Source organism: Carcharodon carcharias, chromosome 33 (genome assembly GCF_017639515.1).
Source record: "Carcharodon carcharias isolate sCarCar2 chromosome 33, sCarCar2.pri, whole genome shotgun sequence".
Classification (NCBI taxonomy): domain Eukaryota; kingdom Metazoa; phylum Chordata; class Chondrichthyes; order Lamniformes; family Lamnidae; genus Carcharodon; species Carcharodon carcharias.
The window spans coordinates 17,211,370-17,499,727 of NC_054499.1; the positions used below are offsets into that span (position 1 = coordinate 17,211,370).

At 51.2% G+C, this 288,358-nt stretch overlaps 3 protein-coding genes across 7 annotated transcripts; 2 read left to right on the plus strand and 1 right to left on the minus strand.

The window, feature by feature from the left end:
- Positions 1-32,315: 32,315 nt before the first annotated feature.
- LOC121272289 (BTB/POZ domain-containing protein KCTD21-like) lies at positions 32,316-35,529 on the plus strand. Its single transcript, XM_041178865.1, has 2 exons — positions 32,316-32,324; positions 34,774-35,529. Exons 1-2 carry the CDS (start codon positions 32,316-32,318, stop codon positions 35,527-35,529), a joined length of 765 nt encoding a protein of 254 aa, XP_041034799.1.
- Positions 35,530-49,793: 14,264 nt separating this feature from the next.
- On the plus strand, positions 49,794-128,667 carry tnk1 (tyrosine kinase, non-receptor, 1). Of its 5 annotated transcripts, none has more exons than XM_041178886.1 (16): positions 49,794-49,855; positions 51,368-51,535; positions 77,826-78,003; positions 85,191-85,261; positions 92,147-92,341; positions 93,324-93,476; positions 99,750-100,024; positions 103,075-103,201; positions 105,231-105,377; positions 106,125-106,219; positions 111,491-111,685; positions 114,879-114,937; positions 120,483-121,045; positions 125,910-126,005; positions 127,294-127,404; positions 128,087-128,667. In XM_041178886.1, the coding sequence occupies exons 3-16, from the start codon at positions 77,838-77,840 to the stop codon at positions 128,096-128,098; spliced, it is 2,265 nt and encodes a 754-aa protein (XP_041034820.1). In that variant the 5' UTR covers positions 49,794-49,855; positions 51,368-51,535; positions 77,826-77,837; the 3' UTR covers positions 128,099-128,667. The 5 variants fall into 5 exon arrangements, with proteins under 5 accessions (XP_041034820.1, XP_041034821.1, XP_041034819.1 ...); XM_041178887.1 differs by having other exon boundaries at positions 51,368-51,524; XM_041178885.1 differs by lacking the exons at positions 49,794-49,855; positions 51,368-51,535 and adding an exon at positions 73,641-73,691.
- Positions 128,668-136,630: 7,963 nt separating this feature from the next.
- LOC121272178 (phospholipid scramblase 1-like) lies at positions 136,631-163,653 on the minus strand. The gene is made up of 6 exons (XM_041178682.1): positions 163,324-163,653; positions 161,858-161,900; positions 159,541-159,761; positions 156,718-156,879; positions 141,169-141,330; positions 136,631-138,286 (listed from the first exon to the last, which is right to left on the minus strand). Exons 1-6 carry the CDS (start codon positions 163,366-163,368, stop codon positions 138,227-138,229), a joined length of 693 nt encoding a protein of 230 aa, XP_041034616.1. The 5' UTR covers positions 163,369-163,653; the 3' UTR covers positions 136,631-138,226.
- Positions 163,654-288,358: the final 124,705 nt, after the last annotated feature.

The window sequence follows — 288,358 nt, forward strand, 5'->3', positions numbered from 1 at the left end:
TATGTGAGAGAGACACTTGGTCTGTGAGAGAGACACTCGGAGTGAGAGAGACACTCGTGTGAGAGACACTCGGTGTGTGAGACACATACAGTGTGTGTGAGAGAGACACTTGGTGTGTGAGAGAGACACTCGGAGTGAGAGAGACACTCGTGTGAGAGACACTTGATCTGTGTGAGACACTCAGTGTGAGAGAGATGCACGGTGTGTGAGTTACTTGGTGTGTGAGAGACTCTCTGTGTGTGTGGGAGACTCTCGGTATGTTTGAGAGACACTCGGTATGTGAGAGAGAAACTCTGTGTGTGAGAGACCCTCGGTGTGTGAGAGAGACTTGGTGTGTGTGAGAGACACTCAGTCTGTGTGTGAGAGACATTTGGTGTGTTTGAGAGAGACTCTCAGTGTGAGAGAGAGACACTCGTTGTGTTATAGAGACACTCAATTTGTGTGAGAGATATTCGGTGCATGAGAGAGACACATGGTGTGTGAGAGAGACACTCGGTGTGTGAGAGAGACACTCGGTGTGTGAGAGAGACACTCGGTGTGTGAGAGAGACACTCGGTGTGTGAGATAGACACTCGGTGTATGAGAGACACTCGGTGGAGAGACACTCGTTGTTTGAGAGACACTCAGTGTATGTGAGACACCCGGTGTGTGAGAGACACTCGGTGTGTGTGAGAGAGACACTCGGTGTGTTACAGAGACAGTCAATTTGTGTGAGAGACATTCGGTGTATGAGAGAGACACTTGGAGTCTGAGAGACACTCGGTGTGTGAGAGAGACAAACTGTGTGTGAGAGGCACTTGGTGTGTGAGAGTGACACTCAGTCTGTATGAGAGAGACACTCAGTGTGTGAGAGACACTCAGTGTGTGAGAGAGACTCGGTGTTTGAGAGAGATACTCGATGTGTGTGAGAGACACTAGGTGTGTGAGAGAGACACTCGGTGTGAAGGAGACACTCGGTGTGTGAGGTAGACACTCGGTGTGTGTGAGAGAGACACTCGGTGTGTGAGATTGACACTTGGTGTGTGAGAGAGCCACCCTGTGTGTGAGAGACACTTGCTGTCTGAGAGCGACACTTGGTCTGTGTGAGAGAGACACTCTGTGTGTGAGAGATACACTCTGTGTGTGAGAGACACTCGGTGTGTGAGAGAGACACTCGGTGTGTGAAAGAGACACTCGGTGTGTGAAAGAGACACTCAATTTGTGTGAGAGACATTCGGTGTATGAGAGAGACACTTGGAGTCTGAGAGACACTCGGTGTGTGAGAGACACTCGGTCTGTGAGAGAGACACTAGGTGTTTGAAAGAGACACTCTGTGTTTGTGAGAGACACTTGATGTGTGAGAGCAACACTCAGTCTATGTGAGAGAGACACTCAGTGTGTGAGAGACACTCAGTGTGTGAGACACAGGCAGCGTGTGTGAGAGAGACACTTGGTGTGTGAGAGAGACACTCGGAGTGAGAGAGACACTCGTGTGAGAGACACCTGGTCTGTGTGAGACACTCAGTGTGAGAGAGATGCACAGTGTGTGAGGTACTTGGTGTGTGAGAGACTCTCTGTGTGTGTGGGAGACTCTCGGTATGTTTGAGAGACACTCGGTATGTGAGAGAGAAACTCTGTGTGTGAGAGACCCTTGGTGTGTGGGAGAGACTTGGTGTGTGTGAGAGACACTCGGTCTGTGTGTGAGAGACATTTGGTGGGTGAGAGACACTTGGTGTGTGAGAAAGACACGCGGTGTGTGAGAGAGACACTCGGTGTGTGAGAGAGACACTCGGTGTGAAAGAAACACGCGGTGTGTGAGGTAGACACTCAGTGTGTGTGAGAGAGACACTCGGTGTGAAGGAGACACTCGGTGTGTGAGGTAGACACTCGGTGTGTGTGAGAGAGACACTCGGTGTGTGAGATAGACACTCGGTGTGTGTGAGAGAGACACTCGGTGTGAAAGAGACACTCGGTGTGTGAGGGAGACACTCGGTGTGTGTGAGAGAGTCACTCGGTGTGTGAGAGAGACATTCGGTGTGTGAGAGAGACACTCGTTGTGAAAGAGGCATTCGTTGTGTGCGGTTGACACTCGGTGTGTGTGAGAGATACACTTGGTGTGTTACAGAGACACTGAATTTGTGTGAGAGACACTCAGTGTGTGAGAGAGACAAACTGTGTGTGTGAGACACTCGGTGTGTGAGAGACACTCGGTTTGTGAGAGAGACAAACTGTGTGAGAGCGACACTCGGTCTGTATGAGAGACAGTCAGTGTGTGAGAGAGACTTGGTGTTGGAAAGTGACACTCGGAGTGTGTGAGAGACACTCGGTGTGTGTGAGAGACACTAGGTGTGTGAATGAGACACTCGGTGTTTGTGAGAGACACTTGATGTGTGAGAACGACACTCAGTCTGTGTGTGAGAGACACTCAGTGTGTGAGAGACAGACAGTGTGTGTGAGAGAGACAATTGGTGTGTGAGAAAGACAATTGGCGTGTGAGAGAGACACTCGGAGTGAGAGAGACACTCGTGTGAGAGACACTTGGTCAGTGTGAGACACTCAGTGTGAGAGAGATGCATGGTTTGTGAGGTATTTGGTGTGTGAGAGACTCTCTGCGTGTGTGGGAGACACTCGGTACGTGATAGAGAAACTCTGTGTGTGAGAGACCTCGGTGTGTGAGAGACACTCGGTCTGTGTGTGAGAGACATTTGGTGGGTGAGAGACACTTGGTGTTTGTGATAGAGACACTCGGTGCGTGAGAGAGACACTCAGTTTGTGAGAGAGATACATTCTGTGTGTGAGAGACACTCGGTGTTTGAGAGAGACTCTCAGTGTGAGAGAGAGACACTCGTTGTGTTATAGAGACACTCAGTTTGTGTGAGAGATATTCGGTGCATGAGAGAGACACATGGTGTGTGAGAGAGACACTCGGTTTGTGAGAGAGCCACCCTGTGTGTGAGAGACACTTGCTGTATGAGAGTGACACTTGGTCTGTGTGAGAGAGACACTCTGTGTGTGAGAGATACACTCTGTGTGTGAGAGACACTCGGTGTGTGAAAGAGACACTCAATTTGTGTGAGAGACATTCGGTGTATGAGAGAGACACTTGGAGTCTGAGAGACACTCGGTGTGTGAGAGAGAAACTCGGTTTGTGAGAGAGACAAACTGTGTGTGAGAGACACTCAGTCTGTGAGAGAGACACTAGGTGTTTGAAAGAGACTCTCTGTGTTTGTGAGAGACACTTGATGTGTGAGAGCAACACTCAGTCTGTGTGAGAGAGACACTCAGTGTGTGAGAGACACTCAGTGTGTGAGACACAGGCAGCGTGTGTGAGAGAGACACTTGGTGTGTGAGAGAGACACTCGGAGTGAGAGAGACACTCGTGTGAGAGACACTTGGTCTGTGTGAGACACTCAGTGTGAGAGAGATGCACAGTGTGTGAGGTACTTGGTGTGTGAGAGACTCTCTGTGTGTGTGGGAGACTCTCGGTATGTTTGAGAGACACTCGGTATGTGAGAGAGAAACTCTGTGTGTGAGAGACCCTTGGTGTGTGAGAGAGACTTGGTGTGTGTGAGAGACACTCGGTCTGTGTGTGAGAGACATTTGGTGGGTGAGAGACACTTGGTGTGTGAGAGAGACACGCGGTGTGTGAGAGAGACACTCGGTGTGTGAGAGAGACACTCGGTGTGAAAGAGACATGCGGTGTGTGAGGTTGACACTCGGTGTGTGTGTGAGAAACACTTGGTGTGTTACAGAGACACTCAATTTGCGTGAGAGACACTCGGTGTATGAAAGAGCCACCCTGTGTGTGAGAGACACTTGGTGTGTGAGAGAGACACTCGGTTTGTGAGACAGACACTCGGTGTGAGAGCAACACTCGGTGTGTTACAGAGACACTCAATTTGCGTGAGAGACATTCGGTGTGTGAGAGAGACACTCGTTGTGTGACGTACACTTGCTCTACGTGAGACACTCAGTGTGAGAGAGACGCACGGTGTGTGAGGTACTTGGTGTGTGAGAGACTCTCCGTGTGTGTGGGAGACACTTGGTGTGTTTGAGAGACACTCGGTATGTGAGAGAGACACTCTGTGTGTGAGAGACCCTCAGTGTGTGAGAGAGACTTGGTGTGTCAGAGACACTTGGTGTGTGTGTGAGACACTCGGTGTGTGAGAGATACACTCGGTGTATGAGAGAGACACTCGGTATGTGAGAGAGACACTCAGTGTGTGAGAGACACTCGGTGTGTTACAGAGACACTCAATTTGTGTGAGAGACATTCGGTGTATGGGAGAGACACATGGAGTGTGAGAGACACTCGGTGGATGAGAGAGACACTCGGTGTGTGAGAGAGACACTCGGTTTTTGAGAGCGACCCTCGGTCTGTGTGAGAGATACACTCTGTGTGTGAGAGACACTCGGTGTGTGTGAGAGACACTCGGTGTGTGTGAGAGACACTTGGTGTGTGAGAGAGACACTAGGTGTGTGAAAGTGACACTCGGTGTTTGTGAGAGGCACTTGCTGTGTGAGAGCGACACTCAGTCTGGGTGTGAGAGACAGGCAGTGTGTGTGAGAGAGACACTTGGTGTGTGAGAGAGACACTTGGTGTGTGAGAGAGACACTCGGTGTGAGAGAGACACTCGTTGTGTGAGGTACACTTGCTCTATGTGAGACACTCAGTGTGAGAGAGACGCACGGTGTGTGAGGTACTTGGTGTGTGAGAGACTCTCCGTGTGTGTGGGAGACACTCGGTGTGTTTGAGAGACATTCGGTATGTGAGAGAGACACTCTGTGTGTGAGAGAGACTTGGTGTGTCAGAGACACTTGGTGTGTGTGTGAGACACTCAGTGTGTGAGAGATACACTCGGTGTATGAGAGAGACACTCGGTATGTGAGAGAGACACTCAGTGTGTGAGAGACACTCGGTCTGTTACAGAGACACTCAATTTGTGTGAGAGACATTCGGTGTATGGGAGAGACACATGGAGTGTGAGAGACACTCGGTGGATGAGAGAGACACTCGGTGTGTGAGAGAGACACTCGGTTTTTGAGAGCGACCCTCGGTCTGTGTGAGAGATACACTCTGTGTGTGAGAGACACTCGGTGTGTGTGAGAGACACTCGGTGTGTGTGAGAGACACTTGGTGTGTGAGAGAGACACTAGGTGTGTGAAAGTGACACTCGGTGTTTGTGAGAGGCACTTGCTGTGTGAGAGCGACACTCAGTCTGGGTGTGAGAGACAGGCAGTGTGTGTGAGAGAGACACTTGGTGTGTGAGAGAGACACTTGGTGTGTGAGAGAGACACTCGGTGTGAGAGAGACACTCGTTGTGTGAGGTACACTTGCTCTATGTGAGACACTCAGTGTGAGAGAGACGCACGGTGTGTGAGGTACTTGGTGTGTGAGAGACTCTCCGTGTGTGTGGGAGACACTCGGTGTGTTTGAGAGACATTCGGTATGTGAGAGAGACACTCTGTGTGTGAGAGAGACTTGGTGTGTCAGAGACACTTGGTGTGTGTGTGAGACACTCAGTGTGTGAGAGATACACTCGGTGTATGAGAGAGACACTCGGTATGTGAGAGAGGCACTCAGTGTGTGAGAGACACTCGGTGTGTTACAGAGACACTCAATTTGTGTGAGAGACATTCGGTGTATGGGAGAGACACATGGAGTGTGAGAGACACTCGGTGGATGAGAGAGACACACGGTGTGTGAGATAGACACTAGGTGTGTGAGAGAGACACTCGGTGTTTGTGAGAGACACTTGATGTGTGAGAGCAACACTTAGTCTGTGTGTGAGAGACACTCAGTGTGTGAGAGTCAGGCAGTGTGTGTGAGAGAGACACTCGGTGTGTTACAGAGACACTCAATTTGTGTGAGAGACATTCAGTGTGTGAGAGAGACACTCAGTGTGTGAGAGACACTCGTTGTGTTACAGAGACACTCAATTTGTGTGAGAGACATTCGGTGTATGAGAGAGACACACGGAGTGTGAGAGACACTCGGTTTGTGAGAGAGACACTCGGTGTGAGAGAGACATTCGGTGTGTTACAGAGACACTCAATTTGTCTGAGAGACATTCGGTGCATGAGAGAGATTCTTGGAGTCTGAGAGACACTCGGTGTGTGTGTGAGAAAGACTCGGTATGGGAGAGAGACACTAGGTGTGTGAGAGAGACACTCGGTGTGAAAGAGACACTCGGTGTGTGAGGTAGACACTCGGTGTGTGTGAGAGAGACACTCGGTGTGAAAGAGACACTCGGTGTGTGAGGGAGACACTCGGTGTGTGTGAGAGAGACACTCGGTGTGAAAGAGACACTCGGTGTGTGAGGTAGACACTCGGTGTGTGTGAGAGAGACACTCGGTGTGAAAGAGACACTCGGTGTGTGAGGTAGACACTCGGTGTGTGTGAGAGAGACACTCGGTGTGAAAGAGACACTCGGTGTGTGAGGGAGACACTCGGTGTGTGTGAGAGAGACACTCGGTGTGAAAGAGACACTCGGTGTGTGAGGTAGACACTCGGTGTGTGTGAGAGAGACACTCGGTGTGAAAGAGACACTCGGTGTGTGAGGTAGACACTCGGTGTGTGTGAGAGAGACACTCGGTGTGTTACAGAGACACTCAATTTGTGTGAGAGACACTCGGTGTATGAGAGAGACACTCAGTGTGTGAGATAGACACACGGTGTGTGATATAGACACTCGGTGTATGAGAGACATTCGGTGGAGAGACACTCGTTGTTTGAGAGACACTCAGTGTATGTGAGACACCCGGTGTGTGAGAGACAACTGGTGAGAGCGAGACACACTCTGTGTGTGAGAGACACTCGGTGTGTGAGAGAGACACTCGGTGTGTGAGAGAGACACTCGGTGTGTGAGATAGACACTCGGTGTGTGAGATAGACACTCGGTGTATGAGAGACACTCGGTGGAGAGACACTCGTTGTTTGAGAGACACTCAGTGTATGTGAGACACCCGGTGTGTGAGAGTCAATCGGTGAGTGCGAGACACACTCTGTGTGTGAGAGACGCTCGGTGTATGAGAGAGACACTAGGTGTTTGAGAGAGACACTAGGTGTTTGAGAGAGACACTAGGTGTGTGAGAGAGACACATGGTGTGTGTGAGAGACACTTGATGTGTGAGAGCAACACTTAGTCTGTGTGTGAGAGACACTCAGTGTGTGAGAGTCAGGCAGTGTGTGTGAGAGAGACACTCGGTGTGTGAGAGTCAGGCAGTGTGTGTGAGAGAGACACTCGTTGTGTTACAGAGACACTCAATTTGTGTGAGAGACATTCGGTGTATGAGAGAGACACACGGAGTGTGAGAGACATTCGGTTTGTGAGAGAGCCACCCTCTGAGTGAGAGACACTCGGTGTCTGAGAGCGATACTCGGTCTGTGTGAGAGAGACACTCAAAGTGTGAGAGACACTCGGTATGTTATAGAGACACTCAACTTGTCTGAGAGACATTCGGTTTATGAGAGAGACACTCGGTGTGTGAGGTAGACACTCGGTGTGTGTGAGAGATACACTTGGTGTGTTACAGACACACAATTTGTGTGAAAGACATTCGGTATATGAGAGAGACATACAGAGTGTGAGAGGCAATCTGTGTATGAGAGAGACACTCGGTGTGTTACAGAGACACTCAATTTGTGTGAGAGACACTCGGTGTATGAGAGAGACACTCAGTGTGTGAGATAGACACTCGGTGTGTGATATAGACACTCGGTGTATGAGAGACATTCGGTGGAGAGACACTCGTTGTTTGAGAGACACTCAGTGTATGCGAGACACCCGGTGTGTGAGAGACAACTGGTGAGAGCGAGACACACTCTGTGTGTGAGAGACACTCGGTGTGTGAGAGAGACACTCGGTGTGTGAGAGAGACACTCGGTGTGTGAGAGAGACACTCGGTGTGTGAGATAGACACTCGGTGTGTGAGATAGACACTCGGTGTATGAGAGACACTCGGTGGAGAGACACTCGTTGTTTGAGAGACACTCAGTGTATGTGAGACACCCGGTGTGTGAGAGTCAATCGGTGAGTGCGAGACACACTCTGTGTGTGAGAGACGCTCGGTGTATGAGAGAGACACTAGGTGTTTGAGAGAGACACTAGGTGTTTGAGAGAGACACTAGGTGTGTGAGAGAGACACACGGTGTGTGTGAGAGACACTTGATGTGTGAGAGCAACACTTAGTCTGTGTGTGAGAGACACTCAGTGTGTGAGAGTCAGGCAGTGTGTGTGAGAGAGACACTCGGTGTGTGAGAGTCAGGCAGTGTGTGTGAGAGAGACACTCGGTGTGTTACAGAGACACTCAATTTGTGTGAGAGACATTCGGTGTGTGAGAGAGACACTCAGTGTGTGAGAGACACTCGTTGTGTTACAGAGACACTCAATTTGTGTGAGAGACATTCGGTGTATGAGAGAGACACACGGAGTGTGAGAGACATTCGGTTTGTGAGAGAGCCACCCTCTGAGTGAGAGACACTCGGTGTCTGAGAGCGATACTCGGTCTGTGTGAGAGAGACACTCAAAGTGTGAGAGACACTCGGTATGTTATAGAGACACTCAACTTGTCTGAGAGACATTCGGTTTATGAGAGAGACACTCGGTGTGTGAGGTAGACACTCGGTGTGTGTGAGAGATACACTTGGTGTGTTACAGACACACAATTTGTGTGAAAGACATTCGGTATATGAGAGAGACATACAGAGTGTGAGAGGCAATCTGTGTATGAGAGAGACACTCGGTGTGTGAGAGAGACACTCGGTGTGAAAGAGACACTCGGTGTGTGAGGTAGACACTCGGTGTGTGAGAGAGACAATCGGTGTGAGAGAGAAACTCGGTGTGTTACAGAGACATTCAATTTGTGTGACAGACATTCGGTGCATGAGAGAGACTCTTGGAGTCTGAGAGACACTCGGTGTGTGAGAGACACTCGGTTTGTGAGAGAGACAAATTGTGTATGGGAGACACTTGGTGTGTGAGAGCGACACTCGGTCTGTATGAGAGAGACATTCAGTGTGTGAGAGACAATCAGTGTATGAGAGAGACACTCAGTGCCTGAGAGACACTCGGTGTGTTACAGAGACACTGAATTTGTGTGAGAGACACTCGGTGTGTGAGAGAGACAATCGGTGTGAGAGAAAAACTCGGTGTGTTACAGAGACATTCAATTTGTGTGACAGACATTCAGTGTTTGAGAGAGAGACTCTTGGAGTCTGAGAGACACTCGGTGTGTGAGAGAGACAAATTGTGTGTGGGAGACACTTGGTGTGTGAGAGCGACACTCGGTCTGTATGAGAGAGACACTCAGTGTGTGAGAGAGACTCGTTGTTTGAGAGAGACACTCGGTGTGTGAGAGAGACAAACTGTGTGTGTGAGACACTTGGTGTGTGTGAGACACTTGGTGGCTGAGAGACACTCGGTTTGTGAGAGAGACAAATTGTGTTAGAGCGACACTCGTTATATATGAAAGAGACACTCAGTGTGTGAGAGAGCCTCGGTGTTTGAGAGAGACACTCGGAGTGTATGAGAGACACTCGGTGTGTGTGAGAGACACTAGGTGTGTGAGAGAGACACTAGGTGTGTGAAAGAGACACTCAGTGTTTGTGAGAGATACTTGATGTGTGAGAGCGACACTCAGTCTGTGTGTGAGACACTCAGTGTGTGAGAGACAGGCAGTGTGTGTGAGAGAGACAATTGGTGTGTGAGAGAGACACTCGGAGTGAGAGATACACTCGTTGTGTGAGAGACACTTGGTCTGTGTGAGACACTCAGTGTGAGAGAGATGCACGGTGTGTGTGGTACTTGGTGTGTGAGAGACTCTCTGTGTGTGTGGGAGACTCTCGGTATGTTTGAGAGACACTCGGTATGTGAGAGAACTCTGTGTGTGAGAGACACTCGGTGTGTTACAGGGACACTCAATTTGTGTGAGAGACATTCGGAGTGTGAGAGTGACACATGGAGTGTGAGAGACAATCAGTGTATGAGAGAGACACTCAGTGTCTGAGAGACACTCGCTGTGTTACAGAGACACTCAATTTGTGTGAAAGACATTCGGTATATGAGAGAGACACACGGAATGTGAGAGACACTCTGTATGAGAGAGACACTCGGTGTGAAAGAGACACTCGGTGTGTGAAGTAGACACTCAGTCTGTGTGAGAGAGACACTCGGTGTGAAAGAGACACTCGGTGTGTTACAGAGAACTCAATTTGTGTGAGAGACATTCGGAGTATGAGAGAGACACATGCAGTGTGAGAGACAATCGGTGTATAAGAGAGACACTCAGTGTGTGAGAGGGACACTCGATGTGTGAGAGACACTCGGTGTGTGTGAGAGACACTCGGTGTGTGGGAGAGACACTCGGTGTGTGAGAGGGACACTCGGTGTGTGAGAGACACTCAGTGTGTGAGAGACACTCGGTGTGTTACAGAGACACTCAATTTGTGTGAGAGACATTCGGTGTATGAGAGTCTCTTGCAGTCTGAGAGACAGTCGGTGTGTGTATGTGAGACACTTGGTGTGTGTGTGTGTGAGAAAGACTCGGTATGTGAGAGAGACACTCAGTGTGTGAGAGAGACACTCGGTGTGAAAGAGAAACTCGGTGTGTGAGGTAGACACTCGGTGTGTGTGAGAGAGACACTCGGTGTGTTACAGAGACACTCAATTTGTGTGAGAGACATTCGGTGCATGAGAGAGACACATGGAGTGTGAGAGACACTCGGTGTATGAGAGAGACACTCGGTGTGTGAGAGAGACACTCGGTGTGAGAGAGACATTCGGTGTGTTACAGAGACACTCAATTTGTCTGAGAGACATTCGGTGCATGAGAGAGATTCTTGGAGTCTGAGAGACACTCGGTGTGTGTGTGAGAAAGACTCAGTATGTGAGAGAGACACTAGGTGTGTGAGAGAGATACTCGGTGTGAAAGAGACACTCGGTGTGTGAGGTAGACACTCGGTGTGTGTGAGAGAGACACTCGGTGCGTGAGGTAGACACTCGGTGTGTTACAGAGACACTCAATTTGTGTGAGAGACACTTGTTGTGTGAGAGCGACACTCGGTATGTGAGAGAGACACTCGGAGTATGTGAGAGACACTCGGTGTGTGTGAGAGACACTCGGTGTGAGAGAGACACTCGGTGTGTGAGAGAGACACTTGGTGTGTGAGAGAGACACTCGGTGTGTGAGAGAGACACTCAGTTTGTGAGAGAGATACACTCTGTGTGTGAGAGACACTCGGTGTTTGAGAGAGCCTCTTGGTGTGAGAGAGACACTCGGTGTGTTACAAAGACACTCAATTTGTGTGAGAGACATTCGGTGCATGAGAGAGACTCTTGGAGTCTGAGAGACACTCGGTGTGTGCGGTTGACACTCGGTGTGTGTGAGAGATACACTTGGTGTGTTACAGAGACACTGAATTTGTGTGAGAGACACTCGGTGTGTGAGAGAGACAAACTGTGTGTGTGAGACACTCGGTGTGTGAGAGACACTCGGTTTGTGAGAGAGACAAACTGTGTGAGAGCGACACTCGGTCTGTATGAGAGACAGTCAGTGTGTGAGAGAGACTTGGTGTTGGAAAGAGACACTCGGAGTGTGTGAGAGACACTCGGTGTGTGTGAGAGACACTAGGTGTGTGAATGAGACACTCGGTGTTTGTGAGAGACACTTGATGTGTGAGAACGACACTCAGTCTGTGTGTGAGAGACACTCAGTGTGTGAGAGACAGGCAGTGTGTGTGAGAGAGACAATTGGTGTGTGAGAGAGACAATTGGTGTGTGAGAGAGACAATTGGTGTGTGAGAGAGACACTCGGAGTGAGAGAGACACTCGTTGTGTGAGAGACACTTGGTCTGTGTGAGACACTCAGTGTGAGAGAGATGCATGGTTTGTAAGGTATTTGGTGTGTGAGAGACTCTCTGCGTGTGTGGGAGACACTCGGTACGTGAGAGAGAAACTCTGTGTGTGAGAGACCTCGGTGTGTGAGAGACACTCGGTCTGTTTGTGAGAGACATTTGGTGGGTGAGAGACACTTGGTGTTTGTGAGAGAGACACTCGGTGTGTGAGAGAGACACTCAGTTTGTGAGAGAGATACATTCTGTGTGTGAGAGACACTCGGTGTTTGAGAGAGACTCTCAGTGTGAGAGAGAGACACTCGTTGTGTTACAGAGACACTCAATTTGTGTGAGAGATATTCGGTGCATGAGAGAGACACATGGTGTGTGAGAGAGACACTCGGTTTGTGAGAGAGCCACCCTGTGTGTGAGAGACACTTGCTGTCTGAGAGCGACACTTGGTCTGTGTGAGAGAGACACTCTGTGTGTGAGAGATACACTCTGTGTGTGAGAGACACTCGGTGTGTGAGAGAGACACTCGGTGTGTGAAAGAGACACTCGGTGTGTGAAAGAGACACTCAATTTGTGTGAGAGACATTCGGTGTATGAGAGAGACACTTGGAGTCTGAGAGACACTCGGTGTGTGAGAGACACTCGGTCTGTGAGAGAGACACTAGGTGTTTGAAAGAGACACTCTGTGTTTGTGAGAGACACTTGATGTGTGAGAGCAACACTCAGTCTATGTGAGAGAGACACTCAGTGTGTGAGAGACACTCAGTGTGTGAGACACAGGCAGCGTGTGTGAGAGAGACACTTGGTGTGTGAGAGAGACACTCGGAGTGAGAGAGACACTCGTGTGAGAGACACCTGGTCTGTGTGAGACACTCAGTGTGAGAGAGATGCACAGTGTGTGAGGTACTTGGTGTGTGAGAGACTCTCTGTGTGTGTGGGAGACTCTCGGTATGTTTGAGAGACACTCGGTATGTGAGAGAGAAACTCTGTGTGTGAGAGACCCTTGGTGTGTGGGAGAGACTTGGTGTGTGTGAGAGACACTCGGTCTGTGTGTGAGAGACATTTGGTGGGTGAGAGACACTTGGTGTGTGAGAGAGACACGCGGTGTGTGAGAGAGACACTCGGTGTGTGAGAGAGACACTCGGTGTGAAAGAGACACTCGGTGTGTGAGGGAGACACTCGGTGTGTGTGAGAGAGACACTCGGTGTGAAAGAGACACTCGGTGTGTGAGGTAGACACTCGGTGTGTGTGAGAGAGACACTCGGTGTGTGAGATAGACACTCGGTGTGTGTGAGAGAGACACTCGGTGTGAAAGAGACACTCGGTGTGTGAGGGAGACACTCGGTGTGTGTGAGAGAGACACTCGGTGTGAAAGAGACACTCGGTGTGTGAGGTAGACACTCGGTGTGTGTGAGAGAGACACTCGGTGTGAAAGAGACACTCAGTGTGTGCGAGAGAGACACTCGGTGTGTTACAGAGACACTCAATTTGTGTGAGAGACACTCGGTGTATGAGAGAGACACTCAGTGTGTGAGATAGACACTCGGTGTGTGATATAGACACTCGGTGTATGAGAGACATTCGGTGGAGAGACACTCGTTGTTTGAGAGACACTCAGTGTTTGTGAGACACCCGGTGTGTGAGAGACAACTGGTGAGAGCGAGACACACTCTGTGTGTGAGAGACACTCGGTGTGTGAGAGAGACACTCGGTGTGTGAGAGAGACACTCGGTGTGTGAGAGTAACACTCAGTCTGTGTGAGAGAGACACTAGGTGTTTGAAAGAGACACTCTGTGTGTGTGAGAGACACTTGATGTGTGAGAGCGACACTCAGTCTGTGTGAGAGAGACACTCAGTGTGTGAGAGACAGGCAGTGTGTGTGAGAGAGACACTTGGTATGTGAGAGAGACACTTGGTCTGTGAGAGAGACACTCGGAGTGAGAGAGACACTCGTGTGAGAGACACTCGGTGTGTGAGACACATACAGTGTGTGTGAGAGAGACACTTGGTGTGTGAGAGAGACACTCGGAGTGAGAGAGACACTCGTGTGAGAGACACTTGATCTGTGTGAGACACTCAGTGTGAGAGAGATGCACGGTGTGTGAGTTACTTGGTGTGTGAGAGACTCTCTGTGTGTGTGGGAGACTCTCGGTATGTTTGAGAGACACTCGGTATGTGAGAGAGAAACTCTGTGTGTGAGAGACCCTCGGTGTGTGAGAGAGACTTGGTGTGTGTGAGAGACACTCAGTCTGTGTGTGAGAGACATTTGGTGTGTTTGAGAGAGACTCTCAGTGTGAGAGAGAGACACTCGTTGTGTTATAGAGACACTCAATTTGTGTGAGAGATATTCGGTGCATGAGAGAGACACATGGTGTGTGAGAGAGACACTCGGTGTGTGAGAGAGACACTCGGTGTGTGAGAGAGACACTCGGTGTGTGAGAGAGACACTCGGTGTGTGAGATAGACACTCGGTGTATGAGAGACACTCGGTGGAGAGACACTCGTTGTTTGAGAGACACTCAGTGTATGTGAGACACCCGGTGTGTGAGAGACACTCGGTGTGTGTGAGAGAGACACTCGGTGTGTTACAGAGACAGTCAATTTGTGTGAGAGACATTCGGTGTATGAGAGAGACACTTGGAGTCTGAGAGACACTCGGTGTGTGAGAGAGACAAACTGTGTGTGAGAGGCACTTGGTGTGTGAGAGTGACACTCAGTCTGTATGAGAGAGACACTCAGTGTGTGAGAGACACTCAGTGTGTGAGAGAGACTCGGTGTTTGAGAGAGATACTCGATGTGTGTGAGAGACACTAGGTGTGTGAGAGAGACACTCGGTGTGAAGGAGACACTCGGTGTGTGAGGTAGACACTCGGTGTGTGTGAGAGAGACACTCGGTGTGTGAGATTGACACTTGGTGTGTGAGAGAGCCACCCTGTGTGTGAGAGACACTTGCTGTCTGAGAGCGACACTTGGTCTGTGTGAGAGAGACACTCTGTGTGTGAGAGATACACTCTGTGTGTGAGAGACACTCGGTGTGTGAGAGAGACACTCGGTGTGTGAAAGAGACACTCGGTGTGTGAAAGAGACACTCAATTTGTGTGAGAGACATTCGGTGTATGAGAGAGACACTTGGAGTCTGAGAGACACTCGGTGTGTGAGAGACACTCGGTCTGTGAGAGAGACACTAGGTGTTTGAAAGAGACACTCTGTGTTTGTGAGAGACACTTGATGTGTGAGAGCAACACTCAGTCTATGTGAGAGAGACACTCAGTGTGTGAGAGACACTCAGTGTGTGAGACACAGGCAGCGTGTGTGAGAGAGACACTTGGTGTGTGAGAGAGACACTCGGAGTGAGAGAGACACTCGTGTGAGAGACACCTGGTCTGTGTGAGACACTCAGTGTGAGAGAGATGCACAGTGTGTGAGGTACTTGGTGTGTGAGAGACTCTCTGTGTGTGTGGGAGACTCTCGGTATGTTTGAGAGACACTCGGTATGTGAGAGAGAAACTCTGTGTGTGAGAGACCCTTGGTGTGTGGGAGAGACTTGGTGTGTGTGAGAGACACTCGGTCTGTGTGTGAGAGACATTTGGTGGGTGAGAGACACTTGGTGTGTGAGAAAGACACGCGGTGTGTGAGAGAGACACTCGGTGTGTGAGAGAGACACTCGGTGTGAAAGAAACACGCGGTGTGTGAGGTAGACACTCAGTGTGTGTGAGAGAGACACTCGGTGTGAAGGAGACACTCGGTGTGTGAGGTAGACACTCGGTGTGTGTGAGAGAGACACTCGGTGTGTGAGATAGACACTCGGTGTGTGTGAGAGAGACACTCGGTGTGAAAGAGACACTCGGTGTGTGAGGGAGACACTCGGTGTGTGTGAGAGAGTCACTCGGTGTGTGAGAGAGACATTCGGTGTGTGAGAGAGACACTCGTTGTGAAAGAGGCATTCGTTGTGTGCGGTTGACACTCGGTGTGTGTGAGAGATACACTTGGTGTGTTACAGAGACACTGAATTTGTGTGAGAGACACTCAGTGTGTGAGAGAGACAAACTGTGTGTGTGAGACACTCGGTGTGTGAGAGACACTCGGTTTGTGAGAGAGACAAACTGTGTGAGAGCGACACTCGGTCTGTATGAGAGACAGTCAGTGTGTGAGAGAGACTTGGTGTTGGAAAGTGACACTCGGAGTGTGTGAGAGACACTCGGTGTGTGTGAGAGACACTAGGTGTGTGAATGAGACACTCGGTGTTTGTGAGAGACACTTGATGTGTGAGAACGACACTCAGTCTGTGTGTGAGAGACACTCAGTGTGTGAGAGACAGACAGTGTGTGTGAGAGAGACAATTGGTGTGTGAGAAAGACAATTGGCGTGTGAGAGAGACACTCGGAGTGAGAGAGACACTCGTGTGAGAGACACTTGGTCAGTGTGAGACACTCAGTGTGAGAGAGATGCATGGTTTGTGAGGTATTTGGTGTGTGAGAGACTCTCTGCGTGTGTGGGAGACACTCGGTACGTGATAGAGAAACTCTGTGTGTGAGAGACCTCGGTGTGTGAGAGACACTCGGTCTGTGTGTGAGAGACATTTGGTGGGTGAGAGACACTTGGTGTTTGTGATAGAGACACTCGGTGCGTGAGAGAGACTCTCAGTTTGTGAGAGAGATACATTCTGTGTGTGAGAGACACTCGGTGTTTGAGAGAGACTCTCAGTGTGAGAGAGAGACACTCGTTGTGTTATAGAGACACTCAGTTTGTGTGAGAGATATTCGGTGCATGAGAGAGACACATGGTGTGTGAGAGAGACACTCGGTTTGTGAGAGAGCCACCCTGTGTGTGAGAGACACTTGCTGTATGAGAGTGACACTTGGTCTGTGTGAGAGAGACACTCTGTGTGTGAGAGATACACTCTGTGTGTGAGAGACACTCGGTGTGTGAAAGAGACACTCAATTTGTGTGAGAGACATTCGGTGTATGAGAGAGACACTTGGAGTCTGAGAGACACTCGGTGTGTGAGAGAGAAACTCGGTTTGTGAGAGAGACAAACTGTGTGTGAGAGACACTCAGTCTGTGAGAGAGACACTAGGTGTTTGAAAGAGACTCTCTGTGTTTGTGAGAGACACTTGATGTGTGAGAGCAACACTCAGTCTGTGTGAGAGAGACACTCAGTGTGTGAGAGACACTCAGTGTGTGAGACACAGGCAGCGTGTGTGAGAGAGACACTTGGTGTGTGAGAGAGACACTCGGAGTGAGAGAGACACTCGTGTGAGAGACACTTGGTCTGTGTGAGACACTCAGTGTGAGAGAGATGCACAGTGTGTGAGGTACTTGGTGTGTGAGAGACTCTCTGTGTGTGTGGGAGACTCTCGGTATGTTTGAGAGACACTCGGTATGTGAGAGAGAAACTCTGTGTGTGAGAGACCCTTGGTGTGTGAGAGAGACTTGGTGTGTGTGAGAGACACTCGGTCTGTGTGTGAGAGACATTTGGTGGGTGAGAGACACTTGGTGTGTGAGAGAGACACGCGGTGTGTGAGAGAGACACTCGGTGTGTGAGAGAGACACTCGGTGTGAAAGAGACATGCGGTGTGTGAGGTTGACACTCGGTGTGTGTGTGAGAAACACTTGGTGTGTTACAGAGACACTCAATTTGCGTGAGAGACACTCGGTGTATGAAAGAGCCACCCTGTGTGTGAGAGACACTTGGTGTGTGAGAGAGACACTCGGTTTGTGAGACAGACACTCGGTGTGAGAGCAACACTCGGTGTGTTACAGAGACACTCAATTTGCGTGAGAGACATTCGGTGTGTGAGAGAGACACTCGTTGTGTGACGTACACTTGCTCTACGTGAGACACTCAGTGTGAGAGAGACGCACGGTGTGTGAGGTACTTGGTGTGTGAGAGACTCTCCGTGTGTGTGGGAGACACTTGGTGTGTTTGAGAGACACTCGGTATGTGAGAGAGACACTCTGTGTGTGAGAGACCCTCAGTGTGTGAGAGAGACTTGGTGTGTCAGAGACACTTGGTGTGTGTGTGAGACACTCGGTGTGTGAGAGATACACTCGGTGTATGAGAGAGACACTCGGTATGTGAGAGAGACACTCAGTGTGTGAGAGACACTCGGTGTGTTACAGAGACACTCAATTTGTGTGAGAGACATTCGGTGTATGGGAGAGACACATGGAGTGTGAGAGACACTCGGTGGATGAGAGAGACACTCGGTGTGTGAGAGAGACACTCGGTTTTTGAGAGCGACCCTCGGTCTGTGTGAGAGATACACTCTGTGTGTGAGAGACACTCGGTGTGTGTGAGAGACACTCGGTGTGTGTGAGAGACACTTGGTGTGTGAGAGAGACACTAGGTGTGTGAAAGTGACACTCGGTGTTTGTGAGAGGCACTTGCTGTGTGAGAGCGACACTCAGTCTGGGTGTGAGAGACAGGCAGTGTGTGTGAGAGAGACACTTGGTGTGTGAGAGAGACACTTGGTGTGTGAGAGAGACACTCGGTGTGAGAGAGACACTCGTTGTGTGAGGTACACTTGCTCTATGTGAGACACTCAGTGTGAGAGAGACGCACGGTGTGTGAGGTACTTGGTGTGTGAGAGACTCTCCGTGTGTGTGGGAGACACTCGGTGTGTTTGAGAGACATTCGGTATGTGAGAGAGACACTCTGTGTGTGAGAGAGACTTGGTGTGTCAGAGACACTTGGTGTGTGTGTGAGACACTCAGTGTGTGAGAGATACACTCGGTGTATGAGAGAGACACTCGGTATGTGAGAGAGACACTCAGTGTGTGAGAGACACTCGGTCTGTTACAGAGACACTCAATTTGTGTGAGAGACATTCGGTGTATGGGAGAGACACATGGAGTGTGAGAGACACTCGGTGGATGAGAGAGACACTCGGTGTGTGAGAGAGACACTCGGTTTTTGAGAGCGACCCTCGGTCTGTGTGAGAGATACACTCTGTGTGTGAGAGACACTCGGTGTGTGTGAGAGACACTCGGTGTGTGTGAGAGACACTTGGTGTGTGAGAGAGACACTAGGTGTGTGAAAGTGACACTCGGTGTTTGTGAGAGGCACTTGCTGTGTGAGAGCGACACTCAGTCTGGGTGTGAGAGACAGGCAGTGTGTGTGAGAGAGACACTTGGTGTGTGAGAGAGACACTTGGTGTGTGAGAGAGACACTCGGTGTGAGAGAGACACTCGTTGTGTGAGGTACACTTGCTCTATGTGAGACACTCAGTGTGAGAGAGACGCACGGTGTGTGAGGTACTTGGTGTGTGAGAGACTCTCCGTGTGTGTGGGAGACACTCGGTGTGTTTGAGAGACATTCGGTATGTGAGAGAGACACTCTGTGTGTGAGAGAGACTTGGTGTGTCAGAGACACTTGGTGTGTGTGTGAGACACTCAGTGTGTGAGAGATACACTCGGTGTATGAGAGAGACACTCGGTATGTGAGAGAGGCACTCAGTGTGTGAGAGACACTCGGTGTGTTACAGAGACACTCAATTTGTGTGAGAGACATTCGGTGTATGGGAGAGACACATGGAGTGTGAGAGACACTCGGTGGATGAGAGAGACACTCGGTGTGTGAGAGAGACACTCGGTTTTTGAGAGCAACCCTCGGTCTGTGTGAGAGATACACTCTGTGTGTGAGAGACACTCGGTGTGTGAGAGAGACACTCGGTGTGTTACAGAGACACTCAATTTGTGTGAGAGACATTCGGTGCATGAGAGAGACTCTTGGAGTCTGAGAGACACTAGATGTGTGTGTGAGACACTCGGTGCGTGTGTGAGACACTCAGTGTGTGTGTGAGAAAGACTCGGTATGTGCGAGAGACACTCGGTGTGTGAGACAGACACACGGTGTGAAAGAGACACTCGGTATGAAAGAGACACTCGGTGTGTGAGGTAGACACTCGGTGTGTGTAAGAGAGACACTCGGTGTGTTACAGAGACACTCAATTTGTGTGGGAGACATTCGGTGTACGAGAGAGACACACGGAGTGTGAGAGACAATCGGTGTTTGAGAGAGACACTCTGTGTGTGAGAGACACACGGTGTGTGAGGTAGACACTCGGTGTGTGTAAGAGAGACACTCGGTGTGTTACAGAGACACTCAATTTGTGTGAGAGACATTCGGTGCATGAGAGAGACTCTTGGAGTCTGAGACGCACTTGGTGTGTGTGTGAGACACTTGGTGTGTGTGTGAGAAAGACTCGGTATGTGAGAGAGACATTCGGTGTGTGAGAGAGACACTCAGTGTGAAAGAGACACTTGGTGTGTGAGGTAGACACTCGGTGTGTGTGTGAGAAAGAAACGGTATTTGAGAGACACTCGGTGTGTGAGAGAGACACTCAGTGTGAAAGAGACACTCGGTGTGTGAGAGAGACACTCAGTGTGAGAGAGACACTCGGTGCGTTACAGAGACACTCAATTTGTGTGAGAGACATTCGGTGCAGAGAGAGACACATGGAGTGTCAGAGAGACACGCAGTTTGTGAGAGAGCCACCCTGTGTGTGAGAGACACTTGGTGTGTGAGAGTGACACTCGATCTGTGTGAGAGATACACTCTGTGTGTGAGAGACACTTGGTGTGTGAGAGAGACACTCGGTGTGAGACAGACACTCGGTGTGTTACAGCAACACTCAATTTGTGTGAGAGACATTCGGTGTATGAGAGAGACACATGGAGTGTGAGAGAGACACTCAGTTTGTGAGAGAGCCACCCTGTGTGTGAGAGACACTTGGAGTGTGAGAGTGACACTCGATCTGTGTGAGAGATACACTCTGTGTGTGAGAGACACTTGGTGTGTGAGAGCGACACTCGGTCTGTATGAGAGAGACACTCAGTGTGTGAGAGACACTCGGTGTGTTTCAGAGACACTCAATTTGTGTGAGAGACATTCGGTGTATGGGAGAGACACATGGAGTGTGAGAGAGACACTCAGTTTGTGAGAGAGCCACCCTGTGTGTGAGAGACACTTGGTGTGAGAGAGCGACACTCGGTCTGTGTGAGAGATACACTCTGTGTGTGAGAGACACTCGGTGTGTGAGAGAAACACTCGGTGTGTGAGAGACACTCGGTGTGTTACAGAGACACTCAATTTGTGTGAGAGACATTCGATGCATGAGAGAGACTCTTGGAGTCTGAGAGACACTCGGTTTGTGTGTGAGACACTCGGTGCGTGTGTGTGACACTCGGTATGTGTGTGAGAAAGACTCGGTATGTGAGAGAGACACTCGGTGTGTAAGACTGACACACGGTGTGAAATAGACACTCGGTGTGTGAGGTAGACACGCGGTGTGTGTGAAAGAGACACTCGGTGTGTGAGGTAGACACTCGGTGTGTGTGAGAGAGACACTCGGTGTGTGAGAGACACTCGTTGTGTTACAGAGACATTCAATTTGTGTGAGGGACACTCGGTGTATGAGAGGGACACACGGAGTGTGAGAGACACTCGGTGTGTGAGAGAGACACTCGGTTCGTGAGAGAGATACACTCTGTATATGAGAGACACTCGGTGTGTGAGAGAGACACTCGGTGTGAGAGAGACACTCGGTGTGTTACAGAGACACTCAATTTGTGTGAGAGACATTCGGTGCATGAGAGAGACTCTTGGAGTCTTAGACACACTCGGTGCCTGTGTGAGACACTCGGTGTGTGTGTGAGAAAGAAACGGTATTTGAGAGAGACACTCGGTGTGTGAAAGAGACACTCGGTGTGTGTGAGAGAGACACTCGGTGTGTTACAGAGACACTCAATTTGTATGAGAGACACTCGGTGTATGAGAGAGACACTCAGTGTGTGAGAGACACTCGATGTGTTACAGAGCCACTCAATTTGTGTTCGAGACATTCGGTGTATGAGAGAGACAATCGGTGTGTGAGAGAGCCACTCAGTTTGTTAGAGAGCCACCCTATGTGTCAGAGACACTTGATGTGTGAGAGCGACACTCGGTGTGTGAGAGAGACACTCGGAGTGTGAGAGACACTCGATGTGTTACAGAGACACTCAAATCGTGTGAGAGACACTCGGTGTATGAGAGAGACATTCAGTGTTTGAGAGACACTCGGTGTGTGAGAGAGATAATCGGTGTGAGAGAGACACTCGGTGTGTTACAGAGACACTCAATTTGTGTGAGATACACTCGGTGTATGATAGAGACACTCGGTGTGTGAGAGAGACACTCGGTTTGTGAGAGAGACAAACTGTGTGTGAGAGACACTTGGTGTGTGAGAGCGACACTCGGTCTGTATGAGAGAGACACTCAGTGTGTGAGAGAGACTCGGTGTTTGAGAGAAACACTCGGAGTGTGTGAGAGACACTCGGTGTGTGTGAGAGACACTCAGTGTGTGAGAGACACTCGGTGTGTGTGAGAGACACTCAGTGTGTGTGAGAGACACTCAGTGTGTGAGAGACACTCAGTGTGTGAGAGACACTCGGTGTGTGTGAGAGACACTCGATGTGTGTGAGAGACACTCAGTGTGTGAGAGACACTCAGTGTGTGAGAGAGACTCTGCGTATGAGAGAGACACTAGGTGTGTGAAAGAGACACTCGTTTGTGAGAGACACTTGATGTGTGAGAGCGACTCTCAGTCTGTGTGAGAGACACTCAGTGTGTGAGAGACACTCAGTGTGTGAGAGACAGGCAGTGTGTGTGAGAGAGACACTTGGTGTGAGAGAGACACTCGGTGTGTGAGAGAGACACTCGGTGTATGAGAGGGACACTCTGTATGAGAGAGACACTCGGTTTGTGAGAGAGACACTCGGGGTGTGAGAGAGACACTCGGTTTGTGAGAGAGACACTCGGTGTGTGAGAGAGACACTCGGTGTGAGAGAGACACTCGGTGCATGTAGAGACACTGAATTTGTGTGAGAGACATTCGGCGCATGAGAGAGACTTTTGGAGTCTGAGAGACACTCGGTGTGTGTGTGAGACACTCGGTGTGTGTGTGAGAAAGACTCGGTATTTGAGAGAGACACTCGGTATGTGAGAGAGACACACGGTGTGAAAGAGACACTCGGTGTGTGAGGTAGACACTCACTGTGTGTGTGTGAGACACTCGGTGTGTGAGGTAGACACGCAGTGTGTGTGTGAGAGACACTCGGTGTGTTACAGAGACACTCAATTTGTGTGGGAGACATTCAGTGTATGAGAGAGACACTCAGTGTGTGAGAGACACTCAGTGTGTGAGAGAGAAACTCAGTGTGTGAGAGACACTCGGTGTGTGAGAGAGACACTCAGTGTGTGAGAGACACTCGGTGTGTGTGAGAGAGACACTCGGTGTGTGAGAGAGACACTCAGTGTGTGAGAGACACTTGGTGTGTATGAGAGAGACACTCGGTGTGTGAGAGAGACACTCAGTGTGTGAGAGACACTTGGTGTGTATGAGAGAGACACTCGGTGTGTGAGAGAGACACTCAGTGTGTGAGACATTCGGTGTGTGCGAGAGACACTCGGTGTGAGAGAGACATTCGGTGTGTGTGAGATACTTGGTGTGAGAGAGACATTCAGTGTGTTACAGAGACAATCAATTTGTGTGAGAGACAATAGGAGTATGAGAGAGACACACGGATTGTGAGAGACACTCGGTGTGTTAGAGAGACATTCGGTGTGTGTGAGAGACACTCAGTGTGTGAGAGACACTCGATGTGTTACAGAGCCACTCAATTTGTGTTCGAGACATTCGGTGTATGAGAGAGACAATCGGTGTGTGAGAGAGCCACTCAGTTTGTTAGAGAGCCACCCTATGTGTCAGAGACACTTGATGTGTGAGAGCGACACTCGGTGTGTGAGAGAGACACTCGGAGTGTGAGAGACACTCGATGTGTTACAGAGACACTCAAATCGTGTGAGAGACACTCGGTGTATGAGAGAGACATTCAGTGTTTGAGAGACACTCGGTGTGTGAGAGAGATAATCGGTGTGAGAGAGACACTCGGTGTGTTACAGAGACACTCAATTTGTGTGAGATACACTCGGTGTATGATAGAGACACTCGGTGTGTGAGAGAGACACTCGGTTTGTGAGAGAGACAAACTGTGTGTGAGAGACACTTGGTGTGTGAGAGCGACACTCGGTCTGTATGAGAGAGACACTCAGTGTGTGAGAGAGACTCGGTGTTTGAGAGAAACACTCGGAGTGTGTGAGAGACACTCGGTGTGTGTGAGAGACATTCAGTGTGTGAGAGACACTCGGTGTGTGTGAGAGACACTCAGTGTGTGTGAGAGACACTCAGTGTGTGAGAGACACTCAGTGTGTGAGAGACACTCGGTGTGTGTGAGAGACACTCGATGTGTGTGAGAGACACTCAGTGTGTGAGAGACACTCAGTGTGTGAGAGAGACTCTGTGTATGAGAGAGACACTAGGTGTGTGAAAGAGACACTCGTTTGTGAGAGACACTTGATGTGTGAGAGCGACTCTCAGTCTGTGTGAGAGACACTCAGTGTGTGAGAGACACTCAGTGTGTGAGAGACAGGCAGTGTGTGTGAGAGAGACACTTGGTGTGAGAGAGACACTCGGTGTGTGAGAGAGACACTCGGTGTATGAGAGGGACACTCTGTATGAGAGAGACACTCGGTTTGTGAGAGAGACACTCGGGGTGTGAGAGAGACACTCGGTTTGTGAGAGAGACACTCGGTGTGTGAGAGAGACACTCGGTGTGAGAGAGACACTCGGTGCATGTAGAGACACTGAATTTGTGTGAGAGACATTCGGCGCATGAGAGAGACTTTTGGAGTCTGAGAGACACTCGGTGTGTGTGTGAGACACTCGGTGTGTGTGTGAGAAAGACTCGGTATTTGAGAGAGACACTCGGTATGTGAGAGAGACACACGGTGTGAAAGAGACACTCGGTGTGTGAGGTAGACACTCACTGTGTGTGTGTGAGACACTCGGTGTGTGAGGTAGACACGCAGTGTGTGTGTGAGAGACACTCGGTGTGTTACAGAGACACTCAATTTGTGTGGGAGACATTCAGTGTATGAGAGAGACACTCAGTGTGTGAGAGACACTCAGTGTGTGAGAGAGAAACTCAGTGTGTGAGAGACACTCGGTGTGTGAGAGAGACACTCAGTGTGTGAGAGACACTCGGTGTGTGTGAGAGAGACACTCGGTGTGTGAGAGAGACACTCAGTGTGTGAGAGACACTTGGTGTGTATGAGAGAGACACTCGGTGTGTGAGAGAGACACTCAGTGTGTGAGAGACACTTGGTGTGTATGAGAGAGACACTCGGTGTGTGAGAGAGACACTCAGTGTGTGAGACATTCGGTGTGTGCGAGAGACACTCGGTGTGAGAGAGACATTCGGTGTGTGTGAGATACTTGGTGTGAGAGAGACATTCAGTGTGTTACAGAGACAATCAATTTGTGTGAGAGACAATAGGAGTATGAGAGAGACACACGGATTGTGAGAGACACTCGGTGTATGAGAGAGACACTCGGTGTGTTAGAGAGACATTCGGTGTGTGTGAGAGACACTCAGTGTGTGAGAGACACTCAGTGTGTGAGAGAGACACTCAGTGTGTGAGAGACACTCGGTCTGTGCGAGAGAGAGACACTCAGTGTGTGAGAGACACTCGGTCTGTGTGTGAGAGACATTTGGTGGGTGAGAGACACTCGGTCTGTGTGAGAGAGACACTCGGTGTGTGAGAGACACTTGGTCCGTGTGAGAGAGACACTTGGTCTGTGTGAGACACTCAGTGTGAGTGAGACGCAGAGCGTGTGAGGCACTTGGTGTGTGAGAGACTCTCCATGTGTGTGAGAGAAACTCGATGTCCGGGAGACAACCATTGTTAGAGACTCTCAGTGTGTGGGAGACACTCGGTGTGTGAGAGACACTTGGTGTGTGTGTGTGAGAGACATGGTGTATGTGAGAGAGACATTCGGGGTGTGAGAGAGACACTCGGTGTGAGAGAGACACTCGTTGTGTGAGGTACACTTGCTCTATGTGAGACACTCAGTGTGAGAGAGACGCACGGTGTGTGAGGTACTTGGTGTGTGAGAGACTCTCCGTGTGTGTGGGAGACACTCGGTGTGTTTGAGAGACATTCGGTATGTGAGAGAGACACTCTGTGTGTGAGAGAGACTTGGTGTGTCAGAGACACTTGGTGTGTGTGTGAGACACTCAGTGTGTGAGAGATACACTCGGTGTATGAGAGAGACACTCGGTATGTGAGAGAGGCACTCAGTGTGTGAGAGACACTCGGTGTGTTACAGAGACACTCAATTTGTGTGAGAGACATTCGGTGTATGGGAGAGACACATGGAGTGTGAGAGACACTCGGTGGATGAGAGAGACACTCGGTTTGTGAGAGAGACAAACTGTGTGTGAGAGACACTTGGTGTGTGAGAGCGACACTCGGTCTGTATGAGAGAGACACTCAGTGTGTGAGAGAGACTCGGTGTTTGAGAGAAACACTCGGAGTGTGTGAGAGACACTCGGTGTGTGTGAGAGACACTCAGTGTGTGAGAGACACTCGGTGTGTGTGAGAGACACTCAGTGTGTGTGAGAGACACTCAGTGTGTGAGAGACACTCAGTGTGTGAGAGACACTCGGTGTGTGTGAGAGACACTCGATGTGTGTGAGAGACACTCAGTGTGTGAGAGACACTCAGTGTGTGAGAGAGACTCTGTGTATGAGAGAGACACTAGGTGTGTGAAAGAGACACTCGTTTGTGAGAGACACTTGATGTGTGAGAGCGACTCTCAGTCTGTGTGAGAGACACTCAGTGTGTGAGAGACACTCAGTGTGTGAGAGACAGGCAGTGTGTGTGAGAGAGACACTTGGTGTGAGAGAGACACTCGGTGTGTGAGAGAGACACTCGGTGTATGAGAGGGACACTCTGTATGAGAGAGACACTCGGTTTGTGAGAGAGACACTCGGGGTGTGAGAGAGACACTCGGTTTGTGAGAGAGACACTCGGTGTGTGAGAGAGACACTCGGTGTGAGAGAGACACTCGGTGCATGTAGAGACACTGAATTTGTGTGAGAGACATTCGGCGCATGAGAGAGACTTTTGGAGTCTGAGAGACACTCGGTGTGTGTGTGAGACACTCGGTGTGTGTGTGAGAAAGACTCGGTATTTGAGAGAGACACTCGGTATGTGAGAGAGACACACGGTGTGAAAGAGACACTCGGTGTGTGAGGTAGACACTCACTGTGTGTGTGTGAGACACTCGGTGTGTGAGGTAGACACGCAGTGTGTGTGTGAGAGACACTCGGTGTGTTACAGAGACACTCAATTTGTGTGGGAGACATTCAGTGTATGAGAGAGACACTCAGTGTGTGAGAGACACTCAGTGTGTGAGAGAGAAACTCAGTGTGTGAGAGACACTCGGTGTGTGAGAGAGACACTCAGTGTGTGAGAGACACTCGGTGTGTGTGAGAGAGACACTCGGTGTGTGAGAGAGACACTCAGTGTGTGAGAGACACTTGGTGTGTATGAGAGAGACACTCGGTGTGTGAGAGAGACACTCAGTGTGTGAGAGACACTTGGTGTGTATGAGAGAGACACTCGGTGTGTGAGAGAGACACTCAGTGTGTGAGACATTCGGTGTGTGCGAGAGACACTCGGTGTGAGAGAGACATTCGGTGTGTGTGAGATACTTGGTGTGAGAGAGACATTCAGTGTGTTACAGAGACAATCAATTTGTGTGAGAGACAATAGGAGTATGAGAGAGACACACGGATTGTGAGAGACACTCGGTGTATGAGAGAGACACTCGGTGTGTTAGAGAGACATTCGGTGTGTGTGAGAGACACTCAGTGTGTGAGAGACACTCAGTGTGTGAGAGAGACACTCAGTGTGTGAGAGACACTCGGTCTGTGCGAGAGAGAGACACTCAGTGTGTGAGAGACACTCGGTCTGTGTGTGAGAGACATTTGGTGGGTGAGAGACACTCGGTCTGTGTGAGAGAGACACTCGGTGTGTGAGAGACACTTGGTCCGTGTGAGAGAGACACTTGGTCTGTGTGAGACACTCAGTGTGAGTGAGACGCAGAGCGTGTGAGGCACTTGGTGTGTGAGAGACTCTCCATGTGTGTGAGAGAAACTCGATGTCCGGGAGACAACCATTGTTAGAGACTCTCAGTGTGTGGGAGACACTCGGTGTGTGAGAGACACTTGGTGTGTGTGTGTGAGAGACATGGTGTATGTGAGAGAGACACTCGGGGTGTGAGAGAGACACTCGGGGTGTGAGAGAGACACTTGGTGTGAGAGAGACACTCGGTGTGTGTGAGACACTCGGTGTGTGTGAAACACGGTGTGTGTGAGAGACACCCTGTGTGTGAGAGAGACACTTGGTGTGTGATAGAGACACTTGGTGTGTGTGAGAGACACTCGGTCTGTGTGAGAGACACTCAGTGTATGAGAGACACTCGGTGTGTGAGATAGACTCTTGGTGTGTCACAGAGACACTCAATTTGTGTGAGAGACATTCGGTGCATGAGAGAGATACTCGGTGTGTGAGAGACGTTCGATGTGAGATAGACACTCGGTGTGTGTGAGAGAGACACTCGGTGTGTTACAGAGACACTCAATTTGTGTGAGAGACATTCGGTGCATGAGAGAGACTCTTGGAGTCTGAGAGACACTCGGTGTGTGTGTGAGAAAGACTTGGTATGTGAGAGAGACACTCGGCGTGTGAGCGAGACACTCGGTGTATGATATACATGCTGTAGGTGAGAGAGGCACTCGGTGTGTGTGAGAGACACACAATGTGTGAGAGACATTCGGTGTGTGTGAGAGACACTCGGTGTGAGAGAGACACTCAGTATGTGTCAGACACTCGGTGTGAGAGAGACATTCGGTGTGTGTGAGATACTCGGTGTGAGAGAGACACGGGGTGTGTGTGAGATACTCGGTGTGAGAGAGACACGGGGTGTGTGTGAGATACTCGGTGTGAGAGAGACACGGGGTGTGTGTGAGATACTCGGTGTGAGAGAGACACGGGGTGTGATTGAGACACTCAGTGTGAGGGAAACGCACGGTGTGTGAGGCACTTGGTGTGTGAGAGACTCTGCATGTCTGGGAGAGACACTCGGTGTCTGGGAGACAACCAGCGTTAGAGACTCTAAGTGTGTGGGAGACACTCGGTGTATGTATGAGAAACAGTCGGTGTGTGAGAGACACTCGGTGTGTCTGGGATAGAGATTCGCGGTGTGTGTTAGAGACCCTTGGTGTGTGAGAGACACTCAGTGTGAGAGAGACACTGGGTCTGTGTGAGACACTCAGTGTGTGAGAGACACTTGGTGTGTGTGAGAGACACTTGGTGTGTGAGAGTGACAGTTGGTCTGTGTGAGAGAGACACTCAGTGTGTGAGAGACACTCGGCGTTTGAGAGAGACATTCGGAGTGTGTGAGAGACACTCAGTGTGTGTGAGAGACACTCGGTATGTGAGAGACACTCGGTGTGTGAGAGAGACACTTGGTGTGTGAGAGAGACACATGATGTGTGAGAGCGACACTCAGTCCGTGTGTGAGAGACACTCGGTGTGTGAGAGACAGGCAGTGTGTGTGAGAGAGACACTTGGTGTGTGAGAGAGACAATCGGTGTGAGAGAGACACTCGTTGTGTGACAGACACTTGGTCTGTGTGAGACACTCAGTGTGAGAGAGACGCACGGTGTGTGAGGTACTTGGTGTGTGAGAGACTCTCCGTGTGTGTGTGGGAGACACTCGGTGTGTTTGAGAGACACTCGGTGTGTTTGAGAGACACTCGGTATGTGAGAGAGACATTCTGTTTGTGAGAGACACTCAGTGTGTGAGAGACACTCGGTCTGTGTGTGAGAGACATTTGGTGGGTGAGAGACACTCAGTGTGAGTGAGACGCAGAGTGTGTGAGGCACTTGGTGTGTGAGAGACTCTCCATGTGTGTGAGAGAAACTCGGTGTCCGGGAGACAACCATTGTTAGAGACTCTCAGTGTGTGGGAGACACTTGGTGTGTGTGTGTGTGAGAGACATGGTGTATGTGAGAGAGACACTCGGGGTGTGAGAGAGACACTCGGTGTGTCAGAGACACTCGATGTGAGATAGACACTCGGTGTATGTGAGACACTCGGTGTGTGTGAAACACGGTGTGTGTGAGAGACGCTCTGTGTGTGAGAGAGACCCCCTGTGTGTGAGAGAGACACTTGGTGTGTGATAGAGACACTTGGTGTGTGTGAGAGACACTCAGTGTATGAGAGACACTCTGTGTGTGAGATAGACTCTTGGTGTGTTACAGAGACACTCAATTTGTGTTAGAGACACTCGGTGTGTGTGAGAGTCACTCGGTGTTTGAGAGAGACACTCGGTGTGTGAGAGAGACACTCGGTGTGTGAGAGAGATACTCAGTGTGTGAGAGACGTTCGATGTGAGATAGACACTCGGTGTATGTGAGACACTCGGTGTGTGTGAAACACGCGGTGTGTGAGAGACACTCTGTGTGTGAGAGAGACACCCTGTGTGTCAGAGACATACAGTGTATGAGAGACATTCGGTGTGCGAGAGAGACACTCAGTGTATGAGAGACACTCGGTGTGTGTGAGAGAGACACTCGGTGTGATAGAGACACTCGGTGTGTCAGATAGACTCTCGGTGTGTTACAGAGACACACAATTTGTGTGAGGGACACTCGTTGTGTGTGAGAGACACTCAGTCCGTGTGTGAGAGACACTCGGTGTGTGAGAGACAGGCAGTGTGTGTGAGAGAGACACTTGGTGTGTGAGAGAGACAATCGGTGTGAGAGAGACACTCGTTGTGTGAGAGACACTTGGTCTGTGTGAGACACACAGTGTGAGAGAGACACGGTGTGTGAGGTACTTGGTGTGTGAGAGACTCTCCGTGTGTGTGTGGGAGACACTCGGTGTGTTTGAGAGACACTCGGTATGTGAGAGAGACACTCTGTTTGTGAGAGACACTCAGTGTGTGAGAGACACTCGGTCTGTGTGTGAGAGACATTTGGTGGGTGAGAGACACTCAGTGTGAGTGAGACGCAGAGTGTGTGAGGCACTTGGTGTGTGAGAGACTCTCCATGTGTGTGAGAGAAACTCGGTGTCCGGGAGACAACCATTGTTAGAGACTCTCAGTGTGTGGGAGACACTCGGTGTGTGAGAGACACTTGGTGTGTGTGTGTGTGAGAGACATGGTGTATGTGAGAGAGACACTCGGGGTGTGAGAGAGACACTCGGGGTGTGAGAGAGACACTCGGTGTGTGAGAGACACTCGATGTGAGATAGACACTCGGCATATGTGAGATACTCGGTGTGTGTGAAACACGGTGTGTGAGAGAGACACCCTGTGTGTGATAGAGACACTTGGTGTGCGAGAGAGACACTTGGTGTGTGTGAGAGACACTCGGTCTGTGTGAGAGACACTCAGTGTATGAGAGACACTCGGTGTGTGAGGGAGACACTCGGTGTGTGAGAGAGACACTCGGTGTGTGAGAGTCACTCGATGTGTGAGAGAGACACTCGGTGTGTGAGAGAGACACTCGGTGTGTGAGAGTCACTCGATGTGTGAGAGAGACACTCGGTGTGTGAGAGAGAGATACTCGGTGTGTGAGAGAGACACTCAGTGTGTGAGTGACACTCGGTGTGTGAGAGAGACACTCGGTGTGTGAGAGTCACTCGATGTGTGAGAGAGACACTCGGTTTGTGAGAGAGACACTCAGTGTGTGAGAGATACTCGGTGTGTGAGAGACACTCAGTGTGTGAGTGACACTCGGTGTGTGAGAGAGACACTCGGTGTGTGAGAGTCACTCGATGTGTGAGGGAGACACTCGGTGTGTGATGGAGATACCCGGTGTGTGAGAGAGACACTCAATGTGTGAGAGAGACACTCTGTGTGTGAGAGAGACACTCGGTGTGTGAGAGTCACTCGATGTGTGAGAGAGACACTCGGTTTGTGAGAGAGACACTCAGTGTGTGAGAGATACTCGGTGTGTGAGAGACACTCAGTGTGTGAGTGACACTCGGTGTGTGAGAGAGACACTCGGTGTGTGAGAGTCACTCGATGTGTGAGGGAGACACTCGGTGTGTGATGGAGATACCCGGTGTGTGAGAGAGACACTCAATGTGTGAGAGAGACACTCTGTGTGTGAGAGAGACACTCGGTGTGTGAGAGAGACACTCAATGTGTGTGAGACATTCGGTGTGTGAGAGACACTCGGTGTGTGAGAGAGACACTCAGTTTGTGAGAGAGACACTTGGTGTGTAAGAGACACTCGGTGTGTGAGAGAGACACTCAATGTGTGAGGGAGACACTCGGTGTGTGTGAGAGAGATACCCGGTGTGTGAGAGAGACACTTGGTGTGTGAGAGAGACACTCAATGTGTGAGGGAGATACTCGGTGTGTGAGAGAGACACTCGGTGTGTGAGAGAGACACTCGGTGTGTGAGAGAGACACTTGGTGTGTGAGAGAGACACTCGGTGTGTGAGGGAGATAGTGTGCGAGAGAGACTCAGTCTGTGAGAGAGATACTCGGTGTGAGAGACACTTGGCTTGTGAGAGGCACTCGGTATGAGTGACGTGCTGTGTGTGAGAGACACACATGGCGTGTGAGACACATGATGTGTGAAAGTCACTCGGCCTGTGAGAGACACTCTGTGCATGAGAAACACGCTGTGTGAAGGAGATACATGGTGTGCGAGATACACTTGTGGTGTGTGATTCAGGCGGTGTGTGTGTGACATGTGTGATGTGTGACATGTGGTTTGTGTGAGAAACACACAGTGTGTGAAGGACACTCAGTGTGTGATAGACACACGGTGTGTGAGGGACACGCGGTGTTTGGAGAGACATGCAGTGTGTGAGACATGTGGTGTGTGGGAGAGACAGGTCAATGTGTGAGAGACACACAGCGTGCGTGAGAGAGACATGCGATGTGAAAGAATCATGTGGTGTCTGAGAGAGGCACTCGAGGTGAGACAGACGATACTCGATGTAGAGGGCCATTCGGAGGGGGCTGGCTGACGTTGTGTTCAGTGGAAGGCGTCTGTTTGGCACATTCCCAAAAAACAGCAGGCTGAGACCTGTGAGTGTTACTGAGCGGGACAATGCTGATACCTCACAGAGTGAATCAGAAGCCAGAAGATTATTCCATCTCCAGACGAACAATAATTGTTGCTGGCTCTCCCCCGGTTAATTACTCTTACTCTGGATCACTCCTTATCCTTTTCCATAAGGTACAACAATCACCGTCCCCTAAATGTTCCCCCATTGATACTTGATCCACTTGGGCCCACCTCATTCCCAAGAACCAGGTCTAGCAGTGCCTCCTTTCTTGCTGGACTGGAAACACACTGCTGTAGGAAATTCTCCTGAAACCACTTCTACACTGCTACTATCCCAGCCTATATTTGGATAATTAAATCCTCCATTATAACCACTCTATCATTTTTGCACCTCTCTGTAATTTCCTTGCATATTTGTTCCCCTGTTTACATCCTTCTCACCAGTTGGCAGTCTATAGGCTACACTGAGCAATGTATTTGCACCATTTTTGTTCCTTAGCTCTGGCCAAATAGATTCTGCTCTTGACCCCCTCTCTCTCTCGCTCCACTACTACAACACTCCCCTTAACCAATACTGCTCCACGCGCTCCCCCCCACCCCAGGCCCCTCCCCTCACCCCACTTCCTTCCTTTCCCACCTCTCTTTCCTCTTCTTCCCAGTGGAGCGAGTCAGACACTGGCCCTTCATTTTTGGGATTAGGCAATTAAAACCCAGTCCAAAACCCAAGGACCCTGTGTGAACACGAGGCTGATTCAGTCCCAGTCCCCCAGCCCTGCCTCCCTGATTGCCTGTTCTGTTCCCACAGTGTGACGGGTGTGGGAGATGGAGCTGTTGTCACAGTAGAGGGCAGTGATGTACTGTTAAAGCACTGAGTCTGGTCTATCACAGGCAGAGTCTTTATAAAATAAGGTTCGCAATGTCTCACTGCCTGGTAGCAAGGGGCTGTGAGCCACAGAGTTTACACTACAGGGCTTAGGTTTCACAGTACCAGGTTTAGGGTTTATTTAGCAGGCGGTTAGGGTTTATAACATAGAGATTAGCAGTTTATACAGGGATTCGAGGAATATTTTATAAGGATTTCAGTGTTTATTTAGCGGGGATTTAGGGTTTATAACATTGGGATTAGCATTTATACAGGGATTCAAGGAATATTTTACAGGGATTTCGGGGTTTGTTTAACAGGGGTTTAGGGTTCATACATAAGGATTAGCATTTATATAAGGATTTGAGGAATGTTTTACAGGGATTTCAGGGTTTATTTAGTATGAGTTTAGAGTTTATAATATAGGGATTAGCATTTATGTAGGGATTCGAGGAATATTTTACAGGGATTTCAGGGTTTATTTAGTAGGGTTTAGGGTTTATAACATAGGGCTTAGCATTTACATAGGGATTCGAGGAATATTTTACAGGGATTTCAGGGTTTATTTAGTAGGGTTTAGGGTTTATAACATAGGGCTTAGCATTTACATAGGGATTCGAGGAATATTTTACAGGGATTTCAGGGTTTATTTAGTAGGGTTTAGAGTTCATACATAAGGATTAGCATTTACATAGGGATTCGAGGATTTTTTACAGGGATTTCAGGACTTGTTTAACAGGGGTGTAGGGTTCATTTTACAGAGGCTCAGATTTTCTTTGACCACTTGGGTTTAATTTTAAAGGGATTAGCGATTTAATTGGCAAAATTTTGGGATTTATAATGACAGGAATTTGAGGCTTCACAGCATCTCTGCTGAATGTACAGTCCTCACTCGGTGATTTACAGAGGGTTAAGTCTCGGGTGATTTGCTGATGCTGGGATTGCTTTAGCCCTGCCTCCCTTCCTACCCTCCCTCCCAAGCACATCAGCAGCTGCCTGCACAGGCTCCAAGCTCCCGGGACACAGTTGCTCCCTCCCGACCCCCCCCGCCCTTCGCCGGCCTCTCCGACAGGCAACGATGTTGAGGACGCCGAGCCTGGAGCCCGTGTCCCTGAACGTGGGGGGTACCCTGTACACCACCAGCAGCGAGACCCTGACCAGGTACCCGGACTCGATGCTGGGGGCCATGTTCAAGGGCCGGCTGGGCAGCCGCAGGGACCAGTCGGGGAACCTCTTCATCGACAGGGATGGGAAGCCCTTCCGCCACATCCTGAACTACCTGCGGTCCAGCCACTTGGACCTGCCCGAGGCCTACAGGGAGCTCCGGCTGCTGAAGAGGGAGGCTGACTTCTACCAGATCGGGCCTTTGATGGAGGAGCTGGGGGCCCAGCAGCGAGACCAGGGCTACGCCCTGCTCCAGTGCAACATCCTGTCCCAGACGCAAACCCTTCACTTCAACCAGAAGCAAGGGCCCCTCAACTACGCCCTCGCCACCTGCTCCCTCACCGTCTACCGGGCCCGCCTCTTCTCCACCTGCTCGGGCTTCCTGGCCCTGCTCTCTGACAGGCTGGGCCTACCCTGGCCCCCGGAGCCTGGCCCCGCAGGCCCGGCCGCGAACCCCTGCCGCCTGGAGCTGGCCTGGTCTCCCCGGCCCCCCGAGCTGCCCGAAGGCGAGTACGCCAGGCTAGGCCTGGGCGGGCTAGGGGCCCCGGCCGGGCAGAGGGAGCTGGGCGACGCGCCGGCCTTCGTGGAAGAGCTGCTTCAGGCGGCGCTGGGCCAGCGGTACCGGGTGGACAGCCTCCTGCCCGACCCCGGCGACATCTTGAACTGCACGGCCCTGCGGTTCCTCAGGTACTGAGGTAATAAAAAAAGGGCGGGAAACGTAAAGGGTGGCGGGGGGGGGGGGGGGGGAGGGGAGGGGGTGCGAGGGGGGAGGGGGGGGGAGGGGGGGAGGGGGCGCGAGGGGGGAGGGGGGGGGGCGCGAGGGGGGGGGGAGGGGGGCGCGAGGGGGGGGGGGAGGGGGCGCGAGGGGGGAGGGGGGAGGGGGGCGCGAGGGGGGGAGGGGGGAGGGGGCGCGAGGGGGGAGGGGGGGAGGGGGCGCGAGGGGGGAGGGGGGAGGGGGCGCGAGGGGGGAGGGGGGGGAGGGGGCGCGAGGGGGGGAGGGGGGGGAGACGGCGCGAGGGGGGAGGGGGGGAGGGGGCGCGAGGGGGGGAGGGGGGGAGACGGCGCGAGGGGGGAGGGGGGGAGGGGGCGCGAGGGGGGAGGGGGGGAGACGCGCAAGGGGGGGAGGGGGGGGGGGAGGGGGGCCGCCGAGGGGGGAGGGGGGAGGGGGGGTGCGAGGGGCGGAGGGGGCGCGGAGGGGGGGGGAGGGGGCGCGAGGGGGGGGAGGGGGCGCGAGGGGGGGAGGGGGCGGCGAGGGGGGAAGGGGGAGGGGGGCGCGAGGGGGGGGAGGGGGGCGCGAGGGGGGGGAGGGGGCGCGAGGGGGGGGAGGGGGCGCGAGGGGGGGGGGGGAGGGGGGGGGGGGGGGGGGGGGGGGTGGGAGGAGGGGGGGGGGTGGCTGCGCGTGTGGGGGGGGGGTTGCGAGGGGGGGGGGGGGTGCGGAGGGGGGGGTGGGAGGGGGCGCGAGGGGGGTGGGAGGGGGCGCGAGGGGGGAGGGGGGGAGGGGGGCGCGAGGGGGGGGAGGGGTGTGCGAGGGGGGGGAGGGGGGTGCGAGGAGGGGGAGGGGGGCGCGAGGGGGGGGAGGGGGCGCGAGGGGGGGAGGGGGGGGGGGGGGCGGGGGGGGGGGGGGGGGGGAGGAGGGGGGGGGGAGGGGGGGGGGGCGAGGGGGGGGGGGGGGGGGGGGGGGGGGGGGGGGGGGGGGGGGGGGGGGGGGGGGGGGGGGGGGCGGGGAGTGGGGGGGGAGGGGGGGGGGGGCGAGGGGGGGGGGGGGGGGGAGGGGGGGGGGGGGGGGGGCGGGGGGGGGGGGGGGCGGGGAGGGGGGGGAGGGGGGGGGGGGGGGGGGGGGAGGGGGGGGGGGGGGGGGGGGGGGGGGGGGCGGGGGGGGGGGGGCGCGAGGGGGGGGGGGGGGGGGGGGGGGGGGGGGGCGCGAGGGGGGGGGGGGGGGGGGGGGCGAGGGGGAAGGGGGGGGGGGGGGGGGGGGGGGGGGAGGGGGGGTGGAGGGGGGGGGAGGGGGGGGGGGGGGGGGGGGGGGGGAGGGGGGGCGAGGGGGGAGGGGGGGGGGGGGGGGGGGGGGGGGGGGGGGGGGGGGGGAGGGGGCGCGAGGGGGGATGTACGTGTTCCCGTCCGTAACCCTTGTCTGTTTGTGTCGGAAGATATCCAACCTCCCCTCCCCCTCCTCCTTTGAAGCCCATCCCCCCTCCCCCTTCGGAGTCCAAACCTCCCCTCCCCCCTCCCCCTCCCCCACTACCCTCCCCCCTTTCAAAGCCCACCCCCCCACCCCCCGTCCCCCTTCGGAGCCCACACCCCTGCCCCCTTCCCCTTCAGAGTCCAACCCTCCCCTCCCCCTCCCCACCTTCAAAGCCCACCCCACCGTCCCCCTCCCCCTCCAAGCCCCCAACTTCAGATCTTCCCCTCCAACCACCCCCCTCCCCTTCAGATCCCCTCCCCGTCTAAACTGACCCCCCCTACAACCCTCACAGACCCCACAAACCCCCCCTCCCACCCTTGAGATTCATTCCCCCACTCTAGACACCCAACCCCTACCCCCCCCCCACCCCCCCACTCCAGACTGCTTTCACTTCAACCCACTCCCCCTCCCCCCACCCGTCTTCTGAGGACTCCAGAACAACCCTCTCCACCCCCCTCCTCCCCCACCACCAACCCCCACCTATTCACACCCACTTCTGGATTCCCCCTCGCTTTGCAACCCCCCCCCCACCACCCACCCCTCTAAATGGACAGCCATCTAATTCAGACCCACCTCTGGAGCCCCCCAGCTCTCCCCGGCTCCTCTCTCTCTGAACCTCCCCACCACCACATCCCCATTCCGCATCCTCCCCCGGACCCCCTCTCTTTAACACCCCGTCCGAATGCACACTGCCGGCAGGAGAGGGCCCTGCTACAAAGATGCTGGGACTCTGCATCCAAAAGCAGAAAGCCATTGTGGCTGAGGGTTATAAAGGGATAAAATTCGATTGAAACTTCAGTCTGATACTGAGTGTCAAAACTGAGAAAGTTAAACAGTCCCCTTCAGAGGGAATAAAGCTCCCTCTACACTGTCCCCATCAAACACTCCCAGGACAGATACAGCACAGGGTTAGATACAGAGTAAAGCCCCCTCTACCCTGTCCCCATCAAACACTCCCAGGACAGGTACAGCACGGGGTTAGATACAGAGTAAATCTCCCTCTACACTGTCCCCATCAAACACTCCCAGGACAGGTACAGCACGGGGTTAGATACAGAGTAAAGCTCCCTCTACACTGTCCCCATCAAACACTCCCAGGGCAGGTACAGCACGGGGTTAGATACAGAGTAAAGCCCCCTCTACCCTGTCCCCATCAAACACTCCCAGGACAGGTACAGCAGGGGTTAGATACAGAGTAAAGCCCCCTCTACCCTGTCCCCATCAAACACTCCCAGGACAGGTACAGCAGGGGTTAGATACAGAGTAAAGCCCCCTCTACCCTGTCCCCATCAAACACTCCCAGGACAGGTACAGCAGGGGTTAGATACAGAGTAAAGCCCCCTCTACCCTGTCCCCATCAAACACTCCCAGGACAGGTACAGCACGGGGCTAGATACAGAGTAAATCTGCCTCCACACTGTCCCCATCAAACACTCCCAGGTCAGACAGAGCATGGGGGAAAATACAGAGTAAATCTCCCTCTACACTGTCCCGATCAAACACTCCCAGGGCAGGTACAGCACGGGGTTAGATACAGAGTAAATCTCCCTCTCCACTGTCCCCATCAAACACTCCCAGGACAGGTACAGCACGGGGTTAGATACAGAGTAAATCTCCCTCTACACTGTCCCCATCAAACACTCCCAGGACAGGTACAGCACGGGGTTAGATACAGAGTAAATCTCCCTCTACACTGTCCCCATCAAACACTCCCAGGACAGGTACAGCACGGGGTTAGATATAGAGTAAAGCTGTGAAGTGGTAAACTCAGCCAGAGGAGTTCAGAATGCTTTCTTTACACAGGTACATGTGGAAAATTGTTCTGTCATAGCCTGTTTGATGAAGAGTGGTTCAGTTTATTCAGTACCAAACGGTGACATGGGACAAAGAGCTTTCCACATGTACATGTCAAAGGCAATTAAACCTGTCAAAGGCTCATGCTGCGTAAAACTACAGAACAGGAACAGGCCATTCAGCCCATCTGCTCCATTTCTGCTCTGCACAATCTTCTCTATCTCACCCCATCTCCAAATCCCCTCTCCCTCATGTGTTTATCCAGCTTCCCCTTTGAATGTATCTGTACTGTTCACCACAACCACTCCCTGTGGGAGTAAGTCCCACATTCCCCCCACTCCCTGTGGGAGCAAGTCCCACATTCCCCCCACTCCCTGTGGGAGTGAATCCCACAACCTCCCCACTCCCTACGGGAGTGAGTCCCACATCCTCCCCACTCTCTGTGGGAGCAAGTCCCACATTCCCCCCACTCCCTGTGGGACTGAGTCCCACATCCTCCCCGTGAGAGTGAGTCCCACATTCCCCCCTCTCCCCGTGGGAGTAAGTCCCACATTCCCCCCACTCCCCGTGGGACTGAGTCCCACATCCTCCCCGTGAGAGTGAGTCCCACATTCTCCCCTCTCCCCGTGGGAGTGAGTCCCACATTCCCCCCACTCCCCATGGGAGTGAGTCCCACATTCCCCCAACTCCCTGTGGGAGTGAGTCCCACATTCCCCCCACTCCCCATGGGAGTGAGTCCCACATTCCCCCAACTCCCTGTGGGACTGAGTCCCGCATCCTCCCCGTGAGAGTGAGTCCCACATTCCCCCCTCTCCCCGTGGGAGTAAGTCCCACATTCCCCCCACTCCCCGTGGGACTGAGTCCCACATCCTCCCCGTGAGAGTGAGTCCCACATTCTCCCCTCTCCCCGTGGGAGTGAGTCCCACATTCCCCCCACTCCCCATGGGAGTGAGTCCCACATTCCCCCCACTCCCCATGGGAGTGAGTCCCACATTCCCCCCACTCCCTGTGGGAGTGAGTCCCACATTCCCCCCACTCCCCATGGGAGTGAGTCCCACATTCCCCCAACTCCCTGTGGGAGTGAATCCCACAGCCTCCCCACTCCCTACGGGAGTGAGTCCCACATCCTCCCCACTCTCTGTGGGAGCAAGTCCCACATTCCCCCCACTCCCTGTGGGACTGAGTCCCACATCCTCCCCGTGAGAGTGAGTCCCACATTCCCCCCTCTCCCCGTGGGACTGAGTCCCACATCCTCCCCGTGAGAGTGAGTCCCACATTCTCCCCTCTCCCCGTGGGAGTGAGTCCCACATTCCCCCCACTCCCCATGGGAGTGAGTCCCACATTCCCCCAACTCCCTGTGGGAGTGAGTCCCACATTCCCCCCACTCCCCATGGGAGTGAGTCCCACATTCCCCCAACTCCCTGTGGGACTGAGTCCCGCATCCTCCCCGTGAGAGTGAGTCCCACATTCCCCCCTCTCCCCGTGGGAGTAAGTCCCACATTCCCCCCACTCCCCGTGGGACTGAGTCCCACATCCTCCCCGTGAGAGTGAGTCCCACATTCTCCCCTCTCCCCGTGGGAGTGAGTCCCACATTCCCCCCACTCCCCATGGGAGTGAGTCCCACATTCCCCCCACTCCCCATGGGAGTGAGTCCCACATTCCCCCCACTCCCTGTGGGAGTGAGTCCCACATTCCCCCCACTCCCCATGGGAGTGAGTCCCACATTCCCCCAACTCCCTGTGGGAGTGAATCCCACAGCCTCCCCACTCCCTACGGGAGTGAGTCCCACATCCTCCCCATTCCCCATGGGAGTGAGTCCCACATCCTCCCCACTCCCTATGGGAGTGAGTCCCACATCCTCCCCGCTCCCTGGGTATAGACGTCTCTCCTGAATCCCCTGATTGGGTTGATCGGTGACTGTCTTAATATCATTGACCCCTGACCCCTGGCCTCCCTCCACAAGCAGGATCATCGCCTCATTGCCAACACTACTGGGCCCCCTTTCAGAATTTTAAACACCTCTCACAGGTCACCCCTTCACCCTCTCACGGCCCCCCCCTCCCCCGAAACCCCTCAGCCTCCTCTTTTCTCGTGGGAAGAGCCGCAGCCCCTTCGGCTCTGCAAATTCAAATTTGGAAGAGGTTTTCCCGTTCCCGGGGGGATGCCTCGGGTACCGTCGGCTGGAAATACAGGGTGACCGGGCCTTTGTCTGCCTGTGCGCGCGTGTGTGTGTGTGGTACAGGCATCCCGGCAGGAACAGCTGGCGACGGGAACCCAGTGGGAAAACGAAAGCCCCTCACAACACCGAGAAAGAATTGTGTTTTTTTTTCTCTCCAGATCGGGGCCAGGATGAGCGACGGGTTTGCAGAGTGACAGAGTTCTCGGCCTGGGAGGCTCCTCCACTTTCCTCGACGATGGTCTTGTCTGCCCACCTACACACCACCACCTCCCCAACCCCCCCTCCACTTCCATCCCTTGCTGCCAAACTTCACCCACACCGGTCGCCATACGTTGCCGGCACCTGTTTCATCGTCCGTTCCAGAGGGATGGTTTTGGCAGATGACTTTGGCGGTTCTGATTTTCAGGCTCGTTTGTCCGTCCTGGCCGTTGCCATCTTGTGAAAGATTCTCTGCCGGGGCCGGAGCCGGGGCCTTGGACTGTGCCGCCGGTTTTAACCGTCAAAGGGCTTGGCACCCGCGGAGCCTTCAGTAGGCCTGACTGTGACCATGTTTATCCGGGTAATGGGAGGGGGGGGGGGGGGGAGGGAGTGGGGGGTGGGGGGGTGGGGTGGAAGGTGGGGGGAACGAGGAGAACCTTTTGCGTCGTTGTGATCTGGAACGCGCTCGGCTGAACGGGCGGTGGGAGTGGATTCGATTGGAGTTTTCAAAAGGGGGAGCCGGGTCAATGGAAACCCTCTGCAAGGCTTGGGGTGGGGGGGTGGGGGGAAACACGGGGGGAAATGGGGCAAATTGGGCCGCTCTTGCGAAGGGGCCAGCACGGAAGCAAACGGGCCGAGCGGCCTGCTCCTGCGTTGCGTGATTCTGGCACGGGTATGGCTGCGGTGCTTGATGATGTCATCCAGTTGGCTGAGTTCTCGGCGATGCGATTGGTTAAAGTCTGGAGGGCTCTGGGCAGGCCCAAGGGTTTCTTGGAACTCGAGTAGGTCGCTCGGTCTGCAAAGGCGGAAGGGGTGAAATTGGTTCCCTTGAGCCTCAAAAAGGTGGGGATCCGTGTGAAACACAATACCCCAAGGAAAGGACCGAGTAGGTTAAAAAGATTCAAGGGAGAGATTAACGAAGAGGAGGGGGTGACTCATTGACCCATTATTGTTTTATGAATTAGTGGGTTTTGCCCTTGTCTTCAAATTACCCCCTACCCACATCCCCCTCGGCCATGACCTCAGCCCCCTCGCCCTGCCCCTGGGCCCTCTTGCACCCTGTATCCCCCTAACTTGGTCTCCCTCCCCTCCCTCCACCCCCCCCCCCCCCCCGCCCCAAACCGGTTGGAGGTAGGGATGGACGACGCTGCTATCACTGACTCAGATGCTCTGAGGAAAGTCAGAGGCCCTAAGCGAAGCCTAAAGGACGAGGGAGGGAAGCCCCACCGAGTCCCCGAGTGGCAACGGGAACGTACGGATGGTAAGAGGGGAGGTAGGACGAGCAGGAGGCCATTCAGCCCCTCGAGCCTGCTCTGCCATTGGGTAAGATTAGGGTTGATCAGATTTTGGCCTTAACTCCATTTTCCTGTAGCACCTCCCCGCCCCCCCTCCCCCCCATAACCCTTGACCCCTTTGTCGACCGGGAACATGTCGAACTCAGCCTCAAATATGTTCAATGACCCAACCCCCACTGCTCTCCCGGGAAGAGAATTCCAAAGATTAACGCCCTCCGAGAGAATAAAATTCTCTTCCTCTCTGTCCCAAATGGGAGACTCATTATTTTGAAACTGTTCCTCCTCGTTCTAGGTTCCCCCATGAGGGGAAACATCCTCTCAGCATCTACCCCGTCGAACCCCCACTCAGAATTGTGCATGTTTCAATGAGGTTGCCTCTCATTCTTCCAAACTCCAGTGGGTCTCGGCCCAACCTTCTCAACCTCTCCTCACGAGGCCAACCTTTTCATCCCAGGAATCAGCCTGGTGAGCTTTCACAGGGTCACACGGTACAGAAGAGGCCCTTCGGCCCATCGAGTCTGCACTGACACATGAGAAACACCTGACCTACCTACCGAACCCCATAGCCTTGAATGTTATGAGGTGCCAAGTGCTCATCCAGGTACTTTCTAAAGGATGTGAGGCAACCTGCCTCCACCACCCTCCCAGGCAGCGCATTCCAGACCCTCACCACCCTCTGGGTAAAAAAGTTTTTCCTCACATCCCCCTTAAACCTCCTGCCCCTCACCTTGAACTTATGTCCCCTCGTGACTGACCCTTCAACTAAGGGGAACAGCTGCTCCCTATCCACCCTGTCCATGCCCCTCATAATCTTGTACACCTCGATCAGGTCACCCCTCAGTCTTCTCTGCTCCAACGAAAACAACCCAAGTCTATCCAACCTCTCTTCATAACTTAAATGTTTCATCCCAGGCAACATCCTGGTGAATCTCCTCTGCACCCCCTCCAGTGCAATCACATCCTTCCTATAATGTGGTGACCAGAACTGCACACCGTACTCCAGCTGTGGCCTCAACAAGGTTTTATACAACTCCAACATGACCTCCCGACTTTTGTAATCTATGCCTTGATTGATAAAGGCAAGTGTCCCATTTGCCTTTTTCACCACCCCCACTAACATGCCTCTCCGCCTTCAGAGATCTATGAACACACACGCCAAGGTCCCTTTGTTCCTCAGAACTTCCTAGTGTCATGCCGTTCATTGAATACTTCCTTGTCAAATGACTCCTTCCAAATTATATCACTTCACACTTTTCAGGGTTAAGTTCCATCTGCCACTTTATCTGTCAAGGTCTCCCAGTGAAAGGGGCCCTTCTCAAATAAGGAGGCCAGAACTATACACAGCACCTCAGGTGCGGTCTCACCTGCACGGTTGTCGCGAGATTTCCCAATTTTCAAATTATGCCCCCTTGTTCGGGACTCCTCCCCCCACCAGAGGGAGTAGTTTCTTCTCTGTCGATCCCGAGCAGATCTGGAGTTCCGACGAAGTGAGGCGTTGGACTCGACACGTTAACTCTGCTTCTCTCTCCACAGATGCTGCTAGGACATGCTGAGCTTTTCCAGCATTGTCTGATTTTTAATTATTTCTCAGGCTATTGGGTTACCCACCCTCCTGGCTGGGCCTTGGAGTCTCCAGGAGTTGATAATTGAGCTGCAATTCACTGCTATGAGAAAAGAAATCGTAATTTATTGAGGGAGGCGGGGGGGGGAATGAAATCATATTTTTTTTCGATTTCTCGAGCGCTTTTACTAATGATGAAAAATACTTGAGCGAGGGGAATAGGTGGATTAACTGGGCTAGATGGATAACGATGAGAGATCATGTGGCGAATCCTCCTGGTGTCCATCCAACTGGAGTTGTTAACCCTATTGACATGCCCACGTGTCTGTCCTTGTCTTGCTGCAATGTTCCAGTGAAGCTCAACGCAAACTGGAGGAACAGCACCTCACCTTCCGACTAGGCACTTTACAGCCTTCCGGACTGAATATTGAGTTCAACAACTTCAGATCATGAGCTCTCTCTTCTCCAACTTTACTCCTTTTAAATCCAATTATCTTTTTATGTATTTGTAAAAATAATTTTTCCCAGCCACACCTCTCCTCCACATCACAGCCACCCCACCCACCCCTACCAACCCAGTTACTTGTTTCTATTTTGTGCTTTCATGGAGCGCTGACAAGGTGCCGCACAGGAGGCTGCTCAGTAAGATAAGAGCCCAGGGTGTTAGAGGCAAGGTACTAGCATGGATAGAAGATTGGCTGTCTGGCAGGAGGCAGAGAGTGGGGATAAGGGGGTCCTTCTCAGGATGGCAACCGGTGACTAGTGGAGTTCCGCAGGGGTCAGTGTTGGGACCACAACTTTTCACTTTATTCATTAATGATCTAGATGAAGGAACTGAGGGCATCCTGGCTAAGTTTGCAGATGATACAAAGATAGGTGGAGGGACAGGTAGTATTGAGGAGGCGGGGAGGCTGCAGAAGGATTTGGACAGGTTAGGAGAATGGGCAAAGAAGAGGCAGATGGAATACAGTGTGGGGAAGTGTGAGGTCATGCACTTTGGTAGGAAGAATAGAGGCATAGACTATTTTCTAAATAGGGAGAGAATTCAGAAATCTGGAGTGCAAAGGGACTTGGGAGTCCTAGTCCAGGATTCTCTTAAGGTTAACTTGCAGGTTGAGTCGGTAGTTAGGAAGGCAAATGCAATGTTGGCATTTATTTTGAGAGGACTAGAATATAAAAGCAGGGATGTGCTGCTGAGGCTTTATAAGGCTCTGGTCAGACCACATTTAGAATATTGTGAGCAATTTTGGGCCCTGTATCTCAGGAAGGATGTTCTGGCCCTGGAGAGGGTCCAGAGGAGGTTCACGAGAACGATCTCAGGAGTGAAAGGCTTAACATATGAGGAACGGTTGAGGACTCTGGGTCTATACTCGATGGAGTTTAGAAGGATGAGGGGGGATCTGATTGAAACTTACAGAATACTGAAAGGCCTGGATAAAGTGGACGTGGGGGAGATGTTTCCATTAGTAGGAGAGACTAGGACCTGAGGGCACAGACTCAGAGTAAAGGGAAGACCTTTTAGAACAGAGATGAGGAGAAACTTCTTTAGCCAGAGAGTGGTGAATCAATGGAATTCATTGCCACAGAAGGCTGTGGAGGCCAGGTCATTGAGTGTATTTAAGACCGAGATAGATAGGTTCTTGATTGGTAAGGGGATCAAAGGTTATGGGGAGAAGGCGGGAGAATGGGGTCGAGAAACTTATCAGCCATGATTGAATGGTGGAGCAGACTCGATGGGCCGAATGGCCTAATTTCTGCTCTTATGTTCTTATGGACCCTTGTTCTGCTGTTAACACATTCTGCTATCTCACCTTTACGCCACTATCAGCACCTTCTTTAGTCTTTAACACCACCATTAACACTCCCTTTGTCATGTGTCCACAATCCCTTTGTCAATCCCTTCTGAGCTCGCACCCATCCCTGACCTGATCCACTCTGGCCTATTGATCCCTGATCTAGCACTGATCCACTCTGGTTGTTGATGCCTGATACCGCACTGATCCACTCTGGCCTATTGATCCCTGATCCTGCACTGATCCACTCTGGTTGTTGATGCCTGATACCGCACTGATCCACTCTGGCCTATTGATCCCTGATCCTGCACTGATCCACTCTGGCCTATTGATCTCTGATCTAGCACTGATCCACTCTGGGCTATTGATCTCTGATCTAGCACTGATCCACTCTGGCCTATTGATCCCTGATCCACTCTGGCCTATTGATCTCTGATCTAGCACTGATCCACTCTGGCCTATTGATCCCTGATCTAGCACTGATCCACTCTGGCCTATTGATCCCTGATCTAGCACTGATCCACTCTGGCCTATTGATCCATGATCTAGCACTGATCCACTCTGGCCTATTGATCCCTGATCTAGCACTGATCCAGTTTGGTTGTTGATGCCTGATCCCATGCTAATCCACTCTGGGCTATTGATCTCTGATCTAGCACTGATCCACTCTGGCCTATTGATCCCTGATCTAGCACTGATCCACTCTGGGCTATTGATCTCTGATCTAGCACCAATCCACTCTGGCCTATTGATCCCTGATCTAGCACTGATCTAGTCTGGTTGTTGATGCCTGATCCCATGCTAATCCACTCTGGGCTATTGATCTCTGATCTAGCACTGATCCACTCTGGCCTATTGATCCCTGATCTAGCACTGATCTAGTCTGGTTGTTGATGCCTGATCCCATGCTAATCCACTCTGGGCTATTGATCTCTGGTCTAGCACTGATCCACTCTGGCCTATTGATCCCTAATCTAGCACTGATCCACTCTGGGCTATTGATCTCTGATCTAGCACTGATCCACTCTGGGCTATTGATCTCTAATCTAGCACTGATCCACTCTGGCCTTTTGATTCCTGATCTAGCACTGATCCACTCTGGCCTATTGATCCCTGTTCCCGCACTGATCCACTCTGGGCTATTGACCCCTGATCTAGCACTGATCCACTCTGGGCTATTGACCCTTGATCTAGCACTGATCCACTCTGGCCTTTTGATCCCTGATCTAGCACTGATCCACTCTGGCCTATTGACTCCTGATCTAGCACTGATCCACTCTGGCCTATTGACCCCTGATCTAGCACTGATCCACTCTGGCCTATTGACCCCTGATCTAGCACTGAGCCACTCTGGCCTATTGACCCCTGATCTAGCACTGATCCACTCTGGCCTATTGATCCCTGACCCCACACTGATCCATCACATTTCTACTTCTCTTTAGCTCTGAAGAAGAGTCACACCGACTCAAAATGTTAACTCTGTTTCTCTCGCCACAGATACTGTCAGACTTGCTGAGTTCTTTCCAGCATTTTCTATTTTTATCAACCCTATTTTACAACCTGTCGTGGGATATGGGGAACTGTCCCAGGGTGTCAGTCACCAGCCCTGAGAGACAGTGGTGTAGTGGTAATATTACTAGACTAGTAATCCAGGGGCCCAGGATAACGCTTTGGGGACGTGGATTCGATTCCCATCATTGACGTTGGTAGGATTTGAATTAAATTAATAAAACCTGGAATATAAATCGTGTCTTAGTATGGTGACCATGAAACTATCATCATTTGTTATAAAGAATAAACCCATCTGGTTCACTAATGTCCTTTAGAGAAGGAAATCTGCTATCCTTACCCGGTCTGGCCTACATGTGACTCCAGACCCACACAGCAAGGTGGTTGACTCTTAGCTGCCCTTTGAAATGGCTGAGCAAGACATTCAGTTCAAGGCCAATTGCTGGCCTTGCCCACATCCTATGAAAGAATTTTTGAAAACTCTTCTATAAGAGATTAGTGAAAACCTTCCCCAGAAAGCAGTGGAGGCAGGGTCGTTATATAATTTGAAGGTGGAGGTAGCTAGATTCTTGACCTATCCCTGGCCTTCTTGGAGGGGGTGGGCGTGTAGTGTGGAGTTGAGGCCACAATCAGATCAGCCATGATCTTAATGGAATGGCAGAGCAGGCTCGAGGGGCCGAATGGCCTACTCCTGCTCCTGAATGGTATGTACATTCATATGCTTGGAGTGTCAGATCAGGACACAATGTGATATCTCCTTCTCAAAGAACGCAGCCTTGAGTTGTACCAGCAGTGGTTTTAATCAGTAACATTGCTCTGTCTTAGTAAAGTCTCCTGGTTTCCAAGGATCGCAGTCATGGTAACATTATCCTTGCCTCCAAAATTCTGATGAAATTCTAATAAAGCTTACATGAATGCTGATGTGTTTCGCGTGTTTTGTGTCTCCTCCTGTATCTCCAACATTTCGATGGTACCACTGGCTGTGAAGTGCTGGGGGACACCCTGGGGCCTCAGAAGGTGCTATACGAAGGCAAAGATCCCTCTTTGAACTGGAAGCAAAAATGCCATAGATGAGCCTGGCCAATGAATGCTGGTCGGAGTGTCAACTCGCCGCGGGGCAGATAGGGTTGGCGGGAATGACTCTAGACGGTGGGACAGGAAACCCCACTGTTAAAAATCCTGGCCACGGAGTTCAAGAATTTCAGGCTGTAACCGGACAGCAGTTGTCAGTCATGGTTCTGCCTTTATCTGCCTTTATCTCCTCTCGCCCCCATCTGCCATTTAACACGGGGCTGTTGTCAAGCTCAATTTGAGGGGCGATGGTGGAATAGGGGAGATGGCGGCCTAGTGGTGATGTCAATAGACTAGAAATCCAGAGGCCCAGGTTAGTTCTCTGGGGGACGCGGGTTCAAATTTACATTCAATGAATGAATCATGAATTGAAAGGCCAGTCTCGGTAATGGTGACCACAACAACTATCATCAGAATTTGCCGTCCTTACCTGCTCTTGACTACTTCGGGCCCACACACACACACACACACACACACACACACACAGTAATGTGGTTGACTCTTAACTGCACCCCCACCCCTCAAAGGGGTAATTAGGAATGAGCAACAGACGCTGGCCTTGCCAGTGATGCCCACATCACAGGGAAGAGTTGACGGGGAGAGAGAGAGAGAGAAAGAGAGGTCGTTTGGGGAGGGAATCCCAGCGCCCAGGCCCTCATGAGCTGAAGGCATGGTCGCCAATGGATGGGCGATTAAGGGACAAGGATGCTTAAGAGACAAGGGAGGAGGGAGGCAATGGGGGACCTTTGAAGACAAGGCTGAGAGGGTTACAATCGAGGCTTTGCTTAACCAGTGTAGATCAGCAAACACTGGAGCGGTGGGTGAATGAATGGGGCTCGTTGCGAGTTGGGACATGGGGCTGCAGAGTTACGCGTGATCTTATGGAGGGCAAAATGTGGGAGTGAGCCGCCTTCTTGAGCCGCTGCAGTCCGTGTGCTGTAGGGTCGCCCACGGCGCCATCAGGGAGGGATTTCCACCCAGTGGCAGTGAAGGGACGGCCGATTATATTTCCAAGTCGGGGTGGTGAGTGGCTCGGAGGGGGAACGCCCAGGCGGCGGGAGTTCCCATAGCCGAACGTTCATTCGAGTAGCCCCAGCCCGGAGGCAATGAGGGCAGGAGTGAGGGTTTCAGCAGCCGAAGAGCCGAGGCAGGGTGGAGGGGGGCAGCATTACTCCTGGCGAAACTCAACTGCAACGCCGGCACAGGTCAAATCTCCGAGGGGATTGAAATTGGTTCTTGACGGTGAAAAGTAAGAGTAGTGGAATTTGGACTTGCTCTTGGAATGGCCCTTGTGGCCACGCCCCCTCTGACAGCAAACCCCGCCCACCCTGCCTGTAGGGCCCCACCCCCCCCTCACCTGGCCCCTCCCACCATACCTGGCCCAACAGGCGTGTCCTCCTGAGGGCCAAGCCGCAGACCAGGTGCTGGGAGCTGGCAGGTAAGTGAGCAATGGAGAGAGGGAACAGGGCTGCTGCCTTCCAACCTTTCCCTTTAAACGTTCCCGTTCAAGAGCCTGGATTCCACCCCCCCCCCCACCCCAGCGCCTGCTGCCCTGCTAAAGGGCGAGAGTCTTAAAGGTGCATGGCTGCTTGGTGAGGGGTGGGGGGGGAGGGGTGTGCGGGGTGCAGGGGGGATGGGGGTGGGAGGAGAAACTTCCTTTATCTGTCGGCTCACTCCTAAACTTTGGCCCTGCAATGTTTTCCGCAGGTTTTGAGAAGAAATTCGTCTGGGGGTTGGGGGGGTGGGTGCTTGGTACAAGGTGTTTCTCTTTAACTCCAGTCCTGCCAGGGAGTTTGGAATGTGCAAAGTTTGCTCTGTCAGGTGTTAAACAAAGGGGTTTAAGATGAAGACTTTCTTTATATGTCAGTGGAGCGTGTGTGTGTGTGTGTGTGTGTGTCTGACTGTCGTCTCTTGCATTCCTGTCAGTCCTGCTCCAACACGTTTGGTTTTCACACAGGGCCTGTCTCTTAATCCCAAATTGGGAAATTAAAAATCATAATATTATTTTAATATTATATTATGTTCTGCTTCTAACTACCTTCCTCCAAAGGTGGGCCTCAGCAATGCGGAAGTCCCCTTTGTATCTTTCATACGTCACTCAGCAGCTCTGATGTGTCCCTCTTGTTAATACCTTCAGTGCACAGGCTGTCTAAGTTCTAGCTGAACCTTAGTTTTTAAGTGGGTCTTAGTTTCCAAGTTGATCTTAGAGACTATAAGATCCAGGTAGAAATGAAAAGACTCCAAGTGGATCTTAGTTCCCACTTGGATCTTAGTTTCTAAGTAGATCTTAGTTTCTAAGTGGATCTTTTGATTTTAGTTTTTAAGTGGATCTTTTTTCTAAATAGATCTTTGCTTCTAAGTGGATCCTTGGATCTTACTTTTCAAGCAGATCTTTGTTTATAAGTAGATCTTAGTTTATAAGTAGATCTTAGTTTATAAGCGAATATTTTGATCTTAGTTCTTAAGTGGGTCTTAGTCTTTAAGTGGACCTTAGTTTCTAAGTGGATTTCTGTTTCTAAGTAGATTTTAGTTTTTATGGGAATCTTAGTTTTTAAGTGGATCGCTGTTTCTAAGTGGATCTTAGTTTTTATGTGGATCGCTGTTTCTAAGTGGACCTTAGTTTCTAAGTGGATCCCTGTTTCTAAGTGGATCCCTGTTTCTAAGTGGATCCCTGTTTCTAAATAGATCTTAGTTTCTAAGTGGATCTTAGTTTCTGAGTGAATCTTAGCTCTTAAGTGAATCTTAGCTCTTAAGTGGATCTTAGCTCTTAAGTGGATCTTAGCTCTTAAGTGGATCTTAGTTTTTAAGTGGATCTTTGTTCTTAAGTGGATCTTTTGATCTGAGTTTTTAAGTGGATCCTAGTTTCTAAGTGGATCTTTGTTTCTAAGTGAACCTTTGGATGTCAGTTTTGAAGTGGGTCTTAGTTCCAACCTGGCTTCTTGTTTTGTAGCTTTGTTGATGCCCAGGAGCCTGTAATTAAGGCAGGATGAGCTGACAGCAAATCGGCAGGAGAGACTGGTTCCGAGGCTTGACTCACCAAAGCTGGATAGCGTCGTGTAATCTCTAAAACTGGAGACCGGGGGTGAGAGCAACACAAACTACTTCAGGTAAATGTAAGGTGAGTGGCTCATTACTGTGGGGACCCACCCAGAAACTGGCATGGTTCAGTGAGTAGCTCTCCCAAATCAGGTCATAGGGACAGCGAACATTTGCAGCACAGAGGCAGGCCATTCAACCCATCGTGTCCGTGCTGACTGTAAAAGAGCTACCCAGTCTAACTCACTTTACAGCTCTTGGTCCATCGCCCTGTAGATTACGGTAATCCTTCCAAGAATTATTTTAAATCTATGCCCCCTGGTTATTGACATCTCTACTAATGGAAATGAGTCCTTCCAACCCGCTCTACCTAGACACCCTCATAATTTCAAATACCTCAATAAAATCTCTCCTCAGCCTCCTCGGCTCAAAGGAAACCAACCCCCGACCTATCCAACCTTTCCTCATCGCTAAAGTTCTCCAGGCCCGGAAGCACCCTTGCGAATTCCCTCACTGTCACTGGGTCAAAATCCTGGAACTCCCTCCCTAACAGCACGGTGGGTGTACCTACACCACAGGGACTGCAGCGGCTCAAGAAGGCAGCTCACCACCATCTTCTCAAGGGGCAATTAGGGACGGGCAATAAACACTGGCCCAGCCAGTGACACCCACATCCCATTAAAGAATAGAAAATAAATCTCCTCTGCTCTGTTTGTTGTACGTTTTAATGATTTAGACTTAAATATGGGAGGTATGATTGGGAAGTTTGCAGATGACACACAAATTGGCCGTGTGGTTGACGGTGAAGAGGATAGCTGTCAACTCCAGCATGGTACCAATGGTTTGGTTGAGTGGGTGAAGAAGGGGCAAATGGGATTCAATCCGGAGAAGTGTGAGGTAATGCATTTGGGGGAGGGCAGGCAAAACAATGGAATTCTCAATAAATGGGAGGATATTGGGAGGGGTATAGGAGGTGAGAGACCTTGGAGTGCATGTCCACAGGTCCCTGAAGGTGTCAGGACAGGTGGATATGGTGGTAACTACAGCACATGGAACGCTTTCCTTTATTGGGTGAGGTATTAAATACAAAAGCAGGGGTGAAATGATGGAACTGTATAAAACGCTGGTTAGGCCACAGCTGGAATTTTGTGTACACTTCTGGTCACCACATTACAGGAAGGACAAAATCGCTCTGGAGAGAGAGCACAGAGGAGATTGACAAGAATGTTGCCAGGGCTGGAAAATTGCAGCTATGAGGAGAGATTGGATTAGGCTGGGGTTGACCTGAGGTGGCTGAGGGGTGACCTGATTGAGGCGGACAAGATTATGAGGGGCCTAGATAGGCTGGACAGGAAAGACCAGTTTTCCCCTAGCTGAGGGGTCAGTTACCAGGGGGGCATAGATTTAAGGTGATTGGTTGAGGATGAGAGAGGGATACGAGGAAAAACGTTTTACACCCAGAGGGATGTGGGTGTCTGGAATTCACGGCCTAAGTTGGTGGTTGAGGCTGAAACGCTCAACTCATTTACAAAGTACCTGGATCGGTATCTGAAGGGCTGTAACCTGCAAGGCTACGGACCAGGTGATGGAAAGTGGGGTTAAAATGAGCGGCTAGTTTCTTTTCCCTCTTTTGGGCTGGCACAGACACAATGGGCTGAATGGCCTCTTGCTGCCCCATAACCTTTCTATGGCACCCTCTCCAGTTCAATCACACCTTTCTCGTAATGTGGTGACCAGAACCGAGTGCAGTACTCTAGCTGCGCTGCGTACAATTCCACCATAACCTCCCTGCTCTTATATCCTGTGCCTTGGCTAGGAAAGGAAGGGTTCCGGCCTGCCTTCTTAACCACCCCTGTCTTGCTACCGTCATGGGTTTGTAGACGTGCGCTGCGAGGTCTCTCTGCGTTTCTCCGTGCCCGACCATTTGCTGGGTGCTCCCTTGCCTTGTTTACACTCCCCAGTCACCTCGCCCTTCCCCCGGACTGAGTTCGCCTCTTTCCCGCCTACCTGACTAGTCCATCGGTGTCTTCCCGAGGACTTTCCTTCCTCAACGCCAACCACCCGCGGCTACATTTTGTGTCGGCTGCTAACTTCTTAATCATGGCCTCCCCCGTCCCACGTCGATTCGACACAAACCACGAACAGCGAGGGAGCCAATCCTGAGGCCTGTGGTTTCCCAGTGGAAAACAGCCTTCCCTTCCCAAAAACACCCATCAACCATGACCCCAACCTCCGGCCACTGAGCCAATTTTGGATCCAACTTGCCGCTTTCCCTTGGATCCCATGGGCTTTTGCTTTTGTGGCTGGTCAGCCACTAGCGACCTCGCCAAAGCCCTGGCTAAAATCCATGGCGACCTGTATCAAATGCACTCCAGCCTCGTGGACCCCCTTTACCTGCTCAGAGATCCCAGTCAAGTTAGTCAGACGCTACCATTCGTCAACAAATCCACGCTGACTATCCTTGATTGGCCTGTGCCTTTCGAAATATTTATACCCTCCCTCAGAGGTTGTACCAATAATTTCGCTGTGGTTAGGCTAATGGGCCTGTACTGGTTCAGCCTTATTTAAGGAAGGATATAAATGCGTTGGAGGCGGTTCAGAGGAGGTTTACTAGGTTGATACCTGGAATGAGTGGGTTGTCTTATGAGGGAAGGTTGGACAGACTGGGCTTGTTTCCACTGGAGTTTAGAAGAGGGAGGGGTGATGTGATTGAAGTTTACAAGATCCTGAACGGCCTTGACAAGGTGGATGTTGAAAGGATGTTTCCTCTTGTGGGTGAGTCCAGAACGAGGGGGGCACTGGTTTAAAATTAGGGGTCAACCTTTTAGGACAGAGATGAGGAGAATTTTTTTCTCTCTGAGGGTTGTGCGAGTTTGGAACTCTCTGCCTCAGAAGGTGGTGGAGACAGGGGTCACTGAATATTTTTAAGACCGAGGTAGGTAGATTCTTGTTAGGCAAAGGGGATCAAAGATGGGAATGTGGAAATTGAAGCAAAAGAAAATCAGCCATGATCTTATTGAATGGCGGAGCAGGCTCGAAGGGCTAAATAGCCTGCTCCTGTTCCCAATTCTGATGTTCCTATGTCCACTTCTTTCTCCATTTTGGAACAATGGTACAGTGATACCTGTCCCCCACCACACCTGGAGCCAGAGAGGATTTGAAAATGCTGTTCAGAGCCTCCACTATGTCTTACACATCGTAGCAGCCGGCAATACATTTCAGCCCGGTCCCGGTGATTTATCCACTTTCAAAGATGGCAATCTCGCTCAGAATGCTCCAATATCTCACACCCCCTGCCCCAAAACGACAGTGCCTGCATTGTCCCCGCCTTTCATTCAGGCAGGCAAGGTGTATTCATTGAGAGCCAGCAACCTCCTGCTTCTGTTGCCTTATTTGGTCCAAGTCCCGTCGGAGGAATGACTTCAGGCTGCTCACGGCCGAAGGAGGGCTGCTCTGTCGGAGGTATCGTCTCTCGGACGAAAGCCTAAACCCAAGGCCCAATATGCTCTCTCCGGAAGGGTGCAAGAGATCCCGTTGCCCCTGGTTCCAGAAAGAAAGGATCCGAGACGTCCATCAGACCCTGGCCAACACCGCTCACGGGTGGAGATCGCTAGAAACTGATCAGCATTAAATTAGGTGGAATCTTGCTGTGCACAAACTGGCAGCAAAGCATTTGTTTGTGGGGTAACGCCTTGTACTGAGGGTGGAAATGTGCCTCTGATTGACTCTCCTCGTCATCTAATATGGTTTGAAATTTTCATCTGTTCACAATGTCCTCCTCCCTCCCTATCTCTGTAACCTCCCTCAGCCCCTACACCCCTCCCTATCTCTGTAACCTCCCTCAGCCCCTACACCCCTCCCTATCTCTGTAATCTTCCTCAGCCCCTATAACCCTCCCTATCTCTGTAGCCTCCTTCAGCCCCAACCCTCCCTATCTCTGTAACCTCCCTCAGCCCCTACAACCATCCCTATCTCTGTAGCCTCCCTCAGACCCTTCCTCCCTCCCTATCTCTGTAACCTCCCTCAGCCCCTACACCTCTCTCTATCTCTGTAACCTCCCTCAGCCCGTACAACTCTCCCTATCTCTGTAAACTCCTCCAGCCCCTACAACCCTCCCTATTTCTGTAACCTCCCTCAGCCCCTACGACACTCCCTATTTCTGTAACATCCTCCAGCTTTACAACCCTCCCTATCTCTGTAACCTCCTCCAGCCCCTACAAGCGTCCCTATCTCTGAAACCTCCTCCAGCCACTACAACCCTCCCTATCTCTGTAACCTCCTCCAGCCCCTACAACACTCCCTATCTCTGTAACATCCTCCAGCCCTACACCCCTCCCTATCTCTGAAACCTCTTCCAGCCCTACAACCCTCCCTATCTCTGTAACCTCCTCGTGCCCCCTACAACCCTCCCTATCTCTGAAACCTCCTCTAGCTCCTACACCCCTCCCTATCTCTGTAACCTCCTCTAGCTCCTACAGCTGTCTGAGATACCTGGCCTCTTCCAATCCTTTGTCTCCTGTACCCTCCAATCTGTTCACTCCACCATTGCCGGCCCCTCTCTGCCCCTCTCTTGCCCTCTAAGATGCTGCTTAAAACCCACCTCTTTGGCCAAGTTTCTGGTCAATTGTGCCGATATCTCTTCATGTAGCTCAGTGTCAATTTTTTGTTGGGTGAAGCTCCTGTTAAGCTCCTTGGGATGGTTTCACTGCAGGAAGGCGCTACGTAAATGCAAATTGTTGTTGCTTGGATGCCATGGTTTTGGGAAGCTGGGTAGAGGAGTTGGCATGAAGTGAGGGGAGATGCAACCAGGGTATAAGAGAGGAGATGTATTGGCTACGTTGAGATAGATATTGATGGCAGCAAGACATCGCTAGGTTACCACATAGGGGAGGCAGTGGCATAGTGGTACTGTTGCTGACCAGAGACCCAGGGTAATACTCTGGGGACCTGGGTTCAAACCCCACCATAGTAGATGGTGAAATTTGAATTAACTAAATTGTAATTAAAAAAAAACCCATCTGGTTCAGTGATACTCCTTAGAGAAGGAAATCAGACTGCATGTGACTATAGCAATGTGGTTAACCCCTGAATGTCTAAGACATGGACTCTTAACCCCCTGATATATGGGCAATAGACATTGATGCCCATGAATGAATTTTAAAAATGGTTCTAATGAAAGGACATCTTGACCTGAAATGTTAACTTGGTTTCTCTCCCCACAGACACTTGCACGAGTATTTCTAGCATCCACAGTATTTTGCATTAAGAAATAGCCTTGCAGTGTTTAAGCTCCTCTCCAAGTATACTAGCTTCACTAAAGGAAGGGGGGGTTGGGGGGGTCATTGCGGTTGTTCCTCCACCCTCCAAGGCCCTGGCTACGCAGATCATCACATCCTGGCCAGGATCCTTCTGCCCCTGAACTACGTAGCTTGCTGTGTCATTCTGTCCTGTCTGCATTTTCCACCCACTACTAATACAGGAAGTCAAGTGGTGAGAGTGAGATATTCTGTGACTGCCGGTCAGTGAAAGGCCTTCAGTCACCCTGGGCCCCAACAGAGGGGAGGCCCAAACTGAGGACATAGTCCAGGCTGACATGCCAGTGTGGTACTGAGGGGACTCTGCACTGTCAGTGGGTACTTAAGACTCAACCACATTGCTATGAGTCTGGAGTCACATGTGAGTCAGAACAGCTGATTTCCTTCCCCAGACAGGTTTCAACAACAATCGATGATAGTTTCATGGTCACCATTACTAAAGGCTAGCTTTATATTCCAGAGTTATTAACAGAAGTCAAACTGCCGTGGTGGGATTTGAACCTGGGTCCCCAGAGCCTTATCACTGGGTTAACCAGTGCAGGGGCATTACTAACTCCCCAAAGGCTGACTGTACTTAAAGTTGAGAAATCACCAGCACCATAATCAGATACATTCAAAGATGCTCAGGGAGGTAAGGGTTAAAATTGTGGACGCTCAGGTCTTAATCTTCCAATCCTCCTTTTAGGTACAGGGGTGGTTCCAGGGGACTGGAGAAATGCAAATTTCATTGCCACAGAAGGCTGTGGAGGCCAGGTCATTGAGTGTGTTTAAGACCGAGGTAGATAGGCTCTTGATTGGTAAGGGGATCAAAGGTTATGGGGAGAAGGCGGGAGAATGGGGTTGAGAAACTTATCAGCCATGATTGAATGGTGGAGCAGACTCGATGGGCCGAATGGCCTCATTTCTGCTCCTGTGTCTTATGGTCTTATGGTCTTATAAATGCAAACCCTTGTCAAAGAAGGAATGTAAGGATAAGCTCAGCAACGACAGGCCAGCCAGTTTCACCTCGGTGGTTTGGGGGGGGTGGGGGGCTTCTAGAAAGAAATTAAAAGCAAAATCCTGTGGATGCTGGAAATCTGAAATAAAAACAGAAAATGCTGGAAAAACTCAGCGGGTGCGACAGCATCTGTGGAGAGAGAAACAGAGTTAACGTTTCAAGTCCGTATGACTCTTCTTCAGAGTCTGAAGAGAAGTAGAGATGGGATAAAATTTATACTGATTAAGTGGGGGGCTGGTGGAGCAGGTGAAGCTGGATAGAAGGCCAGCGACAGGAAGAGGCAAAGGAGAGATTGGCAAAGGTGTCATAGATCAAAAGACAAAGGGAGTGTTAATGGTAGTGTTAAAGACTAAAGAAGGTGCTGATAGCGGAGTAAAGATAAGATAGCAGAATGTGTTAATAGCAGAACAAGGGTCAGTGCTCTGTGAAAGCACAACTTAGAAACAAGTAACAGATGGCCCTTTTGGCGGTAGCTGGGGAAAAAGGATAGATAAAGGGATAAAAAAGGGGATAAAATAATGAATAAAAATAACACTGAAAAGAAATGGATAAAAAATACATTTTTATTTAAAAGGGGTGAGGATGGAGGAGAGAGTTCATGGTCTGGTGTTGTTGAATTCAATATTCAGTCCGGAAGGCTGTAAAGTGCCTAGTCGGAAGATGAGGTGCTGTTCCTCCAGTTTGCGTTGAGCTTCACTGGAACAATGCAGCAAGCCAAGGACAGACATGTGGGCAAGAGAGCAGGGTGGTGTGTTGAAATGGCAAGCGACAGGGAGGTCTGGGTCATGCTTGCGGACAGACCAAAGCAGTCACCCAGTCTGCGTTTAGTCTCTCCAATGTAGAGGAGACCGCATTGGGAGCAAAGAATGCAGTAGACTAAATTGAGGGAGGTGCAAGTGAAATGCTGCTTCACCTGAAAGGAGTGTTTGGGCCCTTGGAGGAGGGAGGAGGCAAAGGGGCATGTGTTGCACTTTGTGCAATTGTATGGGAAGATGCTGTGAGAAGGGGATGAGGTACTGGGGGTGATGGAGGGAGTAGACCAGGGTGTCCTGGAGAGAGCTTCTAGAAACGATGACCTGGGATAAAATTACAAGTCACTTGGACAAGGATGGGTTAATTAAGGGAAGCCAGCACAGATTTATTAAAGGCAAATTGTATTTAACTAACCTGTTTGATTTATTTTTTCGGTGAGGTAACAGAGAGGATTGATGAGGGTAATACAGTTGATGCAGTATACATTGACATCCAAAAGACATTTAATAAAGTGCCACACAAAAGGCTTGTCAGCAATGTTGAAGCCCATGGGATAAAAGAGGCTGGAGCAGCCTGTATACAAAGTCGGCTCAGTGACCGGGAACAGAGAGTAGCGGTGAAGGGTTGTCTTTTTTGGACTTGGGGATGGTTTACAGCAGGTACCCCAAGGGTCAGTAGGAAGCCCCCTTGCTTTTGTTGGTCTATATTTTATGACATAGGCCTGGGTGTAGAGGGAACAATTTCAATATTTGCAGCTAACACCAAACTGGGAGGTGTCATGAACAGTGAGGAGGATGGTGACGGTCTTCAAGAGGACATGGACAGGCTGGTGGAATGGGCAGAAAAATGGCAGAGAGAAACCTAACGCGTAGCCGTGTGAGGTGGTTGATGTTGCTAAGGGGGATGCGGAGAGACAATGTAAAATAAAGGGGACAATTCTAAAGGGGACGCAGGAGCATAAGGGACCTGGGGATAAAGGTGCGTCAGTGCAAAGGTGTCAATAAGTGCGTTTTGGGGAGAGATGGTGCCTAGAACTAATGTCACTAGACTGGTACCGAGTAGTCCAGGTTAATGCTCTGGGGACATGGGTTCAAATCCCACCAACAGCAGCTGGTGGAATTTAAATTCAATTAATAAAATCTGGAATATGAAGCTAATCTCAGTAACGGTGACCATGAAACTATCATCGATTGGAGTAAAAACCCCATCTGGTTCACTAATGCCCCCTTTAGAGAAGGAAATCTGCTGTCCTTACCCGGTCTGGCCTACATGTGACTCCAGACCCACACAGCAAATGTGGTTGACTCTTAAATGCCCCTCTGAAATGGCCGAGCGAGCCCACTCAGTTCAAGGGGCAATTAGGGATGGGCAACAAATGCTGGCCTTGCCAGCAACACCCACATCCCATGAAGGAGTAAATAAAGTAATTGAAGGTGTCAGGACTGGTTAAGAAAGTGGTGGAAATGGCTTGTGGGATCCTGGACTTTATAAGTGGGGGAGTAATAGAGTTATAAAAGCTAGGGAGTTATGACAAAGCCAGCATAAAACACGGACTCACGGGTGACTGGTTCTGAGCGGCACTCTCTAAAGAAGGGTATGAAGGCTTTAGAGAGGGTGTGGGAAGGATTTACAGGAATGGCGGCAGAGACGAAGGGGTTTGGTTATGTGTGGGGCTGTTCCCCTCAGGGAAAGGGAAGGCAGAGAGGGGGTTTGATAGAGGCTTTACAAAATCACGAGGGGTCTGGGCGGAGTAGAGGTGAGGGGGGGGGTGGGGTGGGGGTGTGGGTGTTGGAAACTGGCGCAAGGGTGGAGAACAGAGGGCACCACGATGATTGACAAGTGATGGTGGCAAACCCAGCGATGTGGGTGAGCACTGCCTGAGGGGGGCCGAGGCTTTCGAGAGGAAACTGGTCAGGAACATGACGGTGAGGGGGTGGGGTGGGGGGGGGGGGGGGTAACTATTTGCCGGGCTCTGGAGGGGGTGGGGGAAGGGTACAGGAGCCAGATTGGCCAAGTTGCTCTTGTAGTGAGCCGCTGCAAGAATGGCTTCCTCCTGTGCGGTGATGATTGTGTGTGTGTGTGAGAGAGAGAGGGAGAGAGAGAGAGGTTACTCTGTGTCCATCGGGTCAGTGTCAGAGAGGGGGCGAGAGCGATCAGGAGATGGATCCCGTGTCTCGTGATCTCGCTGCTATTGTTCCCTCTGCCCGAGCACACTGCAGGGCCTGTCTGTCTCTTTCCAGGGACCGTAGGAGGCCTTATTTCATATGGGCTGCTGTGTTTCAGGAAATGCTGACTGCAGCTCACTGCCTGTCACAGAATCAGCCCTTTGACTCAGTTTGTTTGGCTGCAGGAACCAACAAGGGGGCCTTTATATTCCGCTCCTCCCCACCCGCCCCCCCCAACTTTGTCCTCCCTGATGTTCAGGCTGCCCTTTTCCAGAGGCCCCTCATAAGGTCAATGTCTTGGCCACCGTCTGCTGGGAGAGCAGCGACACCTGCAGGCGGGCATGGGGAAGCTGGCCCGCTGAGGCGAGGGGGGTCCTGGCCCCGTTGCTTTTCGAACTTTGCATTTAGGTAGCGCCTTTCACCGCCTCAGGAGCTTCCCAAAGGCCAGCGTCTCACGGCACAGTGGGGGTGGGTTGGTGGGGGGTGGGGGGTACCATTCTGGCCCACCGGGTCCATGCTGGCTCTCCGCGGAGTGGTCCAGCCAGTCCCATCCCCCCACTGCCCCCCCCAACCACCCCTCCCCCCACCCCCGCCACCGCTTACCCCCCTTGTAGCCCTGCTGGTGCTTCAAGTGCCCAAACCAATTTGCACATGGAATCATTCACCGTCCCTGTCTCCACCACCCTCGTGGCCAGCGAGTTCCAGGTCACATCACCACCAAGCAGCTCCCCCTCACATTACTTTCCCTCCTCCCCTCTCCCCCCACCGACTGGCCTTGGGTCTCTAGCCCGACGTGCGAACGAGGGAACAGTTTCCTCTTTTCCTACCTTCCCCGAACCTGTCAGGAGGATCAAGCCCCCTCTGCTTCAGGGAGACGATCCCGGCTCCTCCAACTCAACCACGTAACTGGAATCCAGCGGCCCCTTGGTAAACCTCGCTCCCTTCCGAAAACCGCGGGGACTGGACACTCTAGGATACTCTAGTCAGGGCGTAACCAGGGCTTCCTGAAGGTGCAGTGTCACTTCCCTGCTTTTGTGCTCAATCCTCTGTTATGAAAGCCAAAGACACCCCCCCACTCCCCGCAGATGCTTTGCTGGCCACTCCCTCGATATGTTCCCCCCCTTCCAAAACTCCGTCCCTGCCCACCCTATAGAACTGGGCCACTAAACCTGTATTGCCTCTCCCCCCTCCCCACACCATCCCTTCTGCCAAAACGCATCACCTCACACTTCTCTGTGTTAAACTCCACCTGTCCGTTCTGCTTGCCCACCCATGTCCTGGTGCAGACACCTCATGTCACCCTCGCTCTTTGCCGCCCCTTTCCAAGATTAGCTTTCGTCGCCAAGTCTTGAAATTTTATCCCGAGGTCCCAAGTCTTTCATATAGAGTGAGAAAAAGCAATGGTCCTAGCACTGAGACTTGGCAGGGTTTGGTGGGGGGGGAGGGGGGGGGCAGTGTGTGCCACTGTCTATCCCCCTCCAGTCTGAAGATAGCTATTTACGGCGACTCGCTATTTTCTGTCATGTAGCCGTTTTTTTTAAAATCCCTTCTATTCCGCGAGCCCTCCGTTTGGTTAACCAGCCTTTCATGTGGCATTTGGTCCCACGCCTTCTGAAAACCCACATGGAAAACATCCACCCCACTCCCTTCATCAACCTCCTTACTTCATCCAAAAGTTCAACGAGATGAGTCGAGCGCCAATGGGCTGTTTGTTTACCAATTTCTGGCTCTCCTCAATTAACGTAAACCTCCCCAAGTGCCCGGAGGGGGTTTTTTTATGCCTCTGATCGATTTTTTTTTTGTTAAAAGCCTGATATCCGCTATTAAATGAACTGGTCTGGTTGCTAGGATTGTCCTTGCATTCTGTCTCCATTGAGGGTGTCACTCTTGCTGCTCTCCAACCCTCCGTCAACCACCCCCCCCCCCACCACCGACCACCGCGTATCTAGGGAAGATTGGGAGTCCAGCCCTTCGTCCACTCTCTCCGCACCCCCCACCCCCCCACCAACCTGGGAGGCAAGCCACCCGGAGGTATAGGCCAGCCCTTCCAGCACCTCCCTACCACCCCCCCACCCTCTCAGATTTCACCTTATCCATGTCATTGTACCCATGAAACAATTAAGAAATCCGGTATGTAATGCTAGCCTCTATAATGGTGACCAAGGTGATTCGAGGGACATGTGACAAAGCAGGATGTCAAGTTACTAAATCTATTTTTGCCTCAAAATAAAAGAATAAGCCTAATTATCCAGCAACTTTATCTCTTAGTCTACGAATTAGGAGCAGGAGTAAACATACGGAGAAACATACATAGAAACTAGGAGCAGGAGGAGGCCATTCAGCCCTTCGAGACTGCTCCACCATTCATTACGATCATGGCTGATCATCCAACTCAATAGCCTGCTCCCGCTTTCTCCCCATATCCTTTGACCCCTTTCAGCCCCAAGAGCTATATCTAACTCCTTCTCGAAAACACACAATGTTTTGGCCTCAACTACTTTCTGTGGTAACGAGTTCCACAGGCTCACCACTCTCTGGGTGAAGACATTTCTCCTCACCTCAGTAGGCAGCATTGACCCCTCAAGCCTGCTCCGGCATTCCACAAGGCGCTGGGATTGTTCCCCTTAGAGCAGAGAAGGGGGAGACTTAATCGAGGCGTTGGAAAATCGTGAGGCGGTTTCGATAGAGTGAATAAGGGGAAACTGTTTCCAGCGGCAGGAGGGACACAGATTGAAGAGAATCAGCCAAGGAACCAGCTGGGGGGGGGGGGGGGGGGGAAGACGAGGAGGTATTTTGTTTTGCGCGGAGAGCCATTGCGATCTGGAAGGCGCTGCCCTAAAGGCCGGTGGAGGCCGATTCGACAATCGCCTTCGAAAAGGGAATCGGATAAATACTGGAAGGGACAGAAAGGTTTCAGGGCTGTGGGGTGGGAGCGATAGGAATTCCTTTCAAAGAGCCCGCACAGGCACGATGGATGGGCTGAATGGCCACCTCCTGTCCTGTATGATTCTGTTGCTCGGCCAGATCATAGAATCAACTTCAAACAAAAGCAAGCTCCAGGCATTGACCAGTCTATTCTTTTGAACTAGAGCATAAGAACATACGAAATAGGAACAGGAGTAGGCCATTCAGCCTCTCGACCCTGCTCCGCCAATCAATAAGATCATGGCTGATCTGTTTGTGTTTCAAATTCCACCTTCCCATCTACCCCCCGATAACCTATGATCCCCTTTGCCTAACAAGAATCTACCTACCTCGGTCTTAAAACGATTCAGTGACCCCATCTCCACCACCTTCTGAGGCAGAGAGTTCCAAACTCGCACAACCCTCAGAGAGAAAAAAATTCTCCTCATCTCTGTCCTAAAAGGGCGACCCCTCATTTTAAATCAGTGCCCCCCCCTAGTTCTGGACTCACCCACAAGAGGAAACATCCTTTCAACATCCACCTTGCCAAGGCCGTTCAGGATCTTGTAAACTTCAATCAAATCCCCCCTCACTCTTCTAAACTCCAGTGGAAACAAGCCCAGTCTGTCCAACCTTCCCTCATAAGACAACCCGCTCGTTCCAGGTATCGATCTAGTAAACCTCCTCTGAACCGCCTCCAATGCATTTACATCCTTCCTTAAATAAGGAGACCAAAACAGCACACTGTGTTCAAGGTGCGGTTCACCAATAACTGAAACATAACATCCTTATTTTCATGTTCAATTCTTCTCGTAATAAAGGATAGTATCCATCAGCCTTCTAGAGATTGTTTAACATCATCATGTTGATGTATAACCGGAAACCTCTCGAGAGATAATACCATTTGACAGAGGTGGACCGCGTTACACTAACTTCAAGTAACCTAGCTGCAAGTTCAGACCCAGGTTCCAAGGCCCCTTTTAATCGAACAGATAATGAAAGAAGTCCCTTTGATCTAAGCTTCATAAGTTTCCGTTTTCTCTTTAATGAAATGGGGGACAGTGCAGGTAGATCCACGTGTTTGTGGTGAAGAGAGACAGAATGTACGGAAAGGGTTAAACTGGGAGAAAGTGAGTCCATAACCGTCACACACAAGATTCAACAGGACTCATTTTAACACAAAGGCAGCTGGTTTCCTCAATAAATGCTCTTAATTCTAACCTGCCTGTGTTTACATGTTCTCCACCTCACTCCATTTAAAAAGTTCTTTCATGGGATGTGGGCGTCGCTGGCTGGGCCCAGCATTTATTGCCCATCCCTAGTTGCCCCCTTGAGGAGGTGTTGGTGAGCTGCCTTCTTGAACCGCTGCAGTCCATGTGGTGTAGGTACGCCCACCGTGCTGTTAGGGAGGGAGTTCCAGGATTTTGACCCAGTGACAGTGAAGGAACGGCCGATATATTTCCAAGTCAGGATGGTGAGTGACTTGGAGGGGAACTTCCAGGTGGTGGTGTTCTTGTGTATCTGCTGCCTTTGTCCTTCTAGATGGTAGTGGTCGTGGGTTTGGAAGGTGCTGTCTAAGGAACCTTGGTGAATTCCTGCAGTGCATCTTGTAGATGGTACACACACTGCTGCTACTGTGTGTCGGTGGTGGAGGGAGTGAATGTTGAAGGTGGTGGGTGGGATGCCAATCTCCTACCCCACCCTCTAACCCCCCACCTCCTCTCCCCCATTACCTTGCTCGCTCTCCCTTTCTCCACCACCTTCCCCAATTCTCTCTTCCTCCCTTGTAGTAACCATGGTTTTGTTAAGTCGGGCTGAACATTTAAGAATAAAGCTGTGATGTAAGATCACATGGTCTGTGTAAACCAATGTGTTAGCAGCACGGGCTACCTCCACAGTCAGTGCAGAGATAGAGTTGGAGTTGAAAGCACACATGTAGCTGCTGCCGAGTATATTGTAAATAGACCTAATGTTTCCGCTTAGAAAGTTGTCTGCAGGTCAACTCTATTACAAATAGGCGACCCAGCCATACTACAACCTCCCCACTCTCTTGCCCACTCTCTTTTGCCTCCCACTCTCCTCCCCCCACACTCTCCCCCTCACTCTCTCCCTCCACTCTCTCTCGCCTCCCACTCTCTCCCCCCCAAACTTCCTCTCTCTCCCTCTGCTCGCTCAGCCCCTCCCTCTCCCCCCCCATTCTCCCTCTCTCTCTTGTTCCCTCTCTCTCCCCTAAATTCCCCCCTCGCTCTCATCGCCCCATCTCTTCCTCCGACTCCCTCTCTCCCTTGCCCCCTCCCTGTAGGGGCCTTAAAGCCAATTCCTTGACCAAGCTTCCTTGTATCACCTCCTTCGGCCCAGGGCAGAGTTTTTTTCTCCGGGTGACTCTGTGAAATGCTGTAGGATGTTTAAAGGTGCTTTGTAAACAGAGCCTCCTCTATCCAGCCCAGAGTGCAGGTGGGGCCTCCTCAGATATGAGAACCGTACCTCACCCTTCAATTGACCAAGAACTGTTGAGGAGAGGCCAAATAATTTACCAGGAAAGAGGGGGTTGAACTGGAGGCAACTTTAGCAAGAGAGCAAATACTATTGGAAAGCAGTGACTCACGGCCACAATCTGACTCAGCGTGCTGCCTCTACCTATTTGTTGGTTCTGTCGCTTTGGTAACGGAGATAAATTAAGGAAGAATCAAACTCGTTTGGGCTGCCTTGTGTTCACTGGCCTAGTAGTGGAGGCTCCACCTGAAGGCCTGAGGCCTAGGTGGCTGAACGGACAGTGGGGGAGGGGGAGAGTGGGGGAGGGGGTCTGGGCTGAGAGTGAGCTACAAGACCCCACCCACACTCCAGCTCCCCTCCCCCACTCTCCATCCTCTCTCCATCCGCCCCCCCCTCACCACTCTCTGTCCCCTCCCCCCAACTCTTTGTCCGCCCTCCAACACTCTGACCCCCCCGCCCCACCAACCTCTGTCAACAACCCCCCCCCCCCAATCTTTGTCCCCCACTCTCCATCTCCTCTCCCCCACTCTCCATCCACCCACTGCCCAAACTGCATCCCTCCTCCTCCACTCTCTATCCAGCCCCTCACCCATTCTCTGCCCCTGTACCCCTTCCCAATCCATGCTCTCCCTCACAATCTGTCCACCCATCCCCCCCTCCCCATCCCTCCTCCCACCATTCCCCGTCCAGCCCCTCCCCCCCACTCTCCACCCCCCCCCAACTCTGCTCCGCCCCCACCCCCCTGCTCTCCATCCTTCCTCCCCCCATTCCCTGCAGCCCCTCCCCCATTTCCCATTCCCCCTCCCCCACTCTCCATCCCCCCCTCCCCATTCTGCTCTACCCCCACCCCTGCTCTCCATCCTTCCTCCCCCATTCCCTGTCCAGCCCCTCCCCCCATTTCCCATCCTCCCTCCCCAACTCTCCATCCCTCCTCCCCCCATTCCCCGTCCAGCCCCTCCCCCCAATTCCCATCCCCCCTCCCCTACTCTCCATCCCCCCTCCCCACTCGACTCCGCCCAAATCCGTGCTCTCCATCCCTCCTCCCCCCCATTCCCCGTCCAGCCACTACCCCCATTTCCCACCCCTCCTCCACTCCATTCCCCCCCCTCCACTCTCTATCCAGCCCCTCACCCATTCTCTGTCCCTCTTCCCTCTCCTATTCCATCCTTTTCCTCACAACCTCTCCACCCCTCCCTCCCTCTCCACCCCCACTCTCCCATCCCAGCTCCTCCACCCTCTATCCCGCCCCCTCCCACTGTTTTCCCCCAACAGCCCCCACACTCTCTGCACCCCGTCCCCCCAACCCCTCCCCGCTCACTATTTCACCCACAAATGCACGAATGTTTATACGCGGTGGGCGGGTGGACGTTGAGATGATGTGACCAGCAATATTTCCTGTGACTCATTGTTTATCTGCTAACCACAACTACAATGAGGCCCACCCGGGTCTCCATGCGGGGGCGCTATTAGTTCTTGTAGGGCATCACTGGTCCCGGGTGACATGAGAGCTATTGTCCGGGGAACTGTACCCCAGGGAAAGTCAGCGCCTCACGGAATAGCCAAGCCGTTTGGCAGTGCACAGTCTGAACCCTTGCCAAAAAGAGGGACGTGCTGTTGAAGCTTCTCCTCTTGGACTCATCAGGACAAACGCCGGGGTGCCAAGTCTCAAACAATCACAGCGGTTTGGCCAAGGCAACCAAAGTTACTCCGGGAGCCTGGGGGAGCCAATAGCTCCCCATCGCTCACTCCACGGCAATGGGCCTTGGCCAATCAGAGTCGACCCTTTTATCGTGCAGTGTGAATTGTTGTCACGGTTTGAAATTTGGAACTCGTGTTTGTCCCGGCGAGCGCAAGACCAGAAAGCTCCGGCAAACGCGTCTCTCCTTTCAACCATTTTCAGATGGGCCGAGCTGGTGTCCGATCCTCTTGGCGCTGCTTTTCTGGAATGTGCGTGTTCCTGGCGAGCTCAGAGCCCATTGCCCACCCCCCCCAACTTTTACCCCCAGTTTGCTTTGAAAGGAGGTAGCCCCGCTTGTGGGGCAGGAGGCAGGGTCTGCTCTTCGGTGGATCTGACTGGGTTTTGTGAGGGGGTGAGGGGAGTCACCTTAGAGGCCTGTTGGCGTGGGCCTGGAGTCTTGTGTGGGCCCAAGGCCGGGTAAGGATGGCAGCTATACCTCCCTAAAGGGGCACGAGTGAACCAGATGGGTTTTTTTTTCCACAACCGCTTCAAGCTCACTTTTCACTGATCCCGCTGTCTTCGTCCCCGGCTTTTTAAAAACCCAAATCTCTAAAGGCCTTGGCATAATTTGAAGACGGCCGGACACAACCCCGAGTCAGGCAGCTGCCTCCTGGTACCTGAGGCACATCCAGTTGGGCTGGACTGAGTCTCCCAACAAATCAGCCGCCCTCTTCCTCTCTCCGTCTCTCCCGGTCCGATTCCCTCGTTTGTCCCTACGTTACTGCGTTCTTGGGCTAGGCTGGCTCCTGAAGCCTGCTGTCTGCAAACGCTCGAGCTTTATCGTAACACTCTGCTCCACCCCCACCCCCTGCTCTCCATCCCTCCTCCCCCATTCCCTGTCCAGCCCCTCCCCTCCATTTCCCATCTCCCCTCCCCCACTCTCCATCCCCCCTCCCCACTCGACTCAGCCCCCACCCCTGCTCTCCATCCCTCCTCCCCCCCATTCCCCATCCAGCCACTACCCCCATTTAGTTTAATGTAAAACCTCAAGAACTGGTGGTCTGATTCCTGAATTTAGAGTCGCATCTCAAACATAACACTTAAAATTATAGGTTATGACAGTTGTTTCAATTGCTCTCTTGGATTTTTAAATAACTCCACTTAACCAACTGCTGTGTTATAATATGTATCTAAATTTAAAGTTTGTCTAGTGACCTTCTACCAGGACCTCTGCACTCCAATAGTTTTCACTTACCCATCTTAGGAGAGATTAAAGCAGTATTTCAATGTCTTGTGAACCTTCAACTTCCTGGATTCTGTTTCCTCTTAAAACTTTTTCTTTTTGAATGTTCTGTTTTTTTCTACTGTGACATGCTGCCTGTTTTTCCACCAATGGCATTACGCGTCTTTGGCAGGACAATTGTAAGTTCGAGGTACTATTTGAACTTAAATTCCAATAAGTTCTCACTTATCACCCCACCAGCCTCCGCATTCAAAGGATCATCCTCCGCCATTTCCGCCAACTCCAGCATGATGCCACCACCAAACACATCTTCCCTTCACCCCCCCTATCGGCATTCCGTAGGGATCGTTCCCTCCGGGACACCCTGGTCCACTCTTCCATCACCCCCTACTCCTCAACCCCCTCCAATGGCACCACCCCATGCCCACGCAAAAGATGCAACATCTGCCCCTTCACTTCCTCTCTCCTCACCGTCCAAGGGCCCAAACACTCCTTTCAAGTGAAGCAGCATTTCACTTGCATTTCCCCCAACTTAGTCTACTGCATTCGTTGCTCCCAATGTGGTTTCCTCTACATTGGAGAGACCAAACGTAAACTGGGTGACCGCTTTGCAGAACACCTTCGGTCTGTCCGCAAGCATTACCCAGACCTCCCTGCTCTCTTGCCCACATGTCTGTCCTTGGCTTGCTGCATTGTTCCAGTGAAGCCCAACGCAAACTGGAGGAACAGCACCTCATCTTCCGACTAGGCACTTTACAGCCTTCCGGACTGAATATTGAATTCAACAACTTTAGATCTTGAACTCCCTCCTCCGTCCCCATCCCCTTTCCGTTTCTTCCCCCTTCCTTTTGTTTTTTTCCATTAATTTATATAGATTTTTCTTTTCCCACCTGTTTCCATTATTTTTAAATGTATTCCACCCATCGTTTATTTAACCCCACCCCCACTAGAGCTGTACCTTGCTTGTCCTGCTCTCCGTTCTTAATTAGCACATTCTTTTAGATAATATCACCACCTTCAACACCTCTTTGTTCTTTTGTCTGTGACATTTTTTGATTATGTCCTCCTATCACTGCTTGCTTGTCCCTACAACAACCCCCACACCCCCACCTTCAACCAGCTTATATTTCACCCCTTTCCTATTTTTACTTAGTTCTGTTAAAGGGTCATGAGGACTCGAAATGTCAACTGTGCTCTCCTCCGCCGATGTTGCCAGACCTGCTGAGTTTTTCCAGGTGTTCCTGTTTCTATTTTCTAATTGGCTTAAGGGATGCGTGATCAATCTGTGACTGGCTCTTGAGGGTGATGGTCATCGGCTGATGTCACTTCCTGCTGTCCCCTGACTGGTTCCTTAAAATGCCAATTACTTAGGGGGCCAATCTTCTCTTTAAAGTTTATTTTTGTTACTTTTATGACTTCTTAGTGAAAGATAACGGGGTGCTTTATGATATCTTCCTCGCCTACTTGTTAAGGAGAGGCCAAGTATGCTGTCATGCCGTCATGAATGATATCTTGAATACAAGAGCAGGGAGATTATGATGGAGCTGTATAAAATGTTAGTGAAGCCACATCTGGAGTACTGTGTGCAATTCTATAGGAAGGACGTGATTGCACTAGAGAGGGTGCAGAGGAGATTCACCAGGATATTGCCTGGGCTGGAGCTCTGTTTCAGCTCTGAAGGGAGATTGGATAGGCTGGGGTTGCTTTCCTTAGCCTAGAGAAGGCTGAGGGGGGACCTGATTGAGGTGTACAAAATTATGAGGGGCATAGATAGGGTAGGTAGGGGGAAACCTTTCCCTTTAGTGAAGGGGTCAATAACCAGGGGGCATAGATTTAAGGTAAGGGGCAGGAGGTCTAGAGGGGATTTGAGGAAACATATTTTCACCCAGAGGGTGGTTGGAATCTGGAACTTACTGCCTGAGAGGGTGGTAGAGACAGGAACCCTCACAACATTTAAGAAGTATTTCGATGAGCACTTGAAACGCTATAGCACACAGGGCTATGGGCCAAGTGCCGGAAAATGGGATTAGAGTTGGATAGGGGCTTGATAACCAGCACAGACACGATGGGCCGAAGGGGCTGTTTCTGTTCTGTAAAACTCTATGACTCATCATCTCAGATTTTTCTAAAATTGGTACAAGTTCCTCATTAAATCACAGCCTTTATCAGTGACTGATTGTTTTTCGAAGCCATTTGCGAGGTGATGTTTCTCTTTCTGTGGTTGTTGGTATCTGGAATGAGTTGCTCTTTACTTTTAAACCAAGGGATAGGGTGAAAATATTGCTTATAACCTTAAAACTATCTCAGCCTATTACAGAAGATTGCAAAGTACTTAGGGAAGAGGTTACAAAATAGGTAGTACTTAAAAGTTATGCAGAGTGTGTATAAAATATAAGTGCATGGTGTTTAAAATGTCAGGTAGCAAAGTCTCCTTCTACATTCAGTTAGTACATAGTCTGGAGTGATAAAAATCTGAAAGGGTTATACAATTACAAAACTAGTCACACACTGTTACAAAAGTTAACTCTAACACAAAGAATACATTGAACCAAATGCGACTGCTGTTCTTCAGGAACACTACAAGTTAAAACTAATGTAATATAGAACACAGCTGTTGTTATTCTTCCTTCCCCCTCTGTACAATGTGTCCCTTTTGACTCCCCTGATGCTGATAACACTAAGTCTCCACAAGCTTTTTATGATGTGAGGCTGAAAGCTGAACGCTGCAAGTTTTCACAATATGCACTGTGATATGGAAATAAGTACGAACAGGGGGGTTCTCCAAGCAGTCGTTCTGTGGTTAACTCCCAACTATGTGGTCTCTGTGCTGTCTAAAACCTCATGGTGCCTTTCTCTGTCAAATGCAGCTAAGCGGAGTCACATGATATTAAATGCTGAAGTCCTCGGTCACAGCTTAAAAAGAATAATATACTATTAAGTTAATCGGTTAGTGTACTTTGATTGTGTGTAAACTAAGCCAAAGCTAATCATTAAACATCAATATCCCCGCACAATTCTCGTGCCTCTGCCTTTCTCTTCCTTACCAGCAGCAGCAAGTCTGAGCTGCTGCCATTCATTGCTTTTCATGCCATCCATGTCTCCTCCTCTCTATTTTCACTTGTTTATGTCTGACGAATTGAACTGTATCTGTTACTTTTGGGTTCAGGCCATCTCCTTCTCTCTCTGACTATCGATCAGTTCTGCCTCCCGATCTCGGCTTGTCTACTTAATTGAATCGCCTTCACCAATATCAAGTCTTCACAGGACTGCAAATTATCTGGTAATGCATCATCCACCAGTCCAACAATTATTCTGTCACGAATTAGCATCTTTTTCAGATTACTGAACTCAGTCTTCTGCTAATCGGCATTAATCATTAATAAATGCGTCAATGCTTTCCTCGTGCCTATAGGTATGTTTATTGAACTTTGCTCATCCCACCATGGTGCTCTTGTGGAGAATGATTCGTGTCTCCGATGAATCAGTGACTTCCGCACGTGTGGCTTTACCCTCATCGATCCCCAGGGTAACTAAAGTGTCATCCACACAGTCCCCCATTGCGTATAGAAGTGTACTGACCTGCTCACAGTCTGGCTCTGCTGCGAGACCTGACGTGATGCGAAATCGAACAAATCTCTTGTACCATTTTGGCTGCACTTCAGCCTGGTGGCCTGGAGCTTTCTCAATGTGCTCTGGTGGAGGTAGAGATTTTTCTATCACTATCTATTTCCTGCTTGTCAACATATATGAGAATCAGTCAAAAGTACTCCATTATACTACAGTTCCATAATTTTCTCCCTCATCCTCACCCTAACTTGCTTGTAATCGGTCCTGTTTTCTCATTGCCTCTCTCTCTCTCGTTCTCATGTGGTCTTGTTCATTCCCTCAGTTTCTCATTTTCTACCTTTTTCACTGTCTCTCATTATTCTCTCATTCTCTCTCTCTCACTCTCTACTATTTTTCTCCCTCTTTCTCTAACACTGTTTCCTTCTCTGTCTCTCTTTCTCTCTAAGACTCTTTCTCTGCTGCTATCTCTCTAACATTCTTTCCCTCTCTGTCTCATTTTCTCTAACACTCTTTCCCACTCTCTCTCCCTATTCTTTCCCTCTCTGTCTCGTTCTCTCAAACACTGTTTCCCTCTCTCACTCTCTCTCTCTGGCATTCTCTCTCTATCTCATTCTCTCACTCTTTCTCTCTGGCATTCTCTCTCTATCTCATTCTCTCACTCTCTCTCTCTCTGGCACTCTCTCTCTGCCTCACCCTCTCACTAACATTCTTTCCCTCTCTGTCTCATTTTCTCTAACAGTTTCCCTCTCTCTCTAACACTCTTTCCCTCCCTCTATTCATTCTCTCCTTATCTCTCTTTGCTGCAGGAGATAAGGTTAAAGGTTTGGCATGGGAAGGATAAAAGGAACGAGCTTACCTAGCAACGTAAACCGAGCAAACTGCATTCTCGAGATGTAATGAGGATTTAAAAAATTTTTATTTACAGGATGTGGGCGTCGCTGGCTGGGCCCAGTATTAATTGCCCATCCCTAATTGCCCCTTGAGAAGGTGGTGGTGAGCTGCCTTCTTGAGCCGCTGCAGTCCATGTGGTGTGGGTACACCCACCGTGCTGTTAGGGAGGGTGTTCCAGGATTTTGACCCAGCGACAGTGAAGGAACGGCCGATATATTTCCAAGTCAGGATGGTGAGTGTCTTGGAGGGGAACTTCCAGGTGGTGGTGTCCCCATGTGTCTGTTGCCCTTGTCCTCTAGATGGTGGTGGTCATGGGTTTGGAAGGTGCTGTCTAAGGAGCCTTGGTGAGTTCCTGCAGTGCATCTTGTAGATGGTACACAAACTGCTGCTACTGTGTGTTGGTGGTGGAGGGAGTGAACGGTGAAGGTGGTGGATGGGGTGACTATATGTGGATGGGGTGCTGATCAAGTGTCGAGCTTCTTGAGTGCTGTGGGAGCTGCACTCATCCAGGCAAGTGGGGAGTATTCCATCACACTCCTGAATTGTGCCTTGTAGATGGTGGACAGGCTTCGGGGAGTCAGGAGGTACCTTACTTGTCACAGAGGAGATGGTGGTGTAGTGGCGATCCAGGGGTTGCTTGGATCTGGGGGCATGGGTTCAAATCCCACCATGGCAGCTGGTGAAACTCTAATTCAATTTTTAATAAAAATTGGAATATAAAGTTAAACAGTAAAGATGAACATTGAAACTATCGCAATTGTCATAAAAACCCATCTGGTTCACTATTGCCCCCTTTAGGGAAGGAAATCTGCCCATCCTTACCCGGTCTGGCCTACATGTGACTCCAGACCCACACAGCAATGTGGGTGATTCTTAACTGTCCCTTGGAAATGGCCGAGCGAGCCCACTCAGTTCAGGGGGCAATTAGGGATGGGCATCAAATGCTGACTTCACCAGCGACGCCCACATCCCATGAAAGAATTTTTTAAAAATGCCCAGCCTCTGACCTGCTCTTGTAGCCTCGGTATTTATATGGCTGGTCCAGTTCAGTTTCTGGTCAATGGTAACCCCCAGGATGTTGATAGTGGGGGATTCAGTGATGGTAATGCCATTGAATGTCAAGGGGCGATGGTTAGGTTCTCTCTTGTTGGAGATGGTCATTGCCTGGCACTTGTGTGGTGCGAATATTACTTGCCACTTGTCAACCCAAACCTGGATGAAAAAGCAGACTCAAAAGCACCCCGATAGCATCCTTTAAAACTAGGAATGGATTAGACAGGGTAGATGTGGAAGGAATGTTTCCACTTGTGGAGGAAACCAGAACTCGAGGCGATCAATATAAGATCATCACCAATAAATCCAGTCGGGAATTCAGGAGAAACTTTTCCACCCAGAGAGGGGGGAGAATGTGCAACTCGCTCCCACAGGGAGTGGTCGAGGTGAATAGTGTAGATACATTTAAGGGGGAAGCTGGATAAACACACGAGGGAGAAAAAAATAGAGGGATATGGGGATAGGGTCAGATGAGGCAGCTTGAATAGGGGGAGTATAAACACCAGCACAGACTAAAAGGGCTGAATGGCCTGTTTCTGCTCCATACATTCCACCTAATTCCATCGGAAAGGTGGAGTAATTTTATTATACAGAGTGTTGTTAAGATAGCTTTGAAGGTGGCAGGACACGTTAGCAAAGCAGTTTTAAAAAAATGTGGCCCTTGGCTTTATAAAAAGAGTACAAAAGTGAGCAAGTTCTGCTAGAGCATTATGAACCACAGCTTAGGTGTCAGCTGGGGTATTCAGAGAATTGCATTTTAGGAAATGTGCTGTGGTTTTAAAGAGACCACCAAGGAGATTTACCGGAATGGGACCAGGAACGAGAGACTTCACTTATGCTGGAATCCCCAGCCTGAGCAATGGGGAAGCAGTGCCTGTAACAGATATTAGAAGAGAAACTGAGAAATCTTATGAATGTTCCTCAGTTTCTCTTTTAAACGCTGTTATGGACACTGCTTCCCCTACCGATCCAGGCCAGAGATTCAAGCATAATGTCTCTACCTAAGTGAAGCCCATCATTCCTGGCCCATTCTTTCATCGTCTGCCTCCTACCCATGCTGATATATCACCCCCAACTCCACGAGCCCTTATCTTGCCTACTAATCTTTGTGCGGCACCTACTCAATAGAATCAAGCAACAGGAGGAGGCCGTTCAGCCCACCATGCCCGTGCTGGCCCTTTGAAAGTGCTATCCAATCAGCCCCACTTCCACCCCCATTGCCTTGCAAATTCCTTTCCCTTCCATAAATTTATCCAAATCCCCTTCTGAAAGTTCCCATTGAATGTGCTTCCACTGCCCTTTCAGGAGGCGCGTTCCAAATCACAACAACTCGCTGTGAGGGGGAAAAACAAAACTCTCCTCATCTCCCCCCACCCCTCTGGTCCTTATGCTAATTCTCTTTAATTCCTGTCCCCTGGTTACTGACCCTCCTGCCACTGGAAATAGTTTCTCCTTATTTTCTTTGTTACGATCCTTGGCCAAACCCGTGATGGTTGGGGTGATGGTGGGCGAGGGGATGATCCGATTATGGACTAATAACGTTCTGTTTTCAGTAGATAAAGTTTGAGAGGCGAGATGCTTACTAAGTGGATAAAACCACAAGTTCCCATGGGTTTGCAATAAACAAATATTAATTTTACTAAACAGGTTCAGAGAGATAAAACAATTTAGAATATCCATTTTATACATTCAGGGCACGTACAATGTGAATTAACGGGTGAATTGTGGTCGGACACACCACACCGCACAATAGATGACATGTGACCAAAACGGATTCCATGGATCTCTCGATAACCCACCTAGGCACTTGTCTCACACCATGAGCCAACCAATCTCAATGAAACCTCGTCTCCCTCACAAGGGTTTCCAATCTTCACATTTGAAGATCCCGCCTTGGAATTCTCTCTAAAAGCCACTGCTACTCGGACGGCTTCAACCAAGACCCACCTCGCCTTCCGAGACTTCTTTTCCACAGATCTCCGAGTACATTCAAACTCCACCTTCCAAGTACAGTTTTAGATCTTTGACTGTGCCAAGCAGAACACCACTGCTCCAGAGGGTTATCTTTGCCCCAACCTTAGGCTGCCTCCTCAGATCTTCAGGGCTTCCCTCATGCCCATTTTGCTTAAAGTCCACTCCTTGCAGTTCTTTCTTGAACTGGGAGTCTGTTTCTCTGCTCCTTTCTTTAACTTTACTTATTTTCCGTTACCCCCATGCTCGGGACTACCTTTCGGGGGCCGCTCACTGTACCCCTCTCCGGATTAGGACCTTTCCCTGCCCTCCCCCCTTTCCCATGTCCCGCTCCCTGGGACGCCTGCAAGACCACAGTGCTCCATGTCAGGTCATTTGACCCGCATTTTCACACTGTTCTGTTTCTCCCCTTTCTGCGCAGAGGGGACAGGGGTTGGTCCCCGGCCTGAACAGTGCCCACAGGAGGCCATTTCCCAGCCGGCACACACTCAGGAGGCCTGAGGCTGATCGGGAACTGGAGCCCCCGATCTAATAACCAAAGGAGGCAAGTTTGGGTTCCAGCGCAGCTCTGGTCAAAAACCCTTCATGATTTCGAACGCCTCGATTAAATCCCTCCTTAACCTTTGCCGCTCAGAGGGGAGGCAGTGGTGGAGTGGGTATCGTCAGTGGAGTGGTGACCCCAGGGTAATACTCTGGGGACCTGGGTTCAAATCCTGTTATGGCAGCTGGTGGAATTTAAATTCAATTAAAAATCTGAAGTTAAAAGTCTAACGATGACCATGAAATTGTCACTAAAACCCATCTGGTTCACTAGCCTCCTTGAGGGAAGGAAATCTGCTGTCCTTACCCGGTCTGGCTGACATATGACTTCAAACCCACAGCAATGTGGTTGACTCTTAAATGCCCTCTGACTGAGGGCAATTAGGGATGGGCAATAAATGCTGGCCTAGCCAGCGGTGCCCACATACCATGGTCCCTTTTGTAAAAAAACAAGAGGAACAGTCTTACTCAAATGAAGTTCCTTATTCCTGTTATTGGTTGTGTAAATCTTCTCTGAACCCTCTCCAAGTCTTTCACATCCTATTTGTAAAGATGGATTGAAACACGCTGGGGATGAGTCAGTAGTTTTTCTCTCTGCCAAGTGGACACACATGAAATGGGGGAAGGTTGCGGAATGAGACTGAGTGGGGAGCTCTCTCTGAGAGCTAGCATTAGTCCAATGGGCCAAAGGGCCTCCTTCCATTGTGTCGAATTCTCTGATTCAGACCCCAGGCGATGGCCCTTTGCAGCCGCTGTTTATTCACAATCACAAACACTTTACAATTCCTCCTCCTTTCCACAGGCGGAGCTGGGAATGATGTCGCCTGATGAGGGGACAGAATGGCTTCTTCAGCTCCTCAGGGAGGTCCAGCTAGAACAGTTCTACCTGAGGATTCGCGATGATCTCAATGTCACCCGCCTCTCACACTTTGACTTTGTTAAGACTGTTGACCTGGAGCGAATTGGAATGGGACGGCCAGGTACAGGGTGCCTTCGATCTAACCTGGTGTTAACAGGAGAGAAGCTTCACCTCAAATCGTTCTCTTTCTCCATCCTTCCCTCTGCCCTGTGCCTCTCTCTCTCCTCCGCCCGGTGTCTCTCTCTCTCTCCCTCCACCCAGTGCCTCACTCTCTCCTCCGCCCGGTGTCTCTCTCTCTCTCCCTCCACCCAGTGCCTCTATCTCTCCCTCTGCCCTGTGCCTCTCTCTCTCCTCCGCCCGGTGTCTCTCTCTCTCTCCCTCCACCCGGTGCCTCCATCTCTCCCTCCGCCTGGTGCTTCTATCTCTCCCTCCACCCAGTGCCTCTCTCTCTCCTCCGCCCGGTGTCTCTCTCTCTCTCCCTCCACCCAGTGCCTCTATCTCTCCCTCCGCTCGGTGTCTCTCTCTCTCTCCCTCCACCCGGTGCCTCCATCTCTCCCTCTGCTCGGTGTCTCTCTCTCTCTCCCTCCACCCGGTGCCTCCATCTCTCCCTCCGCCTGGTGCCTCTCTCTCTCCCTCCACCCAGTGCCTCTCTCTCTCCCTCCACCCGGTGCCTCTATCTCTCCCTCTGCCTGGTGTCTCTATCTCTCTCCCTCCGCCCAGTGTCTCTATCTCTCCCTCCGCCTGGTGTCTCTATCTCTCCCTCCGCCTGGTGTCTCTCTCTCCCTCTCTCCCTCCGCCAGGTGTCTCTCTCTCTCCATCCACCCGGTGTCTCTATCTCTCCCTCCACGTGGTGTCTCTCTCTCTCTCTCCATCTGTCCGGTGTCTCTATCTCTCCCTCCACCCGGTGTCTATATCTCCCTCCACCCGGTGTCTATCTCTCCCTCCACCCGGTGTCTATCTCTCCCTCCACCCGGTCTCTCTATCTCTCCCTCCGCCCGGTGTCTCTATTTCTCCCTCCGCCCGGTGTCTCTATCTCTCCCTCTGTCTGGTGCCTCTATCTCTCCATCCGTCCGGTGTCTCTCTCTCTCCTCCGCCCAGCGTCTCTCTCTCTCCATCCACCCAGTGTCTCTATCTCTCCCTCCACCTGGTGTCTCTCTCTCTCTCTCCATCTGTCAGGTGTTTCTCTCTCTCCCTCCGCCTAGTGTCTCTATCTCTCCCTCCGCCCAGTGTCTCTATCTCTCCTTCCACCCGGTGTCTCTATCTCTCCCTCCACCTGGTGTGTCTCTCTCTCTCTCCATCTGTCCGGTGTCTCTCTCTCTCCCTCCACCCGGTGTCTCTATCTCTCCCTCCACCTGGTGTCTCTCTCTCTCTCCTCCGCCCAGCGTCTCTCTCTCTCCATCTGTCCGGTGTCTATCTCTCCCTCCACCAGGTGTCTATCTCTCCCTCCACTCGGTCTCTCTATCTCTCCCTCCGCCCAGTGTCTCTATCTCTCCCTCCGCCCGGTGTCTCTATTTCTCCCTCCGCCCGGTGTCTCTATCTCTCCCTCCGTCTGGTGCCTCTATCTCTCCATCCGTCCGGTGTCTCTCTCTCCTACGCCCAGCGTCTCTCTCTCTCTCCATCCGCCCAGTGTCTCTATCTCTCCCTCCACTTGGTGTCTCTCTCTCTCTCCATCTGTCCGGTGTTTCTCTCTCTCCCTCCGCCCAGTGTCTCTATCTCTCCCTCCGCCCAGTGTCTCTATCTCTCCTTCCGCCCGGTGTCTCTATCTCTCCCTCCGTCCGGTGTCTCTATCTCTCTATCCGCCCGGTGTCTCTCTCTCTCCCTCCACCCGGTGTCTCTATCTCTCCCTCAACGTGGTGTCTCTCTCTCTCTCTCCATCTGTCCGGTGTCTCTATCTCTCCCTCCACCCGGTGTCTATCTCTCCCTCCACCCGGTGTCTATCTCTCCCTCCACCCGGTCTCTCAATCTCTCCCTCCACCCGGTCTCCCTATCTCTCCCTCCGCCCGGTGTCTCTATCTCTCCCTCCACCTGGTGTCTCTCTCTCGCTCCATCTGACCGGTGTCTCTCTCTCTCCCTCCACCCGGTGTCTCTATCTCTCCCTCCACCTGGTGTCTCTCTCTCTCTCCCTCCACCCGGTGTCTCTATCTCTCCCTCCACCTGGTGTCTCTCTCTCTCTCCATCTGTCCGGTGTTTCTCTCTCTCCCTCCGCCCAGTGTCCCTATCTCTCCCTCCACCCAGTGCCTCTATCTCTCCCTCCGCCCGGTGTCTCTCTCTCTCTCCATCCACGCGGTGCCTCTATCTCTCCCTCCGCCCGGTGTCTCTCTCTCTCTCCATCCACGCGGTGCCTCTATCTCTCCCTCCGCCCGGTGTCTCTCTCTCTCTCCATCCACGTGGTGCCTCTATCTCTCCCTCCGCCTGGTGTCTCTATCTCTCTCCATCTGTCCGGTGTCTCTCTCTCCCCCTCCATCCGGTGTCTCTATCTCTCCCTCCACCTGGTGTCTCTATCTCTCTCCATCTGTCCAGTGTCTCTCTCTCCCCCTCCATCCGGTGTCTCTATCTCTCCCTCCACCTGGTGTCTCTATCTCTCTATCCTCCCGGTGTCTCTATCTCTCCTTCCGCCCGGTGTCTCTATCTCTCCTTCCGCCCGGCGTCTCTATCTCTCCTTCCACCCAGTGTCTCTATCTCTCCCTCTGTCTGGTGCCTCTATCTCTCCATCCGTCCGGTGTCTCTCTCTCCTACGCCCAGCGTCTCTCTCTCTCTCCATCCGCCCAGTGTCTCTATCTCTCCCTCCACTTGGTGTCTCTCTCTCTCTCCATCTGTCCGGTGTTTCTCTCTCTCCCTCCGCCCAGTGTCTCTATCTCTCCCTCCGCCCAGTGTCTCTATCTCTCCTTCCGCCCGGTGTCTCTATCTCTCCCTCCGTCCGGTGTCTCTATCTCTCTATCCGCCCGGTGTCTCTCTCTCTCCCTCCACCCGGTGTCTCTATCTCTCCCTCCACGTGGTGTCTCTCTCTCTCTCTCCATCTGTCCGGTGTCTCTATCTCTCCCTCCACCCGGTGTCTATCTCTCCCTCCACCCGGTGTCTATCTCTCCCTCCACCCGGTCTCTCAATCTCTCCCTTCACCCGGTCTCTCTATCTCTCCCTCCGCCCGGTGTCTCTATCTCTCCCTCCACCCGGTGTGTATCTCTCCCTCCACCCGGTGTCTCTATCTCTCCCTCCACCTGGTGTCTCTCTCTCTCTCCATCTGACCGGTGTCTCTCTCTCTCCCTCCACCCGGTGTCTCTATCTCTCCCTCCACCTGGTGTCTCTCTCTCTCTCCATCTGTCCGGTGTTTCTCTCTCTCCCTCCGCCCAGTGTCTCTATCTCTCCCTCCGCCCAGTGTCTCTATCTCTCCATCCACCTGGTGTCTCTCTCTCTCCCTCCGCCTGTTGTCTCTATCTCTCTCCCTCCACCCAGTGCCTCTATCTCTCCCTCCACCCAGTGCCTCTATCTCTCCCTCCGCCCGGTGTCTCTCTCTCTCTCCATCCACGCGGTGCCTCTATCTCTCCCTCCGCCTGGTGTCTCTATCTCTCTCCATCTGTCCGGTGTCTCTCTCTCCCCCTCCATCCGGTGTCTCTATCTCTCCCTCCACCTGGTGTCTCTATCTCTCTCCATCTGTCCGGTGTCTCTCTCTCCCCCTCCATCCGGTGTCTCTATCTCTCCCTCCACCTGGTGTCTCTATCTCTCTATCCTCCCGGTGTCTCTATCTCTCCTTCCGCCCGGTGTCTCTATCTCTCCTTCCGCCCGGCGTCTCTATCTCTCCTTCCACCCAGTGTCTCTATCTCTCCCTCTGCCTGGTGTCTCTCTCTCTCTCCCTCCACTCGGTGCCTCTATCTCTCCCTCCGCCTGTTGTCTCTATCTCTCTCCCTCCAACCGGTGCCTCTATCTCTCCATCCACCCAGTGCCTCTATCTCTCCCTCCGCTCAGTGTCTCTCTCTCTCTCCCTCCACCCAGTGCCTCTATCTCTCCGTCCGCCTGGTATCTCTATCTCTCTCCCTCCACCTGGTGCCTCGATCTCTCCCTCCACCCGGTGTCTATCTCTCCCTCCACCCGGTGTCTCTATCTCTCCCTCCGTCTGGTGCCTCTATCTCTCCATCCGTTCGGTGTCTCTCTCTCCTACGCCCAGCGTCTCTCTCTCTCTCCATCCGCCCAGTGTCTCTATCTCTCCCTCCACCTGGTGTCTCTCTCTCTCTCCATCTGTCCGGTGTTTCTCTCTCTCCCTCCGCCCAGTGTCTCTATCTCTCCCTCCGCCCAGTGTCTCTATCTCTCCATCCACCCGGTGTCTCTATCTCTCCTTCCACCTGGTGTCTCTCTCTCTCTCCATCTGTCCGATGTTTCTCTCACCCTCCGCCCAGTGTCTCTATCTCTCCCTCCGCCCAGTGTCTCTCTCTCTCTCCCTCCACCCGGTGTCTCTATCTCTCCCTCCACCTGGTGTCTCTCTCTCTCTCCATCCGTCCGGTGTCTCTATCTCTCTCTCCACCCGGTGTCTCTATCTCTCCATCCACCCGGTGTCTCTATCTCTCCCTCCACCCGGTGTCTCTATCTCTCCCTCCACCTGCTGTCTCTATCTCTCTATCCTCCCAGTGTCTCTATCTCTCCTTCCGCCCGGTGTCTCTATCTCTCCTTCCGCCTGGCGTCTCTATCTCTCCTTCCGCCCAGTGTCTCTATCTCTCCCTTTGCCTGGTGTCTCTCTCTCTCTCCCTCCACCCGGTGCCTCTATCTCTCCCTCCGCCTGTTGTCTCTATCTCTCTCCCTCCAACCGGTGCCTCTATCTCTCCATCCACCCAGTGCCTCTATCTCTCCCTCCGCTCAGTGTCTCTCTCTCTCTCCCTCCACCCAGTGCCTCTATCTCTCCCTCCGCCTGGTGTCTCTATCTCTCCCTCCACCCGGTGCCTCCAACTCTCCCTCCATCCGGTGTCTCTCTCTCCCTCTCTCCCTCTGCCCGGTGCCTCTATCTCTCCATCTGTCCGGTGTCTCTCTCTCTCCCCCGCCCAGCGTCTCTCTCTCTCCCTCCGCCCAGTGTCTCTATCTCTCCCTCCGCCCAGTGTCTCTATCTCTCCATCCACCCGGTGTCTCTATCTCTCCCTCCACCTGGTGTGTGTCTCTCTCTCTCCATCTGTCCGGTGTCTCTATCTCTCCCTCCACCTGGTGTCTCTATCTCTCTATCCGCCCGGTGTCTCTATCTCTCCTTCCGCCCGGTGTCTCTATCTCTCCCTCCACTCGGTGTCTCTATCTGTCCCTCCACGTGGTGTCTCTCTCTCTCTCCATCTGTCCGGTGTCTCTATCTCTCCTTCACTCCGGTGTCTCTATCTCTCTCTCTATCCGCCCAGTGTCTCTATCTCTCCTTCCGTCCGGTGTCTCTATCTCTCCTTCCGTACGGTGTCTCTATCTCTCTCTCTCTCCGCCCAGTGTCTCTATCTCTCTATCTTCCCTCGCGCCAAATCGCTCCCTCTCTCGCTCTCCACACTGCGGCCGGAATCACTCTAGATTTGCACCAAGTGCGATCCTGGGTGTGAGAAACGGTGTTTTACCCGCCGGGCACCATGGTGAGTTCTGGCGCCGTATCGCCCGCTCCCCGCCTCATTAATGATGCAGCCAGACACTGCCTCGCTGGTGGGCAGACACTGAATCACCCGCCGTACCATCACCTCACTGATTCCTCTGGGAGCCACACTAAACCGCAGCGGCCCACACCGTTCTCAATGCTCACAGCCCAGGGCTTCCCCAGTCAAGTCACGGCCCCGAAAGCCAAGGAGAGCTCAGTGACCCCCCGCCTCACTGGTACGCCTTCTGGGGACCCACAGTGATATCCTCCACCCCCAACCTCCCCACCCCCCCCCCCACCCCCACAACACCCTTGCTCTGTCCGCAGGAGGTCCAGCAATCTCACCGCTCCGGCTCGAGAGGCGGTGACAGTGGGGGTCAGCGCAGGAGCCGAAAACCACCACCCCCCCCACCCCGGCTTGTGTCTCTATTTCACTCCCTTTAGGGAAGGAACTCTGACCTATCGGCAGCTCCGGAGAGGGAGACGGTCACTGGACCAGCAATCCAGGGGTCCAGGCGGATGCTCTGGGGACCAGGGTTCAAATCCCACCACGGCAGCCGGTGGAAATTAAATTCAATTAATGAAATGCGGAATATAAGGCAACGGTGACCATGAAACTATCATCAATTGTTGTATAAACCCATCTGGTTCACTAATGCCCCCATTAGGGAAGGAAATCTGCCCTCCTTACCCGGTCGGGCCTACATGTGACTCCCAGACCCACACAGCAACATGGCTGACTCCGGCCTAGTGAGGCTCCCCTGTCCAAAATGCTGTCCAGCACCAGGGGGGAGCTGTGCACTGAAATTATTCTTCCCTGAGAGTCCCGTGCGCCAACATCTTCCTTCCCCCGGGCGGCCATGCGCTTCACCCCTTTCTCCTCTAGTCCAGACGTGACTTCTCCAGACGCGCTGCTCTCTGGCCTCTCGCGTTTCATTCTCCTTAAATTAACCTCCGCTGCCCACGTCCCAACCCGCACGTGGACCGGTTCACCCATCCTCCCACCCCAGCGCTTGCTGACACACACTCTCCATTTTACAACTCTCATTCTTGTTTTCAAATCCCTCCATGGGCCTCTTCCACATCGCCCCCGTCTCTCCCTCTATCTCGGTAACCACCTCCAGCCCTACAGCCCCCATCTCCGAGACTTCTTCCCTGCTCCCTTTCCCTCCCCACACCCCCCCCCCACTCGCTCCACCATTGGCGGCTGTGCCTTCAGCTACCTGGCGGCCCTAAGCTCCCAGCTTCTCTCCTCCCTCCCTTCAGACGCTCCTTAAGACCCACCTCTCTGGTCTCGCTTTCAGTTAACCTGCAGCTCGGTAACCAATATTTCGTTTGATAATTGCTCCAATGAAGCTCCTTAGACTGTTTCATTAAAGGCGCTATATGAATGTAAGTTGTTGGTGTGATTTTTCCCTGGGGTGGGGGCGGTGGGGGGGGTGGCTGTGTGCTGGTATTCCCCTTCCCCCCTGTAAGATGAGGGCTGGGATCTTCCCTTGAGGCTGTGTTACAGGACTCGCCTATCCCGAGCTCGCTGTGCGCTGAGCTGTCGCTTTCCCTGCGTCATATTTGTTACCAAGCTTCCCAAACGCAAACCCTCAGCTGATAGGACCCTGGTTCACCAAGTTAACCAGATTTAACCAGATTTACTGCGTGTGTCGCTCAGGTAGTGCTCCCTGATAACTTCTGCTGTTTGTGTCTCCCTCTCTCTCCCTCTCTCTCTCTCCCAGGACACAGACGTCTCTTTGAGGCTGTTAAAAGGAGGCGATTGGGAAGCCGCCCCAAATCCTGGATGTCAAAGGTACAGTGGGGGTCATTTCCAAGGAAGGCTGACCCTGCCTCTGAAGCAGGGGCAAACTCGCATCGGAGGCAGGTCCTTCACAGGGTGTGGGCTTCGCTGGCCGGGCCCAGCATTTATTGCCCATCCCTAATTGCCCCTTGAGAAGGTGGAGGTGAGCTGCCTTCTTGAGCTGCTGCAGTCCCTGTGGTGTAGGTACACCCACCGTGCTGTTAGGGAGGGAGTTCCAGGATTTTGACCCAGCGACAGTGAAGGAACAGCAGATATATTTCCAAGTCAGGATGGTGAGTGGCTCGGAGGGGAACTTCCAGGTGGTGGTGTTCCCGTGTGTCTGCTGCCCCTGTCCTTCTAGATGGTAGTGGTCATGGGTTGGAAGGTGCTGTCTAAGGAGTCTTGGTGAGTTGCTGCAGTACATCTTGTAGATGGTACACACGCTGCTGCTACTGTGTGTCGGTGGTGGAGGGAGTGAATGTTTGCGGATGGGGTCCCAATCAAGCGGGGCTGCTTTGTCCTGGATGGTGTTGAGCTTCTTGAGTGTTGTGGGAGCTGCACTCATCCAGGCAAGTGGAGAGTATCCCATCACACTCCTGACTTGTGCCTTGTAGATGGTGGACAGGCTTTGGGGAGTCAGGGGATGAGTTACTCACCGCAGGATTCCCAGCCTCTGACCTGCTCTTGTAGCCACAGTATTTATAGGGCTGGTCCAGTTCAGTTTCTGGTCAACGGTAACCCCCAGGATGTTGATAGTGGGGGATTCAGTGATGGTAATGCTATTGAATGTCAAGGGCGATGGTTGGATTCTCTCTGGTTGGAGATGGTCATTGCCTGACACTTGTGTGGTGTGAATGTTACTCTCCACTTTTCAGCCCAAGCCTGGATATTGTCCAGGTCTTGCTGCATTTGGACATGGACTTCGTTGGTCAGCTGATTCCTGGGATGAAGGGGTTCATCGTATGAGAAAAGGACCTGAACTCTTTGGAGTTTAGAAGGATGAGGGGTGATCCCATTGTGACTTATAAGATTCTGAGGGGGCTCGACAGGGAGTTTTGCCTGGCAGGGGGAGGTAAGGGGCATCTAGAACTGGGGGACACGGTTTAGAGGTAAGATAGACGAAGATTAGGAGTCTTTGTAATTCCCTTGCCCGGTGTCCGGAGGAGGCTGGATCATTGAGTACGTTCAAGGCTGGGGCTGATAGATTTTTGATTGACAAGGGAGGCGAGGGACAAACAGGAATGTGGAGATGAGGCCACGATCAGACCAGCCATAATCGTATAGGATAGCAGGGCAGGCTTGAGGGGCTGAATGGCCTACTTCTGCTCCTATTTCTTTTCTTATGAAAGACTTGCATTCCTCTCACACCGTGCACAACCACAGGGCCTTTCAAAGTCCCTCCCACCCGAGGGAGGACATTTTGAAGTATGAGACGCTGAAACCTGACACCGTGTCGCCTCGTGGCTCAGTTCTTGCCTCACGAGTCAGAAGGTTCCGGATTCGAGTCTCACTGCGGGGCTCACACTCCAGGGGGCAGTACTGAGGGAGCCCTGCACTGTTGGCGGTGCTGTTTTACAGATGCGGTGTTAAACCAAGGCCCCAGCTGCCCACTCGGGTGGATGTAAAAGATCCCACTATTTTGAAGAAGAGGGGGAGGAGTTCTCTCCCCCCCCCGCCCACCCCCACCCTCCCCGCCCCATGCCCTGGCCAATATTTACCCCTCAATCAACATCACAGAATGGTCATTATCACATTGCTGTTTGTGGGAGCTTGCTGTGCGCAAATTGGCTCCTGCGTTTCCTACATAACATAAGAACTAGGAGCAGGAGGAGGCAATTCAGCCCCTCGAGCCTGCCCGGCCATTCAATACGATCATGGCTGATCTCATTTCGGCCTCAACTCCAATTTCCCGCCCTCTCCCCATAACCTTTCAACCCGTTACTAATTAAAAATCTGTCTATCTCCCCCTTAAATTTATTCAGTGTCCCGGCATCCACTGCTCTGAGGTAGTGAATTCCACAGATTCACCACCCTTTGAGAAAAGTAATTGCTCCTCATCTCTGATTTAAATCTACCTCCCCTTAGCCTAAAACTATGGCCTCTCATTCTAGAATGTCCCACAAGGGGAAACATCTGCTCCACGTCTACTTTGTCTATCTCCTTTAGCATCTTATATACCTCAATTAGCTCTCCTCTCATCCTTCTAAACTCTAGCGAGTATAGACCTATAACAACAGGAACTACACTTCAAAAAATTGGCTCTGCAGTGTTTGGAGAGACATTCACTGGTCACGGAAAGTGCTATATAGATGTAATTTTTTTAACACAATTAACACACAGTAAGATCCCACAAACGGCAGTTATTGACCCACATAAGTTTTACATTGCATTCATGATTTTTTTAATTCATCCATGGGATGCAGGCAGCACTGGTTAGGCCAACATTTATTGCCCATCCCTAAATGCCCTTGTTAAGAGGACAATTGAGAGTCAGCCCCATTGCTGTGGGTCTGAAGTCGCATGCAGACCGGATAAGAGCAGCACTAGTGACCAGATGGGCTTTTCACAACAATCGTTAATGGTTTTGTGGTCACCAGAAACTTACAGAATACTGACAGGCCTGGATAGAGTGGACGTGGGGAAGATGTTTCCATTAGTAGGAGAGACTAGGACCCGAGGGCACAGCCTCAGAGTAAAGGGAAGACCTTTTAGAACAGAGACAAGGAGAAACTTCTTTAGCCAGAGAGTGGTGAATCTATGGAATTCATTGTCACAGAAGGCAGGGGAGGCCAGGTCATTGAGTGTATTTAAGACGGAGATAGATAAGTTCTTGATGGGTAAGGGGGATCAAAGGTTACGGGGAGAAGGCGGGAGAATGGGGTTGAGAAACTGATCAGCCATGATTGAATGGCGGAGCAGACTCGATGGGCCGAATGGCCTAATTTCTGCTCCTGTGTCTTATCAACAGACTTCTAGCTCCAGATTTTTATTGAATTCAAATTTCACCAGCTGTTGATGCAGAATTTGAACCCGGATCCCCAGAGAATTACCCTGGAACACTAATACCAGTGATGATACCATTAGGCCACTGCCTATTCCCCTCTCCTCCTCTGTGACACATCCCCACCCCACCCCACCCCACCCCACCCCGAACCCCCATCGCTTGCCCACCAGCCTTCCCATCCGAACCAAACCGATCTTGTCCCCGAGGGCAGCTCTCCGAGGCAGAGGGTTGTTCACCCCCAGAGGCTTGAGCGCCTAACCAAGGCCGACCTCCGCAGGGCGGTGCTGAGAGGGCCCAGCGCTGCCGGAGGTGCCGATTTTCAGACTAGACGCTAAACAGAAGATGCTATCGGCCCTCCCGCGGCCACTGTTTCGAAAAAGGAGAGCACGGTTGGCCGGTGGGGGGGGAGGTTTTACTAATGTTGACCCGTGACGCAGTTTGGTCGCTCATTGTCATAGTGCCGGCTACTGGGAACGCAGGGGAACAGGGTCCAAAAATACTGCGCCAGCGTCTGGGCCTAAGTGGCGGGGAACCAGTTAGGACACTTGTTGGTTAATTAAAGGAGGCCGACTGGAATTTTCGAGCAGGAGGGGGGGAGTCGAGGTGCCTGGAGGGGGGCACCCAACAGCAGGCAAGAGAGCTAGCACTCCAGGCAGGACTAGCAGCCCTCACTGCCTGTCCGCCCCCCCCCCCCCCCGGCATTTATATAGCACCTTTCACGACAACGCGCCTCACATCGAGCCCACGAGTTACCTTCGAAGTAAAGTCGCTGCTGTTAGTTGGGAAAAGTCCTGAGGACGCAAGCTCCCTGAATTCACACCTGAGCAGTCATAAATTTCGCTCCAAACGTTTTTAGGCCCCAAGCAACTATATCTCTGCTGTTGCATATTAATTCTTATTTTCAATGTTCATTTTATTCTCCTTATTGGGAGCCGCAGTGGGTGTTCCTCTCTTGGAAAGGCATCAAAACGTAGCAACAGGAGAGGGCCATTCAGCCCCTCAGGCCTGTTCTGCCAAACAGACCATGGCTGATTTCTGAATTACCCACCTTTGCCCCACATCCCTTGGCGAAGATCTCAGGCTCAGATTCAAGATTAATAAGCGACCTGGCCTCATTCGCTTGTTGCTGAAGAGAGTTCCCAATTCCTACCACCCTTTGTGTGTAGAAATGTTTCCTCGTTTCACTCCTGAACGCCCTGGCTCTGATTTTTAGAATAGGGGTAGGATCCCACCTTCCCACCCCCCCAGGTTTAGTGACATGTCCCTCGAGGGCCTTTTGGACACCGTGGATGCCCATTGGGATGTCCGGTACCCCACTCCCCCCAGCTCCGGCTTGCAGGAGGGGCAGTAACGTTACCGCTCCGGCTCGGGAGGCGATGGCAGAGGTGGTCAGTGCCAATGCTGCACAGAGGAGGTTGGCCATCCAGTGCGGGTCAAGGGTGAACGATCTCACCCGTGCCACCAGGGTAAGGCAACCATCTCATCCCTCTACACCCACACACCCACAAGCCCATCACACATTCACTGGCATCTCACTCACTGCCAACTCAAGGGACATCACCACCCATCCTCCCGCACATACCCTCACATCTCACATCCCCACCTGGCCTCATCTCCTCTGGAGGCTGCCCCCTCAGCCCTCACCATCTTGAGGCCACCTGCACAGGTCAACATGTGCCCCCCCCCACCACACACACACACACACACACACACACACACACACACACACACACACACGCCCTGGGATACGCCCCCCCCTTCCCCAGTACAACCCTCACCCTGTAGCCATTGAAAAGCCACCCCTGTCTTAAGGCTGGTCAGGTAGGTAGAGACCTGCCCGTGTGCCCCCTCCCCCCACCTAACAGTGATGTGGTGTCTGTGAAGCCTGGCGCTGTTGGCTGTCCGGAGCAAGGTGAGCAAACAAACCTCCAGTTCCCGAGTGAAGTGCAGCTCACCAGGTACACGTCTCTCACGTAGGGTTGTGAAACACGATGGCGTGTTTTCCCGCCAATGTGGACAGACGATCGAGCGGGGGGGCGGGTGGGGGGGTGGGGGGGGTGGGGGTGGGATTGATTCCGGCTGGCCGGCCTGTTAATGATGGATTACAATGAGGAGACTGATATCTGATGGTGGGGAAACGTGGGTTCGCTATCGACACGCTGAGCGGGCGGTCGCAAACTGGTTTCATGACATTATGGAACCGATATTGGCTTTCTCGCTACGCAGCCATTTTGTCAGTGTTATGTTGCTATGTTGACATTCTGTCAGTGTTATGTTGCTATGCTGTCATTTTGTCAGTGTTATGTTGCTATGTTGACATTCTGTCAGTGTTATGTTGCTATGCTGTCATTCTGTCAGTGTTATGTTGCTATGCTGCCATTTTGTCAGTGTAATGTTGCTATGCTGCCATTTTGTCAGTGTTATGTTGCTATGCTGTCATTCTGTCAGTGTTATGTTGCTATGCCGCCATTTTGTCAGTGTTATGTTGCTATGCCGCCATTCTGTCAGTGTTATGTTGCTATGCTGCCATTTTGTCAGTGTTATGTTGCTATGCTGTCATTCTGTCAGTGTTATGTTGCTATGCCGCCATTTTGTCAGTGTTATGTTGCTATGCTGTCATTCTGTCAGTGTTATGTTGCTATGCTGTCATTTTGTCAGTGTTATGTTGCTATGCTGTCATTCTGTCAGTGTTATGTTGCTATGCCGCCATTTTGTCAGTGTTATGTTGCTATGCCGCCATTCTGTCAGTGTTATGTTGCTATGCTGTCATTTTGTCAGTGTTATGTTGCTATGCCGTCATTTTGTCAGTGTTATGTTGCTATGCCGCCATTTTGTCAGTGTCATGTTGCTATGCTGCCATTTTGTCAGTGTTATGTTGCTATGCTGCCATTTTGTCAGTGTTATGTTGCTATGCTGTCATTCTGTCAGTGTTATGTTGCTATGCTGCCATTTTGTCAGTGTTATGTTGCTATGCTGCCATTTTGTCAGTGTTATGTTGCTATGCTGCCATTTTGTCAGTGTTATGTTGCTATGCCGCCATTTTGTCAGTGTTATGTTGCTATGCTGCCATTTTGTCAGTGTTATGTTGCTATGCCGCCATTTTGTCAGTGTTATGTTGCTATGCTGCCATTTTGTCAGTGTTATGTTGCTATGCCGCCATTTTGTCAGTGTTATGTTGCTATGCCGCCATTTTGTCAGTGTTATGTTGCTATGCTGCCATTTTGTCAGTGTTATGTTGCTATGCTGTCATTCTGTCAGTGTTATGTTGCTATGCTGTCATTCTGTCAGTGTTATGTTGCTATGCTGCCATTTTGTCAGTGTTATGTTGCTATGCTGTCATTCTGTCAGTGTTATGTTGCTATGCTGCCATTTTGTCAGTGTTATGTTGCTATGCTGCCATTTTGTCAGTGTTATGTTGCTATGCCGCCATTTTGTCAGTGTTATGTTGCTATGCTGCCATTTTGTCAGTGTTATGTTGCTATGCCGCCATTTTGTCAGTGTTATGTTGCTATGCTGTCATTCTGTCAGTGTTATGTTGCTATGCTGTCATTCTGTCAGTGTTATGTTGCTATGCTGTCATTCTGTCAGTGTTATGTTGCTATGCTGTCATTCTGTCAGTGTTATGTTGCTATGCTGCCATTTTGTCAGTGTTATGTTGCTATGCCGCCATTTTGTCAGTGTTATGTTGCTATGCTGTCATTCTGTCAGTGTTATGTTGCTATGCTGTCATTCTGTCAGTGTTATGTTGCTATGCTGCCATTTTGTCAGTGTTATGTTGCTATGCTGCCATTTTGTCAGTGTTATGTTGCTATGCTGTCATTTTGTCAGTGTTATGTTGCTATGCTGCCATTTTGTCAGTGTTATGTTGCTATGCTGTCATTTTGTCTCCCCAGATGTTCAGCGCAAGGGCTGGCGATTATGATCACCAGGCATCGTACGCGGGCGGCACCTCTTCGTCATCCCCGGAGTCTGAGATCGCCCCGAAGTGTCTGATTAACGACAAGGACTTGGCTTTGTATGAGCGGCTGGGGAATGGCTCCTTCGGAGTGGTGAGGCGTGGGGAATGGAGGCTGCCGAACGGCCGCATTGTGAGTAGCTGGCACGCAGCACGCACCCGGTTGAGCGGCCCATCCCGTTTTGCGCACCAAGTCGCGCGCGCCTGCCCTGCGCTTCCCCCAGCCCCACCCCACCCACCCCTGCCCAAACCCAGGCCACCCTGCTCCGATGCGTCAACTCAGCGGGCCGCACGCCTGCCCTTTCAGTCAGAAGGCCGCGGGTCCCAGGCCTGTTCCAGAGACTTGGGCAGAAGATCCAGGTTGACACTCCCGGTGCCCGCACTGAGGGGGTGCCGCACTGTCGGAGGTGCCATCTTTCAAATAAGGTGGATGTAAGAGGACCCACGGCCATTATTGGAAAACGAGGAGGTGTTTGGGGTGGGGGGGGGGGGCGAGTTCTCCCTGGTGTCCTGGAGGAGGGGGAGGGGGGGCAACATTTACCCCTCAGCCATCGCCGCTAAAAATACAGGTGCCCATTATCGCCCTTGGATTGCGGTGTGTGGGATCTTGCTGTGCTCTAACTGGCTGCCACATTTCCTACATTACAGCAGCGACCGAGTTCAAAAGCACCCCATTAGCTGTAAAGCCCTTTGGGGGGGGGCATCCTATCCTGAAAGGCGCTATACAAATGCAAGGCTTTATTTCGCCACCGCTGCCCGGTGCTTTCCAGTGGACACTGGCCGCTGGAGGTTTCGGGCAGGCGCAGGCCCATCTGTGTTGGACGCCTCTTTCACCCACTACCCCGCCTCACCGCACCACCCCCCCCCCACCCCCCACCACCGCCTTCGGCTGACACCTGACTGGGCAGGAGGGTTATTGAGGGGTGGCATTGAGGGCAAGGTTGGCAATGGGCTGGGCGGGGGGAATGGTCGGCAGGCCCTGGACGTGTGTCCTGACGAGTAATCGAACAACGCCCGGATGCCAGGGCCTAGCGACAGTGCCCTCATGTTGGCTCCTTGTCTTTGATGGTTCCTGTTCCTACCCCACCGCACCCCCCCCCAACTTTGCATTTCAGCTGAATGTGGCTGTGAAGTGTCTGAGGTCAGACATCTCGAATGAGACGGACGCCATGGCCGATTTCCTACAGGAAGTGAATGCGATGTACGCTATCAACCACCCACACCTCATCCAGCTGTACGGAGTCATCCTCAGTCACCCCATGAAAATGGTGAGTACCAGCTTGACCTCATTGCCAAAAGCCTCTCTGTTCAGCCTTACGCTGGATGGGGGGGTCTCATGTGGTATCTGCGGCTCCATCCACCAACGTCTCACCCTCTCTCTCTCTGTCTCTCTCTCTCTCTCTCTGTCTCAACCTTTCTTACCTCTACTTCCTGAGAAAGGGGCCTAGGTTCCGCCTTGGGGCTTGGATCAGTGTCAAATGTGCATCTTTTCTGGGTTTGAAGTCAATTTGGGGCCTAGACTCCGGCTTGGAGCTGGGATACGGGCCTAGGTTCTGGGTGGAGGCCTGGGTTATGGGTTGGGGGACCGAGGCCTCGTTTTTGGGTCAGAGTCTGGAGCCTAGGTTCTGGGTTGAGATCTGAGGCCTAGGTTCTGGGTTAGGGTCTGGGGCCTGAGGCCTAGGTTCTGGGTTAGGGTCTGGGGCCTGGAGCCTTGGTTCTGGGTTGGGGTCTGAGGCCTGGAGCCTAGGTTCTGGGTTGGGGTCTGGGGCCTAGGTTCTGGGTTGGGCTCTGGGGCCTGGGGCCTAGGTTCTGGGTTGGGGTCTGGGGCCTGAGGCCTAGGTTCTGGGTTAGGGTCTGGGGCCTAGGGCCTAGGTTCTGGGTTAGGGTCTGGGGCCTGGAGCCTTGGTTCTGGGTTGGGGTCTGAGGCCTGGAGCCTAGGTTCTGGGTTGGGGTCTGGGGCCTAGGTTCTGGGTTGGGGTCTGGTGCCTAGATTCTGGGTTGGGGTCTGGGGCCTATGTTCTGGGTTGGGGGCTGGGGCCTGGGGCCTAGGTTCTGGTTTGGGATCTGGGGCCTAGGTTCTGGGTTGGGGTTTGGGGTCAGGGGCCTAGGTTCTGGGTTGGGGTCTGGGACCTTGGATTTCGGTCCTGGGTTCTGGATCCTGGGTTCTGGGGCCTGGGTCCTAGGTTGGGTCCTGGGTCCTGGGGCCTGGGCCTGGGCCCTGGGTTGGGGCCTGTTTGCTGGATTGGGGTTTTGAACCTGCATCAAGGACTTGGGCTCGGATTGGAACCTAGATTCTGGCTTTGACCATTCATTTGGGCCTGGATTCTGGACTGAGGCTGACGTGCTCCTGTTGGCCTTGCTCCAGGATTCACACTGGTCACCTGTCAAACTTGCCACAGACCCTGGGCTCTGCACCAACAGGACAATGTTTTATTGGTGCTGCCTCAGATAGCAAAAAACCACTGGAGAAATTTAAACTAATAATAAGCCTATTGGAGTCTGAGATCAATCAATCAACATAAAATATATACCCCAATTGATTCACTAGTGGCAATAAATTATTTAACACAATTATATTTCTATCCAGCAAAAAAATCTTGTTATCACAGAACAATATGATGGAATATTCTGTGTGTGGAAGTTGTCTCCATGTCTACCTGGACGGGGTTGGGGGGGGTGGGGGATGCAGGGAACATTTCACTAATAACTCTGGGTCAATCAATGGTCAGATAAAGACGACAGATCCATCTTCACCGTCCCCATCAATCACTCCCAGGACAGGTACAGCACGGGGTTAGATACAGAGTAAAGCTCCCTCTACACTGTCCCCATCAAACACTCCCAGGACAGGTACAGCACGGGGTTAGATACAGAGTAAAGCTGCCTCTACACTGTCCCCATCAAACACTCCTAGGACAGATAGAGCATGGGGGGAGATACAGTGTAAAGCTCCCTCTACACTGTCCCTATCAAACACTCCCAGGACAGGTACAGCAAAGGGTTAGATACAGAGAAAAGGTGGCACTTCACTGTCCCCATCAAACACACCAAGGACAGGTACAGCACAGGGTTAGTTACAGAGAAAAGCTTCTTCTACATTGTCCCCATCAAACACTCCGAGAAAAGGTACAGCACGGGGTTAGATACAGAGCAAATCTCCCTCTACACTGTCCCCATCAAACACTCTCAGGACAGGTACAGCACGGGGTTAGATACAGAGCAAATCTCCCTCTACACTATCCCCATCAAACACTCCCAGGACAGGTACAGCACGGGGTTAGATACAGAGTAAATCTCCCTCTACACTGTCCCCATCAAACACTCCCAGGACAGGTACAGCACGGGGTTAGATACAGAGTAAATCTCCCTCCACACTGTCCCCATCAAACACTCCCAGGACAGGTACAGCACGGGGTTAGGTACAGAGTAAAGCTCCCTCTACACTGTCCCCATCAAACACTCCCAAGACAGGTACAGCACGGGGTTAGATACAGAGTAAAGCTCCCTCCACACTGTCCCCATCAAACACTCCCAGGACAGGTACAGCACGGGGTTAGGTACAGAGTAAAGCTCCCTCTACACTGTCCCCATCAAACACTCCCAGGACAGGTAGAGCAATGGGTTAGATACAGAGTAATACTGTCCAGTTGGAAGACTGGATCTGCTGGTATTATCTGGACATTCTCCTTCCCCGGACTAGCCTCCCTGGGCTTTGCGATTCTCCTCAATTACTGACCGCTTTGTGGTAGCAAATTCCTCGATTTAACCTCTCGTTTGGTAAGGGAGGTTATCCTGAGTTCCTTATTGGATTTTTTACTGACTCATCCTGTGTTATATTTATGGCTCCTTGTCCTGGTCTCCCCATAATTGGAAACGTTTCTATGTCCACCCTATAAAACCCCTTCGCAATCTTAAAGATCTCGTTTATTTTCAACGTTTCCCTGCTATTAACCTCAAATCCTCCTTCTGACAACATTGCTGCGCACTTCAACCACTCCTTGGATAAAGAAGTTAGTATGATCCGTTGGTAAAACTGTGGCTTCGCTTCCAAAAGTGGAGGTAGGGACATAATTCTCATACAGCCTTGCCCGATGATCCCTGGAATACTCTCCCTCCCTCCCTCCCTTTCCTTCTCTCCCTCCCTCCCTCCCTTTCCTTCTCTCTCTCCCTCCCTCCCTGTCTCCTTCGCTCTCTCTCTCTCACCCATTCTCTCTCAGCCCCTCTGTCTCTCTCCCTCTCCATCTCTCTCTCCATCTCTCTCTTTCTCGCTTCTTACTCTCTCTGTCTCTCACTCTTCCCTTTCTCTCTCTCTCTCTCTCTGTCTCTCACTCTGTCCCTTTCTCCCTCCCTCCCTTTCCCTCTCTCTCCCTCCCTGTCTCCTTCACTTTCTCTCTCTCTCTCATCCCCTCTGTCTCTCCCTCTCCATCTCTCTCTCTCTCTCTCTCACATTCTGCTTTTCTCTTACCTTCCGCTCTCTATCTTTTCCTCACATTTTCCAAGGATCGTACTGAATCATTGCACAGCCGGTGGCCATTCAGCCCATCATGTCTCTGCTGGCTCTAATTTCAAAAGGAAATTAGTTGGGCTCCAAAGGGGAATAAATGTTCAGAGATACAGGGGGAGAGTTGGGGAATGGGACTGACTGGATTGCTCTACAGAGAGCCAGCATAGGCTCAATAGGCTGAATGGCCTCCTTCCTTGCCATACTGGCTCCGTGACTATGGCTCTGTCACTGTGGCTGCTGTTGGTCAGATTGCCGATTTTCAAAGGAGCAAGATTGACCAAGTGTCCACGTCCCAGGAACAGGAGCTCTTCCTGCCATCCCTCTGGACCCAACCCCCCATCAGTGTGAATGGAGAGTGATTAACACACGGCAACTGCAGCTCTCTTTCTCTCTTTCTCCCTCTCTCTCTCTCTCTCTCCCTCTCTCTCTCCCTGTCTGTCTCTCTCTCTCTCTCCCTCTCTCTCTCTCTCTCCCTCTCTCTCTCCCTGTCTGTCTCTCTCTTTCTCTCCCTCTCTCTCTCTCCCTGTCTGTCTCTCTCTCTCTCTCCCTCTCTCTCTCTCTCTCCCTCTCTCTCTCCCTGTCTGTCTCTCTCTTTCTCTCCCTGTCTGTCTCTCTCTCTCTCTCCCTCTCTCTCTCTCTCTCCCTCTCTCTCTCCCTATCTGTCTCTCTCTTTCTCTCCCTCTCTCTCTCCCTGTCTGTCTCTCTCTCTCTCCCTCTCTCTCTCCCTGTCTGTCTCTCTCTCTCTCCCTCTCTCTCTCCCTGTCTGTCTCTCTCTTTCTCTCCCTCTCTCTCTCTCTCCCTCTCTCTCTCCCTGTCTGTCTCTCTCTTTCTCTCCCTCTTTCTCTCCCTCTCTCTCTCTCTCTCTCCCTCTCTCTCTCCCTGTCTGTCTCTCTCTTTCTCCCTCTCTCCCTCCCTCTCTCCCTCTCACCTCTCACTCTCTCTCTCACCCTTCCCTTTCTTCCTCTCTCTCTCTGTCTCTCACTCTCTCCCTTTCTTCCTCCCTCCCACTCTTTCCCTGTCTCTCTCCCTCCCTCCCTGTCTCCTTTGCTCTCTCCCTATCTCTCTCTCTCCCTATCTCTCTCTCAGCCCCTCTTTCTCCCTCTCCCTCTCCATCTCTCTCTCCATCTCTCTCTCTCTCTCACATTCTGCTTTTCTCTTACCTTCCGCTCTCTAGCTTTTCCTCACATTTTCCAAGGATCGTACTGAATCGTTGCACAGCCGGTGGCATTCAGCCCATCATGTCTCTGCTGGCTCCGAGCGATCCAGTTATAGTCCCGCTCTACCCCCGCCCTTACCCTATAGCCCAGCTACTTATTCCTTTTCAAATATTTGTGTATTTCCCGCCTTTGAAAGTTATTATTCGAGCTGGTTCCTTTCAGGCAAGTGTGTCCCAGATCCTCCCAACTACCTGTGTAATTGGGGAGGGGAGGGGAGGAGGAAGGGAGGGGAAGGGAAGGGAGGAGGAAGAGGAAGGGAGGGGAGGGGAGTGGAGTGGAGGGGAGGGGAGGAGGAAGGCAGGGGAGGGGAGCGGAGGGGAGGGGAGCAGGAAGGGAGGGGAAGGGAAGGGAGGAGGAAGAGGAAGGGAGTGGAGGGGAGGGGAGGAGGAAGGGAGGGGAGGGGAGTGGAGTGGAGGGGAGGGGAGGAGGAAGGCAGGGGAGGGGAGCGGAGGGGAGGGGAGCAGGAAGGGAGGGGAAGGGAAGGGAGGAGGAAGAGGAAGGGAGGGGGGGGGAGGGGAGTGGAGGGGAGGGGAGGAGGAAGGGAGGGGAAGGGAAGGGAGGAGGAAGAGGAAGGGAGGGAGGGGAGTGGAGTGGAGTGGAGGGGAGGAGGAAGGGAGGGGAGGGGAGCGGAGGGAAGGGGAGGGGAGGAGGAAGGGAGGGGAGGGGAGCGGAGGAGGAAGGGAGGGGAGGAGGAAGGGAGGGGAGGGGAGCGGAGGGAAGGGGAGGGGAGGAGGAAGGGAGGGGAGGGGAGCGGAGGAGGAAGGGAGGGGAGGAGGAAGGGAGGGGAGGAGGAAGGGAGGGGAGGGGAGCGGAGGGGAGGGGAGGGGAGGAGGAAGGGAGGGGAGGGGAGCGGAGTGGAGGGGAGGAGGAAGGGAGGGGAGTGGAGTGGAGTGGAGGGGAGGAGGAAGGGAGGGGAGTGGAGTGGAGGGGAGGGGAGGGGAGGAGGAAGGGAGGGGAGTGGAGTGGAGGGGAGGGGAGGGGAGGAGGAAGGGAGGGGAGGGGAGCGGAGGGGAGGGGAGGGGAGGAGGAAGGGAGGGGAGGGGAGTGGAGGGGAGGGGAGGGGAGGAGGAAGGGAGGGGAGGGGAGCGGAGGGAAGGGGAGGGGAGGAGGAAGGGAGGGGAGGGGAGCGGAGGGAAGGGGAGGGGAGAGTTCTCCCAAGTGCCAATATTTATCCCTCAATCGGGAGAGGTGGTGATATTTTTGACACGAGACTAGTGTTCCAGTCGACCCAATGTAATGGGCTGGTATCCCACCATGATCAGCTGGTGGAATCCGAATTCAGTATAAAACCTGGAATCTAAAGGCCTGATGATGATGACAAAACCATCGCCGACAGTCATAAAAACCCCATCTGGTTCACTAATGCCCCCTTTAGGGGAGGAAATCTTCTGTCCTTACCCGGTCTGGCCCTACACGTGACTCCAGACCCACACAGCAAATGTGGCTGACCCTGAACGAGGGCAATTAGGGACGGGCAATAAATGCCGGCCTGGCCCACATCTCATGAACGAATAAACAAAAAAACCCCATGTCACTGAAGCAGATTATTTGGTCATCGTCACGTTGCTAGGTGTGGAAGCTTGCTGTGCGCAAATTGTCTGTCACGTCCTGTATGACAACAGCGACTGAACCTGAAAAATGTTTGATTGGCTGTAAAGCGTTTGAGAACACAAATCAGTCATCAAAGGAGCTATAGAAATTCAAGTCTTCAGTTCTGTTCCGCTTTGATTCTTTGGCTGAATCCGTGTCCTAACCCGGGAACAGTTTCTCCTGATTCGCTCTACCGGATCCCCCTCACCACCCTCTCTCCCTCGCTTTAGGTGACGGAGCTGGCACCCTTAGGCTCTGTCTACGACCACCTGAGGGCCAGACACGGTGCGTTCCCCATCCACTGCCTGTGGCTCTACGCTGTGCAGGTGTGTGAGGGGATGGAGTACCTGGAGTCCAACCGCTTCATACACCGAGACCTCGCAGCCCGCAACATCCTTCTTGCCTCCGAGGAGCTGGTGAAGATCGCAGACTTCGGCCTGACACGCTCGGTGTCCAACTCCGATCATTACGTGATGCAGGCTCATCGCAAGATCCCCTTTGCCTGGTGAGGTCACAACGGCACTAAACGTATGTGTGTGTGTTCATCTGTGTGCACATGTACGTGTGTGTGTGTTCATGTGTGTGCACATGTACGTGTGTGTGTGTTCATGTGTGTGCAAATGTACGTGTGTGTGTGTTCATGTGTACGCACAAGTACGTGTGTGTGTTCATGTGTGTGCACATGTACGTGTGTTCATGTGTGTGTGCATGTACGTATGTGTGTGTGTTCATGTGTGTGCACATGTACGTGTGTGTGTTTTCATGTGCACACACATGTACGTGTGTGTGTTCATGTGTGTTCACTGTACGTGTGTGTGTGCGCACATGTACGTGTGTGTGTTCATGTGTGTGTACATGTACGTGTGTTCATGTGTGTGCGTATGTACGTGTGTGTGTGTGTGTTCATGTGTATGCACATGTACGTGTGTGTGTTCATGTGTGTGCACATGTACGTGTGTGTGTTCATGTGTATGCACATGTATGTGTGTGTGTGTTCATGTGTGTGCACATGTATGTGTGTGTGTGTTCATGTGTGCACATGTACGTGTGTGTTCATGTGTGTGCACATGTACGTGTGTGTGTTCATGTGTGTGCACATGTACGTGTGTGTGTTCATGTGTGTGCACATGTACGTATGTGCGTTCATGTGTGTGCACATGTACATGTGTGTGTGTTCATGTGTGTGCACATGTATGTGTGCGTGTGTTCATGTGTGTGCGCACATGTCTATATGTGTGTGCACTTGTGTGCATGCGTGTGTTTGTCTGCATGTACACATATATGTGTGTGCGTGTCCAGCTATGTTTTCTCATTCTTTCATGGGATGTGGGCACCACTGACATTTGTTGCCCATCCCTAATTGCCTTGGAACTGAGTGGGGCTCGCTGGGCCATTTCAGAGGGGCATTTAAGAGTCACCCACGTTGCTGGGTGGGTCTGGAGTCACGTGTAGGCCAGACCGGGTAAGGACAGCAGATTTCGTCCCCTAGAGGAGGCATTAGTGAACCAGATGGGTTTTTACAACAATCGATCGTTTCATGGTCACCGTTACTGAGACTAGCTTTATATTCCAGATTTTATTAATTGAATTTAAATTCCACTAGTCACTGTGGTGGGATTTGAACCTGTGTCCCCAAAGCCTTACCCTGGGCCCCTGGATTACTAGCTCAGTGAGAGTGTTTGTGTGAGTGAATGTGTGAAAGACTATCTCACAGAATCAGGGAATTGTTACAGCACAAAAGGAGGCCATTCAGCCCATCATGTCTGTACTGGGTCTCCGAATGAGCAATTTACCTAGTGCCACTCCCCTGCCTTCTCCCCCATAACCCTGCACATTCTTCCTCTTCAGTTAATAATCCAACTCCCTCCTGAAAGCCTCGAGTGAACCTGCCTCCCCCCACACTCTCAGACAGCGCATTCCAGATCCTAACCGCTCGCTGCGTGAAAAAGTTTCTCTTCGTGTCTCCATTGCTTCTTTTGCCAATTACCCTAAACCTGTGCCCTCTGGTTCTCGATCCTTCCACCAACGGGAACAGTTTCTCCCTGTCCGCTCCGTCCAGACCCCCTCATGATTTTGAACACCTCGATCAAATCTCCTCTCAACCTTCTCTTCTCCAAGGGAAACAGTCCCAGCTTCTCCAACCTGTCTACGTCACTGAAGTTCCTCATCCCTGGGACCATACCCGTGAATCTTTTCTGCATCCTCTCTAATGGCTTCACATCCTTCCTAAAGCGCAGTGTCCAGACCCAGCTGAGGCCGAACTAGTGTCTTAACCAAGTTCATCATAACCTCCCTGCTCTTGTCCCCTATGCCCCTATTAATAAAGCCCAAGATACTGCATTCTTTGTTAACCACTCTCTCAACCTGTCCTATACGCCCAGGTCCTTGTGTAGAGTAGAAAGGGTAAAGCTACAATGTGTACAGGTGTGGGTATACGTGCTCTATAATCCAATCCTGTGTGACTGTGCAGACTACAATCCTTGTGCATTTACCCTAGTGATTCGGTCTAATTGTTGCATAATCACACGTGTAAATGCTGTACAATATGGGGCTGTACAGTCACTGGGTGTGAGTGCCTGTACAAAAAGGGATTATACAGCTCTACACGTTTGTTACACAACAGGCAGTGTGTGTACATCGTCCCTGTGCAAGGCAAAGGGGGAAAACGCTCCCCACCAACTGTGCACCTCTTCATCCTTTGATGCCAAACGACTTGACCACTAGCCCGGTTTACAAGTCCAGTGGGAGAGAGATAGAAAGAGAGAGAGAGGGTGTGTGTTTGTGCATGTGTGTGTTTGCGCATGTGTGTATGTGTGCGTGTGTGTGTGTGCATATGCGTGTGCATGTGTGTGTGTGTCTGTGTGCATGTGTGTGTGTGTGTGCATATGTGCACGAGCGTGTGCGTATGTCTGTGTGTGTGTGTCTGTGTGTGCGTGTGTGTATGTCTGTGTGTGCGTGTGTGTATGTCTGTGTGTGCGTGTGTGTATGTCTGTGTGTGTGTGTGTATGTTTGTGTGTGTGTATGTCTGTGTGTGTGTGTGTGTGTCTGTGTGCGTGTGTGCATGTGTGTGCGTGTGTGTGTGTGCGCGTGTGTGTGTGTGTGTGTGTGTGTGTGTGTTTGTCTGTCTATCTGTCTGTCTGTCTGGTGTGTGTGTGTGTGTCTGTCTGGTGTGTGTGTGTGTGTCTGTCTATCTGTTTGTCTGTCTGGTGTGTGTGTGTGTGTGTGTGTGTGTGTGTGTGTGTGTGTGTGTGTGTGTGTGTGTGTGTGTGCACGTGTGTCTGTCTGTCTGGTGTGTGTGTGTGTGTGCACGTGTGTCTGTCTGGTGTGTGTGTGTGTTTGTGTGTGTGTGCGTGTGTCTGTCTGTCTTGTGTGTGTGTGTGTCTGTCTGTCTGGTGTGTGTGTGTGTGTGTGTGCACGTGTGTCTGTCTGTCTGGTGTGTGCGTTTACCAGCACGAAAGGGCTGAACCAGCAAAGGGACTCTGACCTCTCCTCCCCAGCCACTGAGCTGACTCACCGATAGCCTGTTTCTCCTGTGTGTGTTTTTCTGTGTTGCAGGTGTGCTCCGGAAAGCCTGAAATCCGGAACTTTCTCCCACGCGTCTGACGTCTGGATGTTCGGAGTCGTGTTGTGGGAGCTGTTCTCGTACTGCGAGGAGCCTTGGATGGGGCTGTACGGCCGAGAGGTGAAATGAGAGGCCGGTGCTTTTCGAGACAGAATCATTCTGGCACGGGAGGGGGGGGGGTGGGGGGGGGTGGGGGGGGGGGGGGGGGGGAGGCCATTCAGCCCATCGTGAACAAGCTGGCATAACGATGTGAGGTTCCTGAGAGGGTGGAGGGGGAGAAGTTATGTCCTCTGGTGAGTGGCGAACATCCAGAGGCTGGAGATTTGATATCTCACAGGAGAGATGGTGGTGTAGGAGTGATGTCCCTGGGCCGGTAACCCAGAGGCCCAGGCTAATTCTCCAGAGACACGGGTTCAAATCCCACCACGGGTGACTGGTGGAGTTAAAATTCAATTAATAAATTAGTATTGAAAGCCAGTTTCAGTCATGGGGACCATGAAACGATCATCGATTGTTGTAAAAACCCCATCTGGTTCACTAATGCCCCCTTTAGGGGAAGGAAATCTGCCCGGCCTTACCCGGTCTGGCCTACACGTGACTCCAGACCCCACACAGCTAATGTGGGTGACTCTTAACTGCCCCCCTCTGAAATGGCCGATGGTGCCCACTTAGTTCAAGGGGCAATTAGGGATGGGCAACAAATGTTGGCCTTGTTAGCGACCCCCACATCCTGTGAATAATTTTTAAAAACGAACTGAAAGGGGGATGAGGAGAGCATTCTACCCCTCAGAGGGGGTTGCCAAGATCTGGAACGCTCTCCCTGAGCAGAGGAGGTGGAGGCTGATTATATAAATCATTTTAAAAAGAGAGTCAGAGAGGTATTTAAGAACAAAAATCTGGGGGGGGGGGGGGGCATGGGATTAAACATGAATGGGCTCTCAAAGAGCCAGCACAAGCACAAGTGGGCCGAATGGCCTCCTGTTGTACTTTGGGTTCCTCTGATCTGAAGAGGTGGGGCAAATACCGTTGCCCGATTCCCCGCAGCAGTTCCCCTGTCGCGTTAGATGTTAGCTGCGACTCAGTGGCTAGCACTCACCACCCCCCCCACACCCACCTACCCCCCCCCCCCCCCCCCCCCCCCCCCCAACAACCCCCCCCCCCCACCCGACCTCCCCCACCGAATCAGAAGGTCAGGGGTTCGAGCCCCACCCCAGAGACGTGAGCCCATGAAGGAGACTGAGGCAGCACTGAGGGAGTGCAGCACTGTCGGGGGTGCCCACCTCAGGAGGAGACGACAAACGCAGGCGCTTTCGGGCGGATATGAAAGACCCTGAATGCCACGATTGGAAAAGCATGGGAACTCTGCCCTCGGGGCCAGTCGGGCGCTTATCTCACTGCTGTTTGTGGGAGCTTGCTGTGCGCAAATTGGCTGCCGTGCTCCCGACATCACAGCAGTGATTGCGCCGCAAAACGCCCTTCATCGGCTGTAAAGCACTTTGGGATGTCCTGGGAGGAGCTATAGCAATGTAAGTTCTTTCTGCCTCAAGAGTGCGCAAAACGCTTGTTGCAGTAGCTAACCTGTCCAGCAGGTGTCGCAAGATCGCAGAAGGGGGTGCCGTGCAGGAGGCCATTCAACCCGTCATGTCCCTGCTGGCTCCCTCTCTCTCTCTCTCTCTCTCTCTGCAAGAGAAACTCAACTTCTCTCACTGCCCCGACTTCTCCCCATAGACCTGCAAATTCTCTCTCTGCGGATAATGAACCAATTCTCTTTGGAAAAGCCTTGGGTTGAATCTCCCTGCGCCACACGCTCTCAGGCAGCACACCCCAAATCCGAGCCTGAGCGTGAGGTTGAAGAAAGGACGTTTTGTAGAAGTTTTTTGCCTTGCACTCATCAGGACAACTGAAAGAATGCCAAATGTCGGGGGGGGGGGGGGGGAGCAACAAGTTGATATTGTATGAGAGAGTGCTGATTGGTTGGCAAGCAGACACTGATTGGTGGAGGCGTTGCCATGGAGAACAGCCCTCCCTCCACACACTCTATTGGCCACACCCGCTCCCGGCCCCCCACCCCCACCCCACCTATCCAATTCTACAGTGATGGTCTGCGCAGTGACACTAAGTGTGTGTGTGTCTCTCTCTCTCCCTCCAGATTTTAATGATGATCGATCGGGAAAAGAAGAGACTGGAGAAACCAGTGGACTGTCCCGGGAATATTTACAGCCTGGCGCTGCAGTGTTGGTCTGCGGCTCCTGAAGATCGCCCGAGATTCAGCGCTCTCCAACCACTAATGAAAGAGGTACCATTCCATCAGCCTATTGCCTGCTTTCCATCCTCAATTTGTTGCCCCCTTCCCCCCCACTGCAGGAAGCCCCTCCTTTTTTTTCATGGGATGTGGGTGTCACTGGCTGGGCCCAGCATTTATTGCCCGACGCTAATTGCCCCCTTGAGAAGGTGGTGGTGAGCTGCCTTCTTGAACCGCTGCAGTCCCTGTGGTGTAGGTACACCCACGGCGCTGTTAGGGAGGGAGTTCCAGGATTTTGACCCAGCGACAGTGAAGGAACGACCGATATATTTCCAAGTCAGGATGGTGAGTGACTCGGAGGGGAACTTCCAGGTGGTGGTGTTCCCCATGTGTCTGCTGCCCTTGTCCTTCTAGGTGGTAGTGGTCGTGGGTTTGGAAGGTGCTGTCTCAGGAGCCTTGGTGAGTTGCTGCAGTGCATCTTGTAGATGGTACACACACTGTTGCTACTGTGCGTCGGTGGTGGAGGGAGTGAATGTTTGTGGATGGGGTGCCAATCAAGCGGGGCTGCTTTGTCCTGGATGGTGCCAAGCTTCTTGAGGGTTATGGGAGCTGCACTCATCCAGGCAAGTGGATGAGTGCAGATTAGGGAGAGGGGTGAGGGTTATCGAGAGTGAGTGAGGGGAAGCAGGTTACACAGAGTGGCTGAGGGGTACGGGTTATAGAGAGTGAGCGAAGGGTGTGGGTTATAGAGCAGACCGATGTGGGGAGAGATATTAAATCTGTGCTTGTTCCCTGTGTCAGGCCCGGCCTGTGGAAGTGAGGGCTGTTCAGGATTTCAGTGAGGCAGGGAAGCTGAAGATGCAGATTAACGATCACATCTCAGTTATTGACGGACGGTGAGTATACAGAGGCTGGGAGAGGGTGTGTGTGAGTATACAGGGGCTGGAGAGGGTGTGTGTGTGAGTATACAGGGGCTGGGAGGGGGTGTGTGTGAATATACAGGGGCTGGAGAGGGTGTGTGTGAATATACAGGGGCTGGAGAGGGTATGTGTGAATATACAGGGGCTGGAGAGGGTATGTGTGAATATACAGGGGCTGGAGAGGGTGTGTGTGAATATACAGGGGCTGGAGAGGGTGTGTGTGTGAGTATACAGGGGCTGGAGAGGGTGTGTGTGAATATACAGGGGCTGGAGAGGGTGTGTGTGAATATACAGGGGCTGGAGAGGGTGTGTGTGAATATACAGGGGCTGGAGAGGGTGTGTGTGAATATACAGGGGCTGGACAGGGTGTGTGTGAATATACAGGGGCTGGAGAGGGTGTGTGTGAATATACAGGGGCTGGAGAGGGTGTGTGTGAATATACAGGGGCTGGGAGAGGGAGTGTGTGAGTATACACGGGCATATCAGAGAGTGTTACAGTGAGGGGTGTGGGGTATATCAGAGAGTGTTACAGTGAGGGGTGTGGGGTATATCAGAGAGTGTTACATTGAGGAGTGTGGGGTATATCAGAGAGTGTTACAGTGAGGGGTGTGGGGTATATGAGAGAGTGTTACAGTGAGGGGTGTGGGGTATATCAGAGTGTTACAGTGAGGGGTGTGGAGTATATCAGAGTGTTACAGTGAGGGGTGTGGGGTATATCGGAGAGTGTTACATGAGGGGTGTGAGGTATAGTAGAAAATGTTACAGTGAGGTGTGTGAGGAATATCAGAGAGTGTTACAGTGAAGGGTGTGGGGTATATCAGAGTATTACAGTGAGGGGTGTGGGGTATATCAGAGAGTGTTACAGTGAGGGGTGTGGGGTATATCAGAGTGTTACAGTGAGGGGTGTGGGGTATATCAGTGTGTTACAGTGAGGGGTGTGGGGTATATCAAAGTGTTACAGTGAGGGTTGTGGGGTATATCAGAGTGTGACAGTGAGGGGTGTGGGGTATATCAGAGAGTGTTACAGTCAGGGGTGTGGGGTATATCAGAGAGTGCTACAGTGAGGTGTGTGGGGTATATCAGAGAGTGTTACAGTGAGGAGTGTGGGGTATATCAGAAAGTGTTACAGTGAGGGGTGTGGGGTATATCAGAGTGTTACAGTGAGGGGTGTGGGGTATATCAGAGCATTACAGTGAGGGTTGTGGGGTATATCAGAGAGTTTTACAGTGAGGGGTGTGGGGTATATCAGACAATGTTACAGTGAGGGATGTGGAGTATATCAGAGAGTGTTACAGTGAGGGGTGTGGGGTATATCAGAGAGTGTTACAGTGAGGGGTGTGGGGTATATCAGAGAGTGTTACAGTGAGGGGTGTGGGGTATAACTGACAATGTTACATTGAGGAGTGTGGGGTATATCAGAGAGTGTTACAGTGAGGGGTGTGGGATATATCAGAGAGTGTTACAGTGAGGGGTGTGGGGTATATCAGAGAGTGTTACAGTGAGGGGTGTGGGGTATATCAGAGCGTTACAGTGAGGGGTGTGGGATATATCAGAGAGTGTTACAGTGAGGGGTGTGGGGTATATCAGAGAGTGTTACAGTGAGGGGTGTGGGGTATAACTGACAATGTTACATTGAGGAGTGTGGGGTATATCAGAGAGTGTTACAGTGAGGGGTGTGGGGTATATCAGAGAGTGTTACAGTGAGGGGTGTGGGGTATAACAGACAATGTTACATTGAGGAGTGTGGGGTATATCAGAGAGTGTTATAGTGAGGTGTATGGGGTATATCAGAGAGTGTTACAGTGAGGGGTGTGGGGTATATCAGAGTGTTACAGTGAGGGGTGTGGTGTATATCAGAGTGTTACAGTGAGGGGTGTGGGGTATATCAGAGTGTTACAGTGAGGGGTGTGGGGTATATCAGAGAGTGTTACATGACGGGTGTGAGGTATAGTAGAAAATGTTACAGTGAGGGGTGTGGGGTATATCAGAATGTTACAGTGAGGGATGTGGGTTATATCAGAGTGTTACAGTGAGGCGTGTGGGGTATATCAGAGTGTTACAGTGAGGGGTGTGGGGTATATCAGAGTGTTACAGTGAGGGATGTGGGGTATATCAGAGAGTGTTACAATGAGGGGTGTGTGGTATATCAGAGAGTGTTAGAGTGAGGGGTGTGGGGTATATCAGAGAGTGTTACAGTGAGTGGTGTGGTGTATATCAGAGAGTGTTTCAGTGAGGGGTGTGGGGTATATCAGAGAGTGTTACAGTGAGGGGTGCGGGGTATATCAAAGTGTTACAGTGAGAGTTGTGGGGTATATCAGAGTGTGACAGTGTGGGGTGTGGGGTATATCAGAGAGTGTTACAGTGAGGGGTGTGGGGTATATCAGAGAGTGTTACAGTGAGGGGTGTGGGGTATATCAGAGAGTGTTACAGTGAGGGGTGTGGGGTATAACAGAGTGTAACAGTGAGGTGTGTGGGGTATATCAGAGTGTTACAGTGAGGGTTGTGGGGTATATCAGAGAGTTTTACAGTGAGGGGTGTGGGGTATATCAGAGTGTTACAGTGAGGTGTGTGGGGTATATCAGAGAGAGTTACAGTGAGGGGTGTGGGGTATATCAGAGTGTTACAGTGAGGAGTGTGGGGTGTATCAGAGTGTTACTGTGAGGTGTGTGGGGTATATCAGAGTGTTATAGTGAGGGGTGTGGGGTATATCAGTGTGTTACAGTGAGGGGTGTGAGGTATATCAGAGTGTTACAGTGAGGTGTGTGGGGTATATCAGAGTGTTACAGTGAGGGGTGTGGGGTATATCAGAGTGTTACAGTGAGGGGTGTGGGGTATATCAGAGAGTGTTACAGTGAGGGGTGTGGGGTATATCAGAGAGTGTTACAGTGAGGGGTGTGGGGTATATCAGAGTGTTACAGTGAGGGGTGGAGAGTATATCAGAGGGTTACAGTGAGGGGTGTGGGGTATATCAGGCTGTTACAGTGAGGGATGTGGGGTATATCAGAGTGTTACAGTGAGGGGTGTGGGGTATATCAGAGTGTTACAGTGAGGGGTGTGGGGTATATCAGAGAGTGTTACAGTGAGGGGTGTGGGGTATATCAGAGAGTGTTACAGTGAGGGGTGTGGGGTATATCAGAGTGTTACAGTGAGGGGTGGAGAGTATATCAGAGGGTTACAGTGAGGGGTGTGGGGTAAATCAGGCTGTTACAGTGAGGGATGTGGGGTATATCAGAGTGTTACAGTGAGGGGTGTGGGGTATATCAGAGTGTTACAGTGAGTGGTGTGGTGTATATCAGAGAGTGTTTCAGTGAGGGGTGTGGGGTATATCAGAGAGTGTTACAGTGAGGGGTGTGGGGTATATCAGAGAGTATTACAGTGAGGGGTGTGGGGTATATCAGAGAGTGTTACAGTGAGGAGTGAGGGGTATATCAGAGTGTTACATTGAGGGGTGTGGGATATATCAGTGTGTTACAGTGAGGGGTGCGGGGTATATCAAAGTGTTACAGTGAGAGTTGTGGGGTATATCAGAGTGTGACAGTGTGGGGTGTGGGGTATATCAGAGAGTGTTACAGTGAGGGGTGTGGGGTATATCAGAGAGTGTTACAGTGAGGGGTGTGGGGTATATCAGAGAGTGTTACAGTGAGGGGTGTGGGGTATAACAGAGTGTAACAGTGAGGTGTGTGGGGTATATCAGAGTGTTACAGTGAGGGTTGTGGGGTATATCAGAGAGTTTTACAGTGAGGGGTGTGGGGTATATCAGAGTGTTACAGTGAGGTGTGTGGGGTATATCAGAGAGAGTTACAGTGAGGGGTGTGGGGTATATCAGAGTGTTACAGTGAGGAGTGTGGGGTGTATCAGAGTGTTACTGTGAGGTGTGTGGGGTATATCAGAGTGTTATAGTGAGGGGTGTGGGGTATATCAGTGTGTTACAGTGAGGGGTGTGAGGTATATCAGAGTGTTACAGTGAGGTGTGTGGGGTATATCAGAGTGTTACAGTGAGGGGTGTGGGGTATATCAGAGTGTTACAGTGAGGGGTGTGGGGTATATCAGAGAGTGTTACAGTGAGGGGTGTGGGGTATATCAGAGAGTGTTACAGTGAGGGGTGTGGGGTATATCAGAGTGTTACAGTGAGGGGTGGAGAGTATATCAGAGGGTTACAGTGAGGGGTGTGGGGTATATCAGGCTGTTACAGTGAGGGATGTGGGGTATATCAGAGTGTTACAGTGAGGGGTGGAGAGTATATCAGAGGGTTACAGTGAGGGGTGTGGGGTAAATCAGGCTGTTACAGTGAGGGATGTGGGGTATATCAGAGTGTTACAGTGAGGGGTGTGGGGTATATCAGAGAGTGTAACAGTGAGGGGTGTGGGGTATATCAGAGAGTGTTACAGTGAGGGTTGTGGGGTATATCAGAGTGTTACAGTGAGCGGTGTGGGGTATATCAGAGAGTGTTACAGTGAGGGGTGTGGAGTATATCAGAGAATGTTACAGTGAGGGGTGGAGAGTATATCAGAGAGTGTTACAGTGACGGGTGTGGGGTATATCAGAGAGTGTTACAGTGAGGTGTGTGGGGTATATCAGAGTGTTACAGTGAGGGGTGTGGGGTATATCAGAGAGTGTTACAGTGAGCGGTGTGGGGTATATCAGAGAGTGTTACAGTGAGAGGTGTGGGGTATATCAGAGTGTTACAGTGAGGGGTGTGGGTTATATCAGAGAGTGTTACACTGAGGGGTGTGGGGTATATCAGAGTGTTACAGTGAGGGGTTTGGGGTATATCAGAGTGTTACAGTGAGGGGTGTGGGGTATATCAGAGAGTGTTACAGTGAGGGGTGTGGGGTATATCAGAGAGTGTTACAGTGAGGTGTGTGGGGTATATCAGAAAGTGTTACAGTGAGGGGTGTGGGGTATATCAGAGAGTGTTACAGTGAGGGGTGTGGGGTATATCAGAGAGTGTTACAGTGAGGGGTGTGGGGTATATCAGAGTGTTACAGTGAGGGGTGTGGGGTATATCAGAAAGTGTTACAGTGAGGGGTGTGGGGTATATCAGAGAGTGTTACAGTGAGGGGTGTGGGGTATATCTGTCCGTGTTATCCTAAAGTTTCTGGCTGGTTTGCTACAAGATTCACTGTTGTGCTTCTGCCGCTATCTCTTGTCTCGATGCTGTTGTGTGCCCGGAGAAATGACTCCCGGTTTCAGCTGTTTTTCTCTGTCACCCCCTCCCACCCCCCCACCCCCCCACCCCCCCTCCAGGCCTGAGCTGGTTTTCTGGCGAGGACAGAACAAGCGGACCCTGCAGGTGGGCCTTTTCCCCCCAGGCTGTGTGGCCGCCTGTCTGAACCGCACCGGCCCCCACATCAGTCCCCCGCTGCGGAGCAGCCTCATCCACATCGGACACGGAGACATCGACCCTCGCCGCTCTTGGGGCTTCCCGGATAAAATCAACGAGTACGTCTGCAGTCCAGCGCCTTTCCCGAAGCCCGGACCGTCGGCTCTAGTGACCTGGAGAACCTCAGGCTCCCACCCGGGCCTTGTGCTGGGCTCATTTTTAGAGCTACCCATTTCTTGGTCAGGTGTCCTTATTAGAGCGCCCGCGGGGTGTATCAGAAAGGATTAGAGTCGAGGAGGGGCCTGGTGTTACCTGGGTGGGGCTGGGGGTTTCTAGGGAAGAGGCCGCTCGTCCGTCTTCTTGGCATGCGCAGGCCTAAGGTCAAAGGTCGAAAGAATTGGTGGTTGTTTCATTCTTTCATGGGATGCGGGCGTCACTGGCAAGGCCAGCATTTGTTGCCCCATCCCTAATTACCCTTGACCGGAGGGGGCTCGCTGGGCCTTTTCAGAGGATAAAAACAAAAAAAACTGCGGATGCTGGAAATCCAAAACAAAAACAGAATTACCTGGAAAAACTCAGCAGGTCTGGCAGCATCGGCGGAGAAGAAAAGAGTTGACGTTTCGAGTCCTCACGACCCTTCGACAGAACTTGAGTTCGAGTCCAAGAAAGAGTTGAAATATAAGCTGGTTTAAGGTGTGTGGGGGGGGCGGAGAGAGAGAGAGAGAGAGGTGGAGGGGGTTGGTGTGGTTGTAGGGACAAACAAGCAGTGATAGAAGCAGATCATCAAAAGATGTCAACAACAATAGAACAAAAGAACACATAGGTGTTGAAGTTGGTGATATTATCTAAAGGAATGTGCTAATTAAGAATGGATGGTAGGGCACTCAAGGTATAGCTCTAGTGGGGGTGGGGAGAGCATAAAAGATATTAAAATATTTTAAAATAATGGAAATAGGTGGGAAAAGAAAAATCTATATAATTTATTGGAAAAAAAAGGAAGGGGGAAACAGAAAGGGGGTGGGGATGGAGGAGGGAGCTCACGACCTAAAATTGTTGAATTCAATATTCAGTCCGGAAGGCTGTAAAGTGCCTAGTCGGAAGATGATGTGTTGTTCCTCCAGTTTGTGTTGGGCTTCACTGGAACAATGCAGCAAGCCAAGGACAGACATGTGGGCAAAAGAACAGGGTGGAGTGTTAAAATGGCAAGCGACAGGGAGGTTTGGGTCATTCTTGCGGACAGACCGCAGGTGTTCTGCAAAGCGGTCGCCCAGTTTACGTTTGGTCTCTCCAATGTAGAGGAGATCGCATTGGGAGCAACGAATGCAGTAGACTAAGTTGGGGAAAATGCAAGTGAAATGCTGCTTCACTTGAAAGGAGTGTTTGGGCCCTTGGACGGTGAGGAGAGAGGAAGTGAAGGGGCAGGTGCTGCATCTTTTGCGTGGGCATGGGGTGGTGCCATAGGAGGGGGTTGAGGAGTAAGGGGTGATGGAGGAGTGGACCAGGGTGTCCCAGAGGGAGCGATCCCTACGGAATGCCGATAGTGGGGGGCGAAGGGAAGATGTGTTTGGTGCTGGCATCATGCTGGAGTTGGCAGAAATGGCGGAGGATGATCCTTTGAATGCGGAGGCTGGTGGGGTGATAAGTGAGGACAAGGGGGACCCTATCATGTTTCTGGGAGGGAGGAGAAGGCGTGAGGACGGATGCACGGGAGATGGGCCGGACACGGTTGAGGGCCCTGTCAACGACCGTGGGTGGAAAACCTCGGTTAAGAAAGAAGGAGGACATGTCAGAGGAACTGTTTTTGAAGGTATCATCATCGGAACAGATGCGATGGAGGCGAAGGAACTGAGAGAATGGGATGGACTCCTTACAGGAAGCGGGGTGTGAGGAGCTGTAGTCGAGGTAGCTGTGGGAGTCGGTGGGTTTGTAATGGGTATTGGTGGACAGTCTATCACCAGAGATTGAGACAGAGAGGTCAAGGAAGGGAAGGGAAGTGTCAGAGATGGACCACGTGAAAATGATGGAGGGGTGGAGATTGGAAGCAAAATTAATAAATTTTTCCAAGTCCCGACGAGAGCATGAAGCGGCACCGAAGTAATCATCGATGTACCAGAGAAAGAGTCGTGGAAGGGGGCCGGAGTAGGACTGGAACAAGGAATGTTCCACATACCCCATAAAGAGACAGGCATAGCTGGGGCCCATGCGGGTACCCATAGCCACACCTTTTATTGGGAGGAAGTGAGCGGAGTTGAAGGAGAAATTGTTCAGCATGAGAACAAGTTCAGCCAGACGGAGGAGAGTAGTGGTGGATAGGGATTGTTCGGGCCTCTGTTCGAGGAAGAAGCTAAGGGCCCTCAGACCATCCTGGTGGGGGACGGAGGTGTAGAGGGATTGGACGTCCATGGTGAAGAGGAAGCGGTTGGGGCCAGGGAACTGGAAATTGTTGATGTGACGTAAGGTGTCAGAGGAATCACGGATGTAGGTGGGAAGGGACTGGACAAGGGGAGAGAGAAGTGAGTCAAGATAACGAGAAATGAGTTCTGTGGGGCAGGAGCAAGCTTTTCAGAGGATGGTTGGGAGTCAACCACGTCGCTGTGGGTCTGGGAGTCACGTGTAGGCCAGACCGGGTAAGGAGGGCAGATTTCCTTCCCTGAAGGGGGCATTCGTGAACCAGATGGGGTTTTTTACAATCGTCGATGATAGTTTCATGGTCACCATGACTGAAACTGGCTTTATGCTCCACATTTATTTGTTGTTGACTGAATTGAAATTCCACCAGAGGCTGTGGTTGGATTTGAACCCATTACCCCGGAGCATTAGCCTGGGTCTATGGATCACTCGTCCACCGACGTTACTACCATAACACCGTCTCGGCCGAGTGTTGAGGGGTGTTCCATGGTTACCATGTGGTGGAACCCTGCCCGGCAACAACCCGGGCAGTCACTGGAGCGGAAGAGGGGCAATTGACCAGCCCCATCCTCCAGCCCCGATTCCATTGGCTCCCCTCCCTTCCCTTCCCCCAATCCCCCCTTCACGGGTCATTCAGGAGTAAGGCCACTCGGCCCATCTTTGCTGTCTGTCTGCTTGACTCGACAGCCCATCCCAATCGATCCGCGAGATGCTTTGCCGCTAGGATCTAGCCCTTCCGGCCTCCTATCTTTCCGTGTCCCAGCTAAACATTCGCCCTGTTTCCCAAACCTCTCCCCCCCGGCCCACCACAAAGCTACGCCTCCCACCCGCGGGCGTTCCACTGCCCACCCCCTTTGTGCCTTCACCCATTCCACTCACTGACCACCCTCTCTGATCTTGCAGGAAGATATGGGGTTCCTCACCAGAGACCCACAACCCAATCCAGCTGCTGAAGATGTCGGGTAAGTTGGCAGCACAAGGGGAGAGTTGGCCTCGCATGACACGGACTGGCGTGACACGGGCTGGCGTGACGTGGGCTGGCGTGACATAGACTAGCGTGACGTGGACTGGCGTGACACGGGCTGGCGTGACACGGGCTGGCGTGACATGGACTGGCGTGACACGGGCTGGCGTGACACGGACTGGCGTGACACGGTCTGGCGTGACACGGACTGGCGTGACACGGGCTGGCATGACACGGACTGGCGTGACACGGACTGGCGTGACACGGGCTGGCGTGACACGGGCTGGCGTGACATGGGCTGGCGTGACGTGGGCTGGCGTGACATAGACTAGCGTGACGTGGACTGGCGTGACGTGGGCTGGCGTGACGTGAGCTGGCGTGACGTGGACTGGCGTGACGTGGACTGGCTTGACGTGGACTGATGTGACGCGGGCTGGCGTGACATGGACTGGCGTGATGCGGGCTGGCGTGACCAGACCTAGTTTGACAAGACTGAATAAAGGGAGCAGCAGTGTTCCAGGAGCCTGGTGAATAATCAATGTGAGATTCAAACCAGTAAGAATGTTACACAATCCCCCAAACTGCATAGTCATCAAGTCACAGAGTCTACAGCACAGAACGAGGCCCTTCGGCCCATTGAGCCTGCGCCGGTCAAACAAGTTCCTAATTATCCTAATCCCATTTTCCAGCGCAGGGCCCATAGCCTTGTATACCACAGCATCGCAAGTGCACACCCAAAATAGAGAATAACTTAGCCTTGAATATATTCAGTGACCCAGTTCAACTCCAACAGGCTTAGGCCTCACCTGGTCAACCTTCATTTTGAACAACTTTAAAACAATTGACAATTTTTGAATTCAAATTCCACCACACTGGGATTTGAACTCAGGTTCACCAGATTATTACCCTGGGTCTCGTGGATTACCAGTCCAGCGCCTACACCACTGCACCATCGCCTCCCCCGTTGCCGTGGGACTGGAGTCACATATGGGCCCAGGCTGGGTAAAGACGCCAGGTTCCAATTCCCGAAAGGACGAATGAGCCTTTCCTCGTGGTTCGGCAATCGGACAGCTTCATAGCCCCTTCCACCAATCCCAACTGGACTCAGCTGCTCGGCCCCATCCCAGGTGCTAGACCAAAGAAGCAATGGAGAGACGAGGAGAAACTTTTTCACGCAGCAAGTGGTTAGGATCTGGATTGCGCTGCCTGAGAGAGTGGGGGGGGTGGGGGGGGCGGGTGCGTGGGGTATGTGGGGAGCGAGGTGGGGAGGCAGGGTCAATCGAGACATTCAAGAGGGAGTCGGGTTGTTATCCGGAAAGGGAGAATGTGCAGGGAGATTGGCAGGGGGTGGTGGTGGGTGGGGTAGTGACCCATTCAGAGAGCCGGCAGAGACACAATGGGCCGATTAGCCTCCTCCTGCGTTGTGAACAATCGGTGATTCTACCAACGACGGCGTTGGCCTTAAGATCCGAATGGAAAGGAGAGCTGCTGGAGTCACCCAGCAGGGTCAGGTAGCACCCCTGGAGAGGAGGAGCAGATTAACCCTTCCAGGTTAACCTTCCATTGGGACTGGGGACATTGGAGATGCCGGACGTTTTGAGCAAGCGGAGGAGGGGACGGTGGAAAAAGAGCCTAAGGAATAGGAGCAGCAGTAGGCCATTCGGCCCCTCAAGCCTGCACCACCAGTCCATACAATCATGGCTGATCTGCCCCAGTCCTCAACTCCCTCTTTTGTGCCAGCTCCTCACAGCCCCTCAACAAAAGGAATCAGGCAGAAGACGGGAGGGATTAAATGACGAGAGAGTAAATGACGAGAGAGTTGTTCGGTGAGGACCCAAAGGAGGAGTAATACGGCAAAGCAAGGAAACACAAGGTGAGTCTGGAGGAGGTGTGATTGACAGATTTATGAGCAAGCAGGTAACTGGAACAAAAGACATATGGGACACTTGCCTTTATCAATCGAGGCATAGATTACAAAAGTCGGGAGGTCATGTTGGAGTTGTATAGAACCTTGGTGAGGCCACAGCTGGAGTACTGTGTGCAGTTCTGGTCGCCACATTATAGGAAGGATGTGATTGCACTGGAGGGGGCGCAGAGGAGATTCACCAGGATGTTATCTGGGATGAAACATTTAAGTTATGAAGAGAGGTTGGATAGACTTGGGTTGTTTTCAGTGGAGCAGAGAAGACTGAGGGGCGACCTGATCGAGGTGTACAAGATTATGAGGGGCATGGACAGGATGGATAGGGAGCAGCTGTTCCCCTTAGTTGAAGGGTCAGTCATGAGGGGGCATAAGTTCAAGGTGAGGGGCAGGAGGTTTAGGGGGGATGTGAGGAACAGCTTTTTTACCCAGAGGGTGGTGAGGGTCTGGAATGCGCTGCCTGGGAGGTTGGTGGGGGAGGGTTGCCTCACATCCTTTAAAAAGTACCTGGATTAGTACTTGGCACATCATAACATTCAAGGCTGTGGGCCAAGTGCTGGTAAATGGGATTAGGTAGGTAGGTCAGGTGTTTCTCACGGTGTCGGTGCAGACTCGATGGGCCGAAGGGCCTCTCTTGCTCTGTGTGACCCTGTGATTGTATGAAGAGAAAAGCAACAGGGAGGTCCAAGCCTGTGAAGAGAAGGAAGCCCGCGATGGCTGTGCGCTTTTCCCTTTTTTTCATTACATTTCCCCCTTTTACATCTCTAACTTTCCCCAGTTCTGATGAAAGGTCACACAGAGGTGAAGCGTTTAAACCCCCCACCCACCACCCCCGCCCCCACCCGGCCCCCCGTCTCTCTGTCTCTCTCCCTCCACAGAGATCCCCCAGCCAACTGAGTATATACAGCGTTCCCGGATTTTATTTCACACTTGCGGCATCCTCAGCGTTTTGCTTTCGCCTCCCGTCTACCAAGAGCGAGCCCCCTCCCCCCTCTCCTGCGGGCGGGTGCCGTGGGTGCGCCTGCGCCGCAGGGAACGCAGCGGTTTCAAGAGGGCGGCTTGCCACCCACCTCCCTCGAGGGGCAATTAGGGACGGGGGGGGTGGGGTGGGGGGAGGACGCACACGCTCGGCTCGGCCAGCGACACCCACAACCCCGTGAAAGGATCCAAATGAAACCCCAAATGGTTCCACTCAAAGCCCTCGAGGGAAGTGAGCTTCACTTCCTTCGCTGCACGAGACAGGTCCTTCATCCCCCCACCGAGGGCAACTAGGGACGGGCAATAAATGCTGTCCCTCCCAGCCCAAGATGGGAAAGGTGCAATCGTTTGGATGTCAGTGGGTGGCGCTCTTGCCTTCCGAGCCAAGGAGGTGGTGGGTTCGAGGGCTGCCCCACAGCCTTGGTCACCAAACCCACGTCAACGCTCCCACCGAGGGGATGCTGCACTGTCGCACGAGGTGTTAAGCTGAAGCAGGCATAGCGGACCCCCGCTGTTTCAAAGAAGACCCCCCCTCAGCTGGGGCGGGTGGATTTACCCCTTGACGGGTATCACAGAAGACAGATGAACGTGGCCATTGTAGCCCGTGGAGTTAAGAGGGGACAGGAGCAATGTGCATGTGGAATTGGCTGAGTGATGGTGGGGGGTGGGCGGGGGGGGGGGTGGGGGGGGGAGGGGGTGGTGGGGGGTGGGGGTAGAATTTTCTCCCTGTCGGGCACACCGGGTGCAGAGCCAATTGGTTGCGCGTCGCCATCTTGTGTGGACAGGCCAATGAAGGCTCACCCAGCGCTACCTGTGCGGGCGTTGGGGGGGGGGTGGGTGGGGGGGAGTGGTGGAGGGAGAGTCGGGACTTGCTTATCGGGTGCATGGTGCATGTGACAGAGACTTCCGTGCGAGGGAGATTAATTTAAGAATCAAGCATTGTAAAGAAAAGAGAGAAGAGAAGTTATTCAGACACGTCCCCCTCATGTGACCGTGTCACTTGGGCTGGGACAGGTTTATGTATTTTAATAAGAAAAAGTTTTATTTAATTTACAAACCTTTCGCGAAACCTTGTCCCGCCCGTGAATGAGGTTTCGTGGAAAATACGAAGGCCGCCTGGGATCTCCGCCTGCCCTTAAGGTTGGGCGGACGTCCCAGACAGTCAGTTCCATGAGGTGATTATTGACCTGAACAGGCCTCTGACGGTCGGGTGGGAGCACAGCCAACTCTGGTGCGCACCCACCGATCTGAAGGTGGGAATGATCCACGCCCGATTTCACCGCCCATCCTTTTACCTGTCAGGGTGCGTCCCTCTCGCCGACCAGAACGTTCAGACTAGTGGCTAATGGATGGTATTCAGACTGGAGGAGGTTTGTCGTGGGCCCAGGGGTCAGCGCTGGGACCCCTGCTCTTCCAGACATGTATCAAGCCTCGGGGCGCAGGGGACAATTTCAAAGTTTGCGGATGGTACGAAACTTGGGAGCGTTGTGAACTGTGAGGAGGACGGTGTAGAACTTCAGAAGGACATGGATAAGTTGGTGGAGTGGGCAGAGAGGTGGCAAATAGAGTTTAATGCGGAGAAGTGTGAGATGATGCATTTTGGCGGGAAGAACATAAAGAGACCGTGTAAAGTAAAGAGCGCAACTTTAAAGAGGGTGCAGGAGCAGAGGGACATGGGTGTATATGTGCACAAGTCATTGAAGGTGGCAGGACAGGATGAGAGCACGGTTAATAAAGAATACAGCAAACTAGGCTTTATTAATAGGGGCATGGAGTACAAGAGCAAGGGGGTTATGTTGAACTTGTATAAAACACTAGTCCATCCTCAACTAAAGGATTGTGCCCAGTCTTGGGCGCTGCTCTTTAGGGAGGATATGAAAACATTAGAGAGGGTGCAGAAAGGATTCAACAGAATGACTCCAGGGATGAGGAACTTCAGTTATAAAGACAGATTGGAGAAGTTGGGATTGTTCTCTTTGGAGAAGAGAAGGCCGAGAGGAGATTTGATCGAGGTGTTCAAAATCATGAGGGGGTCTGGACAGAGCGGACAGGGAGAAACTGCTCCCATTGGTGGAAGGATCGAGAACCAGAGGGCACAGGTTTAGGGTAATTGGCAAAAGAGGCAATGGGGACAGGAGGAGAAACTTTCTCAAACAGCTAGTGGTTAGGATCTGGAATGCGCCGCCTGAGAGTGTGGGGGAGGCAGAGTCAATCGAGGGATTCAGGAGAGAATTGGATTATTACCTGAAAGGGAAGAATGTGCAGGGTTACGGGGAGGAGCCAGGGGGAGAGGCACTAGGTGCGTTGCTCATTCGGAGAGCTGGCAGAGACACGATGGGCTGAATGGCCTCCTTCTGTGCTGTAACAATCCTGTGATTATATGTCCTTGCTGTTTGTGGGGAGCTTGCTGTGCGCAAATTGGCATCACCATTCCTAAGTTATGACAACGGCTACACTTCAAAAGTGCTTCCATTGACCATAAAGCACGTCGGGACATTTTATGACCGTGACCGGGGCTATAGGAATGCAAGTCTGTCTTACTACCTACCTAAGGGGCTAGTGGTGTCACCAACAAGTTCTCTTCACTGTAGGCTACAATGTTCTGACTAGGCCCCGGCCTGTGTGTGTGTGTTTGGATCCTCAGGGCTCTCCCGAAGTCTGGACTCGAACGTTGACAAGGAGGAGGCATTGGCTGAGAACCCCCAAGGCCCCGAGCCTACCTCGAAGGCCGCCTCCAAGGAGCGCTCACGTCAGATCAGCGAGGAGGCCGTGGCTTTCCGGAACGCCAGGGGGCAGGGGAACGCCAGGCCGAGGAGAGGGCCCAGGGAGGGCAGGCGCTGGGCCGCCGAGGCGGAGGACGCCGTGGGCAAGCTGCGGCTGAAGCCCTCCCAGCCCAGGCCCAACTGCTGGTCCGTGGTCTGGCCCCAGCCGGACTTCCAGCCACCAGGCAGCACCCGGCAGGAGCAGGAGGCCGCCGGACGGCTCGGATTTGAGGCCCAGCCCAGGTCGGCCGCCCCTCAGCAGAGCCACGCCGAGCAGAAGAAGGACTCCAGGGCCTCGAGGCCTAGCGAGCCTCAAGGTAGACCCCGAGGGGCCAGGGGCAATTATCTCCACAAGAGCACGGCTGAGGAGACACGAGCAGCTCGGCCAGAGGCAGGGGTCAACCGGCAGGGCAGCGGCCCTAGCCTCCAGGACAAAATTAACCGTGTACGTTAATAACTGAGAGAACCCATTGACGCTAGCTGATCTCCATGGCAACCCTCACATATGTAGCCTCGGGGACAACAGGCGTGGTGTCCCTTTAAGGCAACTCCGAGGCACTAATGATGAGCGGACGGGAGTCGGTTGGTGGGGGCGGGTGGGGGGGGGCTAGTGGTCTTCCAAAGGGCTGGCACAGGCACCCGTGGGCCGAATTGCTTCCTTCTGCTGGAACGTTCTACGCTCAAGGCCCAGCGGCGACTTGGCAAGGGGGGATTTTTTGTAAAATTAGCGGCTGCTGGTGAAAAGGTCAGCCTCTGGAAATAGGCTGTGGTTCTGAAGGTCAGCAGTGGCCGGACGTTCAGATATGGGGCGAAGGAGGGGGACGTTTCATTCTCAATCCGGCCTACCCAGGCCTCCGGCTGGCCTGAGGCCTCATCGTCCAGTTCTAGCCCTTATGGTACCCAGAATGCTGGTGGAGCAGGGAAAGGGGCTGGAGATTGGGGGAGTGGGGCAGGGGCTGGAGATTGGGGGAGTGGGGCAGGGGCTGATATTGGGGGAGGGGCTGGATATTGGGGGAGTGGGGGAGGGGCTGGATATTGGGGGAGTGGGGGAGGGGCTGGATATTGGTAGACTGGGGGAGGGGCTGGATATTGGAGGAGGGGCTGGAGATTGGGGGAGTGTGGAGGGATGGATATTGGGAAGAACGGGGCAGGGGCAGGGGCTGGATTTTGGGAAAGTGCAGAAGGGGCTGGAAGGGAGAGTGGGGGAGGGACTGGATATTGGGGGAGTGGGCAGGAGCTGGATGTTGGGGGAGTGGGCAGGAGCTGGATGTTGGGGGAGTGGGCAGGAGCTGGAGATTGGGGGAGTGGGCAGGAGCTGGATGTTGGGGGAGTGGGCAGGAGCTGGATGTTGGGGGAGTGGGCAGGAGCTGGATATTGGGGGAGTGGGCAGGAGCTGGAGATTGGGGGAGTGGGCAGGAGCTGGAGATTGGGGGAGTGGGCAGGAGCTGGAGATTGGGGGAGTGGGCAGGAGCTGGAGATTGGGGGAGTGGGCAGGAGCTGGAGATTGGGGGAGTGGGCAGGAGCTGGAGATTGGGGGAGTGGGCAGGAGCTGGAGATTGGGGGAGTGGGCAGGAGCTGGAGATTGGGGGAGTGGGCAGGAGCTGGAGATTGGGGGAGTGGGCAGGAGCTGGAGATTGGGGGAGTGGGCAGGAGCTGGAGATTGGGGGAGTGGGCAGGAGCTGGAGATTGGGGGAGTGGGCAGGAGCTGGAGATTGGGGGAGGGTATGGATGGTAGGGGTACGGGGTAGGGGCTGGATGTTGGGGGGGCGGGGGAGGGGCTGGATGTTGGGGGTGTGGGGGGGGGGCTGGATGTTGGGGGGGCGGGGGAGGGGCTGGATGTTGGGGGTGTGGGGGAGGGGCTGGATGTTGGGGGGGCGGAGGAGGGGCTGGATGTTGGGGGGCGGGGGAGGGGCTGGATGTTGGGGGGCGGGGGAGGGGCTGGATGTTGGGGGGCGGGGAGGGGCTGGATGTTGGGGAGATTGGGGGAGGGGCTGGATATTGGGGCGGGGGAGGGGCTGGATGTTGGGGGGGCAGGGGGGCTGGATGTTGGGGGGGCGGGGGAGGGGCTGGATGTTGGGGGGCGGGGGAGGGGCTGGATGTTGGGGGGGCGGGGGAGGGGCTGGATGTTGGGGGGCGGGGGAGGGGCTGGATGTTGGGGGGGCGGGGGAGGGGCTGGATGTTGGGGGGGCGGGGGAGGGGCTGGATGTTGGGGGGGCGGGGGAGGGGCTGGATGTTGGGGGGGCGGGGGAGGGGCTGGATGTTGGGGGGCGGTGGAGGGGCTGGATGTTGGGGGGGCGGGGGAGGGGATGGATGTTGGGGGGCGGTGGAGGGGCTGGATGTTGGGGGGGCGGGGGAGGGGATGGATGTTGGGGCGGGGGAGGGGCTGGATGTTGGGGGGGGCAGGGGAGGGGCTGGATGTTGGGGGGGGCAGGGGAGGGGCTGGATGTTGGGGCGGGGGAGGGGCTGGATGTTGGGGCGGGGGAGGGGCTGGATGTTGGGGGGGGCAGGGGAGGGGCTGGATGTTGGGGCGGGGGAGGGGCTGGATGTTGGGGGGGGGGCAGGGGAGGGGCTGGATGTTGGGGGGGGCAGGGGAGGGGCTGGATGTTGGGGCGGGGGAGGGGATGGATGTTGGGGGGGGCAGGGGAGGGGCTGGATGTTGGGGGGGGGCAGGGGAGGGGCTGGATGTTGGGGGGGGCAGGGGAGGGGCTGGATGTTGGGGGGCGGGGGAGGGTCTGGATGTTGGGGGGGGGCAGGGGAGGGGCTGGATGTTGGGGGGGGCAGGGGAGGGGCTGGATGTTGGGGGGGGCAGGGGAGGGGCTGGATGTTGGGGGGGGCAGGGGAGGGGCTGGATGTTGGGGGGGGCAGGGGAGGGGATGGATGTTGGGGGGGCGGGGGAGGGGCTGGATGTTGGGGCGGGGGAGGGGCTGGATGTTGGGGGGCGGGGGAGGGTCTGGATGTTGGGGGGGGGCAGGGGAGGGGCTGGATGTTGGGGGGGGCAGGGGAGGGGCTGGATGTTGGGGGGGGCGGGGGAGGGGCTGGATGTTGGGGGGGGCAGGGGAGGGGATGGATGTTGAGGCGGGGGAGGGGATGGATGTTGGGGGGGCGGGGGAGGGGCTGGATGTTGGGGCGGGGGAGGGGCTGGATGTTGGGGAGATTGGGGGAGGGGCTGGATGTTGGGGAGATTGGGGGAGGGGCTGAATGGTGGGAATGAGGGAGGGGCTGTTTGAAGAGATTGGGGAAGGGCAAAATGGTGGGAGAGCAAGGGAGGGGCTGAATGGGGAGAGTGGGGGAGGGTCTATATAGTGGGAGAGTGATGGGGAGAGTGGATGGGGCATGGACTGGGGAGAGCTCTGGATGGGCTGAATGGTGGGAGATATCCCCCCCAGCAGTCAACACAAAACAAGTTCCATTCCCTCAGTACCCCACCTCCTCTCAGTTCTCCCCCTTCCCTCAGTTCTCCCCCTTCCCTCAGTTCTCTCCTTCCCTCAGTTCTCTCCTTCCCTCAGTTCTCTCCTTCCCTCAGTTCTCCCCCTTCCCCTCAGTTCTCCCCCTTCCCCTCAGTTCTCCCCCTTCCCTCAGTTCTGCCCCTTCCCCTCAGTTCTCCCCCTTCCCCTCAGTTCTCCCCCTTCCCCTCAGTTCTCCCCCTTCCCTCTGTAGTCCCCCTTCCCTCTGTAGTCCCCCTTCCCTCAGTACTCCCCTTCCCTCAGTTCTCCCCTTCCCTCAGTTCTCTTCTTCCCTCAGTTCTCTCCTTCCCTCAGTTCTCTCCTTCCCCTCAGTTCTCCCCCTTCCCCTCAGTTCTCCCCCTTCCCCTCAGTTCTCCCCTTCCCTCAGTTCTCCCCCTTCCCCTCAGTTCTCCCCCTTCCCCTCAGTTCTCCCCCTTCCCTTCAGTTCTCCCCCTTCCCTCAGTTCTCCCCCTTCCCTCAGTACTCCCCTTCCCTCAGTTCTCCCCTTCCCTCAGTTCTCCCCTTCCCTCAGTACTCCCCTTCCCTCAGTACTCCCCTTCCCTCAGTACTGCTGTGCTGTTGTTTGCTAATGGTGAGGGTTTTATGTGGTAAATAGTGTGGTCAATATTCCCAGCCCTGATAAACACACACAAACTGACTCTGTGAAACTCACACTCATACTCAGATACATACACTCCCACATGCTTGCACTCCCACTCGTACTGTCACACACACACTCATACTCTCACACACACACACAGTCACACGCACTCATACTCTTACACACACACACACACACATACTCACACACACACAGTCACTCATACTCTCACACATACTCATACACATACAGTCACACATACACACACACACACACACACACACACTCATACTCACAAACACAGTCACACATACTGTCTCACACAGACTCTCATGTGCTCACTCTCAAACACACACATGCACGCTCAGTCTCACACTCGCACCCACTCACACTCACTCTCACTCTCACTCACATTCACACACACACACATTCTCAATCTCACGCTCAGTCACAAACTCTAACACACTCATACTCTCTCACACAACTCACACTCTCAGACTCACACTCTCACTCTCACTCACTCGCGCTCTGACACTCAATCACACACTTTCATTCACTCTCGCTCATACACACTCACATGCGATCTCTCACAAACAATCTCACACATTCTCCCTCTAACACACACACTCTCTCTGTCACATACTCTCCCTCACACGCACTCTCTCTCTCACACACACGCACGCACACACTCTCTCCCACACACTCTCTCTCACACACTCTCTCACACAAACTCTCTCTCACACACTGTCTCAACACATTCTCTCTCTCTCCCTAACACACACTCTCTGTCACACACTCTTTCCCTCACATGCACTCTCTATCTCCCTCACACACTCTCTCCTGCACACTCTCTCCTGCACACTCTCTCCTGCACACTCTCTCTCACACACTCTCTCTCACATACACACACTCTCTCTCTCACACACTCTCTTTCTCACACAATCTCTCTCTGCCACCCACTCTTTCCCTCACACAGACTCCCTCCCCCTCACACACTCTCTCTCCACATATATTCTGTCACATACACACTGTCTCTCACATACACACACTCTCCCTCACACACTCTCTCTCACACTCTCTCTCACACACACATGCCACCTAAACACACTCTGTCACTCACACACACACACACACACACACACACACACAGTCTTACCCTCACACACACACACACACACACACACACAGTCTTACCCTCACACACACACACACACACACACACACTAATAGTAAATAACTCTGGAAATGTTAATGCTGCTTGTTAGGTACAAGAGGCGGTACATGGTGTTACCACAGAGGAATGTCGAGGAGCCTTACAAATCACCAACTTTGACGTACAGAAGGCGATCCAACATTTAAAGGTAGGAGCTGGAGAGGTGCCTTGGGTAGTTGAGGGAATATCAGGCTGGTGAGGGGGGCATTGGCGTGGGCATGGGGGTAGTAAGATAGGTAAGAGAGTGACCAGACAGGTGAGAGACTGTCAGGCATTCGAGGGAGTACAGGCCGGATTTGGGCGTACTTAGGAGAGTGACGGGATAGTGGGGAGCGGGAGAGGTGGTGGTGCAGGTGGGGGTTTAATAGGTGGGCGATGGGGGCACAGTGCAGGCAGGGAGGGTATGAGATGAGTTTAGAGGCAGCACGGGAGGCAAGGGGGTATTGGAGGGAGCGCTAGAAATCGCAGGGCAGAAATTACCATGAGTCAAGCATACAGAGGGAGCTGCTGTCTGGTACAAGGCTGGGTAGAGAGGAGGTGAAGTTTTGACTGTGTTAAAACGACCAATAAGACCAACTCTGAGGATGAACACATTTGGTCCCCCTGTCTAAGGAAAGATATCCAGGCATTGGAGGCAGGTTGATCCTGGGTATGGAGGGATTTTCTTATGAGGAGAGGTTGAGTAGGTTGGGCCTGTACTCATTGGAGTTTGGAAGAATGAGAGGCTAACTTATTGAAACATGTAAGATTCTTAGGGGGCTTGACAGGGTAGAGGCTGAGAGGTTGTTTCCCCTTGTGGGAGAGTCTAGGGCCAAAGGGCATAACCTCACAGTGAGGAGTCTCCCATTTAAAACAGAGATGAGGAGAAATTTCTTTCTCTCAGAGGGTAGTGAATCTGTGGAATTCTTTACCGCAGAGGGCTGCAGAGGCTGGGTCATTAAGTATATTCAAGGCTGAGGTAGGCAGATTTATAATCAGTCAGGGAATCGAGGGTTATGGGGGGGGAAAAGGCAGGAAAGTGGAGTTGAGGATTATCAGATCAGCCATGATCTCATTGAATGGCGGAGCAGACTCGATGGGCTGAATGGCCTACTCCTGCTCCTACGTCTGATAGGGGAGAGATTCATGGGGGAAAGAACCTTGAGGTACAGGACGCGAGTAACTTGGAGAGTGACTTGTGGTGAGGGCACTAGCCTGGGCTGAATGTCTCCCATTGGGGCCTCTGCTAGCCAAAGGCCTCCCCCACTGGGGTCTTGCCTCACCCGCCATTTGGCTCTGCTGGAGCAGTCCACATGGAGCAGCCACACTCCAGGACCATCGCGCCTGGAGGGGGATGTGCGCGAGATGGACCGAGGTCCTTACTATTGCCTCACAACTCCGAAGCCCCCTCTCCAGACACCGCTGACGCTACGCTCCTTTCACTTCACTGCCATTAGGTCCAACTACTTTACGACATGAGTCAGAAATCCCAAGAGGAATGCCAACATATCCTGCAGGATTTCAAATGGAGCCTGGAGAACGCCAGCCAGTACGTGCTGAGGAAGAAGGTGGGTACAGTGGTGGGATAACTCAGCCCCCCCCACCCCCCACCCCAATGTGGGATTGTGAGCCACACGCTATGTCCCACAGTTAGTTCTTGGGCTGCCCGGCGTTACCTCATCTACAGGGGGCCGCCGGAGGTGACCCTGGGTATTTGGGTAGGGGCTGTTTGCCAGGATCACCCGCTTCCAATCGCCACCCGGTAATCCCTGAGGCCAAGGGCGGGGTTGGGAGGTCAAGGGTCACGGGCAGCAGGGTGGAAGGCTGGGATTGGCAGACATGCCCTCATCAACAGGGATCACTGGAAGTGCCAGGGTGCAGATGGATGCCCCTTCCTGACACCATCGGGAGGACAGGACTCACCGGGGTGAGGGGGAGCTCTAATATACAGCTGAATATAACCCCGTGCGGTACCTGTCCTGGGAGTGTTTGATGGGGACAGTGTAGAGGGAGTTTTACTCTGTATCTAACCCCGTGCTGTACCTGCCCTGGGAGTGTTTGATGGGGACAGTTTAGAGGGAGCTTTACTCTGTATCTAACCCCGTGCTGTACCTGTCCTGGGAGTGTTTGATGGGGATAGTGTAGAGGGCGCTTTACTTTGTATCTAACCCCGTGCTGGATCTGGGACTAATGCAGTCATACAAACCAAACCTGTTTCTGTGAATAAAAGCCATTGTTTTCTCCTTTCAGTTGAAACCCTGACCATCCCGTAAGGAATCTAAGGAACTTGGCAGGAACCTGGATTCAGTGGGTGCAACGGAGACCAGAATTTTAAGGACATTTTATGGGGTGGATGGTTATCCAAGTTTGAGCAGCGATTGTACGGGCGAGCTGAGAGACGCAGTTTTCTTGTAGCAACCTACGTGCTGATTGGTTGGATCCTATGCAAAGACCTTCAGTGTTCGGTAGCGGACTCACGCCAGCTGCATAGGGGGTAAATGACCCCCCTCATCTCCTTTTACCCAACTCCACCAAACTGTTGGAAGTAAGCTTCAGTGGTTTTGGACTCAGTTCCTGTGATGTGATCGGTCTGGACTTATGCGGGGGTAAGATGAGACAGGATTGCTACTTGTTCGTATGACCCAGTCACGTGATCTAGGAAGTCACCTGATTCGAAGGGCAAGGCCGTGAACAGAACAGCTTCACTTCTCCATGGATTGGAGCATCTGGATGCACTGGGATGGGGAATATGAATTGGGAACGCCCCATGTCTGGGCCATGTGTCGAGAACCCTCATACCCAACTCTCAATAAAACATTCCTCCAGCCAAATCTCTAACTTTGAATCGAATTTACTGCACCGAAACAGACCATTCGGCCCATCTGCTCCATGCTCATGTTTATGCTCAATACCAGACCCATCCCACCCCACTTTTCATCTCACCCCATCACCATATCCTTCTATTTCTTTCTCCCTCATGTGTTTATCCAGCTTCCCCTTAACTGTATCCACCAGGGTCAAAACCTTGGAACTCCCTCCCTAACAGCACGGTGGGTGTACCTACACCACATGGACTGCAGCTGCTCAAGAAGGCAGCTCACCATCACCACCTTCCCAAGGGGCAATTAGGGATGGGCAATAAATGCTGGCCTAGCCCACATCCATAAATTAATTTAAAAAAACTATTGACCTTGTCCACTAGCAAGTTCCACATTCTCCCCACTCTCTGGATAAAGAAGTTTCTCCTGAATTCCCAACTGAATTTTTCATTGACTGCCTCAGGGAATCTTATACTCGACCAATACCTGGAATGGGTGGGTTGTCTTATGAGGAAAGGCTGGACAGACTAGACTTGTTTCCACTGGGATTTAGAAGAGTGAGAGGTAACTTGATTGAAACACATAAGATCCTGAAGGGTCTTGACAGGGTGGATGTGGAGAAGATGTTTGTGGGAGAATCTAGAACTAGGGGGGTCGCTGCTTAAAAGTAAGGGGTCACCCATTTAGGACAGAGATGAGGAGAAATGTTTTCTCTCCGAGGGTAGTCAATCTTCGGAACTCTCTTCCTCAAAAGGTGGTGGAAGCAGAGTCTTCGAATATTTTTAAGGCAGAGCTAGATAGATTCTTGATTAACGAGGGGAGGGTGAAAGGTTCTCAAGGGTCGGCAGGAATGTGGGGCTGATGTTACAATCAGATCGGCCTTGTTCTTATTGAATGGTGGAGCAGGCTTGAGGGGCCGAGTGGCCTAACTCCTCTAATTCATATTTTGGTACCAGGGTGAGTGGCCTAGTCCTGCTCTTAGTTCGTGTGTTCGAATTTATGGCCCCTAGGTTTAACCTCTTTCCACAAATGGAAAAAGGAACCTCTCTGCAACTACCCTATCCAACCCCCTTTCATAATCTTAAAGACCCCTCCATCAGGTCACCCCTCAGTCTTCTCTTCTCTAGAGAAAAGAGTCCCAGCCTGTTCAGCCTTACCTGGTGGAACTTCTCAGTTCTGGCCTCCTCCTTGTCAACCTATGTTGGAGCTTCTCCAAGTGTCTCCAGAGCCTCTTCGATTTGCTGATTGGGCCCCCAGGGTTTTCGCAAGTTCATTCCTGACATTCTCACACTCTGTGTAAACCAGTTCAATTCAAACTGAGCGTCTGAAGCTTGAAGCATCGCCCGCCCCCCACCCCCCACGTCTGTGAAAAACTTGCACTCCTATAACACCTTTCATGTCTACGAGCGCGTCCCAGAGCGCTCCGCAGCCAATGAAGTAGTTGAAGCGTTGTCACCGGTGGAAGGTAGGAAACACAGCTGTCAATTTGCGCACAGCAAGCTCCCACAATTTTTTTTTTTTACCTTACGTGGGATGTGGGCGTCGCTGGCAAGGCCAGCCTTTGTTGCCCGTCCCTAATTGCCCTCGATCTGAGTGGGCTCGCTCGGCCATTTCAGAGGGGCAGTTAAGACTCAGCCGCATTGCAGTCACACAGGGGAGGTGGTGGCGTAGTGCTATTGTTACTGGGTTACTAATCCAGAGGGCCAGGGGGTTGCCATGGGGACCCAGGTTTGAATCCCATCATGTTTGGTGGTGAAATTGGAGTTAAAAGTCTGATGAAACCATTGCCAATTGTGGTTCAAAACCCACCTGGTTCACTAACGCCCCTTTCGGGAAGGAAGCCCGGCCTACACGTGACCCCAGACCCACAGCAGGGGTGGTTTCTTAAATGCCCCTCTGAGCAAGGGCAATTAGGGATGGGCAATAAATGCTGGCCCAGCCAGTGGGGCCCACACAAATGAATAAAAATAAGGTAGGCCAGACCAGGTTAAGGATGGCAGATTGCCAGTCCAGTGGCATTACTCTGCCACCATCTCCCCACATAATCTGTGGTTTTTAAGAATTGGATTAAGTATTGGCTCAGAGCACGAGGGGAGAGCTCCTCTGCTGTCCGTCCAATAGTGCCTGTGGGTCTTTTCCAAGCAAGAGGCCTCAGTTTAGAAAGACAGCATCTCTGGCAGCTCAGAATTCCCTCAGTATTGCACTGGGAGAGGCAGCCTGCATTAGGATTACCCAATCAAGGTTTAGCATTGGGTCTTTAACTCACGACCAATGCTAGATGATCACTGTAAACCACAGCCACAACTAGAAAGGGACCTGTTACCCTGTTAACACCATTTCAGATCCTGGGTTCTTACACAATCTCAACTCAAGCCTTCCCTTTCTCAGTATCCTGCCCGTCCTCATAATAGGGGGTGGGCATTATTGGCATCCTTCCTAATTGCCCCTTGAGAAGGTGGTGGTGAGCCGCCTTCTTGAGCCGCTGCAGTCCATGTGGTGTAGGTACACGTACCGTGCTGTTAGGGAGGGGGTTCCAGGATTTTGACCCAGCGACAGTGAAGGAACGGCCGATATATTTCCAAGTCAGGATGGTGAGTGGCTTGGAGGGGAACTTCCAGGTGGTGGTGTTCCCCATGTGTCTGCTGCCCTTGTCCTTCTAGATGATAGTGGTCATGGGTTTGGAAGGTGCTGTCTAGGGAGCCTTGGTGAGTTGCTGCAGTGCATCTTGTAGATGGTACACACGCTGCTGCTACTGTGCGTCGGTGGTGGAGGGAGTGAATGTTTGTAGATGGGGTGCCAATCAAGCGGGGCTGCTTTGTCCTGGACGGTGTCGAGCTTCTCGAGCGTTGTGGGAGCTGCACTCGTCCAGGCAAGCGGTGGTGCTCCCATACGCCCACCGCCCTTGTCATTCCAGCTGGTAGAGGCTGGGGGTTTGGGTCACCCTCCTGAGATTTGCGTTCCATCCCTCTGACAGTATAACCTCCTTCTCCGACCTGCCACCATTGGGTTTATCCAGCCATTGTTTTATTTTGCTCTTCTTCAGTGTCCCCTGATCGCGGGCAGGTCCCACCCCCAGCGCCACACCACTTCCGCCACGAGGAGGCGGGCGCCAAATGTGCCCCCGCTGGAACAAGGGTCGAACCCCGTGCCGCTGGCGCCAAGCTGATCGATCGGAGGGGGGGGGGGGTCCGGGTTGCCGTGGCAACATGGGCTTTTACGTGCATGTTGCACCCTGGGCCGTGACAGCAGAGTCTCCGATTTCCTACCCCTGGCGAGTGCCAGAAGGATTTGCAAGTTGCCATTCAACCTGTTGGGGCCTCTTTAAGAACGCGCCCCCTCCCCAGGCCAACAAGCCCTGGAGCGAGACTCGAACCCTAGCTCAGAGACAGGGAGACAGCCCAGTGCCTCAAAAGCCCTCCCCCACTCCTCCATCCTGTCCGTTATATCTTTACTTTTATAATAAACAGAACTCAGTAATCGTTTGGCTGGAATTTCTGTGCTCGGCGCCTCGCCGTCCGCCATGTTTGTCGGCCATCTTCTTGCGCCACCTCTTCGCTTGGTGGGTCCAAAGCTTGCGCCAGGATTTGGTGCTGGTTTTTCACCAGGCTCGGAGGGGTTGCCGGCAATAAAAGGGGTGGCGTAGGCCACAGTCAAAAGGGGGCCAGAGGGAATAAGAGGAGACCATTCAGCCCCTCGAGCCTGCTCCGTCACTTAACGAGATCATGGTTGACCTGTATCTCTAGTTCCATTGACCCGCCTTGGTTCCCTAACCCATGATACCCTTATCGGTGGGGGCCAGTTAGTTCAGATAGCTAGCGTGTGATGCCAAAACCACGTGTCGTGACCCTTAATCTTCTATACTGGAGGGCCTAAGCCACCTCTTCCTCATGGTTTAACCCCTCCTGATCTCCCCCCACCCCCCCCAACCCCGCTGGCTCCACAAAGCCCATCAGGCGGCTGCCCCCTCTGAGGACCCTTTGGGTTGGGCCTGCCTAGCGCCCGAAGGAACTGACCGGCAGCGAGAGGTCGGGGTTGGGGGGAGGGGGTGGGTGGGCCGCTTGCCCAGGCTTCGGGCCTACCCCCTGCTCCTCACCCATCCAGGCCTTGCACACGGAGCAGGCCAGCGTAGCACCCCCCCCCCACCAACCAGGGAGCCAAGAGCAGCGTCGCCGGCGTTCTGCGCCGGCTGCCATTTTGGATCCCTCACACGCCCCCTGAAGAACGGGCGGCCATGAGATTCCTGACTTGAGGGGGTGGCGGGGGGGGGGGGGGGGGGTGGTGGCTGGGGGAACAGGGGAAGCGGGCGGTAGGGGAGCTGGGCTCCTGTGACTCCCCCGACGGAAACGTTTCCCCCAGTCGGGCCTTCATTAACTTACACAGAAAAGCACCGACCAGAAAGAAAATGGCTTCATTGACCACAGACAGGAAGCTCGCGAGTCCCCCCCACCCCCACCCCCACCCCCACCCTCCCACCAACATTCACCCTCCTCCAATCAGATCAAATGCAGGACAGAGAGAAGTAAAACTTTGAAGCCCATGGACGTGAAAGGCGCTATACAAACGCAAGTCATAATTTTATTTATGAGATCTGAACATGGCTGATAAGACCAGTATTTTTACCTCACCCCTAGTTGCCCTGGATACAGTTGAGTGCCTTGTTTGACCATCTCAGAGACAACCACATGCCCATAGGGTCTGGAGTCACATGCAGGCCAGACCAGGTAAGGTTGGCAGGCTCCCTTCTCCGAAGGGCAACACTGAACCAGATGGGTGTTTTATAACAACGCACTTGACACACTCACCATTGATTTAGATTTACCTTAACTAGGTTTCAATTCCCTCAGCAGCCATGGTGGGATTTGCATTCATGCTGTTGGGTCATGGATTGAGGCCTATGGGGTTACTTGTCCAGTCGCCTAACCACTACGCTACCATACCGCATGGAATCCTGCTGGCATGAATGTGCTCCATGTAAAGGATCTTTTAGTAATGCTTTTAAGACATTTTTTAATTGTGTGTGCATCTTTAAGAGGGCGCCGGCAGTCGGAGGGTTGCTGGAGACTAGGACGATGCTCAGTCAAAGGCAGATGATGGGCCTCTGGAGTCGTCCATCAGGCGGCAGGTGCTGGGTGTCCAGCAGGATGTGCAGGAAGATCTGGCGGAGATCCATGAGGGTCTGTGTGCCATGGTCCCCATGATGGAGGAGTCCATGTGGAGCGTGAACACTGTGTTGACCCTCATGGCCGAGCGCACTGCCTCCTCCATTGAGAGAGTGGCATCTCTCATTGAGAGGCAGCTCCAGGAACAGAATCAGGGGTTCCTGGGGTTGCACTCGGACCTGCAGCCCTCACACAGACACTGACCTCAGGTGGTCAGTGCCAGTGTGGGAGATGGATGAAGTACTCAGTATCCCAGCTGGGTGCCCGTCCATCAATGGTGAGCAGGGAGGTCCAGAGTGACCTCACGTTGGCGCACGAGCTGCTTGTCATCTCAGTGGGCTCCTCCCGGGGCATTATGGATGATGGCACAGGCTCCCCCACCCCTCTGCCAGTGACCTTGGCATCCAGTGAGGCTGCGATGACTGGGGAGGTGCCAGGCATTGCCTTGCACCTCCTCCTCCGATATAGTAGGTGGCAGTAATCCACCAAAGAGGTGTGAATTGGCCAGAAACCATTAAAAGAAAGGGAGCTTACAGGTTTTCAAGATGGTGTCGCTGTTGCCTCCGAGACAAAGCATTTTGGCGGGCTCCACAAAATGGTGCTGGTGCTGTTCTCTACCTCAGAAAGGATATACTGGCCATAGAGGGAGGGCGGCGAAGGTACACCAGGCTGATACTGGGGGTGGCAGGACTGTCGTATGTGGAGGGATTGGTTTGGACTGGGCCTGGATTCACTGGAGTTTAGAAGAACGAGAGGGGATCTGACTGAAACGTATAAAATTCTGACAGGGCCGGACAGACTGGCTGCAGGGAGAATGTTTCCCCTGGCTGGGGGGGAGGCGTCTAGAACCAGGGGCCACAGTCTCAGGATACAGGGAAGGGCATTTAGGATTGAGATTTGGAAAAATCTCTTCACTCGGAGGGTGGTCAACCTGTGGAATTCTCTCCCCCAGAAACCTTGTAGGCCAGGTCACTGGGTATAGTCAAGAAAAGAATTGATAAATTTTTGGACATTAGGGGCATGGAGGGCTATGGGGAGAGAGCGAGAGTTCGGCGTTGAGATAGAGGATCAGCCATGATCACATTGAATGGCGGAGCAGGCTCGAAGGGCTGAATGGTCTCCTCCTGCTCCTAGTTCCTCAGCTCCTCTGCAACTTTTCTGAATTCATTCACAGGCCTCTGGGTCTATACTCGATGGAGTTTAGAAGGATGAGGGGGGGGATCTGATTGAAACTTACAGAATACTGAAAGGCCTGGATAGAGTGGACGTGGAGAAGATGTTCCCCATTAGTAGGAGAGACTAGGACCCGAGAGCACAGCCTCAGAGTAAAGGGAAGACCTTTTAGAACAGAGATGAGGAGAAACTTCTTTAGCCAGAGAGTGGTGAATCTATGGAATTCATTGCCACAGAAGACTGTGGAGGCCAGGTCATTGAGTGTATTTAAGACCGAGATAGATAGGTTTAAAGTCCGACTTGCCGTTCCCTCGGCACGTGTCGGGGCTCCGACTGGGAGACGTTTCACTGACAGACCTTTCCCGCTGCTCCCTGCACCCCGGTTTGGGAAGGGTCGCCAAGGCCACGACCCAATCTCCAGGCCCCACCGGCGTCGAGCACAAAAAACCCATAAAGATGTCGTGCGTAAATGTTGTTCTTTGAACTCTTTGGTTTTATTAGTTGCAAAGGTATCGAAAACGGGGTTAGAAAGGCTGTTTAAAAGCGCGGTGAGTCACCCTGGACAGGCAGCGCAGAGTCGGCTGGTTTTCCAGTCACCCGTGAGGGGAGGCTGGGCAGCTGGAGGGGGGGTGGGGGGGGTCACCAATGGCGGGAGTGGGTGGGGGTTTGAGGTGGGCAGTCGTGGTGGGTGAAACCTCCAGGAACGCGCTGAGCCAGAGTTGGCAAACAACACCCCCCCCACTGACCCTCCAAAGTCCCGCTGACCGCTTCACGAAGCCTTTCCGAAGCCTCCTTCTCACTGGGTTCAGACAGATGTCTCGCTGGAGCTTAAAGTCATTGCAACCCCGCTTATTGTCCCACGTAGACTTTGGGGCCATATTCCCAAAGGTATGGTGCCCGAGATATTCCAGGAAAAGAACAATATATGCAAGCAAAAAATTATTAAAAAAAGACCTGGTAAACTTTGTTGTCCAATATCCTTGGCTGACCGAGCACAGTCACACAAGCGATTCCACAATGACGTTCCCTCACCCATCCCCCTTCCCTGGAGTTTGACAGAACCCAATTTTATCATCTTCAGGACTCACTCCCTCCGCAGGCCAAGCCAAAGAGGGTGTTGGAACATTGGAATTCCCAACCCCTGGCTCTTGTGAATCAGAACCGGGCCTTTCTCAGGAGATGATCGGCTTGGGAGATCGATCCGATCCCTTGGGAGCTGCAGCACCCATCGCCTCTCGAGCACAATCCAGAGTCACACAATATCGTCCCAGGGTCTTCCGATGGTTGATAAAATCTCCTTTTCTCTTGATTCTCTTTGTCCCTGTTCCCTAAACTTCCCCCTTCCCCCTCGCTCTCTTCTCATGCTTTTTCCTTCCCTCTCTCTCTCTCCACCAACCTTCTCTCCCTCTCCCCCACTCTTCTGCCTCCCTTTCATTTTCTCCCTGTCCCACACACAGTCTCCCTCTCCCCCCTCACGTCGCTCACTCTCTCTCTCTCTCCCTCCCTCCACCCCACATTCTCTCCCTCTCCCCGCCTCCCCCCTCCCTTTGCTCGCTCACTCTCTCTCTCCCTCCCTCCACCCCACACTCTCTCCCTCTCCCCGCTCTACCCCCTCCCTTTGCTCGCTCTCTCTCCCTCCCTCCACCCCACATTCTTTCCCTCTCCCCCACTCCCACATTAGGGGAGGTGGTGGCATAGTGTATTGTCAGTTAAGCAATAATCCCCAGTGCCCTGGGGATCTGGGTTCAAATCCCACCAGAGCAGATGGTGAAATTTGAATTCAATAAGAACCAGGAATTGGAAATCTGATGATGTCCTTGAAACTATTGCCGACTTTCATAAAAAACCCATCTGGATCACTAATGCCCTTTAGGGAAGGAAATCTGCTGTCCTTACCCGGTCTGGCCTACATGTGACTCCAGACCCACACAGCAATGTGGTTGGCTCTTAAATGCTCTAGAAACAAGGGCAATTAGGGATGGGCAATAAATGCTGGCTTAACTACATCCCAGGAAAGAAAAAACTCCCCTTGTCCCTTTGCTCTGTCTCCCCCTGTCCCCACCTTGCCTTGCACTTGCCCTCACTCTCTCTCCTACTTCCTCTATTTTAACTCCTTCCCCTTCCACCTCTCTCTCTCCCCAGCAGTAATCCATTTCTCCTGCATCTCACTATTCCCTCCTACCCTGTCTTGCATCATCACTTTCATCCTATAGCTTGCTTTTGTTAAACCTTTTTGGGGACACTGTAATAGGCAATACTTTATCCTCAACCTGCTGAATAAACAGTGACTCTGTACAGTTCCACAGAATAATCCTTACCCTGCGGAATAAACAGTGACTCTGTACAGTTACACAGTGAATGATCCTTACCCTGCTGAATAAACAGTGACTCTGTACATGTCCAGAGCAATTATCCCTCACAGATTCTGGTCAAAGCAACTGATGATCCAGGATTTTTTAACTCTCCAATCGGAAGTTGCCTTTTCCCCAAAATCACTGATTGGATCACGCAGATTAAGAGAGCAGGTCCACGGATCATGTCTGTCAGACATTGGGTGCTCACTCCCTAGCAGAAAAGCTGTGGCGGAATCCTTACAGTTTGTTCCCAGGGGAGTCTCAGTTTTAATCAAGAGCCAAAGCATTGAGTGGGTGGGGAGGGGGGTAGGTAGGTGGGTGGGGTGGATGGGGGTCAACGGTGGGTGAAAGAGTAGGGTGAAGAGAATATATCTTTGGTTTACAGTTTGCCGCAAGGGTACATTTTGTCCCCCCTTTCCACCTTTCCACGTCCAGTTCAGCGGCAGACACACAAGAGAGGCTGGAGGAGTTACTGATGATCTTCAGGCTTCAGTTCCAATGGACGCGAGGAATTATTGTACCTTCAGGTGACGACTGTAGGCAGAGGTCAGGATACTGGATGTGTCGGGGGCTTGTTTTAAAAACGGAAGGGATCTGTGCCACTCATGAGCACATTGGGTATGCCCGAAAGAAGCTACTTCTGTTTCTGGATCCCCCAGTAACAGCCCCTCCCACCCAAACTGCTTCACCCCTCCCAGTGAGGATGACATCAGTCCAAGATGGGAGGCACCTCAGGTCTCATGTAAACTGGCCTCGGCCATAGTCTGATGATAATTTTTCTCATGTCTCCAAGTCTTTAGCAATAGGGCATCAGAATCTCTTTTGAAGGCTGCAAAATTTGTCACCCGCTCTTCACCTCGTTGGCCAATGGTTGGCAGTGCCAGCCTATTGCCACACTCCATCTCGCTGTTGGTGACTTTTTCCTCTTTCAAAGAACATGAAATCCTGAGGAAAGATCGAACAGAATTAGTCGAAGAATACCAATTCTACAGGGAACAACAATTCATACTGCATGGGAAGAGAGTGCTGTTTGGTAGGCAAGGGGGCTATTGGTTGGTAGAAGCATTGTCACGGAGAATGCACCAGGGAATATTTAACTGCCAGGGCTTTGTTTAAATTCAAACCCCTCTGATTGGTCAAGGCATTGCCATGGGGAATGAACCAGGGAATGGCTGTGCTCCCAGGCTTTTGTTCAGTTGAAAAAGGTGCAATGCGTGGACATGTTCTTTCTGTCAGCAAAGGACAGAGCCCTGTGTGTGAATACATGTAGCTTCTAGCATGTATAAGTGAGCCACACTGTGAGTTCGACTGATAATCTTAAATAGGTTATTAGTGTCATTCTTAGCACAATCAGGATTGTTTAGCAAGTGCTGTCCAATCGCAGAATCACATCTAACGTTGGACACTAGTTTTGCAAGCACGGGCTTGTTGGGGGCAGTTGGTATTTTGAATTTGCTACGTGGTCAGACTGAAGTAGCTCAGGTTTTGCTTAGAGCAGAGAAGGCTAAGAGGAGGTTCAATCGAAGCATTCAAGGGGGTTTTAATGGGATAAGTGAGGACGGAATGTGCCAGGGATGGACAGACCTCAGTGCATCTCAGAATGGATATTGGCTAAGGAAGATGAAGCAGCTGCTCCTTGTATTCCCGATGGGTAGGGATGGTGTACATGTCCTGTATTTTCTTTAATACATCCATGGGATATGGTGTTGCTGGCTGGGCCAGCATTTATTGCCCATCCCTAATTGCCCCTTGAGAAGGTGGTGGTGAGCTGCATTCTTGAGCCGCTGCAGTCTATGCGGTGTAGGTACACCCACCGTGCTGTTAGGGAGGGAGTTCCAGGATTTTGACCCAGCGACAGTGAAGGAACGGCCGATATATTTCCAAGTCAGGATCGTGAGTGGCTTAGAGGGGAACTTCCAGGTGGGGGTGTTCCCATGTGTCTGCTGCCCTTGTCCTTCCAGATGGTAGAGGTTGTGGGTTTGGAAGGTGCTGTCTAAGGAGCCTTGGTGAGTTCCTGCAGTGCATCTTGTAGATGGTACACACTGCTGCTACTGTGCGTCGGTGGTGGAGGGAGTGAATGTTTGTGGATGTGGTGCCAATCAAGTGGGGCTGCTTTGTCCCGGACGGTGTCGAGCTTCTTGAGTGTTGTGGGAGCTGCACTCGTCCAGGCAAGTGGGGAGTATCCCATCACACTCCTGACTTGTGCCTTGTAGATGGTGGACAGGCTTTGGGGAGTCAGGAGGTCAGTTACTCACCGCAGGATTCCTAACCTCTGACCTGCTCTTGTAGCCACAGTATTTATATGGCTGGTCCGGTTCAGTTGATGGTGGGAAGTTCAGTGATAGGAACATAAGAACTGGGAGCAGGAGGAGGCAATTCAGCCCCTCGAGCCTGCCCCGCCATTCAATACAATCATGGCTGATCTCATTTCGGCCTCAACTCCAATTTCCCGCCCTCTCCCCATAACCTTTCAACCTGTTACTAATTAAAAATCTGTCTATCTCCTCCTTAAATTTATTCAGCGCCCCGGCATCCACTGCTCTGAGGTAGTGAGTGCCACAGATTCACCACCCTTTGAGAAAAGTAATTCCTCCTCATCTCTGATTTAAATCTACCTCCCCTTATCCTAAAACTATGGCCTCTCATTCTAGAATGTCCCACAAGGGGAAACATCCACTCCATTTCTACTTTGTCTGTCCCCTTTAGCATCTTCTATACTTCAATTAGATCTCCTCTCATCCTTCTAAACTCTAGCGAGTATAGGCCTAAACTGCTCAATCTCTCCTCATAAGACAAGCCCCACATCTCTGGAATCAATCTAGTGAACCTCCTCCGAACCACCTCCAGTTCAACTACATCCTTCCTCAAGTAAGGGGACCAAAACTGTGCACAGTACTCCAGGTGCGGTCTCACCAATGCCTTGTACAGCTGTAACAACACTTCCCTATTTTATACTCTATTCCTTTAGCAATAAATGCCAAAATTCCATTTCCCTTCCCTATTACCTGCTGTACCTGCATACCAGCTTTCAGCGATCCATGCACCAGGACACCCAGATCCCTCTGCACTGAAGCATTCTGAAGTTTCTCTCCATTTAAATAATAAGTCGCCTTTTTATTCCTCCGACCAAAATGGATAACCTCACACTTAGCCAGGTTAAACTCTATCTGCTAAATTTTGGCCCATTCACCTAACCTGTCTATATCCATTGGTACATTTCTTATTTCTTCATTGTAACTTACTTTCCCACCTGTTTTGGTGTCATCTGCAAAATTAGCTATAGTACCTTCTACCCCCGAATCCAAGTCATTAATATCGATTGTAAATAGTTGGGGCCCAAGGACTGAACCCTGTGGCACCTCACTAGTTACAGCTTGCGATCCAGAAAAAGGACCCATTTATCCCGACTCTGCTTTCTGTTGGTTAGCCAATCCTCTACCCAAGCTAATATATTATCCCTAACTCCATGTGATCTTATCTTGTGTATTAATCTTTGGTGATGTTAGTGCCACTGAATGTCAAGGGACGATGGTTAGATTCTCTCTTGTTGGAGATGGTCAGTGCCTGACACTTGTGTGGTGTGAATGTTCCTTGCCACTTGTCAGCCCCAAGCCTGGATATTGTCCAGGTCTTGCTGCATTTGAACATGGACTGCTTCAGTATCTGAGGAGTCGCGAATGGTGCTGAATATTGTGCAATCATCAGCAGTGTCAGGTTATGTGGCGAGGCTTCAGGTGAAATGTGGTTGAGGGGGAACGTTAAATTGCCCATGACGCTGTCAGTGTGGCTTGGACAGGGTGAGCGGTCATTGGGCATCTGGTACTTACGATGAGGAAACAGGCACCGATCAGAGAAGCCTTAACCTTCACATCGAGGTCCATGGGGAATTGTACTCCGAAATTATCAGCATCCGTCAGCACCTCCTTCAGTAATCCACTCCACTGCTTACTGATCCGGCCAATACTCCTCGACTCATCTGGAGGCTTCACCTGCAACAGACACACACACACTCGTATAATCCACACCCCTCACTGTGAAACCCTGATATAATCCACACCCCTCACTGTGAAACCCTGATATAATCCACACCCCTCACTGTAAAACCCCGATATAATCCACACCTCTCACTGTGAAACCCTGATATAATCCACACCCCTCACTGTAAAACCCCGATATAATCCACACCCCTCACTGTGAACCCTGATATAACCCACACCCCTCACTGTAAACCCCCGATATAATCCACACCTCTCACTGCAAACCCCCGATATAATCCACACCCCTCACTGTGAAACCCTGATATAATCCACACCCCTCACTGTGAAACCCTGATATAACCCACACCTCTCACTGCAAACCCCCGATATAATCCACACCCCTCACTGTGAAACCCTGATATAACCCACACCTCTCACTGCAAACCCCCGATATAATCCACACCCCTCACTGTGAAACCCTGATATAATCCACACCCCTCACTGTGAAACCCTGATATAACCCACACCTCTCACTGTAAACCCCCGATATAATCCACACCCCTCACTGTGAAACCCTGATATAACCCACACCTCTCACTGTAAACCCCCGATATAACCCACAACTCTCACTGTAAACCCCCGATATAATCCACACCTCTCACTGCAAACCCCCGATATAATCCACACCTCTCACTGCAAACCCCAGATATAATCCACACCCCTCACTGTGAAACCCTGATATAATCCACACCCCTCACTGCAAACCCCAGATATAATCCACACCCCTCACTGTGAAACCCTGATATAATCCACACCCCTCACTGTAAACCCCCGATATAACCCACCACCCTCACTGTAAGACCCTGATATAACCCACAGACCTCACTGTGAAACCCTGATATAACCCACAACTCTCACTGTAAACCCCCGAAATAACCCACCACCCTCACTGTAAACCCCCGATATAATCCACACCCCTCACTGCAAACCCCAGATATAACCCACCACCCTCACTGTAAACCCCCGATATAATCCACACCCCTCACTGCAAACCCCAGATATAACCCACCACCCTCACTGTAAACCCCTGATATAATCCACACCCCTCGCTGTAAACCCCTGTTATAACCCACACCCCTCACTGCAAACCCCAGATATAACCCACCACCCTCACTGTAAACCCCCGATATAATCCACACCCCTCACTGTAAAACCCCGATATAATCCACACCCCTCATTGTAAACCCGCGATATAACACACACCCCTCACTGTAAAATCCTGATTTAACCGACACCCCTCACTGAAAAACCCAGATATAATCCACACCCATCACTCTAAAACCCCAAAATAATCCACACACCTCACTGTAAAACCCCGATATAACACACACCCCTCACTGTAAAACCCCGATATAACCCACACCCCTCACTGTAAACCCCAGATATAACCCACACCCCTCACTGTAAACCCCCGATATAAACCACACCCCTCACTGTAACATTCCCTGATATACCCCACACCCCTCACTGTAACTCACTCTGATATACCCCACACCCCTCACTGTAACACTCTCTGATATGCCCCACACCCCTCAGTGTAACACTCTCATATACCCCACACCCCTCACTGTAACACTCTCATATACCCCACACCCCTCACTGTAATACTTCCTATATATGCCACACAGCTCACTGTAACACTCTTTGATAAACCCCACACCCCTCATTGCAACACTCTCTGATATACCCCACACCCTTCACTGTAACACTCTCTGATATACCCCACACCCCTCACTGTAACACTCTCTGATACACCCCACACCCCTCACTGTAACATTCCCTGATATACCCCACACCCCTCAGTGTAACACTCTGATATACCCCACACACCTCACTGTAACATTCCCTGATATACCCCACACCCCTCACTGTAACACTCTCTGATATACCCCTCACCCCTCACTGTAACACTCTCTGATATACCCCTCCCCCTCACTGTAACACTCGCAGATATGCCCCACACCCCTCAGTGTAACACGGTAATATACCCCACACCCCTCACAGTAACACTCTCTGATATACTCCACACCCCTCACTGTAACACTCTCTGATATACTCCACACCCCTCACTGTAACACTCTCTGATATACTCCACAACCCTCACTGTAACACTCTCTGATATACCCCACACCCCTCACTGTAACACTGTGAAATACCCCACACGCCTCACTGTAACACTCTCTGATATACTCCACACGCCTCACTGTAACACTCTCTGATATACTCCACACTCCTCACTGTAACACTTTCTGATATACCCCACACCCCTCACTGTAACACTCTCTGATATACCCCACACCCCTCACTGTAACACTCTCTGATATACCCCACACCCCTCACTGTAACACTCTCTGATATACCCCACACCCGTCACTGTAACACTCTCTGATATACCCCACACCGCTCACTGTAATACTCCCTATATATCCCACACACCTCACTGTAACACTCTCTGATATACCCCACACCCCTCACTGCAACACTCTCTGATATACCCCTCAGCCCTCACTGTAACATTCTCTGATATACCCCTCACCCCTCACTGTAACACTCGCTGATATGCCCCACACCCCTCAGTGTAACACGGTAATATACCCCACACCCCTCACAGTAACACTCTCTGATATACTCCACACCCCTCACTGTAACACTCTCTGATACACTCCACACCCCTCACTGTAACACTCTCTGATATACACCACAACCCCCACTGTAACACTCTCTGATATACTCCACACCCCTCACTGTAACACTTTCTGATATACGCCACACCCCTCACTGTAACACTCTCTGATATACCCCACACCCCTCACTGTAACACTGTGAAATACCCCAAAAGCCTCACTGTAACACTCTCTGATATACTCCACACCCCTCACTGTAACACTCTCTGATATACTCCACACGCCTCACTGTAACACTCTCTGATATACTCCACACGCCTCACTGTAACACTTTCTGATATACCCCACACCCCTCACTGTAACACTCTCTGATATACCCCACACCCCTCACTGTAACAATCTCTGATATACCCCACACCCCTCACTGTAACACTCTCTGATATACCCCACACCCCTCACTGTAACACTCTGATATACCCCACACCCCTCACTGTAACACTCTCTCATAAACCCCACACCCCTCACTGTAACACTCTCTGATGTACTCCACACCTATCACTGTAACATTCCCTGATATACCCCACACCCCTCACCTGTAACACTCTCTGATATGCCCCACACCCCTCACTGTAAAACTCTCTGTTATACCCCACATCCCCTCACTGTAACACTCTCATATACCCCACACCCCTCACTGCAACACTCTCTGATATACCCCACATCCCCTCACTGTAATACTCCCTATATATCCCACACACCTCACTGTAACACTCTCTGATACACCCCACACCCCTCACTGTAACATTCCCTGATATACCCCACACCCCTCAGTGTAACACTCTGAAATACCCCACACCCCTCACTGTAACATTCCCTGATATACCCCACACCCCTCACTGTAACACTCTCTGATATACCCCTCACCCCTCACTGTAACACTCTCTGATATACCCCTCACCCCTCACTGTAACACTCGCTGATACGCCCCACACCCCTCAGTGTAACACGGTAAAATACCCCACACCCCTCACAGTAACACTCTTTGATATACTCCACACCCCTCACTGTAACACTATCTGATATACTCCACACCCCTCACTGTAACACTCTCTGATATACCCCACACCCCTCACTGTAACACTGTGAAATACCCCACACGCCTCACTGTAACACTCTCTGATATACTCCACACGCCTCACTGTAACACTCTCTGATATACTCCACACCCCTCACTGTAACACTTTCTGATATACCCCACACCCCTCACTGTAACACTCTCTGATATACCCCACACCCCTCACTGTAACACTCTCTGATATACCCCACACCCCTCACTGTAACACTCTCTGATATACCCCACACCCCTCACTGTAACACTCTGATATACCCCACACCCCTCACTGTAACACTCTCTGATATGCCCCACACCCCTCAGTGTAACACTCTCATATACCCCACACCCCTCACTGTAACACTCTGATATACCCCACACCCCTCACTGTAACACTCTCTGATATACCCCACACCCCTCACTGTAACACTCTCTGATACACCCCACACCCCTCACTGTAACATTCCCTGATATACCCCACACCCCTCAGTGTAACACTCTGATATACCCCACACACCTCACTGTAACATTCCCTGATATACCCCACACCCCTCACTGTAACACTCTCTGATATACCCCTCACCCCTCACTGTAACACTCTCTGATATACCCCTCCCCCTCACTGTAACACTCGCAGATATGCCCCACACCCCTCAGTGTAACACGGTAATATACCCCACACCCCTCACAGTAACACTCTCTGATATACTCCACACCCCTCACTGTAACACTCTCTGATATACTCCACAACCCTCACTGTAACACTCTCTGATATACTCCACAACCCTCACTGTAACACTCTCTGATATACCCCACACCCCTCACTGTAACACTGTGAAATACCCCACACGCCTCACTGTAACACTCTCTGATATACTCCACACGCCTCACTGTAACACTCTCTGATATACTCCACACCCTTCACTGTAACACTCTCTGATATACCCCACACCCCTCACTGTAACACTCTCTGATATACCCCACACCCCTCACTGTAACACTCTCTGATATACCCCACACCCCTCACTGTAACACTCTCTGATATACCCCACACCCGTCACTGTAACAGTCTCTGATATACCCCACACCGCTCACTGTAACACTCCCTATATATCCCACACACCTCACTGTAACACTCTCTGATATACCCCACACCCCTCACTGCAACACTCTCTGATATACCCCTCAGCCCTCACTGTAACATTCTCTGATATACCCCTCACCCCTCACTGTAACACTCGCTGATATGCCCCACACCCCTCAGTGTAACACGGTAATATACCCCACACCCCTCACAGTAACACTCTCTGATATACTCCACACCCCTCACTGTAACACTCTCTGATACACTCCACACCCCTCACTGTAACACTCTCTGATATACACCACAACCCCCACTGTAACACTCTCTGATATACTCCACACCCCTCACTGTAACACTTTCTGATATACGCCACACCCCTCACTGTAACACTCTCTGATATACCCCACACCCCTCACTGTAACACTGTGAAATACCCCAAAAGCCTCACTGTAACACTCTCTGATATACTCCACACCCCTCACTGTAACACTCTCTGATATACTCCACACGCCTCACTGTAACACTCTCTGATATACTCCACACGCCTCACTGTAACACTTTCTGATATACCCCACACCCCTCACTGTAACACTCTCTGATATACCCCACACCCCTCACTGTAACAATCTCTGATATACCCCACACCCCTCACTGTAACACTCTCTGATATACCCCACACCCCTCACTGTAACACTCTGATATACCCCACACCCCTCACTGTAACACTCTCTCATAAACCCCACACCCCTCACTGTAACACTCTCTGATGTACTCCACACCTATCACTGTAACATTCCCTGATATACCCCACACCCCTCACCTGTAACACTCTCTGATATGCCCCACACCCCTCACTGTAAAACTCTCTGTTATACCCCACATCCCCTCACTGTAACACTCTCATATACCCCACACCCCTCACTGCAACACTCTCTGATATACCCCACATCCCCTCACTGTAATACTCCCTATATATCCCACACACCTCACTGTAACACTCTCTGATACACCCCACACCCCTCACTGTAACATTCCCTGATATACCCCACACCCCTCAGTGTAACACTCTGAAATACCCCACACCCCTCACTGTAACATTCCCTGATATACCCCACACCCCTCACTGTAACACTCTCTGATATACCCCTCACCCCTCACTGTAACACTCTCTGATATACCCCTCACCCCTCACTGTAACACTCGCTGATACGCCCCACACCCCTCAGTGTAACACGGTAAAATACCCCACACCCCTCACAGTAACACTCTTTGATATACTCCACACCCCTCACTGTAACACTATCTGATATACTCCACACCCCTCACTGTAACACTCTCTGATATACCCCACACCCCTCACTGTAACACTGTGAAATACCCCACACGCCTCACTGTAACACTCTCTGATATACTCCACACGCCTCACTGTAACACTCTCTGATATACTCCACACCCCTCACTGTAACACTCTCTGATATACCCCACACCCCTCACTGTAACACTCTCTGATATACCCCACACCCCTCACTGTAACACTCTCTGATATACCCCACACCCCTCACTGTAACACTCTCTGATATACCCCACACCCCACACTGTAACACTCTGATATACCCCACACCCCTCACTGTAACACTCTCTGATATGCCCCACACCCCTCAGTGTAACACTCTCATATACCCCACACCCCTCACTGTAACACTCTGATATACCCCACACCCCTCACTGTAACACTCTCTGATATACCCCACACCCCTCACTGTAATACTCCCTATATATCCCACACACCTCACTGTAACACTCACTGATATACCACACACCCCTCACTGCAACACTCTCTGATATACCCCACACCCCTCACTGTAATACTCCCTATATATCCCACACACCTCACTGTAACACTCTCTGATATACCCCACACCCCTCACTGTAACACACCCTGATATACCCCTCACCCCTCACTGTAACACTCTCTGATATACCCCTCACCCCTCACTGTAACACTCGCTGATATGCCCCACACCCCTCAGTGTAACACGGTAATATACCCCACACCCCTCACAGTAACACTCTTTGATATACTCCACACCCCTCACTGTAACACTCTCTGATATACTCCACACCCCTCACTGTAACACTATCTGATATATTCCACAACCCTCACTGTAACACTCTCTGATATACCCCACACCCCTCACTGTAACACTGTGAAATACCCCACACGCCTCACTGTAACACTCTCTGATATACTCCACACCCCTCACTGTAACACTCTCTGATATACACCACAACCCCCACTGTAACACTCTCTGATATACTCCACACCCCTCACTGTAAACTTTCTGATATACGCCACACCCCTCACTGTAACACTCTCTGATATACCCCACACCCCTCACTGTAACACTGTGAAATACCCCAAAAGCCTCACTGTAACACTCTCTGATATACTCCACACCCCTCACTGTAAAACTCTCTGATATACTCCACACGCCTCACTGTAACACTCTCTGATATACTCCACACCCCTCACTGTAACACTTTCTGATATACCCCACACCCCTCACTGTAACACTCTCTGATATACCCCACACCCCTCACTGTAACAATCTCTGATATACCCCACACCCCTCACTGTAACACTCTCTGATATACCCCACACCCCTCACTGTAACACTCTCTGATATACCCCTCACCCCTCACTGTAACACTCTCTGATATACCCCTCACCCCTCACTGTAACACTCGCTGATACGCCCCACACCCCTCAGTGTAACACGGTAAAATACCCCACACCCCTCACAGTAACACTCTTTGATATACTCCACACCCCTCACTGTAACACTATCTGATATACTCCACACCCCTCACTGTAACACTCTCTGATATACCCCACACCCCTCACTGTAACACTGTGAAATACCCCACACGCCTCACTGTAACACTCTCTGATATACTCCACACGCCTCACTGTAACACTCTCTGATATACTCCACACCCCTCACTGTAACACTTTCTGATATACCCCACACCCCTCACTGTAACACTCTCTGATATACCCCACACCCCTCACTGTAACACTCTCTGATATACCCCACACCCGTCACTGTAACACTCTCTGATATACCCCACACCCCTCACTGTAACACTCTGATATACCCCACACCCCTCACTGTAACACTCTCTGATATGCCCCACACCCCTCAGTGTAACACTCTCATATACCCCACACCCCTCACTGTAACACTCTGATATACCCCACAACCCTCACTGTAACACTCTCTGATATACCCCACACCCCTCACTGTAATACTCCCTATATATCCCACACACCTCACTATAACACTCACTGATATACCCCACACCCCTCACTGCAACACTCTCTGATATACCCCACACCCCTCACTGTAATACTCCCTATATATCCCACACACCTCACTGTAACACTCTCTGATATACCCCACACCCCTCACTGTAACACTCTCTGATATACCCCTCACCCCTCACTGTAACACTCTCTGATATACCCCTCACCCCTCACTGTAACACTCGCTGATATGCCCCACACCCCTCAGTGTAACACGGTAATATACCCCACACCCCTCACAGTAACACTCTTTGATATACTCCACACCCCTCACTGTAACACTCTCTGATATACTCCACACCCCTCACTGTAACACTATCTGATATATTCCACAACCCTCACTGTAACACTCTCTGATATACCCCACACCCCTCACTGTAACACTGTGAAATACCCCACACGCCTCACTGTAACACTCTCTGATATACTCCACACGCCTCACTATAACACTCTCTGATATACTCCAAACCCCTCACTGTAACACTTTCTGATATACCCCACACCCCTCACTGTAACACTCTCTGATATACCCCACACCCCTCACTGTAACACTCTCTGATATACCCCTCACCCCTCACTGTAACACTCTCTGATATACACCACACCCCTCAATTTGACACTCTGATATACCCCACACCGCTCACTGTAACACTCTCTGATATGCCCCACACCCCTCAGTGTAACACTCGCATATACCCCACACCCCTCACTGTAACACTCTGATATACCCCACACCCCTCACTGTAATACTCCCTATATATCCCACACACCTCACTGTAACACTCTCTGATATACCCCACACCCCTCACTGCAACACTCTCTGATATACCCCACACCCCTCACTGTAATACTCCCTATATATCCCACACACCTCACTGTAACACTCTCTGATATACCCCACACCCCTCACTGTAACACTCTCTGATACACCCCACAACCCTCACTGTAACATTCCCTGATATACCCCACACCCCTCAGTGTAACACTTTCTGATATACCCCACACCCCTCACTGTAACACTCTCTGATATACCCCTCACCCCTCACTGTAACACTCTCTGATATACCCCTCACCCCTCACTGTAACACTCGCTGATATGCCCCACACCCCTCAGTGTAATACGGTAATATACCCCACACCCCTCACAGTAACACTCTCTGATATACACCACAACCCTCACTGTAACACTCTCTGATATTCTCCACACCCCTCACTGTAACACTTTGTGATATACCCCACACCCCTCACTGTAACACTGTGAAATACCCCACATGCCTCACTGTAACACTCTCTGATATACTCCACACGCCTCACTGTAACACTCTCTGATATACTCCACACCCCTCACTGTAACACTTTCTGATATACCCCACACCCCTCACTGTAACACTCTCTGATATACCACACACCCCTCACTGTAACACTCTCTGATATACCCCACACCCCTCACTGTAACACTCTCTGATATACCCCACACCCCTCACTGTAACACTCTGATATACCCCACACCCCTCACTGTAACACTCTCTGATATACCCCACACCCCTCACTGTAACACTCTCTGATATACCCCACACCCCTCACTGTAACACTCTCTGATATGCCCCACACCCCTCAGTCTAACACTCTGATATACCCCACACCCCTCACTGTAACACCCTCTGATATACTCCACACCCATCACTGTAACACTCTCTGATATACACCACACCCCTCACTGTAACACTCTCTGATATACTCCACACCCCTCACTGTATCACTCTCTGATATACTCCACACCCCTCACTGTAACACTTTCTGATATACCCCACACCCCTCACTGTAACACTCTCTGATATACCCCACACCCCTCACTGTAACACTGTGAAATACCCCACACGCCTCACTGTAACACTCTCTGATATACCCCACACCCCTCACTGTAACACTCTCTGATATAGACCACACCCCTCACTGTAACACTCTCTGATATACCCCACATCCCTCACTGTAACGCTCTCTGATATACCCCACACCCCTCACTGTAACACTCTCTGATACACCCCACACCCCTCACTGTAACATTACCTGATATACCCCACACCCCTCAGTGTAACACTCTGATACACCCCACACCCCTCACTGTAACACTCTCTGATATACCCCTCACCCCTCACTGTAACACTCGCTGATATGCCCCACACCCCTCAGTGTAACACGGTAATATACCCCACACCCCTCACAGTAACACTCTCTGATATACCCCACACCCCTCACTGTAACACTCTCTGATATACCCCTCACCCCTCACTGTAACACTCTCTGATATACCCCTCACCCCTCACTGTAACACTCGCTGATATGCCCCACACCCCTCAGTGTAACACGGTAATATACCCCACACCCCTCACAGTAACACTCTTTGATATACTCCACACCCCTCACTGTAACACTCTCTGATATACTCCACACCCCTCACTGTAACACTATCTGATATATTCCACAACCCTCACTGTAACACTCTCTGATATACCCCACACCCCTCACTGTAACACTGTGAAATACCCCACACGCCTCACTGTAACACTCTCTGATATACTCCACACGCCTCACTATAACACTCTCTGATATACTCCAAACCCCTCACTGTAACACTTTCTGATATACCCCACACCCCTCACTGTAACACTCTCTGATATACCCCACACCCCTCACTGTAACACTCTCTGATATACCCCTCACCCCTCACTGTAACACTCTCTGATATACCCCAAACCCCTCACTGTAACACTCTGATATACCCCACACCCCTCACTGTAACACTCTCTGATATGCCCCACACCCCTCAGTGTAACACTCGCATATACCCCACACCCCTCACTGTAACACTCTGATATACCCCACACCCCTCACTGTAATACTCCCTATATATCCCACACACCTCACTGTAACACTCTCTGATATACCCCACACCCCTCACTGCAACACTCTCTGATATACCCCACACCCCTCACTGTAATACTCCCTATATATCCCACACACCTCACTGTAACACTCTCTGATATACCCCACACCCCTCACTGTAACACTCTCTGATACACCCCACACCCCTCACTGTAACATTCCCTGATATACCCCACACCCCTCAGTGTAACACTCTGATATACCCCACACCCCTCACTGTAACATTCCCTGATATACCCCACACCCCTCACTGTAACACTCTCTGATATACCCCTCACCCCTCACTGTAACACTCTCTGATATACCCCTCACCCCTCACTGTAACACTCGCTGATATGCCCCACACCCCTCAGTGTAATACGGTAATATACCCCACACCCCTCACAGTAACACTCTCTGATATACTCCACACCCCTCACTGTAACACTCTCTGATATACACCACAACCCTCACTGTAACACTCTCTGATATTCTCCACACCCCTCACTGTAACACTTTGTGATATACCCCACACCCCTCACTGTAACACTGTGAAATACCCCACATGCCTCACTGTAACACTCTCTGATATACTCCACACGCCTCACTGTAACACTCTCCGATATACTCCACACCCCTCACTGTAACACTTTCTGATATACCCCACACCCCTCACTGTAACACTCTCTGATATACCACACACCCCTCACTGTAACACTCTCTGATATACCCCACACCCCTCACTGTAACACTCTCTGATATACCCCACACCCCTCACTGTAACACTCTGATATACCCCACACCCCTCACTGTAACACTCTCTGATATACCCCACACCCCTCACTGTAACACTCTCTGATATACCCCACACCCCTCACTGTAACACTCTCTGATATCCCCCACACCACTCAGTATAACTCTCTGATATACCCCACACCCCTCACTGTAACACCCTCTGATATACTCCACACCCATCACTGTAACACTCTCTGATATACACCACACCCCTCACTGTAACACTCTCTGATATACTCCACACCCCTCACTGTATCACTCTCTGATATACTCCACACCCCTCACTGTAACACTTTCTGATATACCCCACACCCCTCACTGTAACACTCTCTGATATACCCCACACCCCTCACTGTAACACTGTGAAATACCCCACACGCCTCACTGTAACACTCTCTGATATACCCCACACCCCTCACTGTAACACTCTCTGATATAGACCACACCCCTCACTGTAACACTCTCTGATATACCCCACATCCCTCACTGTAACGCTCTCTGATATACCCCACACCCCTCACTGTAACACTCTCTGATACACCCCACACCCCTCACTGTAACATTCCCTGATATACCCCACACCCCTCAGTGTAACACTCTGATACACCCCACACCCCTCACTGTAACACTCTCTGATATACCCCTCACCCCTCAGTGTAACACTCGCTGATATGCCCCACACCCCTCAGTGTAACACGGTAATATACCCCACACCCCTCACAGTAACACTCTCTGATATACCCCACACCCCTCAGTGTAACACGGTAATATACCCCACACCCCTCACGGTAACACTCTCTGATATACCCCACACCCCTCACTGTAACACTCTCTGATATACTCCACACCCATCACTGTAACACTCTCTGATATACACCACACCCCTCACTGTAACACTCTCTGATATACTCCACACCCCTCACTGTATCACTCTCTGATATACTCCACACCCCTCACTGTAACACTTTCTGATATACCCCACACCCCTCACTGTAACACTCTCTGATATACCCCACACCCCTCACTGTAACACTGTGAAATACCCCACATGCCTCACTGTAACACTCTCTGATGTACCCCACACGCCTCACTGTAACACTCTCTGATATACCCCACACCCCTCACTGTAACACTCTCTGATATACCCCACACCCCTCACTGTAACACTCTCTGATATACCCCACACCCCTCACTGTAACACTCTCTGTTATACCCCACACCCCTCACTGTAACACTCTCTGATATACCCCACACCCCTCACTGTAACTCTCTCCCTCAGTATCACTCTGCTGCTTGGTCTGGGATGGCTGAGATTTTGACCAAGCATCAATTCTTCACTACCAACCTTGGCAGTCACAGATGCTGGAAGATATTCCTTATCCTGTGTCCTGTGGACTGGAAAGACTGGCACAGTTTTGAGTGGCTGTCCTTCGCTAGGGTAGGCGAAATCAGTAAGGGGAAACCCTATTGGTCTGGAGTTGTGCAATGGCTGTACAGCTCTTTGTATCAAGAATGGACGCATAGAACAGATGTCTCCTGGGCTCATCATAAGGCAGTAAGTTAATGTTTCATCCAGCCCTAGTCTGGCCTCTCGGGCTGATGTAGGTAGAAGATCCCTTTGGAGGACTGGCAGTTGTCGATTTCCTAGAGTCCTTGACGAAATATTTATCACTCATCCCACAGCTCACACAAACTGGTCACCTGAGACATGCTCACTTTGTTATGATGAACGACCCCACCGACACCCACGATGGTCACTGCTGAGGAAGGCCACTTTCCTTCAGAGAGTCCCATGGGCTATGTAGCATCCTTTCGAACAGGCCCTTGACACAATCATAACCAGATCCCAATGGCACCAATTTGAAGGATCGCAGGGGCTGGTGTGGTCATTGGCTGACAGAATCATACAGCACCAAATGGGTCCATGTGACCCCCTCGGACCTCTCTTGCCTCTGAGCTGTCCAATTAAATTCCACCACCAGCCAGCCCCAACCACCCTCCCCAGTGTGGCAATGGGAAGTGAGCCATCGCTGAGTGCCTCACGCTCTTGCCTCTGTGTCAAGTGGGTTCTGGGCTCAAGTTCCCCCTCCAGCGCTTGGACAAATAAAATCAAGGCTTGACGCTCCAGTGCAAGTGCCGAGGGAGATCTGCAGCGTCAATCGGAGCTGTTGTTTGGATCATGAGATGCCTGTGGGATCTTGCTGTGCTTATACTGGCGTTTTCTGCTTTACTGCAGTGACGAGGCTTCAAAACAGGCCCTGCAGCATTCTCATCTCATGAACATGCAGTGTTAAAACACGATGCTCATTCTGTCTGTCCACACCCCCCGCTCACCTTCCCCTGCCCCCCCATCGCCCCTCCTCCCACCAACCCCTCTGCTGGCGACCCTCACCTTTACCCTCCCACCACCCCCCCACTGCCAACACTCACCTCCACCCTCTCACCATCCCCCCACTGCCAACCCTCACCTCTACCCTCTGCCCTCTCACCCCCTCACTGCCAACTCTCACCTCTACCCTCTGCCCTCCCACCACCCACCCACTGCCAACCCTCACCTCTACCCTCTGCCCTCTCACCCCTTCCCTGCCAACCCTCACCTTTACCCTCTACCCTCTCACCATCCCCCCACTGCCAACCCTCACCTTTACCCTCTACCCTCCCACCACCCCCCCACTGCCAACACTCACCTCCACCCTCTCACCATCCCCCCACTGCCAACCCTCACCTCTACCCTCTGCCCTCTCACCCCCTCACTGCCAACTCTCACCTCTACCCTCTGCCCTCCCACCACCCACCCACTGCCAACCCTCACCTCTACCCTCTGCCCTCTCACCCCTTCCCTGCCAACCCTCACCTTTACCCTCTACCCTCTCACCATCCCCCCACTGCCAACCCTCACCTTTACCCTCTACCCTCCCACCACCCCCCCACTGCCAACACTCACCTCCACCCTCTCACCATCCCCCCACTGCCAACCCTCACCTCTACCCTCTGCCCTCTCACCCCCTCACTGCCAACCCTCACCTCTACCCTCTACCCTCTGACCATCCCCCCACTGCCAACCCTCACCTCTACCCTCTGCTCTCCCACCCCCCCCACTACCAACCCTCACCTCTACCCTCTGCCCTCCCACCCCCTCACTGCCAACCCTCACCTTTACCCTCTGCCCTCCCACCACCCCCCCCACTGCCAACCCTCACCTCTACCCTCTGCCCTCCCACCACCCCCCCCACTGCCAACCCTCACCTCTACCCTCTGCCCTCCCACCACCCCCCCCACTGCCAACCCTCACCTCTACCCTCTGCCCTCCCACCCTTTTGTTCCATCACCCCCTCTCCTCCAACAACCCCCACCTCCACTACCACACCAGTCCCCTCCCTCTCCCCCCTGCCCCCCCACCCCCCCCACCCCCCCCCAACCCCCTGCCCGGACTTACTTCGAAATTGATGTCACCGCAGCAGTTGCAGGCAAAGCAGGGCCCCACAATCCTCAGGACCGTCTCTCTCTCCACGTTTTGGACGGAGAACTTGGGCAGGCAGGGGTGCCAAGTCTGCTTCACGTATCCAATGGTGGTCCCGGGCGGTGACTGCACCTCCAGCTGTGGGGACGAGATTGGGGCAGTTACAAACGTGCCATGGCCGAGGGCAGCTTTGCCAGTGCGACACATTCCCCCTCCCTCATTGGCCTCAGGACCACAGGTCAGGGAGGAGCAGGCGCCATCTAGCCATCCCGTCTGGATGGCTCGCACCTGTTTGGTGGGGAGGTCAAACCCTGTTGTGATGCCCCACCCAGTCGAATGACCCCACTGACATCGGCGATGGTGGCCGCTGAGGGAGGCCATTTTTCTTCAAAGAGTCCCACTGGGTACGTTAGGCCCTCGACTCAACCCGACAAAGCTCCCTGGGCATTAATTTGAAGGATTGCAGGGGCTGGTGTGGTCATTGGATGATAGAATCACAGAAGGAGGCCAGGTGGGCCATCTAACCCATCCTAGATCAGAGCTATCCAATCAAGTTCTTCCCCGCTACCCGCGCTACCCCACCACCACCTCAACGTGGGGAACAGGGAGTCAGCCACCGCTCAGTGCATAGCTCTCTTGCCTCTGCGTCAGAAGGCTCCGAGTTCAAGTCCCACTCCGGGAGTTTGGGCGCAAAAATCAAGGCTGTCCCTCGCAGTGCCGGCGCTGAGGGAGTGCCGCACAGTCGACGGCACTGTTGTTTAGACCGTGGGTTGTTAAGACGCAGTCTGCTCCCACAGGTTGATGTGGAAGTTCCACAGTCTCTCTTTTGACGAAGAGCAGGAGGGGCCCGGTGTCGTGGGCAATATTTATCCCCCACAATCAGTGTCACCAGGGCAGACGATTGCCTCAAGATCGCATGGTGGGATCGTGCTGTGCATAAATTGGCTGCAACATTTCCTACCTTACTACACCTCAAAAAAAAGTGCTTCATTGGCTGTTAAGTGCTTAATTGGCATATCTTGAGGTGGCGTTATATAAATGCAAGCCTGTTTTCTTCATTCTGCTCTCTCCCCCCCGCCTGGCCTCTGGAAGATTACCCTCCCTCCCTCTTCAAATATTCATCCAATTCCCCTTTGGAAAGTTCCTGTTGAATCTGCTTCCACCGCCCTTTCAGGCAACGCCTTCCAGATCACAACAACTCGCTGTGTGTATATATATATATAAAAAAAAATAAATCTCATCTTCCCCTCTGCCTCTGTTTACCAAATGATCTTAAATCTGTGTCCCGCTCATCAACCCCTTTTTAGAAACCACGATCGAATCAGTTTCCCCCTCACCTACTCCATCAAAAAGCCCCTCATGGTTTTCGAAGGCCTGGATTAAACCTTCTCCACTCTAAAGGGGAACAGTCCCGGGGCCTGGGCTTAACCTCTCCAAGCGACATCTGTGCGACAGATTTACTGGGCAGACACCTGGGGAGCCGCACCCCAGTGAGTCAGGACTAGACAGAATGTTCTTTTTGCCTTTAATTGCTGAGTAAGGAGCTCTCTCCAGCTCCAGACAAGCTGCAACCAGCCTGCCCGCCTCCAACGAAACCAGGGCTCCCCTCGGGAGGGTTGAGGAGTGCGTCTCAGCAACCTCTGGCCTACACCAAGGAGGGGGGGGGTCTCAGCTTGTGAGACCCACCCCTGCCACCCCGCCCCCCCACCCCCCCACGCTCAGTTCTAAGGCTGAGAAGAGAGAGGAGAGGGTTAGTGGGGGGGTCTACTGACACACTGGGGAGGAGCCGGGATTGAAGGGATGAATCACTCCGTGTAGGCCTCGCCTGGTCACCGGTTTGGAAACGATGGGCTGAAGGTGGGGGGTCGGTTTGCCCACCCAGAATCTCAATCCCGCTCGCCTGTGGCTATGCGGCGATCGGATCGGAGAGGACAAAAAAATGGATCCACATTGGAGGGTGTTCACCGCAGATCAGTGGGGAGCGCTCGCGCCACCCAAGGCTGTGGGTTCAAGCCCCACTCCGGGCCGCAAAAGTCTACTCTGCCGGCTCCGGTGCAGAGTCGAGGGAGTGCTGCGCAGTCGGGAGTCTTTCCCAGGAGACATCAGGGTGAGGCCCTCTGCTCAAGCGGGTCTGCCTGTTCCCCAGGCACTCCTTAAAACCGATCTCTCACGTGACCGAGCTTTCCTTCCCCTGCCCTAGGATCTCCTTACGTGGTTCGGTGTCAAATTTCGTCTGGACCCTGCAAAGTCATTTTTCCCACGTCAAAGGCGCTACATGAATGCAAGTTGGTTGTTGGTGTCCGTAACTGCCTATGTAAACATGTCACGCTGTAATTACAGCCTCCCAGCAGTGGTGGCGCTGCAAGTGCTTGGGAGTTCAGGCGAATGGCTGGATCCTTTGCCACTGACCCAAGTCCGAGACCTGGCACCCGGAGGTGGTGGCGTTGTCACTGGACGAATAATCCAGAGACCCCGGAGTAATTCTCTGGGGACCTGGGTTCAAATCCCACCCAGGCAGATGGTGAAATTTGAATTCGATAAAAAAAAAATTATGGAATTAAAAGTCTAACGGTGACCATGAAGCCACTACCTGGCTCACTAATGCCCCCTTTAGGGAGGGAATTCTGCCCGTCCTTACCCGGTCTGGCCTACAAGTGACTCCAGACCCACAGCAAATGTGGGTTGATCCTTAAACGCCCTTTGAAATGACGTGAGTTCAAGGGGAAATTAGGGAATGGGGAACAAATGCCGGCCTAGCCAGCGACGCCCCCATCCCATGAACAAATGAAAACCACACACCTCCTGGAGGCAGCAAGGGAACCAGCAGCTGACACACTTGAAGGGCCGCACCAGGTGGATGACCTCTCTGTCCATGTTGTCCATCAGCTTCATGTCGAAATAGCGTAGGGATCCACAGCAATTCCTTGTGCAGCAGTCACTCTTCTCCTTGGCAGTGTAGATCTTCTGGCCCAGGCTGTTCTTGATCACGTATTTGTTCTTAGTCTCGAAACTGAAGAGAGCTGGAAGGGTACAGGTCAGAGCCATTAAAGGGACCCTGTCTCCTCACCGTAAGTAAAGGTGCCCTGAACACCGGATCTCACTCCCCCCGCCAAACACCCCCCCCCCGCCAAGATGTCCAACGTCATCATTAACCTGTCTCAAGGATCTTTAGCAATGGGCCTTGATCCCAGAACCTCACCCCTATCATTAAACTCAAAAAATAGGAGCAGGAGAAGGCCATTCGGCCCCTCGGACCTGCTCCACCATTCGATACGATCAAGCCTGATCTTATTGTGGCCTCAACTCCACCTTCCTGCCTGTTCCCCCATGACCTTTGACTCCCCCGTCCATCAAACAGTCTGTCTAACTCGGCCTTGAACATATTCAGTGACCCAGCCTCCACTGCTCTCCGGGGAAGAGAATCCCATAGACTCAGTATTGAGTATAGGAGTTGGGATGATATGGTGAGGTTGTATAAGACATTGGTGAGGCCAACTTTGGAGTATTGTGTGCAGTTCTGGTCGCCTAACTACAGGAAGGATATCAGTAAGATTGAGAGAGTGCAGAGAAGATTTACTAGGATGTTGCCGGGTCTTAAGGAGTTGAGCTACAGGGAAAGATTAAACAGGTTAGGACTTTATTCCTTGGAGCGTAGAAGGATGAGGGGAGATATGATAGAAGTTTACAAAATTATGAGGGGTAAAGACAGAGTAAAGGCGAGTAGGTTCTTTCCACTTAGATTAGGAGAGATAAACACGAGAGGACATGGCTTTAGGGTGAAAGGGGAAAGGTTAAGGGGGCACTTCTTCACTCAGAGAGGGGTGAGGGTGTGGAACGAGCTACCATCTGACGTGGTAAATGCAGGTTCACTCTTAAGCTTTAAGAATAAATTGGATAGATACATGGATGGGAGAGGTCTGGAGGGTTATGGACTGGGTGCAGGTCAATGGGACTAGCGGGATAATATTTCGGCACAGACTAGAAGGGTCTGTTTTCTGTGCTGTAGTGTTCTATGGTTCTATGGTTCTTACAACCCTCTGAGAGAAAAAAATTCTCCCCACCTCCACCTTACACGGGAGAAGCCTAATTTTTAAATTTGGCCCCTAGTTCTTTACTGACCCCGCGAGGGGAAACCTCTCACATCCCCTCAGAATCTGATATGTTTCAATAAGGTCGCCTCTCATTTTCATAAACTCCGATGGGTACAGGACCCACCTGCTCAAACCTTTCCTCACGGGATAAACCCCTTCACCCCAGGAATCAGCAGAGTGAACGCTCTCCGAATCTCTTCCAGTGAAAGTATATCCTTTATTGAAAATAAGGGCCCATGATTCCACCCTGTCATTAAAGAACCCTCCCCTCCCCCAAACGACCTGACACCATCCTTAAAGGGACCCTGCACCCCTCCCCCAGGGTCTCATTCCGTCATTAAAGGGTCTTTCCCCCCTCAATGGTCTCACTGTATCGTGAAAAGGGCCCAACCTCTTGGCTGGGCACGACCCCCTTCTCCCCATGGCCTCGCACGATTATTAAAGGGCCATGCCAAGGAAGGCTCGGCCCATAGCGACAGGCCCACCGGTCAACGTAACAAAGCGCTGAGTCTTCAGTGGCGCCGTGAGGGGTCTTACAGAGGTTGGGGGGGGGATGAAGCTGACCCTAACACCCACTGCAAAGCGCAAATGGTGTGAATGGTTCCACCACCCCCCCCCACCTCCCCCGCTCCTTTAGTGGGCACAGAGGTTGACCCCAAAACGCACCGAGGAGGAACCCTTCCTGAGAACTCGCGGTGCCAAACGTGTCACAAGACCAGCAACAGGGTGCTGCACCTCTCTGCGCCGTTCTCCCCAATTTTGGCTAGCCTGTCAGACGGCAATGTTCCCCCCCCACTCCCCCCACCACCCCCTCAACCTCCTGGTTCACTCCCCTCCAATCGAGAGGGGGTTCAGAGAGACACCGGGCGAGGACAAGGTCGAGAGAGCAGGGGACCACCCACCATGTCGCGGGCAACGAGGGACGGGTGATAAGTGCTGGCCCATCGAGCGACACCCACATCTCAGAGAAGACCAGAAAAAGTAAAGGATCCAGTGGCCTGGATCACCTGAGTAGGTCACCTTACCTTCCACGACCTCCATCTTCTGATGGATGAGCACTTGGTCGATCTGCAGGCAAAAACGGACCACAGTGGGACACAGCGCCTCGCAAAGGAGAATACTTGAGAGGGTGTGCCCACTCGCCTCACAACCAAGCAGATTCCAGCCCCCTCCCCCACTCCGAGCTCGTTCTGCCCAATCCATAAGATCAAAGCTGATCTTCTACCCCCAACTCCGCTTTACAGCGCTACCCCATCACCCTCCCCACCCCGCCCACCCCACCCCTCAATCCCCTTCAGTATCCAAGAATCTATCGACCTCAGTCTCGAATATACGCAACAGCTGAGTATCCACAGCCCCCTGGGGTAGAGAATAAGCTAAGATTCACAACCCCCTGAGGGAAGACATTTCAACTCCTCTCAGTCCAAAAGGGACAGATTCCCCTCCCCTCCACTACACAACCCCCAATCCTGAAGCTGCAACCTCCAGTTGCAAACATTTGAGCCCTTCAACATCGACCCCGTTTAAGGAGAATTTATGTGTTATTGAAAATTATTTTTTCATGGACGTGGGGGTCACTGGCAATGATGAGATCACCTCCATCTCGTTCTTCCTAAATCCTGAGAACATCGGCCCATTCTACCCAATCTCTCCTCAACGGGACACCCCCATCATCTTTAGAACGAGGCCCCATCGTTGTAAAATTATAGCTTCTGGTACTGGTCCAGTAGAGGGGGAGGCAGTGGCGTAGTGGTACTGCCATTAGCTCGGTGAACCCAAAGTAACGCTCTGGGGACCAGGGTTCAAATCCTACCGCAGCAGATGGTGGAATTTGAATCCGATAAAACTCCTGAGTTCAAAGTCTAATGAAATTGTTATTGTGAAAAAAAACAAGAAGTATCTGGGGGAAAAACCTGGCAACCTCAGCAGAGAAAAGTACAGTTGACCATCTGGTTCACCAATGACCCTTGGGGAAGGGAATTTGCTGTCCTTACCCAGTCTGGCCTACAAGTGACTCCAAACCCACACAGCAATGTGGTTGACTCTCTACTGCCCGCCTCGGAGCAGGTTACTTAGGGATGGGCAGCCAGTGATGTCCATGTGCCATGAATGAATATTCACAAAAAAAACCCTAAATCGTCTCTGCCCCCACCACCCTGCCAAGGGGCCATGTTAAAGTGTCTGGGGCCCACTGCGCCAAGTGCTGACCAGTGTATGAAGTTTCGGCAGGACTTGGTGATGTCTCTCTTGGTTAAGGGACCCCAAACGCTTGACTTTAAGCCGTCTCACAAACTTGTCCTTCGTGGCAGCTCTCCCTCCCTCCAATTTAAAGCTCAGGGAATGTTGGCTTGTTCACGCTAACCCCACCCCCACAGCCAAACCCACACACCCCCACCACCCACCCCAAACCCTCCGGACTGCTCCTCCCAAAATGAACCGTTGCGCAGCGTTGAAATGCCCACTGCCCCGTCGGCCAATGGTCAAAGCTTACCTGCGCCAGGTACTCCAGACAAGGGTGCCCGCTAGTGACCCCCATCAAAGGGGCTTGGACGATGCCAGGGTCCTCTTCGTGGCGTCCGTGGTGAGTGACCGATTGTGGGGTGGGGATGCCCGGGCTGCAGTAGTGGCTGCCTGGGGGGGTGAGGGGGTTGCCAGGGGGCGCGGATGGGTAAGGTAGGAACCCAGGGGGAGGTAGGGGCTGGGGGGCATCGTGTGGGGGAAAGCTGGGCTGGGGCTGGCCAGCGACAGGAGCGTAGGGGTAGTGAGGTACGGGGTAACCAGTGGGCTGGGGAGGGGGGTACGGGGATGGTTCAGTCAGATACCCTGGAAGAGAACAGAAACAGAGAGGATCTCAGTATAGTCAGCATCAGCAGACAGGGCAGCACAGTGGGTACGGTGTGGGGACAGTGACACAGGCTGGAACACATGGACCTTAAACCTAAACAGTGACTTTACACCTGCAGCCTGTGGATACACACTGAACTTACACCTACAGCCTGTGGGATACACACTGACTTTACACCTACAGCATGTGGGATACACACTGACCTTACACCTGCAGCCTGTGGGATATACACTGACGTTAAACCTGCAACATGTGGGATACACACGGACCTTACACCTGCAACCTGTGGGATGCACACTGATCTTACACCTGCAGCCTGTAGGATACACACTGACCTTACACCTGCAGCCTGTGGGATACACACTGACCTTACACCTGCAGCCTGTAGGATACACACTGATCTTACACCTGCAGCCTGTAGGATACACACTGACCTTACAAATGCAACCTGTGGGATACACACTGACATTACACTTGCAAACTGTGGGATACACACTGACCTTACACCTGCAGCCTGTGGGATACACACTGACCTTACACCTGCAGCCTGTAGGATACACACTGACCTTACACCTGCAACCTGTGGGATACACACTGACCTTACACCTGCAGCCTGTGAGATACACACTGACCTTACACCTCCAACTTGTGGGATACACAATGACCTTACACCTGCAGCTTGTCGGATACACACTGAAATTACACCAGTAGCTTGTGGGCTAAACACTGACATTAACCCTGCAGCTTGTGGGATACACACTGACCTTACTCCTGCAGCCTGTGGGATACACATTGATCTTACAACTGCAGCCTGTGAGACACACACTGACCTTACACCTGCAGCCTGTGGGATACACACTGACCTTACAACTGCAGCCCGTTGGATACACATTGACCTTACACCTACAGCCTGTGGGATACACATTGATCTTACAACTGCAGCCTGTGAGACACACACTGACCGTTCACCTGCAGACTGTGGGATACACACTGACCTTACACCTGCAGACTGTGGGATACACACTGATCTTAAACCTGCAGACTGTGGGATACACACTGACCTTACATCTGCAGCCTGTGTGATACACACTGAACTTACAATTGCAGCCTCTGGAATACACACTGAACTTACACCTGCAGCCTGTGCGATACACACTGACCTTACACCTGCAACCTGTGTGATACACACTGAACTTACACCTGCAGCCTCTGGGATACACACTGAACTTACACCTGCAGCCTGTGCGATACACACTGACCTTACACCTGCAAACTGTGGGATACAAACTGAACTTAATCCTGCAGCCTGTGGGATACACACTGACCTTACACATGCAGCCTGTGCGATACATATTGAACTTACACCTGCGGCCTTTCTGCACACATTGACCTTGCACGAGTAGCCAGGGCGGTACACAACGAATATATACCTACGATCTGTGGGATACACACAGACCTTACACCTGCAACCTGTGCGATATAAATTGAAATTACACCTGCAGCCTGTGGGATACACACTGACCGTACACATGCAGCTTGTGGGATACACACTGACCTTACACCTGCAAACTGTGCGATACACACTGACCTTACACCTGCAGCCTGTGGGATAGCCACTGGCCTTACACCTGCAGCCTGTGGGATACACAGTGACCTTACACCTTCAAACTGTGGGATACACACTGACCTTACACCTGCAGCCTGTGGAATACCCACTGACCGGACACCTGCAGCCTGTGGGATACACACTGAAATTACTCCTGCAGCCTGTGGGATACACACTGATATTTCACCTGCAGACTGTGGGATACTAACTGACCTTACACCTGCAAACTGTGGGATACACACTGACCTTACACCTGCCGCCTGTGGGATACACACTGACATTACACCTGCAAACTGTGGGATACACACTGACCTTCCACCTGCAAACTGTGGGATACACACTGATCTTACACCTGCAGACTGTGGGATACTAACTGACCTTACACCTGCAGCCTGTGCGATACACACTGATCTTACACCTGCAGACTGTGGGATACTAACTGACCTTACACCTGCAAACTGTGGGATACACACTGACCTTACACCTGCAGCCTGTGGGATACACACTGACCTTACACATGCAAACTGTGGGATACACACTGACCTTCCACCTGCAGCCTGTGGGATACACACTGATCTTACACCTGCAGACTGTGGGATACTAACTGACCTTACACCTGCAAACTGTTGGATACACACTGACCTTACACCTGCAGCCTGTGGGATACACACTGACCTTACACCTGCAAACTGTGGGATACACACTGACTTTACACCTGCAGCCTGTGGGATACACACTGATCTTACACCTGCAGACTGTGGGATACTAACTGACCTTACACCAGCAGACTGTGGGATAGACACTGACCTTACACCTGCAGCCTGTGGGATACACACTGACCTTACACCTGCAAACTGTGGGATAAACACTGACCTTACACCTGCAGCCTGTGGGATACACACTGATCTTACACCTACTGCCTGTGGGATAGACACTGACCTTACACCTTCAGCCTGTGGGATAGACACTGACCTTACACCTGCAGCCTGTGGGATACACACTGACCTTACACCTGCAGCCTGTTGGCTACACACTGACCTTACTCCTTCAGCCTGTGGGATAGACACTGACCTTAGACCTGCAGCCTGTGGGATACACAATGAACTTACAGCCACAGATTGTGCTATACACACTGACCTTACACCTGCAGCCTCTGTGAAACACACTGAACTTACAGCCACAGATTGTGCTATACACACTGACCTTACACCTGCAGCCTGTGGGATACACACTGACCTTGCACCTGCAGCCTCTGGGATACACAATGACTTTACACCTGCAAGCTGTGTGATTCCCACTACCTTACACCTGCAACCTGTGCGATATACACTGACCTTATACCTGCAGTCTCTGTAATGCACATTGAACTTACACCCACAGATTGTGCGATGCACACTGACTTTACCAATGCAACCTTTTGGATACACACTGACATTACTCCTGCAGCCTTTGGGATACACACTGACCATACACCTGTAGCCTGTGCAATACACACTGTCCTTATACCTGCGGCCTTTGGGCACACAATGACCTTGGACCTGTGGCCTGGGCAATGCACACTGACCTTACACCTGCAGCCTGTGCGATACACACTAACCTTACACCTGCAGCCTGTGGGATACACACTGACCTTTCACCTGTGGCCTGTGGGAAACACACTGACCTTACACCTGCAGCCTGTGGGATACACACTGAACTTACACCTGCAACCTGTGGGATACACACTGACCTTCACGTGCACCATTTGCGATACACACTGACCTTACACAGGCAGCCTGTGCGATACACACTGAACTTAGACCTGCAGCCTGTGCGATAGACACTGATCTTACACCTGCGGCCTTTGGGATACACACTGGCCGTACACCTGCAGCCTGTGGGATACACACTGACCTTACACACGCGGCCTTAGGGCACACATTGACCTTGGACCTGCAGCCTGTGCGATACACACTGAACTTACTCCTGCAGCCGGTGGGATACACACTGACCTTACTCCTGCAGCCGGGGGGATACACACTGACCTTACACCTAAAGCCTGTGCGATACACACTGACCTTACACCTGCAGCCTGTGCGATACACACTGACCTTAGACCTGCAGCCTGTGCGATAGACACTGATCTTACACCTGCGGCCTTTGGGATACACACTGGCCATACACCTGCAGCCTGTGGGATACACACTGACCTTACACACGTGGCCTTAGGGCACACATTGACCTTGGACCTGCGGCCTGTGCGATACACACTGAAATTACTCCTGCAGCCGGTGGGATACACACTGACCTTACTCCTGCAGCCGGGGGGTTACACACTGACCTTACACCTAAAGCCTGTGCGATACACACTGACCTTACACCTGCAGCCTGTGCGATACACACTGACCTTAGACCTGCAGCCTGTGCGATAGACACTGATCTTACACCTGCGGCCTTTGGGATACACACTGGCCATACACCTGCAGCCTGTGGGATACACACTGACCTTACACACGTGGTCTTAGGGCACACATTGACCTTGGACCTGCGGCCTGTGCGATACACACTGAACTTACTCCTGCAGCCGGTGGGATACACACTGACCTTACTCCTGCAGCCGGGGGGTTACACACTGACCTTACACCTAAAGCCTGTGGGATACACACTGACCTTACACCTGCAGCCTGTGCGATACACACTGACCTTACACATGCAACCTGTGTGAAACACACTGATCTTACACCTGCCGCCTGTGGGATACACACTGGCCTTACACGTGCAGCCTGTGGGACACACACTTACCTTACATGTGCAACTTGTGCGAAACACAGTGATTTTGCACCTGCAGCCTGTGTGATACACACTGGCCTTACACCTGCGGCCTGTGCGAAACACATTGACCTTACACCTGCAGCCTGTGCGATACACACTGATCTTACACCTGCAGACTGTGGGATACTAACTGACCTTACACCTGCAAACTGTGGGATACACACTGACCTTACACCTTCAGCCTGTGGGATACACACTGACCTTACACCTGCAGCCTGTTGGCTACACACTGACCTTACTCCTTCAGCCTGTGGGATAGACACTGACCTTAGACCTGCAGCCTGTGGGATACACACTGACCTTACACCTGCAGCCTGTGGGATACACAATGAACTTACAGCCACAGATTGTGCTATACACACTGACCTTACACCTGCAGCCTCTGTGAAACACACTGAACTTACAGCCACAGATTGTGCTATACACACTGACCTTACACCTGCAGCCTGTGGGATACACACTGACCTTGCACCTGCAGCCTCTGGGATACACAATGACTTTACACCTGCAAGCTGTGTGATTCCCACTACCTTACACCTGCAACCTGTGCGATATACACTGACCTTATACCTGCAGTCTCTGTAATGCACATTGAACTTACACCCACAGATTGTGCGATGCACACTGACTTTACCAATGCAACCTTTTGGATACACACTGACATTACTCCTGCCGCCTTTGGGATACACACTGACCATACACCTGTAGCCTGTGCAATACACACTGTCCTTATACCTGCGGCCTTTGGGCACACAATGACCTTGGACCTGTGGCCTGGGCAATGCACACTGACCTTACACCTGCAGCCTGTGCGATACACACTAACCTTACACCTGCAGCCTGTGGGATACACACTGACCTTTCACCTGTGGCCTGTGGTAAACACACTGACCTTACACCTGCAGCCTGTGGGATACACACTGAACTTACACCTGCAACCTGTGGGATACACACTGACCTTCACGTGCACCATTTGCGATACACACTGACCTTACACAGGCAGCCTGTGCGATACACACTGACCTTAGACCTGCAGCCTGTGCGATAGACACTGATCTTACACCTGCGGCCTTTGGGATACACACTGGCCGTACACCTGCAGCCTGTGGGATACACACTGACCTTACACACGCGGCCTTAGGGCACACATTGACCTTGGACCTGCAGCCTGTGCGATACACACTGAACTTACTCCTGCAGCCGGTGGGATACACACTGACCTTACTCCTGCAGCCGGGGGGATACACACTGACCTTACACCTAAAGCCTGTGCGATACACACTGACCTTACACCTGCAGCCTGTGCGATACACACTGACCTTAGACCTGCAGCCTGTGCGATAGACACTGATCTTACACCTGCGGCCTTTGGGATACACACTGGCCATACACCTGCAGCCTGTGGGATACACACTGACCTTACACACGTGGCCTTAGGGCACACATTGACCTTGGACCTGCGGCCTGTGCGATACACACTGAACTTACTCCTGCAGCCGGTGGGATACACACTGACCTTACTCCTGCAGCCGGGGGGATACACACTGACCTTACACCTAAAGCCTGTGGGATACACACTGACCTTACACCTGCAGCCTGTGCGATACACACTGACCTTACACATGCAACCTGTGTGAAACACACTGATCTTACACCTGCCGCCTGTGGGATACACACTGGCCTTACACGTGCAGCCTGTGGGACACAAACTTACCTTACATGTGCAACTTGTGCGAAACACAGTGATTTTGCACCTGCAGCCTGTGTGATACACACTGGCCTTACACCTGCGGCCTGTGCGAAACACATTGACCTTACACCTGCAGCCTGTGCGATACACACTGACCTTACACCTCAGCCTGTGCGATTCACACTGAACTTACAGCCACAAATTGTGCTATACACACAGAACTTACAGCTGCAGCCTGTGGGATACACACTGACATTACACCTGCAGCCTGTGCGATACACACTGAACTTACAGCTGCAGCCTGTGGGATACACACTGTCCCTACACCTCCAGCCTATGGGATACAAACGGACCTTATACCTTCAGCCTGTGGCATACACACTGAAATTATACCTGAAGCCTGTGGGATACACACTGAACTTACACCTCCAACTTGTGGGATACACACTGACCTTACACCTGCAGCCTGTGGGATACACACTGAACTTACACATTCAGCCTGTCGGATACACAATGACATTACACCAGCAGCCTGTAGGATACACACTGAACTTACACATTCAGCCTGAAGGACACACATTGAGATTAGACCTACAGCCTGTGGGATACACAATGACTATGCACCTGCAGCCTGTCGGATATACACTGAACTGCACACCGTGGGATACACATTGACCTTACAACTGCAGACTGTGGGATACACACTGAACTTAAGCTGCAGCCTGTGGGATATACACTGACCTTACACATGCAGGCTATGGGATACCCATTGAACGTACACATGCAGCTGGCTGGACACACACTGAGCTTACACCTGTAGCCTGTGGGATACACACTGACATTAAACCTGCAGCCAGTGGAATGCACACTGAATGTTCACCTGCAGACTGTGGGATACACACTGACCTTACACCTGCAGACTGTGGGATACACACTGATCTAACATCTGCAGACTGTGGGATACACACTGACCTCACACCTGCAGCCTGTGGGATACACACTGACCTTGCACCTGCAACCTGTGGGATACACACTGACCTTACACATGCAACCTGTGTGATACACACTGACCTTACACCTGCAGCCTCTGGGATACACACTGACCTTACACCTGCAGCCTGTGCGATACACACTGACCTTACACCTGCAAACTGTGGGATACACACTGACTTTACACCTGCAAACTGTGGGATACACACTGACCTTAATCCTGCAGCCTGTGGGATACACACTGACCTTACACCTGCAGCCTGTGGGATACACACTGACCTTACACATGCAGCTTGTGGGATACACACTGACCTGACACCTGCAGCCTGTGGGATACACACTGACCTTACACATGCAGCCTGTGCGATACATATTGAACTTACACCTGCGGTCTTTCTGCACACATTGAACTTGCACGAGTAGCGACGGCGATACAAAATGAATATATACCTACGATCTGTGGGATACACACAGACCTTACACCTGCAACCAGTGCGATATAAACTGAAATTACACCTGCAGCCTGTGGGATACACACTGACCTTACACATGCAGCTTGAGGGATACACACTGACCTTACACCTGCAAACTGTGCGATACACACTGATCTTACACCTGCAGACTGTGGGATACCCACTGGCCTTACACCTGCAGCCTGTGCGATACACACTGACCTTACACCTGCAGCCTGTGGGATACACACTGACCTTACACCTGCAAACTGTGGGATACCCACTGGCCTTACACCTGCAGCCTGTGCGATACACACTGACCTTACACCTGCAGCCTGTGGGATACACAATGACCTTACACCTTCAAACTGTGGGATACACACTGACCTTACACCTGCAGCCTGTGGGATACACACTGAACTTACACCTGCAGACTGTGGGATACTAACTGACCTTACACCTGCAGCCTGTTGAATAAACACTAACCTTACACCTGCAAAATGTGGGACACACACTGACCTTACACCTGCAGGCTGTGCGATACAAACCAAACTTACACCTGCAGCCTGTTGAATAAACACTAACCTTACACCTGCAAAATGTGGGACACACACTGACCTGACACCTGCAGGCTGTGGGACACACACAGACCTTAAAGCTGCAGCCTGTGGGATACACACGGAACTTACAGCTGCAGCCTGTGGGATACACACTGACCTTAAACCTCCAACCTGTAAGATACACACTGACCTTACACCTGCAGACTGTGGGATACACACAGACCTTACACATGCTGCCTGTGGGATACACACTGAACTTACACCTGTAACCTGTAAGACACACACTGACCTTACTCTTGCAATCTATAAGATACACACATACCTTACACCTGCAACCTATAAGATACACAATGAACTTACACCTGCAGCCTGTGGGGTACACACAGATGCTACACTTGCAACATGTAAGATAAACACTGACCTTACACCGACACCCTGTGGGATACACACTGACCTTACACCTGCAACCTGTAAGATACACACTGAACTTACTCCTGCAGCCTGTGGGATAGACACTGACCTTAAACCTGCAGTCTGTGGGATACACACTGAACATACACCTTCAACCTATGGGCTACACAGTGACGTTACACCTTCCGCCTCTGGGATACACACTGCACTGACATCTCCAACCTGTGGGATACACATGGAACTCACACCTGCAGCCTGTGGGATACACACTGACCTTACACCTGTAGCCGGTAGGATACCCACTGACCTTATACCTGCAACCTGTGGGACACAAACTGACCTTAAACCTGCAGCCTGTGGGATACACACTGACCTTACACCAGCAACCTGTGGGATACACACAGACCTTACACCTGCAACCTGTAAGATACACACTGACCTTACACCTGCAGACTGTGGGATACACACAGACCTTACACCTGCAACCTGTAAGATACACACAGACCTTACACATGCAACCTGTAAGATACACACTGAAAGTACACCTGCAGCCTGTGGGGTACACACAGACCTTACACCTGCAACCTGTAAGATACACACTGACCTAACACCTACATCCTGTGGGATACACACTGACCTTACACCTGCAACCTGTAAGATACACACTGAACCTACTCCTGCAGCCTGTGGGATAGACAGTGACCTTAAACCGGCAGCCTGTGAGATACACACTGAAATTACAACTCCAACCTTTTGGCTACACACTGATCTTACACCTTCCGCCTGTGGGATGCACACTTCACTGACACATCCAACCTGTGGGATACACATGGAACTTACACCTGCAGTCTTTGGGATACACACTGAACTTACACTTGCAACCTGTGGGACACACACTGACCTTAGACCTGCAGCCTGTGGGATAAACACTGACCTTACACCTGCAACCTGTGGGACACACACTGACCATACAACTGCAGCCTGTGGGATACACACAGGTTACACCTGCAGTCTATGGGATACACACTGACCTTACGCGGGCAGCCTGTGGGATACACACTGATCATACACCTGCAACCTGTGGGATAAACACTGATCATACACCTGCAGGCTCTGGGATACACACTGATATTACACCTGCAACCTGTAGGATACACAGTGACATTACACCTGCAACCTGTGCAATACACACTGACCTTACACCTGCAGCCTGTGGGATACACACTGACCTTACACCTGCAGCCTCTGGGATACACACTGACCTTACACCTGCAGCCTGAGGGATACACACTGAAATACACCTACACCCTGTGGTTTACACACTGACCTTACACCTGCAACCTTTGCGATACACACTGACCTTACACCTGCAACCTGTGGGATACACACTGACCGTACACCTGCAGCCTGTGCGATACATATTGAACTTACACCTGCGGTCTTTCTGCACACATTGAACTTGCACGAGTAGCGACGGCGATACAAAATGAATATATACCTACGATCTGTGGGATACACACAGACCTTACACCTGCAACCAGTGCGATATAAACTGAAATTACACCTGCAGCCTGTGGGATACACACTGACCTTACACATGCAGCTTGAGGGATACACACTGACCTTACACCTGCAAACTGTGCGATACACACTGATCTTACACCTGCAGACTGTGGGATACCCACTGGCCTTACACCTGCAGCCTGTGCGATACACACTGACCTTACACCTGCAGCCTGTGGGATACACAATGACCTTACACTTGCAAACTGTGGGATACCCACTGGCCTTACACCTGCAGCCTGTGCGATACACACTGACCTTACACCTGCAGCCTGTGGGATACACAATGACCTTACACCTTCAAACTGTGGGATACACACTGACCTTACACCTGCAGCCTGTGGGATACACACTGAACTTACACCTGCAGACTGTGGGATACTAACTGACCTTACACCTGCAGCCTGTTGAATAAACACTAACCTTACACCTGCAAAATGTGGGACACACACTGACCTGACACCTGCAGGCTGTGGGACACACACAGACCTTAAAGCTGCAGCCTGTGGGATACACACGGAACTTACAGCTGCAGCCTGTGGGATACACACTGACCTTAAACCTCCAACCTGTAAGATACACACTGACCTTACACCTGCAGACTGTGGGATACACACAGACCTTACACATGCTGCCTGTGGGATACACACTGAACTTACACCTGTAACCTGTAAGACACACACTGACCTTACACTTGCAATCTATAAGATACACACATACCTTACACCTGCAACCTATAAGATACACAATGAACTTACACCTGCAGCCTGTGGGGTACACACAGATGCTACACTTGCAACATGTAAGATAAACACTGACCTTACACCGACACCCTGTGGGATACACACTGACCTTACACCTGCAACCTGTAAGATACACACTGAACTTACTCCTGCAGCCTGTGGGATAGACACTGACCTTAAACCTGCAGCCTGTGGGATACACACTGAACATACACCTTCAACCTATGGGCTACGCAGTGACGTTACACCTTCCGCCTCTGGGATACACACTGCACTGACATCTCCAACCTGTGGGATACACATGGAACTCACACCTGCAGCCTGTGGGATACACACTGACCTTACACCTGTAGCCGGTAGGATACCCACTGACCTTATACCTGCAACCTGTGGGACACAAACTGACCTTAAACCTGCAGCCTGTGGGATACACACTGACCTTACACCAGCAACCTGTGGGATACACACAGACCTTACACCTGCAACCTGTAAGATACACACTGACCTTACACCTGCAGACTGTGGGATACACACAGACCTTACACCTGCAACCTGTAAGATACACACAGACCTTACACATGCAACCTGTAAGATACACACTGAAAGTACACCTGCAGCCTGTGGGGTACACACAGACCTTACACCTGCAACCTGTAAGGTACACACTGACCTAACACCTACATCCTGTGGGATACACACTGACCTTACACCTGCAACCTGTAAGATACACACTGAACCTACTCCTGCAGCCTGTGGGATAGACAGTGACCTTAAACCGGCAGCCTGTGAGATACACACTGAAATTACAACTCCAACCTTTTGGCTACACACTGATCTTACACCTTCCGCCTGTGGGATGCACACTTCACTGACACATCCAACCTGTGGGATACACATGGAACTTACACCTGCAGTCTTTGGGATACACACTGAACTTACACTTGCAACCTGTGGGACACACACTGACCTTAGACCTGCAGCCTGTGGGATAAACACTGACCTTACACCTGCAACCTGTGGGACACACACTGACCATACAACTGCAGCCTGTGGGATACACACAGGTTACACCTGCAGTCTATGGGATACACACTGACCTTACGCGGGCAGCCTGTGGGATACACACTGATCATACACCTGCAACCTGTGGGATAAACACTGATCATACACCTGCAGGCTCTGGGATACACACTGATATTACACCTGCAACCTGTAGGATACACAGTGACATTACACCTGCAACCTGTGCAATACACACTGACATTACACCTGCAGCCTGTGGGATACACACTGACCTTACACCTGCAGCCTCTGGGATACACACTGACCTTACACCTGCAGCCTGAGGGATACACACTGAAATACACCTACACCCTGTGGTTTACACACTGACCTTACACCTGCAGCCTGTGGGATACACACTGACCTTACACCTGCAGCCTCTGGGATACACACTGACCTTACACCTGCAGCCTGAGGGATACACACTGAAATACACCTACACCCTGTGGTTTACACACTGACCTTACACCTGCAACCTTTGCGATACACACTGACCTTACACCTGCAACCTGTGGGATACACACTGACCGTACACCTGCAGCCTGTGCGATACACACTGACCTTACACCTGCAACCTGTGGTATACACACTGATCTTACACCTGCAACATATGGTATACACAGTGATCTTACACCTGCAGCTTGTGGGATACACACTGACCTTACACCTGCAGCCTGTGAGATACAAACTGACCGTACACCTGCAACCTGTGGGATACACAATGAACTTACTCCTGCAGCCAGTGGGATACACACTGAAAATAAGCCTTCAACCTGAGGGCTACACACCGACCATACACCTTCAGCCTGTGGGATACACAATGCACTGACACCTCCAACATATGGGATACACACGGATCTTACACCACCAACATGTGGGATACAAACTAAACATTAGAGTTGCGGCCTGTGGGATACAAGCTGACTTTAAACCTGCAGCCTGTGGGATACACACTGACCTTAAACCTGCAACCGGTCAGATACACACTGACCTGGCACCTGCAGCCTGTGGGATACATACTGACCTTACACCTGCAGCCAGTAGATAAACACTGACATAAGACCTGCAACATATGGGATACACAGTGACATTACAGCTGCTGCCTGTGGGATACACACTGACCTTACAGCTGCTGCCTGTGGGATACACACTGACCTTACAGCTGCAGCCTGTGCCATACACAGTGACCTTACACCTGCAGCCTGTGCGATACACAGTAACCTTACACCTGCAGCATGTTGGATACACACTGAGCTTACACCAGCAGCCTGTGCAATACACACTGACCTTAAACCTGCAGCCTGTGGGATACACACTGAACTTACACCTGCAGCCTGTGGGATACATACTGACCTTACACCTGCACACTGTGGAATACACACTGACTTTACACCTGCAGCCTCTGTGAAACACACTGAACTTACAGCCACAGATTGTGCTATACACACTGACCTTAAACCTGCAGCCTGTGGGATACACACTGACCTTGCACCTGCAGCCTCTGGGATACAAAATGACTTTACACCTGCAAGCTGTGTGATTCCCACTACCTTACACCTGCAACCTGTGCTATATACACTGACCTTACACCTGCAGTCTCTGTAATGCACATTGAACTTACACCCACAGATTGTGCGATACACACTGACTTTACCAATGCAACCTTTTGGATACACACTGACCATACACCTGCAGCCTTTGCAAGACACACTGTCCTTATACCTGCGGCCTTTGGGCACACAATGACCTTGGACCTGTGGCCTGGGCGATGCACACTGACCTTACACCTGCAGCCAGTGCGATACACACTGACCTTACACCTGCAGCCTGAGGGATACACACTGACCTTTCACCTGTGGGAAACACACTGACCTTACACCTGCAGCCTGTGGGATACACACTGATCTTACACCTGCAATCTATGCGATACACAGTGATCTTACACCTGCAGCCTGTGGGATACACACTGACCTTACACCTGCAGCCTGTGAGATACAAACTGAACTTACACCTGCAGCCTGTGGGATACACACTGACCTTACACCTGCAACCTGTGGGATACACAATGAACTTACTCCTGCAGCCTGTGGGATACACACTGAAAATAAACCTTCAAACTGTGGGCTACAAACTGACCATACACCTTCAGCCTGTGGGATACACACTGCACTGACACCTCCAACCTATGGGATACACACAGATATTACACCACAAACATGTGGGATACACACTGAACTTAGATTTCCGGCCTGTGGGATAAAAGCTGACTTTAAACTGCAGCTTGAGGGATACACACTGACCTTACACCTGGAGCCTGTGGGATACACACTGACCTTACACCTGCAGCCTGAGGGATACACACTGACCTTACACCTGCAGACTGTGGGATACACACGGACCTTACACCTGCAGCCAGTAGATAAACACTGACATAACACCTGCAAAATATGGGATACACACTGACATTACAGCTGCTGCCTGTGGGATACACACTGACCTCACAGCTGCTGCCTGTGGGATACACACTGAACTTACAGCTGCAGCCTGTGCCATACACAGTGACCTTACACCTGCAGCCTGTGCGATACACACTGAACTTACACCTGCAGCCTGTGGGATACACACTGAGCTTACACCTGCAGCCTGTGCGATACACACTGACCTTAAACCTGCAGCCTGTGGGATACACACTGAACTTACACCTGCAGCCTGTGGGATACATACTGACCTTACACATGCACACTGTGGAATACACACTGACTTTACACCTGCAGCCTCTGTGAAACACACTGAACTTACAGCCACAGATTGTGCTATACACACTGACCTTAAACCTGCAGCCTGTGGGATACACACTGACCTTGCACCTGCAGCCTCTGGGATACACAATGACTTTACACCTGCAAGCTGTGTGATTCACACTACCTTACACCTGCAACCTGTGCGATATACACTGACCTTAAACCTGCAACCGGTCAGATACACACTGACCTGGCACCTGCAGCCTGTGGGATACATACTGACCTTACACCTGCAGCCAGTAGATAAACACTGACATAAGACCTGCAACATATGGGATACACAGTGACATTACAGCTGCTGCCTGTGGGATACACACTGACCTTACAGCTGCTGCCTGTGGGATACACACTGACCTTACAGCTGCAGCCTGTGCCATACACAGTGACCTTACACCTGCAGCCTGTGCGATACACAGTAACCTTACACCTGCAGCCTGTGGGATACACACTGAGCTTACACCTGCAGCCTGTGCAATACACACTGACCTTAAACCTGCAGCCTGTGGGATACACACTGAACTTACACCTGCAGCCTGTGGGATACATACTGACCTTACACCTGCACACTGTGGAATACACACTGACCTTACACCTGCCACCTGTGGGATACATACTGACCTTACACCTGCAGCCAGTAGATAAACACTGACATAACACCTGCAACATATGGGATACACACTGACATTACAGCTGCTGCCTGTGGGATACACACTGACTTTACAGCTGCAGCCTGTGGGATACACACTGACCTTACACCTGCAGCCTGTGCGATACACACTGACCTTACACCTGCAGCCTATGGGATACACACTGACCTTACACCTGCAGCCTGTGCGATACACACTGACCTTACACCTGCAGCCTATGGGATACACACTGACCTTACACCTGCAGCCTGTGCGATACACACAGGCCTTACAACTGCGCCTGTGCGAAACACATTGACCTTACACCTGCAGCCTGCGGGATACACACTGACCTTACACCTGCAGCCTGTGCGATGCACACTGAACTTACAGCCACAGATTGTGCTATACACACTGACCTTACAGCTGCAGCCTCTGGGATACACACTGACCATACACATGCAGCCTGTGCGATACACACTGAACTTACAGCTGCAGCCTGTGGGATACACACTGAACTTATACCTGCAACCTGTGTGATACACATATGCCTTACACCTGCAACCTGTGGAAAACACACTGACCTTAAACCTGCAGCCTGTGGGATAAACACTGACCTTACATCTGCAGCCTGTGCGAAACACACTGACATTACACCTGCAAGCTGTGGGATACACACTGAACTTACACCTGCAGCCTGAGGGATACACACTGAAATACACCTAAACCCTGTGGTTTACACACTGACCTTACACCTGCAACCTTTGCAATACACACTGACCTTACACCTGCAACCTGTGGGATACACACTGACCTTACACCTGCAGCCTGTGCGATACACACTGACCTTACACCTGCAACCTGTGGGATACACACTGATCTTACACCTGCAACATATGCGATACACAGTGATCTTACACCTGCAGCCTGTGGGATACACACTGACATTACACCTGCAGCCTGTGAGATACAAACTGACCTTACACCTGCAACCTGTGGGATGCACAATGAACTTACTCCTGCAGCCTGTGGGATACACACTGACCTTAAACCTGCAGCCTGTGAGATACAAACTGACCTTACTCCTGCAGCCTGTGGGATACACACTGACCTTACAGCTGCAGCCTGTGGGATACACACTGACCTTACAACTGCAGCCTCTGGGATACACACTGATCTTACACCTGCAGCCTGTGGGATACACAATGACCTTACACTTGCAGCCTGTGCGATACACACTGACCTTACAGGTGCAGCCTGTGGGATAAACAATAACCTTACACCTGCAGCCTGTGGGATACACACTGACCTTACAAGTGCACCCTGTGCGATACACACTGACTTTACAAAGGCAGCCTGTGCGATACACACTGACCTTAGACCTGCAGCCTGTGGGATACACACTGACCTTACACATGCAGCCTGAGGGATAAACAATAAAATTACACCTGCAGCCAGTGGGATACACAGTGGCCTTGCCCCTGCAGCCTGTGGGATACACACTGACCTTACACCTGCAGCCCGTGGGATACACACTGGCCTTACACCTGCAGCCTGTTGGATACACACGGACCTTACACCTGCAGCCCGTGGGATACACGCTGACCTTACACTGGAGCCTCTGGGATACACACTGACCTTACACATGCAGCCTGTGGGATACACATTGACCTTACACCTGCAGCCTCTGGGTACACAATGACCTTACACCTGCAGCCTGTGCGATACACACTGACCTTACAGGTGCAGCCTGTGGGATAAACAATAACCTTACACCTGCAGCCTGTGGGATACACACTGACCTTACAATTGCACCCTGTGCGATACACACTGACTTTACAAAGGCAGCCTGTGCGATACACACTGACCTTAGACCTGCAGCCTGTGGGATACACACTGACCTTACACATGCAGCCTGAGGGATAAACAATAAAATTACACCTGCGGCCTGTGCAATACACACTCACCTTACACCTGCAGCCTTTGGGCACACTTTGACCATGGATCTGCGGCTAATGGGATACACACTGACATTACACCTGCAGCCTGTGGGATACACATTGACCTTACACCTGCAGCCTGTGGGATACACACTGAACTTACACCTGCAGCCAGTGGGATACACAGTGGCCTTGCCCCTGCAGCCTGTGGGATACACACTGACCTTACACCTGCAGCCCGTGGGATACACACTGGCCTTACACCTGCAGCCTGTTGGATACACACGGACCTTACACCTGCAGCCCGTGGGATACACGCTGACCTTAAACTGGAGCCTCTGGGATACACACTGACCTTACACATGCAGCCTGTGGGATACACACTGACCTTACACCTGCAGCCTCTGGGTTCACAATGACCTTACACCTGCAAGCTGTGGGATTCCCACTACCTTACACCTGCAAACTGTGCGATACACACTGAACTCAAATCTGCAGTCTCTGTGATGCACATTGAACTTACACCCACAGATTGTGCTATACACACTGACTTTACCAAAGCAACCCTTTGGATATACACTGACCTTTCACCTGCGGCCTTTGGGCACAAATTGTCCATGGATCTGTGGCCTGTGCAATACACACTGACCTTACATCTGCAGCCTTTGGAATACACACTGACCGTACACCTGCAGCCTGTGAGATACAAACTGACCTTACACCTGCAGCCTGTGGGATACACACTGACCTTACACCTGCAACCTGTGGGATACACAATGAACTTACTCCTGCAGCCTGTGGGATACATACTGAAAATAAACCTTCAACCTGTCGGCTACACACTGATCATGCACCTTCAGCCTGTGGGATGCACACTGGAGTGACACCTCCAACCTATGGGATACACACAGATATTACACCACCAACATGTGGGATACACACTGAACTTAGAGTTGCGGCCTGTGGGATACAAGCTAACTTTAAACCTGCAGCTTGTGGGATACACACTGAACTTACACCTGAAGCCTGTGGGATACACACTGACCTTACACCTGCAGCCTGTGGGATACACACTGACCTGGCACCTGCAGCCTGTGAGATACATACTGACCTTACACCTGCAGCCAGTAGATAAACACTGACATAACACCTGCAACATATGGGATACACAATGACATTACAGCTGCTGCCTGTGGGATACACACTGACCTTACAGCTACTGCCTGTGGGATACACACTGACGTTACAGCTGCTGCCTGTGGGATACACACTGACCTTACAGCTGCAGCCTGTGGGATACACACTGACCTGACACCTGCAGCCTGTGGGATACACACTGACCTTACACCTGCAGCCAGTAGATAAGCACTGACATAACACCTGCAACATATGGGATACACAATGACATTACAGCTGCTGCCTGTGGGATACACACTGACCTTACAGCTGCAGCCTGTGGGATACACAGTGACCTTACACCTGCAGCCTGTGCGATACACACTGACCTTACACCTGCAGCCTGTGGGATACACACTAACCTTACACCTGCAGCCTGTGCGATACACACTGACCTTACACCTGCAGCCTGTGCGATACACACTGACCTGGCACCTGCAGCCTGTGGGATACATACTGACCTTACACCTGCAGCCAGTAGATAAACACTGACATAACACCTGCAACATATGGGATACACACTGACATTACAGCTGCTGCCTGTGGGATACACACTGACTTTACAGCTGCAGCCTGTGGGATACACACTGACCTTACACCTGCAGCCTGTGCGATACACACTGACCTTACACCTGCAGCCTGTGCGATACACACTGACCTGGCACCTGCAGCCTGTGGGATACATACTGACCTTACACCTGCAGCCAGTAGATAAACACTGACATAACACCTGCAACATATGGGATACACACTGACATTACAGCTGCTGCCTGTGGGATACACACTGAACTTACAGCTGCTGCCTGTGGGATACACACTGACCTTACAGCTGCAGCCTGTGGGATACACAGTAACCTTACACCTGCAGCCTGTGGGATACACACTGACCTTACACCTGCAGCCTGTGCGATACACACTGACCTTACACCTGCAGCCTGTGGGATACATACTGACCTTACCCCTGCACACTGTGGAATACACACTGACTTTACACCTGCAGCCTCTGTGAAACACACTGAACTTACAGCCACAGATTGTGCTATACACACTGTCCTTACACCTGCAGCCTGTGGGATACACACTGACCTTGCACCTGCAGCCTCTGGGATACACAATGACTTTACACCTGCATGCTGTGTGATTCCCACTACCTTACACCTGCAACCTGTGCGATATACACTGACCTTATACCTGCAGTCTCTGTAATGCACATTGAACTTACACCCACAGATTGTGCAATACACACTGACTTTACCAATGCAACCTTTTGGATACACACTGACCATACACCTGCAGCCTGTGCAATACACACTCTCCTTATACCTGCGGCCTTTGGGCACACAATGACCTTGGACCTGTGGCCTGGGCGATGCACACTGACCTTACACCTGCAGCCTGTGCGATGCACACTGACCTTACACCTGCGGCCTTTGGGCACACAATGACCTTGGACCTGTGGCCTGGGCGATGCACACTGACCTTACGCCTGCAGCCTGTGCGATACACACTGACCTTACACCTGCAGCCTGTCGGATACACACTGAACTTACATCTGCAACCTGTGGGATACACACTGACCTTCACGTGCACCCTTTGCGATGCAAACTGTCCTTACACAGGCTGCCTGTGCGATACACACTGACCTTAGACCTGCAGCCTGTTGGGATACAAAATGAAGGTACACCTGCAGCCTGTGCGATACACACTGACCTTAGACCGGCAGCCTGTTGGGATACAAAATGAAGGTACACCTGCAGCCTGTGCGATACACACTGACTTTACACCTGCAGCCTGTGCGATACACACTGATCTTACACCTGCGGCCTTTGGGATACACACTGGCCGTACACCTACAGCCTGTGGAATACACACTGACCTTACACACGCGGCCTTAGGGCACACATTGACCTTGGACCTGCGGCCTGTGCGATAAACACTGACCTTACAACTGCAGCCTGTGGGATACACACTGAACTTACTCCTGCAGCCGGTGGGATACACACTGACCTTCCTCCTGCAGCCGGTGGGATACACACTGACCTTACACCTGCAGCCTGTGCGATACACACTGAGCTGACACATGCAACCTGTGCGAAACACACTGATCTTACACCTGCCGCCTGTGGGATACACACTGGCCTTACACATGCAGCCTGTGGGATACACACTTACCTTACATGTGCAACTTGTGCGAAACACACTGATCTTACACCTGCGGCCTGTGCGATACACACTGACCTTACACCTGCAGCCTGTGCGATGCACACTGAACTTACAGCCACAGATTGTGCTATACACACTGAACTTACAGCTGCAGCCTGTGGGATACACACTGACCATACACATGCAGCCTGTGCAATACAAACTGAACTTACATCTGCAGCCTGTGGGATACACATTGAACTTATACCTGCAACCTGTGTGATACACATATGCCTTACACCTGCAACCTGTGGAAAACACACTGACCTTAAACCTGCAGCCTGTGGGATAAGCACTGACCTTACATCTGCAGCCTGTGCGAAACACACTGACATTACACCTGCAACCTGTGGGATACATACTGAACTTACACCTGCAGCCTGAGGGATACACACTGAAATACACCTAAACCCTGTGGTTTACACACTGACCTTACACCTGCAACCTTTGCGATACACACTGACCTTACACCTGCAACCTGTGGGATACACACTGACCTTACACCTGCAACCTTTGCGATACACACTGACCTTACACCTGCAACCTGTGGGATACACACTGACCTTACACCTGCAGCCTGTGCGATACACACTGACCTTACACCTGCAACCTGTGGGATGCACAATGAACTTACTCCTGCAGCCTGTGGGATACACACTGACCTTAAACCTGCAGCCTGTGAGATACAAACTGACCTTACTCCTGCAGCATGTGGGATACACACTGACCTTACAGCTGCAGCCTGTGGGATACACACTGACCTTACAACTGCAGCCTCTGGGATACACACTGATCTTACACCTGCAGCCTGTGGGATACACAATGACCTTACACTTGCAGCCTGTGCGATACACACTGACCTTACAGGTGCAGCCTGTGGGATAAACAATAACCTTACACCTGCAGCCTGTGGGATACACACTGACCTTACAAGTGCACCCTGTGCGATACACACTGACTTTACAAAGGCAGCCTGTGCGATACACACTGACCTTAGACCTGCAGCCTGTGGGATACACACTGACCTTACACATGCAGCCTGAGGGATAAACAATAAAATTACACCTGCAGCCTGTGCAATACACACTCACCTTACACCTGCAGCCTTTGGGCACACTTTGACCATGGATCTGCAGCTAATGGGATACACACTGACATTACACCTGCAGCCTGTGGGATACACATTGACCTTACACCTGCAGCCTGTGGGATACACACTGAACTTACACCTGCAGCCAGTGGGATACACAGTGGCCTTGCCCCTGCAGCCTGTGGGATACACACTGACCTTACACCTGCAGCCCGTAGGATACACACTGGCCTTACACCTGCAGCCTGTTGGATACACACGGACCTTACACCTGCAGCCCGTGGGATACACGCTGACCTTAAACTGGAGTCTCTGGGATACACAGTGACCTTACACATGCAGCCTGTGGGATACACATTGACCTTACACCTGCAGCCTCTGGGTACACAATGACCTTACACTTGCAAGCTGTGGGATTCCCACTACCTTACACCTGCAAACTGTGCGATACACACTGAACTCAAATCTGCAGTCTCTGTGATGCACATTGAACTTACACCCACAGATTGTGCTATACACACTGACTTTACCAATGCAACCCTTTGGATATACACTGACCTTTCACCTGCGGACTTTGGGCACAAATTGTCCATGGATCTGTGGCCTGTGCAATACAAACTGACCTTACATCTGCAGCCTTTGGAATACATACTGACCGTACACCTGCAACCTGTGGGATACACACTGACCTTACACCTGCACACCGTGGAATACACACTGACATTACACCTGCAGTCACTGTGATACACACTGAACTTACAGCCACAGATTTTGCTATACACACTGAAATTACCACTGCAGCCTTTTAGATTCACACTGACCTTACACCTGCAAGCTGTGGGATACACACTGACCTTACACCTGCAGCCTCTGGGATACACACTGACCTTACACCTGCAGCCTGTGGGATACACACTGAACTTAAACCTGCAGCCTGTGCAATACACACTAAACCTTAAACCTGCGGCCTTTGGGCACACATTGACCATGGATCAGCGGCCTGTGGGATACAAACTGATCTTACACCTGCAGCCTGTGCAATTCACACTGACCTTAAACCTGCGGCCTTTGAGCACACATTGACCATGGATCTGCGGCCTGTGGGATACACACTGATCTTACAACTGCAGCCTATGGGATACACACTGACCTTACACCTGCGGCCTTTGCGATACACACTGACCTTACACATGCAGACTGTGCAGTACACACTGACGTTACACCTGCAGCCTGTGGGATACACACTGACCTTACACCTGCATCCTGTGCGATACACACTGACCTTATACCTGCAGTCTCTGTGATGCACGTTGAACTTACACCCACAGATTGTGATATACACACTAACATTACAAATGAAACCATTTGGATACACACTGACATTACACCTGCAGCCTCTGGGATACACAATGACTTTACACCTGCAAGCTGTGGGATTCCCACTACCTTACACCTGCAACCTGTGCGATACACACTGACCTTTTACCTGCAGTCTCTGTGATGCACATTGACCTTACACACACAGATTGTGATATACACACTAACTTTACCAATGCAACCTTTTGGATACACACTGATCATACACCTGCAGCCTGTGGGATACACACTGAAATTACACGTGCGACCTGTGGGATACACACTGACCTTAAACCTGCAGCCTGTGGGATACACACTGAACTTACACATGCAACCTGTGGGATACACACTGAACTTAAACCTGCAAGCTGTGGGATACACACTGACATTACACCTGCAGCCTGTGGGATACAAACTGACATTACACCTGCAGCCTGTGGGACACACACTGACCTTACAAATGCAGCCTGTGGGATACACACTGACCTTACACCTGCAGCCTATGGGATACACACTGACCTTACACCTGCAGCCTGTGGTATACACACTGACCTTACACCTGCAGCCTGTGGTATACACACTGATCATACACCTGCAACCTGTGGGATACACACTGATCATACATCTGCAGTCTCTGGGATACACACTGACCTTACACCTGCAACCTGTAGGATACACACTGACATTACACCTCCAACCTGTGCAATACATACTGACCTTACATCTGCAGCCTGTGGGATACACATTGACCTTACACCTGCAGCCTGTGGGATACACACTGACCTTACACCTGCAGCCTGTGGGATACACACTGACCTTACACCTGCAGCCTGTGGGATACACACTGACCTTACACCTGCAGCCTGTGGGATACACACTGACCTTACACATGCAGCCTGAGGGATACACACTGAAATACACTTACACCCTGTGGTTTAGACACTGACCTTACACCTGCAACCTTTGCGATACACACTGACCTTACACCTGCAACCTGTGGGATACACACTGACCATACACCTGCAGCCTGTGCGATACACACTGACCTTACACCTGCAACCTATGGGATACACACTGATCTTACACCTGCAGCCTGTGGGATAGACAATGAACTTACTCCTGCAGCCTGTGGGATGCACACTGACCTTACACCTGCAGCCTGTGAGATACAAACTGACCTTACACCTGCAACCTGTGAGATACACGATGAACTTACTCCTGCAGCCTGTGGGATACACACTGAAAATAAACCTTCAACCTGTGGGCTACACACTGACCATACTCCTTCAGCCTGTGGGATACACACTGCACTGACACCTCCAACCTGTGGGATACACACGAATCTTACACCACCAACATGTGGGATACACACTGAACTTAGAGTTGCGGCCTGTGGGATACAAGCTAACTTTAAACCTGCAGCATGTGGGATACACACTGACCTTACACCTTCAGCCTGTGGGATACACACTGACGTTACACCTGCAGCCTGTGGGATACACACTGAGCTTACACCTGCAGCCTGTGCGATACACAGTGACCTTACACCTGCAGCCTGTGGGATACACACTGACATTACACCTACAGCCTGTGGGATACATACTGACCTTACACCTGCACACTGTGGAATACACACTGACTTTACACCTGCAGCCTCTGTGAAACACACTGAAATTACAGCCACAGATTGTGCTATACACTCTGACCTTACACCTGCAGCCTCTGGGATACACACTGAATTTACACCTGCAAGCTGTGTGATTCCCACCACCTTACACCTGCAACCTGTGCGATATACACTGACCTTATACCTGCAGTCTCTGTAATGCACATTGAACTTACACCCACAGATTGTGCGATACACACTGACTTTACCAATGCAACCTTTTGGATACACACTGACCATACACCTGCAGCCTGTGCAATACACACTCTCCTTATACCTGCGGCCTTTGGGCACACAATGACCTTGGACCTGTGGCCAGGGCAATGCACACTGACCTTACACCTGCAGCCTGTGCGATACACACTGACCTTACACCTGCAGCCTGTGGGATACACACTGACCTTTCACCTGTGGCCTGTGCGATACACACTGACCTTACACAGGCAGCCTGTGCGATACACACTGACCTTAGACCTGTAGACTGTTGGGATACAAAATGAAGGTACACCTGCAGCCTGTGCGATACACACTGATCTTACACCTGCGGCCTGTGGGATACACACTGGCCGTACACCTGCAGCCTGTGGGATACACACTGACCTTACACACACGGCCTTAGGGCACACATTGACCATGGACCTGCAGCCTGTGGGATACACACTGAACTTACTCCTGCAGCCGGTGGGATGCACACTGACCTTACTCCTGCAGCCGGTGGGATACACACTGACCTTACACCTAAAGCCTGTGGGTTACACACGGACCTTACACCTGCAGCCTGTGCGATACACTCTGATCTTACCCATGCAACCTGTGTGAAACACACTGATCTTACACCTGCCGCCTGTGGGATACACACTGGCCTTACACATGCAGCCTGTGGGATACACACTTACCTTACATGTGCAACTTGTGCGAAACACACTGATCTTACACCTGCAGCCTGTGTGATACACACTGGCCTTACACCTGCGGCCTGTGGGATACACACTTACCTTACATGTGCAACTTGTGCGAAACACACTGATCTTACACCTGCAGCCTGTGTGATACACATTGGCCTTACACCTGCGGCCTGTGCGAAACACATTGACCTTACACCTGCAGCCTGTGGGATACACACTGACCATACACCTGCAACCTGTGGGATACACACTGATCATACATCTGCAGTCTCTGGGATACACACTGACCTTACACCTGCAACCTGTAGGATACACACTGACATTACACCTCCAACCTGTGCAATACATACTGACCTTACATCTGCAGCCTGTGGGATACACATTGACCTTACACCTGCAGCCTGTGGGATACACACTGACCTTACACCTGCAGCCTGTGGGATACACACTGACCTTACACCTGCAGCCTGTGGGATACACACTGACCTTACACCTGCAGCCTGTGGGATACACACTGACCTTACACATGCAGCCTGAGGGATACACACTGAAATACACTTACACCCTGTGGTTTACACACTGACCTTACACCTGCAACCTTTGCGATACACACTGACCTTACACCTGCAACCTGTGGGATACACACTGACCATACACCTGCAGCCTGTGCGATACACACTGACCTTACACCTGCAACCTATGGGATACACACTGATCTTACACCTGCAGCCTGTGGGATAGACAATGAACTTACTCCTGCAGCCTGTGGGATGCACACTGACCTTACACCTGCAGCCTGTGAGATACAAACTGACCTTACACCTGCAACCTGTGAGATACACAATGAACTTACTCCTGCAGCCTGTGGGATACACACTGAAAATAAACCTTCAACCTGTGGGCTACACACTGACCATACTCCTTCAGCCTGTGGGATACACACTGCACTGACACCTCCAACCTGTGGGATACACACGAATCTTACACCACCAACATGTGGGATACACACTGAACTTAGAGTTGCGGCCTGTGGGATACAAGCTAACTTTAAACCTGCAGCATGTGGGATACACACTGACCTTACACCTTCAGCCTGTGGGATACACACTGACGTTACACCTGCAGCCTGTGGGATACACACTGACCTTACACCTTCAGCCTGTGCGATACACAGTGACCTTACACCTGCAGCCTGTGGGATACACACTGACATTACACCTACAGCCTGTGGGATACATACTGACCTTACACCTGCACACTGTGGAATACACACTGACTTTACACCTGCAGCCTCTGTGAAACACACTGAAATTACAGCCACAGATTGTGCTATACACACTGACCTTACACCTGCAGCCTCTGGAATACACATTGAATTTACACCTGCAAGCTGTGTGATTCCCACCACCTTACACCTGCAACCTGTGCGATATACACTGACCTTATACCTGCAGTCTCTGTAATGCACATTGAACTTACACCCACAGATTGTGCGATACACACTGACTTTACCAATGCAACCTTTTGGATACACACTGACCATACACCTGCAGCCTGTGCAATACACACTCTCCTTATACCTGCGGCCTTTGGGCACACAATGACCTTGGACCTGTGGCCAGGGCAATGCACACTGACCTTACACCTGCAGCCTGTGCGATACACACTGACCTTACACCTGCAGCCTGTGGGATACACACTGACCTTTCACCTGTGGCCTGTGCGATACACACTGACCTTACACAGGCAGCCTGTGCGATACACACTGACCTTAGACCTGTAGACTGTTGGGATACAAAATGAAGGTACACCTGCAGCCTGTGCGATACACACTGATCTTACACCTGCGGCCTTTGGGATACACACTGGCCGTACACCTGCAGCCTGTGGGATACACACTGACCTTACACACACGGCCTTAGGGCACACATTGACCATGGACCTGCAGCCTGTGGGATACACACTGAACTTACTCCTGCAGCCGGTGGGATGCACACTGACCTTACTCCTGCAGCCGGTGGGATACACACTGACCTTACACCTAAAGCCTGTGGGTTACACACGGACCTTACACCTGCAGCCTGTGCGATACACTCTGATCTTACCCATGCAACCTGTGTGAAACACACTGATCTTACACCTGCCGCCTGTGGGATACACACTGGCCTTACACATGCAGCCTGTGGGATACACACTTACCTTACATGTGCAACTTGTGCGAAACACACTGATCTTACACCTGCAGCCTGTGTGATACACACTGGCCTTACACCTGCGGCCTGTGGGATACACACTTACCTTACATGTGCAACTTGTGCGAAACACACTGATCTTACACCTGCAGCCTGTGTGATACACACTGGCCTTACACCTGCGGCCTGTGCGAAACACATTGACCTTACACCTGCAGCCTGTGGGATACACACTGACCTTACACCTAAAGCCTGTGGGTTACACACTGACCTTACACCTGCAGCCTGTGCGATACACACAGACCTTACACATGCAACCTGTGCGAAACACACTGATCTTACACCTGCCGCCTGTGGGATACACACTGGCCTTACACATGCAGCCTGTGGGATACACACTTACCTTACATGTGCAACTTGTGCGAAACACAGTGATTTTACACCTGCAGCCTGTGTGATACACACTGGCCTTATACCTGCGGCCTGTGCGAAACACATTGACCTTACACCTGCAGCCTGTGCGATACACACTGAATTTACAGCCACAGATTGTGCTCTACACACTGAACTTACAGCTGCAGCCTGTGGGATACAAACTGACCTTACACATGCAGCCTGTGCGATACACACTGAACTTACACCTGCAACCTGTGGAAAACACACTGACCTTAAACCTGCAGCCTGTGGGATAAACACTGACCTAACATCTGCAGCCTGTGCGATACACACTGACCTTACACCTGCAGCCTGTGCGATACACACTGACGTCACACCTGCAACCTGTGCGATACACACTGAAATTACGGCTGCAACCTGTGCGATACACACTGAACTTACACCTGCAGCCTGTACGATACACACTGAACTTACACCTGCAGCCTGTGGGATACACACTGACCTTACAAGTGCACCATGTGCGATACACACTGACCTTAAACAAGCAGCCTGTGCAATACACACTGACCTAAGACCTGCAGCCTGTTGGGATACAAACAGAAGGTACACCTGCAGCCTGTGCGAGATAGACTGACCTTACACCTGCAGCCTGTGCGATACACACTGACATTACAGCTGCAGCCTGTGAGATATTCAATAACCTTACACCTGCATCCTTTGGGATACACACTGACCTTACATCTGCAGCCTGTGGGATACACACTGACCTTACACCTGCAGCCTCTGGGATACACACTGACCTTACACCTGCAGTCTCTGTAAAGCACATTGAACTTACATCAACAGATTGTGCAAAAAGCATTGACTTTACAAATGCAATCGTTTGGATACACACTGACCTTACACCTGCAGCGTTTGGGCACACATTGACCTTGGACCAGTGGCCTGTGCGAAACTCGCTGAACTTACATCTGCAGCCTTTGGAATACACACTGACCTTACACCTGCAGCCTGTGGGATACACACAGACCTTACACCTGCAACCTGCGGGATACACACTGGCCTTACACCTGCAGCCTGTGGGATACACACTGAACTTACACCTGCAGCCTGTGGGATACACACTGACCTTACACCTGCAGCCTGTGCGATACACAATGACCTTACACCTGCAGCCTGTGGGATTATCACTGACCTTACAACTGCAGCCTGTGGGATACACACTGACCTTACACCTGCAGCCTGTGGGATACACACTGACTTTACACCTGCAGCCTGTGGGATACACACTGACCTTACACATGCACCCTGAGCGATACACACTGACCTTACACAGGCAGCCTAAGCGATACACACTGACCTTAGACCTGCACCCTGTTGGGATACAAAATGAAGGTACACCTGCAGCCTGTGCGATACACACTGACAGTACACATGCAGCCTGTGGGATACACACTGACCTTACACAGGCAGCCTAAGCGATACACACTGACCTTAGACCTGCACCCTGTTGGGATACAAAATGAAGGTACACCTGCAGCCTGTGCGATACACACTGACAGTACACATGCAGCCTGTGGGATACACACTGACCTTACACATGCAGCCTGTGGGATACACACTGACCTTACACATGCAGCCTGTGCGATACACACTGACAGTACACATGCAGCCTGTGGGATACACACTGACCTTACACATGCAGCCTGTGGGATACACACTGAACTTACACATGCAGCCTGTGCGATACACACTGACAGTACACATGCAGCCTGTGGGATACACACTGACCTTACACATGCAGCCTGTGGGATACACACTGACCTTACAGCTGCAGCATGTGCAATACACATTGACCTTACACCTGAGGCCTTTGGGCACACATTGACCATGGATCTGCGGCCTGTGGGATACACACTGATCTTACACCTGCAGCCTGTGGGATACACACTGACCTTACACCTGCAGCCTCTGGGATACACACTGACATTACAAGTGCACCCTGTGCGATACACACTGACTTTACAAAGGCAGCCTGTGCGATATACACTGACCTTAAACATGCAGCCTGTGGGTTAAACAATTAACTTACACCTGTGGCCTGTGGGATACACACTGACCTTACAGCTGCAGCATGTGCAATACACATTGACCTTACACCTGAGGCCTTTGGGCACACATTGACCATGGATCTGCGGCCTGTGGGATACACACTGATCTTACACCTGCAGCCTGTGGGATACACACTGACCTTACACCTGCAGCCTCTGGGATACACACTGATCTTACACCTGCAGCCTGTGGGATACACACTGACATTACAAGTGCACCCTGTGCGATACACACTGACTTTACAAAGGCAGCCTGTGCGATATACACTGACCTTAGACCTGCAGCCTGTTGGGATACAAACAGAAGGTAAACCTGCAGCCTGTGCGATACACTCTGACCTTACACATGCAGCCTGTGGGATACACTCTGACCTTACATATGCAGCCTGTGCGATACACACTGACCTTAAACATGCAGCCTGTGGGTTAAACAATTAACTTACACCTGCGGCCTGTGCAATACACACTCACCTTACACCTGCGGCCTTTGGGCACACTTTGAACATGGATCTGCGGCCTGTGGGATACACACTGACATTGCACCTGCAGCCTGTGGGATACACATTGACCTTACACCTGCAGCCTGTGCGATACACACTGAACTTACAGCCACAGATTGTGCTATACACACTGAACATACAGCTGCAGCCTTTGGGATACAAACTGACCTTACACATGCAGCCTGTGTGATACACACTGAACTTACACCTGCAACCTGTGGAAAACACACTGACCTTAAACCTGCAGCCTGTGGGATAAACACTGACCTAACATCTGCAGCCTGTGCGATACACACTGACCTTACACCTGCAGCCTGTGCGATACACACTGACGTCACACCTGCAACCTGTGCGATACACACTGAAATTACGGCTGCAACCTGTGCGATACACACTGAACTTACACCTGCAGCCTGTACGATACACACTGAACTTACACCTGCAGCCTGTGGGATACACACTGACCTTACAAGTGCACCATGTGCGATACACACTGACCTTAAACAAGCAGCCTGTGCAATACACACTGACCTAAGACCTGCAGCCTGTTGGGATACAAACAGAAGGTACACCTGCAGCCTGTGCGAGATAGACTGACCTTACACCTGCAGCTTGTGCGATACACACTGACATTACAGCTGCAGCCTGTGAGATATTCAATAACCTTACACCTGCATCCTTTGGGATACACACTGACCTTACATCTGCAGCCTGTGGGATACACACTGACCTTACACCTGCAGCCTCTGGGATACACACTGACCTTACACCTGCAGTCTCTGTAAAGCACATTGAACTTACACCAACAGATTGTGCAACACGCACTGACTTTACAAATGCAACCGTTTGGATACACACTGACCTTACACCTGCAGCGTTTGGGCACACATTGACCTTGGACCAGTGGCCTGTGCGAAACTCGCTGAACTTACATCTGCAGCCTTTGGAATACACACTGACCTTACACCTGCAGCCTGTGGGATACACACAGACCTTACACCTGCAACCTGCGGGATACACACTGGCCTTACACCTGCAGCCTGTGGGATACACACTGAACTTACACCTGCAGCCTGTGGGATACACACTGACTTTACACCTGCAGCCTGTGGGATACACACTGACCTTACACATGCACCCTGAGCGATACACACTGACCTTACACAGGCAGCCTAAGCGATACACACTGACCTTAGACCTGCACCCTGTTGGGATACAAAATGAAGGTACACCTGCAGCCTGTGCGATACACACTGACAGTACACATGCAGCCTGTGGGATACACACTGACCTTTCACATGCAGCCTGTGGGATACACACTGACCTTACACATGCAGCCTGTGCGATACACACTGACAGTACACATGCAGCCTGTGGGATACACACTGACCTTACACATGCAGCCTGTGGGATACACACTGAACTTACACATGCAGCCTGTGCGATACACACTGACAGTACACATGCAGCCTGTGGGATACACACTGACCTTACACATGCAGCCTGTGGGATACACACTGACCTTACAGCTGCAGCATGTGCAATACACATTGACCTTACACCTGAGGCCTTTGGGCACACATTGACCATGGATCTGCGGCCTGTGGGATACACACTGATCTTACACCTGCAGCCTGTGGGATACACACTGACCTTACACCTGCAGCCTCTGGGATACACACTGATCTTACACCTGCAGCCTGTGGGATACACACTGACATTACAAGTGCACCCTGTGCGATACACACTGACTTTACAAAGGCAGCCTGTGCGATATACACTGACCTTAGACCTGCAGCCTGTTGGGATACAAACAGAAGGTAAACCTGCAGCCTGTGCGATACACTCTGACCTTACACATGCAGCCTGTGGGATACACTCTGACCTTACATATGTAGCCTGTGCGATACACACTGACCTTAAACATGTAGCCTGTGGGTTAAACAATTAACTTACACCTGCGGCCTGTGCAATACACACTCACCTTACACCTGCGGCCTTTGGGCACACTTTGAACATGGATCTGCGGCCTGTGGGATACACACTGACATTGCACCTGCAGCCTGTGGGATACACATTGACCTTACACCTGCAGCCTGTGGGATACACACTGACCTTACACCTGCAGCCTGTGGGATACAAAATGGCCTTGCACCTGCAGCCTGTGGGATACACACTGGCCTTACACCTGCAGCCTGTGCGATACACACTGACCTTACACCTGCAGCCCGTGGGATACACTCTGACCTTAAACCTGGAGCCTGTGGGATACACACTGACCTTACACCTGCAGCCTCTGGGATACACAATGACCTTACACCTGCAAGCTGTGGGTTTCCCACTACCTTACACCTGCAAGCTGTGCGATACACACTGAACTTATACCTGCAGTCTCTGTGATGCACATTGAACTTACACCCACAGATTGTGCTATACACACTGACTTTACCAATGCAACCCTTTGGATATACACTGATCTTTCACCTGCGGCCTTTGGGCACAAATTGTCCATGTATCTGTGGCCTGTGCAATACACACTGACCTTACATCTGCAGCCTTTGGAATACACACTGACCTTACACCTGCAACCTGTGGGATACACACTGACCTTACACCTGCACACTGTGGAATACACACTGACATTATACCTGCAGTCACTGTGATACACACTGAACTTACAGCCACAGATTGTGCTATACACACTGAACTTACCACTGCATCCTTGTAGATTCACACTGACCTTACACCTGCAAGCTGTGGGATACACACTGACCTTACACCTGCAGCCTCTGGGATACACACTGACCTTACACCTGCAGCCTGTGGGATACACACTGAACTTAAACCTGCAGCCTGTGCAATACACACTAAACCTTAAACCTGCGGCCTTTGGGCACACATTGACCATGGATCAGCGGCCTGTGGGATACACACTGACCTTACACCTGCAGCCTGTGCAATACACACTGACCTTAAACCTGCGGCCTTTGGGCACACATTGACCATGGATCTGCGGCCTGTGGGATACACACTGACCTTACACCTGCAGCCTGTGGGATACACACTGAACTTACACCTGCAGACTCTGGGATACACACTGACCTTACACCTGCAGCCTTTTGGATACACACTGAACTTACACCTGCAGTCCGTGGGATACACGCTGACCTTACACCTGGATCCTCTGGGATACACACTGACCTTAAATCTGCAACCTGTGCGATACACACTGACCTTATACCTGCAGTCTCTGTGATGCACATGGAACTTACACCCACAGATTGTGAAATACACACTAACTTTACCAATGCAACCTTGTGGATACTCACGGACCTTACACCTGCAGCCTCTGGGATACACACTGACCTTACACCTGCAGTCTCTGTGATGCACATTGAACTTACACCCACAGATTGTGATATACACACTAACATTACCAATGCAACATTTTGGATACACACTGACCTTACACCTGCAGCCTCTGGGATACACAATGACTTTACACCTGCAAGCTGTGGGATTCCCAATACCTTACACCTGCAACCTGTGCGATACACACTGACCTTATACCTGCAGTCTCTGTGATGCACATTGAACTTACACACACAGATTGTGATATACACACTAACTTTACCAATGCAACCTTTTGGATACACACTGACCATACACCTGCAGCCTGTGGGTTACACACTGACCTTTCACAGGCAGCCTGGGCAATACACACTGATCTTATATCTGCGGCCTTTGGGCACACATTGTCCATGGATCTGTGGCCTGTGGGATACACACTGACCTTACACATGCAGCCTGTGGGATACACACTGACCTTACACCTGCAGCCTGTGGGATACACACTGACCTTACACCTGCAGCCTGTGGGATACACACTGACCTTACACCTGCAGCCTGTTGGCTACACACTGACCTTACACCTCCAGCCTGTGGGATACATGCTGACTTTACACCTGCAGCCTGTAGGATACACAATGACTTTACACCTGCAAGCTGTGGGATTCCCACTACCTTACACCTGCAAACTGTGCGATACACACTGAACTTATACCTGCAGTCTCTGTGATGCACATTGAACTTACACCCACAGATTGTGCTATACACACTGACTTTACCAATGCAACCCTTTGGATATACACTGCCCTTTCACCTGCGGCCTTTGGGCACAAATTGTCCATGGATCTGTGGCCTGTGCAATACACACTGACCTTACATCTGCAGCCTTTGGAATACACACTGACCTTACACCTGCAACCTGTGGGATACACACTGACCTTACACCTGCACACTGTGGAATACACACTGACATTACACCTGCAGTCACTGTGATACACACTGAACTTACAGCCACAGATTGTGCTATACACACTCAACTTACCACTGCAGCCTTTTCGATTCACACTGACTTTACAACTGCAAGCTTTGGGAAACACACTGACCTTACACCTGCAGCCTGTGGGATACACACTGACCTTAAACCTGCAGCAGGTGCAATACACACTGACCTTAAACCTGTGGCGTTTGGGCACACATTGACCATGGATCAGCGGCCTGTGGGATACACACTGACCTTACACCTGCAGCCTGTGCAATACACACTGACCTTAAACCTGCGGCATTTGGGCACACATTGACCATGGATCTGCGGCCTGTGGGATACACACTGACCTTACACCTGCAGCCTGTGGGATACACACTGAACTTACACCTGCAGACTCTGGGATACACACTGACCTTACACCTGCAGCCTGTTGGATACACACTGAACTTACACCTGCAGCCCGTGGGATAACGCTGACCTTACACCTGGAGCCTCTGGGATACACACTAACCTTAAATCTGCAACCTGTGGGATACACATTGACCTTACACCTGCGGCCTCTGCGATACAAACTGACCTTACACCTGCAGCCTGTGCAATACACACTGACATTACACCTGCAGACTGTGGGATAAACAAAAACCTTACACCTGCAGACTGTGGGATACACACTGACCTTACACCTGAAGTCTGTGCAATACATACTGACCTTACACCTGCGGCCTTTGGGCACTCATTGACCATGGATCTGAGGCCTGTGGGATACACACTGACCTTACACATGCAGCCTGTGGGATACACACTGACCTTACACCTGCAGCCTGTGGGATACACACTGACCTTACACCTGCAGCCTGTGGGATACACACTGACCTTACACCTGCAGCCTGTTGGCTACACACTGACCTTACACCTCCAGCCTGTGGGATACATGCTGACTTTACACCTGCAGCCTGTAGGATACACAATGACTTTACACGTGCAAGCTGTGGGATTCCCACTACCTTACACCTGCAAACTGTGCGATACACACTGAACTTATACCTGCAGTCTCTGTGATGCACATTGAACTTACACCCACAGATTGTGCTATACACACTGACTTTACCAATGCAACCCTTTGGATATACACTGCCCTTTCACCTGCGGCCTTTGGGCACAAATTGTCCATGGATCTGTGGCCTGTGCAATACACACTGACCTTACATCTGCAGCCTTTGGAATACACACTGACCTTACACCTGCAACCTGTGGGATACACACTGACCTTACACCTGCACACTGTGGAATACACACTGACATTACACCTGCAGTCACTGTGATACACACTGAACTTACAGCCACAGATTGTGCTATACACACTCAACTTACCACTGCAGCCTTTTCGATTCACACTGACTTTACAACTGCAAGCTTTGGGAAACACACTGACCTTACACCTGCAGCCTGTGGGATACACACTGACCTTAAACCTGCAGCAGGTGCAATACACACTGACCTTAAACCTGTGGCGTTTGGGCACACATTGACCATGGATCAGCGGCCTGTGGGATACACACTGACCTTACACCTGCAGCCTGTGCAATACACACTGACCTTAAACCTGCGGCATTTGGGCACACATTGACCATGGATCTGCGGCCTGTGGGATACACACTGACCTTACACCTGCAGCCTGTGGGATACACACTGAATTTACACCTGCAGACTCTGGGATACACACTGACCTTACACCTGCAGCCTGTTGGATACACACTGAACTTACACCTGCAGCCCGTGGGATAACGCTGACCTTACACCTGGAGCCTCTGGGATACACACTAACCTTAAATCTGCAACCTGTGGGATACACATTGACCTTACACCTGCGGCCTCTGCGATACAAACTGACCTTACACCTGCAGCCTGTGCAATACACACTGACATTACACCTGCAGACTGTGGGATAAACAAAAACCTTACACCTGCAGACTGTGGGATACACACTGACCTTACACCTGCAGCCTTTGCGATACACACTGACCTTATACCTGCAGCCTGTGCGATACACACTGACCTTATACCTGCAGTCTCTGTGATGTACATGGAACTTACACCCACAGATTGTGATATACACAATAACTTTACCAATGCAACCTTTTGGATACACACGGACCTTACACCTGCAGCCTCTGGGATACACACTGACCTTACACCTGCAGTCTCTGTGATGCACATTGAACTTACACCCACAGATTGTGATATACACACGAACATGACCAATGCAACCTTTTGGATACACACTGACCTTACACCTGCAGCCTCTGGGATACACAATGACTTTACACCTGCAAGCTGTGGGATTCCCAATACCTTACACCTGCAACCTGTGTGATACACACTGACCTTATACCTGCAGTCTCTGTGATGCACATTGAACTTACACACACAGATTGTGATATACACACTAACTTTACCAATGCAACCTTTTGGATACAAACTGACCATACACCTGCAGCCTGTGGGATACACACTGACCTTTCACCTGCAGCCTGTGCAATACTCACTGATCTTATACCTGCGCCTTTGGGCACACATTGCCCATGGATCTGTGGCCTGTGCAATACACACTGACCTTACATCTGCAGCCTTTGGAATACACACTGAACTTACACCTGCAACCTTTGGGATACACACTGACCTTACACCTGCAGCCTGTGGGATACACACTGACCTTACACCTGTGGCCTATGCAATACACACTGACCTTACACCTGCAGCGTCTGTGATACACACTGAACTTACAGCCACAGATTGTGCTTTACACACTGAACTTACCACTGAAGGCTTTTGGATACACACTGACCTTACACCTGAAGCCTGTTGGATACACACTGACCTTACACTTGCAGCGTGTGCGATACACACTGACCTTAGAGCTGCAGTCGGTGGAATAAACAATAACCTTACTCCTGCAGCCTGTGGGATACACACTTACATTACAAGTGCACCCTGTGCGATACACACTGAACTTACACAGGCAGCCTGTGCAATACACACTAACCTAAGACCTGCAGCCAGTTGGGATACAAACAGAAGGTACACCTGCAGCCTGTGCGACACAGACTGACCTTACACATGCAGCCTGTGGGATACACACTGAACTTACACCTGCAGCCTGAGGGATAAACAATAACCTTACACCAGCAGCCTTTGGGATACACACTGACCTTACAACAGCGGCCTGTTCAATACACACTGAACCTTACACCTGCGGTCTTTGGGCACACATTGTCCATGGATCTGCGGCCTGTGGGATACACACTGATCTTACACCTGCAGCCTGTGGGAGACACACTGACCTTACACCTGCAGCCTCTGGGATACACACTGACCTTACACCTGAAGTCTGTGCAATACATACTGACCTTACACCTGCGGCCTTTGGGCACTCATTGACCATGGATCTGAGGCCTGTGGGATACACACTGACCTTACACATGCAGCCTGTGGGATACACACTGACCTTACACATGCAGCCTGTGGGATAAACAAAAACCTTACACCTGCAGCCTGTGTGATACACACTGACCTTACACCTGCAGCCTGTTGGATACACACTGACCTTACACCTGCAGCCTGTGGGATACACACTGAAATTACACCTGCAGCCTGTTGGATACACACTGACCTTACACCTGCAGCCTGTGGGATACACACTGACCTTAAACCTCCAGACTGTGGGATACACACTGACCTTACAACTGCAGCCTGTGGGATACACACTGACCTTACACCTCCAGCCTTTGGGATACATGCTGACCTTACACCTGCAGCCTGTAGGATAGACAATGACTTTACACATGCAAGCTGTGGGATTCCCACTACCTTACACCTGCAGCCTCTGATACACACTGAACTTACAGCCACAAATTGTGCTATACACACTGAACTTACCACTGCAGCCTTTTGGATACACACTGACCTTACACCTGGAAGCTGTGGGATACAGACTGACCTTACACCTGCAGCCTGTGGGAGAAACACTGACCTTACACCTGCAGCCTCTGGGATACACACTGACCTTACACCTGAAGTCTATGCAATACACACTGACCTTACACCTGCGGCCTTTGGGCACTCATTGACCATGGATCTGCGGCCTGTGGGATACACACTGACCTTACACCTGCAGCCTGTGGGATACACACTGACCTTACACCTGCAGCCTGTGGGATACACACTGACCTTACACCTGCAGCCTGTGGGATACACACTGACCTTACACCTAAAGCCTGTGGGATGCACACTGACCTTACACCTGCCGCCTGTGGGATACACACTGACCTTACACCTGCAGCCTGTTGGATACACACTGACCTACCACCTCCAGCCCGTGGGATAGACGCTGACCTTACACCTGCAGCCTGTGGGATACACAATGACTTTACTCCGGCTGCCTGTGGGATAGACACTGACCTTACACCTGCAGCCTGTGGGATACACACTGACCTTACACCTGCAGCCTGCTGGATACAAACTGACCTTACACCTCCAGCCTGTGGGATACACGCTGACCTTACACCTTCAGCCTGTGGGATACACACTGAAATTACACCTGCAGCCTTTTGGATACACACTGTCCTTACACCTGCAGCCTGTGGGATACACACTGACCTTACACCTCCAGCCTGTGGGATACACACTGACCTTACACCTGCAGACTGTGGGATACACACTGACCTTACACCTGCAGCCTGTTGGTTACACACTGACCTTACACCTCCAGCATGTGGGACACACACTGACCTTACAACTGCAGCCTGTGGGATGCACAATGACTTTACACCTGCAAGCTGTGGGATTCCCACTACCTTACACCTGCAAACTGTGCGATACACACTGAACTTATACCTGCAGTCTCTGTGATGCACATTGAACTTACACCCACAGATTGTGCTATACACACTGACTTTACCAATGCAACCCTTTGGATATACACTGACCTTTCACCTGCGGCCTTTGGGCACAAATTGTCCATGGATCTGTGGCCTGTGCAATACACACTGACCTTACATCTGCAGCCTTTGGAATACACAATGACCTTACACCTGCAACCTGTGGGATACACACTGACCTTACACCTGCACACTGTGGAATACACACTGACATTACACCTGCAGTCACTGTGATACACACTGAACTTACAGCCACAGATTGTGCTATACACACTGAACTTACCACTGCAGACTTTTAGATTCACATTGACTTTACACCTGCAAGCTGTGGGATAAACACTGACCTTACACCTGCAGCCTGTGGGCACACATTGACCATGGATCAGCGGCCTGTGGGATACACACTGACCTTACACCTGCAGCCTGCGCAATACACACTGACCTTAAACCTGCGGCCTTTGGGCACACATTGACCATGGATCTGCTGCCTGTGGGATACACACTAACCATACACCTGCAGCCTTTTGGATACACACTGAACTTACACCTGCAGACTCTGGTATACACACTGACCTTACACCTGCAGCCTGTTGGATACACACTGAACTTACACCTGCAGCCAGTGGGATACACGCTGACCTCACACCTGGATCCTCTGGGATACACACTGACCTTAAATCTGCAACCTGTGGGATACACACTGACCTTACACCTGCGGCCTCTGCGATACACACTGACCTTACACATGCAGCCTGTGCAATACACACTGACGTTACACCTGCAGCCTATCGGATAAACAAAAACCTTACACCTGCAGCCTGTGGGATACACACTGACCTTACACCTGCACACTGTGGAATACACACTGACATTACACCTGCAGTCACTGTGATACACACTGAACTTACAGCCACAGATTGTGCTATACACACTGAACTTACCACTGCAGACTTTTAGATTCACATTGACTTTACACCTGCAAGCTGTGGGATAAACACTGACCTTACACCTGCAGCCTGTGGGCACACATTGACCATGGATCAGCGGCCTGTGGGATACACACTGACCTTACACCTGCAGCCTGCGCAATACACACTGACCTTAAACCTGCGGCCTTTGGGCACACATTGACCATGGATCTGCTGCCTGTGGGATACACACTAACCATACACCTGCAGCCTTTTGGATACACACTGAACTTACACCTGCAGACTCTGGTATACACACTGACCTTACACCTGCAGCCTGTTGGATACACACTGAACTTACACCTGCAGCCAGTGGGATACACGCTGACCTCACACCTGGATCCTCTGGGATACACACTGACCTTAAATCTGCAACCTGTGGGATACACACTGACCTTACACCTGCGGCCTCTGCGATACACACTGACCTTACACATGCAGCCTGTGCAATACACACTGACGTTACACCTGCAGCCTATCGGATAAACAAAAACCTTACACCTGCAGCCTGTGGGATACACACTGACCTTACACCTGCAGCCTGTGCAATACACACTGACATTATACCTGCAGTCTCTGTGATGCACATGGAACTTACACCCACAGATTGTGATATACACACTAACTTTACCAATGCAACCTGTTGGATACGCACGGACCTTACACCTGCAGCCTCTGGGATACACACAGACCTTACACCTGCAGTCTCTGTGATGCACATTGAACTTACACGCACAGATTGTGATATACACACTAACATTACCAATGCAACCTTTTGGATACACACTGACCATACACCTACAGCCTCTGGGATACACAATGACTTTACACCTGCAAGCTGTGGGATTCCCAATACCTTACACCTGCAACCTGTGCGATACACACTGACCTTATACCTGCAGTCTCTGTGATGCACATTGAACTTATACACACAGATCGTGATATACACACTAACTTTACCAATGCAACCTTTTGGATACAAACTGACCATACACCTGCAGCCTGTGGGATACACACTGACCTTTCACCTGCAGCCTGTGCAATACTCACTGATCTTATACCTGCGCCTTTGGGCACACATTGTCCATAGATCTGTGGCCTGTGCAATACACACTGACCTTACATCTGCAGCCTTTGGAATACACATTGACCTTACACCTGCAGCCTGTGGGATACACACTGACCTTACACCTGCGGCCTATGCAATACGCACTGACCTTACACCTGCAGCGTCTGTGATACACACTGAACTTACAGCCACAGATTGTGCTTTACACACTGAACTTACCACTGAAGCCTTTTGGATACACACTGACCTTACACCTGAAGCCTGTTGGATACACACTGACCTTACACTTGCAGCCTGTGCGATACACACTAACCTTAGAGCTGCAGTCGGTGGGATAAACAATAACCTTACTCCTGCAGCCTGTGGGATACACACTGACATTACAAGTGCACCCTGTGCGATACACACTGAACTTACACAGGCAGCCTGTGCAATACACACTGACCTAAGACATGCAGCCAGTTGGGATACAAACAGAAGGTACACCTGCAGCCTGTGCGATACAGACTGACCTTACACATGCAGCCTGTGGGAGACACACTGACCTTACACCTGCAGCCTCTGGGATACACACTGACTTTACACCTGAAGTCTGTGCAATACACACTGACCTTACACCTGCGGCCTTTGGGCACTCATTGACCATGGATCTGCGGCCTGTGTGATACACACTGACCTTACACATGCAGCCTGTGGGATACACACTGACCTTACACCTGCAGCCTGTGGGATACACACTGACCTTACACCTGCAGCCTGTGCGATACACACTGACCTTACACCTGCAGCATGTGGGATACACACTGACCTTACACCTGCAGCCTGTGGGATACACACTGAAATTACACCTGCAGCCTGTTGGATACACACTGACCTTACACCTGCAGCCTGTGGGATATACACTGACCTTACACCTCCAGCCTGTGGGATACACACTGACCTTACACCTGCAGCCTGTTGGTTACACACTGACCTTACACCTCCAGCCTGTGGAATACATGCTGACCTTACACCTGCAGCCTGTGGGATACACAATGACTTTACACCTGCAAGCTGTGGGATTCCCACTACCTTACACCTGCAGCCTCTGTGATACACACTGAACTTACAGCCACAGATTGTGCTATACACACTGAACTTACCACTGCAGACTTTTGGATACACACTGACCTTACACCTGCAGCATCTGTGATACACACTGACCTTACACATGCAGCCTGTGCAATACACACTGACCTTACACCTGCGGCCTTTGGGCACACATTGACCATGGATCTGTGGCCTGTGGGATAAACACTAACCTTACCCCAGCAGCCTTTGGGATACACACTGACCTTACACGTACACCCTGTGCGATACACACTGACCTTACAAAGGCAGCCTGTGCGATACACACTGACATCAGACCTGCAGCCTGTTGGGATACAAACAGAAGGTACACCTGCAGCCTGTGCGATACACACTGACCTTACACATGCAGCCTGGGCGTTACACACTGACCTTACACCTGAAGCCTGTGGGATACACACTGACCTTACAATTGCAGCCTGTGCGATACACACTGGACTTACACCTGCAACCTTTGGGATACACACTTACTTTACACCTGCAACCTGTGCGAAACACAGTGATCTTACATCTGCAAGCTGTGGGATACAAACTGACTTTACACCTGCCACCTATGGGATACACACTGACCTTCAACCTGCAAGTTGTGGGATTCTTACTGACCTTAAAGCTGCAAGCTTTGGGATACACTCTGACCTTACACCTGCAGCCTGTGGGATACAAACTGACCTTACACCTGCAGCCTGTGGGAGACACACACTGAACTTACACCTGCAGCCTGTGCAATACACACTGACCTTACACCTGCGGCCTTTGGGCATACATTGACCATGGATCTGCGGCCTCTGGGATACACACTGACATTACACCTGCAGTCTGTGGGATACACAATGATCTTACACCTGCAGCCTCTGGGATACACACTGACCTTATACCTGCAGTCTCTGTGATGCACATTGGACTTACACCCACAGATTGTGCTTTACACAGTGACTTTACAAATGCAACATTTTGGATACACACTGACCTTAAACCTGCAGCCTGTGGGATACACACTGACCTTTCACCTGCAGCCTGTGGGATACACACTGAACTTACACCTGCGGCCTTTGGGCACACATTGACCTAGGACCTGTGGCCTGTGCGATAAACACTGACCTTACAACTGCAGCCTTTGGAATACAAACTGACCTTACACCTGCAGCCTGTGGGATACACACTGAACTTACACCTGCAGTCTGTGGAATACACACTGACCTTACACCTGCAGCCTCTGTGATACACACTGAACTACAGCCACAGATTGTGCTATACACACTGAACTTACCACTGCAGCCTTTTGAATACACACTGACCTTACACCTGCAAGCTGTGGGATACACACTGACCTTAAACCTGCAAGCTGTGGGATACACACTGACCTTAAACCTGCCACCTGTGGGATACACACTGACCTTACACCTACCACCTGTGGGATACACACTGACCTTAAACCTGCAAGCTGTGGGATACACACTGACCTTAAACCTGCCACCTGTGGGATACATACTGACCTTACACCTGCACCCTGTGCAATACACACTGACCTTACACCTGCAGCATCTGTGATACACTGAACGTACAGCCACAAATTGTGCGATACACATTGAACTTACCACTGCAGCCTTTTGGATACACACTGACCTTACACATGCAGCCTATGCAATACACACTGACCTTACACCTGCGGCCTTTGGGCACACATTGACCATGGATCTGTGGCCTGTGGGATAAACACTAACCTAACCCCAGCAGCCTTTGGTATACACACTGACCTTACACCTGTCACCTGTGGGAAACACACTGCCCTTACACCTGAAACCTGTGAGAAACAGACTGACCTTACACTTGCAGACTGTGCGATACACACCGACCTTACAGCTGCAGCCCGTGGGATAAACAATAAGCTTACACCTGCAGCTTGTGGGATACACACTGACCTTACACGTGCACCCTGTGCGATACACTCTGACCTTACAAAGGCAGCCTGTGCGATACACTCTGACCTTAGACCTGCAGCCTGTTGGGATACAAACAGAAGGTACACCTGCAGCCTGTGCGATACTCACTGGCCTTAAACATGCAGACTGGGCGTTACACACTGGCCTTACACCTGCAGCCTGTGGGATACGCACTGACCTTACACATGCAGCCTGTGGGATACACACTGACCTTACAGTTGCAGCCTGTGGGATACACACTGATCTTACACCTGCAGCCTCTGGGATATACACTGACCTTATACCTGCAGTCTCTGTGATGCACATGGGACTTACTCCCACAGATTGTGCTTTATACAGAGTGACTTTACAAATGCAACATTTTGAATACACACTGACCTTACACCTGCAGCCTGTGGGATACACACTGACCTTTCACCTGCAGCCTGTGGGATATACACTGACCTTACACCTGCGGCCTTTGGGCACACATTGACCTTGGACCTGTGGCCTGTGCGATACACACTGACCTTACAACTGCAGCCTTGGGAATACAAACTGACCTTACACCTGCAGCCTGTGGGATACACACTGAACTTACACCTGCAGCCTGTGGAATACACACTGAACTTACGCCTGCAGCCTGTGGGATACACACTGAACTTACACCTGAAGCCTTTGGGATACACACTGAACTTACACCTGCAGCCTCTGTCATACACACTGAACTACAGCCACAGATTGTGCTATACACACTGAACTTACCACTGGAGCCTTTTGAATACACACTGACCTTACACCTGCAAGCTGTGGGATACACACTGACCTTAAACCTGCAAGCTGTGGGATACACACTGACCTTACACCTGCAACCTGTGGGATACACACTGACCTTACACTTGCACCCTGTGGGATACACACTGACCTTACACCTGCCACCTGTGGGATACACACTGACCTTAAACCTGCAAGCTGTGTGATACAAACTGACCTTACACCCGCAAGCTGTGGGATACACACTGACCTTACACATGCACACTGTGTGATACATACTGACCTTAAATCTGCCACTGTGGGATACACAATGACCTTACACCTGCCACCTGTGGGCTACACACTGACCTTAAACCTGCAAGCTGTGGGATACACACTGACCTTACACCTGCCACCTGTGGGATACACACTGAACTTACACCTGCAGCATCTGTGATACACACTGAACTTACAGCCACAGATTGTGCTATACACATTGAACTTACCACTGCAGCCTTTTGGATACACACTGAACTTACACATGCAGCCTATGCAATACACACTGACCTTACACATGCGGCCTTTGGGCACATTGACCATGGATCTGTGGCCTGTGGGATAAACACTAACCTTACCCCAGCAGCCTTTGGGATACACACTGAACTTACACCTGCAGCCTGTGGGATACACACTGCCCTTACACCTGCAAACTGTGCGAAACAGACTGACCTTACACTTGAAGCCTGTGCAATACACACTGAACTTACAGCTGCAGCCTGTGGGATAAAAAATAAGCTTACACCTGCAGCTTGTGGGATACGCACTGACTTTACACCTGCAGCCTGTGGGATACACACTGAACTTACACATGCAGCCTGTGGGATACACACTGATCTTACACTTGCAGCCTGTGGTATACGCACTGACCTTACAGCTGCAGCCTATGGGATAAACACTAACCTTACAGCTGCAGCCTTTGGGATACATACTGACCTTACACCTGAAGCCTGTGCAATACACCCTGACCTTACACCTGCGGCCTTTGGGCACTCATTGACCATGGATCTGCGGCCTGTGGGATACACACTGACCTTACACCAGCAGCCTGTGGGATACACACTGACCATACACCTGCAGCCTGTGGGATACACACTGACCTTACACCTGCAGCCTGTGGGATACACACTGACCATACACCTGCAGCCTGTGGGATACACACTGACCATACACCTGCAGCCTGTGGGATACACACTGACCTTACACCAGCAGCCTGTGGGATACACACTGACCATACACCTGCAGCCTGTGGGATAAACATTGACCTTACACCTGCAGCCTGTGGGATAAACAATAACCTTACACCTGCAGCCTTTGGGATACACACACACCTTACACCTGCAGCCTCTGGGATACACACTGACCTTAAACCTGCAGCCTGTGGGATAGACACTGACCTTACACCTGCAGCCTCTGGGATACACACTGACCTTACACATGCAGCCTGTTGGATACACACTGACCTTACACCTCCAGCCCGTGGGATACACGCTGACCTTACACCTGGAGCCTCTGGGATACACACTGACCTTACACCTGCAGCCTGTGGGACACACAATGACTTTACACCTGCAAGCTGTGGGATTCCCACTACCTTACACCTGCAACCTGTGCGATAACTGACCTTATACCTGCAGTCTCTGTGATGCACATTGAACTTACACCCACAGATTGTGCTATACACGCTGACTTTACCAATGCAACCTTTTGGATACACACTGAGCTCACACCTGCAGCCTCTGTGATACACACTGAACTTTCAGCCACAGTTTGTGCTATACACACTGAACTTACCACTGCAGCCTTTTGAATAGACACTGACCTTAAACCTGCAAGCTGTGGGATACAAACTGAACTTACACACGCACCCTGTGGGACACACACAGACCTTAAACCTGCAAGCTGTGGGATACACACTGACCTTAAACCTGCAAGCTGTGGGATACACACTGACCTTACACCTGCAACCGGTGCGATACACACTGACCTGCAGTCTCTGTGATGCACATGGGACTGACACCCACAGATTGTGCTATACACACTGACTTTACGAATGCAACCTTTTGGATACACAGTGACCTTACACCTGCAGCCTGTGGGATACAAACTGACCTTACACCTGTAGCCTTTGGGCACAAATTGACCTTGGACCTGTGGCCTGTGCGATACACACTGACGTAAAATCTGCAGCCTTTGGAATACAAACTGACCTTACAACTGCAGCCTGTGGGATACACACTGAACTTACAGCTGCAACCTGTGGGATACTAACTGAACTTACACCTGCACACTGTGGGATACACACTGACCTTACTCGTGCAGCCTGTGGGATACACACTGACCTTAAACCTGCAGCCTGTGGGATACACAATGACTTTACAACTGCAAGCTGTGGGATTCCCACTACCTTACACCTGCAACTTGTGCGATACACACTGACCTTACACATGCAAGCTGTAGGATACACAATGACCTTCCACCTGTAGCCTGTGCGATACACACTGACATTAGACCTGCAGCCTGTTGGGATACAAACAGAAGGTACACCTGCAGCCTGTGCGATACTCACTGAGCTTACACCTGCAAACTGTTGGATACACAATAATCTTACATCTGCAGCCTGTGGGATACACACTGACCTTACCCCAGCAGCCTTTGGGATACACACTGACCTTAAACCTGCAGCCTGTGGGATACACACTGACCTTACACCTGCAGCCTGTGGGATACAAACTGACCATACACCTGCAGCCTGTGGGATACACACTGACCTTACACCTGCAGCCTGTGGGAAACACACTGACCTTACACCTGCAGCCTGTGGGATACACACTGACCTTACACCTGCAGCCTGTGCAGTACACAGTGACCTTACAGCTGCAGCCTGTGCAATATAAACTGACCTTACACCTGCGGCCTTTGGGCACACCTTGACCATGGAATGTGGCCTGTGGGATACACACTGACCTTACACCTGCAAACTGTGGGATGCACAATAACCTTACACCTGCCCCCTGTGGGATACACAATGACTTTACAACTGCAAGCTGTGGGATTCCCACTACCTTACACCTGCAACTTGTGCGATACACACTGACCTTACACCTGCAAGCTGTAGGATACACAATGTCCTTCCACCTGTAGCCAGTGCGATACACACTGACATTGGACCTGGAGCCTGTTGGGATACAAACAGAAGGTACACCTGCAGCCTATGCGATACTCACTGAGCTTATACCTGCAAACTGTGGGATACACAATAATCTTACATCTCCAGCCTGTTGGGAAACACACTGAGCTTATACCTGCATTCTGTGAAATACACACTGAACTTACACCTGCAGCCTGTGGGATACACACTGACCTTACCCCAGCAGCCTTTGGGATACACACTGACCTTAAATCTGCAGCCTGTGGGATACACACTGCCCTTACACCTGCAACCTGTGCGAAACAGACTGACCTTAAACTTGGAGCCTTTGCGATACACACTAACCTAACAGCTGCAGCCTGTGGGATAAACAATAATCTTACACCTGCAGCTTGTGGGATTCACACTGACCTTACACGTGCACCCTGTGCTATACACTCTGACCTTACAAAGGCACCCTGTGTGATACACACTGACATTAGACCTGCAGCCTGTTGGGATACAAAGAGAAGGTACACCTGCAGCCTGGGCGTTACACACTGACCTTACACCTGCAGCCTGTGGGATACACACTGACCTTACACATGCAGCCTGTGCGATACACACTGACCTTACACCTGCAGCCTGTGCGATACACACTGACCTTACACCTGCAGCCTGTGGGATACACAATGACATTACAGCTGCAGCCTGTGGGAACACACTGACCTTACACCTGCAGCCTGCGCAATACACACTGACCTTACAGCTGCAGCCTGTGGGATAAACAATAACCTTACACGTGCAGCCTGTGGGATACACACTGACCTTACACCTGAAGCCTGTGCAATACACACTGACCTTAAACCTGCGGCATTTGGGCACTCATTGACCATGGATCTGCGGACTGTGGGATACACACTGACCTTACACCTGCAGCCTGTGGGATACACACTGACCTTACACCTGCAGCCTGTGGGATGCACACTGACCTTACACCTGCAGCCTGTTGGATACACACTGACCTTACACCTGCAGCCTGTGGGATACATAATGACTTTACACCTGCAAGCTGTGGGATTCCCACTACCTTACACATGCAACCTGTGCAATACACACTGACCATATACCTGCAGTCTCTGTGATGCACATTGAACTTACACCCACAGATTGTGCTATACACACTGAATTGACCAATGCAACCTTTTGGATACACACTGACCTTACACCTGCAGCCTGTGGGATACAAACTGAACTTACATCTGCGGACTTTGGGCACACATTGACCTTGGACCTGTGGCCTGTGCGATATACACTGACCTTACATGTGCAGCCTTTGGAATACAAACTGACCTTACACCTGCAGCCTGTGGGATACACACCGAACCTACACCTGCAACATGTGGGATACAAACTGACCTTCCACCTGCACACTGTGGAATACACATTGACCTTACACCTGCAGCCTCTGTGATACACACTGAACTTACAGCCACAGATTGTGCTATACACACTGAACTTACCACTGCAGCCTTTTGAATACACACTGACCTTACACCCGCACCCTGTGGGATAGACAATTACTTTACACCTGCAGGCTATTGGATACACACTGACCATACACCTGCAGCCCGTGGGGTACACACTGACCTTACACCTGCAGCCTGTGGGATACACACTGACCTTACACCTGCAGCCTGTGGGATACACACTGACCTTACAGCTGCAGCCTGTGGGATACACACTGACCTTACACCTGCAGCCTGTGGGATACACACTGACCTTCCGGCTGCAGCCTGTGGGATACACACTGACCTTACACCCGCACCCTGTGGGATACACACTGACTTTAAACCTGCAGGCTATTGGATACACACTGAACTTACACATGCAGCCTGTGGGATACACATTGACATTAGACCTGCAGCCTGTGCGATACACACTGACCTAACATTTGCAGCCTGTGCGATGCACACTGACCTTACACCCACAGATTGTGCTATACACACTGACCTTACACCTGCAGCCTGTGGGATACACACTGACCTTAAACCTGCGGCCTGTGCAATACACACTGACCTTACAAATGAGGCCTTTGGGCACACATTGACCTTGGGCCTGCAGCCTGTGCGATACACACTGACCTTACACCTGCAATCTGTGGGATACACACTGACCTTACACCTGCAGCCTGTTGGGATACAAACAGAAGGTACACCTGCAGCCTGCGCGATACACACTGACGTTTCAGCTGCAGCCTTTGGACTACACACTGAACTTATACCTGCAGCCCATTGGATTCACACTGACCTTACACCAGCAGGCTATGGGATACATACTGAATATACACCTGCAGCTTGTGGGATACAAACTGACCTTACACATGCAGCCTGTGGGATACACACTGTCCTTACACCTGCAGCCTGTGGGATACACATTGACCTTACACCTGCAACCTGTGCGATACAAACTGACCTTACACCTGCAGCCTGTGCGATACACACTGACCTTACACCTGCAGCCTGTGTGATACACACTGACCTTACACCTGCAGCCTGTGGGATACACACTGACCTTACAACTGCAGCCTTTGGGATACACACTGACCTTACACCTGCAGCCTGTGCGATACACACTGACCTTACACCTGCACACTGTGGGATAAACACTGACCTTACACCTGCAGCCTGTGGGATACACACTGACCTTACACCTGCAGCCTGTGGGATACATACTGACCTTAAACCTGCAGCCTGTGGGATACACAATGACTTTACAACTGCAAGCTGTGGGATTCCCACTACCTTACACCTGCAACTTGTGCGATACACACTGACCTTACACCTGCAAGCTGTAGGATACACAATGACCTTCCACCTGTAGCCTGTGCGATACACACTGACATTAGACCTGCAGCCTGTTGGGATACAAACAGAAGGTGCACCTGCAGCCTGTGCGATACTCACTGAGCTTGCACCTGCAAACTGTTGGATACACAATAATCTTACATCTGCAGCCTGTGGGATACACACTGAGCTTATACCTGCATCCTGTGAAATACACACTGAACTTACACCTGCAGCCTGTGGGATACACACTGACCTTACCCCAGCAGCCTTTGGGATACACACTGACCTTAAACCTGCAGCCTGTGGGATACACAATGACCTTACACCTGCAGCCTGTGGGATACAAACTGACCATACACCTGCAGCCTGTGGGATACACACTGACCTTACACCTGCAGCCTGTGGGATACACACTGACCTTACACCTGCAGCCTGTGGGATACACACTGACCTTACACCTGCAGCCTGTGCAATACACAGTGACCTTACAGCTGCAGCCTGTGCAATATAAACTGACCTTACACCTGCGGCCTTTGGGCACACCTTGACCATGGAATGTGGCCTGTGGGATACACACTGACCTTACACCTGCCACCTGTGTGATACACACTGAGCTTACACCTGCAGCATGTGGGATACACACTGACCTTACACCTGCAGCCGGTGGGATACACACTGACCTTACACCTGCAGCCTGTGGGATACACACTGACCTTACACCTGCAAACTGTGGGATGCACAATAACCTTACACCTGCCCCCTGTGGGATACACAATGGCTTTACAACTGCAAGCTGTGGGATTCCCACTACCTTACACCTGCAACTTGTGCGATACACACTGACCTTACACCTGCAAGCTGTAGGATACACAATGTCCTTACACCTATAGCCAGTGCGATACACACTGTCATTGGACCTGGAGCCTGTTGCGATACAAACAGAAGGTACACCTGCAGCCTGTGCGATACTCACTGAGCTTATACCTGCAAACTGTGGGATACACAATAATCTTACATCTCCAGCCTGTTGGGAAACACACTGAGCTTATACCTGCATTCTGTGAAATACACACTGAACTTACACCTGCAGCCTGTGGGATACACACTGACCTTACCCCAGCAGCCTTTAGGATACAAACTGACCTTAAATCTGCAGCCTGTGGGATACACACTGCCCTTACACCAGCAATCTGTGCGAAACAGACTGACCTTACACTTGGAGCCTTTGCGATACACACTGACCTTACAGCTGCAGCCTGTGGGATAAACAATAATGTTAAACCTGCAGCTTGTGGGATTCACACTGACCTTACACGTGCACCCTGTGCTATACACTCTGACCTTACAAAGGCATCCTGTGTGATACACACTGACATTAGACCTGCAGCCTGTTGGGATACAAAGAGAAGGTACACCTGCAGCCTGGGCGTTACACACTGACCTTACACCTGCAGCCTCTGGGATACACACTGACCTTACACATGCAGCCTGTGCGATACACACTGACCTTACACCTGCAGCCTGTGCGATACACACTGACCTTACACCGGCAGCCTGTGGGATACACAATGACCTTACACCTGCAGCCTGCGCAATACACACTGACCTTACACCTGCAGCCTGCGCAATACACACTGACCTTACAGCTGCAGCCTGTGGGATAAACAATAACCTTACACGTGCAGCCTGTGGGATACACACTGACCTTACACCTGAAGCCTGTGCAATACACACTGACCTTAAACCTGCGGCATTTGGGCACTCAATGACCATGGATCTGCGGACTGTGGGATACACACTGACCTTACACCTGCAGCCTGTGGGATACTCACTGACCTTACACCTGCAGCCTCAGGGATACACACTGACCTTACACCTGCAGCCTGTTGGATACACACTGACCTTACACCTGCAGCCTGTGGGATACATAATGACTTTACACCTGCAAGCTGTGGGATTCCCACTACCTTACACCTGCAACCTTTGCAATACACACTGACCTTATACCTGCAGTCTCTGTGATGCACATTGAACTTACACCCACAGATTTTGCTATACACACTGAATTTACCAATGCAACCTTTTGGATACACACTGACCTTATACCTGCAGCCTGTGGGATACAAACTGAACTTACATCTGCGGCCTTTGGGCACACATTGACCTTGGACCTGTGGCCTGTGCGATATACACTGACCTTACACCTGCAGCCTTTGGAATACAAACTGACCTTACACCTGCAGCCTGTGGGATACACACCGAACTTACACCTGCATCCTGTGGGATACTAACTGACCTTCCACCTGCACACTGTGGAATACACACTGAACTTACACCTGCAGCCTCTGTGATACACACTGAACTTACAGCCACAGATTGTGCTATACACACTGAACTTACCACTGCAGCCTTTTGAATACACACTGACCTTACACCCGCACCCTGTGGGATACACACTTACTTTACACCTGCAGCCTGTGGGATACACACTGACCTTACACCTGCAGCCTGTGGGATACACACTGACCTTACACCTGCAGCCTGTGGGATACACACTGACCTTACAGCTGCAGCCTGTGGGATACACACTGACCTAACACCTGCAGCCTGTGGGATACACACTGACCTTACAGCTGCAGCCTGTGGGATACACACTGACCTTACACCCGCACCCTGTGGGATACACACTGACTTTAAACCTGCAGGCTATTGGATACACACTGAACTTACACATGCAGCCTGTGGGATACACATTGACATTAGACCTGCAGCCTGTGCGATACACACTGACCTAACATTTGCAGCCTGTGCGATGCACACTGACCTTACACCCACAGATTGTGCTATACACACTGACCTTACACCTGCAGCCTGTGAGATACACACTGACCTTAAACTGCGGCCTGTGCAATACACAGTGACACTTACAAATGAGGCCTTTGGGCACACATTGACCTTGGGCCTGCGGCCTGTGCGATACACACTGACCTTACAACTGCAATCTGTGGGATACAAACAGAAGGTACACCTGCAGCCTGCGCGATACACACTGACGTTTCAGCTGCAGCCTTTGGACTACACACTGAACTTATACCTGCAGCCCATTGGATTCACACTGACTTACACCAGCAGGCTATGGGATACACACTGAATATACACCTGCAGCTTGTGGGATACAAACTGACCTTACACCTGCAGCCTGTGGGATACACACTGTCCTTGCACCTGCAGCCTGTGGGATACACATTGACCTTACACCTGCAACCTGTGGGATACAAACTGACCTTACATCTGCAGCCTGTGCGATACACACTGACCTTAGACCTGCAGCCTGTGTGATACACACTGACCTTACACCTGCAGCCTGTGGGATACACACTGACCTTACACCTGCAGCCTGTGGGATACACACTGACCTTACACCTGCTGCCTGTGCGATACACACTGACCTTACACCTGCACACTGTGGGATACACACTGACCTTACTCCTGCAGCCTGTGGGATACACACTGACCTTACACCTGCAGCTTGTGGGATACACACTGACCTTACACCTGCAGCCTGTGGGATACACAATGACTTTACAACTGCAAGCTGTGGGATTCCCACTACCTTACACCTGCAACTTGTGCGATACACACTGACCTTACACCTGCAAGCTGTAGGATACACAATGACCTTCCACCTGTAGCCTGTGCGATACACACTGACATTAGACCTGCAGCCTGTTGGGATACAAACAGAAGGTACACCTGCAGCCTGTGCGATACTCACTGAGCTTACACCTGCAAACTGTTGGATACACAATAATCTTACATCTGCAGCCTGTGGGATACACACTGAGCTTATACCTGCATTCTGTGAAATACACACTGAACTTACACCTGCAGCCTGTGGGATACACACTGACCTTACCCCAGCAGACTTTGGGATACACACTGACCTTAAACCTGCAACCTGTGGGATACACACTGACCTTACACCTGCAGCCAGTGGGATACAAACTGACCATACACCTGCAGCCTGTGGGATACACACTGACCTTACACCTGCAGCCTGTGGGATACACACTGACCTTACACCTGCAGCCTGTGGGATACACACTGACCTTACACCTGCAGCCTGTGCAATACACAGTGACCTTACAGTTGCAAACTGTGCAATATAAACTGACCTTACACCTGCGGCCTTTGGGCAAACCTTGACCATGGAATGTGGCCTGTGGGATACACACTGACCTTACACCTGCCACCTGTGTGATACACACTGAGCTTACACCTGCAGCCTGTGGGATACACACTGACCTTACACCTGCCACCTGTGGGATACACACTGAACTTACACCTGAAGCCTGTGGGATACACACTGAACTTACACCTGCAGCCTCTGTCATACACACTGAACTACAGCCACAGATTGTGCTATACACACTGAACTTACCACTGGAGCCTTTTGAATACACACTGACCTTACACCTGCAAGCTGTGGGATACACACTGACCTTAAACCTGCAAGCTGTGGGATACACACTGACCTTACACCTGCAACCTGTGGGATACACACTGACCTTACACTTGCACCCTGTGGGATACACACTGACCTTACACCTGCCACCTGTGGGATACACACTTACCTTAAACCTGCAAGCTGTGTGATACAAACTGACCTTACACCTGCAAGCTGTGGGATACACACTGACCTTACACATGCACACTGTGTGACACATACTGACCTTAAATCTGCCACTGTGGGATACACAATGACCTTACACCTGCCACCTGTGGGCTACACACTGACCTTAAACCTGCAAGCTGTGGGATACACACTGAACTTACACCTGCAGCCTCTGTGATACACACTGAACTTACAGCCACAGATTGTGCTATACACATTGAACTTACCACTGCAGCCTTTTGGATACACACTGAACTTACACATGCAGCCTATGCAATACACACTGACCTTACACATGCGGCCTTTGGGCACATTGACCATGGATCTGTGGCCTGTGGGATAAACACTAACCTTACCCCAGCAGCCTTTGGGATACACACTGACCTTACACCTGCAGCCTGTGGGATACACACTGCCCTTACACCTGCAAACTGTGCGAAACAGACTGACCTTACACTTGAAGCCTGTGCGATACCCACTGAACTTACAGCTGCAGCCTGTGGGATAAAAAATAAGCTTACACCTGCAGCCTGTGGTATACGCACTGACCTTACAGCTGCAGCCTGTGGGATAAACACTAACCTTACAGCTGCAGCCTGTGGGATACACACTGACATTACACCTGCAGCCTCTGGGATACACACTGACCATACACCTGCAGCCTGTGGGATAAACAATAACCTTACACCTGCAGCCTTTGGGATACACACACACCTTACACCTGCAGCCTCTGGGATACACACTGACCTTAAACCTGCAGCCTGTGGGATAGACACTGACCTTACACCTGCAGCCTCTGGGATACACACTGACCTTACACATGCAGCCTGTTGGATACACACTGACCTTACACCTCCAGCCCGTGGGATACACGCTGACCTTACACCTGGAGCCTCTGGGATACACACTGACCTTACACCTGCAGCCTGTGGGACACACAATGACTTTACACCTGCAAGCTGTGGGATTCCCACTACCTTACACCTGCAACCTGTGCGATAACTGACCTTATACCTGCAGTCTCTGTGATGCACATTGAACTTACACCCACAGATTGTGCTGTACACGCTGACTTTACCAATGCAACCTTTTGGATACACACTGAGCTTACACCTGCAGCCTCTGTGATACACACTGAACTTTCAGCCACAGTTTGTGCTATACACACTGAACTTACCACTGCAGCCTTTTGAATAGACACTGACCTTAAACCTGCAAGCTGTGGGATACAAACTGAACTTACACACGCACCCTGTGGGACACACACAGACCTTAAACCTGCGAGCTGTGGGATACACACTGACCTTACACCTGCCACCTGTGGGATACACACTGACCTTAAACCTGCAAGCTGTGGGATACACACTGACCTTACACCTGCAACCGGTGCGATACACACTGACCTGCAGTCTCTGTGATGCACATGGGACTGACACCCACTGATTGTGCTATAAACACTGACTTTACGAATGCAACCTTTTGGATACACAGTGACCTTACACCTGCAGCCTGTGGGATACAAACTGACCTTACACCTGCAGCCTTTGGGGACAAATTGACCTTGGACCTGTGGCCTGTGCGATACACACTGACGTAATATCTGCAGACTTTGGAATACAAACTGACCTTACACCTGCAGCCTGTGGGATACACACTGAACTTACAGCTGCAACCTGTGGGATAGTAACTGAACTTACACCTGCACACTGTGGGATAAACACTGACCTTACTCCTGCAGCCTGTGGGATACACACTGACCTTACACCTGCAGCCTGTGGGATACACACTGACCTTAAACCTGCAGCCTGTGGGATACACAATGACTTTACAACTGCAAGCTGTGGGATTCCCACTACCTTACACCTGCAACTTGTGCGATACACACTGACCTTACACCTGCAAGCTGTAGGATACACAATGACCTTCCACCTGTAGCCTGTGCGATACACACTGACATTAGACCTGCAGCCTGTTGGGATACAAACAGAAGGTACACCTGCAGCCTGTGCGATACTCACTGAGCTTACACCTGCAAACTGTTGGATACACAATAATCTTACATCTGCAGCCTGTGGGATACACACTGAGCTTATACCTGCATTCTGTGAAATACACACTGAACTTACACCTGCAGCCTGTGGGATACACACTGACCTTACCCCAGCAGCCTTTGGGATACACACTGACCTTACACCTGCAGCCTGTGGGATACAAACTGACCATACACCTGCAGCCTGTGGGATACACACTGACCTTACACCTGCAGCCTGTGGGATACACACTGACCTTACACCTGCAGCCTGTGGGATACACACTGACCTTACACCTGCAGCCTGTGCAATACACAGTGACCTTACAGCTGCAGCCTGTGCAATATAAACTGACCTTACACCTGCGGCCTTTGGGCACACCTTGACCATGGAATGTGGCCTGTGGGATACACACTGACCTTACACCTGCCACCTGTGTGATACACACTGAGCTTACACCTGCAGCCTGTGGGATACACACTGACCTTACACCTGCAGCCGGTGGGATACACACTGACCTTACACCTGCAGCCTGTGGAATACACACTGACCTTACACCTGCAAACTGTGGGATGGACAATAACCTTAAACCTGCAGCCTGTGGGATACACAATGACTTTACAACTGCAAGCTGTGGGATTCCCACTACCTTACACCTGCAACTTGTGCGATACACACTGAACTTACACCTGCAAGCTGTAGGATACACAATGTCCTTCCACCTGTAGCCAGTGCGATACACACTGACATTGGACCTGGAGCCTGTTCTGATACAAACAGAAGGTACACCTGCAGCCTGTGCGATACTCACTGAGCTTATACCTGCAAACTGTGGGATACACAATAATCTTACATCTCCAGCCTGTTGGGAAACACACTGAGCTTATACCTGCATTCTGTGAAATACACACTGAACTTACACCTGCAGCCTGTGGGATAGACACTGACCTTACCCCAGCAGCCTTTGGGATACACACTGACCTTAAATCTGCAGCCTGTGGGATACACACTAAACTTACACCTGCAACCTGTGCGAAACAGACTGACCTTACACTTGGAGACTTTGCGATACACACTGACCTTACAGCTGCAGCCTGTGGGATAAACAATAATCTTACACCTGCAGCTAGTGGGATTCACACTGACCTTACACGTGCACCCTGTGCTATACACTCTGACCTTACAAAGGCATCCTGTGTGATACACACTGACATTAGACCTGCAGCCTGTTGGGATACAAAGAGAAGGTACACCTGCAGCCTGGGCGTTACACACTGAACTTACACCTGCAGCCTGTGCGATACACACTGACCTTACACCTGCAGCCTGTGCGATACACACTGACCTTACACCGGCAGCCTGTGGGACACACAATGACCTTACAGCTGCAGCCTGTGGGAACACACTGACCTTACACCTGCAGCCTGCGCAATACACACTGACCTTACAGCTGCAGCCTGTGGGATAAACAATAACCTTACACGTGCAGCCTGTGGGATACACACTGACCTTACACCTGAAGCCTGTGCAATACACACTGACCTTATACCTGCGGCATTTGGGCACTCATTGACCATGGATCTGCGGACTGTGGGATACACACTGACCTTACACCTGCAGCCTGTGGGATACACACTGAACTTACACCTGCACCCTCAGGGATACACACTGACCTTACACCTGCAGCCTGTTGGATACACACTGACCTTACACCTGCAGCCTGTGGGATACATAATGACATTACACCTGCAAGCTGTGGGATTCCCACTACCTTACACATGCAACCTGTGCAATACACATTGACCTTATACCTGCAGTCTCTGTGATGCACATTGAACTTACACCCACAGATTGTGCTATACACACTGAATTGACCAATGCAACCTTTTGGATACACTTGACCTTACACCTGCAGCCTGTGGGATACAAACTGAACTTACATTTGCGGCCTTTGGGCACACATTGACCTTGGACCTGTGGCCTGTGCGATATACACTGACCTTACATCTGCAGCCTTTGGAATACAAACTGACCTTACACCTGCAGCCTGTGGGATACACACCGAACTTACACCTGCAACCTGTGGGATACTAACTGACCTTCCACCTGCACACTGTGGAATACACACTGACCTTACACCTGCAGCCTCTGTGATACACACTGAACTTACAGCCACAGATTGTGCTATACACACTGAACTTACCACTGCAGCCTTTTGAATACACACTGACCTTACACCCGCACCCTGTGGGATACACACTTACTTTACACCTGCAGGCTATTGGATACACACTGACCATACACCTGCAGCCTGTGGGATACACACTGACCTTACACCTGCAGCCTGTCGGATACACACTGACCTTACAGCTGCAGCCTGTGGGATACACACTGACCTTACACCTGCAGCCTGTGGGATACACACTGACCTTACACCTGCAGCCTGTGGGATACACACTGACCTTACACCTGCAGCCTGTGCAATACACAGTGACCTTACAGCTGCAGCCTGTGCAATATAAACTGACCTTACACCTGCGGCCTTTGGGCACACCTTGACCATGGAATGCTTCCTGTGGGATACACACTGACCTTACACCTGCCACCTGTGTGATACACAAAGAGCTTACACCTGCAGCCTGTGGGATACACACTGACCTTACACCTGCAGCCGGTGGGATACACACTGATCTTACACCTGCAGCCTGTGGGCTACACACTGACCTTACACCTGCAAACTGTGGGATGCACAATAACCTTACACCTGCCCCCTGTGGGATACACAATGACTTTACAACTGCAAGCTGTGGGATTCCCACTACCTTACACCTGCAACTTGTGCGATACACACTGACCTTACAGCTGCAGCCTGTGGGTTAAAAAATAAGCTTACACCTGCAGCTTGTGGGATACACACTGACCTTACACGTGCACCCTGTTCTATACACTCTGACCTTACAAAGGCATCCTGTGCGATACACACTGACATTAGACCTGCAGCCTGTTGGGATACAAAGAGAAGGTACACCTGCAGCCTGGGCGTTACACACTGACCTTACACCTGCAGCCTGTGGGATACACACTGACCTTACACATGCAGCCTGTGCGATACACACTGACCTTACACCTGCAGCCTGTGCGATACACACTGACCATACACCTGCAGCCTGTGGGATACACAATGACATTACAGCTGCAGCCTGTGGGAACACACTGACCTTACACCTGCAGCCTGCGCAATACACACTGACCTTACAGCTGCAGCCTGTGGGATAAACAATAAACTTACACGTGCAGCCTGTGGGATACACACTGACCTTACACCTGAAGCCTGTGCAATACACACTGACCTTAAACCTGCGGACTTTGGGCACTCATTGACCATGGATCAGCGGACTGTGGGATACACACTGACCTTACACCTGCAGCCTGTGGGATACACACTGAACTTAGACCTGCAGCCTCAGGGATACACACTGACCTTACACCTGCAGCCTGTGGGATACATAATGACTTTACACCTGCAAGCTGTGGGATTCCCACTACCTTACACATGCAACCTGTGCAATACACACTGACCTTATAACTGCAGTCTCTGTGATGCACATTGAACTTACACCCACAGATTGTGCTATACACACTGAATTTACCAATGCAACCTTTTGGATACATACTGACCTTACACCTGCAGCCTGTGGGATACACACTGACCTTCCACCTGCACACTGTGGAATACACACTGACCTTAAACCTGCAGCCTGTGGGATACACACTGCCCTTACACCTGCAACCTGTGCGAAACAGACTGAACTTACACTTGGAGCCTTTGCGATACACACTGACCTTACAGCTGCAGCCTGTGGGATAAACAATAATCTGACAACTGCAGCTTGTGGGATACACACTGACCTTACACGTGCACCCTGTGCTATACACTCTGAACTTACAAAGGCATCCTGTGCGATACACACTGACATTAGACCTGCATCCTGTTGGGATACAAAGAGAAGGTACACCTGCAGCCTGTGGGATACACACTGACCTTACACATGCAGCCTGTGCGATAAACACTGACCTTACACCTGCAGCCTGTGCGATACACACTGACATTACACCTGCAGCCTGTGGGATACACACTGACCTTACAGCTGCAGCCTCTGTGATACACACTGAACTTACAGCCAAAGATTGTGCTATACAACCTGAACTTACCACTGCAGCCTTTTGAATACAAACTGACCTTACACCTGCAGCCCATGGGATACACACTGATCTTACCCCTGCAGCCTGTGGGATACACACTGACCTTACACCTGCAGCCTGTGGGATACACACAGACATTACAGCAGCAGCCTGTGGGATACACACTGACCTTACAGCTGCAGCCTGTGGGATAAACAATAATCTGACAACTGCAGCTTGTGGGATACACACTGACCTTACACGTGCACCCTGTGCTATACACTCTGAACTTACAAAGGCATCCTGTGCGATACACACTGACATTAGACCTGCATCCTGTTGGGATACAAAGAGAAGGTACACCTGCAGCCTGTGGGATACACACTGACCTTACACATGCAGCCTGTGCGATAAACACTGACCTTACACCTGCAGCCTGTGCGATACACACTGACCTTACACCTGCAGCCTGTGGGATACACACTGAACTTATAGCTGCAGCCTCTGTGATACACACTGAACTTACAGCCAAAGATTGTGCTATACAACCTGAACTTACCACTGCAGCCTTTTGAATACAAACTGACCTTACACCTGCAGCCCATGGGATACACACTGATCTTACCCCTGCAGCCTGTGGGATACACACTGACCTTACACCTGCAGCCTGTGGGATACACACAGACATTACAGCAGCAGCCTGTGGGATACACACTGACCTTACACCTGCAGCCTGTGGGATACACACTGACCTTACAGCTGCAGCCTGTGGGATACACACTGACCTTACACCCGCACCCTGTGGGATACACTCTGACTTTAAACCTGCAGGCTATTGGATACACACTGAACCTACACATGCAGCCTGTGGGATACACATTGACATTAGACCTGCAGCCTGTGCGATACACAATGACCTAACATTTGCAGCCTGTGTGATGCACACTGAACTTACACCCACAGATTGTGCTATACACACTGACCTTACACCTGCAGACTGTGGGATACACACTGACCATAAACCTGTGAACTGTGCGATACACACTGACCTTACACCTGCAATCTGTGGGATACACACTGACCTTACACCTGCAGCCTGTTGGGATACAAACAGAAGGTAAACCTGCAGCCAGCGCGATACACACTGACATTTCAGCTGCAGCCTTTGGACTACACACTGAACTTATACATGCAGCCTATTGGATTCACACTGACCTTACACCAGCAGGCTATGGGATACACACTGAATATACACCTGCAGCTTGTGGGATACAAACTGACCTTACACCTTCAGCCTGTGGGATACACACTGTCCTTACACCTGCAACCTGTGCGATACAAACTGCCCTTACACCTGCAGCCTGTGAGATACACACTGACCTTACAACTGCAGCCTGTGTGATACACACTGACCTTACACCTGCAGCCTTTGGGATACACACTGACCTTAAACCTGCGGCCTGTGCAATACACACTGACCTTACAAATGAGAACTTTGGGCACACGTTGACCTTGGGCCTGCGGCCTGTGCGATACACACTGACTTTACACCTGGAATCTGTGGGATTCACACTGACCTTACACCTGCAGCCTGTTGGGATACAAACAGAAGGTACACCTGCAGCCTTCGTGATACACACTGACATTTCAGCTGCAGCCTTTGGACTACACACTGAACTTATACATGCAGCCTATTGGATTCACACTGACCTTACACCAGCAGGCTATGGGATACACACTGAATATACACCTGCAGCTTGAGGGATACAAACTGACCTTACACCTGCAGCCTGTGGGATACACACTGTCCTTACACCTGCAGCCTGTGGGATACACATTGACCTTACACCTGCAACCTGTGCGATACAAAAGGACCTTACACCTGCAGCCTGTGAGATACAAACTGACCTTACACCTGCAGCCTGTGTGATACACATTGACCTTACACCTGCATCCTGTGGGATACACACTGATCTTACACCTGCAGCCTGTTGGATAAACACTGACCTTACACCTGCAGCATGTGGGATACACACTGACCATACACCTGCAGCCTGTGCGATACACACTGACCTTACACCTGCAGCCTGTGGGATACACACAAACCTTACACCTGCAGCCTTCGTGATACACACTGAAGTTTCAGCTGCAGCCTTTGGACTACACACTGAACTTATCCATGCAGCCTATTGGATACACACTGACCTTACACCTGCAGCCTGTGGGATACACACTGACCTTACACCTGCAGCCTGTGAGATACACACTGACCTTACACCTGCCACCTGTGTGATACACACTGAGCTTACACCTGCAGCCTGTGGGATACACACTGACCTTACACCTGCAGCCTGTGGGATACACACTGACCTTACACCTGCAGCCTGTGGGATACACACTGACCTTACACCTGCAAACTGTGGGATGGACAATAACCTTAAACCTGCAGCCTGTGGGATACACAATGACTTTACAACTGCAAGCTGTGGGATTCCCACTACCTTACACCTGCAACTTGTGCGATACACACTGAACTTACACCTGCAAGCTGTAGGATACACAATGTCCTTCCACCTGTAGCCAGTGCGATACACACTGACATTGGACCTGGAGCCTGTTGGGATACAAACAGAAGGTACACCTGCAGCCTGTGCGATACTCACTGAGCTTATACCTGCAAACTGTGGGATACACAATAATCTTACATCTCCAGCCTGTTGGGAAACACACTGAGCTTATACCTGCATTCTGTGAAATACACACTGAACTTACACCTGCAGCCTGTGGGATAGACACTGACCTTACCCCAGCAGCCTTTGGGATACACACTGACCTTAAATCTGCAGCCTGTGGGATACACACTAAACTTACACCTGCAACCTGTGCGAAACAGACTGACCTTACACTTGGAGACTTTGCGATACACACTGACCTTACAGCTGCAGCCTGTGGGATAAACAATAATCTTACACCTGCAGCTAGTGGGATTCACACTGACCTTACACGTGCACCCTGTGCTATACACTCTGACCTTACAAAGGCATCCTGTGTGATACACACTGACATTAGACCTGCAGCCTGTTGGGATACAAAGAGAAGGTACACCTGCAGCCTGGGCGTTACACACTGAACTTACACCTGCAGCCTGTGCGATACACACTGACCTTACACCTGCAGCCTGTGCGATACACACTGACCTTACACCGGCAGCCTGTGGGACACACAATGACCTTACAGCTGCAGCCTGTGGGAACACACTGACCTTACACCTGCAGCCTGCGCAATACACACTGACCTTACAGCTGCAGCCTGTGGGATAAACAATAACCTTACACGTGCAGCCTGTGGGATACACACTGACCTTACACCTGAAGCCTGTGCAATACACACTGACCTTATACCTGCGGCATTTGGGCACTCATTGACCATGGATCTGCGGACTGTGGGATACACACTGACCTTACATCTGCAGCCTGTGGGATACACACTGAACTTACACCTGCACCCTCAGGGATACACACTGACCTTACACCTGCAGCCTGTTGGATACACACTGACCTTACACCTGCAGCCTGTGGGATACATAATGACATTACACCTGCAAGCTGTGGGATTCCCACTACCTTACACATGCAACCTGTGCAATACACATTGACCTTATACCTGCAGTCTCTGTGATGCACATTGAACTTACACCCACAGATTGTGCTATACACACTGAATTGACCAATGCAACCTTTTGGATACACTTGACCTTACACCTGCAGCCTGTGGGATACAAACTGAACTTACATTTGCGGCCTTTGGGCACACATTGACCTTGGACCTGTGGCCTGTGCGATATACACTGACCTTACATCTGCAGCCTTTGGAATACAAACTGACCTTACACCTGCAGCCTGTGGGATACACACCGAACTTACACCTGCAACCTGTGGGATACTAACTGACCTTCCACCTGCACACTGTGGAATACACACTGACCTTACACCTGCAGCCTCTGTGATACACACTGAACTTACAGCCACAGATTGTGCTATACACACTGAACTTACCACTGCAGCCTTTTGAATACACACTGACCTTACACCCGCACCCTGTGGGATACACACTTACTTTACACCTGCAGGCTATTGGATACACACTGACCATACACCTGCAGCCTGTGGGATACACACTGACCTTACACCTGCAGCCTGTCGGATACACACTGACCTTACAGCTGCAGCCTGTGGGATACACACTGACCTTACACCTGCAGCCTGTGGGATACACACTGACCTTACACCTGCAGCCTGTGGGATACACACTGACCTTACAGCTGCAGCCTGTGGGATACAAACTGACCTTACACCCGCACCCTGTGGGATACACACTGACTTTAAACCTGCAGGCTATTGGATACACACTGAACTTACACATGCAGCCTGTGGGATACACATTGACATTAGACCTGCAGCCTGTGGAATACACACTGAACTAACATTTGCAGCCTGTGCGATGCACACTGACCTTACACCCACAGATTGTGCTATACACACTGACCTTACACCTGCAGCCTGTGGGATACACACTGACCTTAAACCTGCGGCCTGTGCAATACACACTGACCTTACAAATGAGGCCTTTGGGCACACATTGACCTTGGGCCTGCGGCCTGTGCGATACACACTGACCTTACACCTGCAATCTGTGGGATACACACTGACCTTACACCTGCAGCCTGTTGGGATACAAACAGAAGGTACACCTGCAGCCTGCGCGATACACACTGATGTTTCAGCTGCAGCCTTTGGACTACACACTGAACTTATACCTGCAGCCCATTGGATTCACACTCTCCTTACACCAGCAGGCTATGGGATACACACTGAATATACACCTGCAGCTTGTGGGATACAAACTGACCTTACACATGCAGCCTGTGGGATACACACTGTCCTTACACCTGCAGCCTGTGGGATACACATTGACCTTACACCTGCAACCTGTGCGATACAAACTGACCTTACACCTGCAGCCTGTGCGATACACACTGACCTTACACCTGCAGCCTGTGTGATACACACTGACCTTACACCTGATGCCTGTAGGATACACACTGACTTTACACCTGCAGCCTGTGGGATACACACTGACCTTACACCTGCAGCCTGTGCGATACACACTGACATTAGACCTGCAGCCTGTTGGGATACAAACAGAAGGTACACCTGCAGCCTGTGCGATACTCACTGAGCTTACACCTGCAAACTGTTGGATACACAATAATCTTACATCTGCAGCCTGTGGGATACACACTGAGCTTATACCTGCATTCTGTGAAATACACACTGAACTTACACCTGCAGCCTGTGGGATACACACTGACCTTACCCCAGCAGCCTTTGGGATACACACTGACCTTAAACCTGCAGCCTGTGGGATACACACTGACCTTACACCTGCAGCCTGTGGGATACGAACTGACCATACACCTGCAGCCTGTGGGATACACACTGACCTTACACCTGCAGCCTGTTGGATACACACTGACCTTACACCTGCAGCCTGTGGGATACAAACTGACCATACACCTGCAGCCTGTGGGATACACACTGACCTTACACCTGCAGCCTGTTGGATACACACTGACCTTACACCTGCAGCCTGTGCAATACACAGTGACCTTACAGCTGCAGCCTGTGCAATATAAACTGACCTTACACCTGCGGCCTTTGGGCACACCTTGACCATGGAATGTGGCCTCTGGGATAGACACTGACCTTACACCTGACACCTGTGTGATACACACTGTGCTTACAACTGCAGCCTGTGGGATACACACTGACCTTACACCTGCAGCCGGTGGGATACACACTGACCTTACACCTGCAGCCTGTGGGATACACACTGACCATACACCTGCAAACTGTGGGATGCACAATAACCTTACACCTGCCCCCTGTGGGATACACAATGACTTTACAACTGCAAGCTGTGGGATTCCCACTACCTTACACCTGCAACTTGTGCGATACACACTGACCTTACACCTGCAAGCTGTAGGATACACAATGACCTTCCACCTGTAGCCAGTGCGATACACACTGACATTGGACCTGGAGCCTGTTGCGATACAAACAGAAGGTACACCTGCAGCCTGTGCGATACTCACTGAGCTTATACCTGAAAACTGTGGGATATACAATAATCTTACATCTCCAGCCTGTTGGGAAACACACTGAGCTTATACCTGCATTCTGTGAAATACACACTGAACTTACACCTGCAGCCTGTGGGATACACACTGACCTTACCCCAGCAGCCTTTGCGATACACACTGACCTTAAACCTGCAGCCTGTGGGATACACACTGCCCTTACACCTGCAACCTGTGCGAAACAGACTGACCTTACACTTGGAGCCTTTGCGATACACACTGACCTTACAGCTGCAGCCTGTGGGATAAACAATAATCTTACACATGCAGCTTGTGGGTTACACACTGACCTTACACGTGCACCCTGTGCTATACACTCTGACCTTACAAAGGCATCCTGTGCGATACACACTGACATTAGACCTGCAGCCTGTTGGGATACAAAGAGAAGGTACACCTGCAGCCTGGGCGTTACACACTGACCATACACATGCAGCCTGTGCGATACACACTGACCTTACACCTGCAGCCTGTGCGATACACACTGACCTTACACCTGCAGCCTGTGGGATACACAATGACCTTACAGCTGCAGCTGTAGGAATACACTGACCTTACACCTGCTGCCTGCGCAATACACACTGACCTTACACCTGAAGCCTGTGCAATACACACTGACCTTAAACCTGCGGCCTTTGGGCACTCATTGACCATGGATCTGCGGACTGTGGGATACACACTGACCTTACACCTGCAGCCTGTGGGATACACACTGAACTTACACCTGCAGCCTCAGGGATACACACTGACCTTACACCTGCAGCCTGTTGGATACACACTGACCTTACACCTGCAGCCTGTGGGATACATAATGACTTTACACCTGCAAGCTGTGGGATTCCCACTACCTTACACATGCAACCTGTGCAATATACACTGACCTTATACCTGCAGTCTCTGTGATGCACATTGAACTTACACCCACAGATTGTGCTATACACACTGAATTTACCAATGCAACCTTTTGGATACACACTGACCTTACACCTGCAGCCTGTGGGATACAAACTGAACTTACATCTGCGGCCTTTGGGCACACATTGACCTTGGACCTGTGGCCTGTGCGATATACACTGACCTTACATCTGCAGCCTTTGGAATACAAACTGACCTTACACCTGCAGCCTGTGGGATACACACCGAACTTCCACCTGCAACCTGTGGGATACTGACTGACCTTCCACCTGCACACTGTGGAATACACACTGAACTTACACCTGCAGCCTCTGTGATACACACTGAACTTACAGCCACAGATTGTGCTATACACACTGAACTTACCACTGCAGCCTTTTGAATACACACTGACCTTACACCCGCACCCTGTGGGATACACACTTACTTTACACCTGCAGGCTATTGGATACACACTGACCATACACCTGCAGCCCGTGGGATACACACTTACTTTACACCTGCAGCCTGTGGGATACAAACTGACCTTACACCTGCAGCCTGTGGGATACACACTGTCATTACAGCTGCAGCCTGTGGGATACACACTGACCTTACACCTGCAGCCTGTGGGATACACACTGACCTTACAGCTGCAGCCTGTGGGATACACACTGACCTTACACCCGCACCCTGTGGGATACACACTGACTTTAAACCTGCAGGCTATTGGATACACACTGAACTTACACATGCAGCCTGTGGGATACACATTGACATTAGACCTGCAGCCTGTGCGATACACACTGACCTAACATTTGCAGCCTGTGCGATGCACACTGACCTTACACCCACAGATTGTGCTATACACACTGACCTTACACCTGCAGCCTGTGGGATACACACTGACCTTAAACCTGCGGCCTGTGCAATACACACTGACCTTACAAATGAGGCCTTTGGGCACACATTGACCTTGGGCCTGCGGCCTGTGCGATACACACTGACCTTACACCTGCAATCTGTGGGATACACACTGACCTTACACCTGCAGCCTGTTGGGATACAAACAGAAGGTACACCTGCAGCCTGCGCGATACACACTGACGTTTCAGCTGCAGCCTTTGGACTACACACTGAACTTATACCTGCAGCCCATTCGATTCACACTGAACTTACACCAGCAGGCTATGGGATACACACTGAATATACAACTGCAGCCTGTGGGATACACACTGACCTTACCCCAGCAGCCTTTGGGATACACACTGACCTTAAACCTGCAGCCTGTGTGATACACACTGCCCTTACACCTGCAACCTGTGCGAAACAGACTGACCTTGCACTTGGAGCCTTTGCGATACACACTGACCTTACAGCTGCAGCCTGTGGGATAAACAATAATCTTACACCTGCAGCTTGTGGGATACACACTGACCTTACACGTGCACCCTGTGCTATACACTCTGACCTTACAAAGGCATCCTGTGCGATACACACTGACATTAGACCTGCAGCCTGTTGGGATACAAAGAGAAGGTACACCTGCAGCCTGGGCGTTACACACTGACCTTACACCTGCAGCCTGTGGGATACACACTGACCTTACACATGCAGCCAATGCGATACACACTGACCTTACACCTGCAGCCTGTGCGATACACACTGACCTTACACCTGCAGCCTGTGGGATACACAATGACCTTACAGCTGCAGCTGTGGGAACACACTGACCTTACACCTGCAGCCTGCGCAATACACACTGACCTTACAGCTGCAGCCTGTGGGATAAACAATAACCTTACACGTGCAGCCTGTGGGATACACACTGACCTTACACCTGAAGCCTGTGCAATACACACTGACCTTAAACCTGCGGCCTTTGGGCACTCATTGACCATGGATCTGCGGACTGTGGGATACACACTGACCTTAAACCTGCAGCCTGTGGGATACACACTGAACTTACACCTGCAGCCTCAGGGATACACACTGACCTTACACCTGCAGCCTGTTGGATACACAATGACCTTACACCTGCAGCCTGTGGGATACATAATGACTTTACACCTGCAAGCTGTGGGATTCCCACTACCTTACACATGCAACCTGTGCAATACACACTGACCTTATACCTGCAGTCTCTGTGATGCACATTGAACTTACACCCACAGATTGTGCTATACACACTGAATTTACCAAAGCAACCTTTTGGATACACACTGACCTTACACCTGCAGCCTGTGGGATACAAACTGAACTTACATCTGCGGCCTTTGGGCACACATTGACCTTGGACCTGTGGCCTGTGCGATATACACTGACCTTACATCTGCAGACTTTGGAATACAATCTGACCTTACACCTGCAGCCTGTGGGATACACACCGAACTTACACCTGCAGCCTGTGGGATACTAACTGACCTTCCACCTGCACACTGTGGAATACACACTGACCTTACACCTGCAGCCTCTGTGATACACACTGAACTTAGAGCCACAGATTGTGCTATACACACTGAACTTACCACTACAGCCTTTTGAATACACACTGACCTTACACCCGCACCCTGTGGGATACACACTAACTTTACACCTGCAGGCTATTGGATACACACTGACCATACACCTGCAGCCCGTGGGATACACACTTACTTTACACCTGCAGCCTGTGGGATACACACTGACCTTACACCTGCAGCCTGTGGGATACACAATGACCTTACAGCTGCAGCTGTGGGAACACACTGACCTTACACCTGCAGCCTGCGCAATACACACTGACCTTACAGCTGCAGCCTGTGGGATAAACAATAACCTTACACGTGCAGCCTGTGGGATACACACTGACCTTACACCTGAAGCCTGTGCAATACACACTGACCTTAAACCTGCGGCCTTTGGGCACTCATTGACCATGGATCTGCGGACTGTGGGATACACACTGACCTTAAACCTGCAGCCTGTGGGATACACACTGAACTTACACCTGCAGCCTCAGGGATACACACTGACCTTACACCTGCAGCCTGTTGGATACACAATGACCTTACACCTGCAGCCTGTGGGATACATAATGACTTTACACCTGCAAGCTGTGGGATTCCCACTACCTTACACATGCAACCTGTGCAATACACACTGACCTTATACCTGCAGTCTCTGTGATGCACATTGAACTTACACCCACAGATTGTGCTATACACACTGAATTTACCAAAGCAACCTTTTGGATACACACTGACCTTACACCTGCAGCCTGTGGGATACAAACTGAACTTACATCTGCGGCCTTTGGGCACACATTGACCTTGGACCTGTGGCCTGTGCGATATACACTGACCTTACATCTGCAGACTTTGGAATACAATCTGACCTTACACCTGCAGCCTGTGGGATACACACCGAACTTACACCTGCAGCCTGTGGGATACTAACTGACCTTCCACCTGCACACTGTGGAATACACACTGACCTTACACCTGCAGCCTCTGTGATACACACTGAACTTAGAGCCACAGATTGTGCTATACACACTGAACTTACCACTGCAGCCTTTTGAATACACACTGACCTTACACCCGCACCCTGTGGGATACACACTAACTTTACACCTGCAGGCTATTGGATACACACTGACCATACACCTGCAGCCCGTGGGATACACACTTACTTTACACCTGCAGCCTGTGGGATACACACTGACCTTACAGCTGCAGCCTGTGGGATACACACTGACCTTACACCTGCAGCCTGTGGGATACACACTGACCTTACACCTGCAGCCTGTGGGATACACACTGACCTTACACCTGCAGCCTGTGCAATACACAGTGACCTTACAGCTGCAGCCTGTGCAATATAAACTGACCTTACACTTGCGGCCTTTGGGCACACCTTGACCATGGAATGCGTCCTGTGGGATACACACTGACCTTACACCTGCCACCTGTGTGATACACAAAGAGCTTACACCTGCAGCCTGTGGGATACACACTGACCTTACACCTGCAGCCGGTGGGATACACACTGATCTTACACCTGCAGCCTGTGGGCTACACACTGACCTTACACCTGCAAACTGTGGGATGCACAATAACCTTACACCTGCCCCCTGTGGGATACACAATGACTTTACAACTGCAAGCTGTGGGATTCCCACTACCTTACACCTGCAACTTGTGCGATACACACTGACCTTACAGCTGCAGCCTGTGGGTTAAAAAATAAGCTTACACCTGCAGCTTGTGGGATACACACTGACCTTACACGTGCACCCTGTTCTATACACTCTGACCTTACAAAGGCATCCTGTGCGATACACACTGACATTAGACCTGCAGCCTGTTGGGATACAAAGAGAAGGTACACCTGCAGCCTGGGCGTTACACACTGACCTTACACCTGCAGCCTGTGGGATACACACTGACCTTACACATGCAGCCTGTGCGATACACACTGACCTTACACCTGCAGCCTGTGCGATACACACTGACCGTACACCTGCAGCCTGTGGGATACACAATGACATTACAGCTGCAGCCTGTAGGAACACACTGACCTTACACCTGCAGCCTGCGCAATACACACTGACCTTACAGCTGCAGCCTGTGGGATAAACAATAAACTTACACGTGCAGCCTGTGGGATACACACTGACCTTACACCTGAAGCCTGTGCAATACACACTGACCTTAAACCTGCGGACTTTGGGCACTCATTGACCATGGATCAGCGGACTGTGGGATACACACTGACCTTACACCTGCAGCCTGTGGGATACACACTGAACTTAGACCTGCAGCCTCAGGGATACACACTGACCTTACACCTGCAGCCTGTGGGATACATAATGACTTTACACCTGCAAGCTGTGGGATTCCCACTACCTTACACATGCAACCTGTGCAATACACACTGACCTTATAACTGCAGTCTCTGTGATGCACATTGAACTTACACCCACAGATTGTGCTATACACACTGAATTTACCAATGCAACCTTTTGGATACATACTGACCTTACACCTGCAGCCTGTGGGATACACACTGACCTTCCACCTGCACACTGTGGAATACACACTGACCTTAAACCTGCAGCCTGTGGGATACACACTGCCCTTACACCTGCAACCTGTGCGAAACAGACTGAACTTACACTTGGAGCCTTTGCGATACACACTGACCTTACAGCTGCAGCCTGTGGGATAAACAATAATCTGACAACTGCAGCTTGTGGGATACACACTGACCTTACACGTGCACCCTGTGCTATACACTCTGAACTTACAAAGGCATCCTGTGCGATACACACTGACATTAGACCTGCATCCTGTTGGGATACAAAGAGAAGGTACACCTGCAGCCTGTGGGATACACACTGACCTTACACATGCAGCCTGTGCGATAAACACTGACCTTACACCTGCAGCCTGTGCGATACACACTGACATTACACCTGCAGCCTGTGGGATACACACTGAACTTATAGCTGCAGCCTCTGTGATACACACTGAACTTACAGCCAAAGATTGTGCTATACAACCTGAACTTACCACTGCAGCCTTTTGAATACAAACTGACCTTACACCTGCAGCCCATGGGATACACACTGATCTTACCCCTGCAGCCTGTGGGATACACACTGACCTTACACCTGCAGCCTGTGGGATACACACAGACATTACAGCAGCAGCCTGTGGGATACACACTGACCTTACACCTGCAGCCTGTGGGATACACACTGACCTTACAGCTGCAGCCTGTGGGATACACACTGACCTTACACCCGCACCCTGTGGGATACACTCTGACTTTAAACCTGCAGGCTATTGGATACACACTGAACCTACACATGCAGCCTGTGGGATACACATTGACATTAGACCTGCAGCCTGTGCGATACACAATGACCTAACATTTGCAGCCTGTGTGATGCACACTGAACTTACACCCACAGATTGTGCTATACACACTGACCTTACACCTGCAGACTGTGGGATACACACTGACCATAAACCTGTGAACTGTGCGATACACACTGACCTTACACCTGCAATCTGTGGGATACACACTGACCTTACACCTGCAGCCTGTTGGGATACAAACAGAAGGTAAACCTGCAGCCAGCGCGATACACACTGACATTTCAGCTGCAGCCTTTGGACTACACACTGAACTTATACATGCAGCCTATTGGATTCACACTGACCTTACACCAGCAGGCTATGGGATACACACTGAATATACACCTGCAGCTTGTGGGATACAAACTGACCTTACACCTGCAGCCTGTGGGATACACACTGTCCTTACACCTGCAACCTGTGCGATACAAACTGCCCTTACACCTGCAGCCTGTGAGATACACACTGACCTTACAACTGCAGCCTGTGTGATACACACTGACCTTACACCTGCAGCCTTTGGGATACACACTGACCTTAAACCTGCGGCCTGTGCAATACACACTGACCTTACAAATGAGAACTTTGGGCACACGTTGACCTTGGGCCTGCGGCCTGTGCGATACACACTGACTTTACACCTGGAATCTGTGGGATTCACACTGACCTTACACCTGCAGCCTGTTGGGATACAAACAGAAGGTACACCTGCAGCCTTCGTGATACACACTGACATTTCAGCTGCAGCCTTTGGACTACACACTGAACTTATACATGCAGCCTATTGGATTCACACTGACCTTACACCAGCAGGCTATGGGATACACACTGAATATACACCTGCAGCTTGAGGGATACAAACTGACCTTACACCTGCAGCCTGTGGGATACACACTGTCCTTACACCTGCAGCCTGTGGGATACACATTGACCTTACACCTGCAACCTGTGCGATACAAAAGGACCTTACACCTGCAGCCTGTGAGATACAAACTGACCTTACACCTGCAGCCTGTGTGATACACATTGACCTTACACCTGCATCCTGTGGGATACACACTGATCTTACACCTGCAGCCTGTGGGATACACACTGACCATACACCTGCAGCCTGTGCGATACACACTGACCTTACACCTGCAGCCTGTGGGATACACACAAACCTTACACCTGCAGCCTTCGTGATACACACTGAAGTTTCAGCTGCAGCCTTTGGACTACACACTGAACTTATCCATGCAGCCTATTGGATACACACTGACCTTACACCTGCAGCCTGTGGGATACACACTGACCTTACACCTGCAGCCTGTGCGATACACACTGACCTTACACCTGCCACCTGTGTGATACACACTGAGCTTACACCTGCAGCCTGTGGGATACACACTGACCTTACACCTGCAGCCGGTGGGATACACACTGACCTTACACCTGCAGCCTGTGGGATACACACTGACCTTACACCTGCAAACTGTGGGATGGACAATAACCTTAAACCTGCAGCCTGTGGGATACACAATGACTTTACAACTGCAAGCTGTGGGATTCCCACTACCTTACACCTGCAACTTGTGCGATACACACTGAACTTACACCTGCAAGCTGTAGGATACACAATGTCCTTCCACCTGTAGCCAGTGCGATACACACTGACATTGGACCTGGAGCCTGTTGGGATACAAACAGAAGGTACACCTGCAGCCTGTGCGATACTCACTGAGCTTATACCTGCAAACTGTGGGATACACAATAATCTTACATCTCCAGCCTGTTGGGAAACACACTGAGCTTATACCTGCATTCTGTGAAATACACACTGAACTTACACCTGCAGCCTGTGGGATAGACACTGACCTTACCCCAGCAGCCTTTGGGATACACACTGACCTTAAATCTGCAGCCTGTGGGATACACACTAAACTTACACCTGCAACCTGTGCGAAACAGACTGACCTTACACTTGGAGACTTTGCGATACACACTGACCTTACAGCTGCAGCCTGTGGGATAAACAATAATCTTACACCTGCAGCTAGTGGGATTCACACTGACCTTACACGTGCACCCTGTGCTATACACTCTGACCTTACAAAGGCATCCTGTGTGATACACACTGACATTAGACCTGCAGCCTGTTGGGATACAAAGAGAAGGTACACCTGCAGCCTGGGCGTTACACACTGAACTTACACCTGCAGCCTGTGCGATACACACTGACCTTACACCTGCAGCCTGTGCGATACACACTGACCTTACACCGGCAGCCTGTGGGACACACAATGACCTTACAGCTGCAGCCTGTGGGAACACACTGACCTTACACCTGCAGCCTGCGCAATACACACTGACCTTACAGCTGCAGCCTGTGGGATAAACAATAACCTTACACGTGCAGCCTGTGGGATACACACTGACCTTACACCTGAAGCCTGTGCAATACACACTGACCTTATACCTGCGGCATTTGGGCACTCATTGACCATGGATCTGCGGACTGTGGGATACACACTGACCTTACATCTGCAGCCTGTGGGATACACACTGAACTTACACCTGCACCCTCAGGGATACACACTGACCTTACACCTGCAGCCTGTTGGATACACACTGACCTTACACCTGCAGCCTGTGGGATACATAATGACATTACACCTGCAAGCTGTGGGATTCCCACTACCTTACACATGCAACCTGTGCAATACACATTGACCTTATACCTGCAGTCTCTGTGATGCACATTGAACTTACACCCACAGATTGTGCTATACACACTGAATTGACCAATGCAACCTTTTGGATACACTTGACCTTACACCTGCAGCCTGTGGGATACAAACTGAACTTACATTTGCGGCCTTTGGGCACACATTGACCTTGGACCTGTGGCCTGTGCGATATACACTGACCTTACATCTGCAGCCTTTGGAATACAAACTGACCTTACACCTGCAGCCTGTGGGATACACACCGAACTTACACCTGCAACCTGTGGGATACTAACTGACCTTCCACCTGCACACTGTGGAATACACACTGACCTTACACCTGCAGCCTCTGTGATACACACTGAACTTACAGCCACAGATTGTGCTATACACACTGAACTTACCACTGCAGCCTTTTGAATACACACTGACCTTACACCCGCACCCTGTGGGATACACACTTACTTTACACCTGCAGGCTATTGGATACACACTGACCATACACCTGCAGCCTGTGGGATACACACTGACCTTACACCTGCAGCCTGTCGGATACACACTGACCTTACAGCTGCAGCCTGTGGGATACACACTGACCTTACACCTGCAGCCTGTGGGATACACACTGACCTTACACCTGCAGCCTGTGGGATACACACTGACCTTACAGCTGCAGCCTGTGGGATACAAACTGACCTTACACCCGCACCCTGTGGGATACACACTGACTTTAAACCTGCAGGCTATTGGATACACACTGAACTTACACATGCAGCCTGTGGGATACACATTGACATTAGACCTGCAGCCTGTGGAATACACACTGAACTAACATTTGCAGCCTGTGCGATGCACACTGACCTTACACCCACAGATTGTGCTATACACACTGACCTTACACCTGCAGCCTGTGGGATACACACTGACCTTAAACCTGCGGCCTGTGCAATACACACTGACCTTACAAATGAGGCCTTTGGGCACACATTGACCTTGGGCCTGCGGCCTGTGCGATACACACTGACCTTACACCTGCAATCTGTGGGATACACACTGACCTTACACCTGCAGCCTGTTGGGATACAAACAGAAGGTACACCTGCAGCCTGCGCGATACACACTGATGTTTCAGCTGCAGCCTTTGGACTACACACTGAACTTATACCTGCAGCCCATTGGATTCACACTCTCCTTACACCAGCAGGCTATGGGATACACACTGAATATACACCTGCAGCTTGTGGGATACAAACTGACCTTACACATGCAGCCTGTGGGATACACACTGTCCTTACACCTGCAGCCTGTGGGATACACATTGACCTTACACCTGCAACCTGTGCGATACAAACTGACCTTACACCTGCAGCCTGTGCGATACACACTGACCTTACACCTGCAGCCTGTGTGATACACACTGACCTTACACCTGATGCCTGTAGGATACACACTGACTTTACACCTGCAGCCTGTGGGATACACACTGACCTTACACCTGCAGCCTGTGCGATACACACTGACCTTACACCTGCAAGCTGTAGGATACACAATGACCTTCCACCTGTAGCCTGTGCGATACACACTGACATTAGACCTGCAGCCTGTTGGGATACAAACAGAAGGTACACCTGCAGCCTGTGCGATACTCACTGAGCTTACACCTGCAAACTGTTGGATACACAATAATCTTACATCTGCAGCCTGTGGGATACACACTGAGCTTATACCTGCATTCTGTGAAATACACACTGAACTTACACCTGCAGCCTGTGGGATACACACTGACCTTACCCCAGCAGCCTTTGGGATACACACTGACCTTAAACCTGCAGCCTGTGGGATACACACTGACCTTACACCTGCAGCCTGTGGGATACAAACTGACCATACACCTGCAGCCTGTGGGATACACACTGACCTTACACCTGCAGCCTGTTGGATACACACTGACCTTACACCTGCAGCCTGTGGGATACAAACTAACCATACACCTGCAGCCTGTGGGATACACACTGACCTTACACCTGCAGCCTGTTGGATACACACTGACCTTACACCTGCAGCCTGTGCAATACACAGTGACCTTACAGCTGCAGCCTGTGCAATATAAACTGACCTTACACCTGCGGCCTTTGGGCACACCTTGACCATGGAATGTGGCCTCTGGGATAGACACTGACCTTACACCTGACACCTGTGTGATACACACTGTGCTTACAACTGCAGCCTGTGGGATACACACTGACCTTACACCTGCAGCCGGTGGGATACACACTGACCTTACACCTGCAGCCTGTGGGATACACACTGACCATACACCTGCAAACTGTGGGATGCACAATAACCTTACACCTGCCCCCTGTGGGATACACAATGACTTTACAACTGCAAGCTGTGGGATTCCCACTACCTTACACCTGCAACTTGTGCGATACACACTGACCTTACACCTGCAAGCTGTAGGATACACAATGACCTTCCACCTGTAGCCAGTGCGATACACACTGACATTGGACCTGGAGCCTGTTGCGATACAAACAGAAGGTACACCTGCAGCCTGTGCGATACTCACTGAGCTTATACCTGAAAACTGTGGGATATACAATAATCTTACATCTCCAGCCTGTTGGGAAACACACTGAGCTTATACCTGCATTCTGTGAAATACACACTGAACTTACACCTGCAGCCTGTGGGATACACACTGACCTTACCCCAGCAGCCTTTGCGATACACACTGACCTTAAACCTGCAGCCTGTGGGATACACACTGCCCTTACACCTGCAACCTGTGCGAAACAGACTGACCTTACACTTGGAGCCTTTGCGATACACACTGACCTTACAGCTGCAGCCTGTGGGATAAACAATAATCTTACACATGCAGCTTGTGGGTTACACACTGACCTTACACGTGCACCCTGTGCTATACACTCTGACCTTACAAAGGCATCCTGTGCGATACACACTGACATTAGACCTGCAGCCTGTTGGGATACAAAGAGAAGGTACACCTGCAGCCTGGGCGTTACACACTGACCTTACACATGCAGCCTGTGCGATACACACTGACCTTACACCTGCAGCCTGTGCGATACACACTGACCTTACACCTGCAGCCTGTGGGATACACAATGACCTTACAGCTGCAGCTGTGGGAATACACTGACCTTACACCTGCAGCCTGCGCAATACACACTGACCTTACAGCTGCAGCCTGTGGGATAAACAATAACCTTACACGTGCAGCCTGTGGGATACACACTGACCTTACACCTGAAGCCTGTGCAATACACACTGACCTTAAACCTGCGGCCTTTGGGCACTCATTGACCATGGATCTGCGGACTGTGGGATACACACTGACCTTACACCTGCAGCCTGTGGGATACACACTGAACTTACACCTGCAGCCTCAGGGATACACACTGACCTTACACCTGCAGCCTGTTGGATACACACTGACCTTACACCTGCAGCCTGTGGGATACATAATGACTTTACACCTGCAAGCTGTGGGATTCCCACTACCTTACACATGCAACCTGTGCAATATACACTGACCTTATACCTGCAGTCTCTGTGATGCACATTGAACTTACACCCACAGATTGTGCTATACACACTGAATTTACCAATGCAACCTTTTGGATACACACTGACCTTACACCTGCAGCCTGTGGGATACAAACTGAACTTACATCTGCGGCCTTTGGGCACACATTGACCTTGGACCTGTGGCCTGTGCGATATACACTGACCTTACATCTGCAGCCTTTGGAATACAAACTGACCTTACACCTGCAGCCTGTGGGATACACACCGAACTTCCACCTGCAACCTGTGGGATACTGACTGACCTTCCACCTGCACACTGTGGAATACACACTGAACTTACACCTGCAGCCTCTGTGATACACACTGAACTTACAGCCACAGATTGTGCTATACACACTGAACTTACCACTGCAGCCTTTTGAATACACACTGACCTTACACCCGCACCCTGTGGGATACACACTTACTTTACACCTGCAGGCTATTGGATACACACTGACCATACACCTGCAGCCCGTGGGATACACACTTACTTTACACCTGCAGCCTGTGGGATACAAACTGACCTTACACCTGCAGCCTGTGGGATACACACTGTCATTACAGCTGCAGCCTGTGGGATACACACTGACCTTACACCTGCAGCCTGTGGGATACACACTGACCTTACAGCTGCAGCCTGTGGGATACACACTGACCTTACACCCGCACCCTGTGGGATACACACTGACTTTAAACCTGCAGGCTATTGGATACACACTGAACTTACACATGCAGCCTGTGGGATACACATTGACATTAGACCTGCAGCCTGTGCGATACACACTGACCTAACATTTGCAGCCTGTGCGATGCACACTGACCTTACACCCACAGATTGTGCTATACACACTGACCTTACACCTGCAGCCTGTGGGATACACACTGACCTTAAACCTGCGGCCTGTGCAATACACACTGACCTTACAAATGAGGCCTTTGGGCACACATTGACCTTGGGCCTGCGGCCTGTGCGATACACACTGACCTTACACCTGCAATCTGTGGGATACACACTGACCTTACACCTGCAGCCTGTTGGGATACAAACAGAAGGTACACCTGCAGCCTGCGCGATACACACTGACGTTTCAGCTGCAGCCTTTGGACTACACACTGAACTTATACCTGCAGCCCATTCGATTCACACTGAACTTACACCAGCAGGCTATGGGATACACACTGAATATACAACTGCAGCCTGTGGGATACACACTGACCTTACCCCAGCAGCCTTTGGGATACACACTGACCTTAAACCTGCAGCCTGTGTGATACACACTGCCCTTACACCTGCAACCTGTGCGAAACAGACTGACCTTGCACTTGGAGCCTTTGCGATACACACTGACCTTACAGCTGCAGCCTGTGGGATAAACAATAATCTTACACCTGCAGCTTGTGGGATACACACTGACCTTACACGTGCACCCTGTGCTATACACTCTGACCTTACAAAGGCATCCTGTGCGATACACACTGACATTAGACCTGCAGCCTGTTGGGATACAAAGAGAAGGTACACCTGCAGCCTGGGCGTTACACACTGACCTTACACCTGCAGCCTGTGGGATACACACTGACCTTACACATGCAGCCAATGCGATACACACTGACCTTACACCTGCAGCCTGTGCGATACACACTGACCTTACACCTGCAGCCTGTGGGATACACAATGACCTTACAGCTGCAGCTGTGGGAACACACTGACCTTACACCTGCAGCCTGCGCAATACACACTGACCTTACAGCTGCAGCCTGTGGGATAAACAATAACCTTACACGTGCAGCCTGTGGGATACACACTGACCTTACACCTGAAGCCTGTGCAATACACACTGACCTTAAACCTGCGGCCTTTGGGCACTCATTGACCATGGATCTGCGGACTGTGGGATACACACTGACCTTAAACCTGCAGCCCGTGGGATACACACTGAACTTACACCTGCAGCCTCAGGGATACACACTGACCTTACACCTGCAGCCTGTTGGATACACAATGACCTTACACCTGCAGCCTGTGGGATACATAATGACTTTACACCTGCAAGCTGTGGGATTCCCACTACCTTACACATGCAACCTGTGCAATACACACTGACCTTATACCTGCAGTCTCTGTGATGCACATTGAACTTACACCCACAGATTGTGCTATACACACTGAATTTACCAAAGCAACCTTTTGGATACACACTGACCTTACACCTGCAGCCTGTGGGATACAAACTGAACTTACATCTGCGGCCTTTGGGCACACATTGACCTTGGACCTGTGGCCTGTGCGATATACACTGACCTTACATCTGCAGACTTTGGAATACAATCTGACCTTACACCTGCAGCCTGTGGGATACACACCGAACTTACACCTGCAGCCTGTGGGATACTAACTGACCTTCCACCTGCACACTGTGGAATACACACTGACCTTACACCTGCAGCCTCTGTGATACACACTGAACTTAGAGCCACAGATTGTGCTATACACACTGAACTTACCACTGCAGCCTTTTGAATACACACTGACCTTACACCCGCACCCTGTGGGATACACACTAACTTTACACCTGCAGGCTATTGGATACACACTGACCATACACCTGCAGCCCGTGGGATACACACTTACTTTACACCTGCAGCCTGTGGGATACACACTGACCTTACAGCTGCAGCCTGTGGGATACACACTGACCTTACTCCTGCAGCCTGTGGGATACACACTGACCTTACACCTGCAGCCTGTGGGATACACACTGACCTTACACCTGCAGCCTGTGGGATACACAATGACTTTACAACTGCAAGCTGTGGGATTCCTACTACCTTACACCTGCAACTTGTGCGATACACACTGACCTTACACCTGCAAGCTGTATGATACACAATGACCTTCCACCTGTAGCCTGTGCGATACACACTGACATTAGACCTGCAGCCTGTTGGGATACAAACAGAATGTACACCTGCAGCCTATGCGATACTCACTGAGCTTACACCTGCAAACTGTTGGATACAAAATAATCTTACATCTGCAGCCTGTGGGATACACACTGAGCTTATACCTGCATTCTGTGAAATACACACTGAACTTACACCTGCAGTCTGTGGGATACTCACTGAGCTTACACCTGCAAACTGTTGGATACACAATAATCTTACATCTGCAGCCTGTGGGATACACACTGAGCATATACCTGCATTCTGTGAAATACGCACTGAACTTACACCTGCAGCCTGTGGGATACACACTGACCTTACACCTGCAGCCTGTGGGATACACACTGACCTTACACCTGCAGCCTGTGGGATACACACTGACCTTACACCTGCAGCCTGTGCAATACACAGTGACCTTACAGCTGCAGCCTGTGCAATATAAACTGACCTTACACCTGCGGCCTTTGGGCACACCTTGACCATGGAATGCGTCCTGTGGGATACACACTGACCTTACACCTGCCACCTGTGTGATACACAAAGAGCTTACACCTGCAGCCTGTGGGATACACACTGACCTTACACCTGCAGCCGGTGGGATACACACTGATCTTACACCTGCAGCCTGTGGGCTACACACTGACCTTACACCTGCAAACTGTGGGATGCACAATAACCTTACACCTGCCCCCTGTGGGATACACAATGACTTTACAACTGCAAGCTGTGGGATTCCCACTACCTTACACCTGCAACTTGTGCGATACACACTGACCTTACAGCTGCAGCCTGTGGGTTAAAAAATAAGCTTACACCTGCAGCTTGTGGGATACACACTGACCTTACACGTGCACCCTGTTCTATACACTCTGACCTTACAAAGGCATCCTGTGCGATACACACTGACATTAGACCTGCAGCCTGTTGGGATACAAAGAGAAGGTACACCTGCAGCCTGGGCGTTACACACTGACCTTACACCTGCAGCCTGTGGGATACACACTGACCTTACACATGCAGCCTGTGCGATACACACTGACCTTACACCTGCAGCCTGTGCGATACACACTGACCGTACACCTGCAGCCTGTGGGATACACAATGACATTACAGCTGCAGCCTGTGGGAACACACTGACCTTACACCTGCAGCCTGCGCAATACACACTGACCTTACAGCTGCAGCCTGTGGGATAAACAATAAACTTACACGTGCAGCCTGTGGGATACACACTGACCTTACACCTGAAGCCTGTGCAATACACACTGACCTTAAACCTGCGGACTTTGGGCACTCATTGACCATGGATCAGCGGACTGTGGGATACACACTGACCTTACACCTGCAGCCTGTGGGATACACACTGAACTTAGACCTGCAGCCTCAGGGATACACACTGACCTTACACCTGCAGCCTGTGGGATACATAATGACTTTACACCTGCAAGCTGTGGGATTCCCACTACCTTACACATGCAACCTGTGCAATACACACTGACCTTATAACTGCAGTCTCTGTGATGCACATTGAACTTACACCCACAGATTGTGCTATACACACTGAATTTACCAATGCAACCTTTTGGATACATACTGACCTTACACCTGCAGCCTGTGGGATACACACTGACCTTCCACCTGCACACTGTGGAATACACACTGACCTTAAACCTGCAGCCTGTGGGATACACACTGCCCTTACACCTGCAACCTGTGCGAAACAGACTGAACTTACACTTGGAGCCTTTGCGATACACACTGACCTTACAGCTGCAGCCTGTGGGATAAACAATAATCTGACAACTGCAGCTTGTGGGATACACACTGACCTTACATGTGCACCCTGTGCTATACACTCTGAACTTACAAAGGCATCCTGTGCGATACACACTGACATTAGACCTGCATCCTGTTGGGATACAAAGAGAAGGTACACCTGCAGCCTGTGGGATACACACTGACCTTACACATGCAGCCTGTGCGATAAACACTGACCTTACACCTGCAGCCTGTGCGATACACACTGACATTACACCTGCAGCCTGTGGGATACACACTGAACTTACAGCTGCAGCCTCTGTGATACACACTGAACTTACAGCCAAAGATTGTGCTATACAACCTGAACTTACCACTGCAGCCTTTTGAATACAAACTGACCTTACACCTGCAGCCCATGGGATACACACTGATCTTACCCCTGCAGCCTGTGGGATACACACTGACCTTACACCTGCAGCCTGTGGGATACACACAGACATTACAGCAGCAGCCTGTGGGATACACACTGACCTTACACCTGCAGCCTGTGGGATACACACTGACCTTACAGCTGCAGCCTGTGGGATACACACTGACCTTACACCCGCACCCTGTGGGATACACTCTGACTTTAAACCTGCAGGCTATTGGATACACACTGAACCTACACATGCAGCCTGTGGGATACACATTGACATTAGACCTGCAGCCTGTGCGATACACAATGACCTAACATTTGCAGCCTGTGTGATGCACACTGAACTTACACCCACAGATTGTGCTATACACACTGACCTTACACCTGCAGACTGTGGGATACACACTGACCATAAACCTGTGAACTGTGCGATACACACTGACCTTACACCTGCAATCTGTGGGATACACACTGACCTTACACCTGCAGCCTGTTGGGATACAAACAGAAGGTAAACCTGCAGCCAGCGCGATACACACTGACATTTCAGCTGCAGCCTTTGGACTACACACTGAACTTATACATGCAGCCTATTGGATTCACACTGACCTTACACCAGCAGGCTATGGGATACACACTGAATATACACCTGCAGCTTGTGGGATACAAACTGACCTTACACCTGCAGCCTGTGGGATACACACTGTCCTTACACCTGCAACCTGTGCGATACAAACTGCCCTTACACCTGCAGCCTGTGAGATACACACTGACCTTACAACTGCAGCCTGTGTGATACACACTGACCTTACACCTGCAGCCTTTGGGATACACACTGACCTTAAACCTGCGGCCTGTGCAATACACACTGACCTTACAAATGAGAACTTTGGGCACACGTTGACCTTGGGCCTGCGGCCTGTGCGATACACACTGACTTTACACCTGGAATCTGTGGGATTCACACTGACCTTACACCTGCAGCCTGTTGGGATACAAACAGAAGGTACACCTGCAGCCTTCGTGATACACACTGACATTTCAGCTGCAGCCTTTGGACTACACACTGAACTTATACATGCAGCCTATTGGATTCACACTGACCTTACACCAGCAGGCTATGGGATACACACTGAATATACACCTGCAGCTTGAGGGATACAAACTGACCTTACACCTGCAGCCTGTGGGATACACACTGTCCTTACACCTGCAGCCTGTGGGATACACATTGACCTTACACCTGCAACCTGTGCGATACAAAAGGACCTTACACCTGCAGCCTGTGAGATACAAACTGACCTTACACCTGCAGCCTGTGTGATACACATTGACCTTACACCTGCATCCTGTGGGATACACACTGATCTTACACCTGCAGCCTGTTGGATAAACACTGACCTTACACCTGCAGCCTGTGGGATACACACTGACCATACACCTGCAGCCTGTGCGATACACACTGACCTTACACCTGCAGCCTGTGGGATACACACAAACCTTACACCTGCAGCCTTCGTGATACACACTGAAGTTTCAGCTGCAGCCTTTGGACTACACACTGAACTTATCCATGCAGCCTATTGGATACACACTGACCTTACACCTGCAGCCTGTGGGATACACACTGACCTTACACCTGCAGCCTGTGCGATACACACTGACCTTACACCTGCCACCTGTGTGATACACACTGAGCTTACACCTGCAGCCTGTGGGATACACACTGACCTTACACCTGCAGCCGGTGGGATACACACTGACCTTACACCTGCAGCCTGTGGGATACACACTGACCTTACACCTGCAAACTGTGGGATGGACAATAACCTTAAACCTGCAGCCTGTGGGATACACAATGACTTTACAACTGCAAGCTGTGGGATTCCCACTACCTTACACCTGCAACTTGTGCGATACACACTGAACTTACACCTGCAAGCTGTAGGATACACAATGTCCTTCCACCTGTAGCCAGTGCGATACACACTGACATTGGACCTGGAGCCTGTTGGGATACAAACAGAAGGTACACCTGCAGCCTGTGCGATACTCACTGAGCTTATACCTGCAAACTGTGGGATACACAATAATCTTACATCTCCAGCCTGTTGGGAAACACACTGAGCTTATACCTGCATTCTGTGAAATACACACTGAACTTACACCTGCAGCCTGTGGGATAGACACTGACCTTACCCCAGCAGCCTTTGGGATACACACTGACCTTAAATCTGCAGCCTGTGGGATACACACTAAACTTACACCTGCAACCTGTGCGAAACAGACTGACCTTACACTTGGAGACTTTGCGATACACACTGACCTTACAGCTGCAGCCTGTGGGATAAACAATAATCTTACACCTGCAGCTAGTGGGATTCACACTGACCTTACACGTGCACCCTGTGCTATACACTCTGACCTTACAAAGGCATCCTGTGTGATACACACTGACATTAGACCTGCAGCCTGTTGGGATACAAAGAGAAGGTACACCTGCAGCCTGGGCGTTACACACTGAACTTACACCTGCAGCCTGTGCGATACACACTGACCTTACACCTGCAGCCTGTGCGATACACACTGACCTTACACCGGCAGCCTGTGGGACACACAATGACCTTACAGCTGCAGCCTGTGGGAACACACTGACCTTACACCTGCAGCCTGCGCAATACACACTGACCTTACAGCTGCAGCCTGTGGGATAAACAATAACCTTACACGTGCAGCCTGTGGGATACACACTGACCTTACACCTGAAGCCTGTGCAATACACACTGACCTTATACCTGCGGCATTTGGGCACTCATTGACCATGGATCTGCGGACTGTGGGATACACACTGACCTTACATCTGCAGCCTGTGGGATACACACTGAACTTACACCTGCACCCTCAGGGATACACACTGACCTTACACCTGCAGCCTGTTGGATACACACTGACCTTACACCTGCAGCCTGTGGGATACATAATGACATTACACCTGCAAGCTGTGGGATTCCCACTACCTTACACATGCAACCTGTGCAATACACATTGACCTTATACCTGCAGTCTCTGTGATGCACATTGAACTTACACCCACAGATTGTGCTATACACACTGAATTGACCAATGCAACCTTTTGGATACACTTGACCTTACACCTGCAGCCTGTGGGATACAAACTGAACTTACATTTGCGGCCTTTGGGCACACATTGACCTTGGACCTGTGGCCTGTGCGATATACACTGACCTTACATCTGCAGCCTTTGGAATACAAACTGACCTTACACCTGCAGCCTGTGGGATACACACCGAACTTACACCTGCAACCTGTGGGATACTAACTGACCTTCCACCTGCACACTGTGGAATACACACTGACCTTACACCTGCAGCCTCTGTGATACACACTGAACTTACAGCCACAGATTGTGCTATACACACTGAACTTACCACTGCAGCCTTTTGAATACACACTGACCTTACACCCGCACCCTGTGGGATACACACTTACTTTACACCTGCAGGCTATTGGATACACACTGACCATACACCTGCAGCCTGTGGGATACACACTGACCTTACACCTGCAGCCTGTCGGATACACACTGACCTTACAGCTGCAGCCTGTGGGATACACACTGACCTTACACCTGCAGCCTGTGGGATACACACTGACCTTACACCTGCAGCCTGTGGGATACACACTGACCTTACAGCTGCAGCCTGTGGGATACAAACTGACCTTACACCCGCACCCTGTGGGATACACACTGACTTTAAACCTGCAGGCTATTGGATACACACTGAACTTACACATGCAGCCTGTGGGATACACATTGACATTAGACCTGCAGCCTGTGGAATACACACTGAACTAACATTTGCAGCCTGTGCGATGCACACTGACCTTACACCCACAGATTGTGCTATACACACTGACCTTACACCTGCAGCCTGTGGGATACACACTGACCTTAAACCTGCGGCCTGTGCAATACACACTGACCTTACAAATGAGGCCTTTGGGCACACATTGACCTTGGGCCTGCGGCCTGTGCGATACACACTGACCTTACACCTGCAATCTGTGGGATACACACTGACCTTACACCTGCAGCCTGTTGGGATACAAACAGAAGGTACACCTGCAGCCTGCGCGATACACACTGATGTTTCAGCTGCAGCCTTTGGACTACACACTGAACTTATACCTGCAGCCCATTGGATTCACACTCTCCTTACACCAGCAGGCTATGGGATACACACTGAATATACACCTGCAGCTTGTGGGATACAAACTGACCTTACACATGCAGCCTGTGGGATACACACTGTCCTTACACCTGCAGCCTGTGGGATACACATTGACCTTACACCTGCAACCTGTGCGATACAAACTGACCTTACACCTGCAGCCTGTGCGATACACACTGACCTTACACCTGCAGCCTGTGTGATACACACTGACCTTACACCTGATGCCTGTAGGATACACACTGACTTTACACCTGCAGCCTGTGGGATACACACTGACCTTACACCTGCAGCCTGTGCGATACACACTGACCTTACACCTGCAAGCTGTAGGATACACAATGACCTTCCACCTGTAGCCTGTGCGATACACACTGACATTAGACCTGCAGCCTGTTGGGATACAAACAGAAGGTACACCTGCAGCCTGTGCGATACTCACTGAGCTTACACCTGCAAACTGTTGGATACACAATAATCTTACATCTGCAGCCTGTGGGATACACACTGAGCTTATACCTGCATTCTGTGAAATACACACTGAACTTACACCTGCAGCCTGTGGGATACACACTGACCTTACCCCAGCAGCCTTTGGGATACACACTGACCTTAAACCTGCAGCCTGTGGGATACACACTGACCTTACACCTGCAGCCTGTGGGATACAAACTGACCATACACCTGCAGCCTGTGGGATACACACTGACCTTACACCTGCAGCCTGTTGGATACACACTGACCTTACACCTGCAGCCTGTGGGATACAAACTGACCATACACCTGCAGCCTGTGGGATACACACTGACCTTACACCTGCAGCCTGTTGGATACACACTGACCTTACACCTGCAGCCTGTGCAATACACAGTGACCTTACAGCTGCAGCCTGTGCAATATAAACTGACCTTACACCTGCGGCCTTTGGGCACACCTTGACCATGGAATGTGGCCTCTGGGATAGACACTGACCTTACACCTGACACCTGTGTGATACACACTGTGCTTACAACTGCAGCCTGTGGGATACACACTGACCTTACACCTGCAGCCGGTGGGATACACACTGACCTTACACCTGCAGCCTGTGGGATACACACTGACCATACACCTGCAAACTGTGGGATGCACAATAACCTTACACCTGCCCCCTGTGGGATACACAATGACTTTACAACTGCAAGCTGTGGGATTCCCACTACCTTACACCTGCAACTTGTGCGATACACACTGACCTTACACCTGCAAGCTGTAGGATACACAATGACCTTCCACCTGTAGCCAGTGCGATACACACTGACATTGGACCTGGAGCCTGTTGCGATACAAACAGAAGGTACACCTGCAGCCTGTGCGATACTCACTGAGCTTATACCTGAAAACTGTGGGATATACAATAATCTTACATCTCCAGCCTGTTGGGAAACACACTGAGCTTATACCTGCATTCTGTGAAATACACACTGAACTTACACCTGCAGCCTGTGGGATACACACTGACCTTACCCCAGCAGCCTTTGCGATACACACTGACCTTAAACCTGCAGCCTGTGGGATACACACTGCCCTTACACCTGCAACCTGTGCGAAACAGACTGACCTTACACTTGGAGCCTTTGCGATACACACTGACCTTACAGCTGCAGCCTGTGGGATAAACAATAATCTTACACATGCAGCTTGTGGGTTACACACTGACCTTACACGTGCACCCTGTGCTATACACTCTGACCTTACAAAGGCATCCTGTGCGATACACACTGACATTAGACCTGCAGCCTGTTGGGATACAAAGAGAAGGTACACCTGCAGCCTGGGCGTTACACACTGACCATACACATGCAGCCTGTGCGATACACACTGACCTTACACCTGCAGCCTGTGCGATACACACTGACCTTACACCTGCAGCCTGTGGGATACACAATGACCTTACAGCTGCAGCTGTAGGAATACACTGACCTTACACCTGCTGCCTGCGCAATACACACTGACCTTACACCTGAAGCCTGTGCAATACACACTGACCTTAAACCTGCGGCCTTTGGGCACTCATTGACCATGGATCTGCGGACTGTGGGATACACACTGACCTTACACCTGCAGCCTGTGGGATACACACTGAACTTACACCTGCAGCCTCAGGGATACACACTGACCTTACACCTGCAGCCTGTTGGATACACACTGACCTTACACCTGCAGCCTGTGGGATACATAATGACTTTACACCTGCAAGCTGTGGGATTCCCACTACCTTACACATGCAACCTGTGCAATATACACTGACCTTATACCTGCAGTCTCTGTGATGCACATTGAACTTACACCCACAGATTGTGCTATACACACTGAATTTACCAATGCAACCTTTTGGATACACACTGACCTTACACCTGCAGCCTGTGGGATACAAACTGAACTTACATCTGCGGCCTTTGGGCACACATTGACCTTGGACCTGTGGCCTGTGCGATATACACTGACCTTACATCTGCAGCCTTTGGAATACAAACTGACCTTACACCTGCAGCCTGTGGGATACACACCGAACTTCCACCTGCAACCTGTGGGATACTGACTGACCTTCCACCTGCACACTGTGGAATACACACTGAACTTACACCTGCAGCCTCTGTGATACACACTGAACTTACAGCCACAGATTGTGCTATACACACTGAACTTACCACTGCAGCCTTTTGAATACACACTGACCTTACACCCGCACCCTGTGGGATACACACTTACTTTACACCTGCAGGCTATTGGATACACACTGACCATACACCTGCAGCCCGTGGGATACACACTTACTTTACACCTGCAGCCTGTGGGATACAAACTGACCTTACACCTGCAGCCTGTGGGATACACACTGTCATTACAGCTGCAGCCTGTGGGATACACACTGACCTTACACCTGCAGCCTGTGGGATACACACTGACCTTACAGCTGCAGCCTGTGGGATACACACTGACCTTACACCCGCACCCTGTGGGATACACACTGACTTTAAACCTGCAGGCTATTGGATACACACTGAACTTACACATGCAGCCTGTGGGATACACATTGACATTAGACCTGCAGCCTGTGCGATACACACTGACCTAACATTTGCAGCCTGTGCGATGCACACTGACCTTACACCCACAGATTGTGCTATACACACTGACCTTACACCTGCAGCCTGTGGGATACACACTGACCTTAAACCTGCGGCCTGTGCAATACACACTGACCTTACAAATGAGGCCTTTGGGCACACATTGACCTTGGGCCTGCGGCCTGTGCGATACACACTGACCTTACACCTGCAATCTGTGGGATACACACTGACCTTACACCTGCAGCCTGTTGGGATACAAACAGAAGGTACACCTGCAGCCTGCGCGATACACACTGACGTTTCAGCTGCAGCCTTTGGACTACACACTGAACTTATACCTGCAGCCCATTCGATTCACACTGAACTTACACCAGCAGGCTATGGGATACACACTGAATATACAACTGCAGCCTGTGGGATACACACTGACCTTACCCCAGCAGCCTTTGGGATACACACTGACCTTAAACCTGCAGCCTGTGTGATACACACTGCCCTTACACCTGCAACCTGTGCGAAACAGACTGACCTTGCACTTGGAGCCTTTGCGATACACACTGACCTTACAGCTGCAGCCTGTGGGATAAACAATAATCTTACACCTGCAGCTTGTGGGATACACACTGACCTTACACGTGCACCCTGTGCTATACACTCTGACCTTACAAAGGCATCCTGTGCGATACACACTGACATTAGACCTGCAGCCTGTTGGGATACAAAGAGAAGGTACACCTGCAGCCTGGGCGTTACACACTGACCTTACACCTGCAGCCTGTGGGATACACACTGACCTTACACATGCAGCCAATGCGATACACACTGACCTTACACCTGCAGCCTGTGCGATACACACTGACCTTACACCTGCAGCCTGCGCAATACACACTGACCTTACAGCTGCAGCCTGTGGGATAAACAATAACCTTACACGTGCAGCCTGTGGGATACACACTGACCTTACACCTGAAGCCTGTGCAATACACACTGACCTTAAACCTGCGGCCTTTGGGCACTCATTGACCATGGATCTGCGGACTGTGGGATACACACTGACCTTAAACCTGCAGCCCGTGGGATACACACTGAACTTACACCTGCAGCCTCAGGGATACACACTGACCTTACACCTGCAGCCTGTTGGATACACAATGACCTTACACCTGCAGCCTGTGGGATACATAATGACTTTACACCTGCAAGCTGTGGGATTCCCACTACCTTACACATGCAACCTGTGCAATACACACTGACCTTATACCTGCAGTCTCTGTGATGCACATTGAACTTACACCCACAGATTGTGCTATACACACTGAATTTACCAAAGCAACCTTTTGGATACACACTGACCTTACACCTGCAGCCTGTGGGATACAAACTGAACTTACATCTGCGGCCTTTGGGCACACATTGACCTTGGACCTGTGGCCTGTGCGATATACACTGACCTTACATCTGCAGACTTTGGAATACAATCTGACCTTACACCTGCAGCCTGTGGGATACACACCGAACTTACACCTGCAGCCTGTGGGATACTAACTGACCTTCCACCTGCACACTGTGGAATACACACTGACCTTACACCTGCAGCCTCTGTGATACACACTGAACTTAGAGCCACAGATTGTGCTATACACACTGAACTTACCACTGCAGCCTTTTGAATACACACTGACCTTACACCCGCACCCTGTGGGATACACACTAACTTTACACCTGCAGGCTATTGGATACACACTGACCATACACCTGCAGCCCGTGGGATACACACTTACTTTACACCTGCAGCCTGTGGGATACACACTGACCTTACAGCTGCAGCCTGTGGGATACACACTGACCTTACTCCTGCAGCCTGTGGGATACACACTGACCTTACACCTGCAGCCTGTGGGATACACACTGACCTTACACCTGCAGCCTGTGGGATACACAATGACTTTACAACTGCAAGCTGTGGGATTCCTACTACCTTACACCTGCAACTTGTGCGATACACACTGACCTTACACCTGCAAGCTGTATGATACACAATGACCTTCCACCTGTAGCCTGTGCGATACACACTGACATTAGACCTGCAGCCTGTTGGGATACAAACAGAATGTACACCTGCAGCCTATGCGATACTCACTGAGCTTACACCTGCAAACTGTTGGATACAAAATAATCTTACATCTGCAGCCTGTGGGATACACACTGAGCTTATACCTGCATTCTGTGAAATACACACTGAACTTACACCTGCAGCCTGTGGGATACTCACTGAGCTTACACCTGCAAACTGTTGGATACACAATAATCTTACATCTGCAGCCTGTGGGATACACACTGAGCATATACCTGCATTCTGTGAAATACGCACTGAACTTACACCTGCAGCCTGTGGGATACACACTGACCTTACACCTGCAGCCTGTGGGATACACACTGACCTTACACCTGCAGCCTGTGCAATACACAGTGACCTTACAGCTGCAGCCTGTGCAATATAAACTGACCTTACACCTGCGGCCTTTGGGCACACCTTGACCATGGAATGCGTCCTGTGGGATACACACTGACCTTACACCTGCCACCTGTGTGATACACAAAGAGCTTACACCTGCAGCCTGTGGGATACACACTGACCTTACACCTGCAGCCGGTGGGATACACACTGATCTTACACCTGCAGCCTGTGGGCTACACACTGACCTTACACCTGCAAACTGTGGGATGCACAATAACCTTACACCTGCCCCCTGTGGGATACACAATGACTTTACAACTGCAAGCTGTGGGATTCCCACTACCTTACACCTGCAACTTGTGCGATACACACTGACCTTACAGCTGCAGCCTGTGGGTTAAAAAATAAGCTTACACCTGCAGCTTGTGGGATACACACTGACCTTACACGTGCACCCTGTTCTATACACTCTGACCTTACAAAGGCATCCTGTGTGATACACACTGACATTAGACCTGCAGCCTGTTGGGATACAAAGAGAAGGTACACCTGCAGCCTGGGCGTTACACACTGACCTTACATCTGCAGACTTTGGAATACAAACTGACCTTACACCTGCAGCCTGTGGGATACACACTGACCTTACACCTGCAGCCTGTGGGATACACACTGACATTACAACTGCAGCCTGTGGGATACACACTGACCTTACACCCGCACCCTGTGGGATACACACTGAATTTAAACCTGCAGGCTATTGGATACACACTGAACTTACACATGCAGCCTGTGGGATACACATTGACATTAGACCTGCAGCCTGTGCGATACACACTGACCTAACATTTGCAGCCTGTGCGATGCACACTGACCTTACACCCACAGATTGTGCTATACACACTGACCTTACACCTGCAGCCTGTGGGATACACACTGACCTTAAACCTGCGGCCTGTGAGATACACACTGACCTTACACCTGCAATCTGTGGGATACACACTCACCGAACACCTGCAGCCTGTTGGGATACAAACAGAAGGTACACCTGCAGCCTCCGCGATACACACTGACGTTTCAGCTGCAGCCTTTGGACTACACACTGAACTTATACATGCAGCCAATTGGATTCACACTGACCTTACACCAGCAGGCTATGGGATACACACTGAATATACACCTGCAGCTTGTGGGATACAAACTGACCTTAAACCTGCAGCCTGTGGGATACACACTGTCCTTACACCTGCAGCCTGTGGGATACACATTGAACTTACACCTGCAACCTGTGCGATACAAATTGACCTTACACCTGCAGCCTCTGAGATACACACTGAAATTACACCTGCAGCCAGTGTGATACACACTGACCTTACACCTGCAGCCTGTGGGATACACACTGACCTTACACCTGCAGCCTGTGGGATACACACTGACCTTACACCTGCAGCCTGTGCGATACACACTGACCTTACACCTGCAGCCTGTGGGATACACACTGACCTTAAACCTGCAGCCTGTGGGATACACACTGACCTTACACCTGCAGCCTGTGGGATACACACTGACATAACAGCTGCAGCCTGTGGGATACACACTGACCTTACACCTGCAGCCTGTGCGATACACATTGACCTTACACCTGCAGCCTTTGTGATACACACTGACCTTACACCTGCAGCCAGTGGGATACAGAGTGACCTTACACCTGCAGCCTTTGGGATACACACTGATCTTACACCTGCAGCCTCAGGGATACACACTGACCTTACACCTGCAGCCTCAGGGATACACACTGACCTTACACCTGCAGCCTGTTGGATACACACTGACCTTACACCTGCAGCCTGAGGGATACATAATGACTTTACACCTGCAAGCTGTGGGATTCCCACTACCTTACACCTGCAACCTGTGCAATACACACTGACCTTATACCTGCAGTCTCTGTGATGCACATTGAATTTGCACCCACAGATTCTGCTATACACACTGAATTTACCAATGCAAACTTTTGGATACACTTGACCTTACACCTGCAGCCTGTGGGATACACACTGAACTTAGACCTGCGGCCTTTGGGCACACATTGACCTTGGACCTGTGGCCTGTGCGATATACACTGACCTTACATCTGCAGACTTTGGAATACAAACTGACCTTACACCTGCAGCCTGTGGGATACACACCGAACTTACACCAGCAACCTCTGGGATACTAACTGACCTTCCACCTGCACACTGTGGAATACACAATGAACTTATACCTGCAGCCTCTGTGATACACACTGAACTTACAGCCAAAGATTGTGCTATACAACCTGAACTTACCACTGCAGCCTTTTGAATACAAACTGACCTTACACCTGCAGCCCATGGGATACACACTGATCTTACCCCTGCAGCCTGTGGGATACACACTGACCTTACACCTGCAGCCTGTGGGATACACACTGACATTACAGCAGCAGCCTGTGGGATACACACTGACCTTACACCTGCAGCCTGTGGGATACACACTGACATTACAGCTGCAGCCTGTGGGATACACACTGACCTTACACCCGCACCCTGTGGGATACACTCTGACTTTAAACCTGCAGGCTATTGGATACACACTGAACTTACACATGCAGCCTGTGGGATACACATTGACATTAGACCTGCAGCCTGTGCGATACACAATGACCTAACATTTGCAGCCTGTGTGATGCACACTGAACTTACACCCACAGATTGTGCTATACACACTGACCTTACACCTGCAGACTGTGGGATACACACTGACCATAAACCTGTGAACTGTGCGATACACACTGACCTTACACCTGCAATCTGTGGGATACACACTGACCTTACACCTGCAGCCTGTTGGGATACAAACAGAAGGTAAACCTGCAGCCAGCGCGATACACACTGACATTTCAGCTGCAGCCTTTGGACTACACTCTGAACTTATACATGCAGCCTATTGGATTCACACTGACCTTACACCAGCAGGCTATGGGATACACACTGAATATACACCTGCAGCTTGTGGGATACAAACTGACCTTACACCTGCAGCCTGTGGGATACACACTGTCCTTACACCTGCAACCTGTGCGATACAAACTGCCCTTACACCTGCAGCCTGTGAGATACACACTGACCTTACAACTGCAGCCTGTGTGATACACACTGACCTTACACCTGCAGCCTTTGGGATACACACTGACCTTAAACCTGCGGCCTGTGCAATACACACTGACCTTACAAATGAGAACTTTGGGCACACGTTGACCTTGGGCCTGCGGCCTGTGCGATACACACTGACTTTACACCTGGAATCTGTGGGATTCACACTGACCTTACACCTGCAGCCTGTTGGGATACAAACAGAAGGTACACCTGCAGCCTTCGTGATACACACTGACATTTCAGCTGCAGCCTTTGGACTACACACTGAACTTATACATGCAGCCTATTGGATTCACACTGACCTTACACCAGCAGGCTATGGGATACACACTGAATATACACCTGCAGCTTGAGGGATACAAACTGACCTTACACCTGCAGCCTGTGGGATACACACTGTCCTTACACCTGCAGCCTGTGGGATACACATTGACCTTACACCTGCAACCTGTGCGATACAAAAGGACCTTACACCTGCAGCCTGTGAGATACAAACTGACCTTACACCTGCAGCCTGTGTGATACACATTGACCTTACACCTGCATCCTGTGGGATACAAACTGATCTTACACCTGCAGCCTGTTGGATAAACACTGACCTTACACCTGCAGCCTGTGGGATACACACTGACCATACACCTGCAGCCTGTGCGATACACACTGACCTTACACCTGCAGCCTGTGGGATACACACAAACCTTACACCTGCAGCCTTCGTGATACACACTGAAGTTTCAGCTGCAGCCTTTGGACTACACACTGAACTTATCCATGCAGCCTATTGGATACACACTGACCTTACACCAGCAGGCTATGGGATACACACTGAATATACACCCGCAGCTTGTGGGATACAAACTGACCTTACACCTGCAGCCTGTGTGTTACACACTGACATTACACCTGCAGCCTGTGGGATACACACTGACCTTACACCTGCAGCCTGTGGGATACACACTGACCTTACACCTGCAGCGTGTGCGATACACACTGACCTTATACCTGCAGCCTGTGGGATACACACTAACCTTACACCTGCAGCCTATGGGATACTCACTGACCTTACACCTGCAGCCTGTGGGATACACACTGACCTTACACCTGCAGCCTGTGTGATACACACTGACCTTACACCTGCAGCCTTTGTGATACACACTGACATTACACCTGCAGCCTGTGTGATACACACTGACCTTACACCTGCAGCCTGTGGGATACACACTGACCTTACACCTGCAGCCTGTGTGATACACACTGACCTTACACCTGCAGCCTGTGGGATACACACTGACCTTACACCTGCAGCCAGTGGGATACACAGTGAACTTACACCTGCAGCCTTTGGGATACACATTGATCTTACACCTGCAGCCTGTGGGATACACACTGAACTTACACCTGCAGCCTCAGGGATACACACTGACCTTACACCTGCAGCCTGTTGGATACACACTGACCTTACACCTGCAGCCTGTGGGATACATAATGACTTTACACCTGCAAGCTGTGGGATTCCCACTACCTTACACCTGCAACCTTTGCAATACACACTGACCTTATACCTGCAGTCTCTGTGATGCACATTGAATTTGCACCCACAGATTGTGCTATACACACTGAATTTACCAATGCAACATTTTGGATACACTTGACCTTACACCTGCAGCCCATGGGATACATACTGACCTTACCCCTGCAGCCTGTGGGATACAAACTGACCTTACACCTGCAGCCTGTGGGATACACACTGACATTACAGCTGCAGCCTGTGGGATACACACTGACCTTACACCTGCAGCCTGTGGGATACACACTGACCTTACAGCTGCAGCCTTTGGGATACACACTGACCTTACACCCGCAACCTGTGGGATACACACTGACTTTAAACCTGCAGGCTATTGGATACACACTGAACTTACACATGCAGCCTGTGGGATACACATTGACATTAGACCTGCAGCCTGTGCGATACACACTGACCTAACATTTGCAGCCTGTGTGATGCACACTGACCTTACACCCACAGATTCTGCTATACACACTGAACTTACACCTGCAGCCTGTGGGATACACACTGACCATAAACCTGCGAACTGTGCGATACACACTGACCTTACACCTGCAATCTGTGGGATACACACTGACCTTACACCTGCAGCCTGTTGGGATACAAACAGAAGGTACACCTGCAGCCTGCGCGATACACACTGACATTTCAGCTGCAGCCTTTGGACTACACACTGAACTTATACATGCAGCCTATTGGATTCACACTGACCTTACACCAGCAGGCTATGGGATACACACTGAATATACACCTGCAGCTTGTGGGATACAAACTGACCTTACACCTGCAGCCTGTGGGATACACACTGTCCTTACACCTGCAACCTGTGCGATACAAAATGACCTTACACCTGCAGCCTGTGAGATACACACTGACCTTACACCTGCAGCCTGTGTGATACACACTGACCTTACACCTGCAGCCTTTGGGATACACACTGACCTTAAACCTGCAGCCTGTGGGATACACACTGAAAATACACCTGCAGCCTGTGCGATACACACTGACCTTACACCTGCAGCTTGTGGGATACACATTGACCTTACACCTGCAGCCTGTTGGATACACACTGACATTACACCTGCAGCCTGTGGGATACATAATGACTTTACACCTGCAAGCTGTGGGATTCCCACTACCTTACACCTGCAACCTGTGCAATACACACTGACCTTATAACTGCAGTCTCTGTGATGCACATTGAATTTGCACCCAAAGATTGTGCTATACACACTGAATTAACCAATGCAACCTTTTGGATACACTTGACCTTACACCTGCAGCCTGTGGGATGCACTCTGAACTTACACCTGCGGCCTTTGGGCACACATTGACCTTGGACCTCTGGCCTGTGCGATATACACTGACCTTACATCTGCAGACTTTGGAATACAAACTGACCTTACACCTGCAGCCTGTGGGATACACACCGAACTTACACCAGCAACCTCTGGGATACTAACTGACCTTCCACCTGCACTTTGGAATACACACTGAACTTACACCTGCAGCCTCTGTGATACACACTGAACTTACAGCCATAGATTGTGCTATACAACCTGAACTTACCACTGCAGACTTTTGAAAACACACTGACCTTACACCCGCACCCTGTGGGATACACACTTACTTTACACCTGCAGGCTATTGGATACACACTGACCTTACACCTGCAGCCCGTGGGATACACACTGACCTTACCCCTGCAGCCTGTGGGATACACACTGACCTTCCACCTGCAGCCTGTGGGATACACAGTGACCTTACACCTGCAGCCTGTGGGATACACACTGACATTACACCTGCAGCCTTTGGGACACACACTGACCTTAAACCTGCAGCCTGTGGGATACACATTGACCTTACACCTGCAGCCTGTGGGATACACACTGACATAAAAGCTGCAGCCTGTGGGATACACACTGACCTTACACCTGCAGCCTGTGCGATACACATTGACCTTACACCTGCAGCCTTTGTGATACACACTGACCTTACACCTGCAGCCAGTGGGATACACAGTGACCTTACACCTGCAGCCTTTGGGATACACACTGATCTTACACCTGCAGCCTCAGGGATACACACTGACCTTGCACCTGCAGCCTGTTGGATACACACTGACCTTACACCTGCAGCCTGTGGGATACATAATGACTTTACACCTGCAAGCTGTGGGATTCCCACTACCTTACACCTGCAACCTGTGCAATACACACTGACCTTATACCTGCAGTCTCTGTGATGCACATTGAATTTGCACCCACAGATTGTGCTATACACACTGAATTTACCAATGCAACATTTTGGATACACTTGACCTTACACCTGCAGCCTGTGGGATACACACTGAACTTACACCTGCGGCCTTTGGGCACACATTGACCTTGGACCTGTGGCCTGTGCGATATACATTGACCTTACATCTGCAGACTTTGGAATACAAACTGACCTTACACCTGCAGCCTGTGGGATACACACCGAACTTACACCAGCAACCTCTGGGATACACACTGACCTTCCACCTGCACACTGTGGAATACACACTGAACTTACAGCCACAGTTTGTGCTATACAACCTGAAATAACCACTGCAGCCTTTTGAATACACAATTGAACTTACACCCGCACCCTGTGGGATACACACTTACTTTACACCTGCAGCCTGTGGGATACACACTGACCTTACACCTGCAGCCTGTGGGATACACACTGAAATACACCTGCAGCCTGTGGGATACACACTGTCATTACAGCTGCAGCCTGTGGGATACACACTGACCTTACACCTGCAGCCTGTGGGATGCACACTGACCTTGCACCGGCACCCTGTGGGATACACACTGACTTTAAACCTGCAGGCTATGGGATACACACTGAACTTACACATGCAGCCTGTGGGATACACATTGACATTAGACCTGCAGCCTGTGCGATACACACTGACCTAACATTTGCAGCCTGTGCGATGCACACTGACCTTACACCCACAGATTGTGCTATACACACTGACCTTACACCTGCAGCCTGTGGGATACACACTGACATTACAGCTGCAGCCTGTGCGATACACACTGACCTTACACCCGCACCCTGTGGGATACACAATGACTTTTAACGTGCAGGCTATTGGATACACACTGAACTTACACATGCAGCCTGTGGGATACACATTGACATTAGACCTGCAGCCTGTGCGATACACACTGACCTAACATTTGCAGCCTGTGCGATGCACACTGACCTTACACCCACAGATTGTGCTATACACACTGACCATACACCTGCAGCCTGTGGGATACACACTGACCTTAAACCTGCGGCCTGTGCAATACACACTGACCTTACAAATGAGACCTTTGGGCACACGTTGACCTTGGGCCTGCGGCCTGTGCGATACACATTGACTTTACACCTGCAATCTGTGGGATTCACACTGACCTTACACCTGCAGCCTGCGGGATACACACAAAACTTACACCTGCAGCCTTCGTGATACACACTGACGTTTCAGCTGCAGCCTTTGGACTACACACTGAACTTATCCATGCAGCCTATTGGATTCACACTGACCTTACACCAGCAGGCTATGGGATACACACTGAATATACACCTGCAGCTTGTGGGATACAAACTGACCTTACACCTGCAGCCTGTGTGATACACACTGACCTTACACCTGCAGCCTGTGGGATACACACTGACCTTACACCTGCAGCCTGTGGGATACACACTGACCTTACACCTGCAGCGTGTGCGATACACACTGACCTTACACCTGCAGCCTGTGGGATACACACTAACCTTACACCTGCAGCCTGTGGGATACTCACTGACCTTACACCTGCAGCCTGTGGGATACACACTGACCTTACACCTGCAGCCTGTGGGATACACACTGACCTTACACCTGCAGCCTCTGTGATACACACTGACCTTACACCTGCAGCCTTTGTGATACACACTGACCTTACACCTGCAGCCTGTGGGATACACAGTGAACTTACACCTGCAGCCTTTGGGATACACACTGATCTTACACCTGCAGCCTGTGGGATACACACTGACCTTACACCTGCAGCCTCAGGGATACACACTGACCTTACACCTGCAGCCTGTGCGATACACACTGACCTTACACCTGCAGCCTGTGGGATACACACTGACCTTACACCTGCAGCCTATGAGATACACACTGACCTTACACCAGCAGCCTTTGTGATACACACTGACCTTACACCTGCAGCCTGTGGGAAACACACTGACCTTACACCTGCAGCCTTTGGGATACACACTGATCTTACACCTGCAGCCTGTGGGATACACACTGAACTTACACCTGCAGCCTCAGGGATACACACTGACCTTACACCTGCAGCCTGTTGGATACACACTGACCTTACACCTGCAGCCTGTGGGATACATAATGACTTTACAACTGCAAGCTGTGGGATTCCCACTACCTTACACCTGCAACCTTTGCAATACACACTGACCTTATACCTGCAGTCTCTGTGATGCACATTGAATTTGCACCCACTGATTGTGCTATACACACTGAATTTACCAATGCAACCTTTTGGATACACTTGACCTTACACCTGCAGCCCAAGGGATACACACTGACCTTACCCCTGCAGCCTGAGGGATACACACTGAACTTACACCTGCAGCCTGTGGGATACACACTGACTTTAAACCTGCAGGCTATTGGATAACACTGAACTTAGACATGCAGCCTGTGGGATACACATTGACAATAGACCTGCAGCCAGAGCGATACACACTGACCTAACATTTGCAGCCTGTGTGATGCACACTGACCTTACACCCACAGATTGTGCTATAGACACTGACCTTACACCTGCAGCCTGTGGGATACACACTGACCTTAAACCTGCGGCCTGTGCGATACACACTGACCTTAAACCTGCAATCTGTGGGATACACACTGACCTTACACCTGCATCCTGTGGGATACACACTGACATTACAGCTGCAGCCTGTAGGATACACACTGACCTTACACCTGCAGCCTGTGGGATACACACTGACCTTACAGGTGCAGCCTGTGGGATACACACTGACCTTACACCCGCACCCTGTGGGATACACACTGACTTTAAACCTGCAGGCTATTGGATACACACTGAACTTACACATGCAGCCTGTGGGATACACATTGACATTAGACCTGCAGCCTGTGCTATACACACTGACCTTACACCTGCAGCCTGTGGGATACACACTGACCATAAACCTGCGAACTGTGCGATACACACTGACCTTACACCTGCAATCTGTGGGATACACACTGACCTTACACCTGCAGCCTGTTGGGATACAAACAGAAGGTACACCTGCAGCCTGCGCGATACACACTGACATTTCAGCTGCAGCCTTTGGACTACACACTGAACTTATACATGCAGCCTATTGGATTCACACTGACCTTACACCAGCAGGCTATGGGATACACACTGAATATACACCTGCAGCTTGTGGGATTCAAACTGACCTTACACCTGCAGCCTGTGTGATACACACTGACCTTACACCTGCAGCCTGTGGGATACACACTGACCTTACACCTGCAGCCTGTGGGTACACACTGACCTTACACCTGCAGCGTGTGCGATACACACTGACCTTACACCAGCAGCCTGTGGGATACACACTGACCTTACACCTGCAGCCTGTGGGATACACATTGACCTTACACCTGCAGCCTGTGGGATACACACTGACCTTACACCTGCAGCGTGTGCGATACACACTGACCTTACACCAGCAGCCTGTGGGATACACACTAACCTTACACCTGCAGCCTGTGGGATACGCACTGACCTTACACCTGCAGCCTGTGGGATACACACTGACCTTACACCTGCAGCCTGTGGGATACACACTGACCGTACACCTGCAGCCTGTGTGATACACACTGACCTTACACCTGCAGCCTTTGTGATACACACTGACCTAACACCTGCAGCCAGTGGGATACACAGTGAACTTACACCTGCAGCCTTTGGGATACACACTGATCTTACACCTGCAGCCTGTGGGATACACACTGAACTTACACCTGCAGCCTCAGGGATACACACTGACCTTACACCTGCAGCCTGTTGGATACACACTGACCTTACACCTGCAGCCTGTGGGATACATAATGACTTTACACCTGCAAGCTGTGGGATTCCCACTACCTTACACCTGCAACCTTTGCAATACACACTGACCTTATACCTGCAGTGTCTGTGATGCACATTGAATTTGCATCCACAGATTGTGCTATACACACTGAATTTAACAATGCAACCTTTTGGATACACTTGACCTTACACCTGCAGCCCATGGGATACACACTGACCTTACCCCTGCAGCCTGTGGGATACACACTGACCTTACACCTGCAGCGTGTGCGATACACACTGACCTTACACCTGCAGCCTGTGGGATACACACTAACCTTACACCTGCAGCTTGTGGGATACTCACTGACCTTACACCTGCAGCCTGTGGGATACACACTGACCTTACACCTGCAGCCTGTGGGATACACACTGACCTTACACCTGCAGCCTGTGTGATACACACTGACCTTACACCTGCAGCCTTTGTGATACACACTGACCTTACACCTGCAGCCAGTGGGATACACAGTGAACTTACACCTGCAGCCTTTGGGATACACACTGATCTTACACCTGCAGCCTGTGGGATACACACTGAACTTACACCTGCAGCCTCAGGGATACACACTGACCTTACACCTGCAGTCTGTTGGATACACACTGACCTTACACCTGCAGCCTGTGGGATACATAATGACTTTACACCTGCAAGCTGTGGGATTCCCACTACCTTACACCTGCAACCTTTGCAATACATACTGACCTTATACCTGAAGTCTCTGTGATGCACATTGAATTTGCACCCACAGATTGTGCTATGCACACTGAATTTACCAATGCAACCTTTTGGATACACTTGACCTTACACCTGCAGCCCATGGGATACACAATGACCTTACCCCTGCAGCCTGTGGGATACACACTGACCTTACACCTGCAGCCTGTGGGATACACACTGACATTACAGCTGCAGCCTGTGTGATACAAACTGACCTTACACCTGCAGCCTGTGGGATACACACTGACCTTACAGCTGCAGCCTGTGGGATACACACTGACATTACACCCGCAACCTGTGGGATACACACTGACTTTAAACCTGCAGGCTATTGGATACACACTGAACTTACACATGCAGCCTGTGGGATACACATTGACATGAGACCTGCCGCCTGTGCGATACACACTGACCTAACATTTGCAGCCTGTGCTATACACACTGACCTTACACCTACAGCCTGTGGGATACACACTGACCATAAACCTGCGAACTGTGCGATACACACTGACCTTACACCTGCAATCTGTGGGATACACACTGACCTTACACCTGCAGCCTGTTGGGATACAAACAGAAGGTACACCTGCAGCCTGCGCGATACACACTGACATTTCAGCTGCAGCCTTTGGACTACACACTGAACTTATACATACAGCCTATTGGATTCACACTGACCTTACACCAGCAGGCTATTGGATACACACTGAATATACACCTGCAGCTTGTGGGATACAAACTGACCTTACACCTGCTGCCTGTGGGATACACACTGTCCTTACACCTGCAACCTGTGCGATACAAACTGACCTTACAACTGCAGCCTGTGAGATACACACTGACCTTACACCTGCAGCCTCTGTGATACACACTGACCTTACACCTGCAGCCTTTGGGATACACACTGACCTTACCCCTGCAGCCTGTGGGATACACACTGACCATACACCTGCAGCCTGTGCGATACACACTGACCTTACACCTGAAGCCTGTGGGATACACGTTGACCTTACACCTGCAGCCTGTGGGATACACACTGACCTTACACCTGCAGCCTGTGGGATACTCACTGACCTTACACCTGCAGCCTGTGGGATACACACTGACCTTACAGCAGCAGCCTGTGGGATACACACTGACCTTACACCTGCAGCCTGTGCGATACAGACTGACCTTACACCTGCAGCCTGTGTGATACACACTGACCTTACACCTGCAGCCTGTGGGATACACAGTGACCTTACACCTGCAGCCTTTGGGATACACACTGATCTTACACCTGCAGCCTGTGGGATACACACTGAACTTACACCTGCAGCCTCAGGGATACACACTGACCTTACACCTGCAGCCTGTTGGATACACACTGACCTTACACCTGCAGCCTGTGGGATACATAATGACTTTACACCTGCAAGCTGTGGGATTCCCACTACCTTACACCTGCAACCTGTGCAATACACACTGAACTTATGTCTGCAGTCTCTGTGATGCACATTGAATTTGCACCAAATGATTGTGCTATACACACTGAATTTACCAATGCAACCTTTTGGATACACTTGACCTTACACCTGCAGCCTGTGGGATACACAATGAACTTACACCTGCGGCCTTTGGGCACACATTGACCTTGGACCTCTGGCCTGTGCGATATACACTGACCTTACACCTGCAGACTTTGGAATACAAACTGACCTTACACCTGCAGCCTGTGGGATACACACCGAACTTACACCTGCAACCTGTGGGATACTAACTGACCTTCCACCTGCACACTGTGGAATACACACTGACCTTACACCTGCAGCCTCTGTGATACACACTGAACTTACAGCCACAGATTGTGCTATACAAACTGACCTTTCACCTGCAGCCTTTGCGATACACACTGACCTTACACCTGCAGCCTGTGAGATACACACTGACCTTACACCTGCAGCCTGTGTGATACACACTGACCTTACACCTGCAGCCTGTGGGATACACACTGACCTTACACCTGCAGCCTGTGGGATACACACTGACCTTACACCTGCAGCCTGTGGGATACACACTGACCTTACACCTGCAGCCTGTGCGATACACACTGAACTTACACCTGCAACCTGTGGGATACACACTAACCTTACACCTGCAGCCTTCGTGATACACACTGACGTTTCAGCTGCAGCCTTTGGACTACACACTGAACTTATCCATGCAGCCTATTGGATTCACACTGACCTTACACCAGCAGGCTATGGGAAACACACTGAATATACACCTGCAGCTTGTGGGATACAAACTGACCTTACACCTGCAGCCTGTGTGATACACACTGACCTTACACCTGCAGCCTGTGGGATACACACTGACCTTACAGCTGCAGCCTGTGGGATACACACTGACCTTACACCTGCAGTCTGTGCGATACACACTGACCATACATCTGCAGCCTGTGGGATACACACTAACCTTACACCTGCAGCCTGTGGGATACACACTGACCTTACACCTGCAGCCTGTGGGATACACACTGACCTTACACCTGCAGCCTGAAGGATACACACTGACCTTACACCTGTAGCCTGAGTGATACACACTGACCTTACACCTGCAGCCTTTGTGATACACACTGACCTTACACCTGCAGCCAGTGGGATACACAGTGAACTTACACCTGCAGCCTTTGGGATACACACTGATCTTACACCTGCAGCCTGTGGGATACACACTGAACTTACACCTGCAGCCTCAGGGATACACACTGAACTTACACCTGCAGCCTGTTGGATACACACTGACTTTAAACATGCAGGCTATTGGATACACACTGAACTTACACATGCAGCCTGTGGGATACACATTGACATTAGACCTGCGGCCTGTTCGATACACACTGACCTAACATTTGCAGCCTGTGTGATGCACACTGACCTTACACCCACGGATTGTGCTATACACACTGACCTTACACCTGCAGCCTGTGGGATACACACTGACCTTAAACCTGCGGCCTGTGGGATACACACTGACCTTACACCTGCAATCTGTGGGATACACACTGACCTTACACCTGCAGCCTGTGGGATACACACTGACATTACAGCTGCAGCCTGTGGGATACACACTGACCTTACACCTGCAGCCTGTGGGATACACACTGACCTAACACCTGCAGCCTGTGGGATACTCACTGACCTTACACCTGCAGCCTGTGGGATACACACTGACCTTACAGCAGCAGCCTGTGGGATACACACTGACCTTACACCTGCAGCCTGTGCGATACACACTGACCTTACACCTGCAGCCTGTGTGATACACACTGACTTTACACCTGCAGCCTGTGGGATACACAGTGACCTTACACCTGCAGCCTTTCGGATACACACTGATCTTACACCTGCAGCCTGTGGGATATACACTGAACTTACACCTGCAGCCTCAGGGATACACACTGACCTTGCACCTGCAGCCTGTTGGATACACACTGACCTTACACCTGCAGCCTGTGGGATACATAATGACTTTACACCTGCAAGCTGTGGGATTCCCACTACCTTACACCTGCAACCTGTGCAATACACACTGAACTTATGTCTGCAGTCTCTGTGATGCACATTGAATTTGCACCAAAAGATTGTGCTATACACACTGAATTTAACAATGCAACCTTTTGGATACACTTGAACTTACACCTGCAGCCTGTGGAATACACAATGAACTTACACCTGCGGCCTTTGGGCATACACTGACCTTGGACCTCTGGCCTGTGCGATATACACTGACCTTACATCTGCAGACTTTGGAAAACAAACTGACCTTACACCTGCAGCCTGTGGGATACACACCGAACTTACACCTGCAACCTGTGGGATACTAACTGACCTTCCACCTGCACACTGTGGAATACACACTGACCTTACACCTGCAGCCTCTGTGATACACACTGACCTTACAGCCACAGATTGTGCTATACAAACTGACCTTTCACCTGCAGCCTTTGCGATACACACTGACCTTACACCTGCAGCCTATGAGATACACACTGACCTTACACCTGCAGCCTGTGTGATACACACTGACCTTACACCTGCAGCCTGTGGGATACACACTGACCTTACACCTGCAGCCTGTGGGATACACACTGACCTTACACCTGCAGCCTGTGTGATACACACTGACCTTACACCTGCAGCCTGTGCGATACACACTGACCATACACCTGCAGCCTGTGGGATACACACTAACCTTACACCTGCAGCCTGTGGGATACACACTAACCTTACACCTGCAGCCTTCGTGATACACACTGACGTTTCAGCTGCAGCCTTTGGACTACACACTGAACTTATCCATGCAGCCTATTGGATTCACACTGACCTTACACCAGCAGGCTATGGGAAACACACTGAATATACAACTGCAGCTTGTGGGATACAAACTGACCTTACACCTGCAGCCTGTGTGATACACACTGACCTTACACCTGCAGCCTGTGGGATACACACTGACCTTACACCTGCAGCCTGTGGGATACACACTGAACTTACACCTGCAGTCTGTGCGATACACACTGACCATACATCTTCAGCCTGTGGGATACACACTAACCTTACACCTGCAGCCTGTGGGATACACACTGACGTTACACCTGCAGCCTGTGGGATACACACTGACCTTACACCTGCAGCCTGAAGGATACACACTGACCTTACACCTGCAGCCTGAGTGATACACACTGACCTTACACCTGCAGCCTTTGTGATACACACTGACCTTACACCTGCAGCCTGAAGGATACACACTGACCTTACACCTGCAGCCTGTGGGATACACACTGACCTTACACCTGCAGCCTTTGTGATACACACTGACCTTACACCTGCAGCCAGTGGGATACACAGTGAACTTACACCTGCAGCCTTTGGGATACACACTGATCTTACACCTGCAGCCTGTGGGATACACACTGAACTTACACCTGCAGCCTCAGGGATACACACTGAACTTACACCTGCAGCCTGTTGGATACACACTGACTTTAAACCTGCAGGCTATTGGATACACTCTGAACTTACACATGCAGCCTGTGGGATACACATTGACATTAGACCTGCGGCCTGAGCGATACACACTGACCTAACATTTGCAGCCTGTGTGATGCACACTGACCTTACACACACGGATTGTGCTATACACACTGACCTTACAACTGCAGCCTGTGGGATACACACTGACCTTAAACCTGCGGCCTGTGCGATAAACACTGACCTTACACCTGCAATCTGTGGGATACACACTGACCTTACACCTGCAGCCTGTGGGATACACACTGACATTACAGCTGCAGCCTGTGGGATACACACTGACCTTACACCTGCAGCCTGTGGGATACACACTGACCTTACAGCTGCAGCCTGTGGGATACACACTGACCTTACACCCGCACCCTGTGGGATACACACTGACTTTAAACCTGCAGGCTATTGGATACACAATGAACTTACACATGCAGCCTGTGGGATACACATTGACATTAGACCTGCAGCCTGTGCGATACACACTGACCTAACATTTGCAGCCTGTGTGATGCACACTGACCTTACACCCACAGATTCTGCTATACACACTGAAATTACACCTGCAGCCTGTGGGATACACACTGACCATAAACCTGCGAACTGTTCGATACACACTGACATTACACCTGCAATCTGTGGGATACACACTGACCTTACACCTGCAGCCTGTTGGGATACAAACAGAAGGTACACCTGCAGCCTGCGCGATACACACTGACATTTCAGCTGCAGCCTTTGGACTACACACTGAACTTATACCTGCAGCCTATTGGATTCACACTGACCTTACACCAGCAGGCTATGGGATACACACTGAATATACACCTGCAGCTTGTGGGATACAAACTGACCTTACAACTGCAGCCTGTGGGATACAGACTGTCCTTACACCTGCAACCTGTGTGATACAAACTGACCTTACACCTGCAGCCTGTGAGATACACACTGACCTTACACCTGCAGCCTGTGTGATACACACTGACCTTACACCTGCAGCCTTTGGGATACACACTGACCTTACACCTGCAGCCTGTTGGGATACAAACAGAAGGTACACCTGCAGCCTGCGCGATACACACTGACATTTCAGCTGCAGCCTTTGGACTACACACTGAACTTATACCTGCAGCCTATTGGATTCACACTGACCTTACACCAGCAGGCTATGGGATACACACTGAATATACACCTGCAGCTTGTGGGATACAAACTGACCTTACACCTGCAGCCTGTGGGATACACACTGTCCATACACCTGCAACCTGTGCGATACAAACTGACCTTACACCTGCAGCCTGTGAGATACACACTGACCTTACACCTGCAGCCTGTGTGATACACACTGACCTTACACCTGCAGCCTTTGGGATACACACTGACCTTACACCTGCAGCCTGTGGGATACACACTGACCATACACCTGCAGCCTGTGCTATACACACTGACCTTACACCTGCAGCCTGTGGGATACACATTGACCTTACACCTGCAGCCTGTGGGATACACACTGACCTTACACCTGCAGCCTGTGGGATACTCACTGACCTTACACCTGCAGCCTGTGGGATACACACTGACCTTACAGCAGCAGCCTGTGGGATACACACTGACCTTACACCTGCAGCCTGTGCTATACACACTGACCTTACACCTGCAGCCTGTGTGATACACACTGACTTTACACCTGCAGCCTGTGGGATACACAGTGACCTTACATCTGCAGCCTTTCGGATACACACTGATCTTACACCTGCAGCCTGTGGGATATACACTGAACTTACACCTGCAGCCTCAGGGATACACACTGACCTTGCACCTGCAGCCTGTTGGATACACACTGACCTTACACCTGCAGCCTGTGGGATACATAATGACTTTACACCTGCAAGCTGTGGGATTCCCACTACCTTACACCTGCAACCTGTGCAATACACACTGAACGTATGTCTGCAGTCTCTGTGATGCACATTGAATTTGCACCAAAAGATTGTGCTATACACACTGAATTTACCAATGCAACCTTTTGGATACACTTGACCTTACACCTGCAGCCTGTGGGATACACAATGAACTTACACCTGCGGCCTTTGGGCACACATTGACCTTGGACCTCTGGCCTGTGCGATATACACTGACCTTACATCTGCAGACTTTGGAAAACAAACTGACCTTACACCTGCAGCCTGTGGGATACACAGCGAACTTACACCTGCAACCTGTGGGATACTAACTGACCTTCCACCTGCACACTGTGGAATACACACTGACCTTACACCTGGAGCCTCTGTGATACACACTGACCTTACAGCCACAGATTGTGCTATACAAACTGACCTTTCACCTGCAGCCTTTGCGATACACACTGACCTTACACCTGCAGCCTATGAGATACACACTGACCTTACACCTGCAGCCTGTGTGATACACACTGACCTTACACCTGCAGCCTGTGGGATACACACTGACCTTACACCTGCAGCCTGTGGGATACACACTGACCTTACACCTGCAGCCTGTGTGATACACACTGACCTTACACCTGCAGCCTGTGCGATACACACTGACCATACACCTGCAGCCTGTGGGATACACACTAACCTTACACCTGCAGCCTTCGTGATACACACTGACGTTTCAGCTGCAGCCTTTGGACTACACACTGAACTTATCCATGCAGCCTATTGGATTCACACTGACCTTACACCAGCAGGCTATGGGATTCACACTGAATATACACCTGCAGCTTGTGGGATACAAACTGACCTTACACCTGCAGCCTGTGTGATACACACTGACCTTACACCTGCAGCCTGTGGGATACACACTGACCTTACACCTGCAGTCTGTGCGATACACACTGACCACACATCTGCAGCCTGTGGGATACAAACTAACCTTACACCTGCAGCCTGTGGGATACACACTGACCTTACACCTGCAGCCTGTGGGATACACACTGACCTTACACCTGCAGCCTGAAGGATACACACTGACCTTACACCTGCAGCCTGAGTGATACACACTGACCTTACACCTGCAGCCTTTGTGATACACACTGACCTTACACCTGCAGCCAGTGGGATACACACTGACCTTACACCTGCAGCCTGTTGGATACACAAAGACTTTAAACCTGCAGGCTATTGGATACACACTGAACTTACACATGCAGCCTGTGGGATACACATTGACATTAGACCTGCGGCCTGAGCGATACACACTGACCTAACATTTGCAGCCTGTGTGATGCACACTGACCTTACACACACGGATTGTGCTATACACACTGACCTTACACCTGCAGCCTGTGGGAAACACACTGACCTTACACCTGCAGCCTGTGAGATACACACTGACCTTACACCTGCAGCCTGTGTGATACACACTGACCTTACACCTGCAGCCTTTGGGATACACACTGACCTTACACCTGCAGCCTGTGGGATACACACTGACCTTAAACCTGCGGCCTGTGCGATACACACTGACCTTACACCTGCAATCTGTGGGATACACACTGACCTTACACCTGCAGCCTGTGGGATACACACTGACATTACAGCTGCAGCCTGTGGGATACACACTGACCTTACACCTGCAGCCTGTGGGATACACACTGACATTACAGCTGCAGCCTGTGGGATACACACTGACCTTACACCCGCACCCTGTGGGATACACACTGACTTTAAACCTGCAGGCTATTGGATACACACTGAACTTACACATGCAGCCTGTGGGATACACATTGACATTAGACCTGCAGCCTGTGCGATACACACTGACCTAACATTTGCAGCCTGTGTGATGCACACTGACCTTACACCCACAGATTCTGCTATACACACTGACCTTACACCTGCAGCCTGTGGGATACACACTGACCATAAACCTGCGAACTGTGCGATACACACTGACCTTACACCTGCAATCTGTGGGATACACACTGACCTTACACCTGCAGCCTGTTGGGATACAAACAGAAGGTACACCTGCAGCCTGCGCGATACACACTGACATTTCAGCTGCAGCCTTTGGACTACACACTGAACTTATACCTGCAGCCTATTGGATTCACACTGACCTTACACCAGCAGGCTATGGGATACACACTGAAAATACACCTGCAGCCTGTGGGATACAAACTGACCATACACCTGCAGCTTGTGGGATACACACTGTCCTTACACCTGCAACCTGTGCGATACAAACTGACCTTACACCTGCAGCCTGTGAGATACACACTGACCTTACACCTGCAGCCTTTGGGATACACACTGACCTTACACCTGCAGCCTGTGGGATACTCACTGACCTTACACATGCAGCCTGTGGGATACACACTGACCTTACAGCAGCAGCCTGTGGGATACACACTGACCTTACACCTGCAGCCTGTGCTATACACACTGACCTTACACCTGCAGCCTGTGTGATACACACTGACTTTACACCTGCAGCCTGTGGGATACACAGTGACCTTACACCTGCAGCCTTTCGGATACACACTGATCTTACACCTGCAGCCTGTGGGATATACACTGAACTTACACCTGCAGCCTCAGGGATACACACTGACCTTGCACCTGCAGCCTGTTGGATACACACTGACCTTACACCTGCAGCCTGTGGGATACATAATGACTTTACACCTGCAAGCTGTGGGATTCCCACTACCTTACACCTGCAACCTGTGCAATACACACTGAACTTATGTCTGCAGTCTCTGTGATGCACATTGAATTTGCACCAAAAGATTGTGCTATACACACTGAATTTACCAATGCAACCTTTTGGATACACTTGACCTTACACCTGCAGCCTGTGGGATACACAATGAACTTACACCTGCGGCCTTTGGGCACACATTGACCTTGGACCTCTGGCCTGTGCGATATACACTGACCTTACATCTGCAGACTTTGGAAAACAAACTGACCTTACACCTGCAGCCTGTGGGATACACACCGAACTTACACCTGCAACCTGTGGGATACTAACTGACCTTCCACCTGCACACTGTGGAATACACACTGACCTTACACCAGCAGCCTCTGTGATACACACTGACCTTACAGCCACAGATTGTGCTATACAAACTGACCTTTCACCTGCAGCCTTTGCGATACACACTGACATTACACCTGCAGCCTATGAGATACACACTGACCTTACACCTGCAGCCTGTGGGATACACACTGACCTTACACCTGCAGCCTGTGGGATACACACTGACCTTACACCTGCAGCCTGTGGGATACACACTGACCTTACACCTGCAGCCTGTGTGATACACACTGACCTTACACCTGCAGCCTGTGCGATACACACTGACTTTACACCTGCAGCCTGTGGGATACACACTAACCTTACACCTGCAGCCTTCGTGATACACACTGACGTTTCAGCTGCAGCCTTTGGACTACACACTGAACTTATCCATGCAGCCTATTGGATTCACACTGACCTTACACCAGCAGGCTATGGGAAACACACTGAATATACACCTGCAGCTTGTGGGATACAAACTGACCTTACACCTGCAGCCTGTGTGATACACACTGACCTTACACCTGCAGCCTGTGGGATACACACTGACCTTACACCTGCAGCCTGTGGGATACACACTGACCTTACACCTGCAGTCTGTGCGATACACACTGACCATACACCTGCAGCCTGTGGGATACACACTAACCTTACACCTGCAGCCTGTGGGATACACACTGACCTTACACCTGCAGCCTGTGGGATACACACTGACCTTACACCTGCAGCCTGAAGGATACACACTGACCTTACACCTGCAGCCTGTGTGATACACACTGACCTTACACCTGCAGCCTTTGTGATACACACTGACCTTACACCTGCAGCCAGTGGGATACACAGTGAACTTACACCTGCAGCCTTTGGGATACACACTGATCTTACACCTGCAGCCTGTGGGATACAAACAGAAGGTACACCTGCAGCCTGCGCGATACACACTGACATTTCAGCTGCAGCCTTTGGACTACACACTGAACTTATACCTGCAGCCTATTGGATTCACACTGACCTTACACCAGCAGGCTATGGGATACACACTGAATATACACCTGCAGCTTGTGGGATACAAACTGACCTTACAACTGCAGCCTGTGGGATACAGACTGTCCTTACACCTGCAACCTGTGTGATACAAACTGACCTTACACCTGCAGCCTGTGAGATACACACTGACCTTACACCTGCAGCCTGTGTGATACACACTGACCTTACACCTGCAGCCTTTGGGATACACACTGACCTTACACCTGCAGCCTGTGGGATACACACTGACCATACACCTGCAGCCTGTTGGGATACAAACAGAAGGTACACCTGCAGCCTGCGCGATACACACTGACATTTCAGCTGCAGCCTTTGGACTACACACTGAACTTATACCTGCAGCCTATTGGATTCACACTGACCTTACACCAGCAGGCTATGGGATACACACTGAATATACACCTGCAGCTTGTGGGATACAAACTGACCTTACACCTGCAGCCTGTGGGATACACACTGTCCATACACCTGCAACCTGTGCGATACAAACTGACCTTACACCTGCAGCCTGTGAGATACACACTGACCTTACACCTGCAGCCTGTGTGATACACACTGACCTTACACCTGCAACCTGTGCAATACACACTGAACTTATGTCTGCAGTCTCTGTGATGCACATTGAATTTGCACCAAAAGATTGTGCTATACACACTGAATTTACCAATGCAACCTTTTGGATACACTTGACCTTACACCTGCAGCCTGTGGGATACACAATGAACTTACACCTGCGGCCTTTGGGCACACATTGACCTTGGACCTCTGGCCTGTGCGATATACACTGACCTTACATCTGCAGACTTTGGAAAACAAACTGACCTTACACCTGCAGCCTGTGGGATACACAGCGAACTTACACCTGCAACCTGTGGGATACTAACTGACCTTCCACCTGCACACTGTGGAATACACACTGACCTTACACCTGCAGCCTCTGTGATACACACTGACCTTACAGCCACAGATTGTGCTATACAAACTGACCTTTCACCTGCAGCCTTTGCGATACACACTGACCTTACACCTGCAGCCTATGAGATACACACTGACCTTACACCTGCAGCCTGTGTGATACACACTGACCTTACACCTGCAGCCTGTGGGATACACACTGACCTTACACCTGCAGCCTGTGGGATACACACTGACCTTACACCTGCAGCCTGTGTGATACACACTGACCTTACACCTGCAGCCTGTGCGATACACACTGACCATACACCTGCAGCCTGTGGGATACACACTAACCTTACACCTGCAGCCTTCGTGATACACACTGACGTTTCAGCTGCAGCCTTTGGACTACACACTGAACTTATCCATGCAGCCTATTGGATTCACACTGACCTTACACCAGCAGGCTATGGGATTCACACTGAATATACACCTGCAGCTTGTGGGATACAAACTGACCTTACACCTGCAGCCTGTGTGATACACACTGACCTTACACCTGCAGCCTGTGGGATACACACTGACCTTACACCTGCAGCCTGTGGGATACACACTGACCTTACACCTGCAGTCTGTGCGATACACACTGACCATACACCTGCAGCCTGTGGGATACACACTAACCTTACACCTGCAGCCTGTGGGATACACACTGACCTTACACCTGCAGCCTGTGGGATACACACTGACCTTACACCTGCAGCCTGAAGGATACACACTGACCTTACACCTGCAGCCTGTGTGATACACACTGACCTTACACCTGCAGCCTTTGTGATACACACTGACCTTACACCTGCAGCCAGTGGGATACACAGTGAACTTACACCTGCAGCCTTTGGGATACACACTGATCTTACACCTGCAGCCTGTGGGATACAAACAGAAGGTACACCTGCAGCCTGCGCGATACACACTGACATTTCAGCTGCAGCCTTTGGACTACACACTGAACTTATACCTGCAGCCTATTGGATTCACACTGACCTTACACCAGCAGGCTATGGGATACACACTGAATATACACCTGCAGCTTGTGGGATACAAACTGACCTTACAACTGCAGCCTGTGGGATACAGACTGTCCTTACACCTGCAACCTGTGTGATACAAACTGACCTTACACCTGCAGCCTGTGAGATACACACTGACCTTACACCTGCAGCCTGTGTGATACACACTGACCTTACACCTGCAGCCTTTGGGATACACACTGACCTTACACCTGCAGCCTGTGGGATACACACTGACCATACACCTGCAGCCTGTTGGGATACAAACAGAAGGTACACCTGCAGCCTGCGCGATACACACTGACATTTCAGCTGCAGCCTTTGGACTACACACTGAACTTATACCTGCAGCCTATTGGATTCACACTGACCTTACACCAGCAGGCTATGGGATACACACTGAATATACACCTGCAGCTTGTGGGATACAAACTGACCTTACACCTGCAGCCTGTGGGATACACACTGTCCATACACCTGCAACCTGTGCGATACAAACTGACCTTACACCTGCAGCCTGTGAGATACACACTGACCTTACACCTGCAGCCTGTGTGATACACACTGACCTTACACCTGCAACCTGTGCAATACACACTGAACTTATGTCTGCAGTCTCTGTGATGCACATTGAATTTGCACCAAAAGATTGTGCTATACACACTGAATTTACCAATGCAACCTTTTGGATACACTTGACCTTACACCTGCAGCCTGTGGGATACACAATGAACTTACACCTGCGGCCTTTGGGCACACATTGACCTTGGACCTCTGGCCTGTGCGATATACACTGACCTTACATCTGCAGACTTTGGAAAACAAACTGACCTTACACCTGCAGCCTGTGGGATACACAGCGAACTTACACCTGCAACCTGTGGGATACTAACTGACCTTCCACCTGCACACTGTGGAATACACACTGACCTTACACCTGCAGCCTCTGTGATACACACTGACCTTACAGCCACAGATTGTGCTATACAAACTGACCTTTCACCTGCAGCCTTTGCGATACACACTGACCTTACACCTGCAGCCTATGAGATACACACTGACCTTACACCTGCAGCCTGTGTGATACACACTGACCTTACACCTGCAGCCTGTGGGATACACACTGACCTTACACCTGCAGCCTGTGGGATACACACTGACCTTACACCTGCAGCCTGTGTGATACACACTGACCTTACACCTGCAGCCTGTGCGATACACACTGACCATACACCTGCAGCCTGTGGGATACACACTAACCTTACACCTGCAGCCTTCGTGATACACACTGACGTTTCAGCTGCAGCCTTTGGACTACACACTGAACTTATCCATGCAGCCTATTGGATTCACACTGACCTTACACCAGCAGGCTATGGGATTCACACTGAATATACACCTGCAGCTTGTGGGATACAAACTGACCTTACACCTGCAGCCTGTGTGATACACACTGACCTTACACCTGCAGCCTGTGGGATACACACTGACCTTACACCTGCAGCCTGTGGGATACACACTGACCTTACACCTGCAGTCTGTGCGATACACACTGACCACACATCTGCAGCCTGTGGGATACACACTAACCTTACACCTGCAGCCTGTGGGATACACACTGACCTTACACCTGCAGCCTGTGGGATACACACTGACCTTACACCTGCAGCCTGAAGGATACACACTGACCTTACACCTGCAGCCTGAGTGATACACACTGACCTTACACCTGCAGCCTTTGTGATACACACTGACCTTACACCTGCAGCCAGTGGGATACACACTGACCTTACACCTGCAGCCTGTTGGATACACAAAGACTTTAAACCTGCAGGCTATTGGATACACACTGAACTTACACATGCAGCCTGTGGGATACACATTGACATTAGACCTGCGGCCTGAGCGATACACACTGACCTAACATTTGCAGCCTGTGTGATGCACACTGACCTTACACACACGGATTGTGCTATACACACTGACCTTACACCTGCAGCCTGTGGGAAACACACTGACCTTACACCTGCAGCCTGTGAGATACACACTGACCTTACACCTGCAGCCTGTGTGATACACACTGACCTTACACCTGCAGCCTTTGGGATACACACTGACCTTACACCTGCAGCCTGTGGGATACACACTGACCTTAAACCTGCGGCCTGTGCGATACACACTGACCTTACACCTGCAATCTGTGGGATACACACTGACCTTACACCTGCAGCCTGTGGGATACACACTGACATTACAGCTGCAGCCTGTGGGATACACACTGACCTTACACCTGCAGCCTGTGGGATACACACTGAACTTACAGCTGCAGCCTGTGGGATAAACACTGACTTTACACCCGCACCCTGTGGGATACACACTGACCTTACACCTGCAGCCTTTGGGATACACACTGACCTTACACCTGCAGCCTGTGGGATACTCACTGACCTTACACCTGCAGCCTGTGGGATACACACTGACCTTACAGCAGCAGCCTGTGGGATACACACTGACCTTACACCTGCAGCCTGTGCGATACACACTGACCTTACACCTGCAGCCTGTGTGATACACACTGACTTTACACCTGCAGCCGGTGGGATACACAGTGACCTTACACCTGCAGCCTTGCGGATACACACTGATCTTACACCTGCAGCCTGTGGGATATACACTGAACTTACACCTGCAGCCTCAGGGATACACACTGACCTTGCACCTGCAGCCTGTTGGATACACACTGACCTTAC

Coding starts and splice junctions, on each gene's coding strand:
- tnk1 (XM_041178885.1), top strand. Junction 92,342..93,323: donor GGCTGCCGAACGGCCGCATT/GTGAGTAGCTGG, acceptor TTTGCATTTCAG/CTGAATGTGGCTGTGAAGTG. Junction 103,202..105,230: donor TGGGGCTGTACGGCCGAGAG/GTGAAATGAGAG, acceptor CTCTCCCTCCAG/ATTTTAATGATGATCGATCG.
- LOC121272178 (XM_041178682.1), bottom strand. CDS start 163,368: ATGGGGGTCACTAGCGGGCACCCTTGTCTGGAGTACCTGGCGCAG. Junction 161,901..163,323: donor GTCTGGAGTACCTGGCGCAG/GTAAGCTTTGAC, acceptor TTTTGCCTGCAG/ATCGACCAAGTGCTCATCCA. Junction 159,762..161,857: donor GAAGATGGAGGTCGTGGAAG/GTAAGGTGACCT, acceptor GTACCCTTCCAG/CTCTCTTCAGTTTCGAGACT.